The sequence below is a fragment of the Canis lupus genome, chromosome 11 (assembly GCF_003254725.2).
Source record: "Canis lupus dingo isolate Sandy chromosome 11, ASM325472v2, whole genome shotgun sequence".
NCBI lineage: Eukaryota > Metazoa > Chordata > Mammalia > Carnivora > Canidae > Canis > Canis lupus.
This window is the reverse complement of record NC_064253.1, coordinates 26,282,882-26,571,239: the sequence shown is the minus strand read 5'-3', so window position 1 is coordinate 26,571,239 and position 288,358 is coordinate 26,282,882. Positions and strand designations below refer to the sequence as shown.

At 37.7% G+C, this 288,358-nt stretch overlaps 2 protein-coding genes, 1 long non-coding RNA gene and 2 pseudogenes across 5 annotated transcripts; 4 read left to right on the top strand and 1 right to left on the bottom strand.

The window, feature by feature from the left end:
* Positions 1 to 18,953: 18,953 nt before the first annotated feature.
* LOC112650358 (developmentally-regulated GTP-binding protein 1-like) lies at positions 18,954 to 19,723 on the top strand (annotated as a pseudogene).
* Positions 19,724 to 93,667: 73,944 nt separating this feature from the next.
* LOC112650327 (non-POU domain-containing octamer-binding protein-like) lies at positions 93,668 to 95,310 on the top strand (annotated as a pseudogene).
* Positions 95,311 to 151,394: 56,084 nt separating this feature from the next.
* Positions 151,395 to 156,036, top strand: RANBP6 (RAN binding protein 6). 2 transcript variants are annotated; one of them, XM_025432531.2, is made up of 2 exons: positions 151,395 to 151,598; positions 152,714 to 156,036. In XM_025432531.2, the coding sequence occupies exons 1-2, from the start codon at positions 151,463 to 151,465 to the stop codon at positions 152,782 to 152,784; spliced, it is 207 nt and encodes a 68-aa protein (XP_025288316.1). In that variant the 5' UTR covers positions 151,395 to 151,462; the 3' UTR covers positions 152,785 to 156,036. The 2 variants fall into 2 exon arrangements, with proteins under 2 accessions (XP_025288316.1, XP_025288315.1); XM_025432530.3 differs by having other exon boundaries at positions 151,398 to 156,036.
* A 2,847-nt stretch (positions 156,037 to 158,883) lies between these two features.
* Positions 158,884 to 275,349, top strand: KIAA2026 (KIAA2026 ortholog). 2 transcript variants are annotated; one of them, XM_025432074.3, is made up of 8 exons: positions 158,884 to 159,721; positions 184,402 to 184,602; positions 220,156 to 221,561; positions 230,334 to 230,413; positions 239,189 to 239,278; positions 254,483 to 254,598; positions 269,438 to 269,625; positions 271,062 to 275,349. In XM_025432074.3, the coding sequence occupies exons 1-8, from the start codon at positions 159,129 to 159,131 to the stop codon at positions 274,700 to 274,702; spliced, it is 6,315 nt and encodes a 2,104-aa protein (XP_025287859.1). In that variant the 5' UTR covers positions 158,884 to 159,128; the 3' UTR covers positions 274,703 to 275,349. The 2 variants fall into 2 exon arrangements, with proteins under 2 accessions (XP_025287859.1, XP_035552545.1); XM_035696652.2 differs by lacking the exon at positions 239,189 to 239,278.
* Positions 211,468 to 213,059, bottom strand: LOC125756043 (uncharacterized). The gene is made up of 2 exons (XR_007413964.1): positions 212,922 to 213,059; positions 211,468 to 211,815 (listed from the first exon to the last, which is right to left on the bottom strand). It is a non-coding gene; the product is annotated as an uncharacterized LOC125756043 (long non-coding RNA).
* Positions 275,350 to 288,358: the final 13,009 nt, after the last annotated feature.

Here is a 288,358-nt window from a genome sequence, read left to right as displayed (position 1 = left end):
AGTGAAATCATATGGTAATTGTTTATTTTACTCAGTATGTTATGTTTAAGTTATAGTTTCATTATTTTTTTTATGGCTAAATAATCATATTCTTCATCCACTCATCAGTCAATGGACATTTGGGCTCTTTTGATAATTTGGCTATTGTTGATTATGCTGCTATAAATATTGGGGTTCATGTATCCCTTAGAATCAGCATTTTTGTATCCTTTGGGTAAATACCTGGTATTTCAATTGCTGGATCATAGGATTATACTATTTTTAACCTTTTGAGGAACCTCCATTCTGTTTTTCAGAATGGCTATACCAGTTTGCATTCCCACCAACAATATTAGAGGGTTCCTCTTTCTCTGCATCCTCAAAAACACCTGTTGTTTCCAGTGTCGTTAATTTCAGCCTTTCTGAGTGGTGTGAAGTGATATTGTTGTTTTGATTTGTATTTCTCTGGTGATGAATGATGTTGATAATTTTTTAATATATCTATTGGCCATCTGTATGTCTTCTTTGGAGAAATGTCTGTTCACATATTCTCATTTTTAAGTGGATTATTTGTTTTTGGGATGTTTCATAACTTATAATTTGGGGTACTAACCTTTTTTTAATTAAAGATTTTATTTATTTATTCATGAGAGACACAGAAAGAGAGAGAGGCAGAGACACAGGCAGAGGGAGAAGCAGGCCCCATGCAGGGAGCCTGATGTGGAACTCGATCCCGGGTCCCCAGGGTCACGCGCTGGGCTGAAGGTGGCACTAAACCGCTGAGCCACCCGGGTACTAACCTTTTATCAGATATGTCATTTGCAAATATCTTCTCCCATTCAGGTTGCCTTTTAGTTTTTTTAATTGTTTCCTTTACTGTGCAAACGCTTTTTTTTTTTTTTTGCAAAGGCTTTTTATCTCAATGAAGTCTGAGTAGTTTAATTTTGCTTTTATTGCTCTTGTCTCAGGAGACTTAATCTAATAAGGACTTGCTATAACCATGCCAAAGAGGTTACTGCCTGTGTCCTCTATGATTTTGATGGTTTAAAGTCTCAGATTTAGGTCTTTCATCCATTTTGAATTGTTTTTGTGTAGTGTAAGAAAGTGGTCCAGTTTCATTGTTTTGCAAGTTGCTGTCCAGGTTTCCAAACAACATTTGTTGAAGAGACTTTTTTTTCAATTGGATAGTCTTCCTTTCTTTGTAAAAGATTAGTTGACCGTATAGTTGTGGGTCCATTTCTGAGTTTTCTATTCCACTGGATTGATATATGTGTCTGTTTTTGTGCCAGTGCCATATTGTCGATGATCACAGATTTGTAATATAGTTTGAAGTCTGGAAATCTGATGCAACCAGCTTTGGTTTTATTTTTCAACATTTCTTTGGCTCTTTAGGGTCTTTTCTGGTCTCCTATAAATTTTAGGATTCTAAGTTCGAGCTCTGTGGAAAATGCTCATTGTATTTTTTTTATTCTTTTTTTTAATTTATTTTTTATTGGTGTTCAATTTACCAACATACAGAATAACCCCCAGTGCCTGTCACCCATTCACTCCCCCCCCCCGCCCTCCTCCCCTTCTACCACCCCTAGTTCGTTTCCCAGAGTTAGGAGTCTTTACGTTCTGTCTCCCTTTCTGATATTTCCCACACATTTCTTCTCCCTTCCCTTATATTCCCTTTCACTATTATTTATATTCCCCAAAAGAATGAGAACATATAATGTTTGTCCTTCTCCGACTGACTTACTTCACTCAGCATAATACCCTCTAGTTCCATCCACATTGAAGCAAATGGTGGGTATTTGTAATTTCTAATAGCTGAGAAATATTCCATTGTATACATAAACCACATCTTCTTTATCCACTCATCTTTCGATGGACACCAAGGCTCCTTCCACAGTTTGGCTATTGTGGACATTGCTGCTATAAACATCGGGGTGCAGGTGTCCTGGCGTTTCATTGCATCTGTATCTTTGGGGTAAATCTCCAACAGTGCAATTGCTGGGTCGTAGGGCAGGTCTATTTTTAACTCTTCGAGGAACCTCCACACAGTTTTCCAGAGTGGCTACACCAGTTCACATTCCCACCAACAGTGTAAGAGGGTTTCCCTTTTCTCCGCATCCTCTCCAACGTTTGTTGTCTCCTGCCTTGTTAATTTGCCCCATTCTCACTGGTGTGAGGTGGTATCTCATTGTGGTTTTGATTTGTATTTCCCTGATGGCAAGTGATGCGGAGCATTTTCTCATGTGCATGTTGGCCATGTCTATGTCTTCCTCTGTGAGATTTCTGTTCATGTCTTTTGCCCATTTCATGATTGGATTGTTTGTTTCTTTGCTGTTGAGTTTAAGAAGTTCTTTATATCTTGGAAACTAGCCCTTTATCTGATACGTCATCTGTAAATATCTTCTCCCATTCTGTAGGTTGTCTTTTAGTTGTTGACTGTATCCTTTGCTGTGCAAAAGCTTCTTATCTTGAAGAAGTCCCAATAGTTCATTTTTGTTTTTTTGTTTTTTTTTTGCCTTCGTGGATGTATCTTGCAAGAAGTTACTATGGCTGAGTTCAAAAAGGGTGTTGCCTGTGTTATTCTCTAGGATTTCGATGGAATCTTGTCTCACATTTAGATCTTTCATCCATTTTGAGTTTATCTTTGTGTATGGTGAAAGAGAGTGGTCTAGTTTCATTCTTCTGCATGTGGATGTCCAATTTTCCCAGCACCATTTATTGAAGAGACTGTTGTTCTTCCAATGGATAGTCTTTCCTCCTTTATCGAATATTAGTTGACCATAAAGTTCAGGGTCCACTTCTGGGTTCTCTATTCTGTTCCATTGATCTATGTGTCTATTTTTGTGCCAGTACCACACTGTCTTGATGACCACAGCTTTGTAGTACAACCTGAAATCCGGCCTTGCGATGCCCCCAGATATGATTTTCTTTTTAAAAATTCCCCTGGCTATTCGGGGTCTTTTCTGATTCCACACAAATCTTAAAATAATTTGTTCTAACTCTCTGAAGAAAGTCCATGGTATTTTGATAGGGATTGCATTAAACGTGTATATTGCCCTGGGTAACATTGACATTTTCACAATATTAATTCTGCCTATCCATGAGCATGGAATATCTCTCCATCTCTTTGTGTCTTCCTCAATTTCTTTCAGAAGTGTTCTATAGTTTTTACGGTATAGATCCTTTACCTCTTTGGTTAGGTTTATTCCTAGGTATCTTATGCTTTTGGGTACAATTGTAAATGGGATTGACTCCTTAATTTCTCTTTCTTCAGTCTCATTGTTAGTGTATAGAAATGCCACTGATTTCTGGGCATTGATTTTGTATCCTGCCACGCTACCAAATTGCTATATGAGTTCCAGCAATCTTGGGGTGGAGACTTTTGGGTTTTCTATGTAGAGTATCATGTCATCGGCGAAGAGGGAGAGTTTAACTTCTCCTTTGCCAATTTGAATGCCTTTAATGTCTTTTTGTTGTCTGATTGCTGAGGCTAGGACTTCCAGTACTATGTTGAATAGCAGTGGTGAGAGTGGACATCCCTGTCTTCTTCCTGATCTTAGGGGAAAGGCTCCCAGTGCTTCCCCATTGAAATGATATTTGCTGTGGGCTTTTCGTAGATGGCTTTTAAGAATGTTCCCTTATCCCTACACTCTGAAGAGTTTTGATCAGAAATGGATGCTGTATTTTGTCAAATACTTTCTCTGCATCTAATGAGAGGATCATATGGTTCTTGGTTTTTCTCTTGCTGATATGATGAATCACATTGATTGTTTTACGGGTGTTGAACCAGCCTTGTGTCCCAGGGATAAATCCTACTTGGTCATGGTGAATAATTTTCTTAATGTACTGTGGGATCCTATTGGCCAGTATCTTGTTGAGAATTTTTGCATCCATGTTCATCAGGGATATTGGTCTGTAATTCTCCTTTTTGGTGGGGTCTTTGTCTGGTTTTGGAATTAAGGTGATGCTGGCCTCATAGAACGAATTTGGAAGTACTCCATCTCTTTCTGTCTTTCCAAACAGCTTTAGGAGAATAGGTATGATTTCTTCTTTAAACGTTTGATAGAATTCCCCTGGGAAGCCATCTGGCCCTGGACTCTTGTGTCTTGGGAGGTTTTTGATGACTGTCAATTTCCTCCCTGGTTATTGGCCTGTTCAGGTTTTCTATGTCTTCCTGTTCCAGTTTTGGTAGTTTGTCGCTTTCTAGGAATGCGTCGATTTCTTCTAGATTGCCTAATTTATTGGTGTATAGCTGTTCATAATATGTTTTTTAAATCGTTTGTATTTCCTTGGTGTTGGTAGTGATCTCTCCTTTCTCATTCATGATTTTATTAATTTGAGTCTTCTCTCTTCTTTTTAATAAGGCTGGCTAATGGTTTAATCTATCTTATTAATTCTTTCAAAGAACCAACTCCTGGTTCTGTTGATCTGTTCCACAGTTCTTCTGGTCTCGATTTCGTTGAGCTCTGCTCGAATCTTTATTAACTCTCTTCTTCTCCTGGGTGTAGGATCTATTTGCTGTTTTTTCTCTAGCTCCTTTATGTGTAAGGTTAGCTTTTGCATTTGAGTTCTTTCCAGTTTTTGAATGGATGCTTGTATTGCGATGTATTTCCCCCTTAGGACTGCATCCCACAGATTTTGAATGGTTGTATCTTCATTCTCATTAGTTTCCATGAATCTTTTTAATTCTTCATTAATTTCCTGGTTGACCCTTTCACCTTTTAGCAGGATGGTCCTTAACCTCCACGTGTTTGAGGTCCTTCCAAACTTCTTGTTGTGATTTAGTTCTAATTTCAAGGCATTATGGTCTGAGAATATGCAGGGGACAATCCCAATCTTTTGGTATCGGTTCAGACCTGATTTGTGACCCAGTATGTGGTCTATTCTGGAGAAAGTTCCATGTGCGCTTGAGAAGAATGTGTATTCAGTTGAGTTTGGATATAAAGTTCTGTAGATATCTGTGAAATCCATCTGGTCCAGTGTATCATTTAAAGCTCTCGTTTCTTTGGAGATGTTGTGCTTAGAAGACCTATCGAGTATAGAAAGAGCTAGATTGAAGTCACCAAGTATAAGTATTATTATCTAAGTATTTCTTCACTTTGGTTATTAATTGATTGATATATTTGGCAGCTGCCACATTCGGGGCATATATATTGAGGATTGTTAAGTCCTCTTGTTGGATAGATCCTTTAAGTATGATATAGTGTCCCTCTTCATCTCTCACTACAGTCTTTGGGGTAAATTTTAGTTTATCTGATATAAGGATGTCTACCCCTGCTTTCTTTTGAGGACCATTCGAATGGTAAATGGTTCTCCAACCTTTTATTTTCAGGCTGTAAGTGTCCTTCTGTCTAAAATGAGTCTCTTGTAGACAGCAAATAGATGGGTCCTGCTTTTTTATCCAGTCTGAAACCCTGCACCTTTTGATGGGGTCATTAAGCCCGTTCACGTTCAGAGTTACTATTGAGAGATATGAGTTTAGTGTCATCATGATATCTATTCAGTCCTTGTTTTTGTGGATTGTTCCACTGAACTTCTTCTTAAAGGGGAGTTTTAAGAGTCCCCCTTAAAATTTCTTGCAGAGCTGGTTTGGAGGTCACATATTCTTTCAGTTCCTGCCTGTCTTGGAAGCTCTTTATCTCTCCTTCCATTTTGAATGAGAGCCTTGCTGGATAAAGTATTCTTGGTTGCATGTTCTTCTCATTTAGGACCCTGAATATATCCTGCCAGCCCTTTCTGGCCTGCCAGGTCTCTGTGGAGAGGTCTGCTGTTACCCTAATACTCCTCCCCATAAAAGTCAGGGATTTCTTGTCTCTTGCTGCTTTAAGGATCTTCTCTTTATCTTTGGAATTTGCAAGCTTCACTATTAAATGTTGAGGTGTTGAACGGTTTTTATTGATTTTAGGGGGGAATCTCTCTATTTCCTGGATCTGAATGCCTGTTTCCCTTCCCAGATTAGGAAAGTTTTCAGCTAGAATTTGTTCAAATACATATTCTGGCCCTCTGTCCCTTTCGGCGCCCTCGGGAACCCCAATTAAACGTAGGTTTTTCTTCCTCAGGCTGTCGTTTATTTCCCTTCCCTATCTTCATGGTCTTTTAATTGTCTGTCTCTTTTTTCCTCAGTTTCCCTCTTTGCCATCAACTTGTCTTCTATGTCACTCACTCGTTCTTCCACCTCGTTAACCCTCGTCTAGGACTTCTAGTTTGGATTGCATCTCATTCAATTGATTTTTAATTTCTGCCTGATTAGCTCTAAATTCTGCAGTCATGAAGTCTCTTGAGTCCTTTATGCTTTTTTCTAGAGCCACCAGTAGCTGTATAATAGTGCTTCTGAATTGGCTTTCTGACATTGAATTGTAATCCTGATTGTGTAACTCTGTGGGAGAGAGGACTGTTTCTGATTCTTTTGAGGTGAGGTTTTCCTTCTAGTCATTTTGCTCAGTGCAGAGTGGCCAAAAGCGAGTTGTATTGGAAAAAGGAGAAAAAGAGAGGAGAGAAAGAAGGAAAGAAAAGAGAAAGAGAAAAAAGAAAAAAGGAAGAAAAGAAAAGAAGAAAAAGAGAAAAAAAAAGAAAGAAAGGAGAAAAAAGGGTGGGGGAAGGAAACAAATCAAAAAGCAAAGCAAAACGAAGCAAAACAAAACAACAACAACAACAACAACAAAAAAAAAAAACACGGGGGAGTATCTTCTGATTCTGTGTACTTTAAGTCCCTTGACTTCCCCTGGAACTTGTCCGTTAGCTGGTCTTCTGGGGGAGGGGCTTGTTGTGCTGATTTTCAGGTGTTAGCACTTGGGGGAGCTGCTCTGCCCCCCGCCTGGTGCAGGGCTCAGTGGGGGTTGTTTACCCCGTGAGGCCCAGGAGGAACAACCACAGTGGCGGCGGCCAGATCTGGAGCCCTGGAGTCAGCTCCCGCCGGTACTACTCTGTCTGCAGGGCCTGGAGGCTCCGGGGCGGGGCCGCTGATCTGCTCAGCTCCAGGCAGGAGCGTCCTCGCTGTCCTGGGCCCTCCCGGCCTCTGCCTGTCCCGGGGGGAGGCCGGATCCTGGGCTGTGTCCCGGCGCCCTGTGCTCCCGGCCTGCGCTGCTGGATTCACGCTCCCGCCCCGCGCCCCCTCCGCGGAGCCGCCGCCCGAGCCCCTCCGAGCTGCTCCGGGTCCCGCCGTGCGCGCTGCAGCCCTTAGGGAGCTCGGCGCACTCTCCCGGGGCGCAGGTGTCTGTTAGTGTTCCCGGGAGCCCGAGGGCATCCCCGCCCTCCTGGGTCCTGCTCCACCTCCCCGCGAGCCCCTTTCCCCCGGGAAGGTCGGTGCAGCTCCTGCGTCTCCGGGACGGGGCTCTCCTGTCCTGGGGACCCTCGCCCCGGCCTCAGCCCGGCTCCTCGCGGGCCCCTCCCCCTTGGAGGCCTTTGTTTCTTTATTTCTTTTTCCCCGTCTTCCTACCTTGATAGAAGTGCGAACTCTTCTCACTGTAGCATTCCAGGTGTTCTCTCTTTAATTCTCAGGCCGAATTCATAGATTTTCAGGAAAATTTGAAGGTTTTCTAGGTAATTTGGTGGAGACAGGTGATTTGGGGACCCTACTCTTCCGCCATCTTGCCCCCCCCCTCTGCTCATTGTATTTTGAAAGAGATTGCATTAAATGGGTAAAACCCCTTAGGTAGTATAGATATTTTAACAATATTTGTTCTTCTAATCCATGAGGATGGCGTGTTTTTTCATTTCTTTGTGTCATCTTTGATTTCTTTCATCAGTGTTTTATAGTTTTCAGAGTGCAGGTCTTTTACTTCTTTGGTTAGGTTTCATAGATTTTGGTACAATTGTAAATGGGATCAATTCCTTGATTTCTTTTTCTGCTGATTCATTATTGGTATATAGAAATGCAACTGATTTCTGTACATTGATTTTGTATCCTGCAACTTTACTGAATTCATGTATCAGTTCTAGCAATTTTTGGTGGACTCTTGAGTTTTCTATGTAGAGTATTATCTTTTTGCAATAGTGAGTGTGACTTCTTTGTCAATCAGTATGCTTTTTATTTCTTTTTGTTGTCTGAATTCTAAGGCTAGGACTTCTAGTACTATGTCAAATAACCATGATGAGAGTGGACATTCCTGTCTTGTTCCTGACTGTAGAGGTAAAGCTTTCAGTTTTTCCTCACTGAGGATGATATTAGCTGTAGATTTTCTAGACATAATCTTTATAACATTGGTGTATGTTCCTTCTATCCCTACTTTGTTGAGGGTTTTTTTTATCATGAATGGATGTTATACTTTTCAAATGCTTTTTCTGCATCTATTGAAGTGATCGTATCATTCTTATCCTTTCTTTTATTAACGTAGTGTATTGTTTGATTTGCAAATATTGAATCACCCTTGAAACCCAGGAATAAATTCCACTTGATTGAGGTGAATGACTATTTTGGATTTGATTTGCTAGTTGAGAATTTTTGCATCCATGTTCATTAGGGATATTGGCCTGTAGATCTCATTTTTAGTGAAGTTATTCTCTGGTTTTGGAATCAGGGTAATGCTGGCCTCATAGAATGAGTTTGGAAATTTTCCTTGTGTTTCTATTTTTTGAATAGTTTGAGAAGAATAGGTATTAACTCTTCTTTCAATCATTGGTAGAACTCCCCTGAGAAGCCATTTGGCCCTAGACTTGTGTTTATTGAGAGATTTTAATTACCAATTCAATTTCTTCACTGGTTATGAGTCTGTTGAAGTTATTAATTTCTTTCTTTCATTTTTGTTGTTGATATGTTTCTAGGCATTTATCTATTTCTTCCAAATTATCCACTTTTTGGCTTATAATTTTTCATAATGTTCTTTTATAATTGTTTGTGTTTTTGTGGTGCTGGTTGTTATTTCTCCCCTCTCCTTGGTGATTTTATGTATTTAAGTTCTTTCTCTTTTCTTTTTGATAAGTCTAAGAGTTTATCAATTTTATTAATTTTTTCAAAGAGCCAATTCCTGGTTTCATTGTTTCATACTACTGTTTGTTCTTGTTGTTGTTGTTGTTATTTCTATAAAATTTATTTCTGCTTTAATCTTTATTGTTTCCCTTCCTCTGCTGGCTTTAGGCTTATTTTGTTGTTCTTTTTCTAGCTCCTTTTGGTACAAGGTTAGGTTGCTTACTTGAGATTTTTCTTATTTCTTGAAGTAGGCCTGTTTGTTATATGACTGCTTTTGCTGCTTCCCAAAGGTTTTGGGCTGTTATGTTTTCATTTTCATTTGTTTCCATGTATTTTTAAAAATCTCTTCTTTGGTTTTCTAGTTGATCCATTCTTCTTTCATAGGATGATCCGATGTTCCTTAACTTCCATGTATTTGTGGTCTTTCCAAATTTTTTCTTATGGTTGACTTCAGGTTTTATAGCATTGTGGTCTGAAAATGTGCATGGTATGATTTCAATCTTTTTGTTGAGAACTAATTTGCATCCTAGTATGTGGCATATTCTGGAGAATGTCCTATGTGCACTTGAAAAGAATGTGTGTTCTGCTGCTTCAGGATAAAATGTTCTAAATATATCTGTGAAGTCTATCTAGCATGTCATTCAAGCCCTTGTTAACTTGTTGATTTTCTGCTTAGATGATCTGTCCATTGCTGTAAGTAGGGTGTTAAAGTCCCTTACTATTATTGTATTATTATCAATGATATTAATGTTTGATATTAATTGCTTTGTACACTTGGGTGATCTCAAGTTGGGGCACAAATATTTATAATTGGGGATCCCTGGGTGGTGCAGCAGTTTAGCGCCTGCCTTTGGCCCAGGGCACGATCCTGGAGACCCGGGATCGAATTCCACGTCGGGCTCCTGGTGCATGGAGCCTGTTTCTCCCTCTGCCTATGTCTCTGTCTCTGTCTCTCTCTCTCTCTCTCTCTGTGTGTGTGACTATCATAAATAAATAAAAAAATTTAAAAAAATATTTATAATTGTTATATCTTCTTGTGGGATAGTGCCCTTTGTTATGGTATAGTGCCCTTCTTGAACTCTTATTCAGTCTTTGGTTTAAACTCTAGTTTGTCTGATATAAGTATTGCTACTTTGGGTTTCTTTTGATGTCCATTTGCATGATAAATGGTTCTCCATCCCCTCACCTTTAACCTGCAAATGTCTTTAGGTTTAAAATGTGTCTCTTCAGTCTCTTCAATAAATGGTGCTGGGAAAATTGAACATCCACATGCAGAAGAATGAAACTAGACCACTCTCTTGCACCATACACAAAGATAAACTCAAAATGGATGAAAGATCTAAATGTGAGACAAGATTCCATTAAAATCCTAGAGGAGAACACAGGCAACACCCTTTTTTTAAATTGGCCACAGTAACTTCTTGCAAGATACATCCATGAAGGCAAGAGAAACAAAAGCAAAAATGAACTATTGGGACTTCATCAATATAAAAAGCTTCTGCACAGCAAAAGAAACAGTCAACAAAACTAAAAGACAACCTACAGAATGGAAGAAGATATTTGCAAATGACCTATCAGATAAAGGACTAGTATTCAAGATCTATAAGGAACTTATTAAATTCAACAGCAAAGAAACAAACAATCCAATCATGAAATGGGCAAAAGACATGAACAGAAATCTCACAGAGGAAGACATAGACATGGCCAATAAGCACATGAGAAAATGCTCCACATCACTGGCCATCAGGGAAATACAAATAAAAACTACCATGAGATACCACCTCACACCAGTGAGAATGGGGAAAATTAATAAGGCAGGAAACCACAAATGTTGGAGAGGATGTGGAGAAAGGGGAACCCTCTTGCACTGTTGGTGGGAATGTGAACTGGTGCAGCCACTCTGGAAAACTGTGTGGAGGTTCCTCAAAAGTTAAAAATAGATCTGCCCTATGACTCAGAAATTGCACTGCTGGGTATTTACCCCAAAGATACAGATGCAGTGAAATGCTGGGACAACTGCACCCTGATATTTATAGCAGCAATGTGCACAATAGCCAAACTGTGGAAGAAGCTTTGGTGTCCATCAAAAGATGAATGGATAAAGGAAATGTGGTCTATGTATACAAGGGAATATTAGTCAGCCATTAGAAACGACAAATACCCACCATTTGCTTCAACGTGGATGGAACTGGAGGGTATTATGCTGAGTGACATAAGTCAATCGGAGAAGGACAAACATTATATGGTCTCATTCATTTGGGGAATATAAAAAATAGTGAAAGGGAATAAAGGAGAAAGGAGAAAAAGTGAGTGGGAAATATCAGAAAGGGAGACAACATGAGAGACTCCTAATTCTGGGAAACGAACTAAGAGTGGTAGAAAGGGAGGTGGGTGAGGGGTTTGGGGTGACTGGGTGATGGGCACTGAGGGGGGCACTTGATGGGATGAGCACTGGGTGTTATGCTATATGTTGGCAAATTGAACACCAATAAAAAATAAATTTATTAAAAAAATAAAAAAAATGTGTCTCTTTTAAGGCAGCATATAGATGTTTTTTTTTTTTAATCCATTCTGACAGCCTGTGTGTTTTCATTGGAGCATTTAGTCCATTTACATTCAGAGTGATTATTGATAGGAATTTAACACCATTTTATTACTTGTTTTGTATTGTTTCTGGAGATTTTCTATGTTGCTTTCTAGTCCTTGTTGCTTTTTTTTTAAGATTTTATTTATTTATTCATGATAGACATAGAGAGAAAGAGGGAGGCAGCAGGAGAAGCAGGCTCCATGCCGAGAGCCCGACGCGGGACTCGATCTGGGGACTCCAGGATCATGGGCCAAAGGCAGGAGCCAAACCGCTGAGCCACCCAGGGATACCCTCCTTGTTGCTTTTGTCTTTCTTTTCCACTCATTGTCTCCTTTAATATTTCTTGGAGGGCTGGTTTAGTGGTCACAAACTCCTTTAGTTCTTGTTTCTCTGAGAAAATCTTTATCTCTCCTTGTATTCTGCTTAGATAGCCTTGCTGGATAGAGTGTATTTGGCTGCAGATTTTTTCTGATTCAGCATGTAAAATATATCATACCACTCCCTCTTGCCATCACATTTCTGCGGAGAGATCTGCTGCTAACCTTATTGGTCTTCCCTTGTAAATTAGGGACTTCTTTTGTCTTGCTGCTTACAGGATTTTTCTTTATTTCTATATTTTGCAAATTTAAATATAATAGGTATTGGTGTTGGCCTGTTTTGTTGGTTTTGATGGAAGTTTTTTGTGCCTTCTGGATCTGGATGCCTGTACTTTACTAGACTAGGGAAGTTTCAGCTCTAGTTTCCTGGAGTAAACCTTCTGCCCCCTTTCCCTCTCTTCTTCTGGGACTTCCATGATACAAATGTTATTATGCTTGATGGAGTCACTGAGTTCCTTAAGTCTACTTTTGTGTTCCAAGATTTTTCTTCCCCTATTTTGTTCGGCTTCATTATTTTCCGTAATTCTATCTTCTGTATTACTGGTTTGTTCCTCTGCTTCACCAGTCCTTGAGGTCAGTACATCCAGTAGGTTTTGAATCTCGGTTATTGTATTTTTCATTTTAGCCTGATTAGTTTTTAGCTCTTTTATCTCTATTATAAGAGTTTCCCTGATGTCTTCTATGCTTTTCTCAAGTTCAGCAAGTATCCTTTTGAATGTTGCTTTAAATTCTGGATGAGGCATATTACTTATATCTGTTTTGATTAGATCCCTGACTGTGACCTTTTCTTGTTCTTTCTTTTGGGATGAATTCCTCTGTCTTGGCATTTTCTAGGTCTCTGTTTTCTTCTCTGTGTTAATAAAGCCTGTTTGTTATGTTTTCCTGCTTCTGAGAATAATGGCTTTGTAAAGAAGAGGTCATATAAAATCCAGGCTTGACACTTCAGGAAGTGCCTCTGGTATGTGCTGTGTGCACTCTGGTGCTCTGTTTTGGCTTCTCTATCTCTCAGATCAGTCCTATGCAGAGTTTCCTCTTGCCTGAAGTTTCCTTTTGGTCCTTGGCCAGAGTGTGGGAGTTTTAACGAGATATGCTCTGGGCTTGCTTAAAAAGACCTGATGCTATTTCCATTAGAAATGAAGCTTTGCCAAACTCTCTGGCCAGCAGATATGGTACATGTAGGGGTTTTGTTTTGTTTTGTTTTGTTTTGTTTTACTGGTTTTCTGGGGAGAGACTTGCTGTGCTGGTCATTAGGCGCACTTGCCCTAGAAAAGCAGTACCAGTGGAGCACAGGAGATAGGACTTAGTTTAGGCAGATTTTGCAGCCAGTGTTGGTACTGTGCTGTTTACTGAAGTTGGTTTATGCTGATGGGCAAAGGGGTAGAAATGATGTCAGTCTATGCCTTTGTCCAAGGAGGGGGAGTCCATGCTTGTTGCTCTCAGGGAAGCGCTTTCAGTGGAGTGAATAATTTCTCCCTGATGCATAACAAGTTGTTTTGTATTTTTTTTTTCAGATCATTGAATTCACCTTCTGTCTCTGGGTCATTTGCCTGCCTGGAGCACTGTAGTACACCTTGGGCTCTAGACTAGCCAGTCTGCTGCCTTTTCAAATTCCAAACTTCAGGGACCCGGTGTGGCAGGGATCTGTGCTGGTCCTCTGGTAAAGGGTCTCTCTGTTCTAGGACTGATGCAGGTTTGACCGAAAAGGGCAGTCATATCAGAGTGTGTGGGCAAGGGATTTGGAGCAAACTGGCTAAGGAGCCTGTGCTGGTTAGCTACCCTGAGCTGATGTCTCTGCAGCTATGCTGAGGTGCTGGTGAGGGAAATAGTACCTGCTGGGTTCTTTTATTCTTGAGGAGGCAATACCATCTCTTACAGATGTGCTCGAAAAAGGACAAAGAGTCTCTCTCCCTTAGCCACTTATGCAATCCTCAGATCAGGCAGTCTGCCCTGAGATTTGCCCTGAGTCTTGCCCTGCCTGCCTGCCTCTGCTCAAGGAGTAAGGCAGTGTCCTCAGGTCTCTATCCCACCCAATTTCAGGGATCTCTGAAACTCCAGTCTTTGAGCTCTCACTGAGAACAAAAACTCATGAAACTCAGTCCCTCTCATTTTCCCAGCCAATGACTTTGAGAGAATTGTTCTCCTTGTGCTTATTTCTATGCATTCCCCTCCACACCTTTCTCTCTTTAAAAAAAAAAATTTATTGGAGTTCAATTTGCCAACATATAGCATAACACCCAGTGCTCATCCCATCAAGTGCCCCACTCAGTGCCCATCACCCAGTCACCCCAAACCCCTCACCCACCTCCCTTTCTACTACCCCTGTTCATTTCCCAGAGTTAGGTGTCTCTCATATTTTGTCACCCTCACTGATATTTTCACTCATTTTCTCTCCTTTCCCTTTATTCCCTTTCACTAATTCTTATATTCCCCAAATGAATGAGACCATATAATGTTTGTCCTCCGATTGACTTACTTCACTCAGCATAATACCCTCCAGTTCCATCCACGTCAAAGCAAATGGTAGGTATTTGTCGTTTCTAATGGCTGAGTAATATTCCATTGTATACATAGACCACATCTTCTTTATCCACATCTTTCGATGGACACCGAGGCTCCTTCCACAGTTTGGCTATTGTGGACATTGCTGCTATAAACATTGGGATGCAGGTATTCCAGCATTTTACTGCATCTGGATCTTTGGGGTAAATCCCCAGCAGTGCAATTGCTGGGTCATAGGGCAGATCTATTTTTAATTCTTTGAGGAACCTCCACGCAGTTTTCTGGAGTGGCTACACTAGTTCACATTCCCACCAACAGTGCAAGAGGGTTCCCCTTTCTCCACATCCTCTCCAACATTTGTCGTTTCCTGTATTGTTAATCTTCCCCATTCTCACTGGTGTGAGGTGATATCTCATGGTTGTTTTGATTTGTATTTCTCTGATGGCCAGAGATGCGGAGCATTTTCTCATGTGCTTGTTGGCCATGTCTATGTCTTCCTCTGTGAGATTTCTCTTCATGTCTTTTGCCCATTTCATGACTGGATTGTTTGTTTCTCCAGTGTTGAGTTTAAGAAGTTCTTTATAGATCTTGGATACTAGTCCTTTGTCTGATATGTCCTTTGCAAATATCCTCTCCCATTCTGTAGGTTGTCTTTTAGTTTTGTTGACTGTTTCTTTTGCTGTGCAGAAGCTTTTTATATTGATGAAGTCCCAATAGTTCATTTTTGCTTTTGTTTCTCTTGCCTTCATGGATGTATCTTGCAAGAATTTGCATTGTGATGTCCCTGGCTTTGGCTTTCTTTTTCAATATTCTCCTGGCTATTCGGGGTCTTTTCTGATTCCACACAAATCTTTTTAGTTTTAAGATTTTATTTATTTATTCATGGGAGACAGAAAGAGAGAGAGATTGAGAGGCAGAGACACAGGCAGGGGGAGAAGCAGGCTCCATGCAGGGAGCCCAACGTAGGACTCGATCCCGGGTCTCCAGGATCAGGCCCTGGGTCAAAGGCAGCACTAGGCTGCCCTGATTCCACACAAATCTTAAGATGCTTTGTTCCAACTCTCTGAAGAAAGTCCATGGTATTTTGATAGGGATTGCATTGAACGTGTATATTGCCCTGGGTAACATTGACATTTTCACAATATTAATTCTTCCAATCCACGAGCATGGAATATTTTTCCATCTCTTTGTGTCTTCCTGAATATCTTTCAGAAGTGTTCTGTAGTTTTTAAGGTATAGATCCTTTATCTCTTTGGTTAGGTTTCTTCCTAGGTATCTTTTGCTTTTGGGTGCAATTTTAAATGGGATTGACTCCTTAATTTCTCTTTCTTCAGTCTCATTGTTAGTGTATAGAAATGCCACTGATTTCTGGGCATTGATTTTGCACCCTGCCACACTGCCGAATTGTTGTATGAGTTCTAGCAATCTTGTGGTGGAGTCTTTGGGTTTTCTAAGTACAGTATCATGTCATCTGTGAAGAGGGAGAGCTTGACTTCTTCTTTGCCAATTTGAATGCCTTGTATTTCTTTTTGTTGCCTGATTGCTGAGGCTAGGACTTCTAGCACTATATTGAATAGCAGTGGTGAGAGTGGACATCCCTGTAGTGTTCCTGATCTTAGCGGAAAGGCTGCCAGTGTTTCCCCACTGAGAATGATATTTGCTGTGAGCTTTTCATAGATGGCTTTTAAGATGCTGAGGAATGTTCCCTCCATCACTACACTCTGAAGAGTTTTGATCAGGAATGGATGCTGTATTTTGTCAAATACTTTCTCTGCATCTATTGAGAGGACCATATGGTTCTTGTGTTTTCTCTTGTTGATATGATCTATCATGTTAATTGTTTTACTTGTGTTGAACCACCCTTGCATCCCAGGATAAATCCCACTTGCTCATGGTGAATAATCTTAATGTACTGTTGGATCCTATTGGCTAGTATCTTGTTGAGAATTTTTGCATATCTGTTCATCAGAGATATTGGTCTGTAATTCTCCTTTTTGGTGGGGTCTTTGTCTTTGGAATTAAGGTGATGGTGGCCTCATAAAATGAGTTTGGAAGTATTCCATCCCTTTCTATCCTTCAGAACAACTTTAGAAGAATAGGTATTGTTTCTTCTTTAAACTTTTGACAGAATGCACCTGGGAAGCCGTCTGGCCCTAGACTTTTGTGTCTTCGAGGTGTTTGATGACTGCTTCAGTATCCTCCCTGATTAGCCTGTCCGGGTTTTCTATTTCTTCCTGTTCCAGTTTTGCTAGTTTGTGGTTTTCCAGAAATGCATCCTTTTCTTCTTACTTGCCTAATCTATTGGCATATAGCTGCTCATAATACGTTTTTAAAATCCTTTGTATTTCCTTGGTATTGGTTGTGATCTTTCCTTTTTCATTCATGATTGTTTTGAGTCTTTTTTTCTTTTTAATAAGGCTAATGGTTTATCTATCTTAAAACTTCTTTCGAAGAACCAACTCCTGGTTTTGCTAATCTGTTCTACAGTTCTTCCAGTCTCTATTTCATTGAGTTCTGCTCAAATCTTTATTATTTCTTTTCTTCTTGGTGTAGGTTTTATTTGCTGTTCTTTCTCCAGTTCCTTTATGTGTGTGGTTGGCTTGTGTATTTGACTTTTTCCAAGTTTTTGAGGGATACTTGTATTGCAATGTATTTCCTTCTTAGAACTGCTTTTTCTGTATCTCAAAGATTTTGAACAGTTGTATTTTCATTTTAATTAGTTTTCATGAATCTTTTTAATCCTTCTCTAATTTCCTGGTTGACTCATTCTTCCTTTAGCAGAATGCTCTTTAACCTCCACATGTTTGAGTCTCTTCCAAATTTCTTCTTGTGATTGAGTTCTAGTTTCAAAGCCTTGTAGTCTGTAAGTATCCTGGGGACAATCTCAGTCTTTTGGTATCAGTTGAGACCTGATCTGTGACCCAGTATGTGGTCTATTCTGGAGAACATTCCTTGTGCCCTTGAGAAGAATGTGTATTCCATTGTGTTCGGATGTGAAGTTCTGTATATATCTGTGAAATCCATCTCATCCAGTGTATCATGTAAAGCCCTTGTTTCTTCGGTGATGTTGTGCTTAGAAGATCTGAAATTTGCAGAAAGTGCTGTGTTGAAGTCTCCTACTATTAGTGTATTATTATCTAAGTATGCCTTTACTTTGGTTATTAACTGATTGATATACTTGGAAGCTCCCTCATTAGGGGCATAAATATTAATGATTTTTAGGTCTTCTTGTTGGATAGTCCCTTTAAGTATGATATAGTGTCCCTCTTCATCACTTACTACAGTCTTTGTGATAAACTTTAATTTATCTGATATGAGGATTGCTACCCCAGCTTTCTTTTGAGGACCATTTGAATGACAAATGGTTCTCTACCCTTTCATTTTCAGGAGGAGGTGTCCTTAGGTCTAAAATGAGTCTCTTGTAGACAGCAAATAGATGAGTCTTGCTTTTTTACCCAGTTCAAAACTCTGCATCTTTTGATAGGACCATTTATCCCATTCTCTTTCAAAGGAACTATTGAAAAATATAAATTTAGTGTCATAGTAATACCTATTCAGTCCCCGGTTTTTTGGCTTTTTTCTTTGGGCTTCCTCTTTCTTTAACCAGCTCCCCCTTAATATTTTTTGCAGAGCTGATTTGGTGGTCACATATTCTTTCAGTTTCTGCCTTTCTTGGAAGCTCTTTATCTCTCCTTCCATTCGGAATGAGAGACTTGCTGGATAAAGTATTCTTGGCTGTAGGTTCTTCTCATTTAGTACCCTGAATAGATCCTGCTAGCCCTTTCTGGCCTGCCAGGTCTCTGTGGAGAGGTCTGCTGTTAATCTCATATTTCTCCCCATATAAGTTAAGAATCTCTTGTCTCTTGCTGCTTTAAGGATGTTCTCTTTATTTTTGGAATTTGCAAGTCTCACTGTTAAGTGTTGAGTCATTGAACGGTTTTTATTGATTTTGGAGGGGGGGGACACCTCTCTATCTCCTGGATCTGAATACCTGTTTCCCTTCCCAATTTAGGGAAGTTCTCAGCTATGATTTGTTCGAATATGTTTTCTGACCCTCTGTCCCTCTCCGTGCTCTCTGGATCCCCAATTATACGTAGATTTTTTCCTTCTGACACTATCATTTATTTCCCTTAACGTTTCCTCGTGGTCTTTTAATTTTTTTTCTCTTTTTTTCCACAGCTTCCTTCTTTGCTATCAACTTGTCTTCTATGTCACTCACTCTTCTACCTCAATAACCCTCATTGTTAGGACCTCCAGTTTGGATTGCATCTCATTTAATTGATTTTTAATTTCAGCCTGATTAGGTCTAAATTCTGCAGTCATGAAGTCTTTTGATTCCTTTATGCTTTTTTTCCAGAGCCACCAGTAGCTTTATAATTGTGCTTCTGAATTGGTTTTATTACATCAAATTGTAATCCAAATTCTGTAACTCTGTGGCAGAGAGTACCGTTTCTGACTCTTTCTTTTGTGATGAGTTCTTTCCAGTCATTTTGCTCAGTGCAGAGTGGCTGTATGAGCGGGCTGAGTCAAGAATATCAGTTTGTGTGAGGGATGGTAATTTGTGCAGAGACCACTACACTCCCCAGCAACCTCCCAGTGACTCACCATCATGAGCAGTACCATAGTGAAGATCACGGAGATCGAAGTCGAGATGGCTCGGACTAAAAAAAACATGGCCACAGCACACCACCTAGGGCTGTTTAAGTCTCACCTTGCTAAGCTTCTTAGAGAATTCATTACCCCAAAAGGTGGTGGTGGTGGTGGGCCAGGAGCAGGTTTTGATGTGGCCAAGACAGGCGATGCTTGAATTGGGTTTGTGGATTTTCCGTCAGTGGGGAAGTCAACACTACTTAGTAACCTGGCAGGTGTATATTCTGAGGTTGAAGCCTATGAGTTCATTACTCTGACCACTGGGCCTGGTGTCATCAGATACAAAGGTGCCAAGATCCACCTTTGGAATTTTCAGGTATCATTGAGGGTGCCAAGGATGGGAAAGGTAGAGGCCATCAAGTCATTGCAGTGGCCCGAACATGTAACTTGATCTTGATTGTTCTGGATGTCCTGAAATCCTTGGGACATAAAAAGATATTTGAAAATTAGCTGGAAGGCCTTCATTTGAACAGTAAACCCCCCAACATTAGTTTTAAGAAGAAGGATAAAGGAGGCATTAATCTCATGGCCACTTGTCCTCAGATTGAGCTGGATGCTGAGACTGTGAAGAGCATTCTGGCTGAATACAAAATTCACAATGCTGATGTCACTCTGCATAGTGATGCCACAGCAGACAACCTCATTGATGTGGTGGAAGGAAACAGGAAAATATACCCACTTTTTGAGGATTATTTTTCACAGACAGACCCCAGATCAGAGTGTATTTAAATTCTTTGATAAGATTTTGGTGAATCTTCATGCAGAAATCCTCCACTGTAGTCCTGGAATAAGGCAGCACCACTAGAGATGTATAATCTGGCAATTATTTTGGAGGACGATGATGTCATTCAAATTGTGAAGAAGTGAAACCTTCCCTTCTGCCCATCTGCTGGGCCAATCATAGCAGCTTTTCGCGTGACCAAGCACCCTATCCCAAACCCCTTCCAGCTTTGGCAGCCAGTGAATCAGGATTCAGGGGAGGGATATGGAGGCCCTCAAACTGGAACTTTACTTGTCTTACCTTGGTGTCACCTTATAAATTCAACTGCATAAAGGAGGCCAGCCAGGTATGTGGAAAAAAAAAAAAGAATATCAACTACAACTTAAGTAAATTTCATCCTAGATGATTCTCCTGAGGTCAGAGATCAGAAATTGAAAACAAAGATCAGAATGACATAAAACAAAGGACTAGTAAAGTGAAAAACAAATTTTAAAACAAAGTAGTAAAAAAAATAAAAGGCCAAGAATGCCAAAGGAGAAAAAAAGAGAAAAAAAAAAAGAAGGGAAAAAGGGGGGTACTGGGAGATGGTAGTGGCAAAGTTGTAGTGGAGGGAGAATGTAGTGTACCTGAGGGGTTCTAGAGGGTGATCCTCTTATTTCTGAGTATATTAAGTTCTGTATGTTAGAAGATGCTCAGTCCCAAATTTATTCAAACCAGAAATACCTGTAGAAGGCCCCAACATTGACCACCAAAACATAAATGAGATAGAAGAGGGGGGCAGAATGGGAATGAGGAATCTCACAGAATGAACCAACATGGCATACCACTTGGTTCTGGGTGCCTGCAGGTCATGTTTTAGAAGGTATTAACTTCCTCATTGTAGAAGAAAATGAGGCAGAGAAAACAAAAAACATCAAAACAGCATATCTTATATATCTACCAAAATTAAGTAGAGTATGTTGAAGGGAATCTAGAAGTGGAAAATATATCTAGGACCTGTTATTGTAGAATATGAAAGTTAAAAAGGAAGAATCTTAAAAAATGAAGAGGTGGTAAATATTGTAGTTAAGGTGGGAAAAGAAAAAAAATTGGAAATTTACAGTCTGATATAAAAACGAATTGTACTGGAAAAAGGAAGAAAAAAATAGGAGGGGTACCCTCTGGTCCTATATACTGTAAATCTCTCGACTTCCCCTGGAGCTTTCCAGCGCTGCTTGGTCAAGAACTTGCCCTTCCCCGTCCTTCCAGCTGGTCTTCTGGGGCGGGGCCTGCTGTGCCGGTTCTCAGGTGTGTGCACCTGGGGAGATGCTCCGCCCCTGCTGTTGACCCCGTGAGGCCCCCGTCCCCTGGCGGCCCCGCCCCTCCCAGGCGCAGGGTGACCCAGGAGGGACAACCCCCCTGGCGGCGGCCGGGTCCCCAGCCCCGGCGTCAGCTCCCGCGGTACCGACCGCAGCTCCCCGTCCGCACTGGCCTGGATGCTCCGGGGCGGGGGGCGCGGCCCCGCACAGCTCGGGGGCGCCCGGCGGCGGCGGCAGGAGCGTCCCCGCCGTCCCGGGCCCTCCCCGCCTCCCCGCCTCCCCGTCCCGGGGGGAGCGCAGGGTCCCGGCCGTGTCCCCCGCGCCCTGGGCTCCGGGGCCTGCGCTGCTGGGGTCGCTCCCGGGGCCGCGGCTCCCGAAGGCAGCAGGGCGCAGCCCCCTCCGCCCGGAGCCCCCGCCCGCCCGCCTGCCCGGCTGCTCCCCGAGGCCCCGCCGGGCGCTCCAGCCCTTTCCCGCGCTCGGCCCGCGGGGTGTGGGGCGCCCTGCCCCGGGCGCACGTCCTGCCAGTGACCCCGGGAGGCTGGAGGCCCCACGGCCCCTCCGCGGCTCCGCCCGGGCTCCCCGCTCAGCGCCTTTCCCTCGGGAAGAATCCGGGGCGGATTTGAAGTTCGTGCTTCGGGGATCCCTGGGTGGCGCAGCGGTTTGGCGCCTGCCTTTGGCCCAGGGCGCGATCCTGGGGTCCCGGGATTGAGTCCCAAGTGGGGCTCCCGGCATGGAGCCTGCTCTGCCTCCTCCTGTGTCTCTGCCTCTCTCTCTCTCTCTCTCTCTGTGACTATCATAAATAAATAAAAATTTAAAAAAATAGTGGAACATGAGCCAGATCTTGGGAGAAGTAGGGCCAATAATTATTTATGATTATCTATAATTAATGATATTATTAGCTTTCATTAACTGGTTCTCAAGGACCTTCTCTGTATCATACTCTTTGCGGAAGACTTTTCACAGCACCTTATCTACTCTCCCAGCAGCTCCTTGAGGGAGGTGTTACTGTTGTGTTCTTCTAAGGATGAGGAAAAGAGGCTTTTGAATTCAAAGAACTTGCTGCAGGTTACCTAAAGGTCAGCACAAGGATGGAGAGTCCATCCTCCCACATCTGTGACCTGTACTGTGATGCTGATTACAAAACCTGAACTCAATGCATAGAGGCAGGGTGGCTGATGTTGAAGAGCATATTTTGAAAGAAAGATAAGTTAAGAAATACTCAGGGAAGCTTTGAATGTAACACATTCACTAGACTATGTTCCCTTTGGATTTTTGATACACAGGGGCTTGATGATAAACATTTACAAAATATTCATGACCCGAATACGAATCATAAACTCTGTTGAGGTCTGTGTGATATAATGGTACCAAAGAATTCTTGCATTCTGTTCGAAGTTTATACCACACTTGTAAAAGCTCCTCTTCTCAGTGCTGCTATGTTTCTGAAAAAGGAACATTAAATATAGAGCTCAGGATTCCGTCGCCTTTGAGAAGAGGATGTATGAGAACAGGAAAGGGGCTTCTGCACTTTAAAAGATGTTCTCTAGTGAGAATCAAAGTGGTTGCGATGTTGGCATTACAAATATTTGTGAATCTCCCTGCTTTTAGAGAAACAGAATTTAAAGGTGTAATCTCAGTGTCTTGGTCCTTGGGAATCTTCTCTGTCACCTAGGTAGAAAAGAGGTCTGGGGAACCCTGGGTGGCGCAGTGGTTTGGCACCTGCCTTTGGCCCAGGGCGCAATCCTGGAGACCCGGGATCGAATCCCACATCGGGCTCCCGGTGCATGGAGGCTGCTTCTCCCTCTGCCTGTGTCTCTGCCTCTCTCTCTCTCTCTCTCTCTCTCTCTCTCTCTCTCTCTCTCTCTCTCTCTCTCTGTGTGACTATCATAAATAAATAAAAATTAAAAAAAAAAAGATGTCTGCTTCATTTTATGTTTCTGTTTGAAAGAAAAACCTGATGGGGGGTCTATTTTGTTTTCATGTTGCTAAGAAATCATTTTTTAAAAATTTAAGTTCTACATTTCACTATTACTCCAAAAATATTCTTTAAAGAAAGGTGATACTTAGAGCACCTGGATGGCTCAGTGGTTGAGCTCTGCCTTTGGCTCGTGGTGTGATCCCGCAGTCCTGGGATCAAGTCAGGGATCAGGTTCCCTGCACGGAGCCTGGTTCTCCCTCTACCTATCTCTCTGCCTCTCTCTCTGCGTCTCCCATGAATAGATAAATAAAATCTTAAAAAAAAAAAAGTGATACTTGTCACAGAAATTCAAGAATGTCAGGATGCCTGGGTACCTCAGTAAGCATCTGCCTTTGGCTCAGGTCGAGGTCCTGGGGTCCTGGGATCAAGTCCCACATCCCGCTCCTTGCAGGGAGCCTGCTTTTCTCTCTGCCTGTATCTCTGCCTCTCTCTGTGTCTCTCATGAATAAATAAATTAAAAAATTCAAGAATGTCAAATATATGCCCCCACCCTTGCCAAATCCTAAATTTCTTATGAGATTATTTATTTGTTGCATTTAGTGCTGGATGTTCATCATGTTGGTTTGTCTTTTGATTAGGAGACGTGATGTGCACCGTTAGGACAGTCCATACAAATACATGGCAATGTGGCATGTGCTTTACCTTTGAATGCTACATGTAGAGACAGTAGGTGAATGGTATTTAAAAGAAAATATCACAGGGGTGTGTTTTAACCCCTGTGTCCAGAGCCTCAATTTTCTCATCTGTAAGACTGGGTAAAGTAAGTAGAGAAAATATAAGTGGATAAACAAAACCATTTCCTTTCTTTAAATCCCCTTTCTCAGGACCTGGTTTTCCTGCAGCGCTGCCAAAAGCTCATTAGCTCACTCTGTCTCTCTACCCAGGACTCGAGGGTCAGCTGGTGGAGTGTGTGACCTTTGTAGCCTACCACTGTCACTTCTGAACCATTTCCTCCCATCCAACTGGCAAATGAACATCAAACAAAAAACATCTTTTCTCTTGGTCCTGTGCCCTCTAGACTCCCCGCTTTTTGCTTTTTGGATTCTTCCTGCCGCTCTCATCCTCTCCCAGGTATCAGAAGGGTGGTCCCTGTCTTTCTATCTTTCTTTCCACCTTCTGCTCGGCTATTGTCCTGGGGGACTTTAGTGGCTACATGGACAACCCATCTAGCCACCTGGCCTCTCAGCTCCCTGACCTCCTTATCTTTCTTGTCATGACCATTCTACCCAAGACTTCCAGTCTGATCCTTATCATCATCTCAGACAGCTGTCTTTCAAGAATCTAAAGTTCAAGCATTCCCCATCTCTGCCACCATCACTTCTCTGCCATCTTCCCTGTCCCCCAGCTGTCACCTGGTTTCTTCTTCAGCCACACTGAAACATTCTTTCCCTCCTTGACATTTCTCTCTGCCCAGCTGACGTTCCAACAACTCTGTCCATGCCTTCCCAAAGATTTTTGCACCTCTTTCTTCTCAAAATAGCCATCTAGCAGAACCTTGATTTGGAAGGAACTACATTATGTCTTTTCCCTCTGCCTGCACTGAGCCATTGTGTAGGGCTGGGCAAAGTCACACAGTAGGACGAGGCATTCCACTAAGAACAGGTATCATAAAGTGAGGTAGACTTTCAACATTCTCATAATCCTGCTATGCATAGCTGCTGACTAATAACTCTGTTATTTCAGACCTCCTCCCCTGTCTTTGATCATTGGGCCTCCACCATCCAGTCTTTGTTCCCTTGCTCTCTCAGTAGTTGACCCCAACTCTTGCTTCATAAGGAAAACTGAAGCCCTCATATAAGAAATGCTCTCAGCTACCCAACCAGAACTCTATAGACTGCTTTTCCACCTGGTCCCACCCTCTCTCCTCATTTCCACTCTGCTCTTCTTATATGAGGCTTCTATGGACTACAGAGTCTTTCTCTTTCTCCCTTTAATCTTCTTGAAACCAGGTCCTTCCTACCAGCGTCTATAACATGCTTAAGTTCCTCTGTAGTAAAGCAAATAAACAAAACCTTCCTGAGGAAATCCTCCTGGTACCATGTCCCCCTCCACCTACCTTCCCTTTGCAGCCTATCATTCTGTGAGAATTGCCTTTACTCCTGTCTCCAGTTCCTCACCTCTTACCTCTTAACCCACTTCCCGATGACTTCTGATCACACTGAGTCAGCAGGATAGTGCGATAACCAGTAACCACACTTCTAAATTCAGTGACTGTCATTCAGCTCTCCATGATTTAACTTCTCTGTAGCATTTCTTGGTATAAATTGACTACTCCATCCTCTCTTGAACTACACTCTCTCTTTGGCTTTTGTGACATGACATCTACTTGGTGTACCCCTAGCATTTCTGTTCAATCTCTCTTTAGGTCATTGTTTATTAGAACTAGTCAAGTTTTAATCATAGGGCACCTGTATATTTCACTCTGTACTTTTAACTCTATACTATACTTTATTCCTAAGTTGTCCTATTGATGTTCATAGATTCAGTTATTACTTCTGCACAGATGACCCATTAATTTAAATCTTCAGCCCAGTTTCCAACACATATATCTAACTGCCTGCATGACATCTATACTTGAATGCTTCTAAGTACCTTGATCTCAACATATCCAAAATATCAAGTGTAGTCCCTTTCTAATGTCCTCTGTCTCAGTGACTAGATCCCCATCCATCTAGTATCATAAGCCAAACTTGTAGAAGCCAAACTTAACCTCCTTCTCCCTCACCTCTGCAAATCTAATCTACCAACAAGCTCTTTCAACTTCTAAATCTATGCATGTCTCTTGCCCCTACCAGACTCTTAGTCAAAGTGATCATCATTTCTTACTCATCTTGACTATGCAGTTAGCCAAATATTTTTCAAAATGCACACTGACCAGGCCTCATGCCTACCCTCAGTTGAAGACCATAATTTTTAACATGGTCTTCAAGGCCCTTCTTTTGTTTATTCATGCATTGCTTAGTTCATTCTTTTAAGAAATACAGCATACCTTGAAGATATTGTGAGTTCCATTCAAGATCACTGCAAGAAAGCAAGTATTGCAAATAAATAAGTTAAATAAATATTTTGGTTGCCCAATGCATATAAAAGTTATATTTACACTACACTGTAGTCTAGTAAGTGTCCAATAGCATTATGTCCAAAATTACCACAATGTACACATTTTAATTTAAAAATGATTTATTGCTACAAAATGCTACGCATCATGTGAGCTTTCAGCAAGTTAACATCTATTTGCTGGTGGAGACTCTTGCCTCGAAGCAAATGGTTCCTGACTGATCAGGGTGATGGTTGCTGAAGGTTGAGGGGGCTGTGGCACTTTTTAAAAAAATAGGACAACAGTGAAATTTGCTGCATTGACAGATTCTTCCTCTCACAAATTATTTCTCTGTAGCATGTAATGCTTACTTAATAGCCTAATAGAACTTTTTTAAAATTGGAGTCATTCCTCCCCAACCTTGTTACTGCTTTGTCGATCAAGTTGATGTAATATTCTAAATCCTTTGTTATAATTTCAAAAATCTTCACAGCATCTTCACAGGAGTAGATTCAATCTTAAGAAATCACTTTCTTTGTTCATCCATAAAAAGCAGCTCCTTATCCATTCAAGTGTTATCATGAGATTGCAATTCAGTCACATGTTCAGGCTCCTAGTTCTCTTGCTGTTTCCACCACATCTGCAGGGGCTTCCTCCACTCGAGTCTCAAATCCCTCACATTCATGAGGGGTGGAATCCACAATTCCCAGACTCCTGTGCACACTGATGGTTTGACTTCTCCCTGTGAATCACTGATGTTCTTGAGGGCATAAAGAAAGGCAAATCCTTTCCAGAAAGTTTTTAGCTTACTTTGCACAAACCCATTAGAGGAATCACTGTCTATGGCAGCTGTAACCTTAGGAAATGTCTTTCTTAACGAATAAGACTCAAAAGTCAAGATGATTCCATGACCCATGGGCTACAGAATGGATGTGTGTTAGCAGGCATGAAAACAACAGTAATCACATTGTATATCCCCATCAGAACTATTGGGCAACCGGGTTCATTTTCAATGAATAATAGTACTTAGCGATCTTTTTTTTGGGGGGGGGGCAGTAGATCTCAACAAGAGGCTTAAAATATTGTAAACCATGTAAACAGATGTGCTGTCATCCAGGCTTTGTTGTTCTGTTCACAGAGCAGAGGCAGAGTACATTTAGCATCATTCTTTAGGGCTCTAGGTTTTTCTGAGTGGTAGGTAGATGAGGATTGACCTCCATTTAAAATCACTAGCTGCATTATCCCCCAAAAGAGAGTCAACTTGTCTTTTGGGGCTTTGGGGCCAAGCCTTAACTTGTCTTCTCCAGCTATGAAAGTCCTAGATAGCATCTTCTTCTGATAGAAGGCTGTTTTGTCTACAATGAAAATCTGTGTTTGATGTAACCACCTTCATGAATTATTGTAGCTAGAACCCTTGGATATTTTGCTGCAGCTTCTCCTTCAGCACTTGCTGCCTCACTTGCACTTTTATGTTCTGGAAATGGCATCTTTCCTTAAACCTCACAAACCAACCTCTGCTAGCTTCAGACTTTCTTCTGCAGCTTCCTCACTTCCCTCAGCCTCCACAGAATTGAAGAAGTGAGGGCCTTGCTCTGGACTAGGCTTTAGTTTAAGCGAGTGTTGTGGCTGGTTTGATCTTCTATGCAGACCACTAAAACTTTCTCCATGTCAGCAAAAAGGATGTTTCACTTTCTTATCATTTGTGTGTTCACTGGAGTAGCACTTTTAATTTCCTTCAGGAACTCTTTCTCTGCATTCGCAGTTTGGCTAACTGGTGCAAAAGCCTAGCTTTCTGCTTCCCTGAGCTTTCAACTTGCTGTCCTCCCTGAGCTTAATCATTTCTAGCTTGTGATTTAACATGAGAGATGTGTGACTCCTCCTTTCACTTGAACACATTGAAGCCATTGTAGGGTAACTAAAAGGCCTAATTTCAGTATTGTTGTGTCTTAGGAGATAGGGAGGAGGGGAGGTAGGGAGATGGGGCAATGGCTGGGCAGTAGAGCACTCAGAACACACATAACATTCATTAGTTTTGTTCACCATCTCACATGGGCTCAGCTCTGGGTACCTCAGAACAATTACAGCAGTAATACCAGAGATCACTGATCACAGAACATCATAACAAACATAATCATAATGAAAAAGCTTGGAATATTTCAAGAATTACCAACATTTGACACAGAGACACAAAATGAGAAAAATGCTCTTGGAAAAAGGCATCCATATACTTGCTGAAGGCAAGGTTGCCACAAATCCTCATTTCATAAAAATGTGGTGTCTGTGAAGCTCAATAAAGCAAAGTGCAATAAAACAAGATATGCCTATATATCTTGAATGCACACACTGTTCAGAGCACCATGGAAACAGTGGTGAACAAAACAAGCAATTCCTGTCCTCGTCGAGCCGTAAAAAGAATATTTCTTTCTTTTGTGGGGAAGATCAACAATTAAAAAGTATAAAAAATAGAGGCTTATTTTCAGGAGATGGTAAGTACTATGAAGAAATATTAGTATAATAGTATAAGGAGTTAAGGAGTAAACAGCTAGGAGTATTTTTAGAAGGAGGCGGAAGAAGCCTCTCTAAGGAGAGGGCTCAATGAAGAACACAAAAGGAGGTGAGGGCATATGTGAGGCTCTTGCTGTCTGCCCTCCCTTGTTCTCCATGCTCTAGGTTGGAATTGTTTGTTTGTTTTTTCTTTTAATTCCCCAATTCCTAAGGCTACCCCAGGGCCTTTACACATGCCCCCAGTTCTTCCTTCTCCTCTTCTTTCTTTCCCTGCTTTTTCCTCCTTTTCATTATTCTCCTCCTTTTTAAAATTTTTTTTATTTATTTATTCATGAAAGACAGAGAGAGAGAGAGAGAGAGAGAGAGAGAGGCAGAGACACAGGCAGAGGGAGAAGCAGGCTCCATGCAGGGAGCCCAACATGGGACTTGATCCTGGGTCTCCAGGATCAGGCCCTGGCCTGAAGGCGGCGTTAAAGTGCTGAGCCACCTGGGCTGCCCTTCTCTTTTTTAATACTTGAAAATGTTTGTCTCTTTTCCCTTCACTGGACCTACTTGTTTCTTAATCTTTAGCTCTAGGCTAAACTTACTTCTTTAGAGAAAACCTTTCTTGTCCTCCAACCCAAATCAAACTCTGTTATTATGTATTCCTATTGATCGTGTTCTTGTCTTCATATTGTCAGTTTATTTTTGTGTTCTATGTGTGTGGACTTTCCACATTCAATGAAATATTTACTATTTACTTGTATTTTAATTAACACTAAAATTACTACAATTGAAATTTTTGAAAACTGGGTCTTCTTAAGCTTTACTCTCAATGATGAATTATGTTTTTAAATTTGTGAATCTAGTTAATTTCTGTATAAAATTAAAAATATTTAATTTATTATTTGATTCATGTAATTTGATTAATGGGAATGTTAATTATAAATTTAACAGATTAATTTTAAGTTATAAAATTTAACCTGCCTTCCTTAATTAATCAAACCTCCCTAGATATTTTAGATGGCAGTCACAAATATTTTGGATCTGATTCTTCCAGAACACAGCTGTAGGCAGACCTACAAGTTGAACACAATTTTCTTAGCCACTTAAATGTTGCTTTCAAAACTAATAAATCTCAACTTTCAAATGTAATGGGTCAGATTATCAAATAAACATCATTTACAAATATAATCAGATTATTGTAAACATTTCAAAATAAAATCACTAGTACCCATAGCTGTTTAAAATCAAAATAGCAAGTCCAGTGGTTAATGAGCTTACCCATTTCATATACCTTAAATTGGCATTTACCTACCAGTCTTCCCAATGTATCTCAAGAATTGATGCCCTCAATCTGTGGGGCAGGCAGGTGAGCCTTAAGGTGGCCAGAGTCCATGGTCTGATTGCATCCTGCCCAGAGCAACCTCATACAGAGTTCCAAATCCCGTCAGTTAGCAATCTCAGTATTCCTTTGAAATATTGTTTATCCCATGGTTAAAGTTGGGAAGCACTGCCATGAATAACAAACACACACAAGTTCTTATGATAATAAAACCTTTCAAAACCACATGCAAAAGTGTTAATTCTTTGGGTGTGTTTTACCTATTTTATCAACTCTAGGCTTATTTCCAGACTTCCCAGGGTGGAATAGGGAGAGCAGATGTGCCATCTCTGGTCAGCTGAGGTCACTGGCCTAAGACATGGGGTACTGGTGGATTTGGCTGCAGGTGCAGGATAAATCTAGCTGAGCCTGAGATTGAGAAGATGAGCCCCTATTTTATAGTCAGGCTCTGCTTCCCTTCCTCGTTCTCAGAAAGCTGTGACCTTGTTCACAATTGTACCTGATTTGTCCTGCCTAGACTGAAACTAACCCCTTTCCGTAGTGTGGTGACTTTCTACACTCGTTGTATGTTGGCTTCTCCTCTCTTTCTTGCCACCATTATTCTACAGACTTTTACTTATATATGATGTTAGCACAGTTGTAATTTCACAGTTAGGTCCTCGGCCACTTGAGTGTCATCTCTTTCACTGTGGACTCCATTTGGGCCACAACTCTGTCTACTTTTTTGCTCAATCCTTTATCTCTGCTCTGTGGGACAGGACACTCAGATGATAAACTTATCCAGAAAGTGAGGAAACAATGAATAATTGTCCAGAGAAGCCTACTGCATTTCACCCATCCTCAAATCTGGGGGAATCCTCTGTACCATTTTCAAAACTTATCATATAGGTAATACGTAGGTATTACATCGAGAGATGTTCCCTGGACAAAGACTTGGGCGTAACCAACACTTAATTGCTCTCTGAAGAATGAGGAGCACACCAAAACATAAGAGATCAGATAGATGTACATGAAGTCAAAGATAGGAAATATTCTAGGCCAGCAAGGTTGGTTTGATTTTTCAATGAGAGGATGCTCCTCAGTGTGATGCTCACCAAGGGAGACCCTGATGTTAGCCTTCCTAGCAATATCCAGAGAAAAAGGTGCCCCAGGATAGCTGGTGTATGGACTTTGAGGAAATAATATCCAACTTCAAGCATCCCTGCAGAGAATAAGGCATTTGTGTCCTCTCCCTTCCACTTCTTACCAGGCTTCTCCTCGTCTCCTACCCTGTCATCATTCTTTAAGTATTAGCTCCAGGAGCACTGCCTCCATGCTTTGCCCACCTCACCTATCCTCCACTCCAGTCCCTCATTCTTGGATGGATGCCTCTTCCTGGGGCCCCCACAGCATCATACACCTCCCACACTATATTATACCAGTTCCACATCATTTCACAGTTACTTATATGCCTGATTATATCCTTTAATAGGTGCTGAATTAGATGCTGGCAAGAATGAGGTATACCTGCTTCTCCCTCTGCGTTTGTCTCTACCTCTCTCTCTCTGTGTCTCTGATGAATAAATAAATAAAATCTTTTAAAATGGGGTGATACACCTGGGTGGCTCAGTGGTTGACCATCTGCCTTTGGCTCAGGTCATGATCCAGGGGTCCTGAGATCAAGTCCCACATTGGGCTCCTCGCAGGGAGCCTGCTTCTCTGCCTGTGTTTCTGCCTCTCTCTGTGTGTCTCTCATGAATAAACAAATAAAATCTTTTAAAAAAAAGGTGAGGTATGACTTGTTCATCATTCAGAGGACCTCATGCAGAGCCACCCTTGGAGCTGCTGTTTAGTAAATGGTTGTTGAATGACTTCATCGCTGTGACCCCCTGTTTAGGTGGCCACTTTCTGATTATCATTGGCCTTCACATGAAGAGAGTGTGGACAGGGAGAAGGAAGTGAGTTGAAAGTAACACATGTGCAATCCTCTCAGAATTTCTAATTTTTACTAGAAAGTGGTTGGTTGGCATTCTGGCCTCTGGCCACTTAGTAAATGTGAGTCCATTTTTGAGAGAGAATTCTGTTTGGCTGGGCTCTACCCAGGTCCATCAGCAGCCTCCACCATGCAAACAACTTCTCCATCTGCATCTTGTTCTGACCCCAAGCTTTGCTTTAAAAATATGCATGTATGGGAGGAAAAGTGATTCAAGACTCAACCTGAAGGCAGTTCTACCCTGAAAGAAATGAGCATGCAGATGATAAAAAGCGGCCTGCATAAAGACTGCATTCATCAGAGGTGCCGTGATGTTAGACTTTTTATTCACTTTAGTTAGCTGTATAGCTATTTAGCTATTGAGTGTTATGATCTAAATTTATTCTACATTTGAATTTGCAAAGTATTTAATCTGTAATGAAAAAAAGAAAACCAGCTTGTTTTACTGGTTTTATCCCAGGAACCTAATTTCCCCTTAGATGAAATATTATACAGGGCTTTCTTCTCCTCCTTTTCCCAAAACCTTGGGGTTTAGTGAAAATGAAACTCGAAGCAGAGGTGGAGAACTACAGAGGGGCTCTGGCTGCTGTTGCGAGAGGCCATGTCCCTGTGTGCGGCCTCGGGGGTGGAGGAGTGTTTTCCCCTCCAGGCCAAGATTGTCTCTGTTAGTCTGGGCTCCACTTAGCTTCCATAATGATCAGCTGACAATGAGGAAACAATAAAAAATTCCAGCTCTCTTTTCGGACAGTCCTGGCCAAAGGGAAGAGCTATATATATCAACAATGCTTGCCAGGTACAGTAGAGACATGAATCAAGGGGAAAATGTAGTTTTTCTCTGCTTTCTAGTTACGGATTTGAGTGCTTTATTATTATTTTTTGTCTTTTCCAATTAAGGTCTTTATTTTCTCTGTGTAAACACCTAGTAGCCTAATTAGGGGATCAAGTGGTATTTTATTTTGCATATTTTTTATTGGAGTTCGATTTTCCAACATATTACACTCAGTGCTCATCCCGTTAAGTGCCTCCCTCAGTGCCTGTCCCCCAGTCACCCCATCCCCCATGTCCCCTTCCACTATCTCTTGTTCGTTTTCCAGAGTTAGGAGTCTCTCATGTTTCGTCACCCTCTCTGATTTTTCCCACTCATTTTCTCTCCTTTCCTCTATAATCCCTTTCACTATTTCTTATATTCCCCATATGAGTGAAACCATATAATGTTTGTCCTTCTTCAATTGAGTTGCTTCACTCAGCATAATACCCTCCAGTTCCATCCACGTTGAAGCAAATGGTGGGTATTTGTTGTTTCTAATGGCTGAGTAATATTCCATTGTATACATAGACCACATCTTCTTTATCCATTCATCTTTGGATGGACACCGAGGCTCCCTCCACAGTGGAAGGACTACTTGGCTACTGTGGACATTGCTGCTATAAACATTGGGGTGCAGGTGTCCCGGCATTTCACTGCATCTGTATCTTTGGGGTAAATCCCCAGCAGTGCAATTGCTGGGTCGTAGGGCAGCTCTATTTTTAACTCTTTGAGGAACCTCTACACAGTTTTCCAGAGTGGCTGCACCAGTTCACATTCCCACCAACAGTGCAAGACGGTTACTCTTTCTCCACATCCTCTCCAACATTTGTTGTTTCCTGTCTTGTTAATTTTCATCATTCTCACTGGTGTGAAGGTGGTTTTGATTTGTTTTCACCTGATAGCAAATGATGCGGAGCATTTTGTCATGTGCTTTTGGCCATGTGTATGTCTTCTTTGGTGAAATTTATGTTCATATCTTTTGCCCATTTCATGATTGGATTGTTTGTTTCTTTGCTGTTGAGTTTAATAAGTTTTTATAGATCTAGGATACTAGCCCTTTATCTGATATGTCATTTGCAAATATCTTCTCCCATTCTGTAGGTTGTCTTTTAGTTTTGTTGACTGTTTCTTTTGCTGTGCAGAAACTTTTTATCCTGATTAAGGCCCAATAGTTCATTTTTGCTTTTGTTTCCCTTGCCTTCATAAATGTATCTTGCAAGAAGTTGGGGTGTCCAACTTCAAAAAGAGTCTTGCCTGTGTTCTCCTCTAGGATTTTGATGGATTCTTGTCTCACATTTAGATCTTTCATCGATTTTGAGTTTATATTTGTACATGGTGTAAGAGACTGGTCTAATTTCATTCTTCTGCATGTGGCTATCCAATTTCCCCAGCACCATTTATTGAAGAGACTGTCCTTTTTCCAGTGGATAGTCATTCCTGCTTTGTTGAATATTAGTTGATTGTAGAGTTGAGGGCCCATTTCTGGGTTTTCTATTCTGTTCCATTGATCTAGGTGTCTGTTTTTGTGCCAATACCACACTGTCTTGATGATCACAGCTTTGTAGTACAGCTTGAAATCCGGCCTTCTGATGCCTCTGGCTCTGGTTTTCTTTTTCAATATTCCCCTGGCTATTCGGGGTCTTTTCTGATTCCACACAAATCTTAAGAGTATTTGTTCCAACTCTGTGAGGAAAGTCCATGGTATTTTTTTAAAAGATTTTATTTATTTATGCATGAGAGACACAGAGAAAGAGAGGCAGAGACACAGGCAGAGGGAGAAGCAGGCTCCATGCAGGGAACCTGATGTGGGATTCGATCCCAGGTTTCCAGGATCACGCCCTGGGCTGAAGGTGGCGCTAAACCACTGAGCCACCCACGGTAGCCAGTCCATGGTATTTTGATAGGGATTGCATTGAATGTGTAAATTGCCCTGGATGGCATAGACATTTTCACAATATTAATTCTTCCAATCCATGAGCATGGAATGTTTTGCCATCTCTTTGTTGTCTTCCTCAATTTCTTTCAGAAGTGTTCTGTAGTTTTTAGGGTATAAAGCTTTTACCTCTTTGGTTAGGTTTATTCCTAGGTATCTTATGCTTTTGGGTGCAATTGTAAATGGGGTTGATTCCTTAATTTCTCTTTCTTCAGTTTCATTGCTAGTGTATAGCAATGCCACTGATTTCTGGGCATTGATTTTATATCCTGCCACACTGCCAAATTGCTGTGTGAGTTCTAGCAATCTTGGGGTGGAGTCCTTTGGCTTTTCTATGTCCAGTATCATGTCATCTGCAAAGAGGGAGAGTTTGACTTCTTTGCCAATTTGAATGCTTTGTATTTCTTTTTGTTGTCTGATTGCTGAGGCTAGGACTTCTAGTACTATGTAATAACAGTGGTGAGATTGGACATCCCTGTTGTGTTCATGATCTTAGGGAAAAGGCTCTCAATTTTTCCCCATTGAGAATGATATTTGCTGTGGGCTTTTCATAGATGGCTTTTAAGAAACTGAGGAATGTTCCCTCCACCCCTACACTCTGAAGAGTTTTGATCAGAAATGGATGCTGTATTTTGTCAAATGCTTTCTCTGCATCTATTGAGATGCAGCTTTAGTAGAATAGGTATTGTTTCTTCTTTAAAGGTTTAATAGAATTCCCCTGGGAAGCCATCTAGCCCTGGACTTTTGTGTCTTGGGAGGTTTTGGGTGACTGCTTCAATTTCATTCCTGGTTATTGGCCTGTTCAGGTTTTCTATTTCTTCCTGTTCCAGCTTTGGTAGTTTGTGGTTTTCCAGAAATGTATCCATTTCTTCTAGATTGCCTAATTTATTGGCATATAGCTGCTCATAATATGTTTTTAAAATTGTTTGTGTTTCCTTGGTGTTGGTTGTGATCTCTCCTTTTTCATTTGTGATTTTATTATTTTTAGTCTTTCCTCTTTTCTTTTTAATAAGGCTGGCTAATGGTTGATCTATCTTATTAATTCTTTCAAAGAACCAATTCCTGGTTTTGCCGATCTGTTTTACAGTTCTTCTGGTCTCTATTTCATTGAGTTTTGCTCAAATCTTTATTAACTCTCTTCTGCTTGGTGTAAGTTTTATTTGCTGTTCTTTCTCTAGTTCCTTTAGGTGCGAGTTACCTTGTTTATTTGGGTTTTCTCCAATTTTTTGAGGGATGCTTGTATTGTGATGTATTTCCCTCTTAGGACTGCTTTTGCTGTATCCCAAAGATTTTGAATGGTTGTATCTTCATTCTCATTAGTTTCCATGAATCTTTTTAATTCTTCTCAAATTTCCTGGTTGACCCATTCATCTTTTACCAGGATGCTCTTTAACCTCCACATTTTTGAGTTTCTTCCAAATTTCTTCTTGTGATTGAGTTCTAGTTTCAAAGCACTGTGGTCTGAATATATACAGGGGACAATCCCAATCTTTTGGTATCTGTTAAGACCTGATTTGTGACCCAGAATATGGTCTCTTCTGGAGAAAGTTCCATGTGCACTTGAGAAGAATGTGTATTCGGTTGCACTTGGATGCAAAGTTCTGTATATATCTGTGAAATCCATCTTGTCCAGTGTATCATTTAAAGCTCTTGTTTCTTTGGAGATGTTGTGCTTATTATATCTGTCATTTGCAGAAAGTGTCGTGTTGAAGTCTCTATTATTAGTGTATTATTATCTAAGTATGTCTTTACTTTGGTTATTAATTGATTGATATGCTTTGCAGCTCCCAGACTAAGGGCATAAATATTCATGATTGTTAGGTCCTCTTGCTGGATAGACCCTTTAAGTATGATATAGTGTCCCTCTTCATCTCTTACTACAGTCTTTGGGATAAATTTTAATTTATCTGATATGAGGATTGCTACCCTACCTTTCTTTTGAGGACCATTTGAATGGTAAATGGTTCTCCAACCTTTTATTTTCAGGCTAAAGGTGTCCTTGGGTCTAAAATGAGTCTCTTGTAGACAGCAAATAGATGGGTCTCGCTTTTTTATCCAGTCTGAACCCCTGTGTCTTTGATGGGATCATTTAGCCCATTTGAGTTGAGTTACTATTGAAAGATATGAATATAGTGTCATTGTAATACCTATTCGGTCCATTTTTGTAGATTATTTCTTTCGGCTTCCTCTTTCTTTTACAGGGTCCACCTTAATGTTTCTTGCAGAGCTGGTTTGGTGGTCACATACTCTTTCAATTTCTGCCTATCTTGGAAGCTCTTTATCTCTCCTTCTATTCTGAATGAGAGCCTTGCTGGATAAAGTATTATTGGCTGCATGTTCTTCTCATTTAGGATCCTGAGTATATCTTGCTAGCCCTTTCTGGCCTGCCAGGTCTCTGTGGAGAGGTTTGCTGTTAATCTAATATTTCTCCCTATATAAGTTAGGGATCTCTTGTCTCTTGCTGCTTTAAGGATTTTCTCTTTATCTTTGGAATTTGCAAGTTTCACTATTAAATGTCAAGGTGTTGAATGGTGTTTATTGATGTTGGGGGGGAGGAACCTCCCTATGTTCTGGAACTCAATGCCTGTTTCCCTCCTCAAATTAGGGAATTTCTCAGCTATGACTTATTCAAATATGCTTTCTGGCCTTCTGGCCCTCTCAACACTCTCTGGAACCTCAATTATACATAGATTTTTCCTTCTGAGGCTATCTTTTATTTCCCTTAACCTTTCCTCCTGGTCTTTTAATTTTCTCTTTTTTCCTCAGCTTCCTTCCTTGCCATTAACTTGTTTTCTTTGTCACTCACTCTTTCTCCTACCTCACTAACCCTCATCGTTAGGACCTCCAGTTTGGATTGCATCTCATTTAATTGATTTTTGACTTTGTCCTGATTAGATCTAAATTCTGCAGTCATGAAGTCTCTTGATTTCTTTATGCTTTTTTCCAGAGCTACAAGTAGCCTATAATTGTGCTTCTGAATTGGCTTTCTGACATTGCATTGTAATCCAAATTCTGTAACTCTGTGGCAGAGAGTAGTGTTTCTGACTTTTTCTTTTGTGGTGAGTTCTTCCTTGTAATCATTTTGCTCAGTGCAGAGTGGCTGTATAAGCAGGATGAGTTAAGAATATCAACCACTGCCTGAGTAAATATCACCCTAGATGATGCCTCCAAGGTCAGAGACCAGAAATTGAAAACAAAGATCAGAATGAAATAAAACAAAAGGACCACTAAAGTGAAAAACAAATTTTAAAACAAAGTAGTAAAAACTAAAAGGCCAGGTATCCCAAAGAAGAAGAGAAAAAAGAAAAGAAAAGGGAGAAGAAAACAAGGCATGGGGGGTGGGGGGACTGGGAGATGGTGGTGGTGATGAAGTTGTAGTGGAGGGAGAATGTAGTGTACCTGAGGGGTCCTAGAGGGTGATCCTCTTGGTTCTGAGTATATTAGGTTTGTATGTTAGAAGATATTCAGTCCCAAATTTATATAAACCAGAAATACTGTTGGAAGGCCCCACCATTGACCACCAAAACATAAATGAGATAAAAGAGGGGGGAAGAATGGGAATGAGGAATCTCACAGAAGGAACAGGCATGGTATATCACTTGGTTCTGGGTGCATGCAGGTCATGTATTAGAAGGTATTAACTTCCGCCATTGTAGAAGAAAATGAGGCAGAGAAAACAAAAAACATCAAAACAGCATATCTTATATATCTCCCAAAATTAAGTAGAGTATGTTGAAGGGAATCTAGAAGTGGAAAATATATCTAAGACCTGTAATTGTAGAAATATGAAAATCAAAAAGGAAGAAACTTAAAAATGAAGGGGTGGTAAAATATTGTGGTTAAGGTGGATAAAGAGAAAAAAATTGGAAATTTATAGTCTCATATAAAAATGAATTGTACTGGAAAAAGGCAAAAAATAGGAGGGGTACCCTCTGGTTCTATATACTGTAAATCCCTCAACTTCAGCACATGTTGTTGTGCATAGCAAGATTGCATTCATTTTTATAGCTGAATAGTATTCCATATATGCACCACTTCTTCTTTGTCCATTCATCTATCTATGGACATTTGGACAGCTTTCATGCTTTGGCTATCATAAGTAATACTGCAATAGACATAGAGGTGCATATATCTTTTTGAATTATTGTTTTTGTATTCTTTGGGCAAATACCCAGTAGTGCAATTGCTGGATCATATGTTAATTCTACTTTTAATTTTTTTGAGAAACCTCCATACTGTTTTCCACAGTCGCTGCAACAGTTTGCATTCCCACCAACACTTGCATGAGGGATCCTTTTTCTCCATATCCTCGCCAACACTTATTTGGGTTTTGTTTATTGAAATTTTTGTTGGAATCCCAGTTAGTTAGTATTCAGTGTAATATTAGTTTCAGGTGTACAATATAGTGATTCAACACTGCCATACAACACCCAGTGCCCCGTACAACAAGGGCACATGATCCCTATCACCTATTTAACACATTCCCATGCTCACCTGCCCTCGGGTAACCATCAGTTTGTTCTGTATAGTTAAGAATCTTTTTCTTGGTTTGCCTCTATTTCTCTCTTTTGTTTCCCTTTGCTCATTTGTTTTATTTCTTAAATTCCACATATGAGTGAAATTACATGGTACTTGTTAATACTCTAGCTCTATCCATGTAGTTGCAAAGAGCAAGATTTCATTATTTTTTATGGTTGAGAAATACTCCACTATATACATATGTATATACATATACACACACTGTATCTTCTTTAACCATTCATCAGTCAATGGACATGGTTTGATTCTATAGTTTGGCTACTATAGATAATGCTGCTATAAACATGGGGGTGCATGTATCCCTTTGAATTAATATATTTTTTAAAGATTTTACTTATTCATGGGACAGGGAGAGAGAGAGAGAGAAAGGCAGAGACACAGGCAGAGGGAAAAGCAGGCTCCATGCAGGGAGACCGACGTGGGACTCGATCCTGGGTCTCCAGGATCACGCCCTGGGCTGAAGGTGGTGCTAAACCGCTGAGCCACCAGGGCTGCCCCTGAATTAATATTTTTAATTTTTTGAGTAAATACCTAGTACTGCAATTGCTGGAGTATAAGGTAGTTCTATTTTTAATTTTTTGAGGAGCCTGTATACTGTTTTCCAGACTGACTGCACCAGTTCACATTCCAACTAACAGTGCAAGAGGGTTCCTTTTTCTCCACATCCTCACCAACATCTGTTAGTTCTTGTGTTGTTGATTTTAACCATTCTGACAGGGATGAGATGATATCTCATTGTGGTTTTGATTTGCATTTCCCTGATGAAAAGTAATATTGAGCATCTTTTCATGCATCTGTTGGCCACATTTTCTTTGGAAAAATATCTATTCATATCTTCTGTCCATTTTAAAATTGGGTTTGTGTTGAATTTTATAAATTCTTTGTATATTTTGGATACTAAAGCTTTATCAGGTATATCATTTGCAAATATTTTCTCTCAGTATGTTGTCTTTCAGTTTTGTTGATTGTTACTCTTGCTGTGCAGAAATTTTTATTTTGGTGTAGTCCCGATAGTTTATTTTTTGCTTTTGTTTCCCTTGCCTTAGGACATATCTAGAAAAATTTTGCTACAGTGATGTCAGAGAAATTTTTGCTTGTGCTATCTTCTAGAATTTATATGGTGTTAGATCTCATATTTAGGTCCTTAATCCATTTTGTTTATTTCTGCATATGGTGTAAGAAAGTGATCTAGTTCCATTCTTTTGCATATTACTGTCCACTTTTTCCAACACTATTCATTTAAGAAAATTTTTCCCATTGCATATTCTTGACTCCTTTTTCAAAGATCAGTTGACCATATAATTGTGGGTTTATTTCTGGGCTCTCTATCCTGTCTATTCATCCATGTGTCTATTTTTGTCAGAACCATAGTGTTTTGATTACGACAGCTTTGTAGTATATCTGGGAAATCTGTGCTACTTCTAGTTTTGTTTTACTTTTTCAAGACTGTTTTGGCTATTCTGGGTCTTTTGTGGTTCTATACAAATTTGGGGATTATTTTCCTTTTTGTGAAGAGTGCTGTTGCTATTTTGATAAGGATTGTATTGAATATGTAGATTGTTTTAGATAGTATGGACATTTTAACAAAATTAATTGTTTCAGTCCATGAGTTTGGAATATCTTTCCACTTGTCGGCTTCTTCAGCTTCTTTTTTTTTTTTTTTTTGCATCTTCAGCTTCTTTATCTCTCTCTCTCTCTCTCTTTCTCTCTTTCTTCTTTTTAAATATTTTATTTATTTATTCACGAGAGACCCACAGAGAGAGGCAGAGACATAGGCAGAGGGAGAAGCAGGCTACCCACAGGGAGCCTGATGTGAGACTTGATCCCAGAGCCCCATGATCATGACCTGAGTCAAAGGCAGACACTCAACCATTGAGCCACCCAGGTGCCCCTCTCTCTTTTCTTTAAAAAAGATTTTATTTACTTATGAGAGAGAGAGACACACACGGAGAGAGCACAAACGGGGGAGGGGTAGAGGGAGAAGAAGACTCCCCATTGAGCAGGAAGCCAATGTGAGGCTTGATCCCAGAACCCTGGGATCATGACATATACTGAAGACTTAACTGACTGAGACATCCAGGTGCCCCTTCTATATAACTTCTATAATATGTTATAGTTTTTGGAGTCTTTATAGTCTTTTACGTATTTGGTTAAATTTATTCCTAGGCATTTTATTCTTTTTGGTGCAATTGTAAATGAGATTGTTTTTTTAATTTCTCTTTCTGTTACTTCATTATTAGTGCATAGAAATGCAACAGATGTCAATTTATTGATTTGTATCTTGCACCCTTTCTAAATTATCAGTTCCAGGAGGTCTTTTTTGGTGCAGTGTTTTGGGTTTTCTATCTATAGTATGTCATCTGCAAGTAGTAAAAGTTTTACTTCTTCCTTACTAATTTGGACACCTTTTATTTCTTTTTCTTGTCTGATTGCTAGGTCTAGGACTTCCAGTTTAGGTTTAATAAAGGTGGTGAAAGTAGACATTCCTTGTCTTGTTCATGATCTTAGGTGAAAAGCTCTCAGTTCTTCATTGAATATGATATTAGCTGTGGGTTTTTCATAGATAGGCTTTATTATGCTGAGGTACAGTCTTTCTTTTTTTTTTAATTTTTTTTTAATTTTTATTTATTGATGATAGTCACACACAGAGAGAGAGAGAGGCAGAGACACAGGCAGAGGGAGAAGCAGGCTCCATGCACCGGGAGCCCAACGTGGGATTCGATCCCGGGTCTCCAGGATCGCGCCCTGGGCCAAAGGCAGGCGCTAAACCGCTGCGCCACCCAGGGATCCCCTCTTTCTAAACCTACTTTGTTGAGTGGTTTTATCATGAATGGATATTGTCCTTTTCAAATGCTTTTTCTGCATCTTTTGAAATAATCACAAGGGTTTTTTTTTATCCTTTCTCTTGTTGGTGTGATGTATGTTGTTGATTGACTTGTGAATGTTGAACCACCCTTGAGTCCCAGGAACAAATCCCACTTGATCATGGTGAATAATTTTTTTCAAGTACTTGGATTCAGTTTGTTAATATTTTGTTGAAGATTTTTGCGTCTATCTTCATCAGAGATATTGGCCTGTAGTTTTCTTTTTTTGTGGTGTCTTTCTCTGGTTTTGATATCAGGATGATACTGGCATCATGGAATGGATTTGGAAGCCTTCCTTCCTCTTCTACCTTTTGGAATTCTTTGAGAAGTATAGGTATTAACTCTTCTTTAAATGTTTGGTAGAATTCACCTGTGAAGCCATCTCTTCTTGGACTTTTATTTGTTGAAGAGTTTTGATTACTGATTCAATCTCCTTGCTGGCAATTGGTCTGTTCAAGCTTTTTAATTCTTCCTCCTTTCGTTTTGGTAGGTATATAATTCTAGGAATTTGTTCATTTATTCTAATAGTCCAATTTGTTGGAATATAATTTTACACAATATTTTCTTAAAATCCTTTGTGTTGGGGCAGCCCGGGTGGCTCAGCGATTTAGTGCCACCTTCAGTCCAGGGCATGATCCTGGAGACCCAGGGTCAAGTCCCACGTTGGGCTCCCTGCATGGAGTCTGCTTCTCCCTTTGCCTGTGTCTCTGCCTGTCTCTCTCTCTCTCCCTCTCTCTCTCTCTCTCTCCTCTACGTGGAAGCTTAGGTTGTTAATTCGAGAAATTTCTTTATCTAGCTTCTTTACGTGGAAGCTTAGGTTGTTAATTCGAGAATTTTCTTGCTTCTTGAGGTAGGCAGGCATTGCTATAAACTTTCCTCTTAGGATGCCTTTTGCTGCATTCCAAAGATTTTGGACCATTGTGTTTTCATTTTCACTTGTTTTCATGTCTTTTAAATTTCCTCTTCAATTTCTTTGTTCACCCATTTATTGTTTAGTTGCAAGTTATTTAAATTCCATGTATTTGTGGTCTTTCCAGATTTTTTTCTTGTGGTTGATTTTAGCTTCATAGACATTGTGGTTGGAAAAGGATGTATGGTATGACTTAATTTTATTTATTTATTTATTTATTTATTTATTTATTTATTTATTTATTTTTAATTCATTGAGAATTGCTCTGTGGCCTAATATGTTATCTCTTCTGGAGAATATTCCATGTTTACCTACAAAGCATCTATAATCTGTTATTTTAAGATGAAATGTTCCAATTATATTCATTATATCCATCTGATCCTGTGTATCATTCAAAGCCACTGTTTCCTTGTTGATTTTCTGTTTGTATCTATCTATTGATGTAAGTGCAGGTTAAAGTCCTCTGTTAATATTGTATTATTATCAATTAGTTCCTTTATGCTTGTTATTAACTGTTTTATGTAATTGCATAATTATTTACAATTGTTATATCTCTTTGTGGGATTGTTCCCTTTATAGTTATATAGAGTCATTTTTTTCTCTAGTTACAGTCTTCAAGTGTACTTTGTCTGATATTATTTCCACCTCAGCTTTATTTTCTATTTGATTAGCATGATGAATTCTTTTCCATCCTTAAATTTCAATTCTTTTTCATACTTAGGTCTGAAATGAGTTGCATATAGATGAGTCTTGGTTTTCTATCCATTCCATCACCCATGGCTTTTGATTGGGTCATTTAACCCATTTACATTCAATGTAATTATTGATAGGTATGTACTTATTTCCATCTCATCACTCCTTTTATGGTTGTTTTTGTAGTTCTTCTGTTCTTTTCATCTTAGCAAGCACAGCTTGCTGGCTTTCTTTAGTGATATACTTGGATTTCTTGCTCTTTTTCTTTTCCATATCTATTACTGTTGCTTGACTTGTAGTTACCCGTAGGTTTGTATATAACATCTACTGGATTTAGCACTCTAATATTAAGTTGATGGTTGCTTAAGTTTGAACCCATTACTTATGCCTCTATCCATCACATTTTAGGTTTATGGTATCATACTTTACATTCTTTTATTTTGCGAATCCCTTGACTGATTGCTATAAATATACGTAAGTTTTCAGCTTTTATGCTTTCTAATTTTCTGTTTATGGTCTTTCCTTTCCACTCAGAGTCCCCTTTAATATTTATTTTAGGGCTGATTTAGTGGCCATGAAGTCCTTTAACTTTTGTGTTTTGGGGAAACTCTTTATCTTTCCTTCTGTTTTGAATGATAGCCTTTCTGGATAGAGTATTCTTGGCTGCACATTTTTTTCTTCCAGCATTTTGAATATTTCCTGCCACTTTCTTTTGGCCTGCAAAAGTTCTGCTGAAAAATTTTCTGATAGCTATATGGTGTTTTCCTTCTATGTAAATATTTTTTTTTTCTTCTTTTAAAATACTCTCTTTGTCACTACTTTTTGCAATTTCAATTACTGTGTGTCTTGGTGTGAATGTTTTTAAGTTGATTTTGTTGGGGGCTCTCTGTGCCGCCTGGATCTGGATTTCTGTTCCTTTCCCACATTCCTGAAGTTTTCAGCTATTATTTCTTCAAATAAATTTTTCTCTCCTCCTAATCTCTCTCTCTCTCTCTCTCTCTTCTGGAATCCTTATAATGCAAATATTTTTACATTTTATGGTCTCACTGTGTCCCTAAATCTGTTTCCATTTGTTACTTTTTTTTCTCTTTCTACTATTCAGCTTGATTGCTTTTCATTACTCTGTCTTCCAGGTCAGTGAGCTGTTCTTCTCACTACTGATTATGTCTAGCATATTATTTTAATTTCAGTTATTGAGTCCCATATCTCTGATTTTTAAAAAATGTTTTTTCTTTGTTGAGATTCTCACTGAGGTCCTCCACACTTTTGTCAAGTCCAGTGAGTATCATTATAATCATTACTTTAAAGTTTCTATCAGGCATATCTTTTAACTGTTTTCTTTATCTCTCTTACTGTGATTTTGCCCAGTTTTTAAATTTGGGACATATTCCTCTATTTCCTTGTTTTTGCTAACTCTCTATGTCTGTTTTTATGTGTTTTGAAAGTCAGCTACATCTCCTGCCTTGAAAGTAATGGCCTTATGAAGAAGAGTATGCTTCAGGGCAGTGGCCTTTGTGCACTAGAACCTCGCATTTCAGAGGTGTCTCTTCCGTGTGTTGCTCTATTTTGGGTGAGCCACTTTTGCCTTCAGTCAGTCATCTGCAATGGCTCTATTTTGGCTATTGTAAGTAGTTTTTGGTTCCTGTGTTAGTGGGCCAATGTGGGGCTGCTTTGGGCTTGAGTTGAATCAGATCAGGTATTTGCCAGAAAGCAAATGTACAGAACTGCAAGGTGCTTTCCATGTGTTTTCCACTGAGAAGCTTTCATTAGTGGGCAGGGCCTACAGTCAAACCAGTTGTCAGATCCCAGCCCACTGTGGAGCTGCAGTTAGATTTGTGTGTGTGGTTATCTTCCCCTCTGTCTGTGGCCTCAGTCATTTTGGAGTGGTACTGGTTCCTACTGTTAGGCTTGTGGCACTAGGCACTAGGGCACATTGGAAGGAACATTTTCACATAAGAACATAGGAGTAGTGGCAAGACACCTGGTGCCAGCAAGGTTTATGCAGGTCCACTGTGGAGAGGACTTGCAGCACAGGGACTGAAGCCAGCTGAGTTAGAGGGTATGTGTCTTCAGGAAGATATGGGGGCAGGGCACATGATGTTAACAAGGTATGCCGAGGTCTGCTAAAGGAGGGCACCTGGAGCGACGGCCTAGTTGGAGGAGATGCATCCACAATGGAATGCATGGTTGGGGACAGTATTAGCAATTAAGATAGTGAGTGTTGGTGCCCCCTGGTTCCTGAAGATATCTGTGTGTCCAGGTTCAGGTGTAGGGGATTAAAAAGGTGACCACACAGCTCCTTTTTTCCTGGAGAATCTCCCAATGATCTTTACCCCTCCAGCACAGCTCTAAGATCCCTCCCACATATCCCAGGTGTTTTTGAAACCATTGCTTCTATGCTGTGTGTGTGTGTGTCTCTTTCTTGTGCTATCTCTTTAAGGGTAATCTGTAATCTCTTCCCTCTCTGTACCCATGGTGTCTCTCTCTCTCTTATAGGGAGTGCTGTGATCCCTTCAGCTCTCAACTGCATCTCAGTCCTTCCGACCCTCTTCCATGTGACCTCTTCTGTACATTTAGCTGTGGAGAGTCCATTATTCCAGTGTTTGGCCATTTTATGGATTATTTACATTGGTGTGGGTGTTATCTAGTTGTATCCATGAGACAGGTGAGCTTAGGGTCCTCCTAAGTGTACTCTGTCATCTTCCTTGAAAGTCTTAAGAAAAATTAGTGTTTCTATCAAGACTAAGAATCTGTGGAATTTAAGTCATGTTCTACTCCCTCATCCTCTCTCCACCTTAGAGATCAGCATAATAGAAGCCCACTCCAAGTAGATGTGGATAAGAATACAGGGTTCTGTCTCCCTCCATTTCTCTGGGCTTTGGCATTCTTCTGGGAGAGGTAGGCTGCCAGCATTACTCATTCTTCCCAGTTTTTTATGGCAGAGTCTAAATTTCAGGAGACTGTGGCAAAGTATTTAGAGTCTCCCTTTCTCCACTTAGCCCTGATTCATAGGGCAGAGCCTCTGTTCACAGCCCCCCATACCTTAAGCATGGCAAACTGAGAATAGTTGAGCCCTGAATGCCCTCACCACAGCTCACTGGTAGCATGTAGTTTCCAAATTGGGAGAGGAAAACTAAGACCAAACGAAGTCACCCCTAACCAGTGCTATGATCATATAGCAGAGGTATCACTCTAGGAGAAATTGACCACCATGTCTGCTCCAAGCTCTGGAATAGAAGTACAAAGATTTTGCCCAGAGGAAGAGACAGGTCATAAAGACAGAGTTCCTAAGCATCTCCCAAGAGAATTGACTTTATCTATAGCAGAAAATGGAGAAACTTAAGCCCAATGGCCTCTTAAAAGCAATAGAGTGAAAAACTGAGAGATTTCCATCTAAGGTCAGACACAAGACAAGGACGTCCACCCTTGCCACTTCTATTTGACAGTACGGGAAGCTCTAGCCAAACTAATCAGATGAGAAAAGAAGTAATAGGCAGCCATCTTGGTAAAGAAGTTAAACTGTTACTGCCCATAGATGACATGATAATATACACAGAAAATCCTAAAGACTTCACCAAAAACTACTAAAATTAATAAATGAATTCAATAAAGTAGCATAATACAAAATTAATACTCAGAAATTGGTAGCATTTCTATACACTAATAATAAAATAGCAGAGAGTAAAATTTAAAAGTACCATTTACAACTGTACCGAAAAGAATAAAATACTTAGAAATAAACTTAACCAAATAGGCAAAAGACCTGTACTCTAAAAACTATAAAATACTTATGAAAGAAATTGAAGATGACACAACAAGTAAAAAGATATTCTATGCTCATGGGTTAGCAGAATTAGTTTTGTTAAAATGTCCATACAATCTAAAACAATCTATAGACTCAATGCAATCCCTATATAATATCCCTATTAATTCTACAAAATAGAAAAAGTAATTCTAAAATTTATATGGAACTACAGAAGGCCCTAAATAGCCAAAGCCATCCTGAGAAAGGAACAAAGCTAGAGGTATAACAATTCTAGATTTCAAGATATACTACAGTGCATGGCATGCATGATATACTTTTGAGCATGGTAGTGGTTCAAAAATAGACACAGATCAATATAACAGAATAGAGATCCCAAAAATAAGCCCATGTATATGGTCAAATAGTCTTTGACAAAGGAAGCAAGAATATATAATGGGAAAAAGATAGTCTCTTCAATAAGTGGTGCTAGGAACACTGGACAGCTACCTGTAAAAGAATGAAACTAGATCACTTTCCTACATCATACACAAAAATAAACTCAAATGGATTCAGGACCTAAATGAAATCATAAAAATCCTAGAAGACAACACAGGCAGTAATTTATCTGACATTGGCCATAGAAGCATTGTTGTAGATCTATCTCCTAAGCAAGGGAAACAAAAACAAAAATAAACTACTGAGATTTCTTCAAAACAAAAAACTTTTGCACAGTGAAGGAAACCATCAACAAAGCAAAATAACATACTGAATGGGAGAAACTATTTGCAAATGATGTATCCAATAAGGAGTTAATATCCAAAATATATAAAGAACTCATGGGGAGAGGACCTGAATAGATGTTTTTTCCATAGAATATATACAAATGATCAGCAGATACATGAGAAGATGCTCATTAATTAATTAATTATTAGGGAAATACAAATCAAAACCACAATGAGCTATCACCTTCCACCTGTTGTAATGGCTGGAATAAAAAAAGGAAATAGGGGATCCCTGGGTGGCGCAGCGGTTTGGCGCCTGCCTTTGGCCCAGGGCGCGATCCTGGAGACCCGGGATCGAATCCCACATCGGGCTCCCGGTGCATGGAGCCTGTTTCTCCCTCTGCCTATGTCTCTGCCTCTCTCTCTCTCTCTCTCTCTGTGACTATCATAAATAAATAAAATTTTAAAAAAAAAAAAAAAAAAAAAAAAAAAAAAAAAAAAAAGGAAATAACATGTGTTGGCAATGATGTGGAGAAAAATGGAACCTTCACGCACTATTTGTGGGAATATAAATTATTATAGCCACTGTGGAACAATATGGAGGTTCCTCTAAAAATTAAAAATAGAAATACCATATGACCCAATAATTCCACTGTTGAGTATTTACCCAAATAAAACAAAAACACTAACTCAAGAAATATATACACTTCTATGTTTATTGCAGCATTACATACAATAGCCAAGATATGGAAGCAACCTAAGTGTCCACTGATAGATGGATGGAGAAAGACCACACACACACACACACACACACACACACAGGAATATTATACAGTGATAAAAGGATGAAATTGTGGCATTTGAGACAACCTGGAGAGACCCAGAGAGAATAATATTATGTAAAATAAGTCAGAATGAGAAAGGCAAATACTATATGATTTCACTCATAAATGGAATCTAAAAAACCGAATGAAAAACAAAAAGCAGAATCAGACCTATAAATACAGAGAGCAAGCTGATGGTTGCCAGAGAGCAGGGTTGGGGTTTGGGCAAAATGAGTGAAGGGGAGAAAAAGATATACGCTTCTGTTATTGAATGAAGAAGGCATTGGCGGAAAGGCACAGGATAAATAATACCATCAGTGATATTTTAATACTTATGTAACAGGACAAATAGTAGTTACACTTGTGATAAACATAGCATAATGTATAAATTTGTTAAATCACTAAGTTATATACCTGAAACTAATGTGACATTGTGTGTCAACTATACTTAAAAAAAAGAAAAAAGAAAAACATAAAAAATGAAGATTTTTGATGGTAAGCAATTAAAAGGAAGATAGTAACTCGATGAAAACAACAACTACACTGTAGGCCAGCAGTCTACCAGATAGAGCCGGGGGAGGGGGATGGAAAAACAGATAAAACCTAATAAGAGTTAAAACAGATAAAGCTCTAATGAGTTCTAAAGCCTTCCTGAAATCAGAACAAGCCCCATAGAAGACTGAAGGACTGTCTTGATGAGGGAAGGAGTGGAGAGTGACTGCTAATAGGTGCAGGGTTTCTTTTGCAGTCTGAAAATGTTCTAAGATTAAGTGTGATGATAGTCCCATAACTATGAATATATCATAAACCATTGATTTTTACACTTCTGGGGAACAGCTAATTATATGTATGTGAACTATGTTTCAATAAAGCTATTAGTTTTAAAAGTCTAGTGGTCCAAAACAATAACAGCAACCACTCAAAAAGTCTGATTTCTTAAGTTAACTGCCAGTGCTGAGTTTCCTCTTTCACTCCTCTTGGCCTAGGTCCTGTGGAGGGACTTGTCAGCATCACTTGTCATTGCATTCAAAGAAGAGTGGGAGCCAAAGTTATTTTCTGGCTATCTTTTCATCCCTTACCTTGTCAAGTTTATTCTTTGAGCTCCCTAAAAGTAGTGATTTTGTGATAATCCTTAGTAACCATTATTGTAAGATTTAAATATGTACCTTAAATCCTTCTGCTGTACATACTAGAAATTTAGACCTCTTATTATGACTCTCTTTTAAGGAAAAACGATTGCTTATCAAATTCAGGAAGGGTGATATACATTGGTCCTTGAACAATGTGGGGGTTAGGAGCACTAACTCTCTGTGCAGTCAAAAATCCATGTATTACTATTGACTTTCTCCAAACTTAATTACTAGTAGCCTACTCTTGACAGGATGCCTTACCAATGACATAAACAGTTGATTAATACATATTTTTTATGTTACATGCATTATATACAATAAAGTAAGCTAGAGAAAAGAAAATGTTAAGAAAATCACAAGAAAAAGAATGTTTACAGCACTATACTGTATTTATTTTTTAAAAATCCATAAAAATAGGGACCCATGCAGTTCTGACTCATGCAGTTCTAACCCATGTTATTCAAGGATCAATTCTATTTCAATAGTTTTCATAACCATCATTGAGTAATTTGGAAAAACTGGAAAGAATAGAGAAGTGAATATCAAGAGCTGTGCTTTTTAGGTCAGTCTCTCTTGCTAGGACAGAGGAGAGCAATCACTTCATTTTATGTGCATTCTTCAAAATTAGGACTTTTTGATCATGTTTAGTTACATAAGTTGTGAATATTATGATGAAAATAAATTGGAAGATGTGTGTGAAAGCAAGTGTCTGTTTATTCAACACAAGATTGAAACATCAGTGGTTGGGCTCAAAGTGTGGAATATTTTTATGTAGGGGTGACCTCAGCAGCCAATCTCACAGGCCCACCAATGGTCTAGCTTCATTCTTTAGCTCCTCCATTAGAGGCTACAGGCTCTTGCCAAGGCCATCTCAGAACACAGGCAATAGATAGCAACTTTTTGGGAACTTCTTCCCAGATATAAGAAATCTGGTTACATTTATGCTGCCAAATATATGTGTGACTAAGAGTAGGTCCCTCCTCCTCTGAGCTCAGGTTTTTTTTTTTCCATCTAAAAAAAATAAGAGGGTTGAAGGAGAGGATGTATAAAGCATTATTGAATTCTAGTCTCCTATAATTCTAGCCTAAACATCTTTAATCGCTAATCTTTTTTCTTGAAGTCCCTGTCATGATCTTTTAGTTATTTGTTCACCTCTTTTGGACTTAATTCAAATATTTCACTCTAGAGATCCACTGCTCCAAGGGACTCAAAGGGCCTTACAAAAAGGCATATTTTCCTTTAACATCTACCTAACTCTTCAAATGATAGGAATGCCAAATCTCTATAAATAGGTCAAAAATAATCTAGTCAATCTTCCAAATGAGATCATGAAAATAACCACAGTAGGATCAGTAGCTAATTTTCCTTTTCTAGATGAATATCTAATTCCCACGCTAATGTAGGAACATCATTTTTCTGAGTACAGGTCTATATTTATCATTTGAATTAAGTTGTCGTGAAATGAGAATTTAAGTTTTTTGCATTATATTTCTCTTCTGAGAAGCATCCTTTCTGGAAATCCCACTTAACACTGTCAGCAACTACTTAATTTCCTCTCCATATCTGACTTCGGTTTATAATCCATTTCTTCTGCATCCTAGTTCCTGAGATAAGTTTGAAGCAAAAATCTCTGGAATGTGTTTATGCTAGTACTCCTAAACCGTGCTTAAAAATGTGCTGAGAGACGGATACATAGGAAACTTCAGTTTTTTGAGTGCCAATTAAATGAAAGTACTTTACATACATTATATATGCAACATTATATAATTTAATCTGCATAATGTCCCTATGAATGATCCTGTCATTTCCATTTTTACAGATAAGGAAACTGAGGCATGGTTAAATTACTTGTCCAAGATAACACTGCTAATAGAGGTGGAACCAGGTTTATTTTTTTTAAGATTTTATTTATTTATTCATGAGAGACACAGAGACACAGGCAGAGGGAGAAGCAGGCTCCATGCAAGGAGCCTCACACAGGACTCGATCCCAGGACTCCAGGATCACACTCCAGGCCGAAGGCAGGCACTAAACCACTGAGCCACCCAGGGGTCCCCCTGGGAACCAGGTTTAAACACAGGTACGTCTGACTGCACTATACCTTGTGAATTGTACTCAGGTATTAACATTCCTGCCAAAAGTTTAATATGAAATCACTCTCAGTTATTGGTCAGTGTGCAGTCAGAAAAGTAAAATTACCCTAGGCATTTCAAATAGAGGTAATAAAGTCTAAAAGGACCAAAGGGGACCAGTGATGATACCCAAAGCTAACAAGAACTATGCTACTGACTCCCCTCTGTGGTTGGCGCTACTGTCTTCCTGGAAGCTGAGAATCTGCACTCTTACTAAGCTGCAGGACCTTGACAGCCCACAGTCACACAGACACTACTGGGATCAGTGTCAGGACTTCTGGAGCTTGTGATTTGCTGCCGTTGATAGATCTTAAGGCAGAAAATGTGGAAGGATGTCTTCTTCCTTCCCCTTGCCTTTTAGTCTTTCTCTCAGACCTTCTTTTGGAGGAATCAAACTGGCAACTACGTGGCAAGGAAACTGAGAAAAATCTAGTTTGCAGATTTCCAGCACCCTGCAATATAGAAAAAAGGACAGGAATTAAACTAAAAATCAGTTTTCCCAGGGAGTAGTATCACAGTATTGACTCCCATCATCCCCTTAATTTTAGAACCCTCTTTTCTCATAAACTGTGTTGTGATTCAGTGCCAAGGCTGAGAAACTGAGTGTCTCTGACTTAAGCATAAAAGGGATTTATTGGAAGGATAATAGATGACTCAGAATTTAAGGGAAAACTGTAGAATTCAGTTTAGCAAACAATAGGACCTGGAAACCAGGAGCTGGCATAGGTAGGGTAAATGTAGGGTTTCTACAAGGCACTTCTGCTTAAGAGGATTCACTCTATTTTTCATTTTTAAATCCCCACTGAGGATCCAAAGTCAAAGGGAAGAGAATCAAATTGGGCAATATTGGAAAGGATGTCAACTTCATTGAGAAAGGAAATTTTCCTAAAGTGAAATAGTGATCTGTCACTTGAAGATATAGAAATGGTTTGGGGGCAGAAAACAAACCAAATATGCAAACCAACAAACAAAACCAGCTATCTTTGCAGTCCCTATTGCCAGATATTATCTTGATGTCCACCTTCTACCTTGAGCCAATTCTGGATTTCTCTGGAATAATAATATCTATTCCTCCTCCCTGAGAATTGCAGCCCCATTTCTAAGTGGATTTTTATTTTTGTTAGGAAATTTTGTTTGAATGAAAAGAGAAGTTTTAATGAAATTTTAACTCCTTTCTTTGACCTGATTAACCCTTCTTGGCATTTTCTGTATCCAGGACAGCTCCCAAATGAACCTCATGTGTTCATGTTTCCTCCCAATTTCCCTGAGAAGTGAATAAAAGGCCACAACAATATCTTCCCACCCTCTTTACTCCTTTCCATTCTTTTTCCCTCTCACAGAATGTTTTCTGGGCCCACTATTCTCCTGACTGGTCTAAGTTCCGTAATAAATGTTATCATGGCTGCCATTCATTGGGTACATTACACATCAAATGAGATAATTGAAGTACGTATGGGGCTTTACACATGTAACTTAGTTTAATACACACCAGAACCCCAGTGAAGTTCTTAATACAGGTGGAAAAATTAAAACTTATAGAGAGGGGAGGGGAAAGATGGCGGAAGAGTAGGGTCCCCAAATCACCTGTCTCCACCAAATTACCTAGAAAACCTTCCAATCATCCTGAAAATCTATGAATTCGGCCTGAGAATTAAAGAGAGAACACCTGGAATGCTACAGTGAGAAGAGTTCGCGCTTCTATCAAGGTAGGAAGACGGGAAAAAAGAAGTAAAGAAACAAAGGCCTCCAAGGGGAGGGGCCCCGCGAGGAGCCGGGCTGAGGCCGGGGCGAGTGTCCCCAGGACAGGAGAGCCCCGTCCCGGAGACGCAGGAGCTGCACCGACCTTCCCGGGGGAAAGGGGCTCGCGGGGAGTTGGAGCAGGACACAGGAGGGCGGGGATGCCCTCGGGTTCCCCGGGACACAAACAGAGCAACTGCGCGCCCAGGAGAGTGCGCCGAGCTCCCTAAGGGCTGCAGCGCGCACGGCGGGACCCGGCGGGACCCGGAGCAGCTGAAGGGGCTCGAGCGGCGGCTCCGCGGAGGGGGCTGCGCGGCCCCGGGAGCAGCTCGGAGGGGCTCGGGCAGAGGAAGAGGCTCCGTGCGGAGGGGGCTGCGCGGTTCCAGGAGCAGCTCGGAGGGGCTCGGGCGGCGGCTCCGCGGAGGGGGTTGCGCTGCCCGGGAGCGTGAATCCAGCAGCGCAGGCTCCGGAGCACAGGGCGCCGGGACACAGCCCAGGATCCGGCCTCCCCCGGGACAGGCAGAGGCCGGGAGGGCCCAGGACAGCAAGGACGCTCCTGCCCCAGCTGAGCAGATCAGCGGCCCCGCCCCGGAGCCTCCAGGCCCTGCAGACAGAGAGCTCCGGAGTTCCTGCGGGGGCTGAATCCAGGTTTCCAGAGCTGCCCCGCCACTGGGGCTGTTCCTCCTGCGGCCTCACGGGGTAAACCACCCCCACTGAGCCCTGCACCAGGCAGGGGCACAGCAGCTCCCCCAACTGCTAACACCTGAAAATCAGCACAACGGGCCCCTCCCCCAGAAGACCAGCTGGACGGACAACTTCCAGGAGAAGCCAAGGGACTTAAAGTACACAGAATCAGAAGATACTCCCCGGTGGTTCTTTTTTTCTTTTTTCTTTCTTTTTTTTTTTTTTTTGCTTTTTGATTTGTTTCCTTCCCCCACCCCCTTTTTTTCTCCTTTCTTTTTCTTTCTCTTTTTCTTCTTTTTTTTTTCCGTTTTTATTCTTCTTCCCTTTTTTTTCTCTTTCTCTTTTCTTTCCTTCTTTCTCTCCTCTCTTTTTCTCTTTTTCCCAATACAACTTGCTTTTGGCCACTCTGCACTGAGCAAAATGACTAGAAGGAAAACCTCACCTCAAAAGAAAGAATCAGAAACAGTCCTCTCTCCCACAGAGTTACAAAATCTGGATTACAATTCAATGTCAGAAAGCCAATTCAGAAGCACTATTATACAGCTACTGGTGGCTCTAGAAAAAAGTATAAAGGACTCAAGAGACTTCATGACTGCAGAATTTAGAGCTAATCAGGAAGAAATTAAAAATCAATTGAATGAGATGCAATCCAAACTAGAAGTCCTAACGACGAGGGTTAACGAGGTGGAAGAACGAGTGAGTGACATAGAAGACAAGTTGATAGCAAAGAGGGAAACTGAGGAAAAAAGAGACAAACAATTAAAAGACCATGAGGATAGATTAAGGGAAATAAACGACAGCCTGAGGAAGAAAAACCTACGTTTAATTGGGGTTCCCGAGGGCGCCGAAAGGGACAGAGGGCCAGAATATGTATTTGAACAAATTCTAGCTGAAAACTTTCCTAATCTGGGAAGGGAAACAGGCATTCAGATCCAGGAAATAGAGAGATCCCCCCCTAAAATCAATAAAAACCGTTCAACACCTCGACATTTAATAGTGAAGCTTGCAAATTCCAAAGATAAGGAGAAGATCCTTAAAGCAGCAAGAGACAAGAAATCCCTGACTTTTATGGAGAGGAGTATTAGGGTAACAGCAGACCTCTCCACAGAGACCTGGCAGGCCAGAAAGGGCTGGCAGGATATATTCAGGGTCCTAAATGAGAAGAACATGCAACCAAGAATACTTTATCCAGCAAGGCTCTCATTCAAAATGGAAGGAGAGATAAAAAGCTTCCAAGACAGGCAGCAACTAAAAGAATATGTGACCTCCAAACCAGCTCTGCAAGAAATTTTAAGGGGGACTCTTAAAATTCCCCTTTAAGAAGAAGTTCAGTGGAACAGTCCACAAAAACAAAGACTGAATAGATATCATGATGACACTAAACTCATATCTCTCAATAGTAACTCTGAATGTGAACGGGCTTAATGACCCCATCAAAAGGCGCAGGGTTTCAGACTGGATAAAAAAGCAGGACCCATCTATTTGCTGTCTACAAGAGACTCATTTTAGACAGAAGGACACCTACAGCCTGAAAATAAAAGGTTGGAGAACCATTTACCATTCGAATGGTCCTCAAAAGAAAGCAGGGGTAGCCATCCTTATATCAGATAACTAAAATTTACCCCAAAGACTGTAGTGAGAGATGAAGAGGGACACTATCTCATACTTAAAGGATCTATTCAACAAGAGGACTTAACAATCCTCAATATATATGCCCCGAATGTGGGAGCTGCCAAATATATCAATCAATTATTAACCAAAGTGAAGAAATACTTAGATAATAATACACTTATACTTGGTGACTTCAATCTAGCTCTTTCTATACTCGATAGGTCTTCTAAGCACAACATCTCCAAAGAAACGAGAGCTTTAAATGATACACTGGACCAGATGGATTTCACAGATATCTACAGAACTTTACATCCAAACTCAACTGAATACACATTCTTCTCAAGCGCACATAGAACTTTCTCCAGAATAGACCACATATTGGGTCACAAATCGGGTCTGAACCGATACCAAAAGATTGGGATTGTCCCCTGCATATTCTCAGACCATAATGCCTTGAAATTAGAACTAAATCACAACAAGAAGTTTGGAAGGACCTCAAACACGTGGAGGTTAAGGACCATCCTGCTAAAAGATAAAAGGGTCAACCAGGAAATTAAGGAAGAATTAAAAAGATTCATGGAAACTAATGAGAATGAAGATACAACCGTTCAAAATCTTTGGGATGCAGCAAAAGCAGTCCTAAGGGGGAAATACATCGCAATACAAGCATCCATTCAAAAACTGGAAAGAACTCAAATACAAAAGCTAACCTTACACATAAAGGAGCTAGAGAAAAAACAGCAAATAGATCCTACACCCAAGAGAAGAAGGGAGTTAATAAAGATTCGAGCAGAACTCAACGAAATCGAGACCAGAAGAACTGTGGAACAGATCAACAAAACCAGGAGTTGGTTCTTTGAAAGAATTAATAAGATAGATAAACCATTAGCCAGCCTTATTAAAAAGAAGAGAGAGAAGACTCAAATTAATAAAATCATGAATGAGAAAGGAGAGATCACTACCAACACCAAGGAAATACTAACGATTTTAAAAACATATTATGAACAGCTATATGCCAATGAATTAGGCCATCTAGAAGAAATGGATGCATTCCTGGAAAGCCACAAACTACCAAAACTGGAACAGGAAGAAATAGAAAACCTGAACAGGCCAATAACCAGGGAGGAAATTGAAGCAGTCATCAAAAACCTCCCAAGACACAAGAGTCCAGGGCCAGATGGCTTCCCAGGGGAATTTTATCAAACGTTTAAAGAAGAAACCATACCTATTCTCCTAAAGCTGTTTGGAAAGATAGAAAGAGATGGAGTACTTCCAAATTCGTTCTATGAGGCCAGCATCACCTTAATTCCAAAACCAGACAAAGACCCCACCAAAAAGGAGAATTACAGACCAACATCCCTGATGAACATGGATGCAAAAATTCTCAACAAGATACTGGCCAATAGGATCCAACAGTACATTAAAAAAATTATTCACCATGACCAAGTAGGATTTATCCCTGGGACACAAGGCTGGTTCAACACCCGTAAAACAATCAATGTGATTCATCATATCAGCAAGAGAAAAACCAAGAACCATATGATCCTCTCATTAGATGCAGAGAAAGCATTTGACAAAATACAGCATCCATTCCTTATCAAAACTCTTCAGAGTGTAGGGATAGAGGGAACATTCCTCGACATCTTAAAAGCCATCTATGAAAAGCCCACAGCAAATATCATTCTCAATGGGGAAGCAGTGGGAGCCTTTCCCCTAAGATCAGGAACAAGACAGGGATGTCCACTCTCACCACTGCTGTTCAACATAGTACTGGAAGTCCTAGCCTCAGCAATCAGACAACAAAAAGACATTAAAGGCATTCAAATTGGCAAAGAAGAAGTCAAACTCTCCCTCTTCGCCGATGACATGATACTCTACATAGAAAACCCAAAAGTCTCCACCCCAAGATTGCTAGAACTCATACAGCAATTCGGTAGTGTGGCAGGATACAAAATCAATGCCCAGAAGTCAGTGGCATTTCTATGCCACTGTTCTATAAGTAACAATGAGACTGAAGAAAGAGAAATTAAGGAGTCAATCCCATTTACAATTGCACCCAAAAGCATAAGATACCTAGGAATAAACCTCACCAAAGATGTAAAGGATCTATACCCTCAAAACTATAGAACACTTCTGAAAGAAATTGAGGAAGACACAAAGAGATGGAAAAATATTCCATGCTCATGGATTGGCAGAATTAATATTGTGAAAATGTCAATGTTACCCAGGGCAATATACACGTTTAACGCAATCCCTATCAAAATACCATGGACTTTCTTCAGAGAGTTAGAACAAATTATTTTAAGATTTGTGTGGAATCAGAAAAGACCCCGAATAGCCAGGGGAATTTTAAAAAAGAAAACCATATCTGGGGGCATCACAATGCCAGATTTCAGGTTGTACTACAAAGCTGTGGTAATCAAGACAGTGTGGTACTGGCACAAAAACAGACACATAGATCAGTGGAACAGAATAGAGAATCCAGAAGTGGACCCTGAACTTTATGGGCAACTAATATTCGATAAAGGAGGAAAGACTATCCATTGGAAGAAAGACAGTCTCTTCAATAAATGGTGCTGGGAAAATTGGACATCCACATGCAGAAGAATGAAACTAGACCACTCTCTTTCACCATACACAAAGATAAACTCAAAATGGATGAAAGATCTAAATGTGAGACAAGATTCCATCAAAATCCTAGAGAAGAACACAGGCAACACCCTTTTTGAACTCGGCCACAGTAACTTCTTGCAAGATACATCCACGAAGGCAAAAGAAACAAAAGCAAAAATGAACTATTGGGACTTCATCAAGATAAGAAGCTTTTGCACAGCAAAGGATACAGTCAACAAAACTCAAAGACAACCTACAGAATGGGAGAAGATATTTGCAAATGACATATCAGATAAAGGGCTAGTTTCCAAGATCTATAAAGAACTTATCAAACTCAACACCAAAGAAACAAACAATCCAATCATGAAATGGGCAAAAGACATGAACAGAAATCTCACAGAGGAAGACATAGACATGGCCAACATGCACATGAGAAAATGCTCTGCATCACTTGCCATCAGGGAAATACAAATCAAAACAACCATGAGATACCACCTCACACCAGTGAGAATGGGGAAAATTAACAAGGCAGGAAACAACAAATGTTGGAGAGGATGCGGAGAAAAGGGAACCCTCATACACTGTTGGTGGGAATGTGAACTGGTGCAGCCACTCTGGAAAACTGTGTGGAGGTTCCTCAAACAGTTAAAAATAGACCTGCCCTACGACCCAGCAATTGCACTGTTGGGGATTTACCCCAAAGATACAAATGCAATGAAACGCCGGGACACCTGCACCCCGATGTTTATAGCAGCAATGGCCACGATAGCCAAACTGTGGAAGGAGCCTCGGTGTCCAACGAAAGATAAATGGATAAAGAAGATGTGGTTTATGTATACAATGGAATATTACTCAGCTATTAGAAATGACAAATACCCACCATTTGCTTCAACGTGGATGGAACTGGAGGGTATTATGCGAGTGAAGTAAGCCAGTCGGAGATGGACAAACATTATATGTTCTCATTCATTTGGGGAATATAAATAATAGTGAAAGGGAATATAAGGGAAGGGAGAAGAAATGTGTGGGAAATATCAGAAAGGGAGACAGAACGTAAAGACTGCTAACTCTGGGAAACGAACTAGGGGTGGTAGAAGGGGAGGAGGGCGGGGGGTGGGAGTGAATGGGTGACGGGCACTGGGGGTTATTCTGTATGTTAGTAAATTGAACACCAATAAAAAATAAATTAAAAAAAAATTAAAACTTATAGAGGTTAAGTAACTAATTCAAGGCTGCATATCTGGTTAGTAAGTAGTAAAGCTCATATTTAAACCCGTCTGCTCGATTCCAAAACCTGTATTCCTTCCATAGAATTGTGGGATCTGTACTGCCTCCCAAAATGGGGGAACAAGAGATGGAAGAGTGAGCAGGGAATCTACACAGGCTTCTTGCCAGGTCTTTATTTTGAAAGAACATTTTAGATAAGACAAAAGGATGTGACAATATAAATAAAACTAGAAAATCAGGAAATCCCCATCTTTATCAAATTGTTTTAATCTCAACCTTTTGGGAGGTTATGTACAGTGACTCCCATATTTCTGGCTACTTGGGAATTTAGCTTTCTGCTTGATTCAGTTTCACGATAGAAAATGTAAAGAAATTTTAAAGTTTCAAGAAATTATTCCCTTTCTTTGTAAAGAGCCTAGTCAGGTTTGGTTTAGAGAGAGTACCCTTTGCTGTTTAGGAGAGATAATTTGTAAACCAAAAGAATCCTTTACAAAATTGATACAAATGTACAAACATATTATTTCAAGTAATATACAGTCTGCAATTATGATGACATGGAGTTTTCAGCAGTGTTCACGTATACTAAGTATCTACAATGTTCCAAACTCTGTCATGGGTACTTTAATTTATCTATATTTTCTCATTTAATATAGGATTTATGAGGTAAATGGTATTATTTTCATTACTGTTTTCAAATAAAGAAAACTTCAAAGAGTTGAGCTCTAAATTTTGGGTAGGTTGGTATTGTGATTCCATGGAAAGATAAGAGAAGAGATGACTTGGTTGGGTCATCATTCTCCAGCTTGACAGTGGTGGGGGAGTGGGGGGAGGGCAATGTGGAGATCAAAGGAGAGTATGATGGGGCTAACTCTAAATTTTGATTCTTTATTATAACCTGCTATCTCTATTCACTAAGTTTAAGAAAAGTTTTGATATAGTCATAGAAAAATCTATCAGAAAATTATCTAGAGAACCTCAAGAGGTGACCTTTAAGATTAATTAGGACATCTTTTTCTCTCTTGTATATGTGTTCTCCCAGGGCCATCTTATTTATGTCCATAGTTACCTTTTATAAATCAATGACTCTGAAATCTATATCACAATCCAGATCCTTCTCTTCTGAATTCCTTTTCACATATCCAACTGTCTTCTGAGTATCTCACTTGGATGACCCACAAAAGGAAGTACTCCCTGCCACTCTGCTCGTACACCTTGTTACATGTTCCAGTGAACAGGAACATAATCCTCTCAGTTGTCCAAATAAGAAACCTGGACTGTGGGGTGCCTGAGTGACTCAGTCTGTTGGGAGTTTGCCTTCAGCTTAGGTCGTGGTCTCCAGGTCCTGACATCAGGCCCCATGTCATAGGGCCCCCTGCTCGGTGGGAGGTCTGTTTTTCCCTCACCCTCTGCCCCTGCTTGCACTCTGTCTCACTCACTCTCTCTCAAATACATAAATAAAATATTTTTTAAAATAGAAAAATAAAAAAAAGAGACTAGACATCTTCCTTGGCTTCTTATTTTTTCTCACTGTTCTCTAACCCTCTTACCCCAAATCTAATCAATAGTCAAATGTATCAGCACTTTCTTCCAATTGTCTCTGAAATCCACATACTTTTCTCTGCTAAGAGTTCAAATAACCTGGAGAGAGCTGAGCAGTCAGATCTTGATCAAAAAAGAGCCAAAATGACACTAACAGTTAAGTCTTTAGCCACTTACTACAATAGTACAAAGAAGCTAAAACCAGAAAAAGTGTTGACTTCCACAATTTCATTTTCTGCCATGGAACAGTGTGCAGGTAGGGTTAACTCACTGTTGAGGGATCCCCAAACAAAACACTTCTACAGTTTTATGGATTGTGGGGCCAAAGAAGAGGAATAGAGGGATAAGGAGGGCTAGGAGTGGAAAAAATACTGAGTACTCTGCTAGAGTAGGGAAAATGTCTTCCAGGTCCCCTGATAAGGGGACTTCCAAATGCAGGTGTCTGGGTTAGGAATGCAGATATATTTAAGTATGGCTGGCCAGAAGGCTTTGAACTCTTCATTACAACACACTATAGTACACTGGCAGTGCACTGAGTCTGGTGTGAGAGGACAGCTTTTCCCTCATGATAACTGCCTGGTAAGGCCTTTGTAATTGCCCATTGTAGGCCCTGAAAAATCACACGCAGGATTTTGGCCAAGAGCTGGACTGCTCACTCTCTAGTCCTACTACCTCACCCCAAGCCACCATCCCCTCTTACCTCCAGAACAGCTCCCTCACTGGTCTCCTTAAAGCCAGCCTTGCCACCCTCCAATATGTTCCCCATAAAGCTGTCAAAGGGACCTTTGTAAAACAGAAACATGATCTAATCATTCTTGTATCAGTCAGGTTCTCAAAAGGAAATACGTTTTAATTGAGATGGTCCAAATGGAAAGCTTTGACAAAAAGGCTATTTACAGAGATATGGGCAAGATTAAGGAGACTAGAAATAGGGGAAGTTGTATTCATTTTTAAGACCTGGGGGACAAAAAGTAGTTACTCAATGAAAACCTGGAAAAACCTGTGGTCTAGGAGAGACACACCTATTGTCAGAGATAGCATTGAAGCATGGAGGCACAGAGCATAGGCAACTCATTGGCTGAACCCAATTAGAAGCCAGTAGGCGAGACAGACTGGACCCTGTGGTGATCAGATTTCTAGAGCAGAGAAGAGCAGAGAATGGATCTGCAGGTAAGGGAAACAGAAAAGAGCCAACACAACTCCCCTGCTTAAAACTCATTAATGTCTTCACATTACACATATGATAAAATCCAAGATCTTTGATAAGGCTTCCAGATCCTTCTTGATCTAGGCTGAGCTTTCCTTACTAGTTTTATCACACACTTCACCATCCTCCTGCTCTAAACTTTAGCTACACTCAACTTAGTTTAATTCTTTCATGTATAGAACTTTGTAAGGGCTATTCTCAGTTCCAGAAATATTTTCTCCAATCAGTTTCCTTTTAATCTGGATATATCTTACTCACTTTTCTGATCTCAGTTGAAATCACTCTCTGCATGAATTCCATTATGACATGGCCCTGAATGGGCTTATTGCTTTCTCATGGGTTCTCATATCCTACCTGTACATCAAAGGCTTCAGTAAATTGCCTGACACTCCCACTATCTGTAATATTTAGGGAGAACAAATTATATCATGTTCACTATTAGAACCCAAGAGTGTACCTAATACTGGTAAGTAATTAAATATTTATTGAAGGAATGAGCAGTTATTATGTTATTTGCCTTTTTTCATTTTTTCACTGATTTCTTTTTATTTCTGTTTTATGTAAAGATTTTGTTAGGAGAGACTGCTAAATTTTATCAGTGCCTTTTCAACAACTATTCATATGATCACATGGTTTTTATTTTTTAATTTGCTATTGTAGTGAATTATATTAAATGATTAATTTTGGACCTAATACTTGCATTCCTAAAATACACACCACTTAGTAATAATATATATCATCCATTTTATTATGTGCTGTTTTGTTTACTAATAATTTATTTAGAATTCTTATGTCTGGATTCATTAGTGAAACTGGTCTGAAAGTTGTACATTTTCATAGTCTTTATCTGGTTTTGGTAATAAGATTATGCTGGCTTTATAAAGTATATAAAGGAGCTTACATTGCATCAGAATTATCTGTTATTTAAGAGAGAGCATAGTTATGAAACATCTGGTCTTAGTGCCTTGTTTTAACGGTAGACCTAAAATCACCAGCATTAGTTTCCTATTACTACTATAATAAATTACCAAATAGTGTCTTAAAACAACACAAATGTATTCTCTTACAGGTCTGGAGGGCAAACATGCAAAGTCACCTTTTCTGGGCTAAAATCAAGGTGACTACAGGGCTGCAGTCTCTCTACAAGCTCTAGAGAAGAATTCATTTTCTTGCATTTTCCAGCTTTTAGGGTCCACCTGTATTACTTGGCTCCTGGTCTTTTCCTCCATCTTCAAAGTTAGCATTATAGCCTCTTCAAGTCTCTTTCTGCTTCCATGCTCACATTTTGTTCTGTGACCACATTACCCTCTACTTCACTTTTACAAGGATACTTATGATTATATTTAGGACACTCCCAGATAATACAGGTTAATCACTCCATTCTCAAAATTCGAATTTATACATGCAAAAATTGCTTTCCCACATAAGCTAACACTCACAAATTCCAGGGATATATTTGGGGGCTATTCTTTACCCTATTGTATTTCCTCATATATGGACCAGATTACATCACTGGACCCACCCAGATAATGAAGGATAATCTATCTCCTAAGCATAATCTACAAAATCTTTTTGCCATATAAAACAACATAGTCACAGGTTCAGAAGATTAGGGCATGGACCTCTTTGGTCCAGATTACCTTTTAAATTTTTTCTTTAGAAATTGATCTCTTTATGTTCTGTTCTTCTTAGGTCAATTCTAGCCATTTGTATCTTGCTAGCTTACCATCAATTTCTACCTAGTATTAAAATCTGTTGCTATAGATTTGCATAAATAGTCTCATAATTTTACATTTTTATTTGATAACTATCTTTTTTAATTCTTAATTTTATGCATTTTTTGTGTATTTAATTGTTTTTTTGTTTTTGTTTTTGTTTTTTTGTTTTTTTGTTGTTTTTTGTTTTTTTTTTGTTTTTTTTTTTTTTGCCATAAACAGTTTCAAGAAGGTTGTTCTCATCGGTCTTTTCAAGGAAATAGCTTTTATTTATTTCTCTCTCTCTCTCTCTCGTTTTTTTAAGTTTTTTTAAAGATTTTATTTATTTATTCATAAGAGACAGAGAGAGAGAGAGAGAGGCAGAGACATAGGCAGAGGGAGAAGCAGACTCCATGCCCGATGTCGGACTCGATCCCTGGACTCCGCGATCACACCCTGAGACAAAGGCGGGCACTCAACCACTGAGCCACCCAGGTGTCCCTCATTTTTTAAGTTTTTATTTAAATTCCACTGAAATAGTACAAAAGTAATAGTGAAATATTAGTCTCAGGTGTACAGTGCTTCAATAATTCCACACGTTACCCAGTGCTTATCATGACAAGTGGAGTACTTAATCTCCATCACTTATATCACCCATACCCCAACCCACCTTCCCTCTGGTAACCATCAGTTTGCTCTCTATAATTAAGAGTCTGTCTTGGATTGTCTCTCTCTCTCTCTCTTTTCCCTTTACTTGTTTTGTTTTTTAAATTCCACATATGATTGAAAACGTGATATTTGTTTTTCGTTGACTTATTTCACTTAGAATAATGCTCTCTAGTTGAATCCATGTCATTGCAAATGGCAAGATTTCATTCTTTTTTATGGCTGAGTAATACTTCATTTCGAATTCTATTATCTATAACTCAGTATGGGTTCATTTCTGGGGTATCTATTGTTTTCCATTGATTTATGTGTCTATTTTTGTGCCTGTACCATACTGTCTTGATGACTACAGCTTTGTACTATAACTTGAAGTCTGGAATCATGATGCTCCAGCTTTGCTTTGTTTTTTCATGGTTGTTTGGCTATTCAGGGTCTTTTGTGTTTCCATACAAATTTTAGAATTGTTTTTTTCTAGTTCTGTGAAAAATGCTGTTGGTATTTTGATAGGGATTGCATTAAATATGTAGATTGCTTTGGGTAGTTAGACATTTAAAAAATATTAGTTCTTCTAATCCACGAACATGGAATGTTTTTCCATTTCTTTGTGTCTTCCTCAACTTCTTTCCTCAGTGTTTTATAGTTTTCAAGTACAGATCTTTTACCTCTTTGGTTAGGTTTATTCCTACATATCTTATGGTTTTTAGTGCAGTTGTAAATGAGATTAATTTTTCTTTCTGCTGCTTCATTATTGGTGTATAGAAATACAACAGATTTCTGAACATTGATTTTGTATCCTGCAACTTTTCTGAATTCGTACTTTAATTGCAGCAATTTTGGGGGTCAAATCTTCAGGTTTCCTATATGGAGTATCATGTCATCTGCACATAGTGAAAGTTTGCCTTCTTCCTTGCAGATTTGGATGCCTTTTATTTATTTTTGTTGTCTGATTGCTGAGACTAAGACTTCCAATAGTATGTGAAGTAGTGATGGTGAGAGTGGACATCTCTGTGTTCCTAAGAGGAAAAGCTCTTAGTATTTCCCCATTGAAGGTGATACTCACTGTGGATCTTTCATATATGCCTTTGTGATGTTGTGTTATTCCACCTATCCCTATTCTGTTCAGGGTTTTATCAAGAAGGATGCTATATTTTGTCAAATGTTTTTTCTGCATCTATTGAGAGGATCATGTGATTCTTGTCCTTTTACTAATGTGGTGTATCACATTGATTGATTTGCAAATATTGAATCACCCATGCAGCCCAAGAATAAATCTTTCTTTTTTTCTTAATTCAAAAAGAGTTTAATGAAGAGAGAGTTTTTTAAAAAGGATTTTATTTAAAAATTTTTTTATTGTTGGAATAAATCTTTCTTGATCATGGTGAATAATTCTTTTAATGTAGTGTTGGATTCAATTTGCTAGAATCTTGTTGAGAAGTTTCACATCCATGTTAATCAGGGATTTGGGCCTGTAAGTCTCCTTTTTAGTGGGGTTTTTATTTGGTTTTGGAATCAAGATAATGCTGGCCTATAGAAGGAATTTGGGAGTTTTCCTTCCATTTCTATATTTTGGAACAATTTGAGAAGAATTGTTATTACTCTTCTTTAAATATTTGGTAGAATTCCCCTGGGAAGCACTCTGGCTCTGGACTTTTGTTTGTTGGGGGATTTTTTATTACTAACTCAATTTCCTGGTGGTTATGAGTCTGTTCAAATTTTCTTTTCTTCCTGTTTCAGATTTGGTAATTTGTAGGTTTCTAGGAATTTGTCCATTTCTTCTAGATTGCCCAGTTTGTTGGCATATAATTTTTCATAATGTTCCCTTCTGATTCTTTGTATTTCTGTGTATTTGGTTATGAACTCTCACTTTCATTCCTGATTGTATTCATTTGGGTCCTTTCTCTTTTCCTTTTTGATAAGTCTGGTTAGAAATTTATCAATTTTATTAATTCTTTCAAAGACCCATCTCTTAGTTTTGTTGATCTATTCTACTTGTTTTTTTGTTTCTTTGTTTCTATATTGTTTATTTCTGCTCTAATCTTTATCATTTCCCTTATTCTGCTGGCTCTAAGCTTTATTTGCTGTTCCTTTTCTAGTGCTCGCTTCGGCAGCACATATACCTTTTCTAGCTCCTTTAGGTAAGGTTAAGTTGTATATTTGAGACTTTTCTTGCTTATTGATGTAGGTCTTTATTGCTATATACTTCCCTCTTAGAACTGCCTTTTCTACATTCCAAGAGTTTTGGACTGTCATGTTTTTATTTGCATTTGTTTCCAGGTATTTTTAAAATTCTTTAATTTCCTGGTTGACCTATTCATTCTTTAGTAGGATGTTCTTTAACCTCCAGGTATTTGTGGTCTTTCCAATTTTTTTTATGGTTGACTTCAAGGTTCTTAGCATTGTGGCCTGAAAAGATGCATGGCATGATCTTAATCTTTTTTTTGTATTTGTTGAGGGCTGACTTGTGACCCAGTATGTGACCTATTCTGGAGAGTGTTCTGTGTGCGCTCAAAAAGATCATGTATCTGCTGCTTTAGGATGAAATGTTCTGAATATATCTGTTAAGTCCATCTGGTGCAGTGTATCATACAAAGCCATTGTTTCCTTATTGATTTTCTGCTTAGATGATCACTTCTTTGCTGTAAGTAGGGCATTAATGTCCCATACTAATATTATTATCAACGAGTTTCTAATGTTATTAGTTCATTTATGTATTTGGGTGCTCCCAAGTAGGAGACATACATATTTACAATCCATCCTCTTGATGGATAGATCCCTTAATTACGATATAATATCCTTCTTCATCTCTTGTTACAGTCTTTGATTTAAAATCTACTTTGTCTGATATAAGCATGGCTACTCCACCTTTCTTTTGATGTCCATTAGTATGATAAATGGTTCTCCATCCTCTTACTTTCAATCTGCAGGTGTCTTTAAGTCTAAAAGGAATCTCTTATAGGCATCATAGAGTTGGGTTGGTTTTTTTTTTATCCATTCTGATACCCTATGTCTTTTGCTTGGAGCATTTGACCCATTTATATTCAGAGTGATTATTGATGGATGTGAATTTACTGCCACTGTGTTACCTGAAAATTAGTTTCTCTGGTGATGTTCTCCATTCCTTTCTAGCTGGGTTGCTTTTGGTCTTTTTTCCCAAAAAAAGTTCCCTTTAATATGTCTTACAGGGCTAGTTTAATGGTCATGAACTCCGTTAGTGTTGTTTGTCTGGGAAACTCTTTATCTCTCCTTCCGTTCTGAATGACAGCCTTGCTGGATAAGGTATTCTTGGCTGCATATTTTTCCCACTCAGCTTGTTGAACATATCTTGCTACTTTCTTCTGGCTTACCAAGTTTCTGTGGACAGATCTTTGTGAACCTTATCTGTCTTCCCTTGTAGGTTAAGGAATTTTTTCCCCTTGCTGCTTTCAGGATTCTTTCCTTATCTGTGTATTTTGTGGATTTGACTATGGAACGACTTGGTGATGTCCAGCTTTTATTGAATTTAATGGGAATTCACTATGTTTCTTGGACTTTGATTTCTATTTCCTTCCCCAGATTAGGAAACTTTTCAGCTATAATTTGCTTAAATAAACTTTCTGTCCCTTTTTCTCTCTCTTCATCTTCTGGGACTCCTACAATATGAATGTTATTATGCTTTAAGGAGTTGCTGAATTCCCTAAGTCTATATTCGTAATCCAATAATTTTCTTTCCCTCCTCTTTTCAGCTTCATTATTTTCTATAATTTTATCTTCTATATCACTGACTCTTTCCTCGGATTTGTCCATCCTTGCTGTCATGGCATCCATTCGAGTTTGCATCTTGGTTATAGCATTTTAAATTTCAGCCTGACTAGATTTTATTTCTTTTATCTCTGCAGTAAGGGATTCTCTTGTGTGTTCTATGCTTTTTTCAAGCCCAGGTAATATCCTTCTGATTTTGTTTTAAATTTTAGTTAGACATCTTGCTTTCATCTGTATTGATTAAATACCTGGCTGTTGTTTCTTCCTGTTCTTTCTTTTGGGGTGAATTCCTCTGTCTTGTCATTTTGTCCAGAAAAAAAAAAAGGAAATTAGATCCTAGGTGTGTTTTGGTTTACTTGTTTAAAGAATCTAGACCCTTCTCCCCAAAATAAAGCAAAAATAAAAAATAACAATAACAATAAAATAAAAACAAAAAAATAAATATCCTTCTCCCCCTGGAGCTGAAGCTTTGCAGCACTCTATGATCAGTAGACTTGGTGTGCAGGAAGGGTTTGTGCTGGGCTTCTGGGGGAGGGGGCTATTGTGCTGATTCTCGTGTGGATTTACCTTAGAGGAGATGCACCTGTAGAGCACAAGGGGACAGAGCTTGGTGTAAACAGCTCTGGGCCTCCTCGTGGTGGCACTGTTTTGCTCACTGAAGTCAGTCAGTGGTGATGGGTTGGGTGAAAATGGTTTTGCCCTGCTTACTCCTCCCTGGTATTGGGGGGCTCATGCCCACCACTCTTCACGAAGGCCTCACAGAAGGGAAAACAATTCCCTCTCTTGTGTCTCTGAATTCTGCCAGTTACCTGCCTTCACCTTTCCTGCATCTGAGCTGTCCACTTGACAGTTGGCACAGCACTCCTGTGTTTTATTTTAGGCACAGGGCTGGGTTTCAAAACTCCAAATTTTAGAGATCCACATGGCATGGGCCCACGCTGATCTTCTGGGGGAGAGTCTTGCTGCACTCTGGCCATTTGCCAGTTTTTTCCAGGATTCAGTTGTGCAACAGGACAGCTGTTCAGAGTTTATGGTAGAGTGCAGCAGAAAGCCAGTAGCCAGGCTTGCTGCCCTCAGCCAGTGTCCCCATTCCTATGTTAGTGAATGGGGCAGCTCAATGGTGCCTGGTGGGTCTTTTGTCCCAAGAGAAGTTGTGCGCCCTCTCCCAAATGCACTCCAAGCAGGGAAACTGCTCTCCCCCATTTGACCCAGAGTATCCTTAGACCACACTGCCAGCACCTGGGTCTCTGCCCTCCTTCCTCACCAGAGCACCACTAAACCCACCAAGAATGTCCTGGTGATGGTCAGGCCCCCAAAACTTCAGTCTCTGTACTCCACTGCTTATAAAAACTTGCAGTATTCAGCTCCTCTCCTTTTCTCAGTCAATGGTTGTGGGAAAGAGTTTTTCTTGTACAATTCCCTGTGTGTATTTCTCTCTCTCTCTCCCTTGCTCCTCTCCCCACAATCAGGGCCTCCTCTCCATAACTGCAGCTGCAGCTCTTCTCTCCACCAAATCAACTCTCAGCAGCTCCTACTTTCCATGGTGTCCTATTTTTTCCAACTCTAGTTGTGCATTTTACTATCTTAGTTCTCAGATTGATTTCTTGGGTGGTCAAAATGATTTTATATTTATCTAGCTGTGTTTGAGGGATGAGGCAAGTCTAAGGTCTCCTTACTCCCCAGCTATTCTAACTCCTCTTGATATGTAACATTATATTAGTTTTAGGTATACAATTTAATAATTCAATATTCATGTTATTGCAAAATGATCACCACAATAAGTCTAATTAACTTTCATTATCCTACAGTTACAGATTTTTGTTCTTATGATGAGAACTTTTAGGATCTACTCTCTTAGCAACTTTCAAATATGCAATACATTATTATTAGCTATATTCATTAGGCTGTACATTATATCCCCCATGATTGATTGATTGATATATTTTTTATTGGCGTTCGATTTGCCAACATATAGCATAACACCCAGTGCCCATCCTGTCAAGTGCCCTCCTTGGTGCTTGTCACTCAGTCACCCCATCCCCCTGCCCACCTCCCCTTCTGCTACCACTTGTTCATTTCCTAGAGTTAGGAGTCTCTCATGTTCTGTCTCCCTCTCTGAAATTTCCCACTCATTTTCTCTCCTTTCCCCTTTATTCCCTTTCACTATTTTTTATATTCCTTGTATGGATGAAACCATATAATGATTGTCCTTCTCTGACTGACTTACTTCACTCAGCATAATACCCTTCAGTTCTATCCATGTTGAAGCAAATGGTAGGTATTTATCACACACACTGTGAAAAAAGTGAAAAAAACAAATATATATATATATATATATATATATATATATATATATATATATTTAGATCCCATATATATTTTTTCACTTTCTTCTTTAGATTCCATATATATATTATATATATTATTATATATATTTATATATATAATATTTCATGATGTTTGTCTTTCTCAGTCTGGCTTATTTCACTTCCCATAATACCCTCTAGATCCATCCAAGTTGTTGCAAATGGAACAACTGCATCACTTTTATGGCTGCATAATATTTCAGTGCATGCCTGTGAGTCTGTGTGTGTTTGTACACTTCTTCTCTATCCATTTGTCAATCAATGGACACTTAGGTTGAATCCATACTTTGACTATTGTAAATAATGCTGCAATAAACATAGAGGTGCATATATCTCTTCAAATTAGTGTTTTTATTTTCTTTGGATAAATACCCAATGGTGAAATAATTGGATCATATGGTTTTTCTATTTTTAAGTTTTAGATGAATTACTATACCATTATCCACAGTGGCTTGCCAATTTATATTTCCAATATATGAAGTTTCCTTTTTCTCCATATCCTCAGCAACACTTCCTACTTATTTTTGTTTTGATTTTAGCCATTCAGACTGGTATAGGATAATATCTCATTGTGGTTTTTTTATTTTTATTTTTTAATTTATTTATGATAGTCACACACACACAGAGAGAGAGAGAGAGAGAGAGACATAGGCAGAGGGAGAAGCAGGCTCCATGCACTGGGAGCCCGACGTGGATGGAATTCGATGCCGGGTCTCCAGGATCGCGCCCTGGGCCAAAGGCAGGCGCTAAACGGCTGCGCCACCCAGGGATCCCCTCATTGTGGTTTTAACTTATATTTTCCTGATGACTAGTTATGTTGAGCATCTTTTCATGTGTCCGCTTGCCATCTGTCTTCCTTGGAAAAATGTCTGTTGGTATCTTCCGCCCATTTTTTACCATATTGGTTGTTTTTGGTGTTGAGATGTACAAGTTCTTTATATACTTTGTATATTAACCCCTTATCAGATATATCATTTACAAATATCTTTTCCCACTCAGTAAGTAGTCTTTTTGTTTTGTTGATGATTTCCTTCACTGTGTAAAAGTTTTTTGTTTTGATAAAGTCCCATCGTTTATTTTTGCTTTTGTTTCCCTTCCTTAGCAGATATATCTAGAACAATGTTGCTATGGCCAATGTTAGGGAAATCATTGCCTATGTTCTAAGATTTTTATGGTTTCAGTTCCTTAATCCATTTTGAGTTTATTTTTGTGTATGGTGTAAGAAAATCATCTAGTTTCGATGTATTGCATGTAACTGTCCAGTCTTCCTAGCATCATGTTTTGAAGAGACTGTCTTTTTCCCTTTGTATATTCTTTCCTCCTTTGTCATAGATAAATTGACCACATATACATAGGTTTTTGTCTTGGTTGTCTATTCTGTCTACGTTGTCTGTTTTTGTACTGGCACCATACTGTTTTTATTATTACGGTTTTGTAGTATATCTTGAAATCTGGAATTGTGATACCTCCAGCTTTGTTATTTCTCAGGATTGCTCTGGCTATTCTGTTTTATTTTTTTTTTCAGTTTTACACAAATTAGGGGATTGTTTTATTTTGTGAAAAATGCTGTTGGTATTTTGATAGGGATTACATTGAATCTGTAGATTGCTTTGAGTAGTATGGACATTTTAGCGCTATTAATCCTTGTAATCTCTGAGCATGAAATATTTTTCCATTTTTTGATGCCAATTTCTTTCATTAATATTTTATATTTTTAGGAGTACAGGTCTTTAACCTCTTTGTAAGTTTATTTCTAGGTATTTTTTTCTTTTTGGTATAATTGTAAGTGGGATTTTTTTCTTAATTTCTCTTTCTGCTACTTCATTATTAGTGTATAGAAGTGCAACAGATTTTTGTATATTAATTTTGTGTCCTGCAACTTTACTAAAATCACTTATCAGTTCTAGTGGGGGTTTTTCTGGTGTAGTCTTTAGGATTTTCTATATATAGTAGTATTATGTCATCTACAAATATGAAAGTTGTCCAGTTTCATACTTTTCCATGTTGCTGTCCAATTTTCCCAATACCATTTGCTGAGATTTTTTCCCATTGTGTATTCTCTACTGCTTCTTTTTTTAAACAAGAATGCTTTTTATTTGAAGCATACTCCAAAATACATGGTTGTAAAAGATATATAAATATATATATATGTCACAAAGCTTCCCTAATGAAGGGAATGAAACAGAATATATATGTTCTGTGCCTCCTGGATATATCTTTCCATCCCTCAAAAAATAGTACTCACGGTTTCTTCAAGTACATACAGAAAAATCTCCTGTTTAAGTCATATAAAAGGAGACATAACAGGGATGCCTGGGTGGTTCAGCAGTTGAGCATCTGCTTTCAGCTCAGGGCATGATCTTGGTCTGGGGATCCAGTCCTGCATGGGTCTTCCCAGGGAGAGCCTGCTTCTCCCTCTGCCTGTGTCTCTGCCTCTCTCTGTGTGTCTCTCATGAATAAATAAATAAAATCTTAAATAAAATAAATAAAATCTTAAAAAATACATCAGATCCTCAATCAACTGAGCCACCCAGGCTCCCCATACCAAGTATAGTTTCCAACCACAGTGGTACAAAACTAAAAAGCAACAATAAAAGAAACCTGGAAAATCTACAATGTAAATATTTAATATGTAAACATTAAACAACTCACTACAACACAAGCAATGGATCAAAAAGCAAATCAAAATATGTCTGAAAAATGAAGGAAAAAGAAAACACAAAATTCCAAAATCTATGGGATGCGGCAAAAGTAGATGTTAGAATGAAATTTATGCTGTAAGTGCTTGTATTAAGAAAAAATTTTGAAATAAACAACATTATACCAAGGAACTAGAAAAAAGAAAAAATCTTAGCTGAAATTTAGTACAGGAAAGAAATAACAAAGAAAAATCAGAACTAAATAAAATAGAGACAAGAATAAACAATAACATAACATTGAAAGTAATGACCTTTAAAAAAAATAAAAGATTATGTTTTAACTACATTAACTAAGAAATTAACGAGAGAAGACTCAAAAACCAAAATGAGAAATGGGAGATAAAATGACGTAACAGAAGATACCAGATTTCTACACACAATTATATACTAACAAATCAGATAACTTAGGGGGAAAAATCCCCAGATAATTCCTAAAACCACACCAAGTTACCACGTTTAAATCATGAATCTTCAATCCAAGAAGTAGGAAATATTCTTAGACCAATAACAAGAATGAATTGAGAATCAGAAATCTCCCCCAAACAAAAGCCCACGACCACATAGTTTCATTGGTGAATACCACCAAACATTTTAGGAAAATAATTAATGATTGCCTTTATCAAAATTTTTACAAATAATGGAATAGAGGAAACACATCGAAATTGTCGCACGATCCCAGGGCTACCCTGATTCCAAAGTAGGATAAAAATACAAGAACAAAAAAGTCTAGCTTGTATGATATAACAGGTATGGTTACTTGGACTTTCTTTGGATATCCATTTGTGTAATAAATGTTTCTCCACACCCTCATTTTCATTCTACAGGTGTCTTTAAGTCTAAAATGAGTCTCATGTGGGCAGCATATAGATATGTTTTTTTTTAATTTTTATTTATTTATGATAGTCACAGAGAGAGAGAGAAAGAGGCAGAGACACAGGCAGAGGGAGGATCAGGCTCCATGCACTGGGAGCCTGATGTGGGATTCGATCCCGGGTCTCCAGGATCACGCCCTGGGCCAAAGGCAGGCGCCAAACCGCTGCGCCACCCAGGGATCCCAATATGTTTTTTTTTTTTAATCCATTCTAACACCCTATATCTTTTGATTGGAGCTTTTGGTATATTTACATTCAAGTCATTATTGACAGATAATGTATTTATTACCATTTTATTGCATGTTTTTTGTTGTTTATGTAGGTTTTTCTCTGATCTATTCTTGTCTTTGTCAATTTTGGTCTCTCCTTTCCACTGAAAGAGTCTCCTTTAATATTTTTTGCAGTGCCAGTTTAGTGGTCATGGACTCCTTTAGTTTTTGTTTGGAAAACTCTTTATCTCTCCTTATATTCTGAATGACAGCCTTGCTGGATAGAGTATTCTTGGCTGCAGATTTTTTCCACTCAGCACTTTGAATATATCATGCCACTCCTTATATTTTGTAAATTTAGTTACAACATGTCTTGGTGTTGGCCTGCTTTTGTTGATTTTAATGGGAGTTCTCTGTGCCTCCTGGATCTGGAGGTCTATTTCCTTCCCTTCATTAGGGAAGCTTTGTGCCATTATTTCTTGAAATAAATTTTCTGCCCCCTTTTCCCCCTCTTCTTCTGGGGTGCCTATAGTACAAATGTTATTACGTTTGATGGAGTCACTGAGTTCCCTGTCTATTCTACGTTGCATATTCTTCTTTCTCTCTTTTCTTCAACTTCATTTTGTCCATTATTTTATCTTCCAGGTCTCTAATTAATTCCTCTGCTTCCGGCTTGCTGTTCATTGCACCAAGTATGTTTCCAACTTTGTTTATTGCACAACTTATCTGCAATATAATTTTTATTTTATATTTTATTGTTTATTACACAGTTTTATTGCACGATTGATTCTTTTTTAGCTCTTTTTATTCTGTTGTAAGGGTCTCACTGTTATCTTCTATTCTTTTCTCAAGCCCAGTAAGTATACTTATGATTGTTGCTTTAAATTCTCCATCAGGCATGTCACTTATATCTGTTTCACTTAGATCTTTGGTCATGGCTTTATCTTATTATTTCATTTGGAATAAATTCCACATCTTGGCACTTTGTTTAAGTCTCTGTCTTCTTCCTTGTGTTAGAAAAGCCAGTATGTTTCCTGGTCCTGAAATTCATGGCCTTAGGAAGGTCATGTAGTGCCCATGGAGTGTCTCTGCTGTGTGCTACATATGCCTGCTATTGTGTTTTGGCTGCTCTAACCTTCAGGCCAGTCATCTGCAGAGGCTCTCCTTGGCTGCTGTGGGCAGTGTTTGATCCCTGGCTTGAATGTTCTGAGTTTTAACTAGATGTGCTCTTGTCTGCTTATGAATTGAGACCTGACACCGACTCCACCAGAAGTGAAGCCCTGCAGAAGAATGTTGGTTAGGAGATGTAGTGTCGGTGGATGGGTTTGTGCTCATCTTTTGCGGGTGGGGCCCACTATGCTGGAACAGGCAAGCTTGACTGAAAAAGGCAGTCCCACCATAGCAAAGAGAGATGGGGCTTGGTATAAGCAAGTTAGGTAGCCTGTATTGGCATTGAGCTTCTTCCCTCAAGTGGCTCCTGGAAAGGCATTTGTATGCCTACTGCCCCCTATAGTGTACCTCAAGCATTCTTCAGATCACCATTTCTGCACAGTCTGTCCCTACTTTGTTTCCCTACTTTCTCTCCAAGATCAGGGCAGTGCTGCCAGGCTCTATCCAAGCCAAGCCCACTGACTTTTAAAACTCTAAGCTTTAAGCCCTGCTGGTTCCAAGAACTCATGAAATTTGGTCCGTCTCATTTTCCAAGCCACTGGCTTTGGAGAAAATGTTCTCCTTGTGCATTCTCCTGTCCTCTCTCTGTCTCTCACCCTTCTCCATGACCATGGTTCCCTCCTTTCTACAGCATCCACAATCTGTTCCTCCCCTAAATCATGTCAATGCTCTTCCTACCTTCTTTGATGTGGCCTCTTCCCTCCCTTAGTTATGGAGTTTGTTCTGTCAGTCTTCAGGTCAGTTTCACTTAGGATGATTTGATAGGTACCTAGTTTTATTCATGGGGTGAAATGAGCCTAGGGCCCTCTTACTCCACCATTTTCAAAAACCGTTGTCCTGCTTTGTTGAAGATTAATTGATCATACAGTTCTTGCTGTCTTTGTTTTAAATTCTAGTTTGTTCCATGTATCAGTACTCCAGCTTTCTTTTTTATATCTATTTGTATGATAGATGTTTCTCTATTCTCTCATTTTCGATCATAAGTATCTTTACATCTAAAATGAGCCTCTTATAGACAGCATATATAAGGGTCTTTTTTAAAAGTCTGTTTTATCACTCTATGTTTTTTGATTGGAGCATTTAGCCCACTTATGTTCAAAGTAATTATTGATAGATACTCATTACTGCCATTTTATCATGTTCTTTGTGATTGTTTCTGAAGATTTTCTCTGATCTTGTCTTTCTTTCATGTTTTGCTGATTTTTCTCTAGTGATATATTTGGATTTCTTTCTTTTTATTCCTTGCATTTTTATTAGTGGGTTTTGAAATATAGTTACCATTAGGTTTGTATATAACTTCTACTGCAAATAGCAATCTATATTGATAGTCACTCTTTTCTCATTCCTTTCTGTTTTCCTCTTCAGGTTTTAGGTATATGCTATTATATTTTATTTATTTATTTTTTTTTTTGGTGAGTTCCTTGACTGATTTTTTACAAAATAGTCCTTTTTCTGCCTTTGTGTTTCCTACCCTAATACTGTCACTTTTGGTCTCTCCTTTTCACTCAAAGTGTCCCCTTCAATATTTCTTGCAAGCTTGTTTAGTAGTCTCAAACTCGTTTGGTTTTTGTTTGGGGAACTCTTTATATCTCCTTGTATTCTGAATGATAGCCTCTCTAGAGAGAGTATTCTTGGCTGCAGATTTTTCCCATTCAGCACTTTCAGTATGTCCTGCCACTTTCTTCTGGCTTGCAAAGTTTCTATTGAAAAATCTGCTAGCCTTATGGGTTTTCTCTTGTAAGGTAAGAACTTCTTTGTCTGGCTATTTTTAAATTTTTTCCTTTATCACTATATTCTGCAAATTTAATTACAACATGTCTCAATGTGCATCTGCTTTGTGATTTTGATGAGAGTTCCCTGTGCTTCTTGGATCTGGATATTTGTTTCCTACTCTCAATTAGGGGAGTTTCTAGCTATGATTTCCTCAAATAGATTTTCTGCCCCCTTTTCTCTCTCTTTCTCTTCTGGGACTCCTATAATACACATGTTCTTATGATTGATAGAGTCACTGAGTCCCCTAACCTATTCTCGGTGTGTGTAACTTTTTTCTCTATTCTGCTTGATTACTTTCCATTACTCTTGTATTCTAGGTCACTAATTCATTCCTCTGCTTCTTCCATTCTTTTGTTCATTCCATAAAACATGTTTCTCATTTTACTTATTGAGTATTTTATCTCCACTATGTTATTCATTATTTCTCTGTTAAGGATCTCACTTATGTCTTCCACTCTTTTCTCAAGTCTAGTGAGTATCCTTAGGAACAGTGCTTTATTTAAAAAAAATTTAGAGGGGTGGGCAAGATGGCAGAAGAGTAGGGGTCCTCAACTCACCTGGCCCCACCAACTCACCTAGATAACTTCCAAATCATTCTGAACACCTATGAATTTGATCAGAGACTTAAGGAGCGAAAAGCTTTGGAATGCTACAGAGAGAAGGGTTTTCACTTCTAGCAAGGTAGGAAGGCAGAAAAAAGAAAACAGAATCAAGTTGGGGAGGAGCACCAGGAGGAGACGGGCTAAAGCCCGAGGCGAGTGCCTCTGGTACAGGAAAGGCCAGTCCCGGAGAAGTGGAAACTAAAAATCCACACCAGATTCTTCCTGGACAGAAAAATGTTCAGCAGGGAACCCCGGGCAGAACCGCAGGAGGGGCCTCCAGCCTCCCGGGGTCACTGACAGGACGTGCGCCCGGGGGAGGGCGCCCCACACCCCGCGGGCCGAGCGCGGGAAAGGGCTGGAGCGCCCGGCGGGGCCTCGGGGAGCAGCCGGGCGGGCGGGCGGGCGGGGGCTCCGGGCGGAGGGGGCTGCGCCCTGCTGCCTTCGGGAGCCGCGGCCCCGGGAGCGACCCCAGCAGCGCAGGCCCCGGAGCCCAGGGCGCGGGGGACACGGCCGGGACCCTGCGCTCCCCCCGGGACGGGGAGGCGGGGAGGCGGGGAGGCGGGGAGGGCCCGGGACGGCGGGGACGCTCCTGCCGCCGCCGCCGGGCGCCCCCGAGCTGTGCGGGGCCGCGCCCCCCGCCCCGGAGCATCCAGGCCAGTGCGGACGGGGAGCCGCGGTCGGTACCGCGGGAGCTGACGCCGGGGCTGGGGACCCGGCCGCCGCCAGGGGGGTTGTCCCTCCTGGGTCACCCTGCGCCTGGGAGGGGCGGGGCCGCCAGGGGACGGGGCCTCACGGGGTCAGCAGCAGGGGCGGAGCATCTCCCCAGGTGCACACACCTGAGAACCGGCACAGCAGGCCCCGCCCCAGAAGACCAGCTGGAAGGACCGGGAAGGGCAAGTTCTTGACCAAGCAGCGCTGGAAAGCTCCAGGGGAAGTGCAGGGATTTACAGTGTATAGAACCAGAGGGTACCCCTCCTATTTTTTTCTTCCTTTTTCCAGTACAATTCGTTTTTATATCAGACTGTAAATTTCCAATTTTTTTTCTTTTCCCACCTTAACTACAATATTTACCACCTCTTCATTTTTTAAGATTCTTCCTTTTTAACTTTCATATTCTACAATAACAGGTCCTAGATATATTTTCCACTTCTAGATTCCCTTCAACATACTCTACTTAATTTTGGGAGATATATAAGATATGTTGTTTTGATGTTTTTTGTTTTCTCTGCCTCATTTTGTTCTACAATGGTGGAAGTTAATACCTTCTAAAGAAATCAGCATGCCCCCAGAACCAAGAGGTATACCATGCTAGTTCATTCTGTGAGATAATACTGTCTCTTCATTCCCATTCTGCCCCCATCTTTTATGTCATTTATGTTTTGGTGGTCAATGCTGGGACTTTGTACAAGTATTGCTGGTTAATATAAAGTTGGGACTGAACACCTAACTTACAGAACTTAATACACTCAGAACCAAGAGGATCACCCTCTAGGACCCCTCAGGCAGACTACATTCTCCCTCCACTACAACTTCTTCACCACCACCATCTCACAGTCCTCCCCTTTTTTTCTGCGTTTTTTCTTCTTTTTTCTTTTTTTTTTTTTTCTCTTTACTTTTGCTTCTTTCTCTTCTTTTTTTCTTTTCCTTCTTCTTTGGGATTCTAGGCCATTTATTTCTTACTACTTTGTTTTAAAATTTGTTTTTCACTCTAGTGGTCCTTTTATTTTGTTCTGATCTTTATTTCCATTTTCTGATCTCTGACCTCGTCAGAATCATCTAGGGAAAAACTTACTTAGGTCGTGGTTGATATTCTTGACTCAGCCTGCTCATACAACCGCTCTGCACTGAGCAAAATGACCAGAAGGAAGAATTCACCACAAAAGAAAGAAGCAGAAACAGTACTCTCTGCCACAGAGTTACAGAATATGGATTTCAGTTCGATGTTGGAAAGCAAATTCAGAAGCACAATTATAAAGCTACTAGTGGCTCTGGAAAAAGGCATAAAGGATTCCAGAGACTTCATGACTACAGAATTTAGGTCTAATCAGGCTGAAATTAAAAATCAATTCAATGAGATGCAATCCAAACTGGAGGTCCTAATGACCAGAGTTAATGAGGTGGAAGAAAGAGTGAGTGACATAGAAGACAAGTTGATGACAAAGAAGGAAGCTGAGGAAAAAAGAGAAAAACAAAACACCATGAGGAAGGTTAAGGGAAATAAATGATAGCCTCAGAAGGAAGGATCTATGTATAATTGGGGCTCCAGAAAGTGCCGAGAGGGCCAGAGGGCCAGAAAGCATATTTGAACAAATCATACCTGAGAAATTCCCTAATTTGGGGAGGGAAACAGACATTTAGATCCAGGAGATGGAGAGGTCCCCCCACCAAAATCAATAAAAATCGTTCAACACCTCAACATTTAATAGTGAAACTTACAAATTACAAAGATAAAGAGAACATTCTTAAAGCAGCAAGAGATAAGAGATTCCTAATTATATGGGGAGAAATGAGATTAACAGCAGACCTCTCCACAGAGACCTTGCAGGCCAGAAAGGGCTAGCAGGATCTATTCAGGTTACTAAATGAGAAGAACATGCAGCCAAGAATACTTTATCCAGCAAGGCTCTCATTCAGAATAGAAGGAGAGATAAAGAGCTTCCAAGATAGGCAGAAACTGAAAGGATATGTGACCACCAAAACAACTCTTCAAGAAATATTAAGGGGACCTGGTAAAAGAAAGAGGAAACCCAAAAAAATAATTCACAAACCCTGGGACTGAGTAGGTATTACTATGACACTAAATTCATATCTTTCAATAGTTCCTCTGAAGGAGAATGGGCTAAAGGATCCCATCAAAAGTCGTGGGGTTTCAGACTGGATAAAAAAACAAGACCCATATATTTGCTGCCTACAAGAGACACACTTTAGACCTAAGACACCTCCAGCCTGAAAATGAAAGGTTGGAGAACCATTTACCATTCAAATGGTCCTCAAAAGAAAGCAGGGATAGCATCCTCATATCAGATAAATTAAAGTTTATCCCAAAGACTGTAGTAAGAGGTGAAAAAGGACACTATATCATACTTAAGGGTCTATACAACAAGAAGACATAACAATCATGAATATTTATGCCCCTAATGTGGGAGCTGCCAAGTATATCAATCAATTAATAACCAAAATAAAGAGGTACTTAGATAGTAATACGCTAATAGTGGGAGACTTCAACATGGCACTTTCTGCAAATGGCAGATATTCCAAGCACAACATCACCAAAGAAACAAGGGCTTTGAATGATACACTGGACAAGATGGATTTCACAGATATATACAGAACTTTGTGTCCAAATACAATGGAATACACATTCTTCTGAAGTGTACATGAAACTTTCTCCAGAATAGACCACATACTGGGTCACAAATCAGGTCTCAATCGATACCAAAAGATTGTGATTGTCCCCTGCATATTTTCAGACCACAATGCTTTGAAACCAGAACTCAATCACAAGAAGAAATTTGGAAGAAACTCAGACATGTGGAGGTTAAATAGCATCCTACTAAAAGATGAAAGGGTAAACCAGGAAATTAGAGAAGAATTAAAAAGATTCATGGAAACTAATGAAAATGAAGATACAACCGTTCAAAATCTTTGGGATACGGCAAAAGCAGTCCTAAGAGGGAAATACATCACAATACAAACATCCCTCAAAAAATTGGAAAAAACTCAAATATACCTCACACCTAAAGGAACTGGAGAAAGAAGAGCAAATAAAACCTACAACAAGCAAAAGAAGAACAATAATAAGGATGCGAGCAGAACTCAATGAAATAAACGAGAAGAACTGTAGAACAGATCAACAAACCCAGGAGTTGGTTCTTTGAAAGAATTGATAAGATAGATAAACCATTAACCAGCCTTATTAAAAAGGAAGAAGTCTCAAATTAATAAAATCATGAATGAAAGAGGAGAGATCACAACCGATACTAAGGAAATACAAACAATTTTAAAAACGTATTATGAGCACTATATGCCAATAAATTAGGCAATCTAGAAGAAATGGATGCATTTCTGGAAAACCACAAATTACCCAAAGTGGAACAGGAAGAAATAGAAAACCTGAACAAGCTAATAACCAGGGAGGAAATTGAAGCGGTCATCAAACACCTCCCAAGACACAAAACTCCAAGGCCAGATGTCTTCCCAGGGGAATTCTATAAAACATTTAAAGAAGAAATAATACCTATTCTACTAAAGCTGTTCCAAAAGATAGAAAAGATAGAATACTTCCGAGCTCATTTTATGAGGGCAGTATCACCTTAAGTCCAAAACCAGACAAAGACCCCACCAAAAAGGAGAATTATAGACCAATATCCCTGATGAACACAGATGCAAAATTCTCAACAAGATACTAGTCAATGGGATCCAACAACACATTAAGAAGATTATTCACCATGACCAAGTGGGATTTATCCCCAGGATGCAGGGTTGGTTCAACACTTGTAAAACAATCAACATGATAGATCATATCAACAAGAGAAAACACAAGAACCATATGATCCTCTCAATAGATGCAGAGAAAGCATTTGAGAAAATACACCATCCATTCCTGACCAAAACTCTTCAGAGTGTAGCGATAGAGGGAACATTCTTCAGCATCTTAAAAACCATCTATGAAAAGCCCACAGCAAACATCATTCTCAATGGGGAAACACTGAGAGCCTTTCCCTAAGATCAGGAACAAGACAGGGATGTCCACTCTCACCACTGCTATTCAACATAGTACTAGAAGTCCAGCCTCAGCAATCAGGCAACAAAAAGAAATACAAGGCATTCAAACTGGCAAAGAAGTCAAGCTCTCCCCCTTCACAGAAGACATGATACTGTACATAGAAAACCAAAAGACTCCACCCCAAGATTGCTAGAACTCATAGAGCAATTCGGCAGTGTGGCAGGACACAAAATCAATGCCCAGAAGTCAGTGGCATTTGTATGCACTAACAATGAGATTGAAGAAAGAGAAATTAAGGAGTCAATCCCATTTACAATTGCACCCAAAAGCAGTATAAGATACCGAGGAGTAAACTTAACCAAGGAGGTAAAGGATCTATACCCTAAAAACTACAGAACACTTTTGAAAGAAATTAAGGAAGACACAAAGTGATGGAAAAACATTCCATGCTCATTAATTGGAAGAATAAATATTGTGGAAAACATCTATGCTACCCAGGACAATTTACACGTTCAATGCAATCCCTATCAAAACACCATAGACTTTCTTCAGAGATTTGGAACAAATCATCTTAATATTTGTGTGGAGTCAGAAAAGACCCTGAAAAATAAGAGGTTATTTTGTCTTGACTTGTTTTCAGGTTGTTTATCTCTGCAGCCTGGGTTTCTCTGGTGTCTTCTATGGTTTTTTTCAAGCCCAAGTAGTATACTTATGACTATAGTCCTAAATACTTGTTCAGATATATTGCTTATATCTGTTTTAAGTGAAACTTTTGCTGTGGTTTCTTCTTGATTTTGGGGGAGTGGGCAATTCCTCTGTCTTGTCATTTTGGCTAAGTTTCTGTCTTTTGCGTGTAATGAAAGCTTGTTATGTTTTCTGCTTTTGAGAGTAATGCTATATTAAGAAGAGGTCATGCACTGTCCAGGGTCTAATGCTTCAGGATGTGTTTATGGCATATGCTGTGTGCTCTCTGCTGTTGTGTCTTGGCTACTCTTTCTCCCAGCTTAGTCCTCTGCAGAGTTCCTCCTTGCTTGTAGTGGTGAATTTGGACGTTTAACTAGGTGTGCTTTGATTTGTTTGTTAAACCTGGTTTAAAAAAAAAAGAGAGAGAGAAGAAAAAGCCTGACCCAAAAGAGAAGATGAAGAGGAACCAAAAAAGAAACAAAAAACTATAAACCTGATTCCAAAGTAAAAGAAAGAAAGAATATAAAGAAAGAATATAAAAAGGAATTCTGATTTTAAAAGAGAGAGAAGGGCAGCCCCGGTGGCGCAGCGGTTTAGCGCCGCCTGCAGCCCAGGGCGTGATCCTGGAGACCCTGGATCGAGTCCCACGTTGGGCTCCCTGCATGGAGCCTGCTTCTCCCTCTGCCTGTGTCTCTGCCTCTCTCTCTCTCTCTCTGCATCTCTATGAATAAATAAATAAAATCTTTAAAAATTAATTAATTAATTAATTAATTAAAGAGAGAAAAGGTAAGAAGACAAAATATATTATATATATATTTTTTAACTGATTCCAAAGTTAAAAAAAAAAAAAAGCCTGGTCCTATTTCCACCACAACTAAAGCCGATGTTTTTTGGTTTTTGGTTTTTGGTTTTTTTAAGAGTCTATTTATTCATGAGAGACACAGAGAGAGAGGCAGAGGGAGAAGCAGGCTCCCTGCAAGGAGCCTGACGCAGGACTCCATCTCGCGACCCCAGGATCACACCCTGGGCCGAAGGCAGGCGCCAAACCGTTGCCACCCAGGGATCCCGAAGCTGATGTTTTGAAACACTCTATGATCAGTAGACTTGATGGATGTGGGGCAGCCGGTACTGGTCCTCTGGGAGAGAGGCCCACTGCACTGTCTCACAGTCAGACCTCCCCTATTATAAAGATGCCCTCCTGGGTGCCGCGGGGGCAGGGTTTGGTGTAAACGCCTCCAGCCTCCACTGGGGGCGCTGAGTTGCACACTGAAGTCTGTGCTAGTGGGTGAGAGGAAGATGGTGTCACCACCACTCCCCCCTCCACCACCCCCCATCCCAGGAAGGGGAGGCCCACCTACTGCTGTCCAGGAAGCCCTCACAAAAAATCAAACAATCTCTCTTCGGTCCCAAGCTTCCATCAGATCCCTGCCCTCAACCCGCCTGTGTCCAGGCCAATGATATGCCACAGTTCTGTGTTTGGTCCTGGGCTGGGATTCAACATTCCAAATATTAAAGGACCCTGCAAGGCACAGACCCACTCCCATCCCCTAGAGGAGAAACTTGCAGAGCTGTTTCTGTTGCTGTTTTGTTTTTTTTTTTTTTTTTTCCCAGAAAAGCAGTCTCAGGGCTGCACAAGTGATTGGAGTTTATGGTGAAGCACAGCAAAGAGCTGCAACCAGGTTATCTACCTTTGTGCATGTTTCTGTCCCTTACTGATGAACAGCCACTCGTGGCACCTGGTGGGTCTTTTGTCCTTGGAAAGGCAATATACCCTCTTTCAAATCTGCTCCAGGAATGGGAATGTTCTCTCCCTGTGCAAACTAGAGGAACCCTGTCCACTGTCCAATCCTGGTTGTTTGCCCTCCCTCTCCATATGAGCACTGCTGAGTAACTGGCTTGACTCTGGCAAGTGGCATGGACTTCTAAACCCGTAGAATTTGGACTCTATTTTTGTAAAAACTTTCAATAGTCAGTTTCTCTCAATTCCCCAAACAATGCTTTTGGGGGAGTGTTTTTCTTGCATGATTCCAACATGCTGCTCTCACTCCCTCTCTCTCTGTCTCTCTCTGTCCTCTTGATGTGGGAAACAAAGGCATAAGAAATGTAGCTTAAATCAAAATCTTCTACAGCTTGCAGCCCACTGATAGATACCTGAAACATAAAAAGCATGACCTTCCTCAAGGAACTCATGGCTGTGTTTCTACCTTAATGTTTAAAAGTAACCATATCTTGGTGACATCTGGCCCCTCAAGGTCCTGAAAGTTTTGCTTCCAGATTTCTTGGAGACTTGCACTCTCCCTAACCCCTAGTAATTAAAAAGTATACAATGAGTCACTCTTTACACTCCCAGTATAGCTCTTTCTGCCTACAGGTCCTGTCCGGTGAGTAGGGAAGGGTTTAAATTGTAGGCAGGTGGGATAGGAAGTCCCTGACTTCCCTGATTGGATTCCAAAACTATTCCTGGCAAGTGGAGACAGAGCTGAACAAAAGGTAAGGGAACAAACCAAGTCAGCACAAGAACCTCAAGGCCACAAGAATCCCAGTCAGTTCTTAATAAAAGACTGCCACTAAAAGCCCTCAGTGGCAATCTTCAGGATCCCTCTCACTCTAGAGAGATTTCATCTTTCCTTTTTGCTCTCACTTTCAATTAATAAACTTTTTGCTTTACCATTTTGTGTCCACAAGATTCATTCTTTGTTTTTGTTTTTTGTTTTTAAGATTCATTCTCCGACCTTGAGACAAGAACCCTGCAATTCTGCAACACTTTCTCTGCAGAAAGGACTCATTTTCCTCTGTGGCACCCTGGCTTTTCTCTTCCTCAATTCATGTCTCCACACGTCATACCTGCTGGTTTCTCACCCTCTAATTTTGAAGACTGTTTTCTTAATCCTTAGATCAATCTCCTAAGTGTTCAAAATGATTTGATATTGATCTAGCTGTGTTGGAAGGTCAAGGCAAGCGCAGGGTCCCCTTACTATTCCACTGTCTTAACTCCTTTCCCTCCCCAATTTTTTGGTTCTCCTTTGACTACATAATTTCATAGTTCATGTCTTCTTTCTCAAATATTTTTTTCTTTTGCTTGAGTCATTCTTTTGCTGATGTTTTCTATTTTATTTTTAATTTTATTCATTATATTCCTCAGCTTGAAAACTTTTTGTCTGAATTTTTAGGGTTTCTATTTCTGTTTAACTTCTCATTTTCTTTATTTCATTGAATTGTCTTTCTCTGCTTTGTTGTACCTCACTGAATTCTGGGAACAGCTATTTTTAATTCTTTAAATTGCAGACCTCCATGTCTTTGGGGTTGGTCCCTGGAAATTATTGTGATCCTTTGGTTATGTCATGTTTCTTTCAATGTCATGTTACTTAAAGTGTTGCATTGCTGTGTTTGCATTTGAAGTAGCAGTCACCTTCTCCATCTTTACCAATTGTCTTCAAATAAGAAATAGCTTCCATTAACCCTGATAGGGATTCTGAGACTTTCTCAAACTTTCTATATAGATACAACTGTTCTGTGCTACTTATTCCCTCTTGTGGCAAGATTTTCAAGTTTTTATGCCTTCTTTCCATTCGGCAGAGTAAGGATAGCTTCTTTTTGTTTTCCCAAAGGTGGCACTAAAGCTCAAATTTGTGATCTCTGCCCAACCCTCAAATTCAGCCCAGCTTTCGCCACATTCCCAACCAGATATCTATCAAAGTTTATTCCCACCACTGCTATCAGGAGTGCTGTTGGTCATAGGATGGGGAGGGCAAGGCTCATTAGATGCTGAGGATGCCTGTAGGCCAGTTGGGGGCATCCACAAGTGTGGCATTCCCAGTGGCTCCCAGCATGAGACAAGCAAGCCTCTTGATGGGGACCACAGTGAAGTTAGGATCTGTACCCCTTTAATGCCCCTTGAGAGTCTTATCTGCCTCTCTCCCAGTCTCTTCCCACCCCTAATTTTTAAAAGATTTTATGTATTTATTTGACAGAAAGAGAGAGAGCACACACACAAACAGGGGGAGCGACAGGCAGAGGAAGAGGAAAAAGCAGGCTCCTCGTTGAGCAGGCAGCCCAATGAGGGGCTTGATCCCAGGACCCTGGATCATGACCTGAAATGAAAGCAAATGTTTAACCAAATGAGCCACCCAGGACCCCCTACATGCCCTAAACTTTATATCTCAGTATACTTTATATCTCTTTTTTATAAACTTTATATCTTTTTATTCAGTATTCTGAGTAGGTAAGAGAGAAATGATCCCCTTTTGCAGTGTCCTGCACAACTGGGGAAGCCAGTTGCACTCACATGCACTCACATGCTCTCCCTTTCCCCCACAGGATAAATCACAGGTTGAGGAAGATCTTTCCTGACCCTGAGCTGTACTGCCTGAGGAAAGGGGTGATGTGGGTAAAGTCAAGCTAATTCTCTTAATCCAGTATGTCCAAACTCAGAAAAAAAAAAAATGTATATATAAATATATTTTTGTTTGTTTCTTTGTGTTTCCTCCAGCAGTGTGCTGGAACTTCTCAGAAGCCTGGACTTTCACAAAGTCTCTCTCATCTATAAGTGAGTGTCAATGACAGTGTTTTTGAGGAGGCCCTAGATAGTGGACAGTGGTTAAGGTGGGCTGGAGCAGGTTCATGGACCGCTGCAGAAAACACAGCCAGTACTTAGGTTTGTATACTTATTGCTCAATACACATGTGAGTGAGACTCCTCCTGGGTCTTTTGTCATATGGTACTTGATCCCACAGTTTTCATAAAAGCTCTTTTATCTATGGATAAATACCAAATTATTGTCATTGAGTTGGGGAACAAAAACAAAAGATGTCTTATTTTTCTACCATGATGTTGACATTACTCCCTTTGAGCCATCTTTTCGTTTGATTTTGTAATACTTCTACAATGCAGCTTATCCTACAAAGAAGCCCTTTGTAAGGACAACTCTCTTAAGAAAAAAAGAAATATAGATTTGGACATAGATATTGATATAACTAAACATTTATTTGACAATTTTTGGAGACAAGAAAAAAGCTGATGAAAAATGTCAGTGCTAGTAACCTTGTAAATGATAATGAGGAGAGATGGAGATAACAGGGGCTGAGTTGGTCTTTATCAATCCCCCCCCCCCCATAACTGCTTAAGGAAAACTGATCTTGCCTGAGGGGAGGAAATGGATTACAGAAGAAATACAGTTTGTTTTGTTCTGTTTTTTAGAGAGACGAATAACATAAGTGGGATTGGGGGGAGGGACAGAGAGAGAGTGAGAGAGAATCCCCAGCAGGTTCTACACCCAGTGCAGAGCCCACTGCTGGTCTGGATCTCACAACCCAGAGATTATGACCTGAGAAGAAATCAAGAGTTGGATGCTTAACTGACTGAGCCACCCAGGTGCCCCAAGAAATACAATTTTTTATCTCTGATTTATTTCACCTATTTAGTTTGCCTAGGTCAGTGATTCTTAGTAAACTTGATTTCATGACTAATTTTACATTAATATAGATGGGATAGAGTAGAGGAAGGGGTGGGCCAATACTATGATTCAATCAATAACTTCTTATTACTTTTCCCATAAAAGATTATTCTATTCTATTATTTCTCTTAAACACAATCTCTGCCTCAGGAAGCCAGCATGAGACATAATTTTTCAAATAAAGTTTATCCTCAACATTCTTTCCTGCCATTTCTCTGCTCCTTCCTCTTTCCCAGACAGCCATCGCTCTCAGGCTGCTTCCTGACTATGAGATCACCACACACAGACATTGCCTCCTGTCCTATACCTCAAGTCTTCCCTACCTCGATTGCCCCATGCATTTGACACATACTCATTGAGGGAATGGTTACCAAGAGAGTCCAGAGGATACAGGAGGACATGGAAGACAGAGCTCATAGGCTAGTTATGAAGACTTAAAATGTTCCAATATGATCCATTAATTTATGTTATAATATCATTGACACTATACCCTATCCTCTAAGGAGTATTTGCATTTTTTAAAGATTTTATTTATTATTTATTCATGAGAGACAGAAAGAGAGAGAGAGAGGCAGAGACACAGGCAGAGAGAGAAATAGGCTCCATGCAAGGAGCCCAACGTGGGACTCGATCCCGGGTCTCCAGGATCACGCCCTGGGCTGAAGGCGGCGCTAAACCGCTGAGCCACTCCAGATGCCTGAGTATTTGCATTTTAAGAGGATCTCCAGAGATACAAAACTCATCACTCATCAAAAGGATGACTCTCTTCATGATGGAAATTTTAGTAAGCAACAAGCTAAAGAGAGAGATATGCTGGTGCCAGAAAGTATATTTCAAACCACACCACAAAGAGAATTGTTTACCCCAACTCAGACTGACAAGTGCTCTCCACAAAATGTAAACCTCTTGATAAAAATGTACTGACTAGATAAATAGATAAATAGATTAAAAGAAAGGCAGGTTGATAATAAATAAATAAATGGACAGATGGTCTGGGAAGTTTACTGATGAAGACTTACATGACATATTGCCACATATTTAATATAAAGTATTATTAACAGGTATTGGAAAACTGACAAGGCAAATGGAATACTGAAACTATTGTGAAAATGGATATTGAAGAAAGCAGTTATCACTGCTATAGATATAGAATAAAGAGAAGTGTTTGGAAATTAAATCTAAGAAGATTGAAGGAAGAAACTCTTCAGGCTAAGATTCAGACCCCTGAGGAATCGTTGCTGCTCAGCAGTTAACGGAGCTCCTGGTGTTTGGAGGAGGGACCAGAGAGCAAGACAGAGACCTCTGAAGAAGGGACATGAGCTAGCTGGCACTAATGTCTCTGGATGGTACAATGGGGCTGGTTCTAGGAGTACTGCGATCATTGCAAACTAGAATCAACTGTGGTTAATGAAAATCACTGCATTCAAGGTACCTTTGCTTGGTTGATGGGAGAGAAATTGGAAGGAGACAGGATGGGGCAGGCTTTTCTGCTTCCTCCAGTCTTCTGGTCTCCTTCTAGCACTGTTGACCTGGCTTAACAGGGAGCCAGCTGGCAAAGAAGTAATGGGGTTTGAGAATCCCAGCCCCAACATCATAAAGGTGAACAGAGAATGGATCTGAAGCTAAGAGATAATAGTTTAACTATCTACACACATATTAGTTTAGATGTTAGTGTTTTCCACTTCTGCTTTACAAAAATATCCTTTGCTTTTAAATAAGTGATTTAAAATTTAAAATTATATTTTTAATTACACTTTTTAAAAGTTATTTCTGACTGACATAATAATTCAGTTTGTCAGACATCATCTTTCCATGTGGAAATTAAACCTTCGTTTATTGAGAAAATATATTCACTTATAAGGAAATGTCTTTTCCTCAAGGAAAGTAAATATGTCTAAGGGGTTGTCACTTCATCATAAGATTTGGACGAGATCTTTTTTCTCATGGGATTTGAGCAGGATTTGAATTGTATAATAAAAATATGGAAGTTTCTCAAAAATAAATCACAGCACTCAGAACATATCAAAGTTTCAAAAGTAAGTGACTGCCAGAAAGTTTTGAGGACTCCTGTGTATATATTCAGGTTTCAGAGATAAATATATTTGTATTTATATATCGTAAAATATTCCTTCAACGACATAGGTAACAATATCAACAAAAACTTACTGAGAGGTACTGCATGCTGGGCACTCTTCTAAGTACTTAGCACAATTTAACATATCTAATCCTCACTGTGACCCTAAAAAGCACCTGTAGTTTACAGACTAGTTAACTTGCCCAGGGTCACATAGCTAGTTAGTGATACAGACAGAATTTGAATTCTGAAGTCTGATTTCAGGACTCATACATTTTATTTCTAAAAGTTGTGGTCCCAAATCTAAAGCTATCAAGTCTCATTTCTTAAAGAAAGAATTATAAAAATAAAGAAAACTTGCCAAGGAAAAACACTGCCACAATTAATCATTTAGAGAAAGAATCATATTCAGACCCTCTTTCAGCCATACATCATCTAACTAAAGGACACTGAGACATGGGCTCAGAACTCTGAAGTGGGTTCTGTGCAGTGGGCTGCTGCCACCACCTGGTTCCTACAATAACACTGCAGGAAACTGGAAACAGGAACACTGGGCATAGGAATATCCAGTACTGGGCTAAAATGTGGGGAGAAAGAATGCTTACAAGTCAAGCCATGACATGGATACAACAAAACTCACATAAAACAAGAAATTTACTATAAATCATTATCTCTAAAACATTATGCTGAGGGGAAAAAATTAGATTTTTAAACATACATATCATGTGATCCCATTTATGAGAAACTTTAGAAAAGGCAAATCTAATCTATACTAATAATACATCAGTGGTTACCTGGGCCTGAACTTATTATTATTTTTTAAAGATTTTATTTATTTATTTATTCATGAGAGACACACAAAGAGAGAGAGAGAGAGAGAGACAGACAAAAAGGAAGAGACACAGGTAGAGGGAGAAGCAGGCTCCGTGCAGGGAGCTCGACGTGGGACTTGATCCCAGGTCTCCAGGATCATGCCCTGGGCCAAAGGCGGTGCTAAACCGCTGAGCCACCCAGGCTGCCCTGGGTCTGGACTTATTGACTGAAAAAAAGTACAAGGCAACTTTTGAAGTGATGAAATTGTTCCATATCTTGATTATAATGGTAGTTACATGGGCATAATGATTTGTCAAAAACACATGAAACTATACAATTAGAATAGATATATTTTACCATATGTAAAGTATACCTCAATAAAGTTGATAAGAAAGCATTGCTCTACATTATTTCTAGAGAAGGGAGTTTATTCATTCAATAAATATTTATTGAGTGCTTACTATGTCCTAGCTTTCTTCTGTAAGGTTTGTATCATCAATGAACAAAACAGATGAAGATCCCTGTTATCATGGAGCTTGCATTCTAACAAGAGAAAGAAGAAAAGGAACACAAATTAAGGGAGAAAAGAAAATTATAAGCCTAAATGGTTCAAAATTAAGCATTTAGCAATACTAACTCTAACAAAAAATTGTTAAGTTATGACCTTGGGCAAAATATCTAACTCATGCACTCAATAAATATTTAATAAGAACCTATCATGTATCGAACATTTCTAAGAGCAAAGTTACAAAAATTATAAGACATAATCCAATTCAAGAGAACTATGTATGAATTGACAGTTGATTTCCAGTGTAATAAGAGCTGTGATAGCTGTAAGCACAGAGTGCTCTGTAACTGAATCTTAGGTTAGGGAAATCATCTCCTAATTTAAAGCTAAATAATGAGTAGATGTCACAGGAGAAATAGGAGGTAGGGAAGCCATCAAGTAGGGAAGCAGTTTATTCAAAGAAACACTAAAGATGAAGATTATAGCTTATTCTGGAACCTGAAAAGGAATCAGTGTGATTGCAGTGGGACAGTTGGAAAAGATGAGAGTTCGAACAAAAGAAAGAGAGGAGTCAACACCTTCTTGAAAACCTTTCAAGAATCTTGAAAATCCTGTAGAAGAAGTTGGACATTTTTTTGGAGGCTGAGAGAAACAATTGAAGGGTTTTCAGCAGAGAAAGTATAAACAAAGATTTATGCTTTTTTTAAAAAAATAAGCTTTCCTTAATACCAGTAAGTATTAGTATATAGACAAGCCCCAAATGATATACTAGTGGTTACAAATAATATATCCATGGCTTACCAATACCTGCAAATGGGCAACAAGCCAGCAGCCAAAATGAAGGCTTGACTATTGACCTGAGGAATTTTGGGGAACCAGGAGAGAAGACCTTCACCCAACGTAGCCGGCTCTTTGTGGGCAATCTTCCTCCTGATATCACTGAGGAGGAGATGAGGAAACTATTTGAGAAATATGGGAAAGCGGGTGAAGTCTTCATTCATAAGGATAAGGGCTTTGGCTTTATCAGCTTGGAAAGACAAACCCTAGTGGAGATTGCCAAAGTAGAATTGGACAACATGCCACTTCATGGAAAGCAGCTGCGTGTGCGCTTTGCCTGCTATAGTGCATCCCTTATGGTCGGAAACCTTCCTCAGTATGTTTCCAATGAACTGCTGGAGGAAGCCTTTTCTGCGTTTGGCCAGGTGGAAAGGGCTATAGTCCTCGTGGATGATGGAGGAAGGCCCTCAGGAAAAGGCATTGTTGAATTCTCAGGGAAGCCAGCTGCTCGGAAAGCTCTGGACAGGTACAGGGGAAGGTTCCTTCCTGCTAACCACATTTCCTCGGCCTGGGACTGTGGAGCCCATGGACCAGTTGGATGATGAAGAGGGACTTCCAGAGAAACTGGTTATAAAGAATCAGCAATTTCACAAGGGGTGAGAGCAGCCACCCAGATTTGCACAGCCTGGATCCTTTGAGCATGAGTATGCCATGCGCTGGAAGGCACTGACTGAGATGGAGAAGCAGCAGCAGGACCAAGTGGGCTGCCACATCAAGGAAGCTCATGAGAAGCTGGAGATGGAGGTGGAGGCTGCCCGCCATGAGCACCAGGTCATGCTAATGAGACAGGATTTGATGAGGCGTCAAGAAGAACTTAGGAGGATGGAAGAGCTGCACAACCAAGAAGTGCAAAAACGAAAGCAACTGGAGCTCAGGCAGGAGGAGGAGCTCAGACACCGAGAGGAAGAAATGTGGCAGCAAGAAGAAGAAATGAGGGGATCCCTGGGTGGCTCAGCGGTTAAGCGCCTGCCTTTGGCCCAGGGTGTGATCCTGGAGACCGGGGATCGAGTCCCGCGTCGGGCTCCCTGCATGGAGCCTGCTTCTCCCTCTGCCTGTGTCTCTGCCTCTCTCTTTCTCTCTCTCTCTCTCTCTCTCTCTCTCTCTCTCTGTGTGTGTGTGTGTCTCATTAATAAATAAATAAAATCTTTAAATAAAAAAAATAAAAAAGAAGAAGAAATGATGCGGTGACAGCGGGCAGGATTCAAGGGAACATTCCCTGATGCGAAAGAACAGGAGATATGGGTTGGCCAGATGGCTATGGGAGGTGCTATGGGCATAAACAATAGAGGTGCCATGCCCCCTGCTCCAGTGCCACCTGGTACCCCAGCTCCTCCAGGACCTGCCACTATGATGCCAGACGGAACCTTGGGGTTGACCCCACCAACAACTGAACGCTTTGGCCAGGCTGCTACAATGGAAGGAATTGGGGTAATTGGTGGACCCCCTCCTGCATTCAACCATGCAGCTCCTGGAGCTGAATTTGCTCCAAACAAACGTCACAGATACTAATAACAATTTCAATGTCTAGTTTCCCAAAAACCCTTAAAAGAAGGAGCCTTTTTGGACTAGTCAGAATTCAGCCCTGGAAAAGTGTTAGGGATTCCTCCCAATAGTTAGGTCTTCCTTGCCTGTACTACTCTGAGGGAGTTTACTGGAGGCTGAGGGCAAGGGAGAGGTGATATTTAACAAATCAGTTCTGTGTGGTATATCGTTTAACTAATTGATTCTGTGTGGTGCATTCCTGAAGTCTCATGTGATTGTTGAGGGTCTTGAGGGGTGGAACCATGGCAAAATGGTTAGAAAAATCCAGTTAGAGCCCCCATTAATCTTGATCATTCCAATCTTGTCCATCCTGTTCTTTTTGCTTTCTCATTCTTATATCCTCCAACCCATAGACACTGCCACATACACCACGAAAACAAATATCCCCCAATGACCTTAGCCCCACTCCATTCACTCACAGGTGGGAATTCAGGCAAATGTCCAAAGAGGTCACAGACAACATACATATGATTCTGTTATATCCCATATATTACCCCTTCATGTCTGAAGCAAGACCTTTCTCTTAGAGATTTTCATTTTAGTGTATCTTTAAAAAATCTTGTGTTAAGTTGCCTCCATCTTTTTTCTGGGTAAGGACAACCCAGGAATGGCCCTTTTATGTCTATGATGCTGTTCACAGCTTTTCTTGATAGCCTTAGTACAATCTTGGGAACAGGGTTGCTGTATGTTGAAGGTCAGACAGTAGCTCTTAGCCTTGCCTATCTTAGGTAGTTATGCTGTGCATTTTTTTAAAATTGGTGTACCATGTTTGATTTGTCTCTGATACCTTTGGAGTTTTTCTGAGAAATGGAGTAGTGATGCAGCATCAACTTATTAAAATACGTTTTAAGCCTTTAAAAATATATATATCCATGGCTTAAAAATTCAAATATATTTATTTATACATAGTGAAATATTAAACATCATTACCAAATTTTTAGAGTAAGAGAATTTTAGAGATACATCAACTTAACTGTAAAGTATACAGGGGGGGAGGAGCAAGATGGCGGAAGAGTAGGGTCCCCAAATCACCTGTCTCCACCAAACTACCTAGAAAACCTTCCAATCATCCTGAAAATCTATGAATTCGGCCTGAGATTTAAAGAGAGACCAGCTGGAATGCGACAGTGAGAAGAGTTCGCGCTTCTATCAAGGTAGGAAGACGTGGAAAAAGAAGTAAAGAAACAAAGGCCTCCAAGGGGGAGGGGCCCCGCGAGGAGCCGGGCTGAGGCCGGGGCGAGTGTCCCCAGGACAGGAGAGCCCCGTCCCGGAGACGCAGGAGCTGCACCGACCTTCCCGGGGGAAAGGGGCTCGCGGGGAGTTGGAGCAGGACCCAGGAGGGCGGGGATGCCCTCGGGCTCCCTGGGACACTAATAGACACCTGCGCCCCGGGAGAGTGCGCCGAGCTCCCTAAGGGCTGCAGCGCGCACGGCGGGACCCGGAGCAGCTCGGGGGGCTCGGGCGGCGGCTCCGCGGAGGGGGCTGCGCGGCCCGGGAGCGCGAATCCAACAGCGCAGGCGCCGGAGCACAGGGCGCCGGGACACACCCCAGGATCCCGCCTCCCCCGGGACAGGCAGAGGCCGGGAGGGCCCAGGACAGCAAGGACGCTCCTGCCCCAGCTGAGCACATCAGCGGCCCCGCCCCGGAGCCTCCAGGCCCTGCAGACGGAGTTCCTGCCGGAGCTGAATCCAGGTTTCCAGAGCTGCCCCGCCACTGGGGCTGTTCCTCCTGCGGCCTCACGGGGTAAACAACCCCCACCGAGCCCTGCACCAGGCAGGGGCACAGCAGCTCCCCCAACTGCTAACACCTGAAAATCAGCACAACAGGCCCCTCCCCCAGAACACCAGCTAGACGGACAACTTCCAGGAGAAGCCAAGGGACTTAAAGTACACAGAATCAGAAGATACTCCCCGGTGGTTCTTTTTTTGTTTGTTTTTGTTTTTGTTTTTGTTTTTGTTTTGTTTTGCTTTTTGATTTGTTTCCTTCCCCCACCCCCTTTTTTTTCTCCTTTCTTTTTCTTTCTCTTTTTCTTCTTTTTTTTTTTTTTTCGTTTTTTTTTTTTCTTCCCTTTTTTTTTCTCTTTCTCTTTTCTTTCCTTCTTTCTCTCCTCTCTTTTTCTCTTTTTCCCAATACAACTTGCTTTTGGCCACTCTGCACTGAGCAAAATGACTAGAAGGAAAACCTCACCTCAAAAGAAAGAATCAGAAACAGTCCTCTCTCCCACAGAGTTACAAAATCTGGATTACAATTCAATGTCAGAAAGCCAATTCAGAAGCACTATTATACAGCTACTGGTGGCTCTAGAAAAAAGTATAAAGGACTCAAGAGACTTCATGACTGCAGAATTTAGAGCTAATCAGGCAGAAATTAAAAATCAATTGAATGAGATGCAATCCAAACTAGAAGTCCTAACGACGAGGGTTAACGAGGTGGAAGAACGAGTGAGTGACCTAGAAGACAAGTTGATAGCAAAGAGGGAAACTGAGGAAAAAAGAGACAAACAATTAAAAGACCATGAAGATAGATTAAGGGAAATAAACGACAGCCTGAGGAAGAAAAACCTACGTTTAATTGGGGTTCCGGAGGGCGCCGAAAGGGACAGAGGGCCAGAATATGTATTTGAACAAATTCTAGCTGAAAACTTTCCTAATCTGGGAAGGGAAACAGGCATTCAGATCCAGGAAATAGAGAGATCCCCCCCTAAAATCAATAAAAACCGTTCAACACCTCGACATTTAATTGTGAAGCTTGCAAATTCCAAAGATAAAGAGAAGATCCTTAAAGCAGCAAGAGACAAGAAATCCCTGACTTTTATGGGGAGGAGTATTAGGGTAACAGCAGACCTCTCCACAGAGACCTGGCAGGCCAGAAAGGGCTGGCAAGATATATTCAGGGTCCTAAATGAAAAGAACATGCAACCAAGAATACTTTATCCAGCAAGGCTCTCATTCAAAATGGAAGGAGAGATAAAGAGCTTCCAAGACAGGCAGCAACTAAAAGAATATGTGACCTCCAAACCAGCTCTGCAAGAAATTTTAAGGGGGCCTCTTAAAATTCCCCTTTAAGAAGAAGTTCAGTGGAACAGTCCACAAAAACAAGGACTGAATAGATATCATGATGACACTAAACTCATATCTCTCAATAGTAACTCTGAATGTGAACGGGCTTAATGACCCCATCAAAAGGCGCAGGGTTTCAGACTGGATAAAAAAGCAGGACCCATCTATTTGCTGTCTACAAGAGACTCATTTTAGACAGAAGGACACCTACAGCCTGAAAATAAAAGGTTGGAGAACCATTTACCATTCGAATGGTCCTCAAAAGAAAGCAGGGGTAGCCATCCTTATATCAGATAAACTAAAATTTACCCCAAAGACTGTAGTGAGAGATGAAGAGGGACACTATATCATACTTAAAGGATCTATTCAACAAGAGGACTTAACAATCCTCAATATATATGCTCCGAATGTGGGAGCTGCCAAATATATAAATCAATTATTAACCAAAGTGAAGAAATACTTAGATAATAATACACTTATACTTGGTGACTTCAATCTAGCTCTTTCTATACTCGATAGGTCTTCTAAGCAAAACATCTCCAAAGAAACGAGAGCTTTAGATGATACACTGGACCAGATGGATTTCACAGATATCTACAGAACTTTACATCCAAACTCAACTGAATACACATTCTTCTCAAGCGCACATGGAACTTTCTCCAGAATAGACCACATATTGGGTCACAAATCGGGTCTGAACCGATACCAAAAGATTGGGATTGTCCCCTGCATATTCTCGGACCATAATGCCTTGAAATTAGAACTAAATCACAACAAGAAGTTTGGAAGGACCTCAAACACATGGAGGTTAAGGACCATCCTGCTAAAAGATAAAAGGGTCAACCAGGAAATTAAGGAAGAATTAAAAAGATTCATGGAAACTAATGAGAATGAAGATACAACCGTTCAAAATCTTTGGGATGCAGCAAAAGCAGTCCTAAGGGGGAAATACATCGCAATACAAGCATCCATTCAAAAACTGGAAAGAACTCAAATACAAAAGCTAACCTTACACATAAAGGAGCTAGAGAAAAAACAGCAAATAGATCCTACACCCAAGAGAAGAAGGGAGTTAATAAAGATTCGAGCAGAACTCAACGAAATCGAGACCAGAAGAACTGTGGAACAGATCAACAGAACCAGGAGTTGGTTCTTTGAAAGAATTAATAAGATAGATAAACCATTAGCCAGCCTTATTAAAAAGAAGAGAGAGAAGACTCAAATTAATAAAATCATGAATGAGAAAGGAGAGATCACTACCAACACCAAGGAAATACAAACGATTTTAAAAACATATTATGAACAGCTATACGCCAATAAATTAGGCAATCTAGAAGAAATGGACGCATTCCTGGAAAGCCACAAACTACCAAAACTGGAACAGGAAGAAATAGAAAACCTGAACAGGCCAATAACCAGGGAGGAAATTGAAGCAGTCATCAAAAACCTCCCAAGACACAAGAGTCCAGGGCCAGATGGCTTCCCAGGAGAATTTTATCAAACGTTTAAAGAAGAAATCATACCTACTCTACTAAAGCTGTTTGGAAAGATAGAAAGAGATGGAGTACTTCCAAATTCGTTCTATGAGGCCAGCATCACCTTAATTCCAAAGCCAGACAAAGACCCCGCCAAAAAGGAGAATTACAGACCAATATCCCTGATGAACATGGATGCAAAAATTCTCAACAAGATACTGGCCAATAGGATCCAACAGTACATTAAGAAAATTATTCACCATGACCAAGTAGGATTTATCCCTGGGACACAAGGCTGGTTCAACACCCGTAAAACAATCAATGTGATTCATCATATCAGCAAGAGAAAAACCAAGAACCATATGATCCTCTCATTGGATGCAGAGAAAGCATTTGACAAAATACAGCATCCATTCCTGATTAAAACTCTTCAGAGTGTAGGGATAGAGGGAACATTCCTCGACATCTTAAAAGCCATCTATGAAAAGCCCACAGCAAATATCATTCTCAATGGGGAAGCAGTGGGAGCCTTTCCCCTAAGATCAGGAACAAGACAGGGATGTCCACTCTCACCACTGCTATTCAACATAGTACTGGAAGTCCTAGCCTCAGCAATCAGACAACAAAAAGACATTAAAGGCATTCAAATTGGCAAAGAAGAAGTCAAACTCTCTCTCTTCGCCGATGACATGATACTCTACATAGAAAACCCAAAAGACTCCACCCCAAGATTGCTAGAACTCATACAGCAATTCGGTAGCGTGGCAGGATACAAAATCAATGCCCAGAAGTCAGTGGCATTTCTATACACTAACAATGAGACTGAAGAAAGAGAAATTAAGGAGTCAATCCCATTTACAATTGCACCCAAAAGCATAAGATACCTAGGAATAAACCTCACCAAAGATGTAAAGGATCTATACCCTCAAAACTATAGAACACTTCTGAAAGAAATTGAGGAAGACACAAAGAGATGGAAAAATATTCCATGCTCATGGATTGGCAGAATTAATATTGTGAAAATGTCAATGTTACCCAGGGCAATATACACGTTTAATGCAATCCCTATCAAAATACCATGGACTTTCTTCAGAGAGTTAGAACAAATTATTTTAAGATTTGTGTGGAATCAGAAAAGACCCCGAATAGCCAGGGGAATTTTAAAAAAGAAAACCATATCTGGGGGCATCACAATGCCAGATTTCAGGTTGTACTACAAAGCTGTGGTCATCAAGACAGTGTGGTACTGGCACAAAAACAGACACATAGATCAGTGGAACAGAATAGAGAATCCAGAAGTGGACCCTGAACTTTATGGGCAACTAATATTCGATAAAGGAGGAAAGACTATCCATTGGAAGAAAGACAGTCTCTTCAATAAATGGTGCTGGGAAAATTGGACATCCACATGCAGAAGAATGAAACTAGACCACTCTCTTTCACCATACACAAAGATAAACTCAAAATGGATGAAAGATCTAAATGTGAGACAAGATTCCATCAAAATCCTAGAGAAGAACACAGGCAACACCCTTTTTGAACTCGGCCATAGTAACTTCTTGCAAGATACATCCACAAAGGCAAAAGAAACAAAAGCAAAAATGAACTATTGGGACTTCATCAAGATAAGAAGCTTTTGCACAGCAAAGGATACAGTCAACAAAACTCAAAGACAACCTACAGAATGGGAGAAGATATTTGCAAATGACATATCAGATAAAGGGCTAGTTTCCAAGATCTATAAAGAACTTATTAAACTCAACACCAAAGAAACAAACAATCCAATCATGAAATGGGCAAAAGACATGAACAGAAATCTCACAGAGGAAGACATAGACATGGCCAACATGCACATGAGAAAATGCTCTGCATCACTTGCCATCAGGGAAATACAAATCAAAACTACAATGAGATACCACCTCACACCAGTGAGAATGGGGAAAATTAACAAGACAGGAAACCACAAATGTTGGAGAGGATGCGGAGAAAAGGGAACCCTCTTACACTGTTGGTGGGAATGTGAACTGGTGCAGCCACTCTGGAAAACTGTGTGGAGGTTCCTCAAACAGTTAAAAATAGACCTGCCCTACGACCCAGCAATTGCACTGTTGGGGATTTACCCCAAAGATACAAATGCAATGAAACGCCGGGACACCTGCACCCCGATGTTTCTAGCAGCAATGGCCACTATAGCCAAACTGTGGAAGGAGCCTCGGTGTCCAACGAAAGATGAATGGATAAAGAAGATGTGGTTTATGTATACAATGGAATATTACTCAGCTATTAGAAATGACAAATACCCACCATTTGCTTCAACGTGGATGGAACTGGAGGGTATTATGCTGAGTGAAGTAAGTCAGTCGGAGAAGGACAAACATTATATGTTCTCATTCATTTGGGGAATATAAATAATAGTGAAAGGGAAAATAAGGGAAGGGAGAAGAAATGTGTGGGAAATATCAGAAAGGGAGACAGAACGTAAAGACTGCTAACTCTGGGAAACGAACTAGGGGTGGTAGAAGGGGAGGAGGGCGGGGGGTGGGAGTGAATGGGTGACGGGCACTGGGTGTTATTCTGTATGTTAGTAAATTGAACACCAATAAAAAATAAAAAATAAAATAAAAAATAAAATAAAAAATAAAAATAAAAAAAATAAAAAAATAAAAAATAAAAAAAATAAAAAAATAAGTATACAGATTGAGATAAAAACAAATTAAGCATAAAAAGATATTCATGTATATATGGGGAAATTTAAGCCCTGGCATTGAAAATTTGATTATATTAAAGAAATATTAATTAATTTTTAGATGTGATTTTTTAAAAGAGTTATTATACCTAAGAGCTGTGTTTTTTTGTTTTTTTTAATTAATAAACTTTACTTTTTAGAGCAGTTACATGTTAAAAAATATATATAAATTTCCCATATACCTCCTGTTCCCACACATGCACAATTTTCTCCACTATCAACATCTTTGGTTGTCCAAAGTGGTATATTTGTTACAATTGATGAACATCCCTTAATACATCATTATCACCCAAAGTCCTTAGTTTATATCCATCATTACAATATCATACAGAATAGTTGCCATGCTCAAAAAAATCCTCTGTTCTCTGCCTACTCATTCTTCCCGCTCCCCAAGCCCCTGAAAATCACTAATATTTTCACTATTATCATAGTTTTTCCTTTTCCAAAATGGCATAGCTTGTAATAATACAGTATGTAGCCTTTTCATATCCACTTTTATAACTTAATAATATGCATTTCAGTTTTCTTTATGTCTTTTTCAAAATTTTAGTTCCTGTATAGTTAACATACAGTGTTATATTAATTTCAGGTGTACCATACAGTGATTCAGCAATCATTGCTCAGTGCTCATCACAATATGTGCCCTTCTTAATCCCCATCACGTATTTCATCCATCCGTCCTCACCCACCTCCTCTCTGGTAACCATTAGTTCTCTATAGCTAAGAGTCTGTTTCTTGGTTTGTTTCTCTCTCTCTCTCTCTCTCTCTCTCTCATTCTCTTTTCCTAGTTTGTTTTGTTTCTTAAATTCCACATATGAGTGAAATCCTATGGTTTTTATTTTTCTCTTACGGACTTATTTCGCTTAACATAATAGTCCTTAACTTAACCCACACTGCAAATGGCAATTTACCTTCTTTTTTATGGCTAAATGATATTCCATAATGTGTACATACTACATCTTTATCCATTCATCTGTCAATAGACATTTGGGCTGTTTCCATAATTTGGTTATTGCAAATAATGCTGCTATAAACAAAGGGATTCATTTATCCCTTTGAATTAGTGTTCTTGTATTTTGGAGGTAAATACTCCAAAGTGGTGTAATTATTGTATCATAGTTCTGTTTTTAACTTTTGAGGAAACTCCCTACTGTATTTTCCACAGTGGCTGCACCAGTTTGCATTCCCACCAACACTGAAAGAGGGTTCCTTTCTCTCTGTATCCTCATCAACACTTGTTGTTTCTTGCATTGCTAATTTTAGCCATTCTAACAGGTGTGAGGTGATGTCTCACTGTAATTTTGATTTTCATTTTCCTGATGATGAGTGATGAGCTTTTTCTCATGTCATCTTGATATCTTCTGTGGAGAAATGTCTTCATTTCTTCTGCCAATATTTATTGGATTACTTGGGGGGGTTGAATATATAAAATCTTTATATATTTTGAATATTAACCCCTTATCATATATGTCATTTGCAAATATTGTCTCTTATTCAGTAGGTTGCTTTTAGTTTTATTGATTGCTTCCTTCACTGTGCAGAAGCTTTTTATCTTGATGTAGTCCCAATACTTTATTTTTGTTATTTCCCTTGCCTCAGGAGACATATCAAGCAGAATGTTGCTACAGCTGATGTCAGAAAAATTACTGCCTGTGCTCTCCTCTAGGATTTTTATGGTTCCAGGTCTCACATTTAGGTCTCTAATCCATTTTGAATTTATTTTTGTGTATGGTGTAAGAAAGTGGTCCAGTTTCATTCTTTTGTATGTAGCTGACACCATTTGTTTCCCAACACCATTTGTTGAAGAGACTTTTCCCATTGAATATTCTTTCCTGATTTATCAAAGATTAATTAACCATATAGTTGTGGGGGTTTTTTCTGGGTTTTCTATTCTGTTCCATTGATCTGTTTATTTTGTGGCTATATCATACTGTTTTGATTACTACAGATTTGAAGTATAACTTAAAGTACAGAATTTTGATGCCTCCAGCTTTGTTTTTCTTTTTCAAGATTGCTTTGGCTATTCAGAGTCTTTTTTTAATTCCTAAACAAATATAAGGATTGCTTGTTCTATCTCTGTGAAAAATGTTGTTGCTAAAAAAAAAAATGTTGTTGCTATTTTGATAGGGATTGGATTAAATGTGTAGATCACTTTGGGTATTAGAGACATTTTAACAATATTTGTTCTTCTATGATCATAGAATGTCTTCCATTTCTTTGTGTTGTTTTCAATTTCTTAAATCAGTATGGAGATTCCTCATAAAGTCAAAAATAGATGGGCAGCCTGGGTGGCTCAGTGGTTTAGCACCACCTTCAGCCCAGGGTGTGATCCTGGAGACCCGGGATCGAGTCCCACGTCGGGCTCCCTGCATGGAGCCTGCTTCTCCCTCTGCCTGTGTCTCTGCCTCTCTCTCTCTCTCTCTCTATGTCTTTCATGAATAAATAAATAAAATGTTTTAAAAAATAGAACTAACTTATGACTTAGTAATCGTTCTACCAGGTGTTTTTACTCAGAGAATACAAAAATGCTAATTTAAAAGGATACATGCACTCCTATATTTATAGCAGCATTATTTACAATAGCCAAATTATGGTAGCAGCCCAAGTGTCCATTGACTGATGAATGGATAAAGATGTGGTATCAATGGAATATTATTTAGCCATAAAAAAGATGAAAATTGTCATTTGCAATGATGTGGATGGAGCTAGAGAGCATTATGCTAAATGAAATAAGCTCATCTGAGAAAGACAAATACCATATGATTTCACTCATGTGGAATTTAAGAAACAAAACAAATGAGCATAAGGGGAAGGAAAGAGAGGGAGGCAAAGCGAAAAACAGACTCTTAACTATAGAGAACAAACATGGTTACCAGAGGGGAGATGGAAAGGGGAATGGCTGAAATAGGTGATGGGGATTAAAGAAGTGCACTTGTTATGATGAGAACCAAGTGTTGTTTGGAAGTGCTGAATCACTACTATATTGTACACCTGAAACTAATATTACTGTATGTTACTAACTTGAATTTAAACAAAAACTTTAAAAAGAACAAAACCAAAACAAAATAAAATTTCCTACCAATTATGAACATAGTACAATTTCATTGTAGAAAATTTAGAAAATATGTAAAAGTAGGAAGAAGAAAACAATCATCCAAAGTCCTACCAATAACAAGGTATACCAAATAATCTGATTTCATTTACTTTCAATCACTTCTATGCCTTCAAAATATGGTTCTGATCCTTCAATATTTACTTTGTGTCCTGCTATTTTGCAACAACATAAAACATGTTAAAATTTACTAAACTTTAATAGACAGTATAGACATTAGGATATACCAATAGATGAGCAGAATAAATAGAGCCCACAAATAGACCCATATAACATCGTCAATTAATTTATGACTAAGTACCTAAAGCAATTAAACGGGGAAAGAAATATCTTTTCAACAAATATTGCTGGAACAATTAGGCAATTACACAGATGACAATCTTTTTTTTAGATGACAATTAATCTTGACCTACAACTCACACCATTTACAAAAATTAATTCTAGATAAATAATAGCCCTAATATAAAAACTAAACTATAAAAGCTAGGCACTATATCTAAAATGATAAAGGAAATATAGGAGATTATATCTGCAATCTAAGCAATGATTTCTTAGAAGAAAGAAGCATTAATCATAAAGGAAGAAAGTGATAGAACAGATTCATCAAAATTAAAAGTTTTTGCTCATCAAGAGGTGCTGTTAAGAAAGTGAAAAATAAGCCACAAATTTGGAGAAAATATTTGCAATCCATATATGTGACAAAGGACTTATATCCTGTATGCATAAAGAGCCCCTCATAAAATTCAATAATAAAAAACCAAACCAGTTTCATCACCTAAGTTCATTGTAAGTAGGTGGCCAGGTGGTTACAGGTAGCTCTCAGGGAGAGCTAGATGGATTTGTTTGATATGAAGCAGAAGCATCCTCTGCCTAGAGGATTATCTACAATCAAAGGAAGGAAATAAGGAATAAGGGATAGTCTTAAGATATAGTAAGCAATTGGAGAATCCAATCAGTATTACTAAGAGTTGGACATACTTTACTTTGGCTAAGGGGTCTGTAACAGTCAACTTTTGCTGCATGACAACTACAAACTCTCAGTGGCATATAATATGTGTAGTACTTATTTCCCAAATGCCTGAGGTTGAATAAGGCTGTAGTAGCTGAGGCACCTCTCACAGCTGAAGTGGCTGTGCTCCATATGTCTCATTCTAGAGCCTAGGCTAGAGAGGGTGCAGCTATCTTGGAGACATTTTTCTCATGGCAATGGAAAATGCACAAGAGATCAAATTTCCTATATATTTCAATCTCTTCCTTGACTAAAGTAAGTCACACTGGCTCCCAAAGTCAGTGGAATAGCTACCTACCTTTAGAGAGCTGGCTCTCAATTGGGGAAGTTTTGCCTCCAAGGGAAGATATTGACAATATCTAGAGACATATTTATTTTTCACAACTGCAGGGAGGGGAAAGTGATACTGGTATCTGGTAGGTAGAGGCTGGGGATGCTGCTCCAACATCCAAGATCACCACACAGCAAAGAAGCCTGTGACATCCATCTTCTTCTGCCCTTTGACAACAGACATGGGTGTTGCTAGTTCTTGGGCCTTTGGAGTCAGGCTGGAGCTTATATCATTGGCTTCTCTGGTTCTCAATCCTTTGGACTCAACTGAATTATACCACTGACTTTCCTGGTCTCTAATTTGCAGATAGAAGATCATGGGATTTCTCAGCCTCCATAATCATGTGAGCCAATTGCTACAATAAATCTTCTTTTCTATCTATCTATCTATCTATCTATCATCTATCATCTCTCCTATTTATTCTTTATCTGAAGAACATTGACTGAAACAGGCCCAAAGAGGCAACATTCAAACTTGAGACTTCCTGTAAGTCATATTCTCCTTCTCCTAGATTCCAACTTCATGGCTGAACCTTAATAGTGTAGGAGCAAAAAAATCAGTTTACTAATGAGACTACTTAATTTTTTTAAAGATTGTATGTATTTATTCATGAGAGAAACAGAGAGAGGGGGGCAGGGACATAGGCAGAGGGAGAAGCAGTCTCCTCGAGGAGAGCCTGAGATGGGACTCGATCCTGAGACTCTGGGATCACACCCTGAGCTGAAGGCAGACACTCAACCGCTGAGCCACCCAGCCGTCCTAAGACTACTTAAATTTGAGGTAATTCAAAGTATTATCTCCCTCAACATATGAACTGATTCCATGACTAATTGGATTATAAATTGTTTTTAGCTTAAATAAAAATGCAAAACATTATTATTAATAAATTGTTTCTTTTGTTTAATAGGACAGCATACTACATTTATATTGACAGAAAGTAAGTTCTGATTCCTACTTGTCATTGTGAAACTAAGAATAGAAATGTATTCTTAAAAAAATATTTTATTTATCCATTTGAGAGAGAGAGAGAGAACACAAGTGGGGGGATGGGCTGAGGGAGAAGTAGTCTCTCCACTGAGCAAGAAGCCCAATGTGGGGCTCTATCCCAGGACCCTAGGATAACCACCCCAGTGGAAGGCAGGTGCTTAACTCGACTGAGTTACTCAGGTGCCCCAATAGAAACGCCTTCTTTCTGTTATCCTGGAAAAAGTAAAAATGAGGAGGTTTCTGAGTGCTAAGAAAAATTACGCTAAAGGTATTTTTTCCTCTTGTGGTTAGAGCAGAAATTGAGGTATTCATGGATAAAAGCCAGTTTTATTCAACCTCTCCAAAATATTACATCCCATACACATACATTTGTAACAACCTGGGAATATCCCTTTTTGTCAGTAGAGTTGAACCAGATTCCTGGTTCAAAATATATGTCTTCATGTGGACCATAGAAAATAAAAATGAACTAATTAAGTCTTCTCTTTTTAAAGCCATGAAGAATTTACGAATCTAATTGGAAAGAGCAGCTTTCTTCCAGACCCTTTTACCTAAAAATGCTGAAAAGAGTCTGTCATGTTTCCTAACACTTAGTTCTTTGCTGACTCTCTCAACATCTCCTTACCCCCAAACAAAAGGCCAGGAAAATTAATGTTTCATGAGACATTAATTTTCATCAAGTTTCATGAAAATTGATTTTTAGATCTGATAAGAAAGTGTTGTAAAATCTTTTCCTTGACAAAAGAGCTTAATATAAATGAAAATTGAGTAATAAAACTCAGTAAAACAGTCTCCTCCAGTTTATTCATTTCCTGTACCTTAAAAAATTTTCTACATGAGTATTCATCCTTTCTTCTCACTAATTCTCTGAGTTGGTATGTATTCTCACATATCTAACTCTAATCACCAAAAATTCACTTATGCAGCTTCTTCTTTTTTTTTTTTTACAAACATCTCTAAAGAAATTAGAAAAGTCTCAAGTACATAAGCTAACCTTACAATTAAAGGAGCTGGAGAAAGAACAACAAATAAAGCCTAAGTGAAGCAGGAGAAGAAAATGATAAATATTGGAGCAGAAATCAATGCAATTACAAACCAGAACAGTAGAACAGATCATTGAAACTAGGAGCTGGTTCTTTGAAAGAATTAATAAGATAGATCAGCTCCTTGCCAGACTCATCAAGAAGAAAAAAGACCCAAACTGATAAAATCATGAATGAAAGAGGAGAGATCACAACCAACACCAAAGAAAAACCAATGATTTTAAGAACATATTATGAGCAACTATATACCAACAAATCATACAATTTGGAAGAAATGGATGCATTCCTAGAAACATATAAACTACTATAACTGAAACAGGAAGATATAGAAAACCTGACGAGACCTATAACCAGCAAGAAAATTGAAGCAGTCATCAAAAACCTCCCAAGAAACAAGAGTCCAGGGCCAGATGGCTTCCCAGAGGAATTCTACCAAACATACAGAGAAAGAATAATAGCTATTTTACCAATCTGTTTCAAAAGACAGAAATGGAAGGGAAACTTCCAAACTTGTGCTATGAGGCCAACATTACCTTGTTTCCAAAACCAGACAAAGACCCCATCAAAAAAGGAGACTTACAGACCGATATCCTTGATGAACACGGATGTCAAAATACTGGCCAAGATATTAGCCAATAGGATCCAAACAGTACATTAAAAGGATTATTCACCACGACCAAGAGGGATTTATCCCTGGGATGCAAGGGTGGTACAAGATCCGCAAGTCAATCAACATGATAGATCACATCAATAAAAGAAAGGACAAGAACCATATGATCAACTCAATAGATGTGAAAAAAAGCATTTTACAAAATGTGTCATCCTTTCTTGATTAAAACTCTCCACATTATAGGGATAGAGGGAACATACATCAATATCATAAAAGCCATCTATGAAAAGCCCACAGCATATATCATTCTCAATAGGGAAAAACAGCTTTTCCTTAAGGTCAGGAACACAACAGGGATGCCCATTCTCACCAGTTTTGTTTAGCATAGTACTAGAAGTCCTAGCCTCAGCAATCAGACAACAAAAAGAAATAAAAGGCATTCAAATTGGCAAAGAAGAAGTCAAACTCTCACTCTTCCCAGATGGCATGATACTCTATGTGGAAAACCCAAAAGACTTCACCCCAAAATTGCTAGAATTCATACAAAAATTCAGCAATGTGGCAGACTACAAAATCAATGCACAGAAATCAGTGGCATTTCTGTACGCTAACAATGAGACTGAAGAAAGAGAAATTAGAGAATCTATCCCATTTATTATTGCATGAAAAACCATAAGATATCTGGTAAGGTAATGTTCCAGAGAGATAAAGGATCTGTACTCTAAAAACTACAGAACACTTATGAAAGAAATTGAGGAGGAGATGAAAAAACATTCCACGCTCATGTATTGGAAGAATAAATATTGTGAAAATGTCTATGTTACCCAGAGCAATCTATACTTTCAATGCAATCCCTATCAAGACACCATCAACATTTTTCACAGAAACAATGGGAACAAAAAATCCTAAAATTTGAGTTGAACCAGAAAAAAAAAAAAAACCCATAGCCAGAGGAATATTGAAAAAGAAAAACAAAGCTGGGGGCATCACAATGCCTGACTTCAAGATGTATTACAAAGCTGTGATCATCAAGACAGTGTGGCACTGGCACAAAAACAGACACAGAGATCAATGAAACAGAATAGAGAACCTAGAAATGGACCTTCAACTGGATGGTCAACTCATCTTCAACAAAGTAGGAAAGAATATCCACTGGAAAAAGGACAGTCTCTTTTAAAAATGGTGTTGGGAAAATTGGACAGCCATGTGCAGAAGAATGAAAGTGGACCATTCTCTTACACCATACACAAAGATACACTTAAAATGGTTGAAAAATCTAAATGTGAGACAAGGATCCATCAAAATCCTAGAGAAGAACACAAGCAGCAACCTTTTTGACCTCAGCCACAAAAACTTCTTGCAAGACACATTTCCAAAGGCAAAGGAAACAAAAGCAAAAATGAACTATTAGTACTTAATCAAGATAAAAAGCTTCTGCACAGCAAAGGAAACAGCCAACAAAAGTAAAAGACAACCTACATAATGGGCGAAGATATTTGCAAATGACATATCAGGTAAAAGGCTAGTATCCAAGATCTATAAAGAACTTATTAAACTCAACACCCAAAAAACAATCCAGTCGAGATGAGCAGAAGACATGAACAGACATTTCTCCAAAGAAGACATACACATGACCAACAGGCACATGAAAAAATGCTCCATATCACCTGTCATCAGGGAAAACATATCAAAACTACAATGAGGTACCACTTTTCACCAGTAAAATGGCTAAAATTAACAAGACAGGAAACAACAAATGTTGGTGAGAATGTGGAGAAAGGGGAGCCATCTTATACTGTTGGTGGGAATGTAAGCTGATACAGTCACTCTTGAAAAAGTATGGAGGCTCCTCAAGAAGTTAAATATAGAGCAACCCTTCAACCAGCTATTGCACTACTGGATATTTACCCCTAAAATATAGATGTAGTGAAATGAAGGGGCACCTGCACCCCAATGTTCATAGCAGCAATGTCCACATTAGCCAAAATATGGAATGAGCCCAGATGTCTACTGACAGATGAATGGATAAAGAAGATGTGGTATAGGGATTCCTAGGTGGCTCAGTGGTTGAGTGTCTGCCTTTGGCTCAAGTGGTGATCCTGGGATCCTGGGATTAAGTCCCACTTGGGCTCCCCACAGGGAGCCTGCATGCTTTTCCCTCTGCCTATGTCTCTTCCTCTCTGTGTGTCTCTCATGAATAAATAAAATCTTTTTTTAAAAAGTATGTGTTACATATATCTATGTATATATGTACATACACAATGGAATATTGTCTCAAGTTACTTTCAGAATTTTCTCTTTGTCTGAAATTTGCAAGCTTCATTATTATATGTTGGGGTATTGATCTAGTGTTAATTGATTTTGAGGGGGCATCTCTGTTCCTTCTGGACTTCAATACCTGTTTTCCTCCCCTGATCAGGGAATTTCTCAGCTGTGATTTGCTCAAATATACCTTCTGTCCTTTTCTCTCTCTTTCTCCTTCCTCTGGGACCCCAATAATTCTAATATTGTTTTTGCTTTATGGTATTGCTCATTTCTCAAAGCCTCTCTTCGTGGTCCATTAGTTGTTTTTGTCTCTTTTCATCTGCTTCCTTCCTTTCCATAATTTTCTTTTATATCCCTGACTTTCTCTCTTCTGCCTCATTTACCTTAGCTGTTAAAACATCCATTTTAGACTCCATCTCAGTCAAAGTATTTTATTTTTAATTTTGGCCTGATTAGTTTTATTTTCTGCACTAAGATATTCTCTAGGGTTTTTTATGCTTTTTTGAAGCTCACCTAGTAACTTTGTAATCATTCTGAATTCTAGGTCTGACATTTTACTTATATTCGTATCAATTAGATCTATGGCAGAGAGTATACCTCTGGTTCTTTCTTTTGTTATGAATTTCTCCTTTTAGTCATTTTGTCCAGAGAAGTGTAGAGGAAAGAGAGAACAAAATAAAAAATAGCAACCACAATCCCAGTGAAATATACACTACCAAACCCATAGAATCTAAAAAAGAAAAGTGAGAGAAGAGAGAATATAATCTTACAGGTGGACAAAGCAGGATGATCCACTTGGTCCTAGGTGTATTTTGATCTTTTTGTTAGAAGACACTAAATCCCAAAATTGTAAAGAGAAACATATATATACAAAAATAAAATTGAATACAGTCAAAGGAAGCCAAAGTGAAGAAAATTTTAAACTGAAAGACTAAAGTTTCATGAGAAAATACCTTGAATTCTGTATACTATTTTCCCCTAGCATCAGAGTTTTTCAGTTCTGTGTGATCCATAAACTTGGTCTTAGCCTGATGTTCCTGCTGGTCTTGAGGGCAGAGCACTGCTACTACACTGATTGTCAGGTGTCTTTGTCTTGGTAGAGTTGCACAGCCCCTTCCGGGGGGGCTCAGTAAATAGGCTTTCAGTTGCTCTGTGTGGCTTTTGTTCCCTGAAGGCTTTTGCTGCAGATTTGGAGGATGAAAAAAAACAGTAAAAATTGCTTAGACCTGATCTCCATCCCTGGAGCTGAGTGATCTCTGCCCCCACTTTTCAGTGCACCCTCAGGGAAAAGCAGTCAATCCCTTTTGTGTGAGCCAAACTATGCAGACTCCTGTGGTGCATACCTGCACCAATCCTCCCAAGATAGGGAATGGGGGGAAAGGATGGTTCTATGGAAGCCTCATTGGTTGCTGCGACCCTGCTGTGGAGCAGTTGCCTGTTCACAGGAGCACCCAGGCCCTCCTCCCCAGGGAAGCAGCAGGGTCTTGAAGCAGTTGTCATTTGCTGGGCCCCTACTTGAAAGGTGGTAGGCCAATGGTGCCATGGTTCAGGATTCGTGGCAACACCCAGCTGAGAGGCCTCTCCAATGCTACAATCTCTGCCACAGTCAGATACCTCGTTCTTTCTGTGACCCCGGGGGATCCTGAGACCACACTGTCCCACCCAGGACTCTGCCCTGCTTCACCACCTGAGCACCTTTCAGGCAGGGACGTCCCTCGCAGGAGCAGACTTGTAAAAGTTCCAATTTTGCACTTAGCTGCTATATCACTTGTCAGTAGCCAGCTTATGTAGGCTCCCTTCCCTTGGCATTTATCTTCCCATATATCCCCTCAGATTCACTTCTCCACACCTACTACCTTGCAAAAAGTGGTCACTTTTCTATTTGTAGGATTGCAGCAATTCTTTTCTTAGATATCAAATTGAATTCACAGATATTCAGAATGATTTGATAGATACCTAGGTGATATCTTGAGGGGCCAGATGAAATGAGGATCCCCTACTCTTCCACCATCTTCCCTCTTCTCTTCTCCCTCAGATTCTCTTGAAGCAAATTGTTTCATTGTTTTTAAGCAATTTGTTTCAAGTATATGTTACTTTTGTCAGCATAACCAGTTCTATTTTGTTTCTTCTTTGGGTTCTTCCTATAATTTCAATTACATAACTTTCAACTTTGAACTTGCCATTGCATCTAATAAATGATTGAATCTAGCTGGAATGTATTGCATTTTAAGTATGCTATCTACAAACAAAATCCAGAATGGAGACAATGGGAGATATCCTGATACCTAATGAGCTATCTGTGCATTGAAGAAAATCTATAATATTGTGTAGAATAAATCTTTAGGGAATGGGTTGGCTAACAGGTCCTCAAAACCTTGCATTTCTATTACATACTTCTTTAAAGTAGTAAAACCCATTACTGATCACATTTTATATACTAGATCACAGCGTGTCAGTTAACAGATTTACATTTCATCTGCTAAGAATTTGAAAACGTCTCTTACCTCTAAGAGTATTGTAACTGTGACCACAAGACCTCTACTCCTCCAGTCCTCAAGGAGTGTGCTTGCTCTTCCTTACTTAAAGCAATAGCACCACCCAGTGGTAAGATTAAATTGTTGCCCCAAACTAGCATTTAGAACTTTTTATAGCTGTTCTTAAACAGGCCAAGTAACTTAAGCAGTTTGGTGAAGCCGGTTTTGTGTGTGTTTTTTTTTTTTTTTAAGATGCTATTTATTTTTTCATGATAGAAACAGAGAAAGAAAAAAAAAAGAAACAGAGAAAGAGAGGCAGAGACATAGGCAGAGGGAGAAGCAGGCTCCCTATGGAGAGCCTGATGCAGGACTTGATCCCAGGACCCCAGGATCCCATCCTGAGCCAAAGGCAGATGCTCAACCACTGAGCCACCCAGGCGTCCCAGTCTGGTGAAGTTTTGGATGTCCTCTCAGACTAATGGTTTTAAATGCAGAAAATACAATACATAAAATTACAAAGGAAACTAATTATTTGAAATTCTGTTGTAACCAAGTGTCCTTGAACTCCAGTTAGGAAGACACAATGGGAGACTTAAAAACATGAAATTATGGTTCCTTCAGAAGCAACTCCTCTCTATTATTTGTAATTAAGGATCATTATTCTAGTTGGATTTGCAGATAGGTCTTCAAGAATTATGAAACAGTTTTGGCTTAATCTCTGAATATTTACACACATAATATATATTATAAGAAGGGAGAAGGTATTGAAGCCAGAGGGGAGTTTATATTCAATAAACACAGTCTGAACAGTGAAAAAATGTTGAGTTTTGTATTCAGGTCCTTTAAATACTTGAAATTTGGGTATTCTTTCCAGGAAGAAAGGATGAATTTCAGAGTACTCCTGAAAGGGTGGTCTTGGAACATAAGGACTTATCCTGAGTGCTTTTATGAGGCCTACAAAGGGGCAAACCGGACAATTAATGCTATTACAATTAATGCTATTATTAGCTCTGCTAGGTAAATTGCACTCTGGGGGGTTTGGAATTAACTTCCCTCCAAGGGCTAATGAAGTAACTCTAGGACCACTAGAGGCACTGTGAGGATTCTCTGGCCATTAAAGTGAGAGGCGGTTACTGTACTGCAGCCCCCTGAAATGGAAGTTCAAGAAAGGAGGCTGGGAGTGTAGAAATGAAAACAACATCATAGATCTTAGATTATAATAGGAATAATAAACACCAAATATTTCAGGCTCTCCTATCTCCTGGGCATATGGTAGGATTCCACTTTTGGCCCCATTGTAGTAAGTGAGCCATAAAATTGGCACCAGCCAATGAGTCATCAGTGAGAGTGATATGTATCTCTTTTGGGCCAAGCATTTATTTGTCAGTGTGAGACCCTCCAGGATTCTCTTTCTCTTTGACATAGGGAAGGGTGATTTTCCAGATAGTAGCTACTCTGTCTGCCTGGTTCTGTCTCTGAGTCACTATAATGGAAAGAGCTCTCCTGCTGATTCATAGTGGACATGTAGCATGATTGAGAAATAAAGCTCATTTTAAACCACAGATATTTAGGTATTATTTATTAGTGTAGTATAACATAATCTATCTCAACTATCACAGCAAGATATTCAACTAAGTGCTTAAATATTTTCCTATTCAAGCTTTTCAATGGATTTATTCCTCTTTTTTTCCATTTTTCAGATGAAGAAACTGAGGCTTAAAGAGTTTAAGTACTTACCAATGTCATGAAGCAAGGCAAGTCCTTTGAATCTATATTGTTTCTCGTTGATTACTATGTTATTCTACCTCCCAAGACTTTTTAGAACCTGCATTACACAGTCCCAATAGAGAAAGGAGAAATATATGGAACCAGGAAGGCAAGAAGGAGGAGTGCTAAAGCTAGTTTCTAGTCTATAGATCCCAATAACATTTAGCAGATAAGAGTTCTACCGATCTCTTCTCACTGATTTGAGCTGGATCCTTCTTCTCTTTTCTCCACAAACCCTCTCTGGGGTTTGCAAGTTTTCTACCTCAATTCTTTGTCTCAAGCCTCAGCCTCCTCCTAGTCATCTCACATCTTACACTGTCTCCCAAATCATCTTTTCAGTTAGTGGACTTTAGCTCTAGGCAGCCACCAGGGATACTGGTGGAACCTTGCAAATACACATGCATAGGTCAATAGGGGCTTGGGCAAGTGTATTTTTTGTATTTGGCTACAACTAAGGACCCTTATGAAAGACCATGATCTCATGTTTCCATAATAACAAGTTCCACATAACCTTTTCTAATTTTACTGCCCACACAACCCTCCTCCATGCTTCAGTTGCAGTAAAGAAATTAATATCCCTCGAAAAAACATTGAGAATATTTTTCTTTCTCCTGGTCTCTCCTCCAATTGTTCCCTTTGTCTGGAATTTTTTCCTCTTCCCCATAGGTAAAAATTCTACCACCCTTTAAGTGCTACCTCCTCCACTTAGTGTCACCACGCTACCTCACATCAGAATAGATACTTAATTCCTTGGATCACTCCTGCCTTTATTACATTTATTTATACACGTCTGTCTTCCCTACTAGGCTGTCAATTCCTGAAGGGAGGGCAGGCCCAGTGTTTAGTTTTTTCCTTTTTGCCCAGGGTTATTTTATCTTAGTATTCCACAAAGTACCTCTTGCAGTGCTTGATATCTAACAAGTGCTTAGTATTCTTTAAAATGCAATTTCGATAGATGAGTTAAATATTTATTCATTCATTCAACAAATATTTTTTTTGTATAAACATTTTTTTTATTGGTGTTCAATTTACTAACATACAGAATAACCCCCAGTGCCCGTCACACATTCACTCCCACCCCCCGCCCTCCTCCCCTTCCAACACCCCTAGTTCGTTTCCCAGAGTTAGCAGTCTTTACGTTCTGTCTCCCTTTCTGATATTTCTCACACATTTCTTCCCCCTTCCCTTATATTCCCTTTCACTATTATTTATATTCCCCAAATGAATGAGAACATATAATGTTTGTCCTTCTCCGACTGGCTTACTTCACTCAGCATAATACCCTCCAGTTCCATCCACGTTGAAGCAAATGGTGGGTATTTGTCATTTCTAATAGCTGAGTAATATTCCATTGTATACATAAACCACATCTTCTTTATCCATTCATCTTTCGTTGGACACCGAGGCTCCTTCCACAGTTTGGCTATCGTGGCCATTGCTGCTATAAACATCGGGGTGCAGGTGTCCCGGCGTTTCACTGCATCTGTATCTTTGGGGTAAATCCCCAGCAGTGCAATTGCTGGGTCGTAGGGCAGGTCTATTTTTAACTGTTTGAGGAACCTCCACACAGTTTTCCAGAGTGGCTGCACCAGTTCACATTCCCACCAACAGTGTATGAGGGTTCCCTTTTCTCCGCATCCTCTCCAACATTTGTTGTTTCCTGCCTTGTTAATTTTCCCCATTCTCACTGGTGTGAGGTGGTATCTCATTGTGGTTTTGATTTGTATTTCCCTGATGGCAAGTGATGCAGAGCATTTTCTCATGTGCATGTTGGCCATGTCTGTGTCTTCCTCTGTGAGATTTCTCTTCATGTCTTTTGCCCATTTCATGATTGGATTGTTTGTTTCTTTGGTGTTGAGTTTAAGAAGTTCTTTATAGATCTTGGAAACTAGCCCTTTATCTGATATGTCATTTGCAAATATCTTCTCCCATTCTCTAGGTTGTCTTTGAGTTTTGTTGACTGTATCCTTTGCTGTGCAAAAGCTTCTTATCTTGATGAAGTCCCAATAGTTCATTTTTGCTTTTGTTTCTTTTGCCTTCGTGGATGTATCTTGTAAGAAGTTACTATGGCCGAGTTCAAAAAGGGTGTTGCCTGTGTTCTTCTCTAGGATTTTGATGGAATCTTGTCTCACATTTAGATCTTTCATCCATTTTGAGTTTATCTTTGTGTATGGTGAAAGAGAGTGGTCTAGTTTCATTCTTCTGCATGTGGATGTCCAATTTTCCCAGCACCATTTATTGAAGAGACTGTCTTTCTTCCAATGGATAGTCTTTCCTCCTTTATCGAATATTAGTTGCCCATAAAGTTCAGGGTCCACTTCTGGATTCTCTATTCTGTTCCATTGATCTATGTGTCTGTTTTTGTGCCAGTACCACACTGTCTTGATGACCACAGCTTTGTAGTACAACCTGAAATCTGGCATTGTGATGCCCCCAGATATGGTTTTCTTTTTTAAAATTCCCCTGGCTATTCGGGGTCTTTTCTGATTCCACACAAATCTTAAAATAATTTGTTCTAACTCTCTGAAGAAAGTCCATGGTATTTTGATAGGGATTGCGTTAAATGTGTATATTGCCCTGGGTAACATTGACATTTTCACAATATTAATTCTGCCAATCCATGAGCATGGAATATTTTTCCATCTCTTTGTGTCTTCCTCAATTTCTTTCAGAAGTGTTCTATAGTTTTGAGGGTATAGATCCTTTACATCTTTGGTTAGGTTTATTCCTAGGTATCTTATGCTTTTGGGTGCAATTGTAAATGGGATTGACTCCTTAATTTCTCTTTCTTCAGTCTCATTGTTAGTGTATAGAAATGCCACTGACTTCTGGGCATTGATTTTGTATCCTGCCACACTACCGAATTGCTGTATGAGTTCTAGCAATCTCGGGGTGGAGACTTTTGGGTTTTCTATGTAGAGTATCATGTCATCGGCGAAGAGGGAGAGTTTGACTTCTTCTTTGCCAATTTGAATGCCTTTAATGTCTTTTTGTTGTCTGATTGCTGAGGCTAGGACTTCCAGTACTATGTTGAACAGCAGTGGTGAGAGTGGACATCCCTGTCTTGTTCCTGATCTTAGGGGAAAGGCTCCCACTGCTTCCCCATTGAGAATGATATTTGCTGTGGGCTTTTCATAGATGGCTTTTAAGATGTCGAGGAATGTTCCCTCTATCCCTACACTCTGAAGAGTTTTAATCAGGAATGGATGCTGTATTTTGTCAAATGCTTTCTCTGCATCCAATGAGAGGATCATATGGTTCTTGGTTTTTCTCTTGCTGATATGATGAATCACATTGATTGTTTTACGGGTGTTGAACCAGCCTTGTGTCCCAGGGATAAATCCTACTTGGTCATGGTGAATAATTTTTTTAATGTACTGTTGGATCCTATTGGCCAGTATCTTGTTGAGAATTTTTGCATCCATGTTCATCAGGGATATTGGTCTGTAATTCTCCTTTTTGGTGGGGTCTTTGTCTGGTTTTGGAATTAAGGTGATGCTGGCCTCATAGAATGAATTTGGAAGTACTCCATCTCTTTCTATCTTTCCAAACAGCTTTAGGAGAATAGGTATGATTTCTTCTTTAAACGTTTGATAAAATTCCCCTGGGAAGCCTCATTCAACAAATATTGAGTGCCTATTATGAGCCAGACATTACTATACAACACACAAAAATCCCTGATTTTGTAAAGCTTACTTTGTAGGGTGTGACACGAAAATGAATGTGAGAAATAAGTTATGTATGTAGTATATTAGGAGATGATGAGTGCTGAGGAGAAACACAAAACAGAAGTGGTAGATGAGTGTCTATTTGAGTTATTTGTACGCAGATTAAAGTTTGAGGAGCTGTGCTGTAAATGAAGTATTATTCCTTATAGGAATTCTCTTCAGAATAATAAATAGAGATACACATCAGACATCAAGCCAGATCTTTTTGGGAAGCAGGGAGATCCCATGTCAGTTTCTTGTATTTTCAGAGTCAAATGCTAAAATCACACAGGTACAAACTCACAATGGAATCAAAGCACTTCCTAAAAAAATATTTCCTCTTATTTTTATTTTTTTATTTTTTATTTTATTTTATTTATTTTCATTTTGTGTAAATGAGTTTACTGACCAAGACACAAGGTCAAGCTTCCCCCCACCCCCACCTGCCCCAAGAACAGATCCCAACAACCAAAGAATGATCAGCTTTCTTAGGTCAAGATTTACCCCTCCCACTCCCAGTTTCTCTCCAGAGTCCCAAACTTCACAACACAGACACACATAACAGGCTCCGGCGAGGACACTCAGGGAATCTCTGACCAGCAAGAGTTTTGGGCGTGTGTGTGCTTCCCTGCCCTTTGTATGACACCAGCCCACGTTACAAAAAGACACACTGAGGCGGAGGAGAGGAGAACTGAGGGCCATCTTCCCTCCGTCTCCCCACTTCGGCCGAGCTCGGCTCGGGCCAAAAGCTGCAGTGGAGGCAAACAGGTGCTGTCTCTTCAGAAGTCAAGTCCTCTTCCTTGGAGCAGAACCCCTCCCTAACCGCCCAGGGGTGCAGTGGGAGGCAGCCTCCCCAGGGCATGAAGAATTTCCGGATTGGCTCAGTCAGGTGAGCTGAGAACAGCAGCTGTTACCCATTGCTGCTGGGGGGTTGACAGAAGCCCCATTTCAGGGGCAGAGGGACACATTCTGGTATAAGATTGTGTTCTGTCTGCTTAGCTGACACATACACTTCCTTGTGGAACGACAATTTGCTCTGAGATGAGAACACGGTATTTGTAGTGTGAACCTTCTTCACTGCCTGTGTCCATCTGATTCCATGAATGATTTTCCAACAAGGAAACCATCAACCTGCTTTTCCATTTGACACACAACCAATCTACCCACCCCCGACATATATTCCCTGTGCTACTTGCTATTCTCCACGTGCTTCAGGGTTGGTGAGTGCAGGAAAGAGTTTCCTAACCTCTCCCCCACACCCTTACCCCAGTCATTCTTCTTGTGGAGTCTCAAGGCTTAGAAAACTGCTTTGGGGGGCCCATTCCCCCCAAGCTCTGTAACTGGTATGAATCAGGGTTATTTCAGACATGACTGGGCTTTGGGGTGGTTTCTGCTCTTGTTTTCTAGGATTCCTCCTCTTGGACTCACTCTGAGGTCTGAGTCAATGTGAGGCCTGTGGGCCCCAAAGCTCCTCTGACTTATGTGGGCCATCGGAGAAGAGGAGTGGTGTTCATAGACCTGAGTACTGGGTACTAGGCAGTGTGATAAGTGTCCAGAGATGTAACAGATAAGGGTGTGTTTGTATGTGTTATGTGTGTGTGTGCTTATATGTATTGATGTGTGATTAGAAGAAGGAAACATTAAAAAAAAAAAAAGAAGGAGGAGGAAACATTCTATTTTGGGGAGAGAGGTTTGTTTGTTTTTAGCACCTGTTATGTAAGGTATTGTGATAGCTAGCAGGTTTCAACCTTAGACCACAAATAAGGAAATACCAAAAAGATTACATTTGTATTTAATCAAATTAAATGAGTTTCCAGTCTAAAAAATATATGTGTTCTTTTAACCTGAAGGAAGATAAATTTCTAAAAGTATCTACACACCCTATATTGTTCAGTCATTACTGAGGCTTTCCCTTTGGTAGAGATATCTATCTTGAACCCCACTTCACATCCTCTAAGCCTCAGCCATGGTTGTGGCAAACACATTTTCCTCTTGGCACTGCAGGCTTCCTTCCTTCAGGCTTCCTTCCTGTTGGCACTGACAACACCTCGCTTTAAGCCTGTGCCTTGTTTCTCTCACTTCCTGCCTGAGGGCTGCTCTGGTTCCTTTCTGTGAGTGCTCATAGTGCCTGCTTAGCACTCACAAAGGTATAGACCAGAGAGATTAATGTCCGCCAAAATGAGAGGCAGGAGCAGATGAGTAAGTCTCCCTCTTGCTTTTGTTCAAATAGTCCCTTCAGCAATTTGGATTTCAGTTCATGCCCGTAACCAGCTCAGTAATGCAACATTATGTTCCATTGTTCCATTTTCTGTCCCATACACCTACTCCATAGGATTACTTTCTAAATAAATTAGCTACACCCAAGCCCTTATCTCAAACTGCCAGCTCAAGGGCATAAGGGAAAAAGGTATTCCCATCTAATAAAGTTACACAAAGGATCCTGAGTCTTCCAAAGAGCAAAATAAATGAACGAGGCTTTGGTACACAATTCAGGCCACCACTTGAGATGTTCATTAACCAAACCTAAGTAGTCCCTTGGTATTATTCAGTTATCAGGTCACCTTCCTTTAAGCATAGCAATATTTACCACAACTGGGAACCCAAGTTTTAGTATCCAGTCTCCCCTGTACACCACATACCTGTGGGGATCCAGCCTATGGAAGAAATGTAGTTCCCCATCCTCTCTCTTTCTTTCTCTTCATTCATTTGTTTTGTTTCTTAAATTCCACATAAGTGAAATCATATGACATTTGCCTTTCCCTATTTTGCTTAGCATAATACTCTCTCCTCCATCCATGTCATTGCAAATGACAAAATTTCATTATTTTTTATGGCTGAATAATATTCCATTTATAAATATTTATGGATATATATATTCACTTCTTTATCCATTCATCAATCAATGGACATTTGGGCTGTTTCCATAATTTGGCTATTGTAGATAATGCTGGAATAAATTTTGGAGTGCTGTATACTTAAATTAGTATTTTGTATACTTTGAGTAAATATCTAGTGGTGCAACTGCTGAATAATAGTGTAGTTTTATGTTTAACTTTTTGAGGAACCTCCATATTGGTTTCCAGAGTGACTGCAGCAGTTTGCATTCCCACCAACAGTGCAAGAGGGCTCTCCTTTCTCTACATACTCACCAACATCTGTTTTTTTCTTGTGCTGCTGATTTTAGCCATTCTGACAGGTATGAGGTAATATCTCATTGTAGTTTTGATTTGCATTTCCCTGATGATCAGTGATGTTGAGTGTGTTTTCATGTGTCTATTGTCCATCTTGGTATCTTCTTTGGAGAAATGTTTGTTCATGTCTTCTGCCAATATTTTAATTGGAATACATGGTTTTTTGGGGTGTTGAGTTGTATCAGTTCTTTGAATATTTTGCATACTAACCCTTTATCATATATGTCAATTTTGAATATCTTATCCCATTCCATGGGTTATCTTTTATTTTGTTGAATGTTCCCCTCTCTGTGCAGAAACTTTTAATTTTAATGTAGTCCTAATAGTGTATTTTTCCTTTAGTTTCCCTTGCTTCAGGAGATATATCTAGAAAAATGTTGCTAAGGCTTATGTCAGGAAAATTAAACCCTGTGCTTGCTTCTAGTATTTTATGGTTTCATTTCTCATGTTTCAGTCTTTAATCCATTTTGAATTTATTTTTGTATATGGTGTAAGAAAGTAGTACAGTTTCATTCTTTTGAATGTTGCTGTCCAGTTTTCCCACCACCATTTGTTGAAGAAACTGCTTTTTTCCCCATTGGATATTTCTCATGCTTTATCAAAAGTTAATTGACCATATAATTGTGGGTTTATTTCTGGGTTTTCTATTCTGTTCCATTGATCTATGTGTCTATTTTTATGCCAGTACCATACTGTTTGGTTTACTATAGCTTCGTTATAACTTGAAGTCTGGAATTGTGAACCTCCAGTTTGGTTTTCTTTTTCTGGTTGCTTTGGCTCTTCAGGATCTTTTGTGGTTCCATACAAACTTTAGGATTGTTTTTTCTAGTTCTGTGAAAAAATGCTGTTGATATTTTGATAGTGATGTATTAAATCTGTAGATTTCTCTGAGTACTGTAGACATTTTAACAATATTTGATCTTCCAACCCATGAGCATGGAATGTCTTTCCATTAATTTTCAGCATCTTTATTGAATTCATTTATCAGTTCTAGTAGTTTTTTTGTTGGAGACTTTAGTGTTTTCTATATATAGTATTATGTCATCTAAAAGTGTGGAAGTTTTACTTCTTCCTTGCTTATTTTAATTCCCAGATGAGAGAAATTTTCTGCTATTATTTCTTTAAATAAATTTTTCTATCCTTTTTCTGTCTCTTCTTCTGGGATCCCTGTAAGACAATTGTTATTAGGCTTCATGGAGTTACTGAGTTCCCTAAGTCTATTCTCATTTTGCATACTTTTTTTCTCTAATTTTTATACTTGATTGATTTTTCATGTCTCTGTCTTCTAAGTCATTAACTCTCACTCCTATTTATCCCAGGTGTTTTCAAACAGCTGGTTCTGCTCTCTCTCTCTCTCTCTCCTTATCTTTCTCACTCTTAACGATTTATTTATTTATTTTAAAGAGAGAGACAGAGTATGAATGGGGGAAGGGGCAGAGGGGAATGACAGAAAGAACCTGAAGCAGACTTCTTGCTGAATGTGGAGCCCATTGCAGGGCTCAATTCCAGGCCCCTGAGGTCATGACCTGAGCTAAAACTAAGAGTTGAACACTTAACCAACTGAGCCACACAGGCATCCATCTGCTGTCTCTTAAATGCAGGAACTCAGCTTCCTAACACCCTCTGGGCTCTCCCAGAGCTGAACCTGCTGATTTTTAAAATTCCAGGCTTTAAGTCCTGCTGATTGGAAACTCACGAAATTCAGCCCCTCTCACTTTCAAAGCCAAATTTTAAAGGGATTGGTCTTTCCTATGCAGGCTCCATGATTTGGTAGTCTGATTTTCATTCTTCTCTGAGACCTTAGCTCTCTCCTAACCATAGATGGCCACAGTCTGGTTTCACTACCAAACCACATCTCCCCTCTTACTACCTTCTTTAATGAAGCCTCTTTCCCACTTTTTTTTTTTTTTTTCTTTTCTACCTTTAGTTGTGGAGTTTATTTTTCTAATCTTTGGGTCATTTTATGGGTTATTTATGCTGATGTATTACCCAGTTGTCTCATGGCTATCAAAGCTTAAGGTCCCCCTACTCTGACATCTTCCCAGCCTCTAGTCCAAAGTCTCACTCTTCTTAAAGGATGAAGCTCAAATTTTAAACTAGCCCTGTCTACCTCTTAAGGTCTTCCCACTACAAGTGTAAGGTAATTAGTATGGATGGTTTTATTTTTATTTGGGGCCTTTAATGTTCAATTTCTCTTTACCAAGAAAAGAATTTTGCTTATTCAATATTCCTTCGTGTATCATTGACATCTCCCTGTCTTGTTCTGTAGAATTAGTCTTCTCGGGGAAATCACACTGACTAGAACTATTTCAAGAAATTAATTGCCATTGCTTTAAATTCATATTGACATATAAATATAAAGAAGAAAGTCACTTATGTTCTGGGCCAGCCATGCATATTTGTGACTGTCGCTCATCATAGGTGCCAAAACAGAACCTGGAGAACTCTCCCATCAGCTGGAAGGAAATTCCCTATATGTATATTTTTCAGCAGTTGGGAAAAAAGTAATTTTATGAGTCTTCCAGATCTTCTCCAAGTCTAAATAGCTTTTTCTGGACAGATTAAAGCATTATGAGCAGTTGGAATCTCCCACTACAGCAATAGTGGAACCAGATACCACTAACTTCAAATACTCGCTCTGTTTTAAGCCATGTGGCTTATGGAGCAACTGTGAGCTATGCTGAGAGGAGACAAGTAGGACTTTTTCTGGGTCTGAAGCTTCAAGTCACTGTAGAATAGGGCCTACATGATCTCTATGGAGATGGGAACATGTTCAGAAACCTAGCCTTTACTAAACCACCACTTCATACTTCCTATTTTTTATGCAAGTAGGGCAGGGATACATGGCTATGAAAAAACTAAGACAAAACAGAACTATTGCTCAAAGTGTAATTGCTGCATCGAAGACTTTTGTAACTACCATTCTAGATCATCAACTAAGACATCAGAGGCCACCAGCAATATATTCATTTTCTAACAGTCCACCAATGCTGGTGTGATTTATAATTATGAAGAAACGTAGTTGTGCCTTTAATTTGCTTTGCTTTAATTGCTACCAAAATTGGAAAATTTTTCATGTTAGGACTTAAAGTCTATGTTTCTTTGTTGGTAAATCATCTGCTCCTGCCATTTATCAATTTAGATAAACATTTTTTGAACTTTTGAGTCTTTGATTTTTCAAATAATCTCATTGCTACTGCATAGTCACATTCTGTAAATTATCCTTAAAGGATTTTATTGGTTTTCATCTTATATAGTTATACAAATATAGTCACACAAATTAGCATACTGAAACTAATAGTATTTTCCTATTTTAAAAATATCTTTTTTTGCTTAAACTACTTTTTTATCCTTGGTTTCATTAAATTCTGTTTTTTTCTCTTTTCAAAATTAATGGAATCTATGAGTTCATGTTAGTGTCCTGGCAAAAAACAGAAAATATATTTTTAAAATGTAACTAGAGAGAGTGTACTGAAAGAATATTATTTTTTGAAAGTTTTTTAAAAAGATTTTATTTATTTATTTGAGAGAGCACGATTTGGGGGGGAAAGGCAGATGGAGAGGGCAAAGCAGACTCCCTGCTGAGCAGGGAGCCCAATGTGGTGCTCAATCTCCAGCACCCTGGGATTATAAAAGGAGCAAAAGGCAGACAGTTGACTGAGCCACCAAGGTGCCCTTGAACGTATTATTTACAAAGACCCAGACAAGGCTAATAGAACATGACAAAGCTCAGGCACTAGGAAGAATGATATACTTTTACCATCTTTAAGACAGGGGATATGAGAGAGAATGAGTGTAGATACAGTTTGTAGCATGGAAGAAGGGCCTCTTGATAAGAAATGTGACTGTAAAATGCAGCCAATACCAGAACTGCAACAAGATGAAGACAGAACAGGGTGGAGAGAAGGGAATGAATACCTAAGCCCCTCTTCCAAATCTCTTGCTGATGCCTTACTGGCCAATCCAATCAGAAGCCAGAGAGCAAAGGAGCCTGGGTGAGGCAGTCTGTAGATGTCAGCCTCTTGGCTACAGAAAGGGGCAGGGATTATTTTTTAAGATTTTATTTATTCATGAGAGACACACAGAGAGAAGCAGAGACATACACAGAAGAGACATACACAGAGGGAGAAGCAGGCTCCTTGCAGGAAGCCCAATGTGGGACTCGATCCCAGGACCCCGAGATCATGTGCTGAGCCAAAGGCAGACACTCAACCACTGACCCACCCAGGCGTCCCAGGTCAGGGAATTTTAAGAAGGGAAGGAGACAAAGGAGAACCAGCACATAATGATACTTATGGTCTGTCATCTGTCACATTTCACATCTTGTATTTAAAGCCATTCTGAACTATCTTACTGAGGATTTTTATGAAGCAATTATACTGGAGGCTGGAAATAATAACTCCCTCTGGGGAAAAGAGTAAGCATAATTACTGTACAGACTAAAAAGATATATCTCATTCTGGAGAAAAAGAAATCAAACTTACTGTTTGCTACAAAAGATTTGAGGATCTAAACTCTCAAGTGTCTCTCTCCTACAACACAATCCACAGTGTATGCAGCTGTCACCTATCCCTCTTTGCATCATGCTGTAGAAATTAGGAGTTGGGAACTGGTGAAAAATGCTGATACTTTATTGCTACTACTGTGATTAATAAACTATTTTTTGTCTCTGATGCAGGAGTCTTATATCTTTTAATGTCATTCATGAAATTATGGCAGGCTAACTTGTTAGCTCTGAAGTAGGATAAAACCAGACCTTTCACAGCTCTTGACAATTCAAAAAAAGAGAAGGCCAGTGAAGGTGGCTATTACACAACTCCTTACTCTGAAAATTGATAATAAAAGAGAAAGAATTAATCACTCCTTCAAAGTGGCTGAATGGACTGAGATAACTAGGGAGAGTTCTTCATTAAAGAAAAATGCCACCTTATAAACATAGAAGAAATTATGAAACTAGAAAATTAATCACCCTTTTCCCACTCCTGGAAGAAAAAACTTATTCAGGCAAGAATAGTTTGCAGGTTGTAAAGTATCACCCCAAAGATAACTTACTGGGCTCAAGGGGAAAAACAAAACAGAGATTAAGCAGTTACCATTTAAAGCTTAGTAACAATAATTATAGGACAATCAAACATTATGCACATCTTGATGTGATGTGTATGAAGTATATAGCATCACTTATAAAGGATTCTTGTCAAAAATGTTTACCTTGCATCTAATTTAACCTTTAGAGTTTTAAGAAACCATACTTTTCTAATACTTAAAAATTGATTAAAAGTTAGGAAAACGAACTCTCCCTCTTTGCCTGGGACTGTTCCAGAACTGAAAAATCCAGCATACCAAGAAAGCCCATTTCTAAGCAAACCAATACAGTTAGACCCATGACAATATAATGGCTGTAAAACAGATCAGTACACCAATGTCAGTTTTACACTAATAAGAACTCCAATTAAGCAGATAAATAATTTATTCTTTATTATTTCATTATTATTTCTACATAAATGTACAATTTCCTCAACTTATGTAGAAAGTCAGGGTTATTTCTCACATCAGCTGAAAATGCAAATAACAATGTTTTATCATCTTTCAGGATTATGTTACCAAATACATTATAATTTTTGTGACTTCTATTTTGTCTATTACACAAGAAATTGTGAAAAACATTGTCTCTAATCAGATATATCCTCATTTTTATAATCTTAGTAGTAGCAGAATAATAGAAATACTTTTCTGAGTTTTTTATATTTATAACAGAGTTTAATGTCTGCTTTGTCTTTTCTCTTAAAATTACAGCTGATATAATTTACAATTGATTTTAGTGGAACCAAATCTGATGCCTACTTTGGATTTTTTCTCATTCCCCACCACTTCTGTCCCTGGGCATTGCTTCTACTGGGCTCTCTCACATCCTGGGAGTAGGAGCCAAACATCCTAATTTAAGAACAAATGATATAAAATGTCTGGATGGTTGATATCCTCCATCAATCACTATTATAACTTTTCTCCGCATCAATTATTTAGTAATTTAATCTGTATTTTATTTAAAAACTTGTCTGTGTCATTCTTTATTTGTTATGAGCATTAAATTAACTCCCATGGAGGAAGACCCTGTGGCATTAAATTGATTGCTGTTTGGAAGAACTATGTAAATATTCCCAATCACTTAGAGAAGAAACCAGTTGAGTACTCACACAGTGAGTTTTCTGTTCCCTCCAATTCATTATATTTTTATTCAACTTTGGATACTTTGAGTTATTGCCATGCAATTTTAAAGATGACAACAGTATTTTACTACTGTGTTTCTCATACATCTGGAGGGAAGAGCTAATATGCTGGAAAATACACAAAACCATAGTTTGACCATGGATGGTCTTCCTGGCATTAGCTAATGAATTCCAGACTAGATTATAAATTTCATAAAGGTAGGCTTTGGGCAGCCTGAGTGGCTCAGTGGTTTAGTGCTGCCTTGAGCCCAGGGTGTGATCCTGGAGAGCCAAGATCAAGTCCCACGTCAGGCTCCCTGCATGGAGCCTGCTTCTCCCTCTGCCTCTCTCTCTCTCTCCTCTCTGTGTTTCTCATGAATAAATAAATAAATAAAATCTTTAAAAAATAAAAAAAGGTAGGCTTTCTGTCTACTTTATTCACCATTGTATCCCCAATGTCTCAGCACAATGGCTGACACATAGAAGGCAAGCAATAAATACTTGTTAAATAAATGAAGTAAAAGGCTTAGGAAGAAAACAAGTTCATAGGAATAAACTTGAAAATATTAGCAATTGAAATATATTCACATAAAAATTTTAGGTTAAAACATAAACTGCTTCAGGTTACAGCCCTGTATGTCAGGAATATCTTTCTCTTCAGTTATTTTTGGGAGGAGGTCTGAGTGGAAAAGTTGAAATATTCAAAATCACTAAGTTGACACTGAAAAAAAATAAGAATAGAAGAAAAAATAATTTTTTTCTAGCTCATCATTTAACTTTTTAATGCACTGTGTATATGGATTGCAAATAGTTTATATTTAGATTTCACAAATTGGTATGGACTTTAACCAGCTTAAAACTATCTTAAATTTACTGTAGCCTAGAGAGTACTTTCTAAAAATTACAATGCTCATTGATTTTTAGAATCTCTTTATCAAGTTTTTATTTAAATTCCAATTAGTGAACATACATTGTAATATTAGTTTCTGGTGTAGAGTTAGTGATTCATCACCTGTACATGACACCTGGTGCTCAACACCACAAGTGCCCTCCTTAATACCTGTCACCCATTTGATCCATCCTCCTGCCCACCTCCTATCCAGTAACCCTTAGTTTGTTCTTTACAGTTAAGAGTCTGCTTTATGGTTTGCCTCTCCCTATTCTTTCCCCCTATGTTCATCTGTTTTGTTTCTTAAATTCTGCATTTGAGTGAGATCATATGGTATTTGTCTTTCTCTGACATATTTCACCTAGCATAATACCCTCTAGCTCCATCCACATCATTGCAAATGGCAAGATTTCATTCTTTTTGATGGCTGAGCAATAATAGTCCAGTGTGTGTGTACCACATCTTCTTTATCCATCCATCAGTTGATGGACATTTGGGCTTTTCCCATAATTTGGCTATTGTTGGTAACGCTACTATAAATATCAGGGTGCATGTATCCCTTTGAATCAGTATTTTTGTATCCTTTGGGTAAATACCTTGTAGTGCAGTTGCTGGATCATAAGATAGTTCTACTTTCAACTTTTTTTTTTTAAGATTTTATTTATTAATGAGAGAGAGAGATGCAGAGACACAGGCAGAGGGAGAAGCAGGCTCCACGCAGGGAGCCTGACGTGGAATTCGATCCTGACGAGTCTGCAGGATCAGGCCCTGGGCTGAAGGCAGCACTAAACCGCTGAGCCACCTAGGCTTCCCTACTTTTAGCTTTTTGAAAAACCTTTATACTGTTTTCCAGAGTGGCTGCAGCTGTTTACATTTCCATTAACAGTTAAGTTTCCCCTTTCTTTACATTTCTTTACATTCTCTCCAACACTTGTTGTTTCCTAAATTGTTAATTTTAGCCATTCTGACAGGTGTGAGGTGATATCTCATTGTAGTTTTGATTAGCATTTCCCTGATTCAGTGATGTTGAGCATCTTTTCATGTGCCTCTTGGCCATCTGGCTGTCTTTTTTGGAGAAATATCTGTTCATATCTTCTGCTAATTATTTAATTAAATTATTTGGTTTTCGAGTGTTGAATTCTAGAAGTTCTTCGTATATTTTGGATACTAATCCTTTAGCAGATAACTTGTCTGCAAATATCTTCTCCCATTCAGTAGGTTCCCTTTTAGTTTTGTTCATTATTTCATTCTCTGTGCAGAAGCTTTTAATTTTGATGTAGTTCCGATAGTGTATTTTTCTTTTTTCCTTTTTGCTTCAGGAGACATATCTACAAAAATGTTGCTAAAGTCTATGTCAGAAAAATTTTTGGCTGTGCTGTCTTTTGGGATTTTAATGGTGTCAGGATTCACATTAGGTCTTTAATTCATTTTACATTTATTTTTGTGTATGGTAAAGGAAAGTGATCCAGTTTCATTCTTTTTCAAGTTACTGTCCAGTTTTCCCAACACTTATTGTTGAAGAGACTCTTTTTCCCATTTAATATTCTTTCCTGCATGTGGAAGATTAACTAACCATGGAGTTGTGGGTTCATTTCTGGGTTTTCTGTTCTGTTCCATTGACCTATGTGTCTGTTTTTGTGCCAGTACCATACTGTTTTGATCTCTACAGCTTTTTAATAAAATTTGAAGTCCAGAATTGTAATGCCTCCAGCTTTGCTTTTCTCTTTCAAGATTACTTTGGCTTCAGGAATATTTTGTGCTTGCATACAAATGTTAGGATTGTTTATTCTAGCTCTGTGAAAAATGCTATTGGTATATTGACAGAGATTGCATTAAATGGGTAGAATCATTTGGGTAATATAGACATTTTAACAATATTTGATCTTCCAATCCATGGGCATAGAATATTTTTCCATTTCTCCATATCATCTTCAATTTCTTTCATCACCATTTTATAGTTTTCAAAGTGCAGGTGTTTCACCTCTTTGGTTAGGTTTATTATTAGGTATTTTATTGTTTTTGATGCAATTGTAAGTGGGGTTGATTCCTTAATTTCTCTTTCTGCTGCTTCATTACAGGTGTATAAAAATACAACAGATTTCTGTACATTGACTATATTCTGTGACTATTGAATTTGTGTATCCGTTCTAACAACTTTTTGGTGGATCCTTCCCTATCCATTCATCTGTCCAAAGACATTGTGGCTCCTTCCACAGTTTGGCTATTGTGGACATTGCTGCAATAAACATTGGGGTGCAGGTGTCCTGTCGTTTCACTACATCAGTACCATTGGGGTAAATACCCATTAGTGCAATTACTGGGTTGTAGAGTAGCTCTATTTTTAACTTCTTGAAGAACCTACACACTGTTTTACAGAGTGCCTGTACCAGTTTGCATTCCCACCAACAGTGCAAGAGGGTTCCCCTTTCTCCACATCCTCACCAATATTTGTTGTCTCCTGTCTTGTTAATTTTAGCCATCCTCATAGGTTCACATGAGGTGCTATCTCATGGTGGTTTTGATTTGTATTTCCCTGATACTGAGTGATGTGGAGCATTTTTTCACGTGCTTACCAGCCATGTGTATGTCTTCTTTGGAGAAATGTCTGTTCATGTCTTCTGCCCATTTAGTGACTGGATTGTTTCTTGGGTGTTGATTTGGTAAGTTCTTTATAGATCTTGGATCCTAGCCTTTGATCTGATTTGTCATTTGCAAATATCTTCTCCCATTCTGTAGGTTGTCTTATAGTTTTGTTGACTGTTCCTTTTGCTGTGCAGAGGTTTTTTATCCTGATTAAATCCCAATAGTTCATTTTTGCTTTGTTTCCCTTGCTTCATAGACATATCTTGCAAGCAGTTGCTGTGGCCAGGTTAAAAAAGGTTGTTACCTGCGTTCCCCTCTAGGATTGTGATGGATTCTTGTCTTCCATTTAGATATTTCATCCATTTTGTGTTTATCTTTGTGTATGGTGTAAGAGAATGGTCCAGTTTCATTCTTCTGCACGTGGCTATCCAATCTTCCCAACACCATTTGCTGAAGAGACTGTCCTTTTTCCAGTGGATAGTCTTTCCTGCTTTGTCAAAGATGAGTTGACCATAGTATAGAAGATCCATTTCTGGGTTCTCTATTCTGTTCCGTAGACCTATGTGACTGTTTTTGTGCCAGTGCTGCACTGTCTTGAAGATCACAGCTTTGTAATACAGCTTGAAATCAGGCATTGTGATGCCCCCAGGTTTTCATTTTCAACATTCCTCTGGATATTAGGGGTCTTTTCTAATTCCACATAAATCTTAGGATGATTTGTTCCAACTCTGTCCATGGTATTTCAATAGAGATTGCATTGAACGTGTAAATTGCCCTGGGTAGCATTGACATTTTCACAATATTAATTCTTCCAATCCATGAGCATGGAATATGTCTTCATCTCTTTATGTCTTCCTCAATTTCTTTCAGAAGTGTTCTGTAGTTTTTAGGGTATAGATCCTTTACCTCTTTGGTTAGGTTTATTCCTAGGTATCTTATGCTGCTTTTGGGTGCAATTGTACATGGGATTGACTCCTTAATTTGTCTTTCTTCAGTCTCATTGTTAGTGTACAGAAATGCCCTGATTTCTGGGCATTAATTTTGTATCCTGCCACATTGCTGAATTGCCATATGAGTTCTATGAATCTAGGGGTGGAGTCTTTTGGGTTTTCTATGTACAGTATCATGTCATCTGCGAAGAGGGAGAGTTTGACTTCTTCTTTGCCAATTTGAATGCCTTGTATTTCTTTTGGTTGTCTCATTGCTGAGACTAGGACTTCTAGTACTATGTTGAATAGCAGTGGTGAGTGTGGATATCATGTTCCTGATCTTGGGAAAGGCTCTTGGTTTTTCCCCACTGAGAATGATATTTGCTGTGGGCTTTTCATAAATGGCTTTTAAGATGCTGAGGAATGTTCCCTCTATCGCTACACTCTGAAGAGTTTTGATCAGGTGTGGATGCTGTATTTTGTCGAATGCTTTCTCTGCATCTATTGAGAGGATCATATGGTTCTTGTTTTTTCTCTTATTGATGTGATCCATTATGTTGATTGTTTAATGAGTGTTGAACCAACCTTGGATCCTGGGGATAAATCTCTCTTGGTCATAGTGAATAATCCTCTTAATGTATTGTTGGGTCCTATTGACTAGTATCTTGGTGAGAATTTTTGCATCCATATTCATCAGGGATGTTGGCCTATAATTCTTTTTGATGGGGTCTTTGTCTGGTTTTGGGATCAAAGTAATGCTGACCTCATAAAACAAGTTTGAGAGTATTCCCTCTTTTTCTATTCTTCAAAACAATTTTAGTACAATAGGTATTATTTCTTCTTTAAACGTGTGATAGAATGTTCAGGGAAGCCATCTGGCCTTGGACTTTTGTGTCTTGGAAGGTTTTTGATGACTGCTTCAATTTTCCTTGCTGGTTATTGGCCTGTTCAAGTTTTCTGTTTCTTCCTTCTCCAGTTTTGGTAACTTATGGGTTTCCAGAAATACATCCATTTCTTCTATATTGCCTAATTTGTTGGCTTATTCTTGCTTACAATACGTTTTTGAAATCATTTGTATTTCCTTGGTATTGGTTGTGATCTCCTTTTTTGTTTGTGATTTTATTGAGTCTTTTTTCTTTTTAATAAGACTGGCTAGGGGTTTATCTATCTTATTAATTCTTCTAAAGAACCAGCTCCTGGTTTTGTTGATCTGTTCTATAGTTCTTCTGGTCTCTATTTCATTGAGTCTTTATTATCTCTTTATTATTGAATCTTTATTATCTCTCTTCTTCTGCTTGGTTTAGGCTTTTTTGCTGTTCTTTCTTCGATTCCTTTAGGTGCGAGTTTAGTTTGTGTATTTGAGTCTTTTCCAATTTTTTGGAGGAAGGCCTATATTGCGATGTATTTCCCTCTTAGGACTGCTTTTGCTGTCTCCCAAAGATTTTGAACTGTTGTATTTTCATTTTCATCAATTTTCCATGAATCTTTTTAATTCTTCTCTAATTTCCTGGTTGACCCATTCATCTTTTTAGTAGGACCCTCTTTATCCTCCATGTGTTTAAGTTTCTTCTAAATTTCTTCTAGTGATTAAGTTCTAGTTTCAAAGCATTGTGGTCTGAAAATATGCAGGGGACAGCCCTACTCTTTTGGTATTGGTTGAGACCTGATTTGTGACCCAGTAAGTAGTCTATTCTGGAGAACATTCCATGTACATTTGAGAAGAATATGTATTCAGTAGCATTGGGATGGAATGTTCTGTATACATCTGTGAAATCTATTTGGTCCAGTGTATCTTTCAAGGCCCTTGTTTCTTTGGTGATGTTCTGCTTAGAGGACCTGCCATTTGCAGAAAGTGCCATGTTGAAGTCTCCCACTATTAGTATATTATTATCTGAGTATGTCTTTACTTTGGTTATTAATTAATTAATATATTTGGCAGCTCCCACATATGGGACATAAATATTCATAATTGTATGTCTTCTATTTGGATAGACCCTTTAAGTATGATATAGTGTCCCTCTTCATCTCTTATTACAGTCTTTGGTATAAACTCTAATTTACCTGATATGAAGATTTCTACCCCAGCTTTCTTTTAAAGACAATTTGAGGGATAAATGGTTCTCCACCCCTTCATTTTCAGGCTGGAGGTTTCCTTATGTCTAAAACGAGTCTCTTAGGGATCCCTGGGTGGCGCAGCGGTTTAGCGCCTGCCTTTGGCCCAGGGCGTGATCCTGGAGACCCGGGATCAAATCCCACATCGGGCTTCTGGTGCATGGAGCCTGCTTCTCCCTCTGCCTGTGTCTCTGCCTCTCTCTCTCTCTCTGTGACTATCATAAATAAATAAAAATTAAAAAATAAATAAATAAATAAATAAAATGAGTCTCTTGTAGACAGCATATAGATGAGTCTTGCTTTTTTGTCCAGTCTGATACCCTGCATTTTTTGATGGGATCATTTAGCCCATTCATGTTCAGAGTAACTATTGAAAGATATGAATTTAGTGTCACCGTATTACCTATTCAGTCCCTGTTTTTGTGGATTGTTTCTTTGGGCTCTCTCTTTCTTTTACAGGGTCCCCCTTAATATTTTTTGCAGAGCTGGTTTGGTGGTCACATATCCTTTCAGTTTCTGCCTATTTTGGAAGCTCTTTATCTCTCCTTCTATTCTGAATGAGAGCCTTGCTGGATAAAGTATTCTTGGTTGCATGTTCTTCTCATTCAGGATCTTGTATATATCATGCCAGCCTTCCAGGTCTCTGTAGAGAGGTCTGCTGTTAATCTGATATTTATTTCCATATAAATTAAGAATCTCTTGTCTGGAGCCGCTTGCAGAATTTTCTCTTTATCTTTGAAATTTACAAATTTCACTATTAAATGTCAAGTTGTTAAGCAGTTTTTATTGATTTTTTTGGGGGGGTCCTATCTATCTCTTGGATCTGAATGCCTGTTTCTTTCCCCAGGTTAGGGAAGTTCTCAGCTATGATTTGTTCAAATATATTTTGTGGTCCTCTCTCTCTCTCTCTCTCTCTCTCTCTCTGCCCCTCCTGGAATCTCAATTAGATGTATATTCTTCCTTCTAAAGTTATCATTTATTTCCCTAAGCCTTTCCTTGTGGGTTCTTAATTGCTTTTCTTTTTTCCTCCGCTTCTTTCCTTTCCATGAACTTGTCTTCTATGTCACTCACTCTCTCTTCCACCTCATTAACCCTAGCAGTTAGAACATCCAGTTTGGACTGCATCTCATTTAATCTATTTTAAATTTTGGCCTGATTAGATCTCAATTCTGTAGTAACAAAGTCTCTAGAGTCCTTTATGCTTTTTTCCAGAGCCACCAGGAACTTTATAATTGTATTTCTGAATTGAATTTCTGACTTCATATTTAAATCCATGTTTAGTAACTCTGTTGCAGAATATTGCTTCCTGTTCTTTCTTTTGGTGAATTTTTCCTTCTAGTCGTTTTGTCCTGTGCAGAGTGCTTGCATGAGTGAGTTGAGTCAAGAATTTCAACTACGACCTAAGTAAAATACACCCTAGATGATTCCAAGAGGTCAGAGACCAGAAAATAAAAGAAAAAGAAGAACAGAACAATATAAAACAAAAGGACCACAAAAGAGGAAAAACAAATTTTTAAAACAAAGTATTAAAAATTAAAAAAGAAAAAACAAAGAAGAAGAAAAAGAAGGAGGGGTTCATGGTGAGGAAGTGGTAGTGGAAAGAGAACATAGTCTCCCCAAGGGGACCTAGAGAGTTATCCACCTGGTTCTGAGTGTATTTTGTTCTGTATCCTAGAGGATGCTCAATCCCAAATTTATTTTATTTTTTTAATAATAAATTTATTTTTTATTGGTGTTCAATTTGCCAACATACAGAATAACACCCAGTGCTCATCCCATCAAGTGCCCCCCTCAGTGCCTGTCACCCATTCACCCCCACACCCTGCCCTCCTCCCCTTCCACCACCCCTAGTTTGTTTCCCAGAGTTAGGAGTCTTTATGTTCTGTCTCTCTTTCTGATATTTCCTACCCATTTATTCTCCCTTCCCTTCTATTCCCTTTCACTATTATTTATATTATATATATATTATATTATATATATAATATATAATATTATATTATTTATATTCCCCAAATGAATGAGAACATCTCCATCAATCCCAAATTTATATAATCCCCAAAATTTATATGAAGACCCAACATTGACCACAAAAGCATAAACAAAATAGAGAGGGGCAGAATGGCAAGGAAAAGAGAATATAATCTCAGAATGAACCAACGTGGTGTTCTACATGCTTCTGGGTGTATTCTGGTCTTTGTGTTAGAAGGTACTAACTTCCACCATTGTAAAACAAAATGAGACAGAAAAAACAAAAAACAAAAACCCATATCCTGTATATCTACCAAAATTAAATTGAATATGTTGAAGGGAATCCAAAAGTGAAAAACATATCTAAGACATGTAATTGTAGAAATATGAAAGTCAAAAAGGAAAAAGCTTAAAAACAAAAAGAGTTGGTAAAATATTGTAGTTAAGGTGGGAAAAGAGAAAAAATATTGGAAATTTTTAACCTGATATAAAAAGAAGTCATAATGAAAAAAAAGAAAAAAACACTTTCTACATACTATTTTCCCTCAGTCCTGGAGCTTTCCAGTGCTGTTTCTTTAATAAAATTTCTTTTCCCTTGTTCTTCCAGCAGTTCTTCTTGGGGGGAGGGGGTCTGCTGTGCTGATTCTCAGGTTCCTGGGTAGAGATATCCCACCCCTTGCCAGGTGCCAGGCTCAGTGTGAGCTGTTTATCCTGTGAGGCCTTTGTTCTCTAGAGGCCCCTCCTCCCCCAGGTGAAAGGTGAAAAGAAAAAAAATATTGGCAGTGGCCAGCCTTCCAGCTCTGGAGCCAAGAGCTCCCTGCAAGTACCAAACCACAGTCTCCCAGTCCACACTAGCCTAGATGCTCCTGGGTGCAGGTGTGGGTGCCCTGATCTGCACAGCTTGTGGGGCGCCCAGCAGCAGGAGAGTTCTCACTTTCCTGTGCCCTCCTCACTTCTGCCTGTCCCAGGGGGAATGGAGGATAAACGGCTTTGTCTACTTAGGCACCCTCTGATTATGGACCTGGACTCCTGGGGACCACCCATCCCTCCTGAAGGGAACAGAGGACAGCCGCCTCCATCTGTTGTTGGGCTCTAGGGTAAAGGAAGCCCCTGAGCCAGTCTGCATAAGCAGCTGGCTTCTCTCAAATGCCCTGGAGGGTTGCAGCACTCCACTCCTTTACTGATATGGGACCTCAGTTTGCTGTGAGCTTTCTCCCGGGTGCCACTACTCTTATTGTGTCTCCAGGAATCTTGAGGTTTCATTGCTGCTCCTGCCATTCTGCCCAATTTCCTTGCTCAGCACTTTTCAGTCAGGGAAAACTCAGGCACGAATTTTCAAAGTTCTCCCTTGTCCAGGGCTGGGCTTTCAGGCCCCAGAGGCTTTCATGGCTCAGCTTTTGCCCAGCTTGTCACGGCTCCTCTCCCCTCCACTTACTTACTTACTCTATCATCTATCTATCTATCTATCTATCTATCTATCTATCTATCTATCTATCATCTATCTACCTTCCTACCTTGTCAGAAGCAAAAACTTTTCTCTCTGTAGTGTTCCAGCAGTTCTCTCTTTATATCTCAGGTTGAACTCTTAGGTGTTCAGGATATTTTAAAAGTTATCTAGGTGAGTTTGTGGGATCAGATGAGTCAAGAACCCCTAGTCTTCTGCCATCTTGCCTCCTTCCAATAGTTCTCTTTTTTAGTGGAGTCTTGTCTGGTTTTGGATTTAGGGTAATGCTAGTCTCATAGAATGAATTTGGAATTTTTCCTTCCTTTTCTATTTTTTTGGAACAGTTTGAGAAGAATAGGTATTAAATTCTTTAAATATTTGGTAGAATTCCCCTGGGAAGCCATCTAGCCCTGGACTTTTGTTTGTTGAGAGATTTTTGATTACTGATTGGGTTTCTTTGCTGGTTATCAGTATTCTCAAGTTTTCTATTTCTTCCTCTTTCAGTGTTGGTAGTTTACATGTGTCTAGGAATTTATCCATTTCTTCTAAGTTATATATTTTGTTGTCATATAGTTTTTTATAATATTCTCTTATAATTGTATTTCTATAGTGTTAGTTGTTATTTCTTCTCTCTCATTGGTGATTTTATTTATTTGGGTCCTTTCTTTTCTATTTGATAAGTCTGGTCAGGGGGTTATTAATTTTATTATTTTTTTCCTCGAAAAACCAACCCCTAGTTTCATGGATCTGTTCTGCTGTTTTCTTAATTTCTATGTCATTTATTTCTGCTGTAATCTTTATTATTTCCCTTCTTTCATTGGTTTTAGACTTCACTTGTTTTTCTTTCCCTAGCTCCCTTAGGCGTAAGAGTGTAAAATTAGTTGGCTTATTTGAAGTTTTTCTTGCTTCTTGAGGTAGGCCTGTGTTATATGCTTATGATGCTTTTGCTGCATCCCAAAGGTTTTGGACTCTCCTGTTTTCATTTTCATTTTTTTCGTGTAGTTTTTAATTTCATCTTTGATTTCCTCATTGACCCATTTATTATTTGGTAGCATATTCTTTAACCTCCATGTGTTCATGGTCTTTCCAAATTTTTTCTTGTGGTCGACTTCAAGTTTCATAGCATTGTGTTTGGAAAATATGCATGGTGCGATCTTAATCTTTTTGTACTTGTTGAGGCCTGATTTGTGACTTAGTATATAATCTATTCTGGAAAATGTCCCATGTGCACTTGAAAAGAATATGTATCCTGCTGTTTTAGGATGGAATGTTTTGAATATATCTGTTAAGTAATCTCACCCAGTGTTTCATTCAAAGCCATTGTTCCCTTGTTGATTTTATTTGTAGATGGTCTCCTCATTGATGTAAGTAGGGTGTTAAAGTCCCTTACCACTATTGTATTATTTTTTTAAGATTTTATTTTTATTATTTATTCATGAGAGAGAGAGGCAGAGACACAGGCAGAGGGAGAAGCAGGCTCCATGCAGGGAGCCCGACGTGGGACTTGATCCCGGGTCTCCAGGATCAGGCCCTGGGCTGAAGGCAGCGCTAAACCGCTGAGCCACCTGGGCTGCCCCGACTATTGTATTATGACCAATGAGTTATTTTATGTTTGTTATTAGTTATTTTGTACATTTGGGTTCTCCCAAGTTGGACGCACAAATATTTACAATTGCTAGATCTTCTCATTGTACAATCCCCTTCTCCATCTCTTATTATAGTTTGGTTTAAAATCTAGTTTGTCTGGGGACACCTGGGTGGTGCAGTCAGGTGTCCAACTCTTGGCTTTGGCTCATGTCACAATCTCAGGGTTATGAGGTTGGTTCCTCATTGGGCTCTGTGCTCAGTTTGGAGTCTGCTTAAGCCTCTCTGCCTCTCTCCCCTTAAATAAGTGGATAGATCTTTTTAAAAATCTAGTTTATCTGATATAATTTTTTGCTATATACTTTAGCTCTTTTGATTTCCACTTGTGTCATAAATGTTTCTCCATCTTCTCACTTTCATACTATAGCTGTTTTTAGGTCTTAAATTAGTCTTTTGTTGGCATTATATGGATGGATCTTCTTTTTTAAATCCATTCTGACACCCTATGACTTTTGATTGGAGCACTTAGTCCATTTACATTCAGTGTAACTATTGATAGATATGTATCTAATGCCATTTTATTACTTGTTTTGTTGTTGTTCCTGGAGATTTTCTCTGTTCCTTTCTATCTTTCTTTGTCACTTTCTTTCCCTCCCACTCAGAGTCCCATTTAATACTTCTCGCAAAACTAGTTTAGTGGTCACAAACTCCTTAGTTCCCCTACCCTGGGAAACTCTTTATCTCTCTTTCTATTCTGAATGATAGCCTTGATGGATAGTATTCTTGGCTGCAGATTTTTCCAATCCAGTATGTTGAATATATCATGCCAGTATCTTCTGGCTTGCCAAGTTTCTGTGGAGACATATGCAATTAGCGTTATTGGTCTTCCCTTGTAAGTTAGGGACTTCTTTTGTCTTGCTGCTTTTAGGATTTCTTTCTTTATCAATATATTTTCAAATTTAACTGCAATGTGTCTTGATGTTAGCCTGCTTTTGTTGATTTTGATAGGAGTTCTCTGTGCCTCCTGGATTTGGATGTCTATTTCCTTTCCCATATTAGGGAAGGTTTCAGCTATTATGTCCCAAAATAAACCTACTGCCCCTTTTTCTCTCTCCTTTTCCTCTGGGACTCATAGATACAAATGTTATTATATCTGATGTAGTCGTTGAGTTCCCTAAATCTATTTTCATGATCCACAATTTTTTATCTTTTGTTCAGCTTCATTATTTTCCATTATTCTATTCTCTTTATCACTTATTTGTTCCTCTGCTTCTTCCATCCTTGAGGTCATTACATCCAGTAGGTTTCAAATCTCAGTTAATGCATTTTTCATTCCTGAGTGTTTTTTAACTCTTTTTTCTCTGTAGTAAGGGTCTCTCTGATGTTTTCCATGCTTTTCTCTGGGTCAAGCATCTTGCTTATATCTGTTTTGACTAGATCCCTGGCATGACATGACCTTTTCTTGTTCATTCTTTTGGGATGAATTTCTCCATCTCGGCATTTTTGTCTAGGTCTATGTCTCTGTGTATTAGAAAAGTATGCTGTGTTTCCTGCTTCTGAGAGTAATGGCTTAATGAAGAAGAGGTCATATAGTGTTCAGTGCCCAGTGCTTTAGGGAATATTTCTGGTGTGTGCTGCATACACTTTGCTGCTGTGTTTTGGCTGCTCTATGTCTCAGGTGTGTTCTTGAAGAGTTTCTTCTTGCCTGTAGTTGGCAGTGTCTGGACCTTAGCTAGAGTGTGGTGAGTTTTAACTATGTATGCTCTGATCTGCTTGTTAAATGAGAGTGATGCTAGAACTGAAGACTGGAAGAACTCTCTGGTTAGTAGACATAGTCCTGTGGGGTCTCTACTGGTCTCCTGGGAAGAGGCCTCCTGTGCTGGTCCTTAGACACACTTTCCTGAGAAAAGCAATATTTGCAGAGCACAGGAGGGGAGTGTGGAGGGGTGGGGGTGTGTGTGGGATTTGATGTTAGGCAGCTAGTGGTATTGTCACAGTGCTGTTTACTGAAATTGGTTTATGCTAAAGAGCAGGGAGTAAAATGGTGCCCATCAGCTTCTTTGTCCCCAGAGAGTGGTCTTCAGACCCCTCTCTTTGCTTGCTGCTGTCAAGGAAGAACTCTCAGAAGAATGAATAATCCCCTTCGTGAAACTCAGGCATTTTAAAGGTTGCTTTTTCATGCTTTCTCCAGGTTGCTTCCCTGCCTGGAGCAGTACAGTGCACTTTGCTCTATCTAAGCCAAGCTTGCTGAATTTTAAAACTCCAAATTTTAGGGATATGATGTGGCAGGGGTTTGTGCTAGTCCTCTGAGGAGGGCCTTTCCACACTGGGATGGATGCAGGTTTGATTATAAAGGGCAGTTGCACCAGAGTGTAGGTGCATGGGATTCAGAACAAGGATGGCTAAAGAGCCAGTGTCCTTGTTAACCACCCTCAGTAGGTGTTTCTGCACCTTTGCTGAGGGGTTGAGGAGGGAAATGGAACCCACTGCCTCTTTTGTCTCTGGAGAGGCATCTCTGTGAACCCCACTTCTCACAGATACACTCGAAGAAAAGCAAGCGGTCTCTCCCTGTGTCTCTTAGGTGATCCTCAGATTGCCCCATCTGCCCCCAGGTTGCTTATATGCCTTCTCTCCAGGAGTAGGGCAGCACCCTCAAGGTTCTATCCCAGCCAAGCCTGGAACCTCTAAAACTCCAGTCTTTGCACCCAAGTGGTTGCAAAAACTCATGGAAATCAGCCCCTCTTGTTTTCCTAGCCAATGGCTTTGGGGAAGTGTTCTCTTTGTGTGATCCCCCTGTTCTCTCTCTCTCTCTCTCTCTCTCTCTCTCTCTCACACACACACACACACACACACACACACACACACACACACCTTTCTCTGCGCTGAGCATTTCTTCCCCCCTGCAATACTCACGATCTATTTCTCCCCCAAACCACATCTCCATACCTCTTACTTTCCACAATTTGGCCTCTTCTCTCCATCTAGTTATCCACAGGTCAATTTCTTGGGTATTCAAGAAATACGATTTGATAACTATCTAGCTGTGTTCATGGGACAAGGCAAGCCTAGGATCATTCTACTCTGCCACCATCTTAATTCCTATTCAGAATCTTATTAACAATGATTCTTCACAATAAATCTAGAAAAAAAAAAGACCTACATTAATAAGTTGGATTATAGATGTTTCCTATTTACTTTAAAGGCAAAAGTAGAGCACTGAAAGGAGATGAGCTCATAACAAAACAGATATTAGCAGAATGAATGGCTGAAAAAACAAAAATAAATATCTTCACTAAGTTAACATTTTCAATGGGAGTGGTGATTTTATATCTTTTCTGTTTCTTTTATTCTGTAACAATTTTCCTTCCCTTTTTTGACGAGAAATTGGGTCATTATTACAAAAAACAGAATGATGGAAGAGTATAACTAGTTGGGTCAACACTTATCATAGAGCTACAGTAATTGAGACAGTCATTGTGATATTGGAGTAAGTATAGACATAGATAAATGAAACAGAATAAAAGGCTCAGAAATAGATCTATGTATATATGGTCAACTCAACAAGGGTATCAAGAGAATTCAGTGGGGGAAAAGTGGTGCAACTTTTAAGTCCATATGCAAAAAGAAATGAACCTCACAAGCCTCACTCCATCTACAAAAATCAACTTGAAATAGATCCCAGAATTAAATATAAAAAATAAAACTATAGAGTTATTGAAGAAAACATTAGAGAAAATCTTTGTCATCTTGGGTTGGGTAAAGATTTCTTAAATATGTTATAAAAAGCACAAACCTTAAAATTTTTAAATTGATAAATTAAACTTCATGAAAATTTAAAACTTTTGATTTTTCTAAAACATAATTAAGAAAAAGGAAGGGAGAAAATATTTGAAAATATGTATCTAGTAAAGGATTTGTATACAATACATATAAAGAACTCAACACCCAGTGTCAGCTCATCAGCCCCCACCCCCAGGCCTCCCCCCCAAAAAATAACTCTCAAAACTCAAAAATAAGACAAAAAAATTTAGAATTTTAAAAATGGGCAAAGGAGGAGCTCCTAAGTGACTCAGTCAGTAGAGCATGTGACTCTTTAACTCAGGGTCATGAGTTTGAGCACCATATTGGGCATAGAGATTATTAAAAATAAAAATGGGCAAAAGTTTGAATAAACACCTAACCAAAGAAGATATACAACTGGGTACTCAAATAAGCTCATGAAAAGATGTCAACACTGTTAGTTCTTAAGAAAACGCAAGCTAGGGATGCCTAGGTGGCTCAGCAGTTGAGCATCTACCTTGGGCTCTGGGCATGATTCTGGGTCCAGGGATTGAGTCCTGCATCAGGTTCCCTGTGAGGAGCCGGCTTCTTCCTCTGCCTGTGTCTCTGCCCGTCTCTCTGTTTGTCTCTCATGAATAAATAAATAAAATCTTAAAAAAAAAAAAACCCGCAAGCTAAAATCACAGTCAGATTCCACTGCATACTCACTGGAATGACTAAAATTTAAAATACTGGGATCCCTGGGTGGTGCAGCAGTTTGGCGCCTGCCTTTGGCCCAGGGCGCGGTCCTGGAGACCCAGATCGAATCCCACGTCGGGCTCCCGGTGCATGGAGCCTGCTTCTCCCTCTGCCTATGTCTCTGCCTCTGTGTGTGTGTGTGTGACTATCATAAATAAATAAAAATTAAAATAAAATAAAATACTGACAATCCCAAGTGCTGACAATGATGTAGAATAACTGGCGCTTTCATACATTGCTGCTGGAATGCAAAATAGTACAACTACTTTGAAGAGCACTTCTTATCATTAAACCAAACAATTCCACTCCTAGTATTTGTCAAGCGAAATTAAAACATATTTTCACATAAAAACTTGTTCTAGTATGTTCATAGGACCTTTATTCATAATAACCTAAAATTGAGAACAATTCAAATGTCTCTTAGTTGATGAATGCACAAATTTTGGCAGATTCATATGATGGAATAAAAAGAAACAAATATGTAACAGAATGGATGAATGTCAAAAGCATTGTGCTAAGAGAGAGCAGCCAGACACAAAAAGCCACAAACTAAATGATTTCATTTATATGAAATTCTGGAAGAAACAAAGCCATAGCAACAGAAATCAGATCTGTAGTGGCTTGGAGCCAGGAGTAGGGGAAGGAGATTTTCTACTGAGGGACCCAAGGGAACTTTTTTGGGTAACAGAAATGTTATATATAATTGTGGTCATGGTTACTGGACTTGGTGAATTTTATTGCATATAAATTATATCTTAATAAACCTGATTTAAAATACAAATGCTTCATAGTTGGTTCAGTATACTTTCTATTGTATCACTTAATGCCTGGCATGAGTCAAGGTCTAGTTAGGAGAACAAATCACATCCCGGGTCTCTACTTCAAGAAGAGATTTTATTTAAGGGATTGGTTATACAGGTGTGGGAGATTTGAAAGAGTAAATCAATAGAATTGAGATAATCAAAAGATGATAGCTGAAAGAACTGTTAAAATCCCTAAAGTTGAGGGAACAAAATGGAACTGGTCTTGTTAAGCTCAGAGGAGGGACTTCCCAGAGCTGTGGGTGAAACTTCTGAGGAAGGGGTACCCGCCCCCCCCCCCCAGACTACTGGTGGTATCTCTGCATAGATGAGAGAGATTAGATTTTCTGAGTGTTGCACGACGGAGGAAATGGTTGCCACCAGGAGGAAGGGCCATTGCTGGGACAATGACAAGAAAAGGAAAAACAGGAACGATTAATACTTTTTCTGTCCTTTTTTAAATCCTCCAAATCTCTAATGGCTCCTATGGGTGAAATCATCAGGAACTCGGCTATGGAAAATAATATTTTTGAAGATTTTTTATTTTAATATAATTTATTTATTTGAGAGAGAGAGTGTGTGTGTGTGTGTGAGAAAGAGAACATGAGCAGGGGAAGGGTTAGAGGGAGAAGTAGATTCCCTGCTGAGCAGGGAGCCCTGTACAGAACTCAATAGCAGGACCCTGGGATAATGACCTGATCCTGACCTGAGCCAAAGGCAGACGCTTAACCGACTGAGCCACCCAGGCACCCAGAAAGAAAATATTTTTTTTTCAAGAGCCTAATCTCAGGATCAGAGAACAAATTATAGGAAGTATGGATGTGGAGCTGAAAGACAACAGGTCAATGACATGTCTGATTTATCCCACTTTAGTAATAAGATTAATCAGTAATTTCAGGTGATTTCAGCTTAATCCCTCTATTATTACATTCCCAATCATTGTTTCACTTAATGGTTTTAACATCTATTGGTTATTATTACCTAGATTCATGATTTCATTTGGGGTTACAACACAGAAATTTTCTGATTTTAGTATTATTTTCACCCTCATTAGCTGCAGTTCTGTAAAGAAGAATGTATTCTCATGAACAATTTGTTTATCCTAAAATACAATTTGTACAGGAAAGACAGGAAAAATCTTGATTATTTCTATTGATTTCATGGTGACCTAGCAACCTCTAAAAATAATCAATGAATTAGTGGCTTTTGTTAATATTAGAGACTCATCACTTTTGTTTATATACTTGATATTTTTAAATCCGTTATAGGCATTGTTCTTTTAAAAAAAAGATTTTATTCATGAGAGACACACAGAGAGAGAGAGAGAGAGAGAGAGAGAGGGAGGGAGAGACACAGGCAGAGGGAGAAGCCGGCCCCATGCTGGGAGCCTGAGGTGGGACTCTATCCCAGGTCTCCAGGATCATGCTCTGGGCTGAAGGTGGCGCTAAACCGCGGAGCCACCCGGGCTGCCTCAGCATTATTCTTTTTGTCATTCAGATTGTCCCATCTTAGGCCAGTGGGCGCCTTCCTGGTATTTTTGTTTGTTTGTTTCCTATATATTTATTCTAGGTTATTCTTTTTTTTTAAGATTTTATTTTTATTATTTATTCATGAGAGAGAGAGGCAGAGACACAGGCAGAGGGAGAAGAAGCAGGCTCCACGCAGGGAGCCCGAAGTGGGACTCGATCCCGGGTCTCCAGGATCAGGCCCTGGGCGAAAGCAGCACTAAACCGCTGAGCCGTCCCGGGCTGCCCTATTCTAGGTTATTCTTACAAAAATATCAACTATGTCCAATTTAATTCTGTCCCCTCTCCCATTTGACTCTAAATCTGTCAGATCTTGGAAGAAATTTGCAACTTATTTCGCACTTTTTCCACTTAGTAAGCTGCTAATAAACACTTGAATTGTCTGGTGTTGAGCTATCTTATGGAAACATTCTTAAGTGGCCTCTCAACAGTACAAACAATTTAAAAAGCCAACTTTAATTATAAAATTTAATAAAGTTTCTCAATTCTAACCAACTCTGCAAGTCTAGTCTTGAAATCTTGGCTATTATATGTGTTCCTGGGGCAGAAGTGGAGGGGGGAAATAACAGAGCAACGAGTAAGTAGAAGAAAATTATACAACATAGAGAGGAAGTACTTTAAGATTTTAAATCAATGTGTGGTTTTTCTAAAATAAAAGATCATAAATTTCCTAAAATGGATTCAGTTTACCTCCTACTATTGAAATGATGACTGTCACTATAGCATGTGGAAGCAACTAGAGAACTCAATATAGATTCTGGGACTCAACTTTTTAAGGAAGCCTCTTTTTCATCTAGAGTTAGCCGTCTTTTGGTCCACATTAACACTTCTATCTATCAATGTATAGGTAAATAAATAGATAAATGTTAGTACCTCCAGCCATGCCCCGGTTAAAACTTGGGGGAAAATTTCCAAAGCTTCCCCTTCTCTAAGTGCCACTGACATTCTTTCTTAAAAACTCTTGAATCCTTGCCCTCTTTTTTTCCCCCTCCACATTGTTATAGTTTAGACTTTCAGCTTAACTGAACTATGTTAATTGGCCTCCTATTTGCCTCCAATCTTCACACTATTATCAAAGTAATCTTTCTGTAAATTGATTATATCACAGTCCTTGATTAAAATCCTTAAACAGCTTGTTGCCTTTAGAAAATAAATCCACATTTTTAAATAAAGATTTTATTTATTTATGAGACACACACACACACACACACATACAGAGGCAGAGACACAGGCAGAGAGAGAAGCAGGCTCCACTCAGGGAGCCCCATCTGGGATTCGATCCCAGGACTCCAGGATCATGCCCTGGGCCAAAGGCAGGCACTCAACCGCTGAGCCACCCAGGCATCCCAAAATCTACATTTCATTTCTTAACACGGAATATAAGACCCTTCATGATGTGGCCTTTATTTAACTTTCTGTGTTCCTCCTTTCTGCCTCCTGTGGCATCTCAGGCCCCCTCAAGTCCTGTCCTCAGTGCTCCAGCAATTCTGAAATACTGGCAGAACATTTAACTACACCAGGCTCTAATGCCTCTCTGCCCTTAAATAAAGCTGTTTCCTCTATTTAGAACAACTTTCTTCTCTTTTTTTTCCCAAATAGTTAATGAAGATTCATCCTTCAAAAGAAGGCCCTGCTATCACTTCCTCTGGGAAGCCTTACCTGATCTCCTTCACACTCAGAGAAGATTAGTTGCCTCTACAATCTCATTTGGTTCCTTGGCCAACTTGGCATCCCCACAATGATAACTATGCTAAGTGGCATTTACTGTCTCTCCTGAGCATCCTCATGTATTTAATATTTAACCCCAGCACCCAGCACCATGCTTGAGTATACCTCAATGAATGTTTGTTGAGAGATTGAATGAATAGTTGCATAATCTTAGCCCAGCATTTTCCAAACATTTTTTCAAAGTAGTTGTACCAATTTATACTACTACCAAAAACATAACTGAGTTCCTTGTTCCTCTGCATTGTCACCAACCATTGCTATTGTCAAATTTTAAAATTTAAAACATTGTGGTAGGTCTATGGTGATATTATTGTATTTTTAAATAAGTCTTTAATATACTAATAGATATGGTGTTAAGAGAAGCCTCCTCTCCTTCCCCGACCCTCATATAATTATTAACGTTTCCTAAAATAGCAAATGCAAAGGCCCTGCAGTTAAACTTATTTAAGAAACAGTAGGAAAACCAGTAATCTGGAGAAAGATATAAAATTGTAGTCAAGATCTTGGAATCAGAACCAGAACTAATCTAATCAGGGGTTCTCAAATTTTGGTGTAAAATGAAAACCCAGTATGTTGTTAAAATTAAACATTCTTGGGTTGCATTCCCCAGAAATTCTGCTTCAGTAGTTTAGATCTTGGGCCCTAATATGTATATTTAAAAGTAAGTACCTCAAGTGATTCTGATGCTGTCGGTTTTAAGTCCACAGAATGAGAAACAGTTTAGAGAGTAATACTTCTTCCTAAATGAGTATAGTATTGCATATTACAATGTAATTTATGAGACTGTTTTGTCTATCATCTGGCTAATCTTAAAGCTGGATCTTCTATCTCTGTGGGTATATGCAGTAGCATTTTACAAAATTAAAATTAAGCCCGCTTGGAGAAATTTACAATAGATTTTGCAATAAGTGAAGACCTCTGATCATTTGCAAAACCAAGAGCGATTATGGGGAAGTGGCATGGTGGAAGATCATTGGTGTTCCTTTCAGAAGTGGATTTGATATTCAGCTGTGCCATCTTAGGCAGGTCCCTTAACTTCTCTGAGTTTCTATTAATTACCTAAAATTAGTATTATATCCAGCCTACCAGATTTGCAAACCTGTGTAAGGTTCAAAATTACACAGTGGCAAAGTGCTAATACAAATACGATTTAATCATTGTTAGAGGAATGATTGTTGTTTTTGATTGATTCATCTGCTTAAAGAAATAATATTTAGCTTCAGGGGCATTTGTTTCTTGGAATAATCTCAGCATCTTCCTACTAAAAGGAAAACTGTAAAAGCATTTTAAGTTAGGCAATATACAAAGAAAACCTTGAGTGACATGACCACGGATACAAAATTAATATACAGATAAGACCAGGATTCAAGTCTTCTGATTACTAGCCCCCAAGTCTTCTGATTACTACTGATCACTGTCCACTATATTTAGTTGTCTTCCTCATTCTTTATTATCATCCATAGGCCAGGTGATTGACACACTAGAGTTTGAGCACCACTGTTCTTACTCATTAGATGTGGTAGTGGGATGGTAATCATTATCTTTTATCGCACTTACTTGATAAACGGATTTATTGAGGTATTATTATTCATACTATACAATTCACCAGTTTCAATTGTATAATGCAGTGATTTTAAGTATAATCACGGAGTTGTGCAACCATTACCACAATTAATTTTAGAACATTTCATTACTCCAAAAGAAACCCATTACCTGACAGCAGTCATTTTACATTCTCTCGTTCCCACTGCCTCCGGCAACCACTAATCTACTATATAGATTTGCCTTTTCAAGACCTTTACTATAAATGGAATCATACAATATTTGGCCTTTTGTGACTGGCTTTTCACCTGGGGAGTTTTCAAGATGTAATTATCGTTTTAAAATTATCAGGGTAACAACAGTTTAGAAATAAAGCCGGAAAAATCACCCATAATCCCATTCTAATACGTTCAATATCATAATTTTCTTTTTTTTCTCTCTCTCTCTTTCCGCAAGTGCTTTTTTTTTTTTTTTAAATCTGATTGGCCAACAGCTGGAGGACGGCGGCCGCCCCCACCGCATCCTGCTATCCCCGGACGCCCGGCGGCCCACCCCCGCCGCGCAGCCAAACCGCCGGCCGCCTGGGCCAGCGGCCCCGCCCATCCCCGCCGGCGCTCCGCTGACGTCACCGCTTCTGGCCGCAGACCCCCTCTTTCCTTCCCGGTCGCGATTTCTCTGACAGAGCGCGATGGCGGCGGCCGTGTCTGCAGGGGGACCGGCTACTGTGTCGGGAAAGCAAGAGTTTTATCAGCTTCTGAAGAACTTGATCAATCCAAGCTGTATGGTGCGGAGGCAGGCAGAGGAAATCTATGAAAATATCCCAGGTCTGTGTAAGACTACATTCCTCTTAGATGCTGTCAGAAATAGAAGAGCAGGTTATGAGGTGAGACAAATGGCTGCCGCACTGCTACGACGGCTTTTGTCCTCTGGGTTTGAGGAAGTCTATCCAAATCTGCCTTCTGATGTTCAGAGGGACGTCAAGATTGAACTGATACTGGCTGTTAAGTTAGAAACACATGCTAGCATGAGGAAAAAACTTTGTGATATTTTTGCAGTGCTGGCCAGGAATTTGATAGATGAGGATGGCACTAACCACTGGCCCGAAGGTCTGAAGTTCCTTATCGATTCAATCTACTCTAAAAATGTAGTTCTATGGGAAGTTGCACTTCATGTTTTCTGGCACTTTCCTGGGATCTTTGGGAACCAAGAGCGGCACGATTTGGATATCATCAAACGGTTGTTGGACCAGTGCATTCAGGATCAAGAACATCCAGCAATCAGGACATTATCTGCTAGAGCTGCAGCTGCATTTGTACTTGCTAATGAGAATAATATTGCTCTTTTCAAAGACTTTTCAGACTTGCTTCCTGGAATCTTACAGGCTGTGAGTGACTCATGCTACCAGGATGATGATTCAGTGCTAGAATCCCTTGTTGAGATTGCAGATACTGTACCTAAATACTTGGGTCCTTATTTAGAAGACACTCTGCAGTTGAGTCTGAAGTTATGTGGAGACTCTAGACTTAGTAATCTGCAACGCCAGCTGGCCCTTGAAATAATAGTGACCTTGTCTGAAACTGCAACCCCAATGTTGAAAAAACATACAAATATAATTGCACAGGCAGTTCCTCATATATTAGCAATGATGGTTGATCTACAAGATGATGAGGACTGGGTAAATGCTGATGAGATGGAAGAAGATGATTTTGACAGCAATGCAGTTGCTGCTGAGAGTGCACTAGACAGACTGGCTTGTGGGCTCGGTGGAAAACTTGTTTTACCAATGACTAAGGAGCACATCATGCAGATGCTTCAGAGCCCTGACTGGAAATATCGACATGCTGGATTAATGGCCTTATCTGCCATTGGAGAAGGATGCCATCAGCAAATGGAATCAATTCTAGATGAAACAGTTAACTCTGTTTTGCTTTTTCTTCAGGATCCTCACCCAAGGGTGAGGGCTGCAGCCTGTACTACGCTTGGACAGATGGCTACAGATTTTGCGCCTAACTTCCAAAAGAAATTCCATGAAACAGTGATTGCAGCTCTGTTGCGTACCATGGAAAATCAAGGTAATCAGCGTGTGCAATCACATGCGGCTTCTGCACTTATTATTTTTATAGAAGACTGCCCCAAAGCATTGCTAGTTCTATATTTGGATAGTATGGTGAGAAATCTACATTCCATCTTGGTGATTAAACTTCAAGAGTTGATTCGGAATGGAACTAAATTGGCCTTGGAACAGCTTGTGACAACCATTGCCTCAGTTGCAGATACAATAGAAGAAAAATTTGTTCCATATTATGATATATTTATGCCATCACTAAAGCACATTGTTGAGCTTGCTATTCAAAAGGAACTCAAGCTTCTGAAAGGAAAAACTATTGAGTGCATTAGCCATGTTGGTCTTGCTGTTGGGAAGGAAAAATTTATGCAAGATGCATCAAATGTGATGCAGCTATTGTTGAAGACACAATCAGACTTAAATAATATGGAAGATGATGACCCTCAGACATCTTACATGGTTTCAGCATGGGCCAGAATGTGTAAAATTCTTGGAAGTGATTTTCAACAGTATCTTCCACTGGTTATTGAGCCTCTCATTAAGACTGCTTCAGCAAAACCTGATGTTGCTCTCTTAGACACACAAGATGTGGAAAATATGAGTGATGATGATGGATGGCAATTTGTAAATCTTGGAGACCAACAAAGTTTTGGAATTAAAACTTCAGGACTTGAAGCAAAAGCAACTGCTTGTCAAATGTTGGTTTACTATGCTAAGGAATTAGGGGAAGGATTTGTGGAATATACAGAACAAGTTGTAAAGCTTATGGTTCCTTTATTGAAATTTTATTTCCATGACAATGTTCGAGTGGCAGCAGCAGAGTCTATGCCTTTTCTCCTGGAATGTGCAAGAATTCGTGGCCCAGAGTATCTTGCACAGATGTGGCAATTCATATGTGATCCTTTAATCAAGGCTATTGGGACTGAACCTGATACAGATGTACTCTCAGAAGTAATGAATTCTTTTGCAAAATCCATTGAAGTAATGGGAGATGGGTGCCTTAATGATGAACACTTGGAAGAACTAGGAGAAATACTGAAAGCAAAACTTGAAGGGCATTTTAAAAACCAAGAATTGAGACAGGTTAAAAGACAGGAAGAAAACTATGACCAACAGGTTGAAATGTCTCTACAAGATGAGGATGAATGTGATGTTTATATTCTGACCAAAGTATCAGATATTTTGCACTCATTATTTAGTACTTATAAGGAAAAGATTTTACCGTGGTTTGAACAGCTGCTTCCATTAATTGTAAATCTAATTTGTTCAAGTAGGCCATGGCCAGACAGACAGTGGGGATTGTGCATTTTTGATGATATTATAGAGCACTGCAGTCCAACCTCATTTAAATATGTAGAATATTTTAGGTGGCCAATGCTACTAAATATGCGAGACAATAACCCTGAAGTCAGACAAGCTGCTGCTTATGGCCTGGGTGTTATGGCACAGTTTGGTGGAGATGATTATCGTTCTTTATGTTCGGAAGCTGTTCCACTGCTGGTAAAAGTTATTAAGTGTGCAAATTCCAAAACCAAAAAAAATGTCATTGCTACAGAGAACTGTATTTCAGCAGTAGGGAAGATTCTGAGGTTTAAGCCTAACTGTGTAAATGTAGATGAAGTTCTTCCACATTGGTTATCATGGCTTCCACTGCATGAGGATAAAGAGGAAGCTATTCAGTCTTTGAGTTTTCTCTGTGACTTAATTGAAAGTAATCATCCAGTTGTACTTGGTCCAAATAATTCCAATCTTCCCAAAATAATCAGTATAATTGCAGAAGGAAAAGTTAATGAGACTATTAACTATGAAGATCCTTGTGCCAAACGCCTAGCTAATGTTGTGCGTCAGGTACAGACTTCTGAAGAATTATGGTTGGAATGCATATCCCAACTTGATGATGAGCAGCAGGAAGCTTTACAGGAGCTGCTAAATTTTGCTTGATGCACTTTAATGTCACTTGACTGTCTTTTACCATAAAAGTAATTCTAAATAACTATTGTGAATGTATTCCATTATAATTGAGAGAACTGTTCTTTCCCTGCCAAACAGTTATATTCCTTTCCTATATGTTTCTCCAGAATTAGTCAGTGTTCTAGCCTGGTGTTCACCTTGCATGTTTTATCTCTTAAACACAGAACTTGGTGATAACCATGCTTCCATTGTCTTAGAATGTTTGTCAACTTTCCCCTAGTTGATGTGAAGTGTATAAATTGTTGCTGCTTGTATGAATTATTGATGCTGGGCAAACAATATACTTGTGTTAAGATGTCATGCTGCCTATCACAAGATGCTGAGAGCTTAACAAAGATAGGAGAACTTCCAGGACAAATATCTTTGGAATTGTGGATGAAAAATAGTGTCAAGCTTCTTCCTCCTTGATGATACTATCATGGTAATGGGAGGATGCTGAAATTGGGAGAGAGTTTTGAGATATTGCCATGGATGTAGGGAGTCTTCTCCATGTAGTATGTGAACTTTTTCATATTGTCCTCCAGGGAACGGGGTGAGGCATATTCATATTCTAGTCCCCCAGGTGTCCAGCTGAGAATTAAGAGAACTTTAAAATCTTAGCCTGACTGGTCTCTTATTTTTCAAGTTATTCAGGACTCTTAAGAACTATGTTTACTGAATAGGCTGTCCTGGTACATGTAACATTGGTAGCATGTAACACTATTACTCAGTGTTTACAAATAGTAATCAATATTTGTGGGAGTCTATCAATATTATGTGTTTGAGCAGAATATTACATTGTGTATGTATGCCATTTTCCCCATGCAAAGCAGCCCAACAAAAAGAGAAGCCCTGGTTCAAAATGGGGCTTAGATAGATTTCTATTTAGAAGTTCTTAATAGATACTATTGTATGATGAAAATGAAAGGGAAGCAAAATTAATTTTATCTTTAAGCATGAAAAAAAAGCTTTGAGATCATTTAGCAGTATATGTGCATTTTAAGAAAACTGTTCTATAAATCTAGAGTTAATTTTGTTAATTGGAATGTTGATCTTTAATGTCAAGCTTTTTATATGAAAGAAAAGCTTTCTAGTCAGCAAATCATTGATCCAAAACTTAAAAAGAAATATATGTCATGATTTCCTGAAGTTATTGTGAGTACTGTGTATGTAAAGTATTTAGCAAATATTTAAGACCAAGTAAGTGCTTAATAAATGGTACCTGTTAGTGCTGTTGTTTGTTTGTACCACTACTGTGTTTTTTTTATGGTTTAGAATTCCTTTTTCATTAGATTTTCCCTGATTTACTCCCTGCCAGTTAAACAGGCCATCTAGGCTGTTGTGGACTAAATATGAAGTTGAGGTTTTAGCTATGGAATTTCTGTCTATTTCTTGCAATGATTTATTGTTAATATGGGGAAAAAAGGAAAGGACATTAAGTATGGTATAGCCTTAATTTTATTTAAGATAGATAAAAGTATACATGAATAAATAGAAAAATCCTACCACAAAGTATTAATAGAAGTTTTCTCTGGATGGTGGGATTAAATGGCAATTTTCCTTCTAATCTATATTTTCTAATTTACCTACAACCAATGTATTTCTTGTATGATAGTCTTTTTTTTTTTTTTAAGTTTAAAGACCCAATCTTACTTTTGTAATAGCTAAGATCGCAATCATCTTGGCTTCTCCATGACTTATAGCTGATGTTCCTTCAACTCAAACCTATTTATCTTAATATTCTTTCAGAAGCCCTTGATCAAATTTCTAGCAATTCCCTACACTCTTGTGCATGAGGAACTGGAAATACTGCCAGATGACTTGGAATAAGACATCATAGAGAATTTTTAAGTATGATAGACGTAAATTTGAATTTGGCAAACTACTTTTTCAACCTAAGCATCAGTTATAGTTTCTACATCTGTAAGATAGGCATGATATCTAGGATTGTTGGGAGAATTAAAGGAGATAATCACATAAAGTGCTTGGTGGCACAGGGTTCAATAAATGCAATCTATATTATATAAAATAGGGTTGGTAGATAAAGATGAGGGGATTTGCTGGGGGAGGGTAGGTCCAGATTCTTGAGCTTTGTCAAAAGAAATGAGGGATGTCCAGTCAGACACATTTTTTTCTTTGCCTGTTGCTGAAGTTAGACTGGTCCCTGGCTTTGTTCCTGTGAGCTGAGATACATATAAGGGCTCTGAGGAGAGAGAATGCTGTAAATGCCTAATAAATTACGAATGTCTGATGAGAGACGACCTTGAAAACTGGATAATGGATGTGTCTATGGGAGTGTCAATACTCAACTGTTCCCATTTAACTATTTTACCTAATATTGCTATTTAACTTATTGCCCCCCACCAAGCTTTGAAGTTTTGACTTTTATCAGTACTTTGAAAGTTCACAATAACTAAAAATTAAATATCCTGACCATTTGATTAGATAGCTTGTACTTATTTTTTTTTGTACTTATTTTATTTTAAAGATTTTATTTATTCATGAGAGACACAGAGAGGCAGAGATATAGAGGGAAAAGCAGGCTCCTCACAGGGAGCCCAATGTGGGATTCAATCTCCAGACGCAGGATTACACCTTGAGCCAAAGGCAGAGGCTCAACCACTGAGCCACCCAGGCGTCCCAGATAGCTTGTACTTTTAAAATGCTTGGTTTCTAGGACAGTTATTGCAGGTTTCAAGCTAGAACATTCTGTGTAAGTAGAAAGATATGTGCATCTTTCTAAAAGAACATGAGAAAATAGTAATACCTGCTTTATGGAACCATTAGCTCCTTTTTCTCCACTTACTTTAAGCAAATATAAATTAAAGTGAATGACAATTCCACTTATTAGACATTGTCTCAACAGTAATTTTTAAATGGGTAGTGACGTTTTAAGGCTAACGACTTGACTAAAGCTGTACAACTTAGACTTGAATTATTTGAAGACTGCTTTTAATCCCAAGGATTTTCAATAAGCTTCCATTCCCTTCATTTATTCTTAGCAAATCTCAAGAATCGAGGTGATAATAGGTTTTTAATTTTAACGCATGACATGATTTTACTTAAATAGGAACTGACTTTAAGAACCGGGGACCGGAGTTTTAGAAATTTGAGTTCTACAAATTATCTCGTTCTTTTGCATGTGAACGTAGGATTCAGCTGGTTGAGTCCTTGAACCTCCTAAACTTTTGAAAATTCTAGTTTCATATTAAAAATCTGGCAGTCACAAAGGGGACGGCGGGTGCAGAGGATATAAAATTTACAACAGGATAGGATTTACATTTTGTGCCTTCTCACCATTCATTTGCCCTTAAGGAGAGTTATCTAGCAAGTTCCTTCAGAATTAATCTTAGTTTTCAGGGCTAATTAGGTTCTCGCAAAAGAAAGAAGGGCTTGCGGTACACGTTTTTAAAAGCCCTTTTTGGCCTCTGGCAGCGACGAGTACAGCTGCGACCCTCTCCATTCCGTCCTTAACAGTCGTCTACAAACTGATGACATCATTCGGCCGCGCCACCTACCAAGCCTCGGGGCGGGCAGTTGAGCCGAAGCCTGTGCTTTCGCGAAGCCCGGCGGGACGCGAGAGGGTGGGTGGGGCTGTCCTACCACGCATGCGCACCACGGATGGCGACAGGGTCTCTTTATTTGCGTCTTTCCACAGCCTGCCCCAGAGCCCGGGAGTAGCTTGAGGGCCCTCCCCCTTCCCTCCTTGCCCCTCCCCTTCCTCCCCCGCCCCCCCGCCCCCGGCCCAGCGGGACTTCTAACTGACAGTTGCCGCCGGGCCGGGTCCGCGCGCCGCCTCCTCCTGCCCGGGTACCCCGCAGGTAGAGGGGCGGGAGAGGGTGTGAGGGAGAGGAGGAGCCCAGACGCCGCAGCCCAGTCCTGCGGCCCCCTCGGGGGCGGTGAGAGAAGAAGCCCCACTTCCTTTTCGCCCCCTCCCAGCCGTCCCGGAGGGGGTGGGGCGCCGAGGCCTCGGCCGCCTGGCCCTGCGGGGCCTGCGAAGAGCGGGCGGGCGGGCGGGAGGGGCGCGGAGGGGTGAGGCCAAGGAGGGCCTGGCGCGCGCCGCCGCCGGGGGGAGGGGGGGAGGGCACCTCGGCTCTCCTCTTCTCTCCCCCCTCCCCCGCGCGCCATGTAACCCCGCCCCGCCGGCCGCGAGCTCAGGACCCCCCCACTCCCCCCCACCCCACCCCCGGCGTAGTGAGCGGAGCGGGCGGCGGAGAGAGAACCCGATGCGGCTGGGGCTGCGCTGCACCACCGTGCCCTGAGGAGGCGGCCCGCGCTCACGCGTCCCCGGCGCCTCGAGCGGCGGCTCCACACCGCCCCACCTGATCCCGCTGGGGCCATGAGCGTGCCCAGGACGCCGGGGCAGATGGAGCCGGCCGGGGAGGAGGAGCGGCCGCCACCCGCGCCCGAGGAAGAGGACGGCGAGGAGGCGATGGCAGCGGCGGTCCCGGCCTCAGGGCCGGCCCAAGGGAGGAGTGCCTCGTCGCGGGAGAATGAGGGCGACCAGGAGGAGGAGGAAGAGGCGATGGTGGTCGGGGGCGGGGGTTGCAAGGAGCAGGAGCTGACCTATGAGCTGCAGCAGGGCTACCGCATCCTGGGCGAGTTCCTGCAGGAGAAGCACCGGGGCCTCACCGCCCCCTTCCTGCAGCCCTTGGGGGGCGTTGCCGCCGGGGAGGAGGAGGTGGCCGAGGGGCCGCGCAGCTGGGGCCGGGGCAGTCGCGCCCTCCCGCCGCAGCTCGGGCAGGGCATGTGTCTGCTGAAGATGGAGGAGAAGTTCGCCAGCGGCCTGTATGGGGGCATCACCGACTTCGTGGCGGACTTCAGGTTGATGCTGGAAACGTGCTACCGCCTGCATGGGGTGGACCATTGGATCTCCAAACAGGGCCAGAAGCTGGAGATGATGCTGGAGCAAAAGTTGGCGCTTCTCTCTCGGTAAGTGGGACTGATCCCCGTTGGGACTGATGGAGTGACACAAACTGCCTCGCACGTGTCCGAGGATGGGTTGGGCCAGGGGCCGGGGGCGTAGCTGATAGGTGCTGAGCTGGTGCCCGGGAGCCCGAGGAGGAGGAGCGGCTCTGATTGGGGGCCTTCAGGGCGGTGCTGGAGGTGGACACCCAGATGAAGACCGACCTGAAAGGGATTAGAGCCCTGAGCGCCGAAAAACAGGTCAAGTTTGTAGGTGTAAAGTGATGCCCACGGGAAGAATGACGGGGATAGGATAGGGTAGAGAAAAAGTTTTAGTGGGTTAGAAGATCACAACTTTTAGACAGTTTTCACATGACATTTAAAAAGTTTCTGGAATGAAATACTGTTAGAAAAATGTGTTTGGCTCATGTAAAAAGGTAGTCGTTTCAAACCACTCAAAAAATGTTTCACTACCTACGTCGGCCGTCGTAAATTTATGGATTGTTTTTAAATGATTAATAATTACTCTGGCGTGTTCCTGATCTTTTCCCCTAGCTTCATGTGAGCAGACTACAGTTTGGCCGTAATGGTGGATACATCAACAAAAAAATTTTAAGACGTTTAGACATTTGTGTTTATTCGACCAGAAATCATAGTCAATTCAGGTGGCACTGTGCTCTTGGTATTCTACACCCATATATTCAATTATTTTTCTTAACTGAGAGGAAGTAATGTAACACAAGAAGTACAAAATAAACGTATTTATAATTATATATTTGATGTGACCAAATTGATTTCTCAAGTGGAAATGCTTCAGGAATAGAAAAATAGAATAGAATAGAAAAATGATTCAATGTTGGAAATGGTAGTTGAAGTGGAATACTAGTTTGATTTTTTTTTTTTTTTAATGGGCTGAGTGAACTTGAGCAAGTCACTTTACCATTTTGGCTTCAGTTTCTTCTGTAAAATGAGGATAGTACCTCATGGGGTTTACTGTAGGATTAAATGAGGTAATAAATGTAAAGTCAACAGTGTCGATTCCATAGTCTCATATAAATTATAATCATGACAGTATTAGTAATAGTTGAATAAAGTGAATATTTTCCTCATATCTGAAACCGGGCATTATACCAGTACTTTTATGAATAGCTCCTGAGAACTTGTAGGTTTTTGCTCCTTAATTTATAATGGTAATTTAAAAGTAGTCTAATCTGTCACTGGCTTCCCATATGATGTTTGCAAGACTGTCAATGACGACTTTTACTGAAAACACTAGTTAACATCGTGCCTGACTCACTAGAGGGTCTCTATTTAAGGAATCCCTTCTTGAATTCTTTCATAAAGTAGAATTATTCAGTAATAATTATTCACGGGTTTTCTTTTAATATTTTATTTAGTGATGTTATATTTGTGGGTTTATTACTCTTGTCTCCACAGTCATTATAGTTATGACTCCTTTAAAAAATCCATTCACATGTCATTTTTTTAAAGTAGTAAGGTATACTCCAAATTGATGTCACAAGATTTTAGACCTGGAAAGCACCATAGAATTCATCTAGGCCCAGCATCCAGTTTTATAAGTGTGGAAACAGGGATATAGAATGAGAGAGAATGGTTGCTAAGAAGTAGCATATTGGTTTGGATGAATTACAGGTGTTTTCAGAGTCAATGTGTGTATAATAAATACGTCTTGAGTCTTACAAAAAGCAGGGGGATTATTTCTGTTCTTCATAAACTTAATTTCTGAATGCTTAGAATGATTCCTGGTGGCCAGTGCTCAGAATACTGTATTCCCATATGATCTAATAGTTAAATCCATACTTAGAAATTAAACTTAAGGGCAGCCCGGGTGGCTCAGCCGTTTAGCACTGCCTTCAGCCTAGGGTGTGATCCTGGAGACCCGGATCCAGTACCAGGCTCTCTGTAGGGAGCCTGCTTCTCCCTCTGCCTGTGTCTCTGCCTCTCTCTTTGTGTCTCTCATGAATAAATACATAAAACCTTAAAAAAAAAAAAAAGAAATTAAACTTAAAATGTTATGTTGTTTATAAATGTAATAATGTATTTCTGGCATTCTTAATTCAAGAGAGATAAAATTCTTGCAATTTAGTAGCAAAAAATAATATGATGGTCTCAGATTTAAGTTTTGAGTCCCTTGCTTTTATTGTATTTGATGTATGTAAACATTTTGTAAATAATAGGTTTGCTGGTCCACACTTGTAGATATTAGGAATTCATTTCTTTTTCTCCAAGAGCCTAAAATCTGAGTTATTACTAAATAAATACTTTGAATGGGCATAGCTTTGAGAAAAGCATTGTTTATAATGCAATTAAAATACATAGACATTCCAGAACAACATTCTATAGACTGGACACATGAGTATGATTTTCAGCAGTTGATTCAGATACTTTATTTGTAAATTATGTGGTGTTTTAGTAATTTAAAAAATCACTTAGATATAATTTTTCTTTTGTTTTATATATATTTGTGAAATACTGAATTCTTAGTTTTAGATTATTGTAAAGAGAACTTTACAGCTGCTTCATATACTGCTGAGCTTTTATGAGTATTTTATGAATAAGAAATGAGGTACATTAGAGAAGATGCCACATTATTATCATAGAGCAGCCCAATGGCATTAGTACCCTGGACTGGGGACACAGTGTTTAATTTGAATCTCAGTTCAGTCATTCATACTGTGAAAGTGTTAGGCTAGGTTAGTTAGTTAATTGTACAGATATGAGAGTATTTGCCAAAGGTAGACGTTCAAGTCCCTGAGATCAAAAGATAAGTCCCCTGCTCTAAAGTGATTTATAGTGAGTAGGGAAACAGAAACTTAAAAAGATAATGATTCTATAGTGGGCATATGAAAAGGTGCAAGGAGAATTTAAGAGGGAGACCTAAGTCTGAAACATGGGCATGGCAAATGAGAGGAGGAAATGAAAAAGGGGTAAAGAGATTAGGTAAAAGGTTTGGTAAAGAAGTTTATACGTGGGATGCCTGGTGGCTCAGCAATTGAGCCTCTGCCTTCGACTCAGGGCTTGATTCTAGAGTTCTGGAATCGAGACCCACATCAGGCTCCTGCAGGGAGTCGGCTTGCTTCTCCCTCTAGCTATGTCTCTGCCTCTCTCTCTGTGTCTCTCATAAATAAATCTTAAAAAAAAAAAAAAAGTTTATACGTGACCTGATTATTAAAGAAGTTGAAGATTGCTGCTGGATATTTTTTAGAGGGCTTGAGGGGGGCAGTCTACTAGAATGCTCAACTACAGTGAATGCAAGCTATGAAACAGTATAGTGTTTCTGGGAATTACAAGTACCTCTCTATGGCTACAGTGTGGTCTCTAGAGTAGTGTTTGCACCACAGCAGGTATACAGGATGATTGAATGATTGAGGTGAGAAAAGAAAATATTACAACTATAGTATAATGTTGTTTTTTAAATTCTTTTTAAATATCTATTTTTGTTTTGCCTTTCGTGTATATAATAGCATTACGTGTATAAAAATCTATGAATTTATAAATATAATTTTATATATAAATATAGCAATAAATAACAATATGTTTTATATGTATAATTTGTGATAGAACTAGGACTAAAACAACATAACTATTCTCAAAGTTCTATTTTAGAAGGGCTCTCATTCGTTTATTTGAAACAACTGAGAGAAATAGCAATTAGCATTAGAAATAGGGAGAAAGTCATCTACTAAGTGAAAGAGAATAAAAAATACTTAATAGAAAGTTATGTGCAGAGCTGTAGAAACTGTCAAATATGAATAAGAATTTTTGACTCCTCCAAATTTTAAATAATATATTTGAAAGCTTTTAAATTTTAAAATATTGTTGAAAGCTTTTTTTTTTTTTTTTTTTTTTTTTTTTTATTTAGACACAGGCAGAGGGAAAAACAGGCTGTCTGTGGGGAGCCTGATGTAGGACTTGATCCAGGGCACCCAGTATCATGCCCTGAGCTGAAGGCTGACACCCAACCACTGAGCCACCCAGGCATCCCAAAATATTGTTGAAATCTTTAAGAATATTGCTATGTAGCCAGAAGATGGCTTTTGTAGTTTTAAAAGGTTATAGCTGTAGAAGAGTTACCACCTGTGACCCTCCAACAGAGCTGAATTTAAATTTTTAATTTTGGCAACTTAAAATAATGTTTTGGCAAAACAAGCAAAAGTAAAAAAAAAAAAAAGAGAGACAAACCAAGAAAGAGACTCTTAACTATATAGAACAAACTGATGGTTACTAGAGGGAGAAGTTGGGGAGGAATGGGTTAAATAGGTGATGGGGATTAAAAAGTATACTTATCCTGATGAGTACTAAGCAATGTAGAATTGCTGCATCACTGAATTGTACACCTGATATTAGTAGAATACTATATGTTAACTATACTGGAATTAAAATTTAAAAACTTAAAAAATAATATTTTGGTGAAAGTAATCTGTAATACTTCCTTGTTAAAATTATTTTTGATTTCTGAATTAACTTGCTGTTAAAAAATGGTACATGTAATGGACTTAAATGTTTTCTTAAAATATAGCTAAAGGTTATTAGTTTTGTGATTGCTTTTTGACAGAATGTTTTTCTTGGGGGTGAGAGTACAACAGCATCATCATAAACCTCAAAAATGTAAAAACACTAGAGGTTTCCAAGTACACAAACTGAAAAATAAATTTTATAGACCAATTTTAATTACTTCCTAGGTAAAATTTTGAATTTTGTTGACTTGCTTATTCTCAGTTGAGATCAAATTCCAGAAATTAATTGGGAATTTAGACAGGATATTTCTCTCCCTAGTAATCTAACTTCCCCCACCTCTACTGGATTCTGTAATTCTATCTTTTTAATGTAAATCTTTAAAAATTGGGGACCTTTGGTAATAGAACTTGGATTTACCTCATGTTCAGAACTATAGAATGTTAGACCTTGAAACTCCATGTAGTTCTATTTATTACAGTTGCATTCTAAAAAAATTACTGTGTTATTGAGAGAAGAGTCAGAAAATGTTTCTTTTTTTTTTCATTTTTTTTAAATTATTATTTATTTATGATAGTCATACAGAGAGAGAGAGAGAGGCAGAGACACAGGCAGAGGGAGAAGCAGGCTCCATGCACCGGGAGCCCGATGTGGGATTCCATCCCGGGTCTCCAGGATCGCGCCCTGGGCCAAAGGCAGGCGCCAAACCGCTGCGCCACCCAGGGATCCCCAGAAAATGTTTAAGTGTACTGATGAAAGGATGAAGGATTTCAATTAATGAGACATTTATTGAGCACCTGTTGTGTGTTAGAATTTAGAGGACAGTTCCTGTCCCCAAAAGATTTACTTTTTTTTTAAGAATTTATTTATTTATTCATGAGAGACACAAAGAGAGGCAGAAACATAGGCATAGGGAGAAGCAGGGAGCCTGATGCAGGACTCGATCCCAGGACTCCAGAATCATGCCCTGAGCCAAAGGCAGACACTTAACCACAGAGCCACCCAGGCGTCCCGCCCAAAAGGTTTAAAAGGTGGTACATACACAGTTATAATAAAAGGTTAAATATGTTAAAACTGTGATTCTCTAACCTGTGCCATTGTCAGATCTGGAAGTATGGTACCATTTGCAGAACACTGAGAAATATTGATAAATTATGTTTAATTGTATTATGAGATTTTTTTGTTAGGGGATCCAAAAAGCTTAAACAGATTGTGGGATGAAACCCTTAATTGAAGAGATTCTATCTAGTACATTAGTTTTTTTCCCCCTACAAATGGGGAGAACATAATCACTTTTGGATTTTTGATGGCGTATAGTTTGAAGACTACTGTGAAGGAGGTGAAAGTGATCAAATGGCAAGCTGTTGGATGTGGGGTATGAAGGAAAGGATGATATACAAAGTGAACTTGAGCCCAGGTGATAGTAATGCTAAGGGAACATGAGGCATTCATTTGAAGATACGCAACTGAGAATTATTAGAAGGCTGCAGATAGAATTCAGCAGAGTGACTAGGGTTAGATTAGAGATGTTTAATTAGGAATTAATTTGGGCAACCCCAGTGGCTCAGCCGTTTAGCGCCGCCTTCAGCCCAGGATGTGATCCTGGAGACTCGGGATCGAGTCCCACATCAGGCTCCTGGCATGGAGCCTGCTTCTCCCTCTGCCTGTGTCTCTGCCTCTCTCTCTCTCTCTCTCTCTCTCTCTCTCTCTCTCTCTCCCCCCTCTCTCTGTGTCTCTCGTGAATAAATAAATAAAATCTTAAAAAAAAAAAAGGAATTAATCTGTGGAAGGATAGTGGTTGAAGAAATGGAGTGATTAAAATTGCTGAGGGAAAAAAAATAAAATAAAATAAAATTGCTGAGGAGGGAATCTAGTAAAAATACAAGAGGACCAAAAACAGAACTTTGTGTGAGGATTGACTGTCTTCAAATTGGAAAGATGAGACATAAGAAGAATGCAATTAAAATCTGTATAACGTATACTAAAAGTTGAAATAATTAAGGATAGGCAATTAATAAAACTGAAGTGAGTTCACTCTGGAATAAGTAAAAGGTATTATTGGGAATATTGTAAACTTATAGTCTATTATTTTAGGAGATTTTGTTCCACTTGTTAATTTGAGAATGATTTAGGTTTAGTAGAATAAAAATCTTAATAGATTCAAATATGTTTTGCCTTTATGGCATGTTTCTCATTGTATTGTGTCTTTTTATTATTTTTCCTAAGGAAAAAAACTAGAGCAGGGAAAATTCATGTTTCAGAGAGATTGGATCCCTTTCATAGTTGTATTTCAACTTTCAAATCATCTCTAGGCTATCTCCATAAAATTATAGATGCCCATAGCAAATAATAGCTGTTTTCATTTCCAAGGAACTTGCATAGTAATATGAATCTTTGAAATTATTTGAGGCTCTTCTTTTTTTAATTGGGAAAGACCAATAAACCCCAGTGGTAGTATTATCACCATGCTCTTTGTTATATCATCTTCCACTTGGGACCTCGGAGTGTTCCAGAATTAATTGTGCTTAAAAGTTAGTATATTAAGTATGTTCACTTTGAAAAAAGACTTAGGAACATGAACAAAGTGTTTATAGTGGTTATTGCTACGTAGCAAGATTCTGAATATTTTTCATTTTCTTCTTTTAACTTTTCTGTATGTCCTAGATTACCTGTAATAAATATATTACTTTCTGGTTAAAAAAATATTTTATTTAAAGGAAATTAGTATTTACAACTAGAAAAAGTGTGTAGGTTAAGAAATTAGATTAAAAATTTGTATCCCCAAAGTTGTAAGGTAGTATATACATGTAAAATGTCATAACTGGATAGTGGAACTGTGGGTGTTTTTAATTTTCCCTTCCATTCCTAATTTTGTTTGTTTATAATGAACATGTATTACTGTTGTTATTTTTGTACTACCATTCAAAATATAAAATATATAGATTTTGTAAGTATATTTTTAAGGAGTTGAAATAGTTAATGATAGTTCACCCCAGAATTTTATTTTAAAGCTTTGAGTATAGCCATCTATCTGAAAATATGTTCACAAAAATAACTTCTCCTATAGCTCTTTTATATCTCTTTAAATGTCTTAGCATATCTGGAAATATATACTTCCAAGTGAATTCAGGGGCTTTTCTCATGTTTGTTCTAAAAATAAGAACAGAGTCCACTTCATTTGCATTGAAAGAGAGGAACAGGTCATCTGAAAAACTTACAACATAGAAATGTTTTCCCATGGAAACAATTAGCCTATAAGCTTAAGTTTTTATTTTTGCTTTATTTTTTTTTTAAGATTTTATTTATTCGAGAGAGAGTGGGGGAGAGAGGGAGAGAGAAAGCACAAGCAAGGGAGCCAGGTGTGGGGCTCTATCTCAGGACCCTGGTCTTATATCATGACCTAAGGCAAAGGCAAATGTTTGACTGAGCCACCCAGGTGCCCCTAAGCTTAATTTTTAAAAATCTGAATTACTATAATTGGAAGGTAAAAATATTAGAATATAATCAATAAAATTGAAGATATATTTTATATTTGTCTTAAATACTTGTACTTGAGGAAAAGTAGGTTTAAATTTAGACCCTTCCTAGAGATAAACTCATTTCTCAACTTACTCACTTCTCTGATGCTACCTTATTTGCAGGTCTTTCCTAAGCATCCTAGTGGATGGAACTGGAGGTATTATGCTGAATGAAATAAGTCAACCAGAGAAGGACACTTATCGTATGGTTTCACTCATGTGGAATACAAGAAACAGGGCAGAGGATCATAGGGTCAGAGAGGAAAAACTGAATGGGAAGTCATCAGAAAGGGAGAAAAGCCATGAGAGACTCTTGACTCTCATAGACTTGCATTGACTAGTAGGAAACAAACTGAGGGTTGCTGGAAGGGAAGTGGGTAGGGGGTGGGATAATTTGGTGATGTGCATAATGGAAGACCCATGAAGTGATGAGCATGGGTGTTATAAACAACTGATGAATTATTGAACACTACATCTGAAACTAAGTATGTACTATATATTGGCCAGTTGAATTTAAATTAAAAAAAAATGTTCGTCTCCCTAGTCATTATCTATCCTCCTTAACTTTGTTTTCCTTCCTATGAAGGAAGCATTTATTGCAACGTAGCATTAAAATAGGATTTAATTACGTATATCTTTAAAAAAATTTTCTTAACTTAAATTCAATTTAGTTAACATTATAGTTTATTATTAGTTTCAGGAGTAATTACATGTACCTTTTTCTCCTCTCTTGCTAGAGTGTAAAATCTATGAGGGCAGGGACATTTTCTGCTTGGTTTGTTGCTGTTTGACTTCTATAAATGTTGGCTTGCAGTTAAGCAGTACATGGTTATAAGTCCTAAAGGTCATTTTCAAAGGTATTGGGGGCATATCCCTCAAAAGGTGTTTCCTAGATCCCCAACATAAGAATGGTGTTAAAAAGCAGATTTCCTAGCTGCAGAATAGCATATTTAAATCTGTTAACTGAGATTCTCAGAGTGGAGATAAGGAAATCTACCTTTTTAATAAGCTCCCTGAATGACTTTTATGCACAATGAAGTTTGAGGACTGTTACTTCAGGATGTAGTAACACTGTGTCATGTTTGATTTCTCCTCAGAATTTAGAGTTTTGGTTGAAGTATTTACTACTGCCTTTACCCTTGTCAGCCCTTATTTGCATTGCAGTTTGGATTATAGTTGGAATGAAGGGGAGGCAGGAGAGAAGTGAGAGGAGAATCCTATACTCATGTTTTCATGTGGAATAGTGTTTGCAGAAATAACTGGTAAAAAGTGAGTGTGTTGGGGATGGGGTGAGGAGACAATACTTGGTATTTGTATTATTCCTCTGAAAAAAAACTGAGAGACCTTGAAAGTCATGTTTGTCACAAATTATTACACAGAAGAATTTGATTTTAGATTTTTTCACATTGTGTTAAAACCTTTTATTAGAATATTTCTAATATACATGAAAGCAAAACAGAATGTTTGAACCCCTACATGCCTATTACTCAGTCCCCTATAGTATTTATTCGTGGCTGGTTCTGCCCCATCCATACCTTTTGTATACCTCCTTTCTGTATTGTTTTGAAGCAGATCATTGACAACAGATTATTCTGTAAATGCTTCAGTTTGTAACTTTTTGATTTAAAATGTAACTATAGTACCATAATAAGCCAAAAAAAATTTTCCTAATAGCAAAAATCACATTTCCAGTTTTTTCAAAAATTGTAATTTTTAAATTTTTGTATTCTTTCAACATGATTCAAACGGAAGTCCACACGTTTGTGATCGGTTTGTATGTCTCTTTATAGATTTCTCTTTCTTCCTTCTCTCTCTTATTTCTCCCCCACTCTTCCCCTTCATTCTTGCATTGGTTTTGTTGAAGAAACCAGGTTATTTGGAGTCGTCTTGGATTTTGCTGATAGCATTTCATTCTTTTGTTCTCTGTATTTCCTATAAATAGGTAGCTGGTTCTGGAAGCTCCATCAAATTTAGAATCAATTTTTTTTTTTTTTTTTGAGGCAAGGGTCAAGATTACTTCCTGAGCTTATGATGAGTTTATCAGTTTCTAGTTTTGCCTTCTAAATCAGTTATGAATTTTTAGGGGAATCCTGGGTGGCTCAGCGGTTTGGTGCCTGCCTTCAGCTCAGGCTGTGATCCTGGAGTCCCAGGATCAAGTCCCACATCGGGCTCCCTGCATGGAGCCTGCTTTTCCCTCTGCCTGTGTTTCTGCCTCTCTCGCTCTGTGTGTGTGTGTGTCTCATAAATGAATAAATCTTTAAAAAAAATTATGAATTTTTAGATTTAGCGTGATGGCATAATGTAATTTGGCTGACTTTGCTAAAGGAGTATTATGAGTAGTGATTTTATGAGGTTTTTGGAGTTTTTTTCTTCATGTTTAAAATTAATCTATTGAACTTTATATGACAAGTAGTTTTTTCTCAGTTTCTTCCTCTAGTGGAGTTTAGAACATGAAAGTAATTTGAAGAGCAAGCTACTTTATATATAATCTGAGAAAATTTTTAACTTAGAATCATATTAAAACATTAATTCTAGGAGTAATTCCTTTTACTACATTGGGTTAATATTATCATGTTATGTTACTATAAAATAACATCAATATTTTTAAAAGTCTGAAGTTAAAGACTCTGGGTTTTATTCTCATCTGTTTATACCCATTTAAATTTGTTTGTATGATCTTATATATCACCTTTGGACATGAATACTATTCTTTGTGTTTCTCCTTTTATTTTTTTTTTAAGATTTTATTTATTTATGAGAGAGAGAGAGAGAGGCAGAGACATAGGCAGAGGGAGAAGCAGGCTCCATGCAGTGAGCCTGACGTGGGATTTGATCCTGGGTCTCCAGGATCATGCCCTGGGCTAAAGACAGGCACTTAACCGCTGAGCCACCCAGGAATCCCTCTTTGTGTTTCTTATATTATTTTTGGGAGCAGTGAAAGGAGATCCAAGGTTAGCTATTGTAGCATTGCTCTGCACTATATCAGGTAAAGTATTATATTAATTGACCTCATAGCCTTTTGGCTGATTTTTAAATTTTGTGTTTCTCTTTTGTTGTTCAGTATGAGTTCCGAGCCTTTATAAAATGTGAACTTTTTAACCGGAGTTCTACACACCCCCATCCCTCTATACAGTATGCAGAAGAGTGTGTGTATTTGTGTGTATATTTAAATTTTTCTAGGGAGAGAATGGAAAAAAAAAAAAAACTTTATTAGGTCAGCAGAGTCGCATAGACCAAGAAAGATTAAGAAGGATAGGTTTAAACCACAAAATTAGTAAGTATCCAGTAAGTTGTAATAATGTTTGGTTAAAGTGGAAAAAAATTCCAGTTAACTAAATGAAGGAAAAATTAGGCCTTTAACAGAAATAATACCCAAGTGTCTGAATTATACCCGAAGGTAAATATGTTTACATTATGCCCACATTTATACTATTAAGTGTTTAAAGAGACTTGTATAACTCTGACCTTTGAGTAATGTTTTACTATGCAGTTGAGTTAGAGGAAGAATGTCTTTAAAATAGTTTTCTTGATATTCTAGAATCTAGTGATAGTGAATGTATGACTTACTATACTAGAGATGTCATACCTTTGTGAGTAAAGTGAATTTAATTCTGGTTTTGCCACCGACACTTGTACTAAATTAGACATTGGTTTTCTCTAGAATTCCATTTATAGTCATTGACAATTAACTTTATCAAATTCAGAACAATTTCAAAACATCTAGAGTACCTTTTTTTAATTAGAAGTCTCTTTTTCCTATTCCTAATTATTATTTGAAACTCGGTTCAGATCTTAACACCTCCCCAAAGCCTGATACAGAATTAATTGCTCTTTCCCCTGTACTTTGTGATTCTTCGTTTTGCATCTGCTTGTATATAGCATGTAAGAAAATTGTTAGGGATATATCTGGCTATCTTATTGTACTCTCCAAGAGATCAGGGAATATGTTTTATTCACCATTGCATCTTCAGAGTCTAAGGCATATATAATAGTTGTTTGGTAGTTCTTAAATTGATGAAATAGATGAGCATATGGAAAAAAAAAAGATCAAATGAAATATTCTGTTACATGAAGTCAAAATTCCTGCTTGTTCTTAAAGACTCAGCACAGTTGTCATCTCAAGAAAACTTCTTTGCCCATCTCTTCTCCTCTCTCTTCTTTTCAGCATGGGGTAGGTGTACTTCTCTGTTCTTACAGGGCATACCTTTTGGATTCATATGGTTTGTATTGAAGTTTTTGAATACCATGATACTGAAGTTGTCTGTTTGCATATATATTTGTCTCATTAAATTTTAAGATTATGTCATGCATTTTTGTATCGCTAGAAGCTGGCTCTTCAAGTACAGAGAAGTTCAGTAGATAATGGTTAAGTTTAATGCAGATAACCGTGTCTTCCCTTAGAGGATGGATATAGTATTTAAAAGCATAATAGAAGGTAGTGTATGTTAATGTATTAAGACAGTTAATTATATTCAACATGTATTTACAGTGCTTACTATTTGATAAGGCACTGTAGAGGGATTCAGAGATAAATATGGAAAGATAGGAGTTGATAAACTAAGTTGATGTGAAGGTCATTCAGTCAACAAGAATAGAATATTCAAAAGTATAAAGGCAAAAAAAGCCACCATATGCTAGGGAATGACCGCCATTTACTGGGAATGACCAGCAGTTTGGCTGGAGTGTAGTTATATATAGAAAAGTAGTGGCAGGTGTTATGCAGTGCAGATTATGGAGCCAGATCACATAGGGCCTAATGTGCTGTCCTAATACAGAGTTTGATATTCTAAATTAGTTATTAAAGCTTTTAAGGTGGAGAATTACAAAGGACACTTAAATGACATGAATTAGAAAAGAAAACTTACATTAATTTGATTGTTTTCTATCCCTTAATTTTTGGCTTCTCAATTTTAATTTTGCATTTGACTTTATTTCTCTTCAGTAGCAAGTTTGGTGGAGGATTATATAGAAATCTATCTGGAAAAATTTGTTTTATATTAAGAAATCCAAGAATAATGCTAGAAAGAAGAGAAAGAGTACTGTTTTTGCCAAATAATTTAGATTAGATGCTATATTTAAATATCTAAATAATGTTACGTTGGACTTTGGGTGTTTTTTAATTGAATAATTTCAGTCTTCTCCCAGTTCACAGGAAAGAAAAGGTAGGTACAATACAGAATTCTACCAATATGTCATTCTGTCTACCAAGTTTTATAAGTTATTTTCAACAATGTTGTTTGCCAGGAAGCAAAAAAAAAAAAGAATATGGCAAATATAATTAATAAATTGCAAATACACATCGACAGTATCAGCTAATTATGGTAATTTGACAGTTTTTATAGACCCAAATCTGTATGTGTAATGTAATCATAAGAATATAATCTCAAAAAAAAGAATATAATCTCAAATAACATGTTAAATAAAAGGTTTTAAGAAACAGTTAAATACGACAGTATTTCATGGTGATCCACAGAGTACTGAACAAGTAGAACCATTTATATCCTTCACTATAGGATAACTGAGATCTAGTTTAGTTTTTTTTTTTTTTAAGATTTTATTTATTTATTCATGAGACTGGGAGGTTGGTGCGGGGGGGGGGGGGTGCGGCGCAGAGACACAGGCAGAGGGAAAAGCAGGCTCCATGCAGGGAGCCCGATGTGGGACTTGATCCTGGGTCTCCAGGATCACACCCTGGGCTGAAGCCGGTGCTAAACTGCTGAGCCACCGGGGCTGCCCTAGTTAAGTTTTTTAATAGCAGTTTAAATCTTTTTTCTCTAATAGTTCAAATTTATTCATTTCTTTCCATATTCTATAAATACTCTGCCAAGCATACTCTTTTTTGAAGAAGATTTGAAAAAAATAGAAAGTTGTCAAAAAATTAAAATAAAAAAATCACCCATCCCATCAGACAGAGGTAATCACTAATCACTTGGTAGCCTTTTTATCTCATCTGTATCATATGTATTATTTACTCACAAGTTGTTTTCCTTTTTTTTTTTTTTTTTTTAGAGACCCATTTTCTACTTAGCAGCCAGAGTGAACATTTAAAAATGTACAGTAAGGGAAGTCACTCTCCTGCTTAAATTACTTTATTGGCACTTAAACTATAGTGAGGAGTTTGGTTTTCTGTTGTACCTACCAGCCAATCCATTCCTCACCTGAAAGCCTTGATACTTATTCTTTCTTTTATCTAGAATGCTCTATCCTCAAGATTTTATTTATTTATTTTTTTTGGTTTGTTTTTGTCATGGCTGCTCCTCCTGTCAGTTCTTGACTGTCTTTGTTCTTGACCATTTTCCCAGAACTTACAGTATGTAACTTACAGTTAGAACTTATGTTTGTATGTATGTGTTTGTTTTCTCACTTTTTGTATATTATTTTGTATATTTTCAGTAAGGATAGGAATCTTGCCTTTGTTGATCTTGTGTTGCCAACACTTAGTCCACTACCTATAAGTAATTAATATCGAATGAAGGAATACATGAATGAACGAACAAATGAATGGATCTCTCTGGAATTTGTTTTGTTCAAGGAGTGAGGTTGAAATCCACCTTTATTTTCTCTCACGTTCAGCCAGTTGTTGCAGCGTTATTTTTTCCATTGTTTTGTTATACCATTTATATAATACATTGAATTCCTAGTGTGTTCCAATCTATTTTTTTATGTTTTTATGTAAATACCATTTAGTTAACATACAGTGTAATATTCGTTTCAGGTGTACAATATAGCAATTCAACACTTCCATACATTACTTGGTGCTCATTACAAGTGCCCTTGTTAATCCCTATCACCTACTATTTAACCCATCCCCCTGCCCATCTCTCCTCTGGTGACCATCAGTTTGTTCTCTACAGTGAAGAGTCTGTTTCTTGGTTTGCCTGTCTTTTTTCCTTTTGCTCATTTGTATTGTTTCTTAAATTCCACATATGAGTGAAATCATATGGTATTTATCTTTTTTGACTTAGTTCACTTAGCATAAAAACTCTCTAGCTCCATCTGTGTTGGTGCAAATGGCAAGATTTCATTCTTCTTTTATGTCTGAGTAATATTCCCATGTATATATATCCTACATCTTATTTATCGATTTATCAGTTGATGAACACTTGGGCTCTTTCCATAATTTGGCTATTGTATTGGGGTGCATGTATCCCTTTGAATTAGTATTTTTGTATTTGAGGGGTAAATACCTCGTAGTATAATTGTGGTTTATGATTTGTATTTCCCTGATGATCAGTGATGTTGAACTTAACAAAACTCAACACCCAAGAAATGAATAATCTAATTGAAAAGTAGGCAGATAACATGAATAGACATTTTTCCAAAGAGAGCTGTTTGCCTAAGGTCAGGAAGAAGACAGGGATGTCCACTCTTAGGACTTTAATTCAACATAGTCCTAGCCACAGCAATCAGACAATGAAAAGAAATAAAAGGAATCCAAGTCTATAAGAAAGAAGTCAACTTTCACTATTTGGAGATGACATGATACTATGTATAGAAAACCCTAAAGACTCCACCAAAACACTGTTAGAACTGGTACATAAATTCAGTAAAGTCGCTGGACACAAAATCCAACATAGAAATCTGTTGCATTTCTATACACCAGTAATGAACCAGCAGAAAGAAAAATTAAGGAATCAGTTCCATTTATAATTGCACCAAAACCGTAAGAGCCTAGGAATAAACCTAACTGAAGAGGTAAAAGACCTGCACTCTGAAAACTATAAAACAATGGTGAAAGAAATTGGACATGACACAAAGAAATGGAGAAGCAGTCTATGCTCATGAATTGGAAGAACAAATATTGTTAAAATGTCTATACCACCCAAAACTATCTACAGATTCAATGCAATCCCTTTCAAAATACCACCAGCATTTTTTACAGAGCTAGAACAAAGAATCCTAAAATTTGCACAGAACCACAGAAGACCTTAAATAGCCAAAGCAATCTTGCAAAAGAAAAGCAAAGCTGGAGGCATCACAATTCTGGATTTCAAGTTACATTATAAAGTTGTAGTGATCAAAACAGTATGGTGCTGTCACAAAAATAAACACATGGATAATAGGAAACCCAGAAGTGGACCCAAACTTACATGGCTAATTAAAGTAGGAAAGAATATCAACTGGGGAAAAATTAAATCTCTTTAACAAATGGTGTTGGGAAAACTGGACAGCAACATGCAAAAGAATGAAACCTGAACCATTTTCTGATACCATATAGAAAACTAAATTCAAAAGACCTAAATGTAAAATATGAAACTCTGAAAATCCTAGAACACAGGCACTAACTTCTTCAACATCAGCTGTAGCAACTTTTTTCTGAATATGTCTCATCAGGCAAAAGGAAAGAAAAACAAAAATATACTTATGGAACTATCTCAAAATAAAAGCTTCTGCACAGCAAAGGAAACTTCCATCAACAAAACTAAAAAGCAACCTACAGAATGGGAGAAGATACTTGGAAATGACATATCTGATAAATGGTCAGTATTGGATATATATAAAGAATTTGTGAAACAACACCAAAAAAATAAATAATCCAGTTAAAAATTGGGGAGGACATTTCTTCAAAGAAGACATACAGATGGTCAAAAGACACCTGAAGAGATGCTCAGCATTACTCATCATCAGAGAAATGCAAATCAAAACTACAGTAAGCTATCATCAGAAAGATTAAAATCAACAACACAAGAAACAAATGTTGGTGAGGATGTGGAAAAAAGGAACACTTGTGCAATCTTGGTAGGAATGCAAACTGATGCAGCCGTTCTGGAAAACAGTATTGAGTTTCCTCAAAAAGTTAAAAATAGAATGACTGTGATCCAGTAATTGAATTACTGAGTATTTAACCAAAGAATATAAGAACACTAATTCAGAGGGATACATGTGCCCCTATGTTTATACCAACATTGTCTACAATTTATGTAGATAATTATGGTGGAAGGAGGAATTATGGAGGAAGCCTAAGTGTCCATCAACTGAAAGATGAATAAAGAAATAGTGGCATGGATCTACAGTGGAATATTATTCAGCCATAAAAACGAATGAAATCTTGTCATTTGCAATGATATGGATGAAGCTATTAAAATAAGTCAGGAAAAGATAGATACTGGGATCCCTGGGTGCTCAGTGGTTTAGCGCCTGCTTTCAGCCCAGGGCATGATCCTGGAGTCCCAGGATCCGAGTCCCACATCGGGCTCCCTCTGCCTGTGTCTCTGCCCCTCTCTCTCTCTCTCTCTCTCTCTGCGTTTCTCATGAATAAATAAATAAAATATTTTTTAAAAAAAGATACTGTATGATTTCACTCATAGGTGGAATTTGAGAAATAAGACAAGCAAAGGAGGGGGAGAAGACAAAACAGAAACAGACTCTTAACTATAGAGAAACTGATAGTTATCGGGGGAGGTGGGTGGGGAATAGGTGAACTATGTGATGGGGATTACACAGTACACTTAGGATAATGAGCACTGAGTATGTATGGAATTGTTGAATCACTATTTCATACACCTAAAACTAATACAATAGTGTTTGGTAACTATAATGGAACTCAAAAAATTTCATTAAGATATTGTTTGAGGTTTAAAAATAGATCATTTGGAATAGTGATTTCAGTAAGTGCAGGCAAATGCCAGATTGGTATGTGAATGAAACATGAAATGGCAGAGAATTTAGATGTCACTCTTTTCAAGGGGAATGGTTTTTTTTTTCATTTAAAGATTTTATGTTAGCATGAGAACAAGAGCTGGAGGAGGGGCAAGGGAGAGGGAGAGAATCTCAATCTCAGGGCTCAATCTCATGCCCTGAGATCATGAACCTGAGCCAAAACCAAGAGTCAGATGCTTAACTGACTGAGTTGTCCCATCAAGGGGAATGGTGGTTTTTTTTTGGGGGGGGGGGCAGGGGGGAGGATGGTTTGTTTTTAAGATAAAGTTTTACATGTTTGTATGCTATAAAGACAGCTAGCATGTAGATGTTGAATTTGTAGAAGATAGTAAATGGAATATGAATTCTGAAAACTTGTGGTGGGATTAGCTTTTGGCAAGAGAATGAAGAGCACATTTTTTCACTGCAATTTAAAGTAACATTTAGATAATTTTGTTCAGTGAGAAGTAGGAAGTGGGAGCTCTTCCATAAAAACTTCAGGGCTTCTGGGTGGCTCAGTTGGTTAAGCGTCTGACTCTTGATATCAGGTCTTGATCTTAGGGTTATAAGTTCAAGCCCCGCATTGGGCTACATGCTGGGTATGGAGCCTACGTAAAGAAAAAGACAAAAAACCTTCCGTTCTCTCTATGAAACAAGTGGTGGGGAAAATCAGTTACTAAGTTTTATGATAGGTAATGGAGTGAAGTGTTTGATTATATTTTGAAATTGCTGTTTGAATAATAATTGTGTTTTTAAATTGCTGTTAAAAAAGTCCTCTTAGGTGGGGTTGAATTCAATTTAGGTTATACAGGCAACCAAGTACAAGGTGGTGATTTTTCCTGTAGTGCTTAGTGATTGGAGGTATTAGGAATGAAGGAGTTTTTGGCTGAGATGCAAGAAAGAGATGGAATGCCTGAGACAGATAATTGTTAAGAGAGGTAAGAGGTTTGTCTTAATGTTGGTCCCAATACTTGTCTATTTGAATGGCTAAAAGAGGCTGAATTATCATTAGAGCAAATGAAGGAATCGAATAAAGGATTGGAGGTCTGGATGACACGATGAGTTAAAAATGTAGGGGCAGAGGGGATGCCTGAGTGGTGGCAGTTGGTTAAGTCTGGGACTCTTGGTTTTGCTGAGGTTGTGATTTCATGATTGTGAGATGGAGCCTCCTGTGGGCTCTGTGCTCATTGTGGAATCTGCTTGAGACTTTCTCCCTCTGCCCCTTCTCCCCTGTGCTCTCTTGCTCTAAAATAAATAAAGCCTCTTTAAAAAAATGTGGGGGGGGGGGGGGGATAAAAGTTAACTGGGAGAATAGAATGTAAAGAATATCAAGTGAAAATAAATTTCATAGTCTGATAAATGCAAAAATACTTTTTGTAGGTATGAAGACTTATTTTTTTCTGAAGACTTTTTTGAGTATTTGGTGCAGCTGAATCTGAGAGCAGTGATTTCCAAACTTTAATGATCTGGTTTCCAAAGAAGAAAATATTTTGACTATGTACCCTCAATTTTTCTATATTAATCATTTAATCATATTCTGTACTATTATGTTTTATATATTGTAAAGTGTTACAGTCTAGATACTTAAACATGAAAGTTTAAGCTTATTTTAAAAATAAGTTTTCACATTAATGTTACAAAACATTAGTATGGGTGAGAGCATTGTGATACTTCATTAGTTTTGAAAATCTTGGTTCAATAGTTGGCTATAAAGCTATTTGAAAGGTTTCTTTTAAGTTTATTTTGGTGCTTGGTTTTAATAGCTTTTGTAGTTCAGAACTCCTAAAGATGCATAAATCCAGGTAGAAGAAGGGCATTGTAAGCTGGGCTGACTACAGTGTGATGCTTATCAAACAGGCAAAAGTTTTTGTTGAAATTCACCAGTAGGAGTCCTGTCGTCCCTAATTTTAATTAGTTGCTCTTGAATACTGATGTGAAAGTTCTGTTTTGCTCGATAATTTTTATTTGTCCCTCCAAATCTATTCTCCATCTTTGTGCAGTGTGCTCTGTGCTCCGTGTTCCAGAAGGTTGATTTCCAAGGACTGCATCAACCGGTCTGCCTGTGCTCTGGCATCTGATTGGGTGGGAGGCACTGACAGGAGGACAGAGCAGGTTGGGGTATTCTAACAGCTTTCTCTTTGCTGGGCAACAAATTGTCAGTAACTGTGCTCCATCATTCTGTGGCCCTCTTCGATACTTATAGGATTCTTTGTTCCCTAACTATCCCTTCTCTTTCTCCTTTTGAGCATAGCTACCTACCTGGCCCAAGAGTGGCATCCCTTTCTAGTTTTTCCTTAACCTTGGCTATACATTTGTGAATAGTCTCTTCATTAAACATCACCTCCTTTTTTTTTTTTAAAGATTTTATTTATTTATGCATGAGAAACAGAGGCAGAGACATAGGCAGAGGGAGAAACAGACTCCACATGGGGAGCCCGATGTGGAACTCTGTCCCAGGACCCTGAGGATCATGACCTGAGCCGAAGGCAGACGCTTTACCACGAGCCACCAGGCATCCCTAAGCATCGCCTACTTTTTAGTTTATCTTGCCAAGACCCTGAGGGCTATAGTTGTATTGAAAAAATGTTTAAGTAAATAGGTTACAAAAATGACTGAAACACTATAGTATTTTTAAACAGATTAGATAATTATTTCCAAGTTATAATTATGCAGATAGAATTTTTATAGGTGACAACAACAACAAAAAAATCACATAATGAAACCTTTTCAAACATCTGTTTTTAGTGGGGGAGGGTAGTGTTAGTACATACATTAACCATAAGTAAAGCTTAATATCAATTCACTTTCTTACTACTTTAATAATTTGAAACAGAATTAAGCCTCTGAATTCTGAAATTTGTTTTTTTTTTTTTTTTTTTTTTTTTTTTTTTAAAGATTTTATTTATTTATTCATGATAGTCACAGAGAGAGAGAGAGGCAGAGAGACACAGGCAGAGGGAGAAGCAGGCTCCATGCACTGGGAGCCCGACGTGGGATTCGATCCCGGGTCTCCAGGATCGCGCCCTGGGCCAAAGGCAGGCGCTAAACCGCTGCGCCACCCAGGGATCCCTGAATTCTGAAATTTGGAATGTATTAGCAACACAGAAAAGACATTTCATGCTTTGTGAAAAAGAAAAAGGATAACTAAAACTCAGTGAGTCAACTGTAATTATTGCTAAGCTTTTGCTAATAGTTAGCAATCTGTTATTTTCAAACTATTGTCAGACTGATTTTATAAAATAATTTTCCTAATAGGTAGGAAAACTTGAATTTTAGAAAAGGAGAGTTATTTTAGTGTAGTGTTTTGATTGTTAATTATCTGACAAGTATTATTTGGAGGTGAGACTTACTTATTTTTATCTTTCTGCATTTTATTCTCTGATAAATGAAGACTAGGTAGTTAGTAACAAATATTTAATAGGTATTTTACTATAGAGAAAATAGTTGACTGGAATTTTTCATCTTAAATTATGTATGTAAATTTAAAATGACGAATAAATTGCTTGTATCCTTCCAAATATTGCGTGTGGGGGTGTGTGTATGTGTATGTGTTTGAGGCTCTGAGGTTACATCCATTACAAACGAAATCTTTATCTTCTGGAACTTTCATTCTGGTAGGATCGAAAATTACCAAATAAATAGATAATTATACAGTATAATGTAGTGATAAACAGGGAAAAAAATAAATGAGTAAGGGAACAAAGAGGAGTGACAGGGAATCCTTTATTAGTTATGATGGTCAGGGAAGTCCTTTCAAATAAGCTGGCATTTGAACTGATTTGGAAGAAATGTTAATACCTAACCATACAGATATTTGGGAGAGGAGTGCCTTACATGAGGACAAGGGGAAAGGCAAAGCTGATGTTGGTGTGACTGAGAATAACACAAACATTTGTGGCCAGAATACAAAGCTGTAATGAACGGAGTGGTAGAAAGTGAAGTCTGAGGTAGATAAGGGTCATGTTACACTGGATCTTGTAGGTCTTCAGAACTATGGATTTTAAGTGTAACTGAAAGTCTTTGGAGGAGACAGAGTAGGGGAATGATATGATCTGATTACCTGGGTTGCTGCATGAAGAATAGACTGTAAGGAGATCAGAATAGAAGCCGGGATGCCTGTCATGAAGAGATTGCAATAGTCTAGGTGAGAGTTAGAACTTCAAACAAACACACATACTGCTTAGTGCCATATGTATGTTTACATTTACATATACTTATATATAATTCCTTTTGGGTTAAAAGATATATTCAGAAACTGTTTTGCATTCAGTAGTGTAATACACCTTTTACAGTGAGTATATACAGACTTCCTAATTCCTTTTGATGAATGGATGTTATTCCATATTATGGTATACATTGTTTAATCCATGTTGTATAAAAGGACATTTATGTTTACAGGTTGTTCTTTTTCAATAATACTCTGTGTGGGAGAAGAGGGGGCAGAGAAAGAGATTGCTCACAGTTGTGGAGATACGTCTGTAGGGTAAATTCTTAGGACTGTGATGGGTCAAAAAGATATGTGCACATTAAATCTTAATGATCATTACCAAATTGATTTCCAGAAATGCTGTGCCAATTTTATATATCCAATAATGTTTTATGAAAATTTTTCTTTTCATATTCTCCCCAACACTGAGTGATATATCTTTTTAATCTTTGCACGTTGATATGAAAGAGACATCATAGTTTTCTCTCTTGTATTTTAATCTTGAATGACAAATATCAAAATACATACATTTTTATTTCTGATGACAAGTGAAGGATATTAATTTCTCTTTGGTCTTTGTTCTGAGAAAATAACTATTTAAAAAAGTAGGAGTGAAGTTAAAGGATAAAGTTTCTGACTCATTTATTACATAATAATTTAGCCATGTGACTTAACTATTTCCCTCAACTCCTTTTATCCCCAGTGCTCTACATACACTGTGACCTTTGAGCTATCATGTTTCAATGCAATATTGTTCATTAATGTTCTCTTCCAATAGTATTGATGAAGAAGTAATTAAAATTACAGAACTAGGGATCCCTGGGTGGCGCAGCGGTTTGGCGCCTGCCTTTGGCCCAGGGCGCGATCCTGGAGACCCGGGATCGAATCCCACGTCGGGCTCCCGGTGCATGGAGCCTGCTTCTCCCTCTGCCTGTGTCTCTGCCTCTCTCTCTCTCTCTCTCTCTGTGTGACTATCATAAATTAAAAAAAAAAAAAATTACAGAACTAGTTAGTTCACCTTTAAAATGATCTCAAATATACTCATTCAGTGTCTGTTATTGCCAGTCAGCTTATTTTCTTTTGGCCCACATTCCTTTTGGCCCAGTTAGCCATCGTACAGATAGATATATGCTACTGTACATAAAAAAATCACAGCCTGAAACATTATTGCTCGATCAGCCCAGGTTCTTCAGGATTACTTGAAAACTAATTTAAAAGTTCATGTGTTACTTAAAGCTGAATTGGTTACAACATTATGTCCTTATAACAAAGAAAACATATAGCAGTGCCATAGTTCAAGAGCCTTGTTTTAGATGGCCTGAGACTGAGATTACTATAAAAGTTCTTCCTGGGGTAATAAACCACTGTGAACAAAGTCCAAGATGGAAAGGCATTTGATTGTGTTTCATGCTGTAAAGGTTTGTTTTGTTAAACCTTACCCTATTTTGTATTAGAAAAAGCCTACAGGAAAGCAGGAAAATTTGATTACAGGGTCAACTTTTAATTTACATACAATTCATCTAGCCTATTTAATACTTACTTGGGGTATTGACTTGACTTTGCCCTTGTAGAAACAACATGTTTAAAATCTTCAGATGTCATATGCCTGGGTAGCTCAGTGGTTGAGCATCTGCCTTAGGCTCAGGTCATGATCCTGGGGTCCTGGGATTGAGTCCCACATCAGGCTTCCCTCAGGGAGCCTGCTTCTCCCTCTGCCTATGTCTCTGCCTCTGTGTGTGTGTGTGTGTGTCTCATGAATAAATAAATAATCTTTTAAAAAGTGTATATACCATTAAAAAAAAAAACTTCAGATGTTCTGGCATATTTTACAAAGGTAGAAAAGCAGATGTTTTCCCTGATGCTTTTTTTATGATAAGCCCTTTTTATAGATGAAAGTTCAGAATCAGGTTTTGATTTAGACTAAAAAACTTGATAAGATTAATGTTTCCTTTTTAGTATAAATGTTTTTAATCAATTATTTCAAATTCACTAAGGGGATTTATGGATAATTAAACTACTGAGAAACTTTTCTATCAGTATTATTTTCAAGTATTAGATTAGTATCTTAGTGCATTAATAGAATGACTATTACAGGGTAGGGAGACATAGGTGTGACATTGAAGAGAGAATCCTGATTCCTAGATTCTTTTTATAGGTAAGTCAGGTTTCCAGATTTGCAATTACATATTATAATACTTAATATATTGTAGTACTTATTTGTTTATAATTTCTCCCAAGTGTTTATGTACCATGAATTTTCTTTTAAAATGTTTTGATAATATTCTACATTTTCCTATACTAATCATAGGTAGTATGAAATATATGAAGAAATGTATAGATAAGCTGCATTTAATTTTGCAAACAATAAACTTTTTTCCCTTAAGAGATAGTGTTTTAATCTTTAATTTTAATGTGAAAGATTTATATATTTCTTTTTTTTAAAGAAAGTTTTTTTAAAAAATTATTAGAGAGGGAGCACACACAGGGGAAGATACAGAGGGAGAGCGAGAGGGAAGAGCAGACTCCCCACTGAGCAGGGAGCCCACTTAGGGCTTGATCCCAGGATCCCAATATCATGACCTGAGCCAAAGTCAGACACCCAACCAACTGAGCCACCCAAGTGCACCAAGATTTGTGTATTTCTTAAATGTAGGGAAGGGACTGTCTCTTAGACTGATTTTTATGATATGGGTATAGAAAATTAGAAATTAAATATAGGGCAGATAAAAATCTTGAGTGTAGCGAAGTAGGGTTTAACTATATACTTTTTATACAGTTAGCAAAAGAGATTATTAAGATGCTGGTTAAGGGGACTTGTTGCTTACCCAGAAGATTTGACCTTATGAATTGACTTATTCTTCTCCAAGGCACTTGAGAGAAAAGACAACGATAGCAGTTACATCTAAAGGCTATTATGGATTGGAGGATGAAAAGGGAACTGCATGTACCTCAACGAGGCGTCGGTCAACACCACGAAGTTTGGCAGGCTTGACAAGTGGAGTTTTTGAATCTATAATGGTCCAAGTTTTGAGACAGGAAGAACAGCTGAGAGCAAAAGAAGAAAAAAGGTAAATGTTAACGAAAAAAAGTTTCATGTTTAGATTTCTAGGACTGGTTTTCAAAGAACAGCTATATAACCTTTGTGTGCTTGTATCAAATTTGGGTACATTTTATAGTGTTGCAAAATATATTGCCACCCTAGTATGAATTCATAATGAAATTTGTTTAAAAATACAGTTTTAAATTTCAAACCAAATTACCTTGAAGCTATACAAAAATAATTTTTACAGAAGATTTCAGAATGCTTCCTAGATTTCTAGAAGTATTACTAAATGAATTATAAATGAATATAGAAGTGTTACCAAATTTTAAATTAGAAGAGTTTTATATAGATTTGTATATCTTTAGAATAGATTCACAATCTTTAAAATTAGAAACTTCAGAGATTATGTAGTTCAAAATGATGCATAAGTTCACCTCTCCCAGTTCCTCCATTGGATATTAACTTTCTGGCTAACTCAGCTTACCCTGGGCTCATCAGAAATGTTGTGCTTAATCAGTGTTACCTTCTACTGTCTGGAAGCATAGATTGATGGCATTTATATAACTATTTATAACAAAAGAGACTAGGGCCCTAAGAAGTAAGTGATTACTCAAAAATGATTGGTGATTTTCATACTAAATCAAATCTCAAACTCAAACTATAGTAGGAGTGATTGCTGATGTAATAGGGAACTGCTATTGCTACTCAAAGACAATTTATATGTCTTTGCTACTTTCATAATTTAGCTTGCTTTGATATTTGTATGATTAAAATTCAACCTTGAGACTTTATCCCCCATACTTTTTATTCTAGTGATTAATTCAGAACCCCTGGAAATCCTTTTTTTCCCCTTCTACAGAACCTCACAGAACTACTCCTGCTGTAGGAAAGGGGATCTTATGAAAAGGGATAATGATTAATCTGACAATAGTATATAATAGATTGGAATAGAGAGAAAATAGAGAAAAGGCCTGTAGGAAGAAAGCTATAGGAATCTAGATCTTCACTACTGATGACCAGAAATAGGGAGAGAGAGATCAGATTGTTGTGTGGTCAAGTAAAGACTTAGTACCTTCCTTAATACTAAGGGGGAACAAAGGAAGAGACAAAGATAAGTCAGGATATAGTTGTAATAATAGTTATAGCAGCAATAAGAAGATAAAAAGAATAGTTAATAGTTACGGAACATGATTATTTGCCAGGTTTAGCTCTAATGTACTTAACATTTACCCTGAAGCACAGAGAGATTCATTAACTTGCCCAAGGTCAGGCAACTTTTGAATGGTAATCAAGATTGGAACCCAGGCATTTTGGCTCTAAAGCTCGTGCTCCTAAGTAATACACTGTCCTTATGACTTACAAAGATGGAACCAGCAAAGAAAAGAGAAGAGCCTGAGTCTATAGTATGAGGAAAGATCAGTGAACTCTTTTCAGTAAGTTGTTTGAAGCAATGAGGGAAATATCTAGTAGGAAACTAGGAATCTAAGTCTTTTTCTTTTCTCCAGTTTTACATATGTTTGTGTGTCCTGTGCTTAATGTCAAACATAGGTGAATAAGATACAGGCAAAAATCCACTAAATATCTTAGGGTCTACAATAATTTCTTACAGTAATATGAATTAAACTTTTTATTTGGGTTTAGTGTTAACTTTTAAGTTTTATATTATAAATATTTTAAACATGAAGCAAGGAATAAATAAAATTGTAATAAAAGTCTGTGTACCTACTATTTAGTAATTTTCAAAGAAAGTAACATAGTTAAATCAGTATTCCCTACATTTTTCCTTTGTCCCCAGAAGAAACTACTCTAACTTTATCATTCCTGTGCATTTTATTATTGAATTTTAAGAATTCTTTTATATATTATGGATGTAAGTACTTTGTCAGATATATATTTATTCCAAATATTTTCTCCTAGTCTTTTGCCTGCCTTTTCATTTTCAGTGTTTTTTAAGAAACAGAACATTTTCACTTTAGATTTATTCTTTTTTTAATGTTTTGTGCTTTTTATGACCTAAGAAAGCTTACCTAAGATTATGAATTTTCTCCCTTTCTCCCCCAGAAATCTCTAAATTTTATTTTATTTTGATTGATTAATTTATACTTAGAAAGGGAGAGAGAGTAGGGGTAGGAGGGCCAGAGAGAGAATCTTAAGCAGGCTCCATGCCTAATACAGAGCCTGCATGGACTTCATCTCACAACCTGAGATCATGACCTGAGCCAAAATCAAGAGTTTGACAACCGACTGAGCCACCCAGGAGCACCTCTAAATTTTATTTTTTATGATTAGGCCTATGATTCATTTGAAGTTAATTTTTGTGTGTGGTTTGAAGTAAAGGTAAAAATTTATTTTTTTCCATATGGTTAGTCCATTTACTATAGCTTTATAGTAAGCTTTGAAATTTGATAATATAAGTCTTCCAGCATTGTATTTTGTTGTTTGTTTTCAAAATTATTAGGCTATACTAGGATTTTCTCATTTCTGTGTAATTTAGATCATATTATAAACTCCTACCAAAAAAAAAAAAAAAAAAACAGCCTGAGGAAATTTTGATTGAAATTGCATGGATTTTGTCTTTTATATATTATGGATGTAAGTACTTTGAATATAAGTTTCTGGATAATTGTAAATTTCAGTGATATTTTTTAGTATTCAGTGATTATATTTTCCACATATTTGGTTATCTTTATCCACATATTCATATTTTTGATGAAACTATAAATCATTTTTATATTCAGTTTACAATTTTTTGTTGCTAATATGTAGAACTACAATTGATTTTAGAGTATGGACCTTTGTCTCTTTGTCTTTGAATTCTGAAAGATTTTGCTTCATGTAGTTTGAAAGTCTGCTATTGCATGCATATCTTTTTATGATGTTTAACCCATCCCCCATTTTACTTTCCTTCTAAGTAACTCTCAGTATGTTCTCTGTAGTTGATAGTCTGTTTCTTGGTTTGTCTCTCTCTCTTTTTCTTTAACCTTTGCTTGTTTGTTTCTTAAATTCCACATATGAATAAAATCATAAGGTATTAGTCTTATTTTGACTGACTTATTTCATTTACTATTAATACTCTGTAGCTCTATCATGTCCTTGTAAATGGCAAGATTGTGTTCTTTTTTATGGCTGAGTAATATTCCCTTGTATATATACCCCACATCTTCTTTATCCATAAATTAGTCAGTAGACACTTGGGCTGTTTCCATAATTTGGCTATTGTAGATAATGGTGGTATAAACATGAGAGTGCATATGTCCCTTTGAATTGGTATTTTTGTATATTTCAGGTAAATACCTAGTAGTACAATTGCTGGATCATAAGGTAGTTCTATTTTTAACTTTTTGAGGAACCTCCATAATATTTTCCAGAGTGGCTGCACCAATTTGCATTCCCATCAACAGTGCAAGAGGGTTCCGTTTTCTCCACACCCTTGCCAACACCCGTTGTTTCTTGTTTTGTTTATTTTAGCTATTCTAACAGGTGTGAGGTAATATCTCATTGTAGTTTTGATTTGCATTTCCCTAATGATCAGTGATGCTAAGCATCTTTTCATGTGTCTGTTGGCCAATCTTAATGTCTTCTTTGGAAAAATGTCTTATTCGTGTCTTCTGTCATTCATGTCTTCATGTCATCCATATTTTAAATTGGATTATTTGTTTTTTGAGTGTGGAGTTTTATAAGTGCTTTATATATTTTGGATACTAGCTCTTTATCAGCTATGTCATTTCCAAATATCTTCTCCCATTCTGTAGGTTGCCTTTGAGTTTTGTTGATGGTTTCCTTCACTGTACACAGCTTTTTATTTTGGTGTAATCCTAGCAGTATATTTTCCCTTTTGTTTACCTAGCCTCAGTAGAAATAGCTAAAAAGAAGTTGCTATGGCTGATGTCAAAGAAGTTACTGCCGGTGTTCTCCTCTAGGATTTTTAAGGTTTCAGGTCTCACATATAGGTCTTTAATCCATTTTCAGTGTATTTTTGTATATGGTATAAGAAGGTGGTCCAGGTTCATTCTTTTGCATGTTACTGTCCAGTTTTCCCAATACCATTTGTTGAAGAGACTGCTTTTTCCCATATTCTTTCCTGCTTCTTTTGAAATTAATTGACCATATAATTGTAGATTCATTTCTGGGTTTTCTATTTTGTTCAATTGATCTGTCTGTTTTTATGCCAGTACCATACTGTCTTGATCACTGTAGCTTTGTAATGTAGCTTGAGGTCTGGAATTGTGACACCTCCATCTTTCCTTTTCTTCTTCAGGGTTGCTTTGGCTATTTGGGATAGGGGTCTTTCATGGTTCCATGCAAATTTTAGGATTCTTTGTTTTAGCTCTATGAAAAATGCTGCTGTTATTTTGATAGGGATTACATTGAATGTATAGTTAGTTTTGGGTAGTATAGACATTTTAACAAAATTTCTCTTCCCATCCAAGAGCATGGACTGTTTCTCCATTTCTTTGTGCATTTCCAATTTCTTTCACCATTGTTTTATAGTTTTCAACGTACAGGTTTTTTACCTCTTTGGTTAGGATTATTCCTAGGTATCATATAGGTTTTGGTGCAATTGTAAATGAAACGAATTCCACTTACTTAATTTCTTTTTCTGCTGCTTGATTGCTCGCATGTACAAATGTAATAGATTTCTGTATGTTGATTTTGTGTCCTACGACTTTACTGAGTTGGTCTGTTAGTTCTAGCCGTTTTTTGGTGACTCTTTTAGCTTTTCTGTATATAACATCAGCTCCTTTTCAGAGAGTGAAAGTTTGACTTCTTCCTTGCTGATTGGGATTCCTTTTATTTCTTTTCATTGTCTAAATGCTATGACTAGGACTTCTAATACTATGTTGAATAAAAGTAGTGAGACTGATCATCCCTGTCTTGTTTCTGATAATAGAGAAAAAGTTCTCCGTTTTTCCTCATCTAGGATATTGGTTGTGGATCTTTCATGTATAGTTTTTATTATGTTAGATTTGGAACACACTACTTTATTGTGGGCTTTTTATCATGAATGGAGGTTGTACTTTGTTGTATTTTGTCAAATGCTTTTCCTACATCTATTGAAATTATTGTATGCTTCTTATCCTCTTGTTGATGTGTTTTATCAAGTTGATTAATTTGTGAATATCAAACCACCTTTGCAACCTGAGAATAAATCCCACTTGATGGTGGGTGAATGATTTTTTTAGTGTATTGTTAAATTCCATTTGCTAGTATTTTATTGAGAATTTTTGCATCTGTCTTCATCAATGATAATGGCTTTAGTTCTCTTTTTAAATTATATCTATCTGGTTTTGGAACCAGGGTAATGCTAGCCTTATAGAATGAATTTGGAAGTTTTCTTTCCTTCTCTTATTTTTTGGTATCGTTTGAGAAGAAAAGGTATTAATTCTTCTTTAAATGGTTGGTAAAATTCCTCTGGGAAGCCGTCTGGCCCTGGACTTTTGTTTATTGGGAGTTCTTTGGGTAATGATTTGGTTTCTTTGCTGGTTATTGGTCTGTTCAAGCTTTGTATTTCTCCCTGTTTCACTTCTGGTAATTTATAAGTGTCGAGGAATTTATCCATTTCTTCTAGGTTGTCTAATTTGTTGAAATATAGTTTTTCATAATATTTTCTAAGAATTGTATTTCTCTGTTGTTGATTGCTATTGTATCTCCTCTCTCATTGGTGATTTTATTTATTTGGGTCCTTTCCCTTTTTTGATAAGTCTGGCTGGAGGTTTATTAATTTTTTCAAAGAAGCAGCTCCTGGTTTTTTCTATCTGTTCGGTTGTTTTTTAGTTTCTACATTATTTATTTCTGCCCTAATCTTTATTATTTCCTTCCTTCTACTGGCTCTAGACATCATTTATGGTTCTTTTCTAGCTCCTTTCAGTGTAAGGTTAGGTTGTTTATTTGAGATTTTCCCTGCTTCTTGAGGTAAACCTATATTGCTATATACTTTCTTCTTTGGACTGCTTTTGTTGCATCCGAACGATTCTGGACTTTTGTGTTTCAATTTTCATTTATTTCCACATGTTTTTAAATTTTTCTTTGAGTTCCTTGTTGACACATTCATTGTTTAGTAGCATGTGTTTAATCTCCATGTATTTGTGGTCTCTAAGTGTTTTCTTGTGGTTGATTTCTAGTTTCATAGTGTTGTCAGAAAAGGCGCATAGTATGACTTCAATCTTACTGTATTTGTTGAGGCCTGTTTTATAACCTAATATGTGATATATTGTAGAGGATGTTCCATGTGCACTTGAAAAAAATATGTATCTTGCTCTTTTAGGATGGAATGTTCTGAATATATCTGTTAAGACCATTTGGTCCATTGTGTCATTCAACACCATTGTTTTGTTGTTGATTATGTGTTATGATCTGTGCATTGAAACAAATGGGATGTTAAAGGCCCCTACTAATATAATTAATGAGTTCCTTTATGTTTGTTACTGTTTTATATATTGAGTGCTCCCATGTTGTGTGCATAAATATTTACAATTGTTATATCTTCCTGTTGGATTGTCTGCTTTATAATTATAGAGTGCTCTTCTTTGTCTCTTGTTACAGTCTTTATTTCAAAGTCTGGTTTGCCTGATACAAGTATTGCTACCTGGCTTTCTCTTGACTTCCATTTGCATAACTGTTTCTCCATCTTCTCACTTTCAATCTGCAATTTCTTTAGGTCTGATATGTGTCTATTTTAGACAACATAGAGTCGAGTCTTATTAGGAGTATTTAGTCCATTTACATTGAAAGTATCGATAGATAATATATTTATTGCCATTTTATTACTTGTTTTGTGGTTGTTCCTGGAAATTTTCTCTGATCCTTTTATATTTTGCTGATACTCTTTTTTTTTTTTTTTTTTTTTAAGATTTTACTTATTTATGCACGAGAGACACACACTGAGAGAGAGGCAGAGAGAGAGGCAGGCTTCCTGCAAGGAGCCTGATGTGGGACTCAATCCCGGATCCTGGGGATGTGGGACTTGATCCCAGGTCCTGGGATCACGCCCTGAGCCGAAGGCAGACGCTCAACTGCTAAGCCACCCAGGTGTCCCATTGCTGATACTCTTTAGTAATATATTTGGATTTCTTTTTCTTTATTCTTTGCATATTTATTAGTGGTTTTTGATATATAGTTACCATTAGGTTTGTATATAACTTCTTCTGCAAATAGCAGTCTACATTAAGTTGATGGTTGTTCAAGTTTGAATCTAATCTTCCCCTCGCCTCCCCACAACTTTGGTATATATTATATTCCATCTTTTTTTAAATGAGCTCCTTGACTGATTTTTACAGAAATACTCACTTTTACTGTTTTTATGTTTCCTTCCTTCTTACTGTCACTTTTGGTTTTTCCCTTCCACTCAAAGAATCCCCTTTAATATTTCTTATTTTTTTAAGATTTTATTTATTTATTCATTCATGAGAAACACAGAGAGTGAGAGGCAGAGGGAGAAGCAGGCTCCATGCAGGGAACCTGATGCAGGATTCGATCCTGGGACCATGCTGAGCCACTCAGACGTGCCCCCTTTAATATTTCTTGTAGGGCTGGTTTAGTGGTCACAAACTCCTTTAGCTTTTGTTTGTCTGGGAAATTCCTTATCTCCCCTTTTATTCTGACTGATAACCTTGCCTGATAAAATATTTTTGGCTGCAGATTTTTCCCTTTCAAGCCTATTGAATATTATATCATGCCACTCTCTTCTGGCTTGCCAAGTTTCTGTTGAGAAATCTACAAGTGGCCTTATGGATTTTGCCTTGGAAACTAAGGACTTCTTTTGTCTTGCTGCTTTTAAGATATTTTCTTTATCACTATATTTTACCAATTTAATTACAACGTGTCTTGGTGTGGGTCTGTGGTTGTTGATTTTGTTGGGAGTTATCTTTGCCTTCTGGATCTGGATGTCTGTTTCCTTCCTCAGACAAAGGAAGATTTCAGCAGTTATTTCTTCAGATAAATTTTCTGCTGTCTTTCTCTTGCTTAGGTTTCATTTTGTTTTCTGATGTATAGGCTTTCAATTTTCTCTGTGAAAGTTTTTAAATTTACCAGTTTTCTCTTCTGCAGTGTCTAATCCAGAGAACTTTTTCAGATTTGTATTTTTTTCAACTCTAGATACTTAGTTCTTTTTAAGAATATAGAAGTTCTCATCATTAAGTTTGGGTTTTAATGTCCTCCTCTGTTAGCTCCATTATCTTAGTTTTTTCTAGGTCTTCCTTTTGGCTAGTTTTTTTCCTGGTTATGTTTTCTCCTGGTTTCTGTTCTTGGCATGTACAGTGATTTTTTGTTTGTTTTTGTATTTTAATTGGAAGTTAGACAATATGAATGTTACCTTGGTGCATATCTGAAATTTTATTTTCTTTCTTTAAAGAGAATTGGGCTTGGGACACCTGGGTGGCTCAGCGGTTGAGCTTCTGCCTTCGGCTCAGGGCGTGATTCTGGTCTGGGGATCAAGTCCCAATCGGGCTTCCTATGAGGAGCCTGCTTCTCCCTTTGCCTATGTCTCTGCCCCTCTCTCTGTATCTCTATGAATAAATAAATTAAAAATCTTTAAAAAATAAAAAAGAGAATTGGGCTTTATTCTGGCAAGCAGTTAGCTTCTTTGTAGATCAGCTTGATGATCATTTCAAGTCCAGATTTTAAGTTCTATAGTGGATTTAGAATAGTATTCCCTCCAGTTTGGCCCTATTTACTAATGCATGACCTCTGGGGCTTCTCCACAGAATGCTCCCAAGGGATGAGGACTTTCTACTCCAGATGCTTTCCTCATTGTCTTTAAGCTTCTGTGCTTACAGTGTCCTGGTCATTCTTGTTAAACTTTTTGGAGTTTTACACTGTGTAGTCACAGGCTAGTACTCAGCAAACCTGAAGATCTTTGTGTAGATTTCTGAAGCTCTTTTCTGCATAGCTGCCTTCTTTTCAGAATTATCTCACAACTTCTAGGTGCCTTATTTTCCCCCAGTGCTCATTTCCATCTCTTTAGCTGAAATCCATTGGACTGTTTGGGTTGCCCTGTTCTTGTATTCAGAGTTTGGAAATTGTCTTTACTCAGAAAGCTTGTCAGTTGTAAGGATCACTTAATTTGCTTTATTTCTTGGAGATCACAGTCCTGAACTATTTAATATTCAGATCTGAAAACATTTGATTCATTCATATATATATATATAAATTTTTATATATATAAAATATATAAATATATATTTATAATATAAAGTTTTTATTTTAATTCTAATTAGTTAACATACAGTGTTATATTAGTTGGGGGTATATAACATAGTAAGTTCACAGTGCCATACATTACCCTGTATTCATCACAAATGCTCTCCTTAATCCTCATCACCTAATTAGCCCATCCTCCCCCTCCCTCCCAACCATCAGATTGTTCTCTATAATTAAGAATCTATTCCTTGGTTTGACTCTCTCTTTCATCTTTCCTCTTTGTTTGTTTTGTTTCTTAAATTCCACATATGAGTGAAATTGTATGATTTTTGTCTTTCTCTGGCTGACTTATTTCACTTAGCTTAATATTCTAGCTCCATGCGTGTTGTTGCAAATGGCAAGATTTCATTATATTTTATGGCTGAATAATACTCTATTGCATGTATTAACACATCTCCTTTTTCCATTCATCAATTGATGGGCACTTGGACTGCTTCGTAACCTTGCTAATGTAAATAGTGTTGCTATAAATGTAAATGTGTATATATCCCTTTAAATCAGTGTTTTTGTATTCTTTGGATAAATACCCAGTAGTGCGATTGGGATCATAAGTTAGTTCTATTTTTAACTTTTGGAGAAAGCTCCATACTGTTTTCCACTGTGGCTCCACCTCATATATTTTGTTCAGTTTTGTAATTGTTTATAGTCAGAAGGTAAGTTTGCTCCAGTTTACTCCTTCATGACCATAAAAAGAGGTCATTTCTATGCAGTTTTTGTTTTAAGCATATGTATGTATTTGTAGATAATATATAGCATTTTTTGCATGACTTAACTTTTATATAAATGATTTAACAGCTTTCTGTTTACATTGAACATTGTGTCTCAGATTTATCTGTGCTGAATTATTCATTCTAGTTTATTTCAAGTGCTACTATATTATGTTATTGACTGTATTATAGTTTACTTACCTGATGGGATGGATATTTTTTATTTTTTGTAGTGTTTTGTTCTTAGAGAATGCTACAATAGACATTTTTGTACATGTCTTCCTTAAGGATGAAGATAGAGATAGCAGTGTGTGTGTGTGTGTGTGTGTGTGAATTCATTATGTTTTTAATTAAATGTTGTAGCAAGTTCTTTAATATTTTAAGGAATGTTGCCATAATCATATACTTTTTTTTTAAGATTTTATTTATTTATTCATGAGAGACACAGAGAGGCAGAGACATAGGCAGAGGGAGAAGCAGGACTCCTGTGGGGAGCCTGACGTGGGACTTGATCCCAGGAGCCCGGGATCACGACCTGAGTCAAAGGCAGATGCTCAACCACTGAGCCACTCAGGTGCCCCACCATTATAATATACTCTTAAGGTTGTGAAGATAAAGTAGTTACCATCTTACTGGTTCTCTGTATAGTGTTTAATACACTATAGCAATAAAATGTCTCATTATGCATTGTTAATTTAGAAAGTAAATTTAATATACCTACTCCTTCCCAGCAACACATGAATCTTCCAACTTTTTAACTCCATTCACTTTCCCTTGGCCTTAAGTGTCATCCTTGTCCAATATTTTAGTTCCATCTAGTTCTTACTGCCCAAATGTTGCCAAATCTCAAGTTTTTGTTCAAGAGCTTTCCTTTTCTCATGTTTTACTTTCTTTGTAAGTGATCTCATCTATTCCTATATCACCTATTGCAGAAGACTCATAGATACATGTCTTTTGCCCAAATTTCTCCTCTAAGTTTCAGATCCAATTGCCTACTTCACACATTTTCTGGATGTGGGCTCTTTCAGTGCCAGTGTCTCTCATCTGTCTGGAAATAAGTGCCACATTCAACTTAAGATCATTTGAAGACGGTTTCTTTTCAGAGGTTGAAATATAGCAGAATGTTAGGAAATAACGCTATTAACCAGAATGAGGAAAAGGGAGTAGTTACTCATACCCAGAAGAGAGTTACAAAAAAGAGACTGTATTGAGATGACACCTCCTATTGAAGGACACAGCCCAAAACAGCCTCACAGAGAAGGAGCCAAGGGAATAACTATTTCACCCTACTTTCCTCTTGGATCATCTGCCGGGGTTCCCTTGACTGAACCAAAGGGAAGCTAGTGGGTAAGGTTGCCTGCTGACATGGATAAGCTATACAGAATATACAGATAAGCTATACAGAAGGATAGAGTGTAAAGCTGGTGGCAAAGAAAAGATACTGTAGGTATTCTCTTCAAAATGATTATGTCCAAAATTAAATAAGAAAGCATGATTTTCCCTGAAACTTTGTCCCACTGTAGTGTTCCCTACCTTGGCAGAAGGCACCACCATCTATTTGATCATTAAAGTTAGAAACCTGGGATGCATCCATGACACTTTCCTTTCCCTCACAAATCCATCCCCAAATCCTGACCATTTTATTTCTTAAATCTTTCTTGAATTTGCCCACTTTCCTCTCTGTTTTCTACCACCGTCTAGTTCCTTTATTTCTCACTTAAGACTGTGGTAATCTTCTCTTAATTGGTTTAACAGTGTCCATGCTTACATAATTCCAGGCTGTTTTTTACATTAAAGCTAGAGTGAATTTTCCCACATGCAAATTTGATGGTGCCACTTACCTATCCTAGTACCTATGATCTCCCCAAAACAAAGCAAGTACACACAAAAACTATTAATGGCTTAATATTATTAATAAGACCCTCTTTCACCTTTAAGTTTCACCATACCTGTCTAACCTCTTATCATTCTTTTCCTGATTCTTGCTTCCTAGCTGCAATGGCCTTTTGCCTTCTTTTCAGTGCCAAGAAATTATTAACTTATGTGGAACCAAATTGGAGTTCACATAAAAACACATGAATGATGAGACTTTTTTTAAACTCTGTTTTCTAAATTTTCTGACCTAAGCATGCTTTTCTTTCATAAATTAAACATAAAATAAATATTGAATTTGTAATGTGTCATACAGATAGTGGGATAGGCAGGTTTTTAAGGTTTTTTTAAGCCTATCCCAAGATTTGAGTCCTCAGAAGGGAAGTGTGACATTTAGGCAACAACATGTTGTATGATAACGTGGGAGTGCTAAACAAATCTTTCCTCCCCGTGTATAATTAACCTGCCACCTATCATGATACTTGACATTCTGTCACCCTTTTAATTCTTCTGTCAAACGGTCAGAGAGTGCCTGAGAATACTATAAAGTCAGTTCTAGACAGGGACTTTGAAATACTCATAAGAAAGGGTCATATTGGGAGACATTGAAGTATGGAAAGATCATATGACTGTAGTTCTACTTTAGCCATGGGCTTAGGCGGTGGTGGTAGCTGCTGCTGCTGCTGCTTTTTTGTTCTTCCTTTTTTTTAATTTTTAAAAAATATTTTATTTATTTATTTATTTATTTTTTTTTTTTTTTTTAAGATTTTATTTATTTATTCATGATAGTCACACAGAGAGAGAGAGACAGAGAGGCAGAGACACAGGCAGAGGGAGAAGCAGGCCCCATGCAGGGAGCCCGATGTGGGATTCGATCCCGGGTCTCCAGGATCGCGCCCTGGGCCAAAGGCAGGCGCCAAACCGCTGCGCCACCCAGGGATCCCATTTTATTTATTTATTCATGAGAGACAGAGAGAGAGAGAGAGAGAGAGAGGCAGAGACACAGGCAGAGGGAGAAGCAGGCCCCATGCAGGGAGCCCGATGTGGGACTCGATCCTGGGTCTCCAGGATCAGGCCCTGGGCTGAAGGCGGTGCTAAACCGCTGAGCCACCCGGGCTGCCCTTCTTTTTTTTTTTTTTTTTTTTTTTTTAAGTTTTATTTAAATTCATTTAGTATGAATTAAATTCACTGTATTAAATTCACTGTATGTTTACAGTGAATTATTAGTTTCAGAGGTACAGTTCAGTGATTCAAGAGTTATTTGTAATACCCAGTGCTCATTATATCATTATTGCCCTCCTTAATGTCCATCAGTGCTCGCTTCAGCAGCACATATACTTAATGCCCATCACCTAGTTACCTCATCCTCCCCAGCCCCTCCAGCAACTCTCAGCTTATTTCCTATGGTTAAGAGTCTCTTAGGGTTTATATCCCTCTCTGATTTTGTCTTTCTGGATAAAAGGAAAGATTTTTCCCTCCCTTCCTTTATGCTCCTCCGTTTTGTTTCTGAAATTCCTCATATGAGTGAAATCATGTAATATTCTTTCTCTGATTGACATATATCTCTTAGCGTAATACCTTCTAGTTCTATGTCGTTGCAAATGGTAAGATTTCATCTTTTTCATGGCTGAGTAATATTGTGTATATATGTGTATGTATGCATGTATATATGTATGTGTAAGTATATATATCTTTCATCAGATATTTATATATATATCAGATATTTATATATACATATATATATCACATTTATTTTCTTTATCCATTCATCTGTCCATGGACATCTGGGATCTTCCATTCTTTGGCTATGTGGACAGTGTTGCTATAAACATTAGGGTGCAGGTGTCCCTTTGGATCACTATATTTTATTTTTTGAGTAAATACCTACCTAGTAGTGCAATTGCTGGGTTGTAGGGTAGCTCTATTTTTAACTCTTTGAGGAACCTCCACACAGTTTTCTAGAGTGGCTGTACCAGTTTGCATTCCCACCAAGAGTACAAGAGGGTTCCCCTTTCTCCACATCCTCTCCAACATTGGTTGTTTCCTATCCTGTTAATTTTCACCATTCTGACTGGTGTGAGGTGGTATCTCATTGTGGTTTTGATTTGTATTTCCCTGATGTTGAGTGATATGGAGCATTTTTTAATGTGTCCTTTGGGCATTTGTATGTCTTCTTTGAAGAAATGTCTGTTTATGCCCTCTGCCCGTTTCTTGATTGGATTATTTGTTTTTTTGCATGTGTTGAGTTTGGTAAGTTCTTTACAGATTTTGGATACTAGCCTTTTATGTAATGTGTCATTTGGAAATATCTTCTCCCATTCTGTCAGTTGTCTTTTGGTTTTGCCAACTGTTTCCTTTACTGTGCAAAAGCTTTTTATCTTTTTTTTTAAAAGATTTATTTATTTATTCATGAGATACAGAGAGAGAGAGAGAGAGAGAGGCAGAGACATAGGCAGAGGGAGAAGCAGGCTCTCGAAGAGAGCCTGATGTGGGACTTGATCCTGGATCCCAGGGTCATGCCCTGACCAAAGGCAGATGTTCAACCACTAAGTCACGCAGGCATCCCAAAAGCTTTTTATCTTGATGAAGTCCCAATAGTTGATTTTTGCATTTGTTTCTCTTGCCATTGGAGATGTATCTAGCAAGAAGTTGCTGTGGCTGAGGTGACAGAGGTTGCTCAACGCCTGTGTTCTTCTCTAGGATTTTGATGGATTCCTGTCTCAGTTTAGATGTTTTATCCATTTTGAGTTTATTTTTGTGTATGGTGTAAGAAAATGGTAGAGTTTCATTCTTCTGTATGTGGCTCTCCAATTTTCTCAACATCATTGTTGGAGAGACTGTCTTTTTTCCTTTGGATATTGTTTCCTACTTTGTGGAAGATGAGTTGGTGATAGACCTGAGGGTCCATTACTGGATTCTCTGTTTTGTTCCATTGATCTGTTATTTGTTTTTGTGCCAGTACTGTACTGTCTTGATGATTAAAGCTTTGTAATACAGCTTGCAGTCTGAGATTGTGATTCTACCGGCTTTGGTTTTCTTTTTCAGCTTTCCTTTGGCTACTTGGGGTCTTTTCTGGTTCCATACAAATTTTACAATTATTTGTTCCAGCTCTGTGGAAAAAGTTGATGGTATTTTGATAGGGATTGCATTGAATGTGTGGATTGTTCTGGGTTATGTAGACAGCTCCAATTCATGAATATGGAGTATTCTTAATATATCTGTGAAGTCCATTTGGTCCAGTGTGTCATTCAAAGCCTTTCTTTCCTTGTTGATTTTCTGGTTAGATAATCTGTCCATTGGTGTCAGTGGAGCGTTAAAGTCCCATACAATTATTTTATTATCAGTGTATTTCTTTAATTTTGTTATTAATTGGTTTATATATTTGGCTGCTTCCAAGTTAAGGGCATAAATATTTATAATTGTTAGACCTTCTTGTTGGTTAAACCCTTTTATTATGACATAATGTCCCTCTTCATCTCTTATTGTAGTCTTTGGTTTAAAATCTATTTTGTCTGATATAAGGTTGCTACCCCAGCTTTCTTTTGATGTCTAATAGCATGATAACTGGTTCTCTAACCCCTCACTTTCAATCTGGAGGTATCTTGAGTCTTGTTTTGATTTTGTTTTTGTTTTATCCACTCTGATACCCTGTTCCTTTTGACTGGAACATTTATCCCATTTATGTTCAGAATAATTATTGAAAGGTATGAATTTAGTGCCATTGTATTACTTGCACAGTCCCTGCTTCTGTATATTGTCTCTTTTCCCTTCTGGTCTGTGTTACTTTTGGGCTTTCTCTTTGCTTATAGGGTCTCCTTTACTATTTCTTGCAGAGCTGGTTTGATAGTCACAAATTCTTTTAGTTTCTGTTTGTCCTGGAAGTTCTTTATATTTTTGTATTCTGAATGACAGCCTTGCTGAATAAAGTATTCTTGGATTTGTATGTTTCACATTTAGCACCCCAAATATATCATGCCAGCCCTTTCTGGCCTGCCAGGTTTTTGTGGATAAGTCTGCTACCAGCCTTATGTTTCTAACTCTGTAGGTTAAGGCCCTCTTGTCCCAAACTGCTTTCAGGATTTTCTCTTTATTTCTGAAATTTGCAAGCTTTGCTATTATATGTCAAGGTGTTGACCTATTTTCATTGATTTTGAGGGGGAGTTCTCTGTGCCTCCTGGACTTGAATGCCTGTTTCCTTCCCCAGATCAGGGAAGTTCTCAGCTATAATTTGTTCAGATAAACTTTCTGCCCCTTTTCTCTTTCCTCTTCTGGGACCTCAATTATTCTAATATTGTTTTGCTTTATGGTTTTGCTGATGTCTTGAATCCCCCCCTGGTGATCCAGGAGTTATTTATCTCTCTTTTTCTCAGCTTCCTCATTCTCCATCATTTTGTTTTTTATATCACTCTCTCTTCTGCCTCATTCATCCTAGCAGTTAGAGCCTCCCTATTTGATTGCATTGTAGTAATTGCCTTTTTATTTTGACTTGATTAGGTTTTAGTTCTTTGATTTCTCCAGTAAGTGATTCTCCAGTGTCTTCTATGCTTTTTTCAAACCCAGCTAGTATCTTTATAATTGTTGCTTTGAATTCTAGTTCTGGCACCTTACTTATATCCATATTAATTAAATTTCTGGCATTGAGTACTGCCTGTTTTTTGGGATGAGTTCATCCAACTTGTCATTATGTCCAGAAAAGAGTAAATGCAAGAGAGGGAAAATAAAAAAAAATAATAATAACAACAGTGACACCAGGAAAATATATACTACACAAATCAGAAGAGAACAGAAACCCAAACAAAATCAAAACAAAAGGAAACAAAAAGGAAAAGAAAAAAGAAGAAAAGGAAAGAAAAGAAAGGAAAAATGAGAATAAAAACAAACAAGAAATTTTATAGAACAGAATAATAAACTAGATTTTGGGTGTATTTTGGCCTGTTAGAGGAAGCTAGAACCTAATATAGGTGTGTATGTGGATACAAAAATGAAGTTGAATCCAATGAAAGGAAGCCAAAAATGAAAATATGCGTATGTGTGTGTATGTACATATAAAACTGAAATATATATATATATATACACACACCATAACTGTAACAATAAAAATTTTAAAAGTCTTAAAAAATAATTGATAAAATAAGATGATTGCTGAAAAGGAAAATAAAATATAAAACTGGAGGATTAAAGACTAGTAAGAAAAAAAACATGAATGCTATGTAGGTCTTTACCCAGGAATTGGACTTTTACAATTCTGTATGATTGATAAACTTGGTATTAGCGAGAAGTTCCTGCTCTTCTTCTGGGAGAGGGGCCTTTTGTAGTGATTTTCAATTTTTTTTGCCCAAGCAGAATTTCACTGCCTTTGGCAGGGGGCTGAACTCAGTGTTTGTCTCTCTGGAACTGGTGTGGAGGATTGAAATGGCAGTGCCTCCATCTCTAGCCCTGGAATTGTAAGTTTGTGGCCCCCTTCTTCAGTGAGCCCTTGCAGAAAAGCAATAGCTCTTGTCTGCGTGGTTTCCATTGGAAATCTGTGTTCACCTATCCGTGACCCAGCGTTTTTTTTTTTCAGGCACAGGACCCCCTTTCAAGTCTCCAAACTTTATGGACTCTTCCAGCACTCCCCCTAACCACTCCTCCTGAAGGAAAGAGAAGATTCTCGCTGGGGTTCTGCCTCTTGCTGGCCCCCAGCTTGGAGAGTGGTTGCACAGGTGTACTGCGATTCATGGTTTATGGCAATACTGAGCAGAAAGGAGGTGCCTGGCCTCACTGCTTGCAGCTGGCTTCCCTACTTCAATGCCTGTAAACTCTCACTCTCAGGCACCCCCTTTCTTTTTGTGACTCTGGGGAGCCTGATATACCATGCTGTCCCACCTGGGATTCTGCCCTGCTTTGCCTCCTGAGTGTCTTTCAGGCAGACTTCTAATAGTTCTGATTTTGCTCTCTACTGCTTATAACACTTTCTGGTACCCAGCTTATGGAGGCTCCCTCCCTCCCTTGCGTGGCTTATCTTCTGATATATCTCCTCAGAACCACGTTTCCACACCTCCTACTTTGTAAAAAAGTGGTCACTTTTATATTTGTAGAATTGCAGCAATTCTTTTCTTAGATCTCAGGTTGATTTTGCAGGTGTTCAGAATGATTTGATGAGTATCTAGCTGATTGCTAGGAATCAGACGAAATTAGGCTCCTCTACTCCTCCACTATCTTACCTCTCTCCTAAATGTACATTCTTTTAAAAAAAGAAAATATTCATTGATGTATAGTTGACACAATGTTCTGTTTGTTTCAAGTGTATGACATAGTGATTGAACAATTCTGTATATTACTCAGCGCTTACTATGATAAGTACAGTCACCATTTGTTTACATTCAGTGTTATTACAGTATTACTGACAGTTCTGTACTGTACTTTTCATCTCTGACTTACTTATTTTATAACTGGAAGATTTTATCTCTTCATTCCCTTCAGCTATTTTCTCATTTTCCCACTCCCTCTCCTTTCAACCACCAGTTTATTCTCTTTTTTAGGATTCTGTTTCTGTTTTTGTGTTAATTCTTTTGTTTACTCTTTTAAATTCCACATTGTTAGTGAAATCATATGGTATTTGTCTTTCTCTGTCACACTTACTTCACTTAGCTCATACCCTCTAGATCCATTCTTGTTATTGCAAATGGAAAGATCTAATTCTTTTATGTAGCTGAATTTTATTCCTTTGTATATTAACTTGCCACATTTTCTATTTATTCAAACTCTACTTCAGTTGCTTTTATATCTTGGCTATTGTAAATAATCCTACAATAAAAATAGGGTGCATATATCTTTTCAAATTAGCGTTTTCATTTTCTTTGGGTAAATACCCAGTGGTGGAATTAGTAGATCACAGTACATTTTTTTTAATTTATTTTTTATTGGTGTTCAATTTGCCAACATATAGAATAACACCCAGTACTCATCCCATCAAGTGCCCCCCTCAGTGCCCGTCACCCATTCACCCCCATCCCCCCCACCTCCCTTTCTACCACCCCTTGTTCATTTCCCAGAGTTAGGAGTCTCTCATGTTCTGTCTCCTTTCTGACATTTCCCACTCATTTTTTCTCCTTTCCCCTTTATTCCCTTTCACTATTTTTTATATTCCCCAAATGAATGAGACCATATAATGTTTGTCCTTCTCCGATTGACTTATTTCACTCAGCATAACACCCTCCAGTTCCATCCACGTGGAAGCAAATGGTGGGTATTTGTTGTTTCTAATGGCTGAGTAATATTCCATTGTATACATAGACCACATCTTCTTTATCCCTTCATCTTTCGATGGACACCAAGGTTCCTTCCAGTTTGGCTATTGTGGACATTGCTGCTAGAAACACTGGGGTGCAGGTGTCCCAGCATTTCACTGCATCTATATCTTTGGGGTAAATCCCGAGCAGTGCAGTTGCTGGGTCATAGGGCAGATCTATTTTTAACTCTTTGAGGAACCTCCACACAGTTCTCCAGAGTGGCTGTACCAGTTCACATTCCCACCAACAGTGCAAGAGGGTTCCCCTTTCTCCACATCCTCTCCAACATTTGTTGTTTACTGTCTTGTTAATTTTCCCCCTTCTCACTGGTGTGAGGTGGTATCTCATTGTGGTTTTGATTTGTATTTCCCTGATGGCAAGTGATGCGGAGCATTTTCTCATGTGCTTTTTGACCATGTCTTTGTCTTCCTCGATCACAGTACATTTCTATTTAATTTTCTGAGGAGCCTCCATACTGTTTTCCACACTGATTGTACCAGTTTACATTCCCACTATCACCATTTATTTAAAAGATTATCTTTTCCTCATTGTAAATTCTTGCCTCCTTTGTTGTAGATTAATTGACGATGTAAGTCAATGTAAGTGTGGGTTTATTTCTGGGCTGTCTTGTTCTGTTGATCTATATGCCTGTTTTTTGCCAACGTAATATTGTTTTCATTACTGTAGCTTTATAGTATAGTATGAAATTGTGGGTCATGATTCCTCCAGCTTTCTTCTTTCTTAAGAGTATTTGGTTATTTAGGATCTTTGTGGTTCCATACAAATTTTAGGATTATTTGTTTTATATCTGTAAAAAAATAACTATTGGTATTTTGATAAGGCTTGCACTTAATCTATAGATTGCTTTGAGTAGGATGGACATTTTAACAATATTAATTACTGCAAACCATAAGCATAGTATATCTATTTCTGTTATCTTTAGTTTCTTTTATCAATGTCGTACAATATTTAAAGTATAGGTCTTTTACTTCCTTGGATAAATTTATTTACAAGGTTTTTTTTTTGGTGCAGATGTAAATGTGATTTTTTTCTTTAATTTCTCTTTCTGCTATTTTGTGATTACTGTATAGAAATGCAACAGATTTCTATGTTAATTTTATATTTTGAAACTTTACTGAATTCACTTATTCTAATAATTTTGTGGTGGATTCTTTAGGGTTTTCTATATATAGTATTACATCATTTGCAAATAGTAAAAGTTTTACTTCCTTACCAATTTGGATGCCTTTTAGTTTTTTCTCTTATTTGGTTGCTGTGGCTGGGACTTCCAATAGTATGTTGAATAAAAGTGGTGAGACTGAATATTCTTGCCTTGTATCGGATTTCACATTGATTATGATGTTAGCTGTGAGACTTTTTTCTTTCTTTTTTAATGGCCTTATTATGTTGAGGTATTTTCTCTCTAAAACCATATTATCGAGAGGTTTGTTTGTTTTTTTTCTATCATGAATGGACGTTATATTTTGTCAAATGCGTTTTGTACATCTATCAAGAGGATCATATGGTTTTCATCCTTCTTGTTAATATGATGTATATCACATTGATTTATTTGCAAATATTAAACGATCCTTGCATCCTAAAATAAATCCCACCTGTTGGTGGTGAATGATCCTTTTAATGTATTGATGAATTTGGTTTCCTAATATTTTGTCGATATTTTTCCATTCACAAGGTATATTGGCTTCTAGTTTTCTTTTTATATATATATATATATACATTTTTATTGAAACTCGATTAGTCAACATATACTATGAAACCCAGTGCTCATCCTTTCAGGTGCCCTCCTCAGTGCCCATCACCCAGTCACCCCCATCCTCCCCCGCCTGCCTCCCCTTCCACAACTTGTTCATTTCCCAGAGTTAGGAGTCTCTCATGTTCTATCACCCTCCCTAATTTTTCCCTTTAATTTTCTTTTCTTTCCCTTATAATCCCTTTCACTATTTCTTATATTCCTCATTAGAGTGAAACCATATAATGATTGTCCTACTCTGATTGACTTATTTCACTCAGTATAATACCCTCCAATTCCATCCACGTTGAAGCAAATGGTGGGTATTTGTCGTTTCTAATGGCTGAGTAACATTGCATTGTATATATAGACCACATCTTCTTTATCCATTCATCATTCAGTAGACATCAAGACTCCTTCCACAGTTTGGCTATTGTGGACATTGCTGCAGTAAACATTGGAGTACAGGTGTCCTTCTGTTTCAGTGCATCTGTATCCTTGGGGTAAATCCCCAGCAGTGCAATTGCTGGGTCGTAGGGTAGTTCTAGTTTTAATTCTTTGAGGAACCTCCACACAGTTTTCCAGAGTGGCTGTACCAGTTCACATTCCCACCAACAGTGCAAGAGGGTTCCCCTTTCTCCACATCCTCTCCAACATTTGTTGTTTCCTGTCTTGTTAATTTCCCCCCTCTCACTGGTGTGAGGTGGTATCTCATTGTGGTTTTGATTTGTATTTCCCTGATGGCCAGTGATGCGGAGGAGCATTTTCTCATGTGCTTGTTGGCCATGTCTATATCTTCCTCAATGAAATTTCTGTTCGTGTCTTTTGCCCATTTCATGATTGGATTGTTTGTTTCATTGCTGTTGGGTTTAATAAGTTCTTTATAGATCTTAGATATGAGCCCTTTATCTGATATGTCATATCTTCTCCCATTCTGTAGGTTGTCTTATATTTTTGTTGACTGTTTCTTTTACTGTGCAGAAGCTTTTTATCTTCATTAAGTCCCAATAATTCCTTTTTGCTTTTGTTTCCTTTGCCTTCTTAGATGTATCTTGCATGAAGTTGCTGTAGCCAAGTTCAAAAAGGGTGTTGCCTGTGTTCTCTAGGATTTTGATGGATTCTTGTCTCACATGTACATCTTTCATCCATTTTGAGTTTATCTTTGTGTATGGTGTAAGAGGTTGGTCTAGTTTCATTCTTCTGCACGTGGCTGTCCTATTTTCCCAGCACCATTTATTGAGGAGACTGTCCTTTTTCCAGTGGATAATCTTTCCTGCTTTGTCGAATATGAGTTGACCATAGAGTTGAGGACCCATTTCTGGCTTCTCAATTCTCTTCCATTGATCTAAGTGTCTGTTTTTGTGCTGGTGCCACACTGTCTTGATGACCACAGCTTTGTAGTACAACCTGAAATCTGGCATTGTGATGCCCCCAGCTATGGTTTTCTTTTTTAATATTCCCCTGGCTATTCAAGGTCTTTTCTGATTCCATATAAATCTTAAGATGATTTGTTCCAACTCTCTGAAGTAAGTACATGGTATTTTGACAGGGACTGCATTGAACGTGTAAATTTTCCTGGGTAGCATAGACATTTTCACAATATTCTTCCAATCCATGAGCATGGAATATTTTTCCATCTCTTTGTGTCTTCCTCAATTTCTTTCAGAAGTGTTCTATAGTTTTCAGGGTATAGATCCTTTACCTCTTTGGTTAGGTTTATTCCTAAGTATCTTATGCTTTTGGGTACAATTGTAAATGGGATTGACTCCTTAATTTCTCTCTTCAGTCTCATTGTTAGTGTATAGCAATGCCACTGATTTCTGGGCATTGATTTTGTATCCTGCCACACTGCCGAATTGCTGTATGAGTTCTAGCAATCTTGAGGTGGAGTCTTTTGGGTTTTCTATGTACAGTATCATGTCACCTGCAAAGAGGGAAAGTTTGACTTCTTCTTTGCCAATTTGAATTCCTTTTATTTCTTTTTGTTGCCTGATTGCTGAAGTTAGGACTTCTAGTATTCTGTTGAATAGCTGTGGTGAGAGTGGACATGACATCCCTGTCATGTTCCTAATCTTAGGGGAAAGGCTTCCAGTGTTTCCCCATTGAGAATGATATTTGCTGTGGGCTTTTCATAAATGGCTTTTAAGATGATGAGGAATGTTCCTAGAGGAGAACACAGGCAACACCCTTTTTGAACTTGGCCTCAGCAACTTCATGCAAGATACATCTAAGAAGGCAAGGGAAAACAAATGCAAAAATGAATTATTGGGACTTAATGAAGATGATAAAAAGCTTCTGCACAGCAAAAAAAAAAAAAAAAAACAGTCAACAAAAATATAAGACAGCCTACAGAATGGGAGAAGATATGACATATCAGATAAAGGGCTAGTATCCAAGATCTATAAAGAACTTATTAAACCCAACAGCAATGAAACAAACAATCCAATCATGAAATGGGCAAAAGACACGAACAGAAATTTCACCGAGGAAGATATAGACATGGCCAACAAGCACATGAGAAAGTGCTCCTCCGCATCACTGGCCATCAGGGAAATACAAATCAAAACCACAATCTCACACCAGTGAGAAGGGGGAAAATTAACAAGACAGGAAACAACAAATGTTGGAGAGGATGTGGAGAAAGGGGAACCCTCTTGCACTGTTGGTGGGATGTAAACTGGTACAGCCACTCTGGAAAACTGTGTGGAGGTCCCTCAAAGAATTAAAACTAGAACTACCCTATGACCCAGCAATTGCACTGCTGGGGCTTTACTGTCAAGAATCAGATGCAGTGAAACGCTGGAACACCTGCCCCCCAATGTTTATAGCAGCAATGTCCACAATAGCCAAACTTTGGAAGGAGTCTCGGTGTCCATTGAAAGATGAATGGATAAAGATGTAGTCTATATATACAATGAATTACTCAGCCATTAGAAACAACAAATACCCACCATTTGCTTCAATGTGGATGGAACTGAAGGGTATTATGCTGAGTGAAATAAGTGAATGGAGAAGGACAAACATTATATGGTCTCATTCATTTGGGGAATATAAAAAATAGTGAAAGGGAATAAAGGGGAAAGAAGAGAAAATGAGTGGAAATATCAGTGAGAGTTAGGAGTCTCTCATGACAGAACATGAGAGACAAGAACTCTAACTGGGAAAAGAACTCTGGGAAAAGAACCAAGGGGTAGTGGAAAGTGAGATGGGCAGGGGTTTGGGGTGACTGGGTGACGGGCACTGAGGGGGGCACTTGATGGGATGAGCAGTGGGTGATACGCTATTCGTTAGCAAATTGAACTCCAATTAAAAAGTACTGTTGGATCCTATTGGCTAGTATCTTGTTCAGACTTTTTTGCATCTGTGTTCATTTTAGGGATATTGGTCTATAATTCTCTCTTTGGGTGGGGTCTGTGTCTGGTTTTGGAATCAAGGTGATACCTTGATAAGTTTGGAAGTATTCCAGCGGTCTCTATCCTTCAGAACAGCATTAGTAGAATAGATATTATTTCTTCCTTAAATGTTTATTAATCGAATTTCTCAGGGAAGCCATCTGTTCCTAGACTTTTATGTATTGGGAGGCCTTTGATGACTGCTTCAATTTCTTCCCTGGTTAATGGCCTGTTCAGGTTTTCTATTTCTTCCTGTTCCAGTTTTGGTAATTTGTGGTTTTCGAGAAATGCATCCATTTCTTCTAGATTGCCTAATATATTGGCATATAAGCTGCTCATAATACATTTTAAAAATCATTTGTACTTCCTTGTTATTGGCTGTGATCTCTCCACTTGCATTCATGATTTTATTAATTTGAGTCTTTTTTTCTTTTAACAAGGCTGGCTAATGGTTTATCTATCTTATTTTCTCAAAGAACCAGCTCCTAGTTTTGTTCATCTGTTCTACAGTTCTTCTGGTGTCCATTTCATTGAGTTCTGCTCAAATCTTTAGTAACTCTCTTCTTCTTGGTGTAGGTTTTACTTGCTGTTCTTTCTCCAATTCCTTTAGGTGTGAGGTTACCTTGTGTATTTGATTTTTTTCCAATTTTGTGAGGGAGGCTTGTATTACAATGTATTTCCCTCTTAGGACTGCTTCTGCTGTATCCCAAAGATTTTGAGCAGTTGTATCTTCATTTTCATTAGTTTCCATGAATCTTTTATATTCTTCTCTAAGTTCCTGGTTGACCCATTCATCTTTTAGTAGGAAGCTGTTTAACCTCCATGTGTTTGAGTATCTTCCAAATTTCTTCTTGTGAGTTCTAGTTTCAAAGCATTGTGGTCTGAAAATATGCAGGGGACAATCCTAATCTTTTGGTATTGGTTGAGACCTGATTTGTGACCCAGAATGTGTTCTATTCTGGAGAAAGTCCATGCTCTTGAGAAGAATGTTTTCAGTTGCGTTCGGTTGGAAAGCTCTGTATATATCTTGAAATCCATTTGGTCCAGTGTGTCATTTAAGGCCTTTGTTTCTTTGATGATGTTGTGCTTAGAAAGTCTGTCTTTTGCAGAAAGTGCCATGTTGAAGTCTTCTAATAGTAGCACATTATTATCTACGTATGTCTTTACTTTGGTTATTAATTAATTCATATATTTGGCAGCTCCCTCATTAGAGGCATAAATATTCATGATTGTTAGGTCTTCTTGTTGGAAAACCCTTTAAGTATGATATAGTGTTCCTCTTCATCTCGTACTACAGTCTTTGGGATAAACTTATCTGATAGGATGGCTATCAGCTTTCTTTTGAGGACCATTTGGATGGTAAATGGTTTTCCACCCCTTCATTTTCAGGCTGGAGTTTCTTAGGTCTAAACTGAGTCTCTTGTAGAGAGCATATAGATGGATCTTGCTTTCTTTTTTAGATTAGATTTTTTTTTAATTTTTATTTATTTATGATAGTCTCACAGAGAGAGAGAGAGAGAGAGAGGCAGAGACACAGGCAGAGAGAAAGGCAGGCTCCATGCACCGGGAGCCCGACATGGGATTCGATCCCGGGTCTCCAGGATCGCGCCCTGGGCCAAAGGCAGGCGCCAAACCACTACGCCACCCAGGGATCCCATGGATCTTGCTTTCTTATCCAGTCTGAAACCCTACGTCTTTTGGTGGGATCATTTAGCCCATTAACATTCAGAGTAACTATTGAAATTTAGTGTCATCCTATTACCTATTCAGTCCCTGTTTTTTGTGGATTATTTTTTGGGGGCTTCTCTTTCTTTTATAGGGTCCCCTTTACTCTTTCTTGCAGAGCTAGTTTAATGGTCACTTTTTCTTTCAATTTCTGCTTATCTTGGAAGCTCTTTGTCTCTCCTTCTGTTCTGAATGAGAGCCTTGCTGCATAAAGTATTTTTTGTTTCATGTTCTTCTCATTTAGTACCCCTAATAGATCATGCCAGCCCTTTCTGGCTTGCTGGGTCTGTATGGTAAGGTCTGCTGTTAATCTGGTATTTCTCACCATATAAGTTAAGACTTTCTTGTCTCTTGCTGCTTTAAGGATTTTCTCTTTATTTTTGGAATTTGCAAGTTTCACTATTAAAGGTGAATACGAAGTATTGAATGGTTTTCATTGATTTTGGTGAGGACCTCACTAACTCCTGGATCTGAATGCCTGTTTCCTTCCCCAAAGTAGGGAAGTTCTCAACTATGATTTGTTCAAATATAGTTTCTGACCCTCTCTCCCCCTCAGTGTTTTCTGGTACCCCAATTATACATAGAATCTTTTTTCTCAGGCTATCATTTATGTCCCCTTAGCCTTTCCTCATGGTCTCTTGATTGTTTTTCTCTTTTTTCTTTCAGTTTCCTTCCCTTTTTTTTTTTTTTTGATTTTTTTGTTGTTGTTGTTGGAGTTCAATTGCCAACATAATGTATAACACCCAGTGCTCATCCCATCAAGTGCCCCCCTCAGTGCCCATCACCCAGTCACCCCATCTTGCTCAACTCCCCTTCCACTACCCCCTGTTCATTTCCCAGAGTTAGGAGTCTCTCATGCTTTGTCACCCTCTCTGATTTTTCCCACTCATTTTCTCTCCTTTCCCTCAACTTCCTTCCTTACCATCAACTTGTCTTCTATGTCACTCACTCTTTTTTCCACTTCATTAACCCTCGTCGTTAGGACCTCCAGTTTGGATGGTATCTCATTTATTTGATTTTTAATTTCAGCCTGATTAGATCTAAATTCTCCAGTCATGAAGTCTCTAGAATCCTTTATGCTTTTTTTCCAGAGCCACCAGTAGCTTTATAATTGTGCTGCTGAATTGGCTTTCTGACATTGAATTGTAATCTATATTCTTTATCTCTGGCAGAGAGTACTGTTGCTGATTCTTTCTTTTGCGATGAATTTTTCCTTCTAGTCATTTTCTTCAGTGCAGAGTGGCTGTATGAGCGGGCTGAGTCAAGAATATCATCTATGACCTAAGTAAATTTTCCCCTAGATGATTTTGACGAGGTCAGAGCCTAGAAAATGAAATGCAGATCAGAACAAAATAAAACAAAAGGACCAAAAAGTGAAAAACAAACTTTAAAACAAATAGTAAGAAATAGAAGTCCAAGAATCCCAAAGAAGAAGGAAAAAAAGTAAAGTGGAAAAATAGAAATTACGAAAAAAAGGGAGGCGGTACTGGGAGATGGTGGTGGTGAAGAAGTTGTAGTGGAGGGAGAATGTAGTCTACCTGAGGGGTCCTAGAGGGTGATCTTGGTTCTGAGTGTATTAAGTTTTATATGTTAGAAGATGGTCAATCCTAAATTTATATAAACCAGCAATACTTGTAGAAAGCTGCAACATTGACCACCAAAATATAAATGACAAAAGAGGGGGGCAGAATGGGAATGAAGGGAGAATATAATCTCACAGAATGAACCAGCTTGGTATTCCACTTGGTGGTTCTGTGTGTATGATGGTCATGTTTTAGAAGTTACTAATCTCTGCCATTTTAGAAGAAAATGAGGCAGAGAAACAAAAGACTCAAAAAAACATATCTTGTATATCTCCCAAAATTGAATTGAGTACGTTGAAGGAAATCCAGAAGTGAAAAATATATCTAAGACATGTAATTGTAGAAATATGAAAGTCAAAAAGGAAGAAACTTAAAAATGAAGTGGTGGCAAAATATTGTAGTTAAGGTGGGAAAAGAGGGAAAATATTGGAAATTTTTAGTCTGATATAAAAACAAGTTGTAATGAGAAAAGGAAAAAAATTTTTTAAAAAGAGGGGGACGGACCCTCTAGTTCTATATACTATATTATTCCCTTAATATTCCCTTGGCCCTGGAGCTTTCCAGCTCTGCTTTGTCAAGAACTTGGCTCTTACCCTGTTCTTCCAGCTGGTCTTCTGCTATGCTGATTTTCAGGTATCTGTGCCTGGGCAAGGATGCCTGGCTCCCTGCTGGGTGCAGGGCTTAGCGTGAGCTGTTTATCCTATGAGGCCTTTGTTCCCTGGCAGCCCCGCCTCTCCAAGGTACACGTGAAACAAGGAAGGAAAACAACAATGGCTGCACCCAGATTTCCAGCTCTGGAGTCAGTCAGCTCCCTGCTAGTAACTAATGCAGTCTCCCAGTACTCACTGGCCTAGATGCTCCTGGCGGTGACGCAGGTGCACTGATCTGCACGGCTTATATGTCGCGCAGTTGCAGGAGAGTCCTTGCTGTCCCATGTCCTCCCCGCTTCTGCCTGTTCCAGGGGTAATGCAGGATCACCAGCTTTGTCTGCTAGGGGGGCGTGGCTCCCGAAGTCAGGAGACTCAGCCACTTCTGTCCAGAGCCGGCCCACCTAACCAATCGCCTTCAGGGCTGCAAGCACCAACCCTTTACCAAGATCCGTAGGCGGTTTGTGATGCACTTTCCTTTTTGCTCCCGTCCTCTAATAGTGACTCGGGAAATCTGGAGGCTTCACTGCCCCTCCTAAGATTTTGCCCGATTTCCCTAAGCACTTTTCCATCCAGGGAAAATTCCGGGACACATTTTTAAAGTTCCTGCCTCTCCAGGGCTGGGCTTGACTGCCCTGGAGGCTCTCGCCACTCTGCTTTCACCTGGGTCCTCAAGGTGGCCCTCCCCCACTTGATTTTTTATTTTTTTCCACCTTCCTACTTTGCTGGAAGTGAAAACGTTTCTGTAGTGTTCTGGCTGTTTTCTCTTTAAATCTAAGGTCAAATTCGTAGGTGTTCAGGAAGTTTTGAAAGTTGTCTAGGTAAGCTGGTGGGTCCAGGTGAGTTGAGGACCCCTATTCTTCTGCCATCTTGCCCCTCCCTCCCTCTTTCTTTAGTATTGTGCTTGAATTCCTTTATTTTTTTGTATGTCTATTACAGGTTTTTGTTTTATGGTTACCAGTGGATTCATATATTACATTTTGTGTGTATAGCAATCTATATTTAAGTTGATGGTCATTTAAGTTCAAACACATTCTAAAAGCACTAAGTTTTTATTTCTCCATGTAATGTCATATTTTACATCTTTTTATTTTGTGTATCTCTTGACTAATTTCTAGATATAATTTATTTTTCTACTTTTGTATTTTAGCCTCCATACTGGCTTTCTAAATGATTAATCTATTACCTTTACTATATGGTTGCATTTACCATTGAAATGTTTTCCTTTCATAATTTTCTTTCTTCTAGTTACGGTCTTTTCTTTCCACTTAAAGAATTCTGCTTAAATATTTCTTATAACACTGGTTTAATAGTGATGAACTCCTTTAGCATTTGTTTGGGGGATTTCTTATCTCTCTCAACCTTGTTGGATAGTTATTCTTGGTTGCAGGTTTTTTGCTTTCAGCACTTTGAATGTATCATGCTATTTTCTTCTGACCTGAAAAGTCTCTGCTGAAATAGCCTTATGGGTTTCCCTTACATGTAACTGTTTTTCTTCTGTTGCTTTTAGCAGTCTCTCTTTATCTTTAATTTTTGCCATTTTAATTATAATGCATTTTGATTGGACCTCTTTGGGTTCATCCTGTTCGGGCTTTTTTTGAATCCTGGACCTGGATGTCTGTTTTCTTTTCCAGATTAGGGAAGTTTTCAGCTATTATTTCTTCAATAAGTTTTTTGCCCCCTTTTTCCTCTTCTCCTTCTGGGATCCCTTATAATGTGAATGTTACTATATTTTATAATGTCAAAGAGGTCCCTTAACCTGCTCTCATTTTGTTTTTTTGGTAGATTGTTTCTGTTTGGTTGCGTTCAGTTACCCCGTCTTCCAGATTACTGATCTATTCTGCATCCTCTGACTTGCTTTTGACTCCCTCTAGTGTTTTTTTCATTTCACTGATTGTATTGTTCCTCTCTGACTGGCTTTTCTTTATATTTTCTATCTTGTTGAAGTTCTCATTGAGTTCATCCACTTTTTCTCAAGGCTAGTGAGTATCTTTATGACTATTACTTTGAACTCTATTAATCATTTTGCTTATATCTGTTCTGTTTAGCTGTTTTTCTGTTATTTTTATCTTGTTCTTTCATTTAGGACATGTTACTCTGTCCTTATTTTTTTTCAAACTCCCTGTGTGTCTTTGTACTAATTAAGTAAGTCAGCTGCACTTTCTGGCCTTGTAAGAAGTAGCTTCCTGAGGGGCGTCTAGCTGGCTCCGTCAGAAGAACAAGCAGCTTTTCATCTTGGAGTTGTGAGTTTGAGCCCCATGTTTGGTGTAGAGATTACTTAAATAAACTTTAAAAAATTTTAAAAGAAGTGGCCTCCTGTAGAGGTCCTGAGGGTACCCTGTAACACAATCCCCCCCCAGGCACCCAAACTAGGCGCTCCATCGTGTCCCCCATGTGGAGTGCACATTCCCTCCAGTTGTGACTGAGCCATTGCTGTGACAGCAGTGGTAGGAGCAGTGGGGCCCTAAACTAGCTGGCTGCAGTTAGCCTCTGTAACAGCTACAGGTGTATTGAAGATCAGGGCTTGCTCATTGTACAGCCAGCTAAGAGGTCTGGCTGCAGAAACTATGGACACTATGGACACACTGGCATATAGGGTTATCTGGTCCTCCACACATCCCTCACCCCCATCCAGGGAGTCGTTTGGAGTGGTGTCAGTCCCAGCTGGAACTGCCTAATGGTATGGCAGGGCAGGGGCTGTTTCGGAAGGTTGCATTCTTGTGTAGGCAGGTTGAGTGGCTTGGGTCTGCAGGGTAATGCCAGGGCAAGGCCCATTTTGCTAGAAGGACTGATGAAGAGTGATAGCACTACCTCTCTAACTGCATCTGACTATCTACACTGGGAGAGGGTAAGAAAAATGGTGCTTGGTAGAGCTTTTCTCCCTGGAGAAATCTACGTATCCTTGCCGTTCTGGCAAAGGTCCTAAGATTAGTCAATAAATCTTCCCAGGCACTTTTCAAAATACTACTTCTGTGCTGTGCCTTGGCCAAGCTATTTAGCATACTGGCTTTTAGGGGCAGGGACATGGTCTTGCTGTCACCTTCTTGCTCTCCTGGAGTTAAGCTCTGTTTATTTTTAAAACTCCTGGAGTTAAGCCTCACTAATTTTCAAAGCTAGCTAGATGTTACGGAGACTTGTCTTACCCATGTGGATCCCCAAGGCCAAGGTGTAGTGACTAATCCCCTCACTCCTCTGTCCTTGTGATATCCCTCCCATTTGTGGTTAGTTTTGCCAGGGCTTTGGTTCCTGATTGTGTGTCTGCCTCTCCTACCTTTTTCAATGGGTGGCCATTCAGTGACTACCTATAGAAATCTGTTCTGCCAGTCTTCATGTCATTTTCAGTTAGTTCCATGAGTTAGATGTAGTTGCCTTGGTGTCTAGGATGAGGTGAGCTCAGGATCCTCCTGCTCCACCATCTTAAATATATTCTTCATTTATAAATTTCCCTCAAAATACTGCTTTGGCTGCACCCCACCACTTTTGAATATTGTATTATTTTTTCTTCCATATTTCCATCTCTGCTACTCTGAATATCATAAAGTCTATTATTTTAGTAGTTACCCTAGAAATTTTCACATTCGTTATTTACTATCAAAGCCTAAAATCAATCTATCAATCCATATTTTTACCCTCTTTCTGATTAATGCAGAAACCTTGGAATACTTTTTTTTTTTTAAGATTTTATTTATTTATTCATGAGAGACACAAGGAGAGAGAGAAGCAGGCTCCCTGCGAGGAGCCTGATGTGGGACTCAATTCCAGGACTCCAGGATCATGCCCTGAGCCGAAGGCAGACACTCAACTGCTGAGCCACCCAGGCACCCTGGAATACTTTAATAGTTTTTTGCACAGTTTATTTCCTATTGTTATAATGTATTTTAATTCTATCTTCTTTTTAAAGTCTATAAACAGGGGCACCTGGGTGGCTCAGTCAGTTAATCTTCAGCTCCGGTTGTGATCCTGGGGTCCTAGGATTGAGCCCCATTTTGGGCTCTCTGCTCAGTGGGGATCCTGCCTCTCTCTCTCCCCATCCCTCTGCCCCCTCCTATTCATGTTCTTTATCATTGTCTCTGAAGTAAATAAAACCTTTTTTTAAAAAAGAAAGTCCACTAAACATTTTTATCATTATTTTATACCATGAGTATTTAGATTATATATCACCACTTTTTTGCTCTTTTCCTGTCTCTGATCTTTAGGCAGAGAGGCCTGTCTTCCCATCTGAAAAACATCTTTTAGAATTTCCTGGGATCCCTGGGTGGCGCAGCGGTTTGGCGCCTGCCTTTGGCCCAGGGCGGGATCCTGGAGACCCGGGATCAAATCCCACGTCGGGCTCCCGGTGCATGGAGCCTGCTTCTCCCTCTGCCTGTGTCTCTGCCTCTCTCTCTCTCTCTCTCTCTCTCTCTGTGTGTGACTATCATAAATAAATAAAGAAAAAAAAAATTAAAAAAAAAAAAAGAATTTCCTATAGATGGGGTCTGTTCATCACAAATACTGAGTTTTTGTTTGTCTGAAATATTTTAATTTTGTCTTCCTTTTTGAAAGTTATTTTTACTCTGAATATGAATTTACATTGATAGTTATTTTTTAAGTATATTAACTATATTCCATTGTCTGTTGGCCTTCATTATGGCTATTGAAGAGTTAACTTTTTTCATTTTTTGTTTTTCATGTTTAGAAGTTCTCTTCAGTTTCTTTCCACAACTGCTTTGTTGTTTTTTGTAGTCTTTTTTCAACCATGTTTTCAGTTTCTTTTCACTAAACGTCGTATTTTGTATGTTCTATAATTCCTATATCTATAGTTTTGAGGGGCCATTATTTTTTTCGTGCCCTTCATAGTACCTTATTTCTTTTTATATTTTGTTAATCTTTGTGACCTACGTTTTTGTCACTATATCAGTGGGGATTTTTAAAGATCTAGGTGTAAGTTACACTTCCTTAGAGATTTTTTTTTTTTTTCTGTTTGAGTACCAGACAACAAATTTGGCTGAGACCACATTAAACTTCTTTCTTAGTGTGATGTTTTTCTGAGCTCCCAGAAATGTGAATGGCAATAGATCCATGTGAGAATCAGCTTATAGTTACAATTTCTTAGGAGAGATTTTATTTTTTTCCATCTACCACATCTATTGTGAAGACAATTTTTCTTATAGCCCCTTAACTGGGGACGGGAAGGGGCTGTTGTTTCTGGTACAACCTTCTACTGATTGTGTGGGGTTTCAGAGTCCCAGCTTTGTATTTAGGAAACCAGATTCTACCAGCCCACCAGCATCTCCATTTAGTAAAAGGTTTAAAGTCTTCAAAACTGTAAGTACATTTGAAAAAAAATTGAATTTTATGGAGATTATCTAACATTGATTGTTTAAATATAATCAGTACGCATAAATGTCCAATCACTTATGAAAGGTTTTTTTTTAATTGTTTAAAATAAACCAGGACTACTTGATAAGATAATTTGTTGTATCTGTAATACCAAGGTAGCTATAGTGTGATCCTTTAGCTAGAAGTATATAAGTAGGCTTGTTTTGTAAAAGAGAATGTTCTGATATTGCCAGAGGGGTATTCTTACTGTGTATTTGTTTTGCAGATAACACTGTGAGAGTACAGATGAATAGCCAGTGGTCAGATACCATGCCTATTATATTTTCCCTCCTTTGTTGTTGTTATTTCTCCTTCCCAAACTTTATGTTTTCTTTTTTTGGCAACTTTATTGAAATATAATTGATGCACCATACAATCACCTATTTTAAAGTATAAAATTCAGTTGCTTTTATTGTATGCACAGACTTGTTCACCCATGGCCACAGTCAGTGTTAAAACATTCATCACTGGAAAAAGAAAGACCACTAACAAGTCATTCTCAAAACAAAACCAAAATACCCATTTTCCATTTCCCTCAAGCTCTCCAATCTTAAGAAACTATGAACCTACATTCTATCTCCATAGATTTCTGGACATTTCGTGTAAATTAAATTATACAAATGTAGTCTTTTGTGGATGGCTTCTTTCACTTAGTATCATAGTATCAAGGTTCATCTATGTTGTAACATATATCAGCACTTTATTTTTCTTTTTAATTGCCAAATATTCTATTGTACAGATATGCCACATTTTATTTATTCATTGTGTAATTGATGGACATTTGGGGTGTTTCTATTCTTTGGCTATTGTGAGTAATCCTGCTATGAACATTCATATACAGGTTTTTGTGGGGATAGATCTTTTCATTTCTCTTGGGTATGTACGTCCCTTAGATCATGTGGCTACATAATAATAGCCAGCTTATTTCCCAGTTGTGTAATATAACTTCTTTCTTCCTTTCTTTCTTTATTTAAAAAGTTTTAAAATTTAAATTCAGTTTAGTTAACATATGATGTATTAGTTTCAGGGGTAGAATTTAGTGATTCATCAGTTGCACCAGTGCTCATTACATCAAGTGCCCTCCTTAATGCCCATCATCCAATTACTCCATCCCCTCACCCACCCACCCCCTACAACCAACCCTAACCCTGTTTGTTCCCTATAGTTAAGTCTCTTACGATTTGCCTCCCTCTCTGTTTTTATCTTATTTTATTTGATAAAATAAGTCCCTTCCCTTCCCCTATGTTCATCTGTTTTGTTTCTTAAACTCCACACGAGTGAAACCATATGTATTTGTCTTTCTCTGGCTTATTTCATATAGCATATAATACCCTCTAATTCCATCCCTGTCATTGCAAATGGCAATATTTCATTCTTTTTGATGGCTGAGTACTATTTCATTGTCTATCTGTCTCACATCTTCTTTATCCATTCATCTGTCAATGGACATCTGGGCTCTTTCCATACTTTGGCTATTGTGTACAGTGCTGCTATAAACATTGGGATGCATGTGCCCCCTCGAATCACTATTTTTGTGTCCTTTGGATAAATACCTAGTAGTGCAATTACTGGGTCATAGGGTAGTTCTATTTCTAATAGTACAACTTCTTTATAATTTTGCTTTTGTCATATGGTTAAAAGCTAACACTGACCAGTTAGCCCTGACAAATACAATCTTAGTATAATTTTCTAAGAGTGGAATTACGGAGTCGAAGGATGTAAATACCTTTTTAGCTCTTAAATGACAACATATTACTTTTAGAAAGTAATCTTTGCTTTTGTTTAATAAATATGCTTAAAATTTTTTTTCATTTATTTGGAAGTTTATACATATCATAAGGTGAAGAATTTTACTTTGGGTGGCAGTTATGTCAATGATAAAACCCAGGATCAAATTATATGTATATTTCGTCATCTAAAGACAAAGAGTGTACATCTTAATGGGACACTGTTCTGATGCTAAAAACTGGAACAGCTAGTTGCCTTGTTAACTGAAGATTAATGTTACACTAAAAACTTAGTATTTTTAGTATTTTCTATTTTAATAAGAGTATAATTTGTCAAATTTTCTTTAGGCTTCGGGAGCAGGAAAGAAAAGAAGCAGAAGAAGCTAGTCAAAAGGAAATGGAAGAATGGGAAAGAAAACTACTAGCTCAAGCAGCTCCAACTTGTATGGAGACCTTGTGGGAAATTCCAGCTATTGGGCATTTTCTTTGTTTAGCCCAGCAAATTCTAAATTTGCCAGAAATAGTCTTTTACGAACTGGAACGTTGTCTTCTAATGCCTCAGTGTAATGCTTTTCTTTCTAAAATAATGACTTCTCTGTTAAGTCCTCCTCATCGCAGACCTACCTTACATCGAAGACCTACTTTGCCTTATAGGACCTGGGAAGCAGCACTAAGGCAGAAAGTACAGCAGTGGTACACTGCTGTAGGGCAGACTGAAAATCCCGATAACTGTGCTGAAAAGCTTGGGTTATGTCCTCAGTTTTTTAAAGTTCTTGGAGAAGTTAATCCATTGGAAGAAAAACCTTTTCATGAACTGCCTTTTTACCAAAAAGTGTGGTTACTTAAGGGTCTCTGTGACTTTGTTTATGAAACACAAAAAGAAGTTCAAGATGCTGTACTTGGACAGCCTATTCATGAATGCAGGGAAGTTATCCTTGGTTATGATTATTTGGAAAATGCTTATGTGCATTTTCCACAGTTTTGTGGTGCAGATGTACGGATTTATAAACAGAGACCTTTTCAGGCCCCAGAATTTCCAATTCCACCCATTAAAATACAAAGAGTACCTCGGATCAAACTGGAGAAATTAAAGTGTGACTATGTCAGTACAAGCAATGGTGAACATAGGTGTAGTAGAGGTCTGTCCTCTGGCTTCAAAAAAGAGCAAGAACTTAATTTTGATGCAACTTGGGGTTCTACTAAAATGAACTTGGATAATCATGACATCTCTGATGAAATGGATGTGAAATCTAGCTGTGAAATTAGAATTCACAGGCCCTGTGAAATTAAAAAAACTGATTGTTATAAAGAAAATTTAGAGGAACCAGGGAGTCCAGGGGAAGTTACTGGCTTTGGAGAGCCTCTTAGTCCAGGTGAAATAAGGTTTATAGAAAATCAAGAAAAATATGGTGAAGCTTCCAGAGTAAAGCCTGAACCCAGTCCATTAAAAGAAAATGCTCTAAAATCTTGCCAAATACATGTAAATGGAAGTCACAGTGATCATCCAGAAATTAACTGCCACAAAGTTGTAAGGGACATTCTGTTAGAGCAGAGTCACAAGAAAATCAAGCTAACTAAAATGAGGGCAAAAAAGAAGAAAAAGAAAAAAAAGAAATTGAAAGATGTTTTAAATGAAAACTTACAGAGAAAGCGTGAAAGTCTTCATTCTCTGGCATTCAAATCTTACAAACCTGAGATCCAGAATAAGTTATTGATCATCAAAAAGAAAGCAAAACACAAGAAGCACAAATCCGGTAAGCTAACACAAATGGGTGAGGATTACATTTAAGCATACTTCATGTTGTTCTTTCAATTAGGCATCATGGAAGACTCTGATAGAATGAAAAGTGTGCGCGCGCGCGCGTGTGTGTGTGTGTGTGTGTGTGTGTATTTAAGGGGTGAAGTTTTATATTTTGCCACATGATTAAAACCCAGAGCAGAAGAGGTTTTGTATACTAAGAAAAAATACTAAGAAAAAATAAAACCACTTCTCATAAATGATAGGAACCAATACTTCAATGCTTGGTTGTTCTTTTCTTTACTCAGATGTTTTTGCTTTTCCTATTGCTTGCCTTTTAATCAGTTTATGTCTTGTTTGTCGAGAAGATATGTGAGATAAAAACAGATGATTAACTCCATGTATTAAAAAGTTACAAAAAGTTGTCTGGTTGGGAAAAACTTGAATTGTTCACTAAAATGAGTTTCGGTTTATCGTCATTATTTCTGGATTTCAGTTTTTATGTCTTTGCTCAGTAACAAAGATAATTCAATAATAAGTTGGCAAATGAAGGAGTGAATTTTGTTTAGCTGATGTAGTCACTGTTATATCTTAGTTATTTAAATAAATACAATCAAATATATTTTATAATATGTAATGTATCATTGATAAGGAAGCATAAAAGTACTATTAACAGGCTTAATTTGTTAAACTGAAAATCGCAAAGTGGTCTACATTGACCCAGGTGATGAAAAACTACAGTTGCTTAAAGTAACTTTCAGAAATAAGCCTTTTAACTTTTATAATAACCCATTAAGTTATATAAATTTAGTTTGATTTGGCAAGTTCTCTTTGAATTGTTAGCCTCTAAAATATTAAATAATTGTTTTAAATTAGAATTATTTTTCTAGTTCATACATAAGTATGCAATATTGTATTATTTATTACCATTGTCATCTGAAATCTTTTATTAAGTGTTTATTCATGACCTAAGGTGATTATGACTTACAGGGGTAGGTATTGATGTAATTCCTATACAGACTATACCAATATTAACTGCTAGGCATTGGATTAAAAGGAATTTATATTGTAAGCAATTAAAGTGTTACCACATTTTTTAAATGGAAGTTCAGAATATTTATAGATCAGAGAGAAAATTTGTGGGAGTTTCATGTCCAGTTTTAGAAGAGTGAATGAAAAAAAACTTGGAAGCAAATTCAGCAAGTTATTTATGTACCCTCTCTGAGCATGTTTATTTAGGTGGGTACAGAAGTCTTACAGGTATGAAATAAAATAATGCACTTGCCTCTACACTTTCTAATTTTATCTTCAGAGCAAATTTTAGAAAGTCTTCAGTAACAAAAATTCTTAAATCTGGCAAATACAGATTTGTATTTCTCTTCTGTTATAACAGTGTTACATAAAATGTTATGACAACAACAAAAGATTTGTTTTAGATCATTTTCTACACTTGTCTTTCTGAGGCTTTGCCCTGGGCTCCTTTATTAGTTGTGAGACATTGTGGCTTTTTACAGTCAGTTTTGGGCAAACCCTAATTCAGTGTTTCCTCTTTCAGTCTTTTTAAAAGTGGGCTCCATGGTGACAAGTTTGGAAAATGTGGAAATCCTCCTCTGATAAGTTCACTTTGTGCATTAGTACAGGTCCATGCACTTTACAAAACTCCTGTATCGGGTATGTTTTGGAATTCAGAAATCATTAGATTATAGAAGGATATTATGATGTATGTGTTTAGTAAGTAACATCTCCTGTTGAGTTTGGGTAGCACCTGTAAGTAAACATAATTTCTACAGAAAAATGTGTGAATAGATTAAATGAGATAAAGACGAGAAAGAACTGTAGAACAGTTTGTTCAGGTTTTGCTACCATACAAATTATTCTTAAAACTTTAGTTTTGAGAACCATTAAAAAACAAAAGATTTCATTTATTTATTCATGAGAGACACACAGAGAGAGAGAGAGAGAGAGAGAGAGAGGCAGACACATAGGCAGAGGGAGAAGCAGGCTACATGCAGGGAGCCCAATGCAGGACTTGATCCCAGTACTCCAGGATCACGCCCTGAGCCAAAGGCAGACACTCAACTGCTGAGCCACCCAGGTGTCCCAGTTTTGAGAACTCTTTGAACTTAAGAACTGTGGATAGGTGATTCTGGGCCTGTGTTTTAAGGACTGTGGGAAGTCTTCAAGAAAAGGAACTGTTTAGTTTTGTTTAACCTGGTATTTTTCAAGTTTATTTGAACATAGAACTTTTTTTTCAAGTAATAGCATTCTTGTAGAACATGCTATGGGTTAAGTTATGTCATCCACGAACCTTCACTTAGGATGAATCAAATTCTGTGTGTAGTTAATATCCATCTTACATTAATTACTACAGGCTTTAATTTTTGGTGGAATCTCTGCATTTAGTAGCTGGGAGATAATTTTTAATAGAAAGTACAAAGAAAAATCAATTGAGAATGATTGGATAATTTTAGAGCACTGTGAGGCAGTTTTGCAACTTTTAAGCATTTTTATCTATTTTTCAGAGTTTTCTTTCTAGTTCTTAATTTTTCAGTTCATTTTAATTTGGTTATTTAAGCCTGGTTTTTTTTTGGTATATGTTTTTATTGGAGTTCAATTTACCAACATATAGCATAACACCCAGTGCTCATCCTGCCAAGTGCCCCCCTCAGTGCCCATCACCCAGTCACCCCATCTCGCCGGCCACCTCCCCTTCCACTACCCCTTGTTTGTTTCCCAGAGTTAGGAGTTAGGAGTCTCTCATGTTCTGTCACCCTCACTGATATTTCCCACTCATTTCTCTCCTTTCCCCTATAATCCCTCTCACTATTCTTTATATTCCCCAAATGAATGAGACCAATGAAGCAAATGGTGGGTATTTGTCATTTCTAATGGCAATATTCCATTGTATACATAGACCACATCTTCTTTATCCATTCATCTTTCGATGGACACTGAGGCTCCTTCCACAGTTTGGCTATTGTGGACATTGCTACTATAAACATTGGGGTGCAGGTGTCCTGCCATTTCACTGCATCTGTATCTTTGGGGTAAATCCCCAGCAGTGCAATTGCTGGGTCGTAGGGTAGTTCTATTTTTAACTCTGAGGAACCTCCACACAGTTTTCCAGAGTGGCTGTACCAGTTCACATTCCCACCAACAGTGCAAGGGGGTTCCCCTTTCTCCACATCTTCCTGTCTTGTAATTTTCACCATTCTGACCGGTGTGAGGTGGTATCTCATTGTGGTTTTGATTTGTATTTCCCTGATGGCAAGTGTTTAAGCCTGTTTCTTACTCTTAGAAACATTATAGAAGAGAAAAACATTGGAATAGTTTCTGTTGTACATGCTTATAGCACCATATACTTCTACTTTATAAAATTTGTAAAATTTATTTATAATGGTTGCATTTATTTCTACATTATTTTGATCATTGTCTCTCTTATTTTATAACATTCTTGAGGACAGAAGGTTAGCACAACACATTGTTTAGGAATCTGTTGAATAAATACATGAATACACATAATATGGTTAACTCAGATACAACTAAGCTTAACCCCTTAATATGTCTTTTGTATCTTTTTAAGCATTTATATTTTTGAATAGGATTGGATTAATACATACCATTTTACAGTCTATTTTCTGCATAACAATATACTGTAAATATCTTTGTGTGATAAATAGATTTCTGTAGCATTTTAAATGATTGCATGGGATTCTGTTATGTGTGTTTTGTAGTTATTTAACCAACCTTTTGGTTGTTTTTGATGTTTTGTTATAGATTGTGTAGAGCAGGTAGAGTTGGCTGAAATCAAGTAGATTTTAAAAGTTAGAAAGCTTTTTATAAAATCTGAAAAAATAGGCAAAATGATTAAATATACATCAATTGTTAGAAAAAGCTTACTGTGTTTTAAGTTATTCATTTAAACCAATTTGGTTTGGAGGGTCTTTTCCCCCTCCTCACATGGTCATTATTTTTAATGAAATCATTTTGTGGTAGCTTCTCTAGACTGCTTAAAATAAGTAAGACAATTGGTGTTATTCTTTCATAAGTGTGTAAACTAAGGTTCAGAAATGGTGCCTGAACCATAGTGCCTGGCATGTGATTTGTTTTAATAATTGTTAAGTATATAATAAAAGATCAAGCAGAGGGTAAATCAGTGTGCTATCGTAGTCTCAGAAGGTTTCACGGAGGATAAAGGACTGAAAAATAATGGGGATGGGATAAATGAAAATTGGTTACTAATATGAGCAAAAGTGTGGAGGTATAATTAAGCTGGTGTCACTGAAAAAAAAACACAAAAAAGCTTAAGGAAAAAGTTGCAAAGTTGAGGTTTTAGAAGCAGTTTGAATGATGAGAAGAATATGCCAATTTGGGGTGATCTCTTTTTGGGCAGGCAATGCTATTTTAAATAATTGCACCAGGTGCCCAGTGCAAGGAAATGAGCTTAAAATAAGACTTAATGTGCAAAAAGCAGTAAGCTTCTTTATGGGGAATAACTGAGACAGCAATGTAATCTGCAATATTTGATCACATCCAGGCCCATTACTATAAGAAATTTCACAGTATTTTGTTGATAAACATTATAGAACCTAACTACAGGTTCTATGTGGCTTTAGATACACATAGGAAAATTTTTAGAGGACCAACTTAAGGTGCCAAGATACAAGAGAATGAAAGAATTGATAGAACACCTTGTCCTTTTACTTTAATGCTTTGTGCTCTTTTCCTCTTCAAAAGCTAATACTTGTAATGCTAACTGTATACCAGGCAATAGTCTAAGCCTTTTATACATATTGTCTCATTTAATTTTCATAAAAACTCCGCTAAATGCTATTGTTATTCTCCAATATATAGATTTTATAGAATTAAAAAACTGAGGCACATCTTCATTTTTCTAGTTAAGAGGTGTATCCCCACATTCTGAAAGACTAGAATTCTGAGTCTAAGTTAAAATGTAAAATATATTTTTAGTTACATTGTTTTTCTGTCAAGTCAGGCTTCCTTACTATAGCGGTTATGGTTTTAAAAAGCTTCCTTACGCTGCATTGAACACTAATTACTAGGCCATATGTCAACTTGTGCCTGGAAAATAGATAAGGAAAACTTAATATGGCCTAGTAATTAGTGTTCAAGTGCAGCCTAAGGAAGCTTCTTAAAACTATATTGCCCATGTCTATGTGTTAGGCCCAAGGATTGTGTTGAAATTCTGTAAATGCTTTAAAGTGACTTCTGACTTTAGTACAATCCTAGATCTGAGAATTGTAATCTGTTTTATGGGACCAGGTGACTTAGGGCAGTGGAGGTGGGTAATATGATCAAGCTTTTGGTAGAGGAATGGAAGCCCACTGGGGGGCAGTATGTAACTTGCCTGTATATATCTTGCCATGGAATAAAAACAGATTACCAAATAAGGCTATGTGGTTTTGTAGTTTCCCATGCTCCATTTTAAAAGTAGTATAATAAAAAGGAAGAGCAGATTTTTACTGAAGAATACAGAAAATTTGTATTCAAATTCTTATGAGGGTAGAGAATGAAGATATTAATAGTATATGCATATCTTCTCACCAAAAGAGATGCTGTAAATCAATCAGAAGCAGATTATATTCCTGCAGAACATTTGAAGGAATACAGTATTTTATCATAAAAAGAGCACAGCTTTGAAGTGAGACAGATCTAGTGCAAATATATGTTCCAGTGCTTATTAGCTACAAGTCCTTTATCAGTTTATTTACCTTATTGGTAGTCTGTTTCTTTATCTGTGAAAAATGAGGTTAATACCTACCTTGCTACAATCATTAACAGAGATTAATTGGAATAGCAAATGCATACTACTAACATAGTGCCTGGCATGTGATAGGAATCAATAAATGGTAACCATGATTTTCAAGAGGTAAATTACATAATGGAAAGAACTTGGACTTTGGAGTTAGAATCCCTGGCTATGGTGCTAACTTACAGTGTCACAGTTGGGTGACTTGAGGAATATTTTTTATCTTCCCACATTAAATTTTGTTATCCCACATTAAAGTGAGGTATTGCATACCTTAGAAGATTGTTTTGAGAATTAACTGAGATAATTTACATAAATTATCTTGCTAAATGTCTGATATATAATAGGCTCTCAATAAATGTTAGTGTTCTTACTACCACTCCTAGATCATGTTATAAAACTCTTTGGTAAATTGTGTAAACTATTTATTGTCAGTGTTTTCTTTATTAAAAAATAATGGACTCAGATGGGCCCTAAGAATTATAGACAATTACCTGCTTTCCTTTTCCTATCTCCAGATTGGTGAAATTTCTGTTGAAATAGAAAAATAGGGTTATTCTATTTAAGGATCATTTCTCATAACTTCTTTAATGAAAAATGCTGTAAATACAAAATGAATAATGTGATTTCTGTTAATAATTCAGCCTAGTAAGAACGAGAAACACAAATCATTATAATACTGCATGATAAATGTACACTAATATACATACAAAGTAGAGTGGTAGCACAGAGGACATATGAGCAAGAAGGGCTAAGAGCAGGAGTAAGTTAGTAAAAGAATTTGAAGAAGGTTAAAGATAATATTTGGTTTAGACCTTTATCATCATGGCTTACCTAAGGGAGATAACAATTAACATTGACCACTTAACCATGTGATTAACAGTAGTCTAAGCTCTTTACATGTCTTAATTCCTTTAATTCTCATAAAGTAGGTGATATCATTATCTCTGTTTTCTAGATAAGAAACACACAAGAAACTACACAAGGAAATAAAGTAACTTGCAGCTAATAGTTGATTAGAACTGATATTCAAACTCAGGTAGTTTAGTTCCAAAACTCAAGCTTAAACCAGAATACTACTTCTGTTTACTTAATCACATTTAAATATACTAATGATATGGTGAAAGGAAATACCCAGTAACCATTTGATGTGCTTAATCCATTAAAATAAGAGTGACTTCTAGAATTAACTGAAAATGTACCTGATATTAGTGCCTATGGAGCTACAATATGGAATTTATTGGGAATATCAAGGGTGACCTCTTGTGCTTATGAATAAAAACAAAATCAAATGATTTTTAAAAAGCTAATTAGAACAGTGCTGTGGGGAGGAGGAAGGGAGGATAGGGAAGGATTTCATCTCCTTCAAATTGTTTTTATAACTTTCCCAGACTCAGGCAATTAAATCTTTTCCTATGAACTTTAAAATATTGTAGTTTATAGAGGAAAGGCATTCTTCTCTCTGGAGTCATGAGATACCTTCAGAGGTATCTATTGCACCCAGTTTAGAAATTACTCTAGCTGTATTATAGAGATACCAGGAATTTAATCACTTCTCCCTAAATATTGGTTAAACAGACCACTCCCTAACCTAATTTTGTAGAAGTTTAATTTTGGTATAGGTTCTGTGTAAGCACAGAAACAAATAATAGTGATAAGGGTTATGAATATGACAGGTCATTTTAATTAAAAGTAAATGTTTGACAGCAGTTGATACTTATTAGAATAAGAGTAAAATCCATGTGAACCTCAGTAACTCAAAATTTGTAGTAGTTCGGACATAGTATACATGCATTTGATTGAGTCAAAAGTTAGAAATTATCAAATTATAGTTCTGTGATATAGTTAAAAAGGGAATACAGAAGAAAATACAATTATATTGTAAATGGAATTGTGCCTCCACGTTGAATAAAATGTTGCAATCAAAAGGACTGTTTGCATGACAGATCATAATCTATATAGAATACTTAGAAAGGAACAATAGGGGTTGTGTTGAGCAGTTACTTTGTGTACTCATTTTCCCTTCTGCAAAAAATAGTAACTTTTAAACTGGTTTTAGTTTACAAATGATTGTGGACTAAAATTAACTTTTAAGTGTTTCCGGTTAATTTTTTATTCCCATACATAGATTTTCATCTCCTGCAGTACAGGGTTTCCATTTTATAATTCTTTGTTTTCCCCATCAGTTGTCCAGTGCCCTGTATCTCATGTTTGTAGAATAATTAACAGCCAGTTTGTTATTGATTTTGCTAAATGCTAGTGGAAACAAAACATAATTTAAGATGTTCCTTTCAAAAAATAGAGATTATATGCATATAGTATCTCTTTTGTCATGTTAAATACACCAGAGTAGATATACTTCAGTATATGGTAATGAATTAGATTTCTTCAAGAATGTGGATTTATTTTCCCCAGTGTTTTCTGATTGCACAAATGAATAGTTGCACTTTTTAAAGGGATATTTTTACTTTGTTTTAAATCTGGTTATTGAATACTTTCAAAGGCAGCCCATTAGGTGAGTGCAGAGCTAAAGGGATAGAAAAATCTTGTTTCCTAAGCTGCTGAGAGGATTTTCACATTAGGTTGGCTTAAGACCATAGTCTTCAGAGTATAGTTTTATGCAAGTTTCCAACTGTGGAAGTCATTGTTAAAAGGTAAGTTTTTTTTTTTTCTTATGTAATCTCATTTTAAATTGTGAATTAGATTTTAACTAAGCAGTAGTAATGTGACATTTTTTTTGCCAAATCTTATTACAGTAAATTCTGATACTGTGCAAGTCATCGCAGATTTTGATAGTTTCATTCATATGTAAAGAAACCGTGTTTGTTAATATGTCTGTTACAGGTAGTTATAGTTTAATGTTTGCTTTTACTAGGACTTGTCTTGATTCATCATTTTTATTTGACTCACTAGCAACCATCTGTTATATTTTAACTTTCAAGGTTCTATGTAATTTGTTTTTTGTTAATGAAGTGCTATAAACAGTATTATGAAGCTTTTCTCTTTTAATCTTGAAAGGAAAAAAATCCATATCTAAAAAAGCAATCACAAAGAAGAGGAAAACTGTCACAAAGTCACCTACTGTACCAGAATTTCAGGTAATGTTTCAATTTTGTCTTAGCATTTTTTAGTTTAAATTTCTGTTTTAGTGTTTATATTGCTCCTCAAGAGATTGGCTAAATTCCACTGTAACTCACATACTTTCAATGAAATGTTTCCATCTTTGACTTTTTTCCCTTCAAGTGCAAGGCATAGCTAAGATTTAATCTTCAATATTTTTTACCTCTGTTTTTGTCCTTGATAGCCAAAAATTTCTTTGGTTTTTTTAATATGCTGTGTTGCTTTGTAGAAGTAGTTTAATAGAATATATATTATATATTATAAATTTTATACATTTATATATTTATATATTAAGTGTTTATATATATGAAAATAAATGTGTACATGAAACTCTTCAAGAACAAAGCGTAATTGTAAATAGGCAATTTACTTTTCATTTATTTGAACACTGTAGAAATGGTTAGATGTATTAGCTCAAAACAAATCTTTCAACTCTTAGCTATATATGAACTTCAAAGAGAATACTAAGTAACATTTAATTGAATGGTCTTTAAATATTTCTGCAAAAAGAAAACAGTATATTTGTTATATTATTATGTGAAGAGTTTTTCATTTGTAGCTGGTACTAGGATAAATAGAGAATCTAACTCTAAATAATACTTTTATTTCCTGTTTTATAAAAGATGTATTTTCTTCAAATGATTCTTTTTAAAAAATTTCTTTGTATTACTGTGTCCAATCCAGTTCCAAAAGTTTTATAACCTAATACTTAATTGCCAAAAAATAAAAGTGATGTTAAAATTAATTTTTGTCAGTCTCAAAAAGAAAAATAAAGGAGTAATAACTATGAAAATATTGGTAATTTGTAATGTGAATTTAATATATTTATTAAAAAATGTAGACCTATTTTTCAGTAAAAATCTTATTTTTGGAAGTGTTTTTATAGAAGTTGATTAGTAAAAATTTAATATTTTTAAATAAGCAGTGAAAGAAAATAGACATTTTCTTTTAGTTTTTTATGATAGAATATTTTTAATGATCTTAGAATGAATTAAAAACATTTTTACAAAATCATTTTATATAATGTAACCTTGGTTACAGAATATTTAGTGAAAAATATGTATTTACTGTTTTACTGGGAGGCCTTTCTGTTGTTTGTATCTCTCATTCAGTACTTGAATAGTATATTGTCATTCTGTCACTGATATCATCATAGCCTCTGCTATGCTATTTTTCCCATTCACTATCCCTCTCAATCCCTTAAAATATTGGTCCAGGGATATAAATCTCAGAAGAGATCTGGCCTGCTGTTGATATTTGTCTCCATTCCTGTCTTAGTGAATGGACTTTCATATGTTATAAGTGGCATAGACAGTGTTAAAATGGCAAATGGTATTTATTAGTGAGGCATGAAATTAATCTAGTAGATTACATGACCAGCATTCCTTTTTTAAACTAACAGTTAAAATAGAAAAGAAATTATGAGTGTGTCAGATATAGCAAGGGTAATATTGTTTCATGAAAGTTTGGTTTTGATGTTGTGTTTATTGTACTGGCATGCAACGTAAAATATATTTTTGACCATGGGTCATGAGCAAAAAAATTAGAAAGGCACAATACTAAGTGATGCTTTGTCAGTTACTGACCATTTGCTTACCACTCTCAGAAACTTAAAGTGAAAGTATGCGTTTTGCCAAATTGAGGTGTTTAAAATAAATAAGTAAAATCCCCTTCCTGGTTCTTAAGGTGTCCTAGAGAGAGAGAGAGAGAGAGAGAGAGAGAGAGAGTGTGTGTGTGTGTGTGTGTGTGTGTGTGGTTAGGATGGGGAATAGACTCATGAGAACTGGTTCTTATGCCTAGTTTATATTACAAATACCATGGTATCACTCAAAAAAGAAAATTGACAGCTGTCTCCTAGGAAATACATCATTTGCTTCAAATAAAGAACAGGAGATAAGACAGTATTAGTTACTAGTAAACTTTGTTGTTATGGATGAAACCTACAGTTTTGCCTTTCAAAATAACTTTATATAGTTTGTTTCTTTGATTATTTGGAAATTCCCCACATGTAAAAAACTGATTATTATATAATAAAGAAGTGAATTTATTTCCTTCCCAAAAGCATTTCAGATTCTGCAAATTGTTCTTTTTTTTTCTTTTTTTTTTCTTTTTTTTTTTTTAATAGAGAAGGAGAGAGAGAAAGGTGTCGGGGAGGCTATGGGGCAGAGGGAAAGGGAGAGAGAGACAGTCTTAAGCAGGCTCCATGCCCAGCAAGGAGCCTGATGTGGGGCTTGATCTCACAACCCTGAGATCACGACATGAGCCGAAACCAAGAGTCGGACACTTAACCAACTGAGCCACCCAGGTGCCCCTGCAAATTATTCATTTTATCCAAGTTCTTTAAAGATCACATTTCTAGCATTAAATATAAAAACTTTATAGAAAAGTATTGCTGGAAGATTTTCTTTGTAGTATATATTCTAAACTATCTTATTGCTGAAAATAATGAAGCTGTTGGTGGGTAGATCTTAGATCCCCCTTGCAAAACCTGACTTATTTGCCAAAGGACTAGTACATCTTTAAATTGATTTAAACATGCTAAGAAAAAAAATTTTTTTAAAAACATGCTAAGAGATAAATGTGTTGAGGAATTAAATTGTGAAGTTTATTTTTGTTAAGTCCTAATGAGTGAATCCTGTTTTGGCCTCAATTACTTTTTTTTTTTTTTTAATTGGAGTTCAGTTTGCCAACATATAGCATAATACCCAGTGCTCATCCCGTCAAGTGCCCCCCTCAGTGCCCGTCACCTAGTCACCCTAACCCCTCAATTACTTTTTAATTTGGTAGTGTTTTTGTTGACTTTTTTTAAAGCTAGAAATTAACCTTGTCTGCCTATTTGCTTAGGAGGAATCCATGTTTACTTACATGTATACCTAATATCTGTATCTCAGTTTAAGAAGATAATTATCCCACCTTTATTTAAGGCATACACTATAGGTATTCAAATGGTGGATTGGATCTGTTTTTTTGTATTATAAAAGGACTAACCATATCTGTGCCATTTATTCCAAGAGTTATGTCAGTGATTCTCAAACTTTAGATAGCATAAAAATAATCTAATGCCTTTATTAAGAATGAAAATTCCTGGGTTTATCTTCCAAGATTCCATCCTTGATTTAGTGGATCTAGGTGGATACCAGTAATGTGCATAGTGGTTAAGCATATGGATTATGGGACCAGGCGATATAGGTTCTAATGCCAGCTTTACCACTAACTCTGTATCCTTAACCCCTTTGTGCCTCCAATTCCTTATCTGTATAGTCAGGTAATAATAGTACCTACTTCATAGGGTATTGTGAGGATTAAATGATAGAGCTTACTATTTTATTTATTCTTATTTTTTTCAAAAAAGCATGCAGGTGCTTCAGACATAAATAGTGTTATGAGTAGGAAAATCAACTAAGAACTGGCTTAAAAGCATCTATTATTGACCTTTAACACTTTTTTCAGCTACTTAAGACCTTGAAATCTTGAAGTTGGTCATGTTTCATAAATCATGAAATGTCATGATTAAGCCTACAAGAATTTGAAAAGTGACAAACCAAGTAATATTATTTGCATCATTATGTCTAATCAGAGGGAAAACTTATGCTTAGCCCTACTGTAGTGTTATAGTGGTTATATATTTGGCATGTAGGGGAATTTTTAGATTTTTTTTATTTAGTAGTAGTTGCAAAAAAATTTGGAAATATTTTTATTTTTAGTATTTAGCATGTTGGTGATTTAAGCTTTGATATCTTTAACAATTACGACTTTGTTAAATTGACTTTTTAAAATCAGTTTTATAAGACTGTTAAACTGAAAACTAAATATCAATTTTCTTCATAAAATTAATTTTTGCCAAAAGCCTTTTATTTTAATATTTAAAAGAGGAATCTAATATTATGTGAATTTTCATTTTGTATGCAATTGTTTCAAAGTCATAGAAAGTATTTTTAAAACTTAGTGTGCCAAGTCTCAATGAGGTCAGTTTCTAAAATAATGTGAGAGCCTTAGTTACCTTGACTTTGCTTTTCATTGGTAACCAAGATCTTTGAATGTAATGCATACTCGCTACTGTAGTATACGTATGATTTTCTGTAAAGCCTATTTTGCAGAGGAAATCCAGAATCCAGCTGCTAAGACTTATGTATTAGTATTGTTTTCAAACATAAGCATAAACTCACAGATCCTTGACATACCTCTGAAAAAAACTGTATTTCTCCATTTAACCAATGGCAAAACTAAAAGATATGAAATAGGGATGCCTGGGTGGCTCAGCAGTTGAGCCTCTAGCTTTGACTCGGGGCATGATCCCAGGGTCCAGGATCAAGTCCCTCATTGGGTTCCCTGCAGGAGCCTGCTTGTCCCTCTGCCTATGTCTCTGCTTCTCTCTCTGTGTCACTCATGAATAAATAAATAAAATCTTAAAAATAAAATAAAATGAAAGATATGAAATAAAGTAACAAATTGAGGCCCTCAGTGTAACAAAATGAGACCAAAATTAAAGTTGGAGTTCAACTACTTCACTGTGTTAAGGACCTTTTGATTATATTATTATTTTGAATTGCTACCTCTTAATGTAAATGTTTTCAGCTTCATCTTTTTCATTTCTAACAGGATGGGCTTTACTTCCCTTTTTAAATTCTTTCAATTTTTAAATATTGTGCATTGAGAGAAACGTATCTCATTAATAAATATAAAACATCTTGTTAATCAGACTTACTTTTCATATCACACAATACTGCATTTGCAGATTTTGAAGCAGTCATTCTCCTTGGTACGGTGATCATAAGGAATGAGAAGGAATTTTCCTGTCCTCATAGTTCTAAGATGTTAATGTAATTTTAGTTTAAATACAATATGAAATTTAAATTTATACCATGAATTTAATATTTTGCTTATAATTTTTATAATAAAGTGTAGGTTTGCTGTATTAGCATGATACTGAATGAGAGGTCCAGTTTGCACCTATTAATGTTGACTTCTACATTACTTTCCCTTCGTGTTTTAATATGATTTGCTCTATTGCTCTAGTTTTGTATGCTACCTATGTCCTTTTTGGAACAAATGAAGTAAATATCTCTCAGATCTATTGAGTATAAACCCTAAGAGCACAATTTCTAGTTTGAAGTAATGCTAAAGTAAGAAATGATTTATCTTGTAATTTTTCTGAGATGTGTCATGGAATTCTTTTTACTTCCATAGGACCTCCCCTCTCCCTCTATATATAAACATTCCTGCTTCTTGAGTTGAAGATATTTACCACTAGAATACTAATAGAAATGAAATAATAGAAATGAAAGCTTAGGTATAAATTAAATCCTAAAACTATTATACATGTTCAGTTGTTCCTAGATTTTTTGGTTTTGTTTAGAAAGACTCCTTAAAGAACATGATAGAGTAGGAGGTGGATGAGTCCTATGTTTTGTGGTCTCCTCTACCAGTGTGTCATCTTATACTTTGCCTCTGTTAGTTTTAATTAGTTCATATATGAAGTGGAGAGGTAACCTTTTTAGTCTAAAAATTACATATTTTTAGTCCTTTCAGCTCTAAGATCGATGGTTTTGTGGCTTTGTAATGGGTTGCCTCAAGTGAAAAGTTAACTTGAGGAAGAGTGTGATAGCTTTCAAGAGGTTTTCCTGGGTGATTCTTATTGTAACTTCTGCAGTATGACTGAAAAGCCTTCTCTCTTGAGTGTTGGCAGTGTGATCCAACTGTAATTTGATCTACTGGGGAGCTTTCCTTTTCACCCCTGGAGGCCCTGAGTCTCAGATTGGTTTTTCCAAATTCAAGGCAACGAGAAGGATGTTTTAATATAATGTTTTGCTTTGATCAAAAAAATGCATCGTTCTCCCTTATATAGGTGAAGTTTTGGATTGATTCTGTTTATAAAAGCACCCATTTGAAGCTGAGTCAAGTTTAAAGGCCACACATACACCTTACTAGTAAAAGAGAAGGAGTAGAGGGTATATTGACATGAATCAGATTATTTTTTTCCTTCAGTGTTAGTAACACAATCAGAATTATGCTCCTAGGGCAGCGCCGGTGGCTCAGCAGTTTATTTATTTATTTTTGGCTCAGCAGTTTAGCACCACCTTCAGTCCAGGGCGTGATCCTGGAGACCTAGGATTGAGTCCCACGTCAGGCTCCTTGCATGGAACCTGCCTTCTCTCTCTACCTCTCTCTCTCTGTCTCTCATGGATAAATAAATAAAATCTTTAAAAAAAGAATTATGTTCTTATACAAGAATTTTCTCAGACCTTACTTGGCTGTATATGTTGAGTATCTCTACTAGGTGTATATCATATCTAATTATAGAGAGTATAGAAAGAGATTATAAGTTGTTATATAGCTATTAACTCATTTTAAGAGAAATTCAAAGTAAATATTGCTAAAAATATTTTCACCCTCAAATTCAGCAAAATTTATATTTGAGTCATGTCATTTAAGGAATATTTATCTTATCATTGTGCATTTAAATCAGTATTTCATCCCCTATTTGGAAATTAGTCTTTTGGAATCTTCATATTCTTTAGCTACATAGTACCATAATGTTTCAAGAGCCATGAAGATTTGGAATTCATAATCATTTAGTACCTTTACTGCTTAAAAGTATGATCTGCAGCCCATACCTGGGAATTTGTTAGAAATGTAGAATCTCAGGTCCGCACCTCAGACTTACTAAATCAAAAACTCTATTTTAACAAGATTCCCAGGTGATTCTTATGCACATTAAAGTTGGAGAAGCATTGATTTTGTACAACTTACTAACTAGGTAAGCCACTTCAACGTACTGTTTTACCTAGCTCTTAAGCTGTGGAAATCATTCAGAGTTTGCCTTCAGAACTGTGTTACCTCTTCTTTCAAATGAAATATTATTTGTTGATCCCGTGAATTGAAAGGTTTTAAGTGTCTTAGAGTGTGTCTAGTTGTAATGGTGTATGTTTTCATTGTTACTGTAAGTTTCTACAAACTATATATGTGCAAAATGTACCTTTATTCTTTGTATAATGAGATACCTAAGATGCAAGTAAAAACAACTCTGAGTTTTGCTATGTATGCAAATGAGGAATCTGTGCTGTGATATTAATTAGTGCACCAAGTTCAGTGAAAAGGCATGTAACCATCTGCAAGCTCTGGGGCAAATTTGACATGACAATCAAAAATAGCAAATTATACAATGGGAAGTTTTAGTTCCTGCTGAGTACTTACTGAAAACCTGATGTAGGGCCAACAAAATAGAAGTTGAAGACATTATCAAGTTTTAGAGCAATTACATAGTTGTCCAGTCCCCTATCAGCATTTCTTCTATACCTCTAGATTTGGCAAATGGCAATGTGTAATTTATAGTAAATAGCAGTAGCACTATTATTGTGAACTGTTTTCTATTCTGGAATTATTTAAGTTGGGTTACTTATGCATATTTTCTCTGCATTGTCAGGTCTGTGAGTTTGAAATTATGTAAACATTTCTAATAACAATTGTTAATACTAATTATAATTTATAATATCTGTGATATTTTTTCTTAGCCTATTAGATTGAGTAGGCCATATATTGCCATTTATGTAGATCAAAGGCATATCAGTGATTTCATATGGTTTAATCTAATAAAGGAAGTTTAAAGGAGTCCTGCTTTCCCATTTTTGTCACAGTAGTCACTAGGAATGATTTTGCTGTAACTTCTTTTCTTTTGTTGTTTTTGTTTTCTCTTACAAGAAATATGCCTTTTAGGAAAACAGTACCCTTACACAAAGATTAATGAATGTCACAAACATGGAATAATAAAATCTTATAATGATTAATAGTTTTATAAATGTAGAATTTTTTAAAAAGTTATCGCAGTAAGCATTACAAGACTTTCATTAATCTAAAACTTTTCCTCTTTATGTGCTTGTAGTTTTGTTTTAGAAACATTTCTTTTTCATAATAGATTTTTTAAAATATGAATTTAAATTATTTTAGGAAAAAAGTTAAATATATTAGGGGGAACTCCATATAATTTTACAAGAACTAAAATGTAGTTATTAATATTTTTGTTGTTGCTGACACTTCACTGTTTAAAGCTTTAGTAGTTAAGCCAAACTAGTTTGATTATTCATAACTAAAACCCAATTATTTTGGTGATTTGCCAAAATTACCAAGGTGAAGTAAAATGAGCCACAAAATTGTGAGAGGAAATACTTGCTATCTATGGAGATGGTTTTATTAAAGACTACTAAGATGATATTAAGAATGTGTACTTAATTTCATTTACTTCTTTGAATATATTACAGACCATGGAAATCCTTTTTTCTGAGCAATGCCAACAGCAATACAATTAGTTTAATCGTGTATAGTTAGCAAACCAAAGCAAAGGTATAAAGACAGTTCTCCAAGTGTGCATTATTCACCAACTAGGAGACTGCCTGATGATGATTCTTAAAGGTGATTCAGTAACCTGTGAAATCTAGGGTGAGTTTCCAGATCTTTGTCATTCTGGGCTGAGAGTTAATAATGTTAAGAAAGTACCTGGATTATAAAGCAAACTGAGACAGGGGGGTGTGGTATGAAACCACCAATGTTGAAATTTCAGCTATTTTTACTAAGCCTGGAGTTTATACATTATAAAAGTAATATCTTTTAAAACATAAACTTGTGGGGCTTTCTTTGCTTTTTGCTATGACAAATACAAATAATTGTGAATTTAGTGTATGTTAAAACAACTTCTGTTACCACATTTTGGGTGTTTTATATTATGTGTTATCAAGCTGTGTTTTTGTGTTTTATTTTAGCTTATTTGCACTAATCTTGATGAACTCAGGGAATTAATCACAAAAATCGAGAATGAACTCAAAGATCTGGAAAACAGTAGAAAAAAATCGGTAGGTGTTGATCCAAAAGTTCTATCTGTTATTGTCAGCATTAAAACTTATTCCTGCTTTTTTCTAAAGCTTTTTTAAAAAAAATCTTGTTCTCTGGATTACATAAAAATTTGCAATGAAAAATAGAAACATTGTTCCTTTTATTTCTCCTGTGTGGTCTAGTTTTTATTTTTCATAGAAAAAAATGGTACCAAGGCAAGTAATTTAATTTGTTTGCCTGGTTTATATCAGGTATAGTTGTAGATATTTCCCAATATACTGGTTGGTTGTTTTCTGACTGGTAGTTTTTGGGTAATGCTTACCTTGCAAATATTCTTAGTTAATAAGCATATGCTTTTAATGGAAGTTTATCACTTAGTAAAATAAAAACTTTAGTTAATTGTGACATAAATAACAGATATAAATTGTTTAGTCCTGCCCCAGATGTTTTTTATATATATTTAACAGTATGTCTTCTTAAAACACCTTTATTAGCTAGAGGTCATTTTTAAACTTTCACTGTATATTCAAAATTCACAATTTTAGCTTCATTTTTTGTTCTCTGAGAGTAGAGTATAAACCATTATATTTATTCACTCAACACTTGGTAAAACACTCAATTATGCTATTAAATCAGTAATACTTAACTGACATTCAGTGATATTACAAATTTGAAACACAGTTATACATCAGTAAATAAATAGGGAAGTCTTGAAGCACTGAAGAAAATAAATCATTATTTTAAAAATCCCTTTATTTTATGTCTTAGGAATGCCCTGAAGCCAGTTTTAGTTAGGTCTTTGCTCAAACCTATTAATCTAGAATTATGTATAAAATAAAGATAGTGATACAGCAAGCTTCATATCAGCAGATTTGTGGTAGTCATTTGATATGCTGTTTAGAAAAGACATATTGGTAGCACTCTGAAGGGAGGAGACTTAAGTGCCATAAAAGTACAACCTTCTGAGGTTATTTAATATAGGCGTAAAACAGCCTTAAGGATTTCAGAAGTTTCATGTGATATCTCTGAAAATATCAGTATAGTCTAAGAGAATACTGTTTATAGTGATAAGCCATTACTTAACAGGAAAACATTATGTTCAATGTACAATCCAAGAATACAGAAAACTGTATATTTTTAGAAATATTTCTATTAAAAATGGTTTAAATCCTTATTAAATTCTTCTATGTTCGTGTGTGTGTGTATGTGTGTGTGGTGTATGTACACATACTTTGGTATGTGGGCAGTTACTTGATATGGAACACCAGGGGTTGTTTTAAAATTTACCTCTGTAATATATTTCTCAAACAACATTTTACATTTAGAATATTTTCTCAACAAAGTTTTTTTAGTATATTTGATATTATATCCTCATAAAGGACTGATTCTCTTCTTTAATAGGAAAGAATAGTCTTTTAATCAGGCTATTATTTATAATTTTTGCAGAAGCTGTTTATTTTTAGTGAGTTGTCTATTCTTCATGAGTCTAAATAGAATTGTTAAATATGTTTGCTAATTGTTTTTTATGCTGCAGGTAAACATAACATATGCATCTGAACTTGTTCCCATATTATAAATTAGTGTTTTATTTGTTTTTAATGAATAGTTTTATGCATAATAGATTTATGTAATTATAGCATGCATTGTAAGAGAAAAAGACTTCTGCAAGCATCCTAGAATTTTTCTGTAAAGCCTTCCACATCACTTACATTAGTGATAGGAGGTATACACATACTGCCTTCCTTTACAGAAATGATTAGAAGGGTAAAAGAAAACACAGATTACAAATACTTAACACTGTAGTCTTTGAAGGCATGTTTATAAGAAAATTTCAGGTTACGTATTGGGTTTAATTAATTAAATTTTGTGACTCTAAATTTTTAACTTGTCCATGACTCCTAGTATTTGCATATTAGTTTTTTCTTTTTAAATTTATTATTTGAGAGAGAGAGGTCTAGTAAGGGGAAGAGCAGAGGGAGAGGGACAAGCAGACTCTGGGCTGAGTGCAGGATGCTGATCATGACCTAAACTGAAACCAAGAGTTGGACATTCAACCGACTGAGCCACCCAGGTGCCCCACATATTAGTTTTAAAATATGTTTTCTGTTCTTCAAGAAATAGAAATTCTTAGGACTGTACTTAGTAGGGATAATCTTCTTGAGATTACTAACATATAAGCAATTTCCCTTTGAACTGCCTAAAAGGTTGTTTTCATGGAGAACTTATAATGGCCCCAAAGCATAAAGGTAGCAATAGACAGTAAATGTTTACATTTTAGTATCATTCCTTGTTTTTCTCCAGAATCTAATACTGATTGTCATAGATGGTGTAGGAATTAACTTTATTGAATATTTATAGTAATATTAAATACTAGGTTATTTGTCTGCCATTCTATCATTTGGGAATAAAGTGTTTTACTTAACTGAATTTTCTAGATAACTGAAACCTGAACTTTAGGACTAAATTTCTTTCTTTTTTAAAAAATTTCTTATTTTAATCATTTAATGAGAAACTTCCATGCCTCCCTTTACTATATTGAACAAAATTTTAACCCTTTTTTGATGACTCAAGGATCATTATGAATATCCATAATTGTACTGATACCCTAAAAATGTATTGATATCAGTAACTCTAATTAAACATTTACCAAAAGACCTTTATATTTTTAAGGTACATGTTTGTATTTTTGCTTTTGTTCTCTTTCCTCATTGTCCGCCTGTTGTTTCTTGTGTTTGTCCATGTATTTGCCTAGCTGATACACTATAAATTACAAAACAAGTAACAATATTTATAAGAATTGGACTTAGAGTAAGGACCCAAGAGACTTTCTTAATAATTAAATGCCTGACCTTAGCGATAGTGATAGCCATTTTGACTGATTCATTGCCTCTCAGCTTTCTTCACTATTGCCAAATAGAGTATTAATTTTGATCTTCATAAGAACATGTCACTGTCAAAATAGTATTTAGAGTCAAAACAATTCTTTTACTCATCATCAACCTTTATATCTATAATAATGACTCTAATAACAAAAAGGTTGTATTCCATATGGACATTTGGTTGCCATGAATGCCATTGCTAAAGATGGAAACATTTGTGTGATAGAGGATTTAACATGGATCCATACAAATACTTCACTTCTTTAGAGGATTTTTTCTCTGCAGGGCCTTTCCACCAAAGCAACAAGGAAGAATTATCCCATTTCTTTACCCGTTGTCAACATTCCATTATAAAAGCTTTCCTAACCTCTTAGAGTTTTTGCCATTGAGCTACTCATTGTATTGGAAGATTTATAGTCTTATAAAATCTAGATTGTTTATTTTTGCCAGACAACTGATTCCACTTATAGTTAATAATATAAGGAGAGAAAAAATAATAATAATATAAGGAGAGAAAAATAGTTTTCTTGAGTTTGTTCTAGCACACTTGGTGGTACCATTACTTCATTTAGCAACTTATTCTAAAAAGTCTCAACATCCTTTAGATCCTGCTGAGTTAGACTTAATTATCTACCTGAGATTTGTTTAAAGTGAGACATCTGGTTGAGATAAATTAGAAGTATGTAGTTTTTAAATTTTATCTTTCTCATTATTATTTAGATCATAGGATTCTTTAGTAAGTTAAAGGAGAAATAACATTTTATTTTTGTGGTTTTAGTTAAGAGAGAAAATTTGCGTTTTGCCCAATTATTTGGAAAATATCTTTTTAAATTGAGGAAATATATTAGTTTTCCAGAAAGATAGAGCTAAAATATTGATAAGTTTGCCTGATCCTATTGTGTTTGAAATTTATTAGACATTGTTGCTTTCTAAATCATCAAAATTGGAAAACTCTGCCAAGCTTACAACAGAAGTGGTTGTATTTCTGAGTTTTTTGTGTGACCCTTTTCCCCCCCTCATATCTGCCTAATTTCCTTATGTTTTATATCATGATTTAGATTTTCAAAGAGGTTTCAACCTATTTTTCTTTTTTTTTTTTTTTTTTTTTTTTTTTTTTTTTTAAATTATTTTATTTTATTTATTTATGATAGGCACACAGTGAGAGAGAGAGGCAGAGACATAGGCAGAGGAAGAAGCAGGCTCCATGCACCGGGAGCCCGACGTGGGATTCGATCCCGGGTCTCCAGGATCACGCCCTGGGCCAAAGGCAGGCGCCAAACCACTGCGCCACCCAGGGATCCCCTATTTTTCTTTAATAAGGAAAGATCCACATAGAAATTGGGTATAAGGAAAAGTGTGAACAATTTGTCCAAAAAAAAAAAAAAGATGTTATTTAATAGAAAAGAAACCTTGTCTGGATTATATAATGATGAATAATAGTCTTATTAATAGAGAGAAACTAAAATTTAAAATGTAAGACCTTTTTCTCTTCTAATACATCTTTTAGCAATTAAATAACTCAACACTTAGGATAAATATCGTAATCAATATGTAAGAAAAGCTATAAAACTGCCTAGCTCTTTGATCTTGTAATCCTGTTTGGAATTTCACTTTCAAAAAAAAAAAAAAAAAGGAATTTCACTTTCATTTTTCCCATTTCATTGCCCCTTCTCCCCAAAGAAAGCATTTTACACAGTGGTGTTCAGCAGACTACCTCTAATAGTGGAAATTTGGAAAAAGCTTATATGACCAACAGTGGTGAGATGATTAGCCAAACAATATTAGCACAATGGTATATCATATAGCTAGAAAAATAAAATACTTGTTACTATATGGAAGTATTTGTGACATGTTAAATTTTTTAAATACACAAAATAATATGTGCCTAATGATTACAACATATAAAAAGACTTAAGAATGGAAAAGGAATTTCAAGTAATGGATAAAATTAATCTTTATTATGTTTTTAAGATAATTTAAATTCATCATACAATAATAATATTTCCCTTGCCTAACCAAAGGCTGTACATTAGCAAGACCAAATAGAGAATTCAGAAGCTTGGATCAGATTGTGACACCCCATTTTTTGGTCACAGAGTTCTGTGTAAGCCACTGTTATGAATCAGGAATGATTCCCCCACCCCACCCCTCCACCCCCAAGGAGACTTCTGACAATGTCCAAAGACATTTTTGGTTGTTGAAGAGATAATACTGGCATTTAATGGATAGAGGCCTGCAATGCTGCTAAAAATATCCTACATTATAATGACCCTATAATGCAAATGATAATCCCCTGCAAAAAAATTACCTGGCCTCAAATGTCAGTTGTGTGGAAATTGCAAAGCCCTAGCATAAACATGTATTTGCTAAGGGCCCTATTCTCTCACTTTGCCTGCCACTGCAAATTTACTGTGGGGAGAAAACAAGTTGATATTTTGAAAGTTAGAAGTAAGTGGAATCAGACATCTGATCCCATAATTGAGAGTACTTTATTAGATCATATACTTCTAATTCAGACTTACATTTGGTGAAACTTGTGAATGTTAGTTTTAACCTTTACCCTTTGTAATTCCATCAGTTTAAAAAGATTCTTGACTTTATAGCCAACTATTTTCAATTTATTATGACTTACGGCCTCTCTCAAATATGTTCACTCTTTATCTTCCTTTGTATAGGAAATGAAGAAGTTACAAATAACATAATTGCATATGTATTTTATTTTTAGAAAGATGATGTGATAAATTCTTTTAAAAATGAAGATGTAGTAAGGAATAGAAACAGATAAATAGAAAAATATAGTCAAATTATGTTTAAAACTTAACATGAGTTTATATGGATCTCCAAAACATAATTGCATGTAGTATAATGTAAGACACAGGGACTATTTATACATTAATCTTACTTTCTAATACCATAACAGAAATTTTATTATAATGAAGGATTATGGGGTTTTTCCCTCCTCTCTCTATTCCATATCCATTATTCATGTGTTCACAGTGAGGCATCAAATCAAAATTACTTTATAGCTCGCTGCTGTTGAGTACAAAATCTATTTTACTAGAGTGTAAGAAACACTGGATACATTGAGTCCTGAATATGCACTAATTAACTTTATTTAATGGATTTTCTTGTAGATATGGTTGCAATAATCTCTAAATTGACCTTAAAATGAGTTTTATTTAAGTTTTTTACAATTACATCATTATATATATATCATTTTCTTATTCTAGATTTCTGGTAAACTGCTGGTTAAGAAAACAAAATAATCTCAGCTGTTGGGGAACAGGGATCACTTTGTCGTTAAAGAGCTATATTTAAAGCTTTTAAAAATTAAAACACCGTTTTTGGAAGGCCTGCATCACAGATAAAAATATTTCTTTACCTATTTTAATTACAGATTCAAGTCTTATTCATAAGACAAGTACTTGCTTAGTGTCTTCTGTTTGTTATGGTAGTACCAGGAACTTGGTAGGGATTCAGAAATTAAAACAAAGTCCTTATCCTCAAAGAATTCTCTTACAGAGCTTAAGATTTTATCCCCAACCCTAGGGATAAATTTTTAATTTTAATCAAGGTAAATTGGGCCAGCTTCTGTCCTTTTATAAAAGACTTAATCTTTTCAAGCAATGTTAATTCAGAAGTCACCAAACAACTCCAGATACTTGCTCATTTCCCTTAACTACATGTTTGGGAGTAGGGTGGAGGAAAGTAACATGCATTTTATAAAGAATCAAATGGTAACTGACATACTCAAAATAATAGAAAAGAAAGCTAGATGACAGGAAATGTGAACCAGCAGTATATGACTGGTAAGACAAATCTTCAGTTAGTCACTGAATTATCTAAGAATGTATTGTCTGCATTTATCTATGGTAAATTTTGTTCTTTGGGTATTTTTTAACGTTTTATAACTACTCTGCTAAGAAATGGATTTTAACCCTCATCAGTAGTGCTCATTGTTTCTACTTACTACAATTTGGCATAGTTTGAATCCCATTAAGGAAACTTTGATAAAAAGAATTATTTGAGGGGCAGCCTGAGTGGCTCAGTCAGTTAAGCATCTGTCTTCAGCTTAGGTCATGATCCTGGGGTCCTGGGATTGAGCCCTGCATCTGACTGCCTGCTCAGCTGGGAGTCTGCTTCTCCCTCTCCTCCTCCCTGCCCCACTTGCTTGTTCTGTCCCGCCCCCAAATAAATAAATAAAATCTTAAAAAAAAAAAAAAAAGTATTTGAAAATCCCTTTTCTTCCAAAGAAAGTTGCAATTAAAAGGGAAAAGGGCTATCTGGTATTTTTACATCAGGCAAATTGATGCTGTATATTCCCAGCATGGAGTGAGCTTCAAGGAAGGGTTGAAGTTGACAGATCCCTCTGTACCTGTAGCTTTTATAATTTGCCTTAAACCCTTCTGAATTACATATCATACACAAATATAACACTTACATGTCAAATAATTTTCAAAGAACCAACTAAATTTGCATTATCCACTTAATAGTTACTTACACTGAAAAGAGTTCTGGAAAATTGAATTGAAATCCTTCGGGTACTTAAGGCAAAAAAAAAAAAATTCCACATCATTCTGGTTTTTTTATATTAGAGAAGATATTGAAATCTTGGGAAAGACCCCAAAATTTAAAAGTAGAATAGTTTAGGGGTACCTGGGTGGCTCAGTCGGTTGAGCATCTATCTTTGGCTCAGATCATGATCTTGGGGTCATGGGATTGAGCCCTGTATCAGGCTTTCTGCTCAGCAGGGAGTCTGCTTCTCCCTCTCCCTCTCACTCTCTTGTACTCACTCACTCTTTCAATAAATAAAAAAATCTGAAAAAAAAATAAAAGTAGAATAGTTTAATGCATTTAATGAATTGGGGAAGAATATTATTTAAAAACTGAGAGGATTGGACACTAATAAAACTTGTCTACTACCATTTTCATCAGACTGTAAAAGAAGAAAAAAATGATACATTATATATTAAAGAAAAATCAGGAGCTCCTGAGTGGCTAAGTTGGTTAAGCATCTGCCTCCACTCACATCAGAGCCCCACATCTGGCTCCTTGCTCAGCAGAGTCTGCTTCTCCCTCTCCCTCTGCCTGTCTCTCCTGGGTTGAAAAGTCAACCCAGAATCTGCAGAGTGACAAAAAGGAGGCTCATAGGGGGCACAGAGTCCATAAAAGAGACAAACCAAAAAACAGACTCTTCCTAACTATAGAGATTAAAGAGATGGTCACCAGAGGGGAGATGGGCGGGGGGATGGGTAAAATGGGTGATGGAGATTAGTACACTTATCTTGATGAGCACCTGAGTAATATATGGAGCTGTTGAGTCACTATATTGTACACTTGAAACCAATATAACACTGTATTTAACTACACTGGAATTAAAATTTAAAAATACTATAGGAAAAGGCCTACCTGGAACTATTTTTTAATTGAAAATGTGATTCTAACAAGTAGTAGCAGGTGCTTTTATTAGGACAGGAACAGTTTTATGGACACATGAAACACTGACAGGCAATTGAAAAAAGAAACTATAAAAGCATCTTTTGGGAGTCTGAATGTATAAATTGTCAATAACCATTTAATATAGAAATATAGATTGTAGGGGTGCCTGAATGATTCAGTTGGTTAAGTGTCTGCCTTTAGCTCAGCTCATGATCCCAGGGTCATGGGATCCAACTCCAAGTCGGGCTCCCTTCTCAGCAGGGGAGTCTGCTTTTCCCTTTCCCAGGGCTTCTCCCCACCCCCACCCCTGCTTGAGGTTGATCTCTCAAATAATTAAATAAAATATTTTTTAAAATATATAGATCAGAGAGAAACTTGAACAGGGCCTGAGAGTCAGTGTATTAAAATGTAACATAATTTGTTCATAATGATCAAGAATTAAATTATATTCATCGTTTGTTCAGAAAATCTGGCAGACATATTTCTCTCAATTTAAAAAAACCTTTGCATGTAAGGAGAAAACCTCAGTTAACTAAGAAATTTACTCGTGTAGTTTCAATACTTTTTGTGGGCCCACTCTGTGCTAGGCTTTGTGATATAGTCTGAGAAAGTGAAATTAGGTAAGCTACTGTCCTTGCTCTTAAGATATTCCCAGTCTTCATGTCACTTATGTGGAATTTTTATGCTCCGATGACACCAAATATAGCATTACTTAGTGATTTAGATTGTGTAGTGACTTGCTTGAGAACCTACCTTTCTGATATATCAAGTATAGATTTGATCAAATGTTACCAACTTAATTTGCTACCCCTAATGTAGTGAAATGGGTCAAATTCTAGTCCAGGATTCTAATCTAGTCCAGGATTCTTTCTTCTTTGTAAATGAAAGTGGTTATATACCATCAATATGTATATATTGTTAGATTTTCTTCCCCAGTAGTAGTAACTACCTTACTAGGAATATGATGTCATCCAGTTTTTCCTCTCTACAGAGCTAAAGGACCTTGAAATTTGCAGTAAATTCTAATCACTAATATAGTTGTTTGTTTTCATGCTTTCTAGCTAAATGCTAATTTAGAAATAATATGGAAATGTTCAATATGGGATGCCTATAGGGGGATCCCTGAGTGGCTCAGTGGTTTAGCGCCTGCCTTCGGCTCAGGACAGTCCTGGAGTCCCGGGATCAAGTCCTGCATCGGGCTCCCTGCATGGAGCCAGCTTCTCCCTCTGCCTGTGTGTCTGCCTCTCTCTGTGTGTCTCTCATGAATAAATAAATAAAATCTTAAGAAAAAAAAAATATATAGGATGCCTTTAAAATAAAGTACAAATGCTTTCCTTTTCTGTTAAATTAGTCTTAAATGAAAATGGATGAGAGAAAATACTAGCATGTGATAGTTCATATTAAAACTTCTGGCAGTGTTAAAATACCTTTTGACTTTTCCCATGTTAATATGCGTACATTTCACTGTTCCGTCAAACTAGCACTTTTTCAAAGGACTGTATATCAACAAAATGAATGTGATGTTTTACACCTAAAACTGAGTATGGTGATAGTTTTCTTTAGGTAAACAATTTTAAAAAGTAAATACTACCTTTTCATTTAATATTGTTTAGACTAAGGAAAATGTCAAATAATTGGTTTACTAATATAGTTAATTTTATTTGTGCTGTTTTTATACATATGTTTTTAAATTATTTACAAGCTATCTTCAGATACTGCTAGTGATTTTAAATGAGACATCTTTGTGCATAGGTCTGTGTGGCTTTTCTCAGAGTTATTTGCATTTTATTTGAAAAGTAAGATCTATTGTTATTTAATCCCTTTTCCACAATGGGATTTATGCGACAAGAGCCAAACCTGGAAAAAAAAAATATTTTGTTATATGATCCAGTTTCTGTGATCTAACATTTATAAGTAAAAGTGTATATAGAAAAAATGGCATTGATACTTTTGTTATGTACATCTTGTTTTTGTACTGTTCCTTAATAAAAATGTTTTTTTTACTATCTCCACAGTAATGGTGCTTACCCTTTCAATTTATAAAAGCATTCTTTGTTTACTTTGTATATTTATATATGATTTTAGTTTTCTTCATATAGCTATTGATAGCTATTTTGTTTACATATAATGTTATAAGAAAATCTACATAAGTAACAGGATAGTTTGGGTAAACAAGTTACTGTCACCTAAGTTTAACATTCAAAGCATCTAAATTTATGAAAATGTATAAAATATGTCCATGATGATGAGACATATAAGAAACCTGGAATTTATTTGTTTTCCTTTTTTTTCTTCCTTTTAGGTGTCCAATGTCTCCAGCATCAGTAGATTGCCAACTCCCTGTCCTTGCAGCACCCCAGCCAGCATTTATGCTGGTTCTGTCATGCCCACCCCCGATTACTGCAGCAGAATGGAGTCCTTCTTTAGTTGAAAGGTAAGTTTCCCTCCCCACTCATTTCACACACATTGACTCAGCTTTTTGTTTTATAATATTGTGTAGTTTTGTAAGTTTTTTTAAAGTTTCTTTTCCCGTATGGTTCCTTAGGTTACTAATGTATCATATTCAAAAACTTATAAAACTGCATAATATAATAAAAGATTTATCTTGTGACCATAGACCAGCTTCTTTTTGTAATAATCCCTATGAGGTTATAAAACCTCCATTGTTTGACATTTGGGGCATCTCATGGAAAGGGAGCTGGCAATCTGCAGCTGCTGTGGACATTGGATGAGAAAGTATTGAAAGGTAAGCTTCAGATTTAGACCATATTGTATGTCTTTGGTTCCATGGTATATATTCATACTTTATGTTAAACTTTACAGTAAATGCATAAAAGAAATACTACTCTCCTCTTTTTTAAAGTGATCCTCAATAAAGTTTACGTTATTAATTAAGTTCACATAATACATCAGAATTACCTTAGAAGATAATTTTTATCCCTGAATATTGTGAGAATTCTAATATCGAATGAAATAGTAAATGAAAATAATATCAAATGAAAACAGTTCATTTATCCCTATTTTCACATAACTGTAAAAAAAATGTTAAGGCTACGTTTATATACATAAAGCTTATTAGATATATTTTTTATTAGAGAAATGATTATAACACTGTTCCACAAATGACCTTTTACTAATCTAATCCTCATACTTGTCTTTGATTCTTATATTGATCACTACAGATAAAGATTATAAGAGCTTTCTGATTTTTATTACATCCATATGCTTTCTTATATATTTGAAGAATGAGAAACTTGTATTCCTTGTTTTTTAATTCACTTTTAAACTTTAGAAACTGTAATTTTAAGTACTACTGTAATTAAATGAAAATAAATTATATAGATTTTAAATTTTGCATTACAGAGGCACATACATGTAAAGATAAGTACTTATGCAATATGATCTTTTATTCTTTAGGAATTGTATATGTGTAGACCAAGTGGGGGACAGCATTATGTAGTGGATTTTAACATTCAGAAGACCTAGAATTCTAACTGAAGGTGTACTTCTATCTAAAAATTCTTCTCTGTGATTCACTGAGCCAATTTCCTTCTAGAAAATTATGTTCACCTCATTCTCTTTAGCTTTAATAATTTCACCGTACAAGAAACACAATTAGTTGTTCTCAGTTTTTCCTTTCTGTGTAAGTAAAGTTAATCAGTCAGAAAAGCTATTGCTAGCTTTTAGTTATTGACTTGCTTTAAATTCAGGAGATATTTGTTTGATTTTACATTAAACCCAAGTTAAGGCAAATCGTTGCCGTGTCTGACTAACTTCTTTTAAAAATTCACAACTTTTTTTTCTGTTTATATTAGTCTCCTTGTATATTGTAACACTCTAAGACTATCTCTAGGTAGAAAGGGACATGTTTTAATTCCATTTTGGTTGTATTGACCAAAGAAGACAAATAATGAAGCAGGCAGTGTGAGTTTCTTTGTTACTGTCAATTGGTTAAAACACTTTAAAATACCAGTCCCAGAGCAGTGATTCCAAACTTTTTTAAATGTATAACCTGTTTTGATAAACATAAAAACTGTGGACACACATAGCCATGGGGTATGTGTGATATATAGTATATCACACATACCCCATGGCTGGATATGGTGATATCCTTCACTGAGGTCACTGTATTCTTTATATGTATCTTCTAGTTTTATCAATCTTTACTTTCTATAATTTCTCTTATAAGAATAATAGACTTTTTGTTTTCCAAACACAAAATTATTACATGCATTTTAAAATAATGAAATAACATACTATCACAACCCCAAGTTGAGAATATACAATAAAAGGAAAGGGAAGGCCAAAAAGCATTATATAAAATTAGAGGGCCATAGACATTTTCAAATAGGTCAGCAGATAAGACAGAATTATATGAAAGATAGAAATCTACTCTGATTAATATTTATGATCCCTTCTCTATATATTTGGCTAGTTTAGTAATATATTTTCTGGGCATTGGATTAATTAAAATTTAGTAATCAGAATAAAATCAAAAGACAACAAAAAAAAACGACAAAATCAAAAGACAAAATCTTCTAATCTTTTTAGAACTCTTTTGTACAAAAATTAATGCTGTAATTTAGAGAGACATAAACACAACTGACAGATGTCTTGAAATAATGACTTTCAGCCACGCAGACTCCTCTTCCTGTGCCTCAATCTACCTAGTCCCAAGGTCTGACAGTACCACTAGTCCTTCTGCATTTCCCACACCATCACCACGACACTAATCCAAACAGCAGCATACTGCCCAGGTTAATGTTGCATCTGCTTCCCCATAAAACTCTCAGATACAAAGAATTCGATATGCCTGTCACTCTCTAGTCTTTTAACACTTTTCCAAATAATTATATCACAAAGGTGGTATATAATTCATTACTCATACCTTTTTCTGCTTTCTTTAGCTTAGTAAACATTTACTCTCACCATTTCATTTTGAGCCAAATAATAGTTGAAAAGTAAAGACATTATTATGTTGATGTGCCTTTTTTTTTTTTAACCGAAACAATACTACATCATTCTGCAAAGGATTTTAGTGTAACTATCATCTGCCTTTTCATTGTCATCACTTAGTTCTCCCTAGAGGAAAGTATCGTTTTTTTGTTTATTGGTTTTGTTTGCATGGGTTAGAATAAGTGCTTTATACTGTCTCCTACCCTTTTTTTTTCCTGGAGAAAAAGAAACATTTTTTTTTTTTAGAAAAAGAAACTTTTGGGATCCCTGGGTGGCGCAGCGGTTTGGCGCCTGCCTTTGGCCCAGGGCGCGATCCTGGAGACCCGGGATCGAATCCCACATCAGGCTCCCGGTGCATGGAGCCTGCTTCTCCCTCTGCCTGTGTCTCTGCCTCTCTCTTTCTCTCTCTGTGACTATCATAAATAAATAAATAAAAATTAAAAAAAAAAAAAAAAAGAAAAAGAAACTTTTAAGGTATAACTTACTGTTAGACCCTTTGAGAAAGTATTTGACAAGCAAGAAGGTCTGTCTAAGTTATTATATGAAATATTTACTTTCCTTGAAATTTTTTTCACAATACTATCATTTGTCATGCCATTAAGAAGACACAAGAATTAGTCATTGAACCTAGGTTCCATATTCATTATATGCACATACACATGTAATTCCACATCTTCCTGCTCTTCTAATAAACAATTTAAAAACCTCAGAAGTAGAAATGTAGTTGTTTATTTACCTGCCTTAATGTTCTACATATGTGCAAATTAACTGAAAAGTTGATGAGATGAAGTCTAATTTTTGCATGTTAAATATGACCCGTAATATATAGTTGTGTATTTTTTGTTACAAAAGAAAAAAATGAGTGGACTGAATGGTATGTGAATTATATCTCAAAAAAAATACAATATGGTTATATAATGGTAAATAAAGATGGTGATGATGATGATGGTGGTGGTGGTGGTTGGTGGTGGTGGTGATGTTCATAGGTATATACTAACGTGGGGAAGGGGGAAGTGGGGCTACCTTAAGATACAACTTCTATAGACTTAGTGTTTCTATTGTATTTGAATAACTTTTGCTTACTGGTGAAGTGTGTTTTTTTTAGAGATTTTTATAACATATGTCAGATTGAATTATGTGATACAGCTTTTAAGAGGTGGTGATGTAGTTCTAAGAACTTGGACTTCAGCATCAGATAGATCTGATGTCATAGGACCTTGAACAAGTCATTTAATCTCTCTGAGCCTTAGTTGCATCATTTAAGTGAGTCTAAAATGCACATACATTAGAAAGGTTTTCATAACTGCTTGAGTACATGTGTGCTCCGCCCCTTCCTTCCTCCTCTCCTCCTCACTTTCTTCTTCCTCTTCACTCCTTTCCTTTCCCCACTAGATATAGATATATAAATGAAATACTTAGGCTAATACTTAGCAAATGGAGAAGGGGGTGTCAGTAATTATTAACTCCTACTGTAGCTATAGCATTATAATATTAAAAATTATGACCACTTCTTGTCTGGGCTGGAAACATTTTTGAATGCAATAATTGTAAAATCTTCTAAGGAAGTTTAAGACTGCTTTTGGATAATTATAAAAACTTTACAGAAGTGAGCCATATCAGTTACATGTTTAGTGAATTTATATACATCTATTTTTACATGTACTTGGTAAATGATTTATTAAAATATTTATAATTGATCCAATTAAAAATTGTTTTAAAACTTGTCTCCTTGTTTGATTAAATAGGTTTTAGATTGCTCCTGTAGAATTGAGAATCTTTAAAATATTACAAATAAGATTTATTGCAGGTTATTTTTCCCCTTTACAACCTTCTGCAGAAGATATACTCATTTGAGTATTGGCATTTCATTTTGTGTTTTACTCAGAAAATAAGGCTTAACATTCACTTTGGATTAAATCTAAAGGATTTACTTTAACATTGTGTTTTTAGGGCAAATGGTATCATCGGAGGCAAGCTGTAAAAGAATTGCATGGTACATTGATACGCCTTTTAAATGAATTGCTGCCATGGGAACCAAAGTTGATGAAAGCTTTTCAAAGAAACAGGTAATTTGAGCTTTATAATTCGTTTTACCTGTTTTAGGGCTCTTAATTTATGATTATGGGAAGATATCCTGGAATCATTTTGTAACTTTCCATTGATAAATAATTCAACAGATTTTTTTCATTTTTTTAATTTAAATTCAGTTGGTCAATATATAGTGGAATACCCAGTGCTCATCCAATCAAGTGCCCTCCTCTGCCCAGCACCCAGTCATCCTGTCCCCCCACCTTCCTCCCCTTCTGCTACCCTTTGATTGTTTCCCAAGGTTAAGAGTTTCTCATGGTTTCTCTTCCTCTTTAATTTTTCCCACTGAGTTTCTCTCCTTTCCCTTATAATCCCTTTTAATATTTCTTATATTCCACATATAAGTGAAACCATGTGATGATTGTCCTTCTCCACTTATTTCACTCAGCATAATATCCTCCAATTCCATCCACGTCAAAGCAAATGGTGGGTATTCGTCCTTTCTAATGGCTGAGTAATATTCCATTGTGTGTGTGTATAATATATGCGCGTATATATACATATATGTATCTTCCCTATCCATTCCTCTGTCAAAGGACATCATGGCTCCTTCCACAGGTTGGCTGTTTTGGACATTGCTGCTATGAACATTGGGGTGCAAGTGTCCTATCATTTCACTACATCTATATCTTTGGGTTAAATACCCAGTAGTGCAATTGCTGGGTCATAGGGCAGTCCTAATTTTAATTTCTTGAAATTAAATTTCTCCACACCGTTTTCCAGAGTGGCTGTACCAGTTCGCATTCCCACCAACAGTGCAAGAGGGTTCCCCTTTCTCCACATCCTCTCCAACATTTGTTGTTTCCTGTCTTGTTAATTTTCACCATTCTCACTGGTATGAGGTGGTATCTCATTGTGATTTTGATTTGTATTTCCCTGATGACAAGTAATGTGGAACATTTTTTCATATGCTTTTTGGCCTTATGAACGTCTTCCTTGGTGAAATTTCAGTTTACGTCTTTTGCCCATTTCATGACTGGATTGTTTCTTTCTTGGGGTGTTGAGTTTAATAAGTTTTTATAGATCTTGGACACTAGCCATGTATCTGCTACATCATTTGCAAATATCTTCTCCTATTCTGTAGGTTGTCTTTTTTTTTTTTTTTTTTTTTGTAGGTTGTCTTTTAGTTTTTTTTTTTTTTTTTAATTTTTTTTTATTTGTTTATGATAGTCACAGAGAGAGAGAGAGAGAGGCAGAGACACAGGCAGAGGGAGAAGCAGGCTCCATGCACCGGGAGCCCGATGTGGGATTCGATCCCGGGTCTCCAGGATCGCGCCCTGGGCCAAAGGCAGGCGCCAAACCGCTGCGCCACGCAGGGATCCCTCTTTTAGTTTTTTTGACTGTTTCCTTTGCTGTGCAGAAGCTTCTTATCTTGATGAAGTCCCAATAGTTCACTTTTACCTTTGTTTCCCTTACCTTCATAGATGTATCTTGTAAGAAGTTGCTGTGGCCAAGTTCAAACAGGGTGTTGCCTGTGTTCTTCTCTAGGATTTTGATGGAATCTTGTCTCACATTTAGATCTTTCATCCATTTTGAGTTTATCTTTGTGTATGGTGTAAGGGTGTAAGGGAATGGTCTAGTTTCATTCTTCTGCATGTGACTGTCCAATTTTCCCAGCACCATTTATTGAAGAAACTGTCCTTTTTCCAGTGGATATTGTTCCTGCTTTGTCAAAGATGAGTTCACCATAGAGTTGAAGGTTCATTTCTGGGTTCTCTATTCTGTTCCATTGATCTGTGGGTCTGTTTTTGTTCCAGTACTGTACTGTCTTGATGATCACAGCTTCATAATACAGCTTAAAGTCAGCCATTGTGATGCCCCCAGCTTTGGTTTTCTTTTTTCAAACATTGCTCTGGCTATTCGGGATCTTTCCTAGTTCTATGCAATTCTTAAGATGATTTGTTCCAACTCTGTGAAGAAAGCCCGTGGTATTTTAATAGTGATTGCATTGAACGTGTAAATTGCTCTGGGTAGCATAGACATTGTCACAATATTAATTCTTCCAATCCATGAGTATGGTATGTTTTTTCATCTCTTTACATCTTCCTTGATTTCTTTCATAAGTGTTCTGTAGTTTTTGAAGTACAGTTCCTTTAGCTATTTGGTTAGGTTTATTTCTAGATATCATATGGTTTTGGGTGCAATTTTAATTGGGATTGATTCCTTAATTTCCCTTTCTTCAGTCTTCATAATTCAACAGATATTTTTCAGTGCTTGCTGTGTCCAAGGTACTTCCTAAGCCTTGAAAAAGTAGTGTTGATTAAATAGAGCCCTACTCTGTCACTTACATTCCTTCTTTTCCCCCAATATTTTTCCATTGCAATAAAATGCACAGACAAAATTTACCCTCTTAACCAGTTGTAAGTGTACAGTTCTTTAGTATTAAATACATTCATAATCAATGTTATTATTCCCAATGTATCTCCTGAACTCTTCAGTTTGTAAAACTGAAAACTGAAACTCTGTAACTATTAAATAACTCCCCATCCTCCTCCCCCACCATTCTACTTTGTCCATATGCTTTGACTACTCTTAAGTACCTCATGTAATATAAAACATTTGTGGTTTTGTGACTGTATTATTTCACCTATTGTATTTTCAGGGTTCATCCATGTTGTAACAGGTCAGAATTTTCTTCCTTTTTAAGGCTTGATGATATTTCCTAAGTATTTTATTCTTTTTGATGCTATTAAAATAATTGTTTTAGGTTGCTTTTCAGATTGTTGTTACTGTATAAAAATGCAACTGATTCTTTTGTGTTGACTTTGTATCCTGCTACTTTGCTGACCTCATTCTAACAATTTTTTCCTTGGAATCTTTAAGGTTTTCTACATATAAGATCATGTCATCTGTAAAAAGAGATTTTTTTTTTCTTTGCAATTTGGATGCTTTTTCTTTTTTCTTGCCTAATGCATGGTCTAGAACAGTTAAATGTTGAATAGAAGCAGCAAAAGTGAACATCTTTGCCTTGTACCCAAAGTTAGAAGAAAAAGGTTTTAATCTTTCACCATTAAATATGTTCACTATGGGTTTTTCTTGTATGGCTGTTCTTAAGTTGAGTTAGCTTCCTTCTATTCCTAGTTTGTTGAGTGTTTTTATCATGAAAGAATGTTGAATTTTGTCAAATGCTTTTTCTGCTCTTGAGATAATCATGTGGTTCCTTTGCTTTATTGTCTTAATATAATGTATGACATTAATCAGTTTTCATATGTTGGACTATCCTTGCATTCCAGGAATAGATCTCATTGCATCATGATATATAATCCTTTCAGTATGCTGCAGAGTTTGATTTGCTTGTATTTTGTTGATTTCTGCTTCTGTTTATAAAAGATACTGATATGGGGGAGCATGGGAAGATGGCAGAGTGGGAGGACCCTGAGCTCACCACCCAGTGTTTACAACTAGATATCATCCACATCCAAGTCAATAAACCAGAGAGCAATCTGAAGATTGGCAGAACAAACTCCACAACTAAATATAGAGAAGAAGCTGTATCTGAAAGGTTAGGAAAGTCAGAAAGAAAGAATCTACCTGCAGAGGGAGGGAGCTGCGCATGCAGAGAAGGCAAAGAAATAAACACTTGTTTGGGAACTCATAAGGGGAAGACTAATCCCCATAATGTTTGGCTTTAAAACCAGAGGAGTGGGATGCCTGGGTGGCTCAGTGGTGGAATGTCTGCCTTCTGCTCAAGTTGTGGTCCCAGGGTCCTGGGAGTGAATCCCACATCAGGATCCTCGCAGGGATCCTGCTTCTCCTTCTGCCTATGTCTCTGCCCCTCTCTCTCTATGTCTCTCAAGAATGAATAAATAAAATCTTTAAAAATAAAATAAAACAAAAAACCAGAAGAACTGAATTCTATGAGTTTGTAAACCAGTGGGAATTGGATCTGTACCTTTAAAAGTCTGCTGACTCAGCACTGGGGGAGCCTGAAGGGAAAATGATAGCTGGGCTGCTGCCCTTAAAGAGACAGCAGCCTGTTCAGAGAGGCAACATAAAATTGGCAGTTTACACAACACCACCAGCCAACAGGAGACAGATTTGTTCATACGGATTTCAGAGCATTTTGGTGGACTTCTTTAAAAATGAGGAAACTGGTTCTCCCAAACTCCCAGCATTAAACATAAACTTTCTGTGGGAGACGGGGCTGCATAGACACTTATAGCCTGGACCAAGGGCCCAGAGCAAATTTTAAAGCTGCCTGTGCAACCTGCCCAGACTCTGAGTGCAAAACTGTTACTGCTACAGACCATGACCAGTCATTGTCACGCACTGTCAATCAGCTCCATGTCCCCAGCAGCCACAGCACTTTGGGTGATCTTGCATAGGAGTAGTGGTCCAAGGCAATCTGGCTAACACTGATGCCCTATTCCCAACTTCCCTGGTGGGCATGCCCCCTGAGAACAGGTCTGTCTGAGTCCTTCTAACCACAGAGTAAGCACATTCCACAAGCAGATGGGCAGTGCAGACAACTGCACTGAAAGGAAAAGTGACACAGACACAACAGCAGGATGTAAGCAACACATATAGAATACTCTCCTGAAGTGTCAGGTTCTGATAAACAGGGGACACTACACTGCAGAGGACTCTAGGACCTCCTCTTCATGAAATCCCTTCTTTCAAGAGCAGGTGATATAGCTGACTTTTTTAACACAGAGAAATAGACACAGAGAGGCAAACAAAATGAGACAGAGAAATTTGTCCCAGATGAAAGAACAGGACAAGGCCACAGCCAGAGATCTAAGCCAAACAGATATAAGGAACATACCTGATAGAGAGTTTAAAGCAATGATCATGAGGGTACTCACTAGACTCAAGAAAAGAGTAGAAGACATGAGTAAGACCCTTAATACAGAGTTAAGGACTAACATAAAAGGGCATCTGATTGGCTCAGTCAGTAGATCCTGAGACTCTTGATCTTGTGAGTTCAAGCCCCACATTGGGTATATAGATTAATTAAAAATAAAATCTTAAAAAAAGAAGTAGCAGAGATAAAAGGCTCAATAAACAAAATGAGATATACTCTTGATGGAATATAGCAGGATGAAAGAAGCAGAGGAATAAATTAGTGACCTTGAAGACAGAGTAGTGGAAAGCAATCAAGCTGAACAAAAGAAAGAAAAAAGAATTACACAAAACAAGAATACACTTAGGGGACTCAGTGACTCCATCAGATGTACTCATCAGAGGACAGAAAATTTCTTTGAAGAAATAGTAGCTAACTTTCCTAATCTTAGGAAGGAAACAGATATCCAATCCAGGAAACACAGAGAACTCCCATCAAAATTAACAAAAACAGACCCACACCAAGGCATACTGTAATTAATTGTCAAAATGTGATAAAGTGCCTTAAAAGCTAAGGCTAGGAAAAGATTTTTCAACAACTTTGCAAGCTACAAGGAAGTGGCATAATATATTCAAAGTGATAAATGGGAAAAATCTGCAGCCAAGAACACCCTGTCCAGCAAGGCTGTCATTCAGAACAGGAGAGAGAAAAATTTCCCAAGCACTGAAGGAGTTGTTGACCACTAAATTAGCCCTGTAGGAAATATTAAAGGGGACTCTGAGTGGTAAAGAGAGACCAGGAGTGACAGTGTAAAGGAATGAAAACACAAAAGCAATAAAAATGGCTATTTGTTAAAAATATCAGTCAAGAAACTCACAAAAGAAAGAATATAAAATATAATAACAGAAGAGAATGGGTTCAATGTATGTATGCAGAAGAGATTATATATAACCCCAATGGTAACCATATATAAAAACCCACTGATAACAACATGCAAAGAATATAAAGAAATCCAAATACATCACTAAAGAAAATCAGCAAAACATGAAAGACAGCTGTCAGAGAAAATCCTCAGAAACAACCACAAAACAAGTAATAAAATAACAATAAATACATACTATCAATAATTACTTTGAATGTAAATGGACTAAATGCTCCAATCAAAAGACATAGAGTGACAGAATTTATATATAAAAAAAAAAGTCCCATCTATATGCTGCATATAAGAGACTCATTTCAGACCAAAAGACACCTGCAACCTGAAAGTGGAGAGATGAAGAAAACAACAATCATGCAAATCAATCCCAAAAGAAAGCCAGAGTGGTAATACTTATATAAACTAGACTTTAAAAGAAAGACTTTAACAAGAGACAAAGGAGGATACTATATGAATATAAAGAGAACAATAGCAAGAAGAGATAACAACTGTAAATATTTATTAACCCATCATAGGAGCACCCAAATACATAAAACAGTTAATAACAAACATAAAGGATTAATCAGTAATAATACAATAATAGTAGGGGATTTTAACACCCCACTTAGATCAACAGACAGATCATGTAAACAAAATCAACAAGGAAACAGTGATTTTGAAGGACACTTTGGACCAGATGGATTTAACAGATATATTCAGAACATTCCATCCTAGAACAGAATACACATTCTTTTCAAATAGACATGGAACGTTCTCCAGAATACATCACATATCGACCCACAAAACAAACCTGAACAAACTGAAGAAGATCAGACTCCTACCATGTATCTTTTCTGACCACAATGCTGTGAAACTAGAAGACAGCCATAAGAGAAATCTTAAAAGACCACTAATACATGGAGGTTGAATAACATGCTACTAAACAACGAATGGGTCTACAAGGCAGTCAAAGCAGAAATGGAAAAGTACATGGAAACAAATGAAAATGAAAACACAACAGTCCAAAATCTCTGGGATGCAGCAAAACCAGTTCTAAGAGGGAAGTTTATAGCAACACCTATCTCAGATAAGCAACCTAGCTTTACATCTAAGAGAGCAAAAAAAGAACAACAATCAAAACAAAACCAGCAGAAGGAAGGATAGAATAAAGATTAGAACAGAAATAAATGATACAGAAACTTAAAAAAAAAATCAATAGAACAGATCAGTGAAACCAGGAACTGGTTCTTTGAACAAATAGCAATAAAACTGATAGACATTTAGCTAGACTTATCAAGAAAAAAATTCAAAATCACAAATGAGAGAGGAGAAATAACCAATACCACAGAAGTACAAATACTTGTAAGACAATATTATGAAAAACTATATGCCAACACTTTGGACAACTTAGAAGAAATGGATAAATCCTAGAAACCTATAAACTACCAAAACTGAAACAGAAGGAAATAGAAAATTTTAAGACTGATAACCAATCAAAATTGAATGAGTAACCAAAAAATTCCTGACAAAGAAAACTCAAGGATCAGATGAATTCTTCACAGGTGAAAATAACTAGACATTTAAAGATCTTTTCAATAGATGCAAAAAAGAATTTGACCAAGTACAACATCCATTCATGATAAAAACCTTCAACAAAGTAGGTTTAGAGGGAACATACCTCAGCATCATAAAGACCATACATTAAAAAACCCACAGCTGACATCATCCTTCTTTTAAAAAAAAATAAATAAACATCATCCTTAATGGGAAAAAACAGAGCTTTTCCCCAAGGTCAGGAACAAGGGAAGGATGTCCCATCTCACAACTTTTATTAAACATAGTACAGAAAATCCTAGTCACAAAAGTCAGAAAACAAAAATAAAAGACATCCAAATCAGCAAAAAAGAGGTAAAACTTTCACTATTTGCAGATGACATAATACTCTACATAGAAAGTCAAAAGACTCCACCAAAAGATTGCTAGAACTGATACACAAATTCAATAAAATCACAGGATACAAAATCAGTGTACAGAAATCTGTTGTTTCTATACAGCAATAATGAAGCAGCAAAAAGGGAAATTAAGGAATCAGTCCTATTTACATTTGCACCCAAAATAATAAGATACCTAGAAGTAAATCAAACCAAAGAGATAAAAGACCTGTACTCTGAAATCTATAAAACAGTGGTTTAAAAAATTGAAGAAGAAAAAAAAAATTGAAGAAGATCAAAGAAATGGAAAGATATTCCATGTTCAAGGATTAGAAGAACAAATATTGTTAAAATGTCTGTGCCACCCAAAACAATCTACACATTTAATGCAATCCCTATCAAAATACCAACAGCATTTTTTATAGACCAAGAACAGACAATCCTAAAATTTGCATGGAATCACAAAAGATCCTGAATAGGCAAAGCAATCTTGAAAAAGGAAAGCAAAGCAGGAGGCATCACAATTTTGGACTTCAAGTTATATTACAAAGCTGTAGTAATCAAAACAGTATTTATTGTACTGTTACAAAAATAGATACATCAATGGAAACCAATTAGAAACCCCAGAAATAAACCCACAGTTAATATGGTCAATTAATCTTTGACAAAGCAGGAAAGAATATCCAATGGGAAAATGACTCTTCAGTAAATGATGTTGGGAAAACTGGACCCCTTTCTTACACCATACACTAAATTAAATGGATTAAAGACCTAATGTGACACCTTAAGCCATAAAAATTCTAGAGGAAGACACAGGCAGTAACTTCTTTGACATTGGCCATAGCAGTGTCTTTCTAGATAATGTTTCCTGAGGCAAGGAAAACAAAAGCAAAAATAACTACTGGACTACATCAAAATAAAAAGCTTCAAAAAAAAAAAAAAAAAGCTTCAGCACAGAGAAGGAAACAGCCAACAAAACTAAAAGACAACCTTCACAATGGCAGGAGATATTTGCAAATGACGTATCTGATAAAGGGATAGTATCCAAAATATATAAAGAAGTTATACAACTCACCGAAAAAAAAACAAATAATCCAGTTAAATAGGCAGAAGATATGAACAGACATTTTTCCAAAGAAGACATCCAGATGGCAAAATGGACACAGAAAATATTCATCACCCCTCATCAGGGAACTACAAATCAAAACTACAATGAGGTATCACCTCACCCCTGTCAGAATGACCTAAATCAATAACATAAAAAAAACATATTGGCTAGGATATAGAGAAAGGGGAACCAGCCCTCTTACAGTGTTGATGGGAATGCATACACAGATACTGTGGAAAACAATATGGAGGCTACTCAAGTTAAAAATAAAATGACCTATGATCCAGCAGTGTCACTACTGGATATCCAAAGAATCCAAGAACACTAATTCAAAGGGGTACATGTACCCCTATGTTACAGCAGCATTATGTACAGTAGTGAAGATATGGGAGCATTTCAAGTTTCCATTGATTGATAAAGTGGCATAGACATACACACACTGGAATATTATTATTCAACTATAAAGAAGAATGAAATCTTGCCATTTACAATGACATGGATAGAGCTAGAGTATAATGCTAATTGAAATAAATCAATCAGAAAAGGACAAACACCATATGATTTCACTCATGTGGAATTTAAGAAACAAAACAAGCAAAGGGGAAGAAGAGAGAGAGAGACAAACCAGGAAACAGACTCTTAACTATAGAGAACAAACTAATGGTTATCAGAAAGAGAGTGGGGGGGGGGGGAGTTAAATATGTGGTGGCAATTAAGGAGTGCACTTCTGGTGATAAGCGCTGGGGGGTCATGTATGGAATTGTTGAATCACTATATTCTACACTTTATATGTTCACCAACAAGAATTAAAATATAAACAAAAAATGAAATAGAAAGATCTAGCTTTCTTGTGATGTTTTTGTCAGGCTTTGGCATTAGTGTCATGCTAGCCTCAAACAAGTTAGGAAGTGTTTCTTCCTTTTCAGATTTTTGAGGAAAGTTTGAAAAGGAATGGTATTAGTTCTTTAAGTTTTTGGTAGAATTCACCAATGAATCCATTAGATCAGGACTCTCTTCCTTGTTGAGAGATTTTTAAATTATTGATTCATTTCTCCTTTAATAGTTATAGGTGTATTCAGATTTTCTGAGGTTTTTTTGTGACTTAATCTTGGTAGATTTTTGTTTTTAGGAATTTGTGAATTGCATCTAGATTATCCAATTTGGGTGGCAATCAATTTTCATAGTACTCCTAAAATTCCTTTTATAGAATCAGTCATATTGGCCTCACTTTCACCTTTGATTTTCCAAATTTGAGTCTCTTTTTTTTCTGAGTTCATCAATCTAAAGGGTTGTTAAATCTGTTGGTCTTTCAGTTTCATTGATTTCCTCTTTTCTCTGTTTCGTTGATCTCTGATCTAATCTTTATTGTTTCCTTCCCTTAGCTTTAGATTTAATTTGTTTTTCTTATTCAAATTCCTAATGTTATAAAGTTAGGATGTTGATTTGAGATTTTTCTTGTTTTTTACCGTGTCCCATTGTTTTGGTATGTTGTTTTCATTTCAATTTATCTATAAGTATTTTGTAATTTTTCTTATAATTTCTTCTTGATCTATTGGTTGTTTAAGAGTATGTTGTTTAATTTCCATAAGGTTGTAAATTTTTCCAGTTTTCCTTCTGTTACTAATTTCTAACTTCATCTGTGGCTTGCATTCTTGGAAGAAACAGATGAACTCAAAATGTTAGTGATAAGCGCTGTGAAGAAAAATAAAGTGGGATAAGGAGAACAGGAAATGCCTGATTTGGATTAGATGATGGATACTCTTTTACTAAGGTTTCAGGGAAAGGCCCCCTGATGAGTTGATATTCAAACAGAGACCTACAAGTGAGGGATAAAGTCATATGAATATCTGAGGGAAAAGAAGAGGCAGAAGATTGAAGGTTGGCATTACGTTTGGCATTTGGAGGAAGTACAAACATAAATGTCACAAGAGCTGAGTGAGTGAGGAGTAAGAGTCAATAATCAGAATAGTATAGGAAGATGCAGTGAAACGCCGGGACACCTGCACCCCGATGTTTATAGCAGCAATGTCCACAATAGCCAAACTGTGGGAGGAGACTCGGTGTCCATCGAAAGATGAATGGATAAAGAAGATGTGGTATATGTATACAATGGAATATTACTTGGCCATTGAAACAACAAATACCCACCATTTGCTTTGACGTTGATGGAACTGGAGGGTATTATGCTGAGTGAAATAAGTCAATCAGAGAAGGACAAACATTATATGGTCTCATTCATTTGGGGAATATAAAAAATAGAGAAAGGGAATAAAGGGGAAAGGAGAAAAAAATGAGTGGGAAATATCAGAAAGCGACACAGAACATGAGAGACTCCTAACTCTGAGAAACGAACAAGGGGTGGTAGAAAGGGAGGTGGGCGGGGGGGGGGGACAACTGGGTGATGGGCACTGAGGGGGGCACTTGATGGGATGAGCACTGGGTGTTATTCTATGTTGGCAAATTGAACACCAATAAAAAATAAATTAAAAAAAAACAATAGTATAGGAAACCATAGACAGGTTGTGTATGTCTTTACATTTTGTTTTTACTCTAAGGTGACAGAACATTGAAGAGTTTTAAGCAGAGGAGGAACATGATCTGACTTATCTTTTAAAGCACTTACACAGCCTCTTATATTGAGATTAATGTAGTGTGGGACAACAGGGAAATCAGTTGCAAAAAGCAATAATTCAGGCAAAAAAAAAAATGATGGTGGCTTGGAACAAGGTGGTAGCTGTTGATTCACAACCCTCTTAGGAGTTTCCCTGGTATAATCTGAAACTGGCATTTGTATTCAGAGGGCAGGGAGAGATAAAGAAAGAAGCAGGCCACTCCAGGTTTGTTAGGTGTCTGAATAAGTAAATAGATCTTAAATTCAGTGAGGCTTGTCTTGGCTGGCAGCAAGACAAATGGATCTCTGCACCTGCCTGCCAGATCTTAAGTTTATAGGAGAGGTGTTAACTGGATGCAGCCATATAGTGTGCAGGTGTTTTCAGTATTATATCACTATCTCAAGGCTGTGTTCTTGGAACAGCCTCTGGGAACAGGAAAGGCAAGCAGAACCTACCCAGGTCCAGCTCATGGGTCACTTGGCCTTCTCATCTTTTTGATAATGTTCCCCAAGAGTAGCAATGCAGATGGCAAGGAATGGTTGGATTCTGGATGTGTCTTGAAAGTGGGATTGGCAGAATTTTCTTAAACATTGGATATAGAGTGTTAAAAAAAAAAAAATGAACAGTAAAAAGATGATGCCCAGTATTTTTGGTCTAAACAACTGATAATGGAATTGTTGTTAGTTTAGATAGGGGAAACTAAAGGAGTAGGGGGTCTGCAGGGCAGGAATTCTTCAAGAGTTTGAATTTCAAACTGTAGGGATACCTGGGTGGCTCAGCAGTTAAGCGTCTGCTTTTGGCTCAGGGCATGATCCTGGAGTTCCAGGATCGAGTCCCACATTGAGCTCCCTGCAAGGAGCCTGCTTCTCCCTCTGCCTATATCTCTGCCTCTCTCCTTCTGTGTCTCTCATGAATAAATAAAATCTTTAAAAAAATTTTCAACCTGTAAAGTTTGATAGGATTTTTAGATATCCAGTTGGATGCTGGTTGAGCCAGCACTTTAGTATGAGTCCCCGTTCAAGGGAGTAAACCAGACTGGAGGCATAAATTGAGGAATTGTCAGAATATGGATTATATTTAAGCTCTGACTGGTAGAAATTACCTAGAATGTGAACATACATAGGGAAGAAGAGAGACTGAACCCTGGAGCATTCTAACGTTTAGAGATGGTGAAGAGGAGTAGGACTCAGTAGAGGAGACTAAAAAGAAGTGTTCAGTAAGGTAGAGTCTATTCAAGAGAATTAAGGGAGAGGAATTAGAGTTTTGTTATAAAGTGGAGCAGAGAAATAGGGCAGTAGCTGGAATCTGGAATCAAGAGAGGGTGCTTTGTTTTGTTGTTTGTTTTCATTAATGGAGAAATAACATTTTCCAATACGTGTTACTTCTTGATTTTTTTATGTTAGCCATTCTGACGGGTGTAAGGTGATAATCACATTATAGTTTTGATTTGTATTTCTCTGATGATGCTGAGCTTCTTTTCATATGTCTGTTGGCCATCAGTATGTCTTCTTTGGAAACATGTCTATTCAAGTCCTCTGCTCATTATCAGATAGTTTGCTTTTTGATGTTGCACTGTGTAAGTTCTTTATATATTTTGGTTAGTAACCCTTTATTGGATATGTCATTTGCAAATACTTTTTTCCATTCAGTAGGTTGCCTATTTGTTTTGTTGATCATTCCCTTTGCTGTGCAGAAACTTTTTAGTTTTTTATAGTCCCAATAATTTATTTTTGCTTTTATATCTCTTGTTTTAGGAGACAAATCTAGAAAAATGTTGCCATGCCAATACTAGAGAAATTACTGCCTGTATTCTCTTTTAAGATTTTTCTGGTTTCAGGTCTCACATTTAGGTCTTTAATTAATTTGAGGTTAATTTTGATGTGTGGTGTTAGAAAGCAGTCCAGCTTCATTCTTTTACACGTAGCTGTTCAGTTTTTCAAGCACTATTTATTGAAGAGACTTTTTCCCAGTGTATAGTCTTGCCTTTTTCGTTGTAAATTAATTGACCATATAAGTGTGTGTTTATTTCTGCATTCTTTATTCTTTTCCCTTGATCTGTGTGTCTAGTTTTGTTTAAGTAACTTTTGATTACTTCAGCTTTGTAGTATATCTAGAAATCTGGAATTGAGATACCTCCAGCTCTGTTTTTGTTGCTCAAAATTGCTTTGGCAGTTTGGGGTCTTTTGAAATTTTCATATTGCTTCCTCTAGTTTTGTGGAAAATGATGTTGGTATTTTGGTAATCATATTGAATCTGTAGATTGCATTGGGCAATAAGAACATTTAACAATATTAATTCTTCCAGTCAATGAGCATGGAATATGTTTCCATTTGTGTCATCTTTAATTTCTTTCATCAGTGTTCTATAGTTTTCAGAGTGCAGGTTTTTTTTACCTCTTTGGTTAAGTTTATTCTGATGTATTTTATTCTTTTAAGTGCAATTATAAATAGAATTGTTTTCTTAACTGCTCTTTCTACTACTTGTTATTAGTAAGTATATGGAAGTACTACCAATTTCGGGGTATTAATTTTGTATCCTGCAACTTTACTGAATTCATTCATTCTAGTTTTTTGGTGGAGTGTCTAGAATTTTATTAACTTTTTTAAATGGCCCTTTCACCATATTATAATCAGTAATTATAAAACTATATCAAATCTATGTCTCATGCAGTTAGAAAAAAAACTACCTCTCTCTCATTTAATAGGTCTTATAGCAGCCTTTAGACAAATTGGTGATATGTTCAAACACTCTATTCTGAAATTGTATATATAATCTGAGTTAAGCATCTTAGACACATTTGAAATTAAAACATAGCTTTCAATGGCTTTTTTTTTTTCTTTCAAATTTGTACTTAAATCCTAGTTAGTTAACATAGAGTGCAATATTGGTTTCAGGAGTAGAGTTCAGTGGTTCATCATTTACATACAGTACCCAGGGCTCATCATAACAAGTGCACTCCTTAACACCCATCACCCATCTAGCTTATCCTCTAACCACCTCACTCCATCAACCCGGTTTGTTCTTTATCGTTAAGTCTCTTATAGTTTGTTTCCCCCTCTTGCTCTCTTTCCCCCCCATATATTCATCTGTTTTGTTTCATAAATTCCACGAGTGAAATCTCCTGGTCTTATTACTGCTATTCAGTTGCTGTTCTCTGACTTACTTTGTTTATCATAATACACTCTAGTTCTATCCGTGTTGTTGCAAATGACAAGATTTCATTCTTTTTTGCTCACTGAGTAATATTCTGTGTGTGTGTGTGTGTGTGTGTGTGTGTGTGCATGCACACCACATATTCTTTATCCATTCATCAGTCAGTGGACATTTGAGCTCTTTCCATAGTTTGGCTATTGTTGATAATGTAGCTTTTAGTGACTTAATTTCAAGATATTTTTTAAAATATTTAGTTTAGCTTCCAAGAGTTTAATACATGTGTATTATTTGTTATGTTGGGCATTTTATTTCAGGAGCCGCCTAAAGAAAGACTATGATGATTTCAGAAGACAGCCTGATCATGATAAATTTACTAGAGAACTGTGGACTACTGAAGAAGGTGAAGGAGATCCTGGAAAAGAATCTCCTAAATTAGAAATTATCAAGTGTGTAGATGCGACAGAACCTCTAGATATCCTGGAAAAAGAACACTTTGATTCAGGTAGTTTTTAAAACTTTTTTAAAATCAACACTGAGCACCAGGGTGGTGGCTCAGTCAATTAGTGTCTGCCTTCTACTTAGGTCATGATCCTGGGGTCCTAGAATGAAGTCCAGCATTGGACTCCCTGCTTGCTGGGAAGCCTCCACCGCTCCCCCTGCTTATGCTCTCTCGCTCTCTCTGTCAAATAAATAAATAAAATCTTTTAAAAAATAAAATTACTAATACCACAAAGAGAAGTTTTAGTAACTTTTGTTAACGTAAAGGGTAATCTGTGTTAATGATGTGTATTGATTAGGGAAATCTGGTATATTTTTAAGTGTCCTTTGTCCTTATAAAAAGGTTCCTTGGAGTCATTATTATATTTCTAGGAGTTTTTGGAGCCACTGCCTGTCTCTGAACTGTAGGCATGTCTTTGCGCATTATAGATCACACATCTTTGATCTACAATCATAGATCTCTAAAACAGCTTCATCCTCTTTTTATTATTACTATTTTGAAGCACTGTTCTTAAATTTGATTTAAATTGAACTTGACAAGTCCCTAATACTGTGAAGACTTTTATGAGGAATGACCAAGGTTGATGGCCAAATGAATCCTCAGAGTAGACATATCTTTCTAATAAGGAGGTTGGATTAGATTATCTGTAATTCGGGCAACCCCGGTGGTTTAGCGGTTTAGTGCCACCTTCAGCCTGGGGTGTGATCCTAGAGACCTGGAACTGAGTCTCACGTCAGGCTCCCTGCATGGAGCCTGCTTCTCCCTCTACCTGTGTCTCTGCCCCTGTGTGTGTGTGTGTGTGTGTGTGTGTGTGTGTGTGTCATGAATAAATTTAAAAAATTATCTATAATTCATTTCAATTTATCAGATTATGTTATTCCATATATCTAGTTACTTTTTTCTTTAAATCTAGTTAAATAACTCCCTTTAGTTACATAAGAGTTTAGTATGAAAATTTGCAGTTAGAAATGTTGTTTTACATGTCTTTGGTGCATTGAAAAAAAGTAACTTCTCATCAACTCAGCTTGACCATATATGAACATAAATTTTTTACTGTAGGAATGAATAAGTAAGCACCAGGAAAAACTGGACATTTTCCATCTTTTAGAGTCTCTGAAATTGGATTAGAATTCTGAGCTCTAATTGCTGGCTTGAGTATCTCTTTAAGAGATGTAAATTTTCCTTTGTATTTGTATTGACAGCAGAATCAGTAGTTTGAACAAAAACAAATTTCTCATTATGGTTATGTCATCAAGATTGCTGTATCAAAGATCATGTTACATTAATTTCCAATCAGGGTGCTGAGACTTTTGAATCATCCTATAGTAAATTTAATAAATTGCCCGTTCAGAGATTGATTTGCTTTTTTATAATTGGTCTTATTACTGCTATTCAGTTGCTGTTTTATTTAAACAAAATACTTTTGTAATTTTTTTTAGATGATAAGAAACTGTCTGAAATAGATTTTCCTATGGCCAGAAGCAAGTCGTTGAAAAAGGAATTGCCTTCTAAAGATGTTCTGAAGATTCTGCCTAAAACACTTAAACGACAGTCCAAACAAACAAATTATCTGGATGATAGCACAAAAGAGCTTTCCCCAAGGAAGAGAGCAAAGTTAAGCACAAATGAGACAACAGTTGAGAATGTAGAAGGTGAGATGCAGATTGACTGTTTGAATGAATTAAAGCATACGGAGCCACTGTTTCCAGAGTCATTTGCCTCAATGGATTCAACACCAGTATCTATTCTCCAGAAAGGGACCAAACCTATTCAGGCCTTGCTTGCAAAGAATATTGGGAACAAAGTGACCTTAACAAATCAACTGTCCCCTTCCACAGGTAGAAGTCCTCCTGCAGTGGAAAAAGCAATTCTGTCTCCTCCAGAAGCAAGCCCCATAAAGCCAGCATTGACCTGCCACAGCAGTACAAAAGGTCCTTTACAAATGGTCTACAAAATGCCCTGTGGCCAGTGGTTGCCCGTAGATCTCCAAAACAGCTCTGTGAAGATTCAGATGCAACCTGTGCTAGATCCTAAAACAGGAGAAAAAATCATGCAGCAGGTTCTCATTCTGCCTAAGAATTTTGTGATTCAGCACAAAGAAGGGAAAGCAGTTGCAAAAGAAATACTGCCACTTGAACAGAAAGGTACAGAACAACATTGTTCATCTTTCCCACAGACAGCAAATGTAAACTCTTCTTTAGCATCAGTTCTTGTCAGCTCAGCGGGAACTGTTTCTAACCAACTACCTAATATAGTTTTCAATAGGACTATTACACCTTTGTCAAATGTGAGTAGTGGTAGGCCACAACCTTTGTCACCTAAAACCTCCATAAGTAATTTTTTAACACCACCAGTTAAAACTAGCCAGAGTGAGTCAGGAAAAGGCAAGCATGCAGTTTCAGCAGCTACATTCTCCCAGCCAGTTGCTTCATCCATTTCCTCAACAGTTCAGCCTCTGTTATCAGCATCTACACTAAGTAGATCTACAGATCCTGGTAGTTCCCTTAACTGTTTTGCACAACAAACTGCTGATTCTTCTGAAGCAAAGCAAGAACTGAAAACTGTGTGTATAAGAGATTCACAGTCAATTCTTGTTAGGACACGAGGTGGGAACACTGGAGTTGTAAAAGTACAGACCAGTCCAGATCAAAATTCACCTAATAGCTTATCTGCAAGTTCAGTTTTCACTTTTGCTCCTCAGCTTCAGGCATTTCTGGTGCCCAAATCTACAACTTCATCATCCTCTGTTTTTTCACCCGCAGTTGGAATAACTACTACATCTAGTCTCCCACCTTTTAGCCAAACACCAACTTCTGTTTCTATTCCAACTGGCTTTAATCCGTCAGTGGGGAAGAATCTCAGGCTTACATTAGGCCAACCTTCCTGCAGTGGTAATTTGGGCCACATGATAGATAAAGCTTCACACATGCCTTCTTCTCCCTTAAAGTCCTCTGTTTCTTCTGGCGTTCTACTACCATCAACAGCAAATAATTCACTAAGTGTAATTAGCATATCAACAGGAAATCTTGGACAAACCAATGCAAATGTTATTCATACTCCAAATAAACAGCAACAAGTAGATTATTTCATGAAAAATTTCCCTGTTACAAGATCAGAAGCAACAGCAGCAACAAATGGAGATGCGATCAGCGGGACTGCAGTTCACAAACTTATGTTGGTGTCAGCTCCATCTATTCTTTCTTCTGGCAGTGGAACTGCAATTAATGTGACACCTGCACCAACATCTACAGGTGTTTCTGCCCAGAAATTAGTTTTTATTAACGCTCCAATTCCTAGTGGCTCTTCAACTCCAGCTATTGTAGCAGAACCATTAAAACAAACTCTTCCTCCCCCTTTGAATAAAACATATGTTAAGAGTCCAGAACAACCCCAGATAGTGCTAATTCCATCAACAGTGGGAGCACCAATAAAAATAAATTCATCACCAACTGTGTCTCAGATAAAAGATGTGAAAATTGGACTGAACATAGGTCAGGCAATTGTAAATAGTTCAGGCAGTGTGCCTGCTGTACCATCAATTAACATATTGCAAAACGTAACCCCAAAAGGAGAAGAAAAAAGTACGAAAGGCTATGTTTTGCCATTGTCAACAAGTGGTAATTCAATTCCCGTAAGCTCAAATTTTGTGAGTCAAAATATTACTCCTGTTAATGAATCAGTGGTTTCTGCAACAAGAGCAGTAAACATGTTTTCAGTAACAGGAGCAAATATGTCTTTGGGTTCTCTTTCAGTGACCTCAACCTCTGCTTCTGTTGGGACACGACCTCCTGTTTTAGTCAGTGGAAATGATACCTCTTCAAGAATTATGCCTATGTTGTCAAATAGACTTTGCACATCAAATCTCGGAAACACTGTGGCTATATCAACTGTGAAAACAGGACATCTTGCATCATCTGTTCTGATTTCAGCTACACAACCAACAGTGTCTCCTAAATGTTTAACGTCAGCTTTGCAAATCCCTGTTACTGTTGGCTTGCCTACACCTGTGACTATATCCCCTAAAATAATCAACACAGTTCCACAAGTGGCAACAGTACCAGGAGCCACACGTCCTATATCTCTTTCTAAAAGACAATCTTGGACTTCTGTCCAGTTTCAGTCACCAGGGACTTCAACTACAGTGCCAACAAATATAAACACAAATAAACCTCAGACTGAATTGCCACCCCTTTCACCAAGTCCAGGTAAAGTAATTAATATTTCCAATTTTGCTTCTCTGCCAAACCAGCAAAAAATATCTCCTGCTTTAGTAAAATCAACTCCCAGTTACAGTTCGGCTCCAGGTGGTTCTGCCATTCACACTGCTACAGCACCATCTAATGTAAATAGTGTGATAGGGGGTCAGTTCAGTGAATCTTGTATTCAGCAAAAAATAGTCATCAACACCAGTACACCTTTGGCACCTGGCACTCAGATCATGATTAATGGAACCCGGTTTATTGTTCCACCACAAGGTCTTGGAGTTGGCAGCCATGTTCTTCTTATATCTACTAATCCAAAATATGGACCTCCCTTAGTTCTTAACAGTGGCCAAGGCCTTCCACCTACATCAGTAGATAACCCTGCCGAGATTACACTAACATCAAATAATTCTTTAAGTGGGCAGCCTGTGAAACAGTCTCTAAGAAGCTCCACAAAAATTGTAAACTCTCTTGGGAATGCCAGTCATCTACCCACAGTACATACAACTCCACAAATCATAAACACAACTGCTAAAGTTTCTGTTCCACCTCCCACACCAACAGTGTCCTTGACTTCAGTAATTAAGTCTCCTCCCGCTCCTCTTTTGGCTAAGACATCTTTGGTTTCTGCCATTTGCTCTACTAATCCTCCACTGCCAAGTAATACATCAGTATTTCATTTGGACACATCAGTCAAAAAATTGTTGGTTAGCCCAGAAGGAGCCATTTTGAATACCATAAATACTCCAGCATCTAAGGTTTCTTCTGTCTCTCCATCTCTGTCTCAAATTGTCGTATCTGCCAGTCGAAATCCTGCCTCTGTCTTCCCTACTTTTCATTCATCTGATTTAGAGAATCCCGACACAGCTGCATCTTGAATTTAGACTAAATGAGCCAGTTTTTAAATAATGGGGCATTGTTTTGACTCTCAAAAGAATTTTAACTTTATTATACTGTTGAAAACATGCTATACATAGTTGTGTGTGTGTGTGTGTATTAATGTATCTTTTCATTAGCTTGCAACAAGGCTTTGTTTTCTTGGGGAAGAAAAGATCTATTCCATTTCACTCATTGGTATGAGTATGTTTTCAAAGAATGCTTAAAATAGACAGTTAGGATTTACCTGTCTGTGTCGCATAAATTGAACAGTCAAGTTTCACTAGTTTGGAGTAAGCTAGCTGTTGCACATTTGCATTGACATGTTTCTTCTTGAATTTGGACTATTGGAACGTGTATCTACAATACGATATCTTGTGTCATTAGTGAAATCTTGTTTTTGTTTCTGTAAAAATATAAATATATATATATATTTATGCATTGTGAAAATGCAGTCCATTGTGTAAAATTGTACATATTCCTAAATCCCTAACAACCTGTACTAAACTATATGTACAAAGAACTATGTTGTCTTATTTATGTTTTGTTTACATAATGTATAGTTTTTTAAGTATTTTAGTAATTTTGGACCAGTGAACTGTTAGCAACAATGCAGAGGAATCTGCATGTAATAAATTGAGTTGCTGTATTTCTGCGTTTGAATACCATTTTTAAAGTGCGTTCTTATCCCGTTGAAAGAATACATTATATAAAATGAAGATAGACCTTTACAAAAAGGAATTAAGGCTGGGAAATTTGAATTAATGGCTAGCATTTGCACAATGTTTTGCAGTTTACAAACTTTACTTCACATATTTAATTTTCACAGTACTCTTGAAAGGTTACCCAGCTAGTGGGTGGTAAACCTGAGCTGGTAGTGGTAGACCTGATGCTTTAAATCTTTTTTCCATAGACTGTGCATTACTTCTGGTATAAAATTTCACTCTGGATTTCATTGTTTTAAGTTTTTTCTCTTATTTCACCACCAAATTCTACATTGACCAAAATAAGTAATCTTCTTTCAGGCCCAGTATATTTGGTATGTGTTTATGCACCTCAGATATGTTTTATTAACTTTTTATTTTTAAATCTTAGATTCACAAGAAGTTCTGATGCTAGTATGAAAAGGTTCTACATACTCCTTAGCTTCCCTCTGATATGTCTATTTTTATACGGAGGTGTTTTTTCATAATTAACTGATTTTCCAAAATGATAAAAACATGAATTTTTCTTTTTAAATTTAGAATAACAAATGAATATGGACACCTTCAATTATTTATAAGTATTCTTTGCTTTTATTGTATTTTTCGATCACAGAGCAGTTACTTATATTCTGTTGTAAAGCAAGCAATTTTTATTGGTCACCTTATTCTCAGGGTTTGACTTTGTGGTATTTCAGACTATGCCTCATTTTAAATAAAAGATAGATTTTATTTCACGAGGAACACTGAGTAGTGTATAGAATTGTTAAAATCACTATATTGTGTACCTAAACTATAACAGTGTATGTTAACTATACTGGAATTAGAATTAAAAAAAGAAGAACAAAGGAACATAGGGAAGACATGCGCGCACGCACACACACACAATGTGTAATTGTTTAGTTATAAATAAATATTTTTAAAAAGACAAAGCAAGAAGATAGATTTTATATTAAAAAGTAAAAAAAAGATTTTATATTTATTGAATCTTTATATCCATGATCTTATTTGGGATACTGATTGTATACTCTTTCACATTACGTTTATAATGATATTGTTAAACCTCGTCACGTGGAGTTATAGTCTGGAGTTGAAAATAGAGAAGAGTAGACCTAAGACTTTCTTTGAAACTACATTGAAATTTATTAGTTATCAAAGTGGAGAGGGCAGTGAGAGTGTTCGTGGAAAGTTGCTAAAGGCTCTCAAAAAATTATAGTTATGTTCTAAAACAGTACCTTTGCCAATTTTGTCTATGCTTTACTATGTGGTCACCCTCCCCCTCTCCCTATCAGTTTAGGAAGACCTTAGATTTCAAGGGGATTTGGGTAATGTTTGGAAATTCATTGAATTGTGCCTAGATGGTGCTCAATAAATGAATATATTTACATACTTTAAAGCCAAACAACCTGGAATTATTCATCTTTTGCCTGAAAAGAATTCTCTAAGTCATTTCCAGAAACTAATTTACTGAATTACCTATGGCCCAACTTTAATCCCAGTGAGAGACCTAAACTAATTATTAACCACTAATTCTTTTCTAACTCTTAAATACAAAATCCTAATATGACCTTTGAAACTCTGTGATCTAGTGAACTTTTTACAATGAAGCCCAGGCCCCTACCCCCATCCCCTTAGGGCTTAAAAAGCTCTTTAGTCTATTCCTGCTTACCTCACTAGCTTCTTTTTTTTTTTTTTTTTTTCCTCACTAGCTTCTTTTCAACATATTCTTTCCTTGCTGTTTGCACTCTAGTTTTCTTTTGGTTTCTAAAATTGTTCCAGACAAATCGGGGTCTTCCCATTTGTCTCTGACTTAATGTTTCATTACAGATCTCCTTACATATGACATAACTCCCTCTCCTTACCACACTCAGCATGAGATACCGCAGTCACTTACAGATTGAGGACATAGATTGAAAAGGGCATAGTACTATACTACTGTAACGAGATTATTTATATGCAATTATTTAAAGCCTATCTTCCTTTTTAAAGAGGGACCTTGTCAATTGTCTCTATCATTGTCACCTCAGCCACTGGCACCCAATAGACATTCAATAGTTGTTGAATAAATCAGTGAAAAATCTAGATAGCTTCTTACATTATCTAAGGTCTGGTTTACTTTTTAAAATTAATACTCCATTTTTTACTAGAAATTTGACTGAATTAATGGATTTGTATAATCAAAAGCCAAATTCTTTTTCCTTTGCTTCCAGTTTGGTAGGTCAGGTGGATTCCTGGGATCTTGGCCAACGAGTACAAAGTCAAACTACTCAGTTCTTTGTATTCAGTGTTATCATTAAGTATTCTTCAACAGTTGTTTATAAAGGCATTAATGCAAAGGAAGAAAAGTCATTACAATGCTACCTGAATGGCTTTATGGTACTGGAATAGTATGTTACCACACATAGTGTAGAATTAGGACATTTGGAAGTCTGTATTCAGCATCATTTTTTTTAAGATTTATTTATGTATTCATCAGAGAGAGAGAGAGGCAGAGGGAAAAGCAGGCTCCCTGCGGGAAGCCCAATGTGAAGCGGGGGAGGATTCCTTCCCAGGACTCCGGGATCACACCCTGAGCCGAAGGCAGATGCTCAACCACTAAGCCACCCAGGCATCCCTATTCAGCATCATTTTAAAAGTTAAGTTAAAACATGCTAAAATAACATCTCTTCCTGGTATGTTAGCTCTTTCCTCTCATTTCCTGTATGGTTTTTGCTGAAAAAATTTTAATTCTCCTTTGTGAGTAATAAAAAAAAAATTATATGTAAAATACTAAACGTCTCTTTAGATCCCTGTTTCCATTTCAAGTCTCCAATTTTTTGGGTGCATTTAATTAATTGACATCAATAGCTTTATAATTAAAGCAGTAATGTCTATAATATGTACACTAAAATGAATGAAAATGTTTACTTGATCCAGTATATCACATTAACTTAGTGGATTAAGAAATCTTTAATATTAAAAATTCGAGAATGTAGCAAATTCTGAAAGTGATCTAAGAAATTTGATGAGTTATCTAAAATTACACTGTACTGTAACAGAGATGGTCTACAATTTACCATAAATCATTCCAGAGGTTGTTTTGCTGTCACCTGGGCCTGAAGACTCATTGCTGCTATAATGCTGTCAATCCTCCCAGGCATTTTTACTAATTTATTCAGCAAGAATTTATTATGCATGACTTGGTGTTTGGTTTATTGACAGGAAAGGTGAAGGGCATGACAGAGTTCAGATTCTTATAATTTAACTTGGGGACAAAATCTGAGTGTGAGAAAATTCTGTAGTTAATATATGAAGAAGTACTAAAGAATCAAACGTGTTTTTATGTGTATGTAATCCTTAATATCATTCTTAAGGTAATTATCAATGTAATTGGAAAATATAATTGTCAACATAAGTTTCAAGTTCAAAGAGGTATAAATCCATTCGACACATTTGTTGAGAACCATGTAATTGCAGAAGATGTAGGAACAACATAGATGAATAAGATCCCATCCCTGTCCTCAACACAAAAGACAATAAAAGAATATAACAATAAGTTAAAAGTAAATGTCAGCAGAATAAAGAACTCTTAAAAATTTAGCAGCAGTGTGATAGAGGTTTCATACAAGAGGTGGCATTTGTACTGGGATGGGAAGTATTTGTAGAACTGAGCTTGCAAGGACTCAGAAAAACAGAGAAGTTAATACTGTGTTGCACATTTGAAAGTTGGTAAGAGTAGATGTAAAAATTTTCTTCATAAGTAAAATTGTAACTGTGTGGAGACAGGTGTTAACTAGACAATGTGGTGATAGTTCTATAATATATATGTAAATTATGTAAACTTAAATACAATGTTATATGTCAGTTATATCTCAATTTTGAAGAAAAGCACAAGTAGCATTTAGGTAACAGAGCAATTGAGTTTGAATGGGATATTATTAGTTAACTTAGGGCCAATGGGGAATAACTAAAAAATAGGTGAGTAGAGTATTAAAGGATTGAAAAATGTTCTGTAAGTAGTTAGGATGCTACTGAGGCTTTTGAAGCAATGAGTATTAACAGAAAGACCACTTAAATTACCTTGCAAGATCGTTGTGAGGGTTAGATATGATAATTTATGTAACACACTGGGCCCAAAGCCTGCTACCAAAGAAATGTTTAATAAATAGTACCTGCTATCATTTACTTGACTAGAGACAAGACAATTGGGAAGTTTCTAGGTGAATCAAGAAGGTATATGAAAACATTATCTAGTAGTGATGGTAGCAACAGAGAAGTGACAAAAAGAGAAACTATAGGTTTGCCCCAATTTTCAAAAGTTTGCATTATTCTACTTCACTTTTACAAAAGACCTCCATTAGTATCTGGTTTTGCTAACCAAAGGAAATCCAAAGAGGTTTTTCTCTTTTACAAAAAAAAAAGAGAAAGAAAAGCAAAAATAGCATTCAGCGTTTGTTTTGCAGTGAGCCTTTATAGAGGCAGCAAGCATCCCAAGCAGTGAGAGGAGCCGCCGGTCGGGCGGGCGGGGGCTCCGGGCGGAGGGGGCTGCGCCCTGCTGCCTTCGGGAGCCGCGGCCCCGGGAGCGACCCCAGCAGCGCAGGCCCCGGAGCCCAGGGCGCGGGGGACACGGCCGGGACCCTGCGCTCCCCCCGGGACGGGGAGGCGGGGAGGCGGGGAGGCGGGGAGGGCCCGGGACGGCGGGGACGCTCCTGCCGCCGCCGCCGGGCGCCCCCGAGCTGTGCGGGGCCGCGCCCCCCGCCCCGGAGCATCCAGGCCAGTGCGGACGGGGAGCTGCGGTCGGTACCGCGGGAGCTGACGCCGGGGCTGGGGACCCGGCCGCCGCCAGGGGGGTTGTCCCTCCTGGGTCACCCTGCGCCTGGGAGGGGCGGGGCCGCCAGGGGACGGGGCCTCACGGGGTCAGCAGCAGGGGCGGAGCATCTCCCCAGGTGCACACACCTGAGAACCGGCACAGCAGGCCCCTCCCCAGAAGACCAGCTGGAAGGACGGGGGAAGAGCAAGTTCTTGACCGAGCAGCTCTGGAAAGCTCCAGGTGAGGTTGAGAGATTTATAGTACATAGAACTAGAGGATACCCCTCCTCCCCCCCCCACCCCCATTTTCCAGTACACCTCGTTTTTATGTCAGACTATAAGTTTCCAATATTTTTTCTCTTTACCCACCTTAACCACAATATTTTTCCACCTCTTCATTTTTAAGTTTCTTCCTTTTTGAATTTCATATTTCTACAATTACAGGTCTTAGATATATTTTGCACTTCTAGATTCACTTCAACATACTCCATTTAATTTGGGGGGATATACAAAATATGTTTTTTTGTTTTGTGTCTTTTGCTTTTTCTGCCTCATTTTGTTCTACAACGGTGGAAGTTAATACCTTCTAAAACATGACCAGCCTGCACACAGAACCAAGTGGTATACCATGCTGGTACATTCTGTGAGATTATAAACTCTCTTCATTCCCATTCTGCCCCCTCTTTTATCTCATTTTTCTTTTGATGGTCAATGCTGGGGCTTTCTACAAGTATTGCTGGTTTATATAAAATTGGGACTGAGCATCTTCTAACACACAGAACTTAACAAACTCAGAACCAAGAAGTTCACCCTCTAGGACCCCTCAGGTAAACTACATTCTCCCTCCACTACAACTTCACCACCACCATCTCCCAGTCCCCCTCTTGTTTTTCTTCTCGTTTTACTTCTTTTTTCTTTTTTCTTTTTTTCTCTTTACTTTTGCTTTTTTTCTCTTCTTTTTTCTTTTTTTCTTCTTTGGGATTCTTGGCCTTTTATGTTTCACTACTTTGTTTTAAAATTTGTTTTTCACGTTAGTGTCCTTTTGTTTTATTTCGTTCTTATTTTTGATTCCATTTTCTGGTCTCTTACCTCGTCAGAAACATCTAGGGTGAAATTTACTTAGGTCATGGTTGATATTCTTGATTTAGCCTGCTCATACAGCCACTCTGCACTGCGTGAAAAGACTAGAAGGAAGAACTCACCACACACACACAAAAAAAAGAATAAAAAACAGTACTCCCTGCCACAGAGTTACAGAATTCGGATTGCAATCCGATGTCAAGGCCAATTCAAAAGCACAATTATAAAGCTACTGGTGGCTCTGGAAAAAAGCATAAAGGATTCAAGATACTTCATGACTGCTGAATTTAGATCTAATCAGGCCGAAATTAAAAATTAAAATGAGATGCAATCCAAACTGGAGGTCCTAACAACGAGGGTTAATGAGGAGGAAGAAATAGTGAGTGACATAGAAGACAAGTTGATGGTGAGGAAGGAATCTGAGGAAAAAAGAAAAACAATTAAAAGACCGTGAGGAATGCTTAAGGGAAATAATTGATAGCCTCAGAAGAAAGTATCTACATATAATTGCTGTTCCACAAAACTCTGAGAGGGCCTGAGGGTTAGAAAGCATATTTGAACAAATCATAGCTGAGAACTTCCCTAATTTGGGGAGGGAAACAGGCATTCAGATCCAGGAGACAGAGAGGTCCCCTCCAAAATCAATAAAAACCATTCAACACCTCAATATTTAATAGTGAAACTTGCAAATTTCACAGATATAAAGAGAACATCCTTAAAGTGGCAGGAGAAAGAGATTCCTAACTTATATGGGGAGAAATATGAGATTAACAGCAGACCTCTCCTCAGAGACCTGGCATGCCAGAAAGGGCTGGCATGATCTATTCAGGGTACTAAATGAGAAGAACATGCAGCCAAGAATACTTTATCCAGCAAGGCTCTCATGCAGAATAGAAGGAGAGATAAAGAGCTTCCAAGATAGGCAGAAACTGAAAGAATATGTGACCACCAAACCAGTTCTATAAGAAATCTTAAGGGGACTCTGTAAAAGAAAGAGGAAGCCCAAAGAAATAATCCACAAAAACAGGGACTGAATAGGTAATACGATGACTGAGTGATGGGTATTGAGAGGGGCACTTGGGATGAGCACTGGGTGTTACAGTATATGTTGGCAAATTGAACTCTAATAAAAAATATACAAAAAAAAGATTTTGAAGGATAGAGGAAGGGTTTTTTTTGTTGTTGTTTTAAAGGAAAGATTTGCATAAATCTTAAAAATGGTTAAACAGCAAAAAATATCATCAATAAAGTATTATCTGCCCTAAATTAATTTATGAATCTAATGCTAAACTAATAATAAGACTAATAGGTTTAGTTGGAGGCTAGTGTTGATTTTGTTTTGTTTGGGGTTTTGGTTTTGGGTGGGTTCCTGTTTTTTAACCCAAAGTTCATTGAGGTAAATATTGTTGTTTTTGTAGATTTCCTCCAACCATTAATAGCATATATAAATGGTGTTTATTGATTAAATATTTTTCTGTGATCATATAAAAATTCATTTATGGCTTAAGTAATAGTAAACTATTTAGTTCAATCTAACTATAAGTATTGTAGTTTTTGTCGTTGTTGTTTTTAAAGATTTTATTTATTTATTCATGAGAGATACAGAAAATGGCAGAGACCTATGCAAGGGGGAGAGGCAGGCTCCTCACTCAGACCACAATGCAAGACTCAATCCCCAGACCCGGATCACATCCTGAGCTGAAGGCATATGCTTAACATCTGAGCCACCCAGGCATCCGAATACAATACTTACTTGGATCTAATTCTAAAAGATCAAATGAAATGGTCTAATCTCCAGAAGAATTTTAGTAAAACCCTCTAGATTGGCAAAACACCATCTTAGGAATTGTAATTCTAGAAAAACTTCAATTTGAGCTAATATAGCATCAATTAAGTAAAAAGAATTAAATTAAAAAGATATTGCTCTAAACTATTTTTAGAGAAAAGACAGATATTACACTATGAATATCCTGGGCTACTGTAAACCTGAATCAAATTTGCAGGTGACCCAGACATCTGAGACCTTACAGTTTAATCTTCCTCTTCCCTGGGGGACCTGATAGATGATTCAAGGACTCTCCTGCAGATACTTTCTAGCCACTGCCCAGGATCGCACTTGGGAGGCCACTTGGGAAAAGCTGGAATTTACGCTTCTTCAGCCAATTTTTGTTGGTTGTGATTATTTTCTTAGCAAGCTTTCTCTGAGCCAAGCAGCTCTTTTCTCATGGGAGACAATCCAGCCCTAATAAAAGGAAGTGCTTCTTTCCAGCTCTTTCTCAAGACCACCTTCCTGAAGGAGTCATAATTCTGATGTATAAGGCTTCATATACTTCGGGACGTTTCTTCCAGATTTCTAAGCAGTAAATACTCTCCTTGGATTTTCTGCAGATATGCATTACATGTTTTTGATGTAGTTCAAACATTATTTGAAGTCTTAGCTGAAATTTTGAATCCCAATCTCAAACAATGTTTTTAGACTGCAAAGATGTTTGTTCATTTGGAGACCACTCATTTGAATTATAAGTGATTGATTCATTTATTTTTCTTCACTGAACTTTTCAATTTGTCCTTGTTTTTCTCCTTCAAGCCTTATTAAGAAAAAACAGCATCAATGTATTTCTTCAAATCGACTTCTAATTGGCAGTTTTCTGATTTTCTCTTTGTCTGAATTTCAAGTTGCTATCATCCACATAATCTCTAAAGAGAGCAAGCAAACTTGTCTTTAGTGTGGCTTTAGAGATTTTAAAGCCTCTTTCATTTGTGTTTTCAAGCTGTCAAGCACTGATTTCTGTTCCCCACACTTTTTCTTCCATTGCAGTTTCTTAGAATAGCAGTTTTAGGCTTTCTTAAAAATGAGTGTTTTTATCCCAGTCAGCCATGAGGGATGTTTTAAGGGATGTTTTTCTGAGATGCTCTTAAGATGTTTTGGCATCAGTCACTTGAGATTGAGGGATTTTGCTGCATCTTTGAGCAATTGTGTCTGTCTTTAAAGTTAAGCCATGAAATGAAAGTTTAGGGGACTCCCTTCTGTTCTTTTTGGAAAAGGTTTACAATGTTCTCAAGTGTTGGGTGGACCAGTCCAGATATTTATAAGTGCTGCAAAACTCAATGTTTGTGATTTCAGAGAACTGGTCTTCAGTAGAGATGACTTGAGAGTTTCATTAGCTTGTGTAATCAGTCTGGTCTCTTCACTTACTTTAACCCCAGGCAGAAAATCTTTGGTATGGATTTTTTTTTTCTCCTTAAAGCATGCCTGCTCTAACTATAAAAACAGTCAAGAAGGCCATATCAGAATCTCCAGTGAAAACACTTGTTTCAAACATCAGACAACACCATCTGAAAGCTAATACAGAACAGGAGTAGGAGGCAAGGCCAGGCTCTATAAAACAAAACTCTCTAACTTTGCTTACTGTACAAATAGAGAGTGATAAGTGATATTGTCTAGTACATCTGGATAAGGAGAAAACATTGACTGCAGCCACCCAGGCACCCCAAGCCATATGTTCTAAAGACGTGGAGGATTGAGGCTTAGACTAGGACTTTTGGTGAGGAAAGCAGCTGGCCAAATGTCTGTTGAAGTTTACTTTGTTTAGAATTCATTTATTTGTTTGAAAAGGGAAAGAGACGGCTTATTTTAAGTGGTAAAACTGTACAGAATCAGAAACAGTAGGGACATATTTCAGTATTTTGTTCAATGACTTTTTTCAATGTTTATAAATGTTTATTTGGTTTTTTTTCTCTTCGGTACAATCTTGTCTTTTGTAGAAAATGAAGCAATTATGCTACACTGGTGTTTCCAATGGCACAAGGTGATTTTAGGTGGTTTACTGACTTGGCATTAAATAACACTGAGTCACATAGCAAGAAAATAACTTCTTTCTCTTGCAAATCTTTTAATTATGTTAAAAGCTCTCTGATTCTTATTAAACTCCCTCTTAAATAAAAACAGCAGTTCTCAGGTTGATAGCCTCTGCAAACATTGGTATCCTTCTAGGTTTGAATAAAAATACTTTTGTCATCTTCATTTTTGTAGTTCTCTTCTACTTATGGAAAATGATACCAATTCTCCATTTAGTAAGCCAAAAAAAATTTTAAATGAGTGACTGAAAGAATAAATATTAGATAAATAATAATATATATGATATGTAGATGTCAACAAAAAAAATTTTTAAGTTATTATACACCATTCCACTAATCTACACCATTCCATAATCTGTGATCCTTCATGAATACATAAATATGTTTTTTGAGGGTATTTGGGGTTTGTTTGTTTGTTTGTTTGTTTTTTTGAGAGGGCTTTGACAGCATAAAGGTGCTAAATTACCATTGGAACATTTAAAGCAAGACATCAGCCAAACTATAGTATCTTATTTAAATCCTTATACCACCTTCTGGTTTAGCAAAAACATTTTGTCATAAATTGTGATAGCATTGAGTCTTTCTTTTTTTTTTAAGATTTTATTTATGCATGAGAGACACAGAGACACAGGCAGAGGGAGAGGGAGAAGCAGGCTCCATGCAGGGAGCTTGACCTGGGACTCAATCCCGGATCTCCAGGATCACGCCCTGGGCTGAAGGCAGCGCTAAACCACTGAACCACCCAGTCTGCCCAGCATTGAGTCTTTGAAGTGAAATGTAAATAAAACTGCATTACATGTTACTTAAGATTCAGGATTTCTGCCATGTGTTATTGTAGAATCATGGAATTTTAGAATAAAAGAGCCTTTTTAAAATTTTTTTAGTACTTTATATTTTTTTAATTGGAGTTCAATTTGCCAACATATAGCATAACACCCAAGCTCACCCTGTCAAGTGTCCCCCTCAGTGCCCATCACCCAGTCACCCCAGCCCCCTGCCCACCTCCCTTTCTATCAACCCTTGTTCATTTCCCAGAGTTAGGAGTCTCTCATGTTTTGTCACCCTCACTAATATTTCCCACTCATTTTCTCTCCTTTCCCTTTGTTCCCTTTCACTAATTTTTATATTCCCCAAATGAATGAGACCATATAATATTTGTCCTTTTCTGATTGACTTATTTCACTCAGCATAATACCCTCCAGGTCAGGTCCATCCACGTCAAAGCAAATGATAGGTATTTGTCGTTTCTAATGGCTGAGTAATATTCCATTGTATACATAGACAATATCTTCTTTATCCATTCATCTTTGATGGACACAGAGGCTCCTTCCACAGTTTGGCTATTGTGGTCATTGCTGCTATAAACATCGGGGTGCAGGTGTCCCGGTGTTTCACTGCATCTGTATCTTTGGGGTAAATCCCCAGCAATGCAATTACTGGATGGTAGGGCAGATCTATTTTTAACTCTTTGAGGAACCTCCACAGTTTTCCAGAGTGGCTGTACCAGTTCACATTCCCACCAACAGTGCAAGAGGGTTCCCCTTTCTGCACATCCTCTCAACATTGATGGTTTCCTGTCTTGTTAATTTTCGCCATTCTCTCTGGTGTGAGGTGGTATCTCATTGTGGTTTTGGTTTTTTGGGTTTTTTTTTAATTTTTTAATTTTTATTTATTTATGATAGGCACACAGTGAGAGAGAGAAAGGCAGAGACACAGGCAGAGGGAGAAGCAGGCTCCATGCACCGGGAGCCCGACGTGGGACTCGATCCCGGGTCTCCAGGATCGCGCCCTGGGCCAAAAGCAGGCGCTAAACCGCTGCGCCACCCAGGGATCCCTCATTGTGGTTTTGATTTGTATTTCCCTGATGGCAAGTGATGCAGAGCATTGTCTCATATGCTTACTGTCCATGTGTATGTCTTCTTTGGTGAAATTTCTGTTCATGTCTTCTGCCCATTTCATGACTGGATTGTTTGTTTCTCCAGTGTTGAGTTTAAGAAGTTCTTTATAGATCTTGGATACTAGCCTTGTATCTGATATGTCATTTTCTCCCATTCTGTAGGTTGTCTTTTAGTTTTGTTGATTGTTTATTTTGCTGTGCAGAAGCTTTTTATCTTGATGAAGTCCCAATAGTTCATTTTTGCTCTTGTTTCCCTTGCCTTCATAATGTATCTTGCAAGAAGTTGCTGTGGCCAAGTTCAAAAAGGGTGTTGCCTGTGTTCTCCTCTAGGATTTTGATGGAATCTTGTCTCACATTTAGATCTTTCATCCATTTTGAGTTTATCTTTGTGTAGGGTGTAAGAGAATGGTCTAGTTTTATTCTTCTGCACGTGGCTGTCCAATTTTCCCAGCACCATTTATTGAAGAGACTGTCCTCTTTCCAGTGGATATTGTTTTCTGCTTTGTCAAAGATGAATTCACCATAGAGTTGAGGGCCCATTTCTGGGTTCTCTATTCTGTTCCATTGATCTATGTGTCTGTTTTTGTGCCAGTACCACACTGTGTTGATGACCACAGCTTTGTAGTACAATACTAAAAATCTGGCATTGTGATGCCCCAGCTCTGGTTTTCTTTTTCAATATTCTCCTGGCTATTCGGGGTCTTTTCTGATTCTATACAAATCTTAAGATGATTTGTTCCAACTCTCTGAAGAAAGTCCAAGGTGTTTTGATAGGAATTGTATTAAATGTGTAAATTGCCCTGCATAGCATTGACATTTTCACAATATTAATTCTTCCACTCCATGAACATGGAATATTTTTCCATCTCTTTGTGTCTTCCTCAATTCCTTTCAGGAGTGTTCTGTAGTTTTTAGGGTATAGATCCTTTACTTCTTTGGTTAGGTTTATTCCTAGGTATCTTATGCTTTTGGGTGCAATTGTAAATGGGATTGACTCCTTAATTTCCCTTTCTTCAGTTTCATTGTTAGTGTATAGAAATGCCACTGATTCACAAAGAGCCATTATTGACACTTTACTGATCAGATGAATCTGACTATAATTTGGTAGGTCAATCAACTCTGGTTTTTTGTTTGTTTGTTTGTTTGTTTAAAGATTTCATTTATTTATTCATGGGAGACACAGAGAGAGAGAGGTAGAGACATAGGCAGAGGGAGAAGCAGGCTCCCTGCAGGGAGCCAGAAGTGGAACTCAATCCTGGGACTCTGGGATCATGCCCTAAGCCGAAGGCAGACGCTCAACTACTGAGCCACCCAGGATCGCGAGCTCTTTGTCT

Coding starts and splice junctions, on each gene's coding strand:
- RANBP6 (XM_025432530.3), top strand. CDS start 151,463: ATGGCGGCGGCCGTGTCTGCAGGGGGACCGGCTACTGTGTCGGGAAAG.
- KIAA2026 (XM_025432074.3), top strand. CDS start 159,129: ATGAGCGTGCCCAGGACGCCGGGGCAGATGGAGCCGGCCGGGGAGGAG. Junction 184,603..220,155: donor AGAGCAAAAGAAGAAAAAAG/GTAAATGTTAAC, acceptor AATTTTCTTTAG/GCTTCGGGAGCAGGAAAGAA. Junction 269,626..271,061: donor AAAAGAACACTTTGATTCAG/GTAGTTTTTAAA, acceptor AATTTTTTTTAG/ATGATAAGAAACTGTCTGAA.